At 36.9% G+C, this 256,019-nt stretch overlaps 21 protein-coding genes, 6 long non-coding RNA genes, 1 other non-coding gene and 3 pseudogenes across 38 annotated transcripts; 17 read left to right on the forward strand and 14 right to left on the reverse strand.

Annotated features, from left to right (window-relative positions):
* The first annotated feature begins 33,968 nt into the window (after nt 1-33,968).
* On the forward strand, nt 33,969-35,530 carry LOC125196797 (cation-dependent phenylpropanoid and flavonoid 8-O-methyltransferase 1-like). Of its 2 annotated transcripts, none has more exons than XM_048095423.2 (6): nt 33,969-34,027; nt 34,133-34,279; nt 34,385-34,464; nt 34,589-34,757; nt 34,834-34,965; nt 35,048-35,530. In XM_048095423.2, the coding sequence occupies exons 2-6, from the start codon at nt 34,208-34,210 to the stop codon at nt 35,336-35,338; spliced, it is 744 nt and encodes a 247-aa protein (XP_047951380.1). In that variant the 5' UTR covers nt 33,969-34,027; nt 34,133-34,207; the 3' UTR covers nt 35,339-35,530. The 2 variants fall into 2 exon arrangements, with proteins under 2 accessions (XP_047951380.1, XP_047951381.1); XM_048095424.2 differs by having other exon boundaries at nt 34,613-34,757.
* Nucleotides 35,531-48,113: 12,583 nt separating this feature from the next.
* On the forward strand, nt 48,114-50,172 carry LOC125196257 (cation-dependent phenylpropanoid and flavonoid 8-O-methyltransferase 1-like). The gene is made up of 4 exons (XM_048094700.2): nt 48,114-48,226; nt 49,384-49,528; nt 49,605-49,736; nt 49,807-50,172. Exons 2-4 carry the CDS (start codon nt 49,391-49,393, stop codon nt 50,095-50,097), a joined length of 561 nt encoding a protein of 186 aa, XP_047950657.2. The 5' UTR covers nt 48,114-48,226; nt 49,384-49,390; the 3' UTR covers nt 50,098-50,172.
* Nucleotides 50,173-50,555: 383 nt separating this feature from the next.
* Nucleotides 50,556-52,758, forward strand: LOC125196259 (cation-dependent phenylpropanoid and flavonoid 8-O-methyltransferase 1-like). The gene is made up of 6 exons (XM_048094701.2): nt 50,556-51,025; nt 51,381-51,478; nt 51,571-51,650; nt 51,823-51,967; nt 52,045-52,176; nt 52,249-52,758. The coding sequence occupies exons 2-6, from the start codon at nt 51,407-51,409 to the stop codon at nt 52,534-52,536; spliced, it is 717 nt and encodes a 238-aa protein (XP_047950658.1). The 5' UTR covers nt 50,556-51,025; nt 51,381-51,406; the 3' UTR covers nt 52,537-52,758.
* An 8,283-nt stretch (nt 52,759-61,041) lies between these two features.
* On the reverse strand, nt 61,042-62,247 carry LOC148928614 (uncharacterized). Its single transcript, XR_016137831.1, has 2 exons — nt 62,100-62,247; nt 61,042-61,220 (listed from the first exon to the last, which is right to left on the reverse strand). It is a non-coding gene; the product is annotated as an uncharacterized LOC148928614 (long non-coding RNA).
* LOC125197809 (uncharacterized) lies at nt 61,455-63,448 on the forward strand. The gene is made up of 3 exons (XR_007172246.2): nt 61,455-61,825; nt 62,798-62,862; nt 63,392-63,448. It is a non-coding gene; the product is annotated as an uncharacterized LOC125197809 (long non-coding RNA).
* A 5,274-nt stretch (nt 63,449-68,722) lies between these two features.
* Nucleotides 68,723-69,991, reverse strand: LOC148928615 (uncharacterized). The gene is made up of 2 exons (XR_016137822.1): nt 69,844-69,991; nt 68,723-68,964 (listed from the first exon to the last, which is right to left on the reverse strand). It is a non-coding gene; the product is annotated as an uncharacterized LOC148928615 (long non-coding RNA).
* On the forward strand, nt 69,236-71,417 carry LOC148928616 (uncharacterized). The gene is made up of 3 exons (XR_016137823.1): nt 69,236-69,569; nt 70,542-70,606; nt 71,136-71,417. It is a non-coding gene; the product is annotated as an uncharacterized LOC148928616 (long non-coding RNA).
* Nucleotides 71,418-76,466: 5,049 nt separating this feature from the next.
* LOC148928617 (uncharacterized) lies at nt 76,467-77,735 on the reverse strand. The gene is made up of 2 exons (XR_016137787.1): nt 77,588-77,735; nt 76,467-76,708 (listed from the first exon to the last, which is right to left on the reverse strand). It is a non-coding gene; the product is annotated as an uncharacterized LOC148928617 (long non-coding RNA).
* LOC148928618 (uncharacterized) lies at nt 76,977-79,828 on the forward strand. Its single transcript, XR_016137788.1, has 4 exons — nt 76,977-77,313; nt 78,286-78,350; nt 78,880-79,287; nt 79,513-79,828. It is a non-coding gene; the product is annotated as an uncharacterized LOC148928618 (long non-coding RNA).
* Nucleotides 79,829-85,275: 5,447 nt separating this feature from the next.
* Nucleotides 85,276-87,892, reverse strand: LOC125193199 (oxidoreductase/transition metal ion-binding protein (DUF3531)). The gene is made up of 8 exons (XM_048090955.2): nt 87,448-87,892; nt 87,272-87,357; nt 86,342-86,420; nt 86,205-86,264; nt 85,967-86,088; nt 85,794-85,865; nt 85,566-85,676; nt 85,276-85,463 (listed from the first exon to the last, which is right to left on the reverse strand). Exons 1-7 carry the CDS (start codon nt 87,742-87,744, stop codon nt 85,574-85,576), a joined length of 819 nt encoding a protein of 272 aa, XP_047946912.1. The 5' UTR covers nt 87,745-87,892; the 3' UTR covers nt 85,276-85,463; nt 85,566-85,573.
* An 879-nt stretch (nt 87,893-88,771) lies between these two features.
* LOC125193005 (histone-lysine N-methyltransferase) lies at nt 88,772-91,644 on the reverse strand. Its single transcript, XM_048090704.2, has 7 exons — nt 91,443-91,644; nt 91,258-91,319; nt 91,083-91,166; nt 90,239-90,293; nt 89,697-89,832; nt 89,291-89,341; nt 88,772-89,190 (listed from the first exon to the last, which is right to left on the reverse strand). Exons 1-7 carry the CDS (start codon nt 91,549-91,551, stop codon nt 89,091-89,093), a joined length of 597 nt encoding a protein of 198 aa, XP_047946661.1. The 5' UTR covers nt 91,552-91,644; the 3' UTR covers nt 88,772-89,090.
* Nucleotides 91,645-93,223: 1,579 nt separating this feature from the next.
* On the forward strand, nt 93,224-96,748 carry ATMND1 (Mnd1 family protein). The gene is made up of 10 exons (XM_048095245.2): nt 93,224-93,352; nt 94,064-94,144; nt 95,171-95,287; nt 95,437-95,475; nt 95,560-95,667; nt 95,746-95,808; nt 95,887-95,938; nt 96,072-96,116; nt 96,234-96,313; nt 96,452-96,748. The coding sequence occupies exons 1-10, from the start codon at nt 93,350-93,352 to the stop codon at nt 96,536-96,538; spliced, it is 675 nt and encodes a 224-aa protein (XP_047951202.1). The 5' UTR covers nt 93,224-93,349; the 3' UTR covers nt 96,539-96,748.
* An 11,233-nt stretch (nt 96,749-107,981) lies between these two features.
* Nucleotides 107,982-109,299, reverse strand: LOC125197093 (transcription factor MYB36-like). Its single transcript, XM_048095797.2, has 3 exons — nt 109,135-109,299; nt 108,902-109,031; nt 107,982-108,567 (listed from the first exon to the last, which is right to left on the reverse strand). The coding sequence occupies exons 1-3, from the start codon at nt 109,268-109,270 to the stop codon at nt 108,165-108,167; spliced, it is 669 nt and encodes a 222-aa protein (XP_047951754.1). The 5' UTR covers nt 109,271-109,299; the 3' UTR covers nt 107,982-108,164.
* An 867-nt stretch (nt 109,300-110,166) lies between these two features.
* On the forward strand, nt 110,167-112,477 carry LOC125195738 (Pentatricopeptide repeat (PPR) superfamily protein). Its single transcript, XM_048093928.2, has one exon. The coding sequence runs from the start codon at nt 110,606-110,608 to the stop codon at nt 112,316-112,318; it is 1,713 nt and encodes a 570-aa protein (XP_047949885.1). The 5' UTR covers nt 110,167-110,605; the 3' UTR covers nt 112,319-112,477.
* A 311-nt stretch (nt 112,478-112,788) lies between these two features.
* LOC125195739 (Actin-like ATPase superfamily protein) lies at nt 112,789-114,934 on the reverse strand. Its single transcript, XM_048093929.2, has 5 exons — nt 114,556-114,934; nt 114,009-114,293; nt 113,748-113,903; nt 113,305-113,641; nt 112,789-113,078 (listed from the first exon to the last, which is right to left on the reverse strand). The coding sequence occupies exons 1-4, from the start codon at nt 114,832-114,834 to the stop codon at nt 113,309-113,311; spliced, it is 1,053 nt and encodes a 350-aa protein (XP_047949886.1). The 5' UTR covers nt 114,835-114,934; the 3' UTR covers nt 112,789-113,078; nt 113,305-113,308.
* Nucleotides 114,935-117,371: 2,437 nt separating this feature from the next.
* Nucleotides 117,372-120,829, forward strand: LOC125196974 (inositol oxygenase 4-like). Its single transcript, XM_089056724.1, has 12 exons — nt 117,372-117,506; nt 117,622-117,705; nt 118,687-118,775; nt 118,864-118,948; nt 119,026-119,230; nt 119,445-119,504; nt 119,576-119,628; nt 119,705-119,827; nt 119,950-120,019; nt 120,261-120,339; nt 120,423-120,504; nt 120,604-120,829. The coding sequence occupies exons 1-12, from the start codon at nt 117,372-117,374 to the stop codon at nt 120,628-120,630; spliced, it is 1,092 nt and encodes a 363-aa protein (XP_088912850.1). The 3' UTR covers nt 120,631-120,829.
* Nucleotides 120,830-121,012: 183 nt separating this feature from the next.
* LOC125192280 (WD repeat-containing protein 55-like) lies at nt 121,013-125,008 on the reverse strand. Of its 5 annotated transcripts, XM_048089811.2 has the most exons (15): nt 124,785-125,007; nt 124,674-124,706; nt 124,525-124,589; nt 124,358-124,445; nt 124,192-124,264; nt 123,456-123,562; nt 122,929-122,971; nt 122,758-122,814; nt 122,468-122,544; nt 122,262-122,310; nt 122,122-122,168; nt 121,968-122,041; nt 121,782-121,837; nt 121,522-121,642; nt 121,013-121,244 (listed from the first exon to the last, which is right to left on the reverse strand). In XM_048089811.2, exons 1-15 carry the CDS (start codon nt 124,877-124,879, stop codon nt 121,174-121,176), a joined length of 1,056 nt encoding a protein of 351 aa, XP_047945768.1. In that variant the 5' UTR covers nt 124,880-125,007; the 3' UTR covers nt 121,013-121,173. The 5 variants fall into 5 exon arrangements, with proteins under 5 accessions (XP_047945768.1, XP_047945770.1, XP_047945769.1 ...); XM_048089813.2 differs by lacking the exon at nt 122,758-122,814 and having other exon boundaries at nt 124,785-125,008; XM_048089812.2 differs by lacking the exon at nt 122,262-122,310 and having other exon boundaries at nt 122,122-122,202; nt 124,785-125,008.
* A 2,130-nt stretch (nt 125,009-127,138) lies between these two features.
* LOC125195112 (glutathione hydrolase 3-like) lies at nt 127,139-133,712 on the forward strand (annotated as a pseudogene).
* Nucleotides 133,713-134,344: 632 nt separating this feature from the next.
* LOC125195779 (mitochondrial-processing peptidase subunit alpha-like) lies at nt 134,345-140,076 on the forward strand. The gene is made up of 13 exons (XM_048094010.2): nt 134,345-134,505; nt 135,439-135,675; nt 135,773-136,069; nt 136,162-136,329; nt 136,461-136,628; nt 136,729-136,809; nt 137,032-137,098; nt 137,348-137,445; nt 138,733-138,805; nt 138,995-139,065; nt 139,145-139,194; nt 139,370-139,482; nt 139,652-140,076. Exons 1-13 carry the CDS (start codon nt 134,467-134,469, stop codon nt 139,696-139,698), a joined length of 1,509 nt encoding a protein of 502 aa, XP_047949967.1. The 5' UTR covers nt 134,345-134,466; the 3' UTR covers nt 139,699-140,076.
* Nucleotides 140,077-147,521: 7,445 nt separating this feature from the next.
* On the forward strand, nt 147,522-151,822 carry NAC075 (NAC domain containing protein 75). 5 transcript variants are annotated; one of them, XM_048090131.2, is made up of 7 exons: nt 147,522-148,151; nt 148,306-148,483; nt 148,677-149,194; nt 149,429-149,689; nt 150,040-150,135; nt 151,218-151,345; nt 151,422-151,822. In XM_048090131.2, the coding sequence occupies exons 1-6, from the start codon at nt 148,026-148,028 to the stop codon at nt 151,305-151,307; spliced, it is 1,269 nt and encodes a 422-aa protein (XP_047946088.1). In that variant the 5' UTR covers nt 147,522-148,025; the 3' UTR covers nt 151,308-151,345; nt 151,422-151,822. The 5 variants fall into 5 exon arrangements, with proteins under 5 accessions (XP_047946088.1, XP_047946090.1, XP_047946089.1 ...); XM_048090133.2 differs by having other exon boundaries at nt 151,463-151,822; XM_048090132.2 differs by having other exon boundaries at nt 147,522-147,735; nt 147,970-148,151; nt 151,218-151,822.
* Nucleotides 151,823-155,133: 3,311 nt separating this feature from the next.
* LOC125197418 (phosphatidylglycerophosphate phosphatase PTPMT2-like) lies at nt 155,134-158,025 on the reverse strand. Its single transcript, XM_048096155.2, has 6 exons — nt 157,539-158,025; nt 156,862-156,984; nt 156,180-156,273; nt 155,982-156,064; nt 155,812-155,901; nt 155,134-155,695 (listed from the first exon to the last, which is right to left on the reverse strand). Exons 1-6 carry the CDS (start codon nt 157,749-157,751, stop codon nt 155,435-155,437), a joined length of 864 nt encoding a protein of 287 aa, XP_047952112.1. The 5' UTR covers nt 157,752-158,025; the 3' UTR covers nt 155,134-155,434.
* Nucleotides 158,026-159,492: 1,467 nt separating this feature from the next.
* LOC125193228 (uncharacterized) lies at nt 159,493-160,869 on the forward strand. Its single transcript, XM_048090989.2, has one exon. It carries the CDS (start codon nt 159,599-159,601, stop codon nt 160,787-160,789), a length of 1,191 nt encoding a protein of 396 aa, XP_047946946.1. The 5' UTR covers nt 159,493-159,598; the 3' UTR covers nt 160,790-160,869.
* Nucleotides 160,870-161,518: 649 nt separating this feature from the next.
* LOC125192613 (acid phosphatase 1-like) lies at nt 161,519-165,048 on the reverse strand. The gene is made up of 3 exons (XM_048090239.2): nt 164,605-165,048; nt 162,145-162,354; nt 161,519-161,918 (listed from the first exon to the last, which is right to left on the reverse strand). The coding sequence occupies exons 1-3, from the start codon at nt 164,976-164,978 to the stop codon at nt 161,741-161,743; spliced, it is 762 nt and encodes a 253-aa protein (XP_047946196.1). The 5' UTR covers nt 164,979-165,048; the 3' UTR covers nt 161,519-161,740.
* A 17,673-nt stretch (nt 165,049-182,721) lies between these two features.
* On the reverse strand, nt 182,722-185,097 carry LOC148928619 (uncharacterized). Its single transcript, XM_089070144.1, has 4 exons — nt 184,971-185,097; nt 184,554-184,856; nt 184,264-184,400; nt 182,722-184,152 (listed from the first exon to the last, which is right to left on the reverse strand). The coding sequence occupies exons 1-4, from the start codon at nt 185,095-185,097 to the stop codon at nt 182,722-182,724; spliced, it is 1,998 nt and encodes a 665-aa protein (XP_088926270.1).
* A 12,209-nt stretch (nt 185,098-197,306) lies between these two features.
* On the forward strand, nt 197,307-198,269 carry LOC148928620 (malonyl-coenzyme:anthocyanin 5-O-glucoside-6'''-O-malonyltransferase-like; annotated as a pseudogene).
* A 4,375-nt stretch (nt 198,270-202,644) lies between these two features.
* Nucleotides 202,645-203,713, reverse strand: LOC148928621 (uncharacterized; annotated as a pseudogene).
* LOC125197587 (small nucleolar RNA R71) lies at nt 203,205-203,310 on the forward strand. Its single transcript, XR_007172123.2, has one exon. It is a non-coding gene; the product is annotated as a small nucleolar RNA R71 (small nucleolar RNA).
* A 16,752-nt stretch (nt 203,714-220,465) lies between the features above and the next one.
* On the forward strand, nt 220,466-221,955 carry LOC125196218 (malonyl-coenzyme:anthocyanin 5-O-glucoside-6'''-O-malonyltransferase-like). Its single transcript, XM_048094643.1, has one exon. The coding sequence runs from the start codon at nt 220,466-220,468 to the stop codon at nt 221,837-221,839; it is 1,374 nt and encodes a 457-aa protein (XP_047950600.1). The 3' UTR covers nt 221,840-221,955.
* LOC125196220 (uncharacterized) lies at nt 220,473-223,853 on the reverse strand. 2 transcript variants are annotated; one of them, XR_016128990.1, is made up of 4 exons: nt 223,250-223,853; nt 222,374-222,991; nt 222,147-222,275; nt 220,473-221,081 (listed from the first exon to the last, which is right to left on the reverse strand). XR_016128990.1 is itself a non-coding variant. In XM_089057431.1 (2 exons), the coding sequence occupies exons 1-2, from the start codon at nt 223,771-223,773 to the stop codon at nt 222,418-222,420; spliced, it is 1,098 nt and encodes a 365-aa protein (XP_088913557.1). In that variant the 5' UTR covers nt 223,774-223,853; the 3' UTR covers nt 222,294-222,417. The 2 variants fall into 2 exon arrangements, 1 of the variants encoding a protein (XP_088913557.1); XM_089057431.1 differs by lacking the exons at nt 220,473-221,081; nt 222,147-222,275 and having other exon boundaries at nt 222,294-222,991.
* A 3,123-nt stretch (nt 223,854-226,976) lies between these two features.
* Nucleotides 226,977-227,672, reverse strand: LOC125192763 (profilin-3-like). Its single transcript, XM_048090405.2, has 2 exons — nt 227,499-227,672; nt 226,977-227,425 (listed from the first exon to the last, which is right to left on the reverse strand). Exons 1-2 carry the CDS (start codon nt 227,628-227,630, stop codon nt 227,153-227,155), a joined length of 405 nt encoding a protein of 134 aa, XP_047946362.1. The 5' UTR covers nt 227,631-227,672; the 3' UTR covers nt 226,977-227,152.
* An 11,831-nt stretch (nt 227,673-239,503) lies between these two features.
* On the forward strand, nt 239,504-241,368 carry LOC125195249 (profilin-like). The gene is made up of 4 exons (XM_048093426.2): nt 239,504-239,718; nt 240,423-240,560; nt 240,855-240,997; nt 241,092-241,368. Exons 1-3 carry the CDS (start codon nt 239,596-239,598, stop codon nt 240,987-240,989), a joined length of 396 nt encoding a protein of 131 aa, XP_047949383.1. The 5' UTR covers nt 239,504-239,595; the 3' UTR covers nt 240,990-240,997; nt 241,092-241,368.
* Nucleotides 241,369-256,019: the final 14,651 nt, after the last annotated feature.

Raw genomic sequence — 256,019 nt, forward strand, 5'->3', positions numbered from 1 at the left:
AGTAAGCAATGTTAGGCCTTGTGCTCACCATCAAGTACATAACAGATTCAATAGCATTTGAGTATGGAACACTCTTCATCTTTTGGATCTCACTCTCATCCTTAGGACACTGATCCCTGCTAAGAATGAAGTGGGCAGCCAAGGGAACAGTGGAGGGCTTTTGAAAGGCTTTAAGTTTTGTCTCTGCGTGTTCAAATAGGAAATAGCAGGTTCCCTAGATCCAGCAAGTCCACCAGATCACTCAGTCTAGGAACTCGTGGGTCGCGAGGAATCCCGGTCGTCGGACACACAGAGCACTTTTTCTTTCAAAAACCCTCAACCACTTTACTAAACCTAGTATAGGGAAGTAGGGATCGATCCCACAGAGAAGGATGCGTAATACTCATGTTCAAGGATTTGGGAGTGTTTTTGGTGTTGGCTGCTGCCACGCATTTTCTTGGGTTGAGGAAATCAAATTAACTTGACTTGGAAACTTTTAAAAATTCTTAAACTAACAGCTAGACCTAGGAAATAAAGCTACTGTGGGGACCATGTCTAAAAAGCAAGGTACGAATGAAAAGTTGGCAGAATAACTAACTCTCGTACTAACTGACAGTGACATCGTCTTCTACAACCAAAATTGCGTAAAACTTCTTAAGAAAAACAGCATAAGCAAAATAAAAACAGAGCAACTGACTTGAAATCAAATTAATGCATAATAAACGAAGAACTTAACAGATCTGCATACCCTAGACGAAGTAAAATAGAAATCAAAAAGAAAACAAAATCTATTGAACAACTATCTTTCCACACGTTGAATCCAACCTCAGACACTAAATCCACTCCGGATCCAAGCGTCCGACATGAACTCCAAACAACAGAAACCCTCCATCACGTCAGATTTAAGCCAGGAACTCCGAATACTCAAACAACCATAGATGTGTCACCAAACTCCACATCAAAACACCTCAACATCAAAATAAACAGAGATCGACATAACAATTGAAGAAACAAGCTAACAGCAGAGAGATCTATGCAAAATGACTTGAAATTTAACAGCTAAACGCAGATCCACGAACGATAAAACAGTTAAACATCATCAACATCAAGGTCGACTCCCAAAAGTGAAGTTCGACGGTGAAAACAAGCAAATAACTGAAATTAAAGGTGATTGTATCTTCGCCCTCACTCGGACGGTGTTGCCAAACACGAGATTTTCTAGAAAGTACCCTACCGATCACGACTACCCCAGATCCATTCCCAAGTGTGTGTGTAAAATGTGTGAGCTAAGAAGAGTGAAAAAAACTGTGTCGAAGACTCCTTTTGCGTTGCATGCTCTTCTCTATATATAGGCATTTTAGTGGGCCCAGCGAGGTATAGATAATGACTTTGTTGCCCTCAGCTGTAAACTCCTCTGTCACGCCAATTTTCCTTGTAAATCCTGCTCATTCCGTTCCTTTCTCTCGCTAGACCATCTCCTTCATTACTTCCTTGATCTAGCGATTTTCTTCACACACCTGGCTTAGGAAGCTTGTTAGACCCAGCAAATTATAACATTTTTCGCACATTACCGATGCATGAAATTAGCCTTATCAAATTGCTCACACTTAAACCATACTTGTCCTCAAGTATAAAGACAAGGTTATCTCTTGACCGACTCCTAGACCTAGACACAAGAAAAACTAAGAAAATATAAGAAAATCATACAAACACGTAAAACACATATACATGAGCTAGTTTCAATTTTAAGCATCTGTCCCCACAAGATTAAGGTCAATCCAATAGTTTGCACTCCTCCAAATAGTCAGCTTGTCAAGATAGCTTTCTACTTACCCAATTATTGGGTTCACTCGATCACTCATTCCTCACCAGGGATGTTAGGATCGATTCTCTCTTAAGTTAATGCTACACCACTGAAGCGTTGGGTTATGAGAGTTTCTCCTTCCTGGGTCAGGCTATTATCATTCCTGTTTTAAGACCATTTCCCCCCTCTGGACTTCGTCCAGCTTATTCCTCCTCTTTTCTATTATATTTTTTTTTCTGGACTTTGTCCAGCTTATTCCTCCATTTCTCCTTCCTTCTGGACTTCGTCCAGCTTATAACGCCTTTCCTTGGACTTCGTCCAGCTTATACCTTCATAACCCAATTCCCAATTTTTTTCTCCTTCATAGCTCTTCTTCCCTAAGCATTCAGTGGTGGCCCTTAAACATGTGTTAGCCCAAAGTTATCTGAGGTTTATAACTCACTATATAGTAGGGCTTCACAACTAAGTAAGTAGAGGCATTCTCCGTCGTTCTCGCTTCATTCAAATTAACTAGGCTTATTTAAGGAAAAAGCTTCTAAGTTGAAATGCCTCCTATCTTCAATTACTTTCACTAAGGGGATCATGCCGTATTATATCCACTGGCTCATGTGACAACACTTAAGACTAACAGACTCTTAATATGCAACACGGGTAATGTATTGACTCCTCTCTCCCTCCCACTTCACTCAAGCTTGTCCCTAAGCCATCGTCGTGAAGGGGGGAACAGTGAGATCAATGCAAAATAATAAAACAAAATAATAAAACTTCTCACACTTAGACCAAGCAATGGGCTAAGTGGGAGAAGAAACACAGAAAACAAAGGAAAACAAACATAACAACAGAAAACACAAACTTCTCACACTTAGACCACGCAGTGGGCTAAGTGGGAGAAGATACAACAAATATTAAACACATATATAACAGGTAAATAAATAAATAAAAATAAAAAGAACGACAAATAAAAGTTATTTGGTCAAGAGATTATTGATCACTTCTGGGGCTGGCTCCCTCGAGAGCCAGACTAGGGTGGAATTCCGGGTCGGGTCACTTTCACTTTCTTCTTAGCTGGCTGCTCCAGCTCTTCTTCCTCCTGTGTTGTTTGTTTAGGTACTGGCTTTTTCACGATAGACTTTGATTTTGGTGGGGCAGGAACTTGCACGGGAATGGTCGGGGAGATCAACTGGAGCGACTGCTGTGGTCGCTGGACGGATGGACTGCTCTGTGTGGGCTGCCTGACTTCACTGCTGGACCCAGGAGTTGTCCTCGACTGGGTCAAGGGGAGCATCTGCTGCATCCACTTCAACATTTTCATTGAAAGCTCCACCGCTTCCGTCATCCTATCATTCTGTTTGGCACACTTCACCGCCAAATCAGCAATATTTCCCCTCAGGGTCTGTACTTCCTCCCGATTTCCCATCAATTCCTTCCTTATCCCACCGAGCTCCTTTATCATTTCTCTCCTCATCATCTGCATCTCCTTTTTCACGTCCTGGACTTCCTTGCGCAACTCTTCAACCTCTTCACTCGGCATGGCTTCCTCGGCTTCCTCCGGCTCTGCCTTCACCTTGTCTCCCAATGAATAGAAGAGAGTTTTGGTGCCTTGAGTCTGCAGCAACCCCTTGATGAAGAAATAATCAACACTAAACACCTCTGGGGATTCGCACATGACCACTAGCGGAGCGGCCTTGGCAATTGTCTATATTCTTCTGGAGGTAAGCGCCGATGAGGTGGCAGGTGTACATATGATGCCCCGGGTTGCTCGTCATCTGGTGGCACGCCTGCGCTAGCCAATATCCGAGGTGCACCTTAACACCCTTCGCCATGCACCATGTGAAGTAGAGATCAGTAGTAGTGAGAGCTGAATTCGCACTGCCCATCAAATTGTAGCTGACAAATGTTTGAGCAAAACGGAGGATCCTGATTTAGAGTGCGTGACCAGTTCCCATGTTGTCTGTACTTTGAAACCAGGCGTGTTCTTTGGCATCCCGACCATCCTGTCGTTCCATGCCCCCTCTTCATCTTCTGCCTGGGTGAACAACCCCATCCGCAAAGACCACTCCCTAATGCTCAACTCGTGTTCCTGATTAAAAAGTCTGAATGTGATAGAATCCGCGTCCAGGTCAGTGGTATTCTTCAACCGAAAAGTAGAGAAGAACTCCCTTGCTAAATCCACTGGTACCCTCTCCTGGCTGTGCTGCAACAGCCACTCAAATCCTATTGCTCGGATATAGGTGCGGAATTCTTTGTCACAAGCGATCATTTTGAGCACCCTTGAGCTGTACTGCTTTCCTGACTTAGCCATCTTCCCGGCGCTACATCGTTCCTTGTACACTACGATCCTTTTCTGGTCGTCAAACTGCCTCATCTCCTCCAACAAGTCTTTAGTTAGCCAAACTACCGGTCTTCCGGGAACAGGCTCTTCTTCCATTTCCTCAGAGTTATAGCTGGGCTCAGGGATGGGCTCGTCGTGCTCCTCGACAGAGGTTTCCTCGGTCACAGGGGAAAGGGTCTCCTCGACCTCCTGAACGGAGGGAGCTTTCCTTGACCGGGTGGATGTAGTCGCCAGCGCCTTTCCTTTCCTTGCCTTTTCCTTGGCCAAGCGCGCCTCTGCCTCTGTTGTGTCAGGTATAAAGTCATCGACTTCATCAAGGAGGCTTCTCCTAGTGTGCCTCCTTTCTGACCTCTCATCAACCTTGGGCTCACTTTCTTCCTGGTCATCAACCAGGTCCACGATCAGTTTCAGCCCTTCCTCGGGCTCCGGTACTTTCGTTGAATATAGATCTGACTCCGCCAAAAGCTTTTCTGGGGTTTCCCCCTCTCCAACCAACATTGGGGTTGCCCCCTCGATATAAATGGGGTTCTCCCCCCTGACATCTCCTGGGGTTGCCCCCTCCTCCACGAACTCAGGGGTTGCTCCCCTGAAATCAACCGGGGTCCCATCCCCCGTCTCCAGAATAGGGGCTTCCCCCTCAGTGATTCTCTCCAAAGTAGGGGTTTCCCCCTCAGTAGTCTTCTCAAACACAGGGGTTTCCCCCTCAGCAGCTTCATCTGAAATAGGGGTTTCCCCCTCACGAACTTCAACAGAAATAGGGGTTTCCCTCTCACGAACTTCAACAGGAATAGGGGTTTCCCCCTCACGAACTTCAACAGAAATAGGGGTTTCCCCCTCACACATATCCCTACCCTCAAGATTAGGGCTCTCAGTTTCTTTCCCTTCTGTCTCCACCAAGGTCTCGTCATGTGTCGGTTCACCATCCTCCGACTGTTTGTGTAATGCCTCCTCTTCCTCCGCCTCTTGCGAAACGGTTTCTGCATGCGGTGGTGCAGCGACTCGCGATCCTTCTTCAGAGAGACTCGCCGATTTCGCAGCCGAAACTGCAGGAATTGTCAGTGACGGTGCAGTCGGCGCAGACAGCATTAGACTGGCGGCGAATAGGGCATACACCTCCTTTGCTTTCTCTATACTTCTTACCTTCTGCGTCAACTCGGCCAACAAGGTTGGGTCATACTCAGTGCCCTTGGTAGGATCCATCGGTGTAGATCTGAAAAAAAATGAAAAGAATTGGGCGATTTTTGGTTAGGGTTTCGTCCGTTTTTAGAGAGAGAGAATGAATGAAGAGAGAAGGAAGAGCAAACACAAATTTCGTCTAATTAGGAATGACTGGAGAGAGAAGGACGACGGTTGCTTTTTCTGGTGAAAAGATGGTGCGGTTGCAGGCGTGATGTAAGCAACCGTACATCTCCCATAATTATCGGCCACAATTTGAAATTCGAAATATCTTTTCCCTCCTTGACTCCTTCCTTCAGATTCTCCTCCTGGCTAATTCCCTCGACCATGCCCTACAAAATAAAGAAAATGAAGGTTCCAGACCCCTAGGTCGAGGTGAGGGCATAAAATATCGATTCCCCTTGGAGTCTGGTGCTTCGAAAATTTTTTGTTTTTTTAAAGGAAAACAATTAAACTATTTACATCCGTGTTGTATTTCCGAGATTCCCTGGTTCAGTTTTGAATTTTCAAAATCATTAACTCACTCCTTGACCTAGGAATTCATCGGAAATTACCCCCGTCTCTTTAGGCAATAATAGGGAGTGTGCGTAGTGGAATCTCGTCCACAACACACAACTCGGAATTATCCCTATAGACTTTCACTCTATGACCGTTTACAAGGAAAGGAACAGAGTTTGGAGTACTTCCCTGGATCTCCACTGCTCCATTTGCTCGGATGCCAACGATGGTGTATGGGCCGATCCACTTAGACTTCAGTTTCCACTTAGATTTCCACTGAAACGACTCTAGCCGAAGTTCCTCCAACTCTTGCAATTGTAACTTCCTCTCTTCTTCGCAAGTTATCGGCTTCATGTTCATTTCTTTCACTGCCCAGTACGCCTTGTGTTCAATACCCACAGGTAAGTGACACATCTTACCAAACACAAGTCTGTAAGGTGACATTCCAATAGGCGTTTTAAATGCAGTTCTGTAGGCCCACAATGCGTCCCCGAGTCTTTTGCTCCAGTCCTTCCTTGACGGATTAACTGTTTTCTCCAATATCGCCTTGATCTCGCGATTAGAAATCTCTGCCTGGCCATTAGATTGAGGATGGTAAGGAGTTGACACTCGATGGTGTACATCATATTTCTTCATCAAAGCCTCGATGGTGCGATTACAGAAATGTGTTCCTTGGTCTGAGAAGATGGCTCTAGGAACTCCGTATCTATTGAAAATATTATCCTTGAGAAATTTCGCCACCTCCTTCGATTCGCAAGTTGTGGTGGCCTTAGCTTCTATCCACTTAGATACATAATCCACTGCAACCAATATGTAAGTATTCCCACAGGATGACGGAAACGGTCCCATAAAGTCCATTCCGCACACATCAAAAATTTCGCACACGATCACTGGGATTAAAGGCATCTCATCTCTCCTTGAAATCCCCCCTGTCTGCTGGCATCTCTCACAACACTGGCAGAACTCAAAAGCATCCTTATTCAATGTTGGCCAATAAAATCCGCTGTCTAGAACCTTCCTCGCTGTTTTCCTTGGCCCAAAGTGGCCTCCACATGCTAACGTGTGGCAATGATTTAACACATCTCTTTGTTCCCACTCGGGAATGCAGCGCCTAATCACTTGATCTGAGCATATTTTCCACAGGTAAGGATCATCCCAAAAATAGAATTTGGATTCGCTCCTAATCTTCATCCTCTGGGCCCGGGAAACTTCTTCTGACATTGGCATCTCTCCCGTGACCAAGTAGTTGGCTAGACCAGCAAACCACGGTTCTGCATTCAGCGTGCGCTTCCCCTTATCCGATTCCCCTAGACCGGTCAAGGCCAAAACTGCTTCCCAGTCAGGTGGTCTAGGAAATTTCTCCAAAAGGTACAAATGTTCCTCGGGAAAGGCATCGAGTATGGCCTCTTCTGTTTCTCCTTGGAAGATTCTGCTCAAATGATCTGCTACCCTGTTCTCCGTTCCTCTTTTATCTCGTACTTCCCAATCAAACTCCTGTAAAAGTAACACCCAACGGATCAACCTTGGCTTCGACTCCTTCTTGGCCAGTAAGTACTTTATTGCTGCGTGATCTATGAAGACTATAACCCTTGACCCAAGAAGGTAGGGTCGGAATTTTTCAAAGGAATACACGATGGCTAACATTTCCTTCTCCGTGGTGTCATAATTCTTCTGAGCTTGATTTAGTGTTTTGGAAGCATAGAAAATCACATAGCTTTTTCCATCAATTTTTTGTCCTAAGACGGCTCCCACAGCAAAATCGCTTGCATCACACATTATCTCGAAAGGATGGTTCCAGTCTGGTGCCCTGATTATTGGTGCTGATACTAATCTGTCCTTCAGCAGCTGGAACGCCCTCTCGCATCCTTCGTCAAAGACGAATTCCACATCATTTTGTAACAACCGAGTGAGTGGTTGAGCGATTTTTGCAAAATCCTTTATGAACCTCCTATAGAACCCTGCATGGCCTAGGAATCCTCTTACCTCTTTTTGGTTCGTGGGGTATGGTAGTTTTGATATCACATCCACCTTTGCCTTGTCTACCTGGATACCCCTCTCAGAAACCACGTGACCCAGGACAATGCCTTCAGTCACCATGAAGTGGCACTTCTCGAAGTTCAACACTAAATGCTTTTCCTGGCATCTCTGCAACATTAGATCAAGGCTGGCTAAACAAGCATCAAATGAGTTCCCATAAACAGTGAAATTGTCCATGAATATCTCAATGCATACTTCCAGCAGATCCGAAAAAATGCTCATCATACATCGTTGAAAAGTCCCCGGTGCATTACACAGTCCAAATGGCATTCTTCGGTATGCATATGTACCAAAAGGGCACGTGAATGTGGTCTTCTCTTGATGTTCAGACTGAGCATCTTGTAACTTGTGCACCATGTCATTGTTGGAGTGTAGGTTACCTTGCATGAACTGCTGTGAATTTACCAGATCATGGACCATGTCATCCAAACTCCGCTGTGGTCGGAAGTGAAATTGACCAGAATTTTGTCCTTGACCTTGGTTCTGTCGATAGTTGCCTTGATGATTGTTGTATTGGTTATTCGACCCCTGATTTCCCTGATGGTTATTGTACTGGCCACCCGACCCTTGATTCCCTTGATGGTTCTGTTGGGAATTCTGAAAGTTGCCTTGGTTGTTCCTTTGGTGAGGTGGCACATAGGAGCTTCCTGGGTTGTTCTGATTTTGGTTCCCCCAATTAGCTTGGTCTTGATTCCTATACCCCAGCTGTAATTGTCCTTCTTGACCTTTCCCTGACCAGTTGGACTGCCTCTCCGGAGGGTGTGTAAAATTCATGAGCTGCAAAGGAGATGGCTGGCTTTGATCATGGTCAGTCCATCTAAAGTTTGGGTGAGTCCTCCATGGAGCGTCCCTCTGTCTTCCTTGATTCCAACTTCCATCGGGATTCCAACTTCCCATCGAATTTGCTTGAGCTTGGCACTCCCCTTCGCAGGGCTGACTGTAGTATGGTTGCAGTTGCCTTTCCTCTTGACCAAGGGATTTCTCAATTTCCACTGGAGCATGCGGATTGTATTTCTCGATTGCATTCAGCAAGGCCTTTTCCAGTTTATCGATCCTATCTTCCACCTTCTTGTCTTCTTGATCCATTACTGCATTAGCTGATCCTCTCCTCAATATGCTTCGCGGGTTATCATAGGCCTTCTTTGCCTCGATCAGCCTCCCCAAGGTTTCCCGAGCTTCGCTTGCCTTATTCTTGGTAAAATTTCCCCCGCTCGAGGAGTTCATCAAGTCCTTCGATTCAGGGTTTGCACCTTCGTAGAACAGATAGTACGTCTCCGCTTCTATCATCCTGTGGTTTGGACAAGCATCTAGCAATCCTTTGAAACGGGACCAATAAGAACTCAGAGACTCATCGTATTCTTGTTTGCACTCCTGAATCTCCTTCTTCAAGGCATTCGTCTTGTTGGATGGAAAAAAGTAATCCAGAAATTCAAGTTTAAAATCTTTCCACGTGTTGATCGAGTCCGGTTGAAGCCTCAGCAGCCAAGTGTTCGCCTCCCCTTTGAGAGCAAACGGAATTGCTCGAAGACGGTAGTCCTCTTCTGTTGCCTCGTTGGGTCGCTTCTGAATGCTGCATATTTTGCTGAACTCGTTCAAAAATTCATAGGGGCATTCGTTCCTACGCCCAGAGAAAGTAGGTAGAGCTCCAAGTACATTCGTCTTGATGTCGATCGACCTCCGTCGTGGGTTCGAGACTATAGCATGAGCGGGTTCACCATCAAGATGTGTGGTGAGCGACCCTATTTCCGGATCGGGGTCTAGTAGATGAGCCATATCTGGGTCCTTCTCCTCATCGGTCTCGGAATGCTCTGGTTCGGTTGATGTCCCTGGGTTCTCCCCTGTCGATGAATTCCACTCCCTTTCACTCTCTGACTCGAACGGAAATGGATCTTCCGTCCTCAATCCTGATCTGGTGGTGATGGTAGATGTAGATTCCTTGACTCGCCACTTGTATTGGCCGCTCCCTGATCCAGATGAGCTTGCCCAACTTCCAGATTGGAAGCCCGCTTTCATAAACTGTCAGGGAGAAAGAAAATAACAGAAATTAAAATATTTACACCAAATCCTTAAATGAAATAACAACAAACGCCATCCATCCCCGGCAACGGCGCCATTTGAAAGGCTTTAAGTTTTGTCTCTGCGTGTTCAAATAGGAAATAGCAGGTTTCCTAGATCCAGCAAGTCCACCAGATCACTCAGTCTAGGAACTCGTGGGTCGCGAGGAATCCCGGTCGTCGGACACACAGAGCACTTTTTCTTTCAAAAACCCTCAACCACTTTACTAAACCTAGTATAGGGAAGTAGGGATCGATCCCACAGAGAATGATGCGTAATACTCATGTTCAAGGATTTGGGAGTGTTTTTGGTGTTGGCTGCTGCCACGCATTTTCTTGGGTTGAGGAAATCATATTAACTTGACTTGGAAACTTTTAAAAATTCTTAAACTAACAGCTAGACCTAGGAAATAAAGCTACTGTGGGGACCATGTCTAAAAAGCAAGGTACGAATGAAAAGTTGGCAGAACAACTAACTCTCGTAATAACTGACAGTGACATCGTCTTCTACAACCAAAATTGCGTAAAACTTCTTAAGAAAAACAGCATAAGCAAAATAAAAACAGAGCAACTGACTTGAAATCAAATTAATGCATAATAAACGAAGAACTTAACAGATCTGCATACCCTAGACGAAGTAAAATAGAAATCAAGAAGAAAACAAAATCTATTGAACAACTATCTTTCCACACGTTGAATCCAACCTCAAACGCTAAATCCACTCCGGATCCAAGCGTCCGACATGAACTCCAAACAACAGAAACCCTCCATCACGTCAGATTTAAGCCAGGAACTCCGAATACTCAAACAACCATAGATGTGTCACCAAACTCCACATCAAAACACCTCAACATCAAAATAAACAGAGATCGACATAACAATTGAAGAAACAAGCTAACAGCAGAGAGATCTATGCAAAATGACTTGAAATTTAACAGCTAAACGCAGATCCACGAACGATAAAACAGTTAAACATCATCAACATCAAGGTCGACTCCCAAAAGTGAAGTTCGACGGTGAAAACAAGCAAATAACTGAAATTAAAGGTGATTGTATCTTTGCCCTCACTCGGACGGTGTTGCCAAACATGAGATTTTCTAGAAAGTACCCTACCGATCACGACTACCCCAGATCCATTCCCAAGTGTGTGTGTAAAATGTGTGAGCTAAGAAGAGTGAAAAAAACTGTGTCGAAGACTCCCTTTGCGTTGCATGCTCTTCTCTATATATAGGCGTTTTAGTGGGCCCAGCGAGGTATAGATAATGACTTTGTTGCCCTCAGCTGTAAACTCCTCTGTCACGCCAATTTTCCTTGTAAATCCTGCTCATTCCGTTCCTTTCTCTCGCTAGACCATCTCCTTCATTACTTCCTTGATCTAGCGATTTTCTTCACACACCTGGCTTAGGAAGCTTGTTAGACCCAGCAAATTATAACATTTTTCGCACATTACCGATGCATGAAATTAGCCTTATTAGCTTTGCATCCACCATATTAAACTTACTGAGAATCTTTGTCACATAGGAACTTTGGTGAAGAGTCATCTCCTTCTTCTTCCTGTTTATAACAATGTCAATGCCCAGAATTTTCTGTGCATCTCCTAAATCCTTCATGTCAAAGTTAGAACTCAACATATCTTGAACACTTTTAACAGCAACAGAACTAGGACTCATAATAAGCATGTCTTCAACGTATAGAAGAAGAAAGAAACACAGGAACAGATCGGAGATTTTTGAAATAAAGACAGTGTTCAAAGGCACTTCTAGTAAAACCCATAGACTGCATACACTGATCAAACTTAATATTCCATCTCCTAGGAGACTGCTTCAGCCCATACAAAGCCTTTTTCAAGAGACACACATGATCAGGGTACTTAGGGTCAACAAACCCCTCAGGTTGGCTTATGTAAATAGGCTTATCAAGATCCCCATGTAAAAAAGCTGTTTTAACATCCATTTGCTTAAAATCCCAGTAAAAAAAGGCACATAAGGCAAGCATTAACCTAACAGTTGTAAATTTTACCACAGGAGCAAAGATTTATGTGTAATCTACCCCCTCTGGTTGAGTGAAGCCCTTAGCTACCAGCCTGGCCTTATATCTTAAGCCATTGAGGTCTAGGGACTAAAATCCAAGTTTTATTCAACATTAAAGACATCATTTCATCTTCCAAGGCCATAAGCCACTTAGGATAAAACATGGACTTAAGGGCCTGCTTATATGACTGGGGCTCATCTCCATCTGATTCATGAACATTGAAGGCCAGAGCTATCAGGTTCATTTCATCACTGAATCTCTTTGGAGCTTTCACATTTGTTCTCCTTGCTCTATCCCTGGACAAGACATAGTTAGGAGGAACAGTAACAGAATCAGATGGGTTAGTATTATCAATATTTTGAGTCTCAATAGGATCAGTTTGAGGAACTTCAGGAGCAGCCTTTGAGTCATCCTGCAAAAATTGTCAGTTTGCACAAACTCAGGAGGTGTAGTACCCTCCACCTCATTTGAGGTAAACTCCACCTCATTTGAAGTGGGCTTCACCTCATTTGAAGTCTCCTTGGGATTAGAACCAATAGAATCAACCAAGCATGGGAATTCAGATTCATTAAAGATCACATCTCTGCTCACAGTGACTCTAAAGCCAGGCTCATCCCTCAGCCACACCCTGTAACCTTTCACACCATCCAGATATCCCAAGAATATACACTTCCTGGACCTTGGCTCCAGCTTAAATGTCTTTGAATCGACAAAGGAACTGTATCCAAAAACTTTCAAGTGAGAAATATTAACAGGTTTTCCCCAAAAAACAGACTCAGGACATTCTCCCTTAAGAGGGATAGAGGGGGACCTATTAACCAAATAAGCAGCAGTGTTAATAGCTTCCCCCCAAAACTTTTTTGACAAACCACTTAAAGAAAGAAGACATCTGACCCATTCATCCTTTCTGCAACCCCATTCTGTTGAGGAGTATAGGGAATGGTTTTATGTCTCCTAATACCAGACTTAACACATAAATCATTCAGCTGTTGGTTGCAAAACTCCAGGCCATTGTCAGTCCTAAGGGTCCTAACCTTCTTCCTAGTTTGGTTCTCAATCAAACACAACCAGTTCTGGAACTTTTAAAAGACATCAGATTTATTCTTCAACAAGAACTCCCAAACCTTTCTTGAAAAGTCATCAACAATAGACAAGAAATAAGAGAACCCCCCATGAGTAGTAACAGAAGCTGGCCCCCAAACATCAGCATGCAAATAATCAAGAACAACACTGTTGGAACAAGTAGGAACAGAAGAGGGAAAAGCAACTCTATGTTGTTTTCCCTTTACACATCACAGAAAGGTAAAGGCATGCTCACATCATTATCAGATAAAACACCATTTTTGGACAGGATATGCATGCCTTTTTCACTCATATGTCCTAATCTATTATGCCAAAGCACAGTAGAATTCAACTTAACAGCATTGGCAATAGACAAATCACTTAAGGGCATAGTAGTGCACACATAAAGATTATTCTTTCTAACAGCTTTAAATATGCACAAAGAACCCTTAAAAATTTTCATAACCCCATTCCCCCATCTGCCCTCCAGCCCCTCTGACTCCAGGGCTGAGCAAGATAGGAGGTTATAGTAGAGGCTAGAAACATATTTCACATTCTTCAAGGTGTGGGTAGCTCCAGAATCAAACTTGAGGCATACTTGACCAATGCCTTCAATCCTGCATTGCTTATTATTTGCCATAGACACAAAACCATTAGTAACAGGAGTTAATTCAGTAAATAAATCCTTGAAAGGTGAAATATGATAAGTACAACCAGAATCAACAAGCCACTCAGACTTGTTGAATTCTGAATTCAGAGAAACATTAACAGTTTTAGTGTTGTCATTGGATTGCTTATCCTTTGACTTGGTGTTGGATCTACCCCTAAACTGCAAAGCCTTATCAAGAGCAGTTTTAGTGTCAGATTTCTCCTTTAATTCCAGTTTCTTTGATTTTAAGGCACTAATAATTGTATCAAGAGTGACATTGTCCCTCCCATACTTAATTGCAGCCTTAACATCACCATAGGAATCTGGAATAGCATTCATAAGAGCAATAGTTGTATATTCATCAATATTCTTGTCCCCAGATCTTTTAATATCTAACACAAGCTTTGAAAAACAGTCAATATTTTCATCTGTATCCTTAGATAAATCTAATTTGTACTTAAAAAGTTTTCAAGCAGGTACATGCGATTGGACAGAGAGATTTCAGTATACAACTCATCAAGCTTATCCCAAAGAGCTTTAGCAGTATCAACCACACCAACTTTTATAATAATAGGATCACTCAAACTCAAGAAAATAGTAGATAAGGCTAACTCATTCATCTCAGCCTGTTTGGCAGCATCTTCAATGACAGATCCATCCACAGCTTTGTAGACTTTCTGTTGAACCAGAACACACTTCAACTTTTGCTTCCAGATACTGAAATCATTCTTCCCAGTGAAGGGAACAAGGCCAAAAGGGAGGTTAGACATTATAGAAAAACCACATAAACAAAGGCCCAAGAAACAGAACAACATGAGCAAGATACGAGAAGATTAAGATAGGATCAGCTGGATGATTATTCTTAACAAAAACAACAACAACAAGAAGTTACACAACAGTGCATCTAGGTCAGGATTTCCCAGTTCACAAACACTCGATTATTCGAGGGCGCAGGGGGTCACTGACAAAGATTCTCAGCCCTGTTGCAACCAAACGTTTTAAAACTTCCACTATTAACCAAGAAAGGAAAGACAAAACCAGTCCAGCAGGTACTATCACAATCAAAACAGACAGCAGAGAAACAACACAGCGGAAACCAGGAAAAGGAGAAAGGAAACCAGAGCGAGAAGCCAAAACTACAATACCAGAGCAAGAGATCGAAATAGAGATCCCTTGTATTACCAGAAAACACACACCGAACCTTCGGCTGAAATCCAACCGTGGCTCTGATGCCACTATGAGGTCTATACTTCCGCCAAAATTACAAGTAATACAATCAAGAAACTGATCTAGCTATTACACTAGTAGATCTACTGTCTTCAACTCCTTCTATTGTACCTTAAACACTTAACACACGGATCAAAAGCGTTCACCGCAACAATAGACAGTAAAAGAACTAAGAAATAACCAAAGAAGAGAAACAAGATCAAGAACAATTTATAGGCTCAAGTTGCACCAGGTACAACTGCACAGGTCTATAAATCTGACCCTCAATTCCTTAGTCACCAATTGATTTGCCCCTCAATGGAGAAACCTTAGCAGATAACCAATCTACTCCACCGTATCCACTGAATCCCTAGATCCAGCAACCACCTCGTTGCAGAGACAATCCAAGGCAAAGCCACAGTCAACCACCAGTCACCCAATCCTCTGGAATCACAAGAAACCGCTTCACACACAGACAGATTTGTCTGACCAGAAACCAGAGGTTTCCCCAACACTCAGCTTATTCACTCACCAGTGTATACACACACAGAGGAGGAGGAAGAGAGATCACACTCTCAAGCCTACAGCACAGAGAGAATACCAGAGGAGAAGGGAACAGAAAAATCCTAGTTTTTCACACTCACAACCGAGAGAGAGAAAAGAGAGGCAGAGTCAAAAGTGAGGCGGAAGAGAGAAGGATCTAGTATATAAAAGACACAGCCCCAACTCACCACCACATTCTGCCACGTGTAGGGCATCACTGGAGATTGGGCTCAAGCCCAACAAAGTATGGGCCGGTTACTGGTGGAGCAGATTGGGCCTATAAGGGCCATACTATTACATTGTGTATTTATAATTTTATTTTCATCAAGTATTCGTGTATTATTGCATATTAATGGGGTGGGTGGATTGGTTCATCTTCTATGGGCTACAATTTATGATTGTCCTATTATGCAAGATTTTTTAATTTTCAGTTTCATTGGTTATTATTTTTATTGGTAATTTAATTTTTTAGTGGAGTGAAAATAGCAAAATATCTAAATTATGAGTATTTTGTATGGAATAAAAATAAAAATAAACCTATCATTATTAAAAAAAAAATGAAGATGCTTATTGGTTTTAATTATATGCTGGAGTACTAAATACAAATGGTCTAATAGAACAAACTTAGTCAGTTGTCATTGGCCACTTCAATTTAATTTGAAAAAGACCAAGATTGACCATAAAAAGTTTGAAACTAATATTTGCTAGGAAGAAGTCCGACCGGTCTACATCCTCGCTCCGGCGGTTGACGAGCAGTGTACGAACGAGGTAATCTGCTATCTATCACAGCTCTGTTTTCCCATGTCGAAAATCAGAACCAACGCCATGTGTTATTGGCTAGGGTTTGTTGATTTTTTGAGTCTTCTACAAATTCGTATGATTTTGAGTTGATTTGTTCAAATTCATATGAATTTTAGTTGGGTTTTCCATTTGTTGATGGGATTACATCATTCACTTCAAATTTCCAAAAACGACAAACCTGCAAATTTAATTGTTTTAATTATTAATTCATATGTTGATTATATTATGTGTTGATTATTAATTCCTATATTCTGTTCTTGGCTGTGTTGATTATTAATTCAAATTTCCGTGTTCCTATATTCTGTTCTTTGCAGTGCAAATTATATAATTTTCTCCTGTTAATTATCTCTTGTTCAAGCTCATAATTTGAAAATGTTGGGAGACTTTTGAATGTGTAAAAATGCAAATCTGGTTTGATTGTGAAATATGAGGCTCGTATTTTGTTCTCCTGTTCTTTGCGAATTGAAAACCTTATGTTATCTTGTGAAAACGGATGCCTGCAGGACAGTTCTTACAAGAGTCAGTGGTGACTTTGTTAGACGACATACTACGAAACTACTTCGTCTCGAGGATAATTATCTTGTACCTCATTTTCAGCCGCTTAGCCCAATCAAAAAAGAGGAAACGGTCTCAGGGAGCTCTTCCATACAGCATACTCAGCAGGGTCCAGCACAGGAGATTCATTTGGACCGACTAGTAGGTAAAACCGACACCGATTGCCTCGTGAACCTACGGATGGACCGAAATACATTTGGAAAACTATGTAGAATGTTCAGAGAGTTAGGCCTCCTGCGCGACAAACGGTTTGTATGCATTGAAGAACAAGTTGCAATCTTCTTGGGAGTTTTGGCACATCATAAGAAAAACAGGATTGTAAGATTCAATTTTATGCGATCTGGTCATACAATTTCCGGATATGTGCACAAAGTTTTGAAGGCCGTAATACAGATGCAGTCACGATTCATTGCGAAGCCGGATCCCATCAAGGAGGACTGCGTCGACTACAGGTGGAAATGGTTCAAGGTACGCAACCAAGGTCTTTATAATATAGTTGTTGATCTATTAGATAAGCATTACTGATACATTTTTGCACAGGGTTGTCTTGGTGCATTAGATGGTACATATATCAATGTCTTGGTCCCAACCGCAAATAAACCACGTTATCGGACACGCAAGGGCCAAATCTCTACAAACACTCTAGCTGCATGTGATCGGTACATGTGTTTCACGTACGTGTTGCCTGGTTGGGAGGGATCTGCAGGTGATGCCCGCATTTTACGTGACGTTGTAACTTGGCCACACGGGCTGAAAGTGCCCATTGGTAAGAATGTCCTTATTTAGATACAAAATTGGCGATTATTCACCTCATATGTACATATTATAATTAACAATTCCATTGTGTACAATAGGTAATTACTACCTATGCGATAACGGGTACGTGATAAGTCGTATTCTAAGCCTTGGTTACTGGTCAGTATGTCATGAAATACATGTATTATCTGCAAAACAGTTGCTTAAGTGTGCAGGATTGAAGGATCCAAGTCAGTAGGTGACGATTCGTGTGACGCAAGTGAAAAGGGCACTAGAAGGGTGCGATACTGACCAGAATGCATGCCAGAGAAAAGGCTCGAGATGGAGAAGGGGGATAGCTGGGATAATTACTTTACAAGGGCAAAAAGGTCAAAATGCGGGAGAAGTCTACCCTAAAAGCAAGGGCAAGCCTCCCTATAAAAGAAGCCATTTTGGAGAGAGAGAAAGAGTTCGGTTCGGAGTTTGACAATCACACTTAGTAGAATTCTCTCTAGAAGATCCATCCTTCAGCATTATTATACCTCTCGTTCCTCGCCACAGCCATGGTCACTTGATGTCCAGAGTTTGCCGGAGAGGTCATCAGTCCGTCGTTCCAGCCAGTTATCGTAGCAGTGTAGTAGTATCATCGCCCGGAGTGGCACAAACAATCTTAATCGCTTTCTTAGTTAAAGTTTACTTGTTTTCATCAACTAGTTATTCTGCAAACACTCATCGTTGTTGCTCTTTTGAAGTACTTTGTTATTTTCCAACATTTACGTTATGAAGTTTCTATTTCGCATGTCACTTTGGTTTGAGTTTGCTTCATTCTGCCTAGGGAAGTTAGATTTAGTTATTGCTTTCAATTTCTAAGTGTTTTCTATTCGGGAGTTGTTGATTTGAAGTTGTAGCTAAGTTAGTCAAATTTTCGTGCATGAGTTTCTTTTCTGCGCCGTGACTATCACCTTGCATGTCAGCCAGTAGAAGTAAAGTTGCAGTTACCGTTTAATTTAAGTTTAAGCATTTTAATCGATGGATCTTGAGTTTGAATGCATGAATCTGAAGTTTAGTTATGGTGTCTGTGTTCATATGATTTTCGTCAATACTTGGTGAGGAAGAAAACGTCAAGATCAACTTTATTCGGTCTACTTTTGCTTTTAAGTTACTTTTTACTTTTGTTCCCTACTTTTCAGAGGTACTATCCAGACTTGTCAGAAAGCCCCCAGCCATCAGATGCACTTTGTTCTCTAACTTTCCTCTTTGAGTAACTGTCTACCTTCCACATGTCTCTGATACACCTTGTCCCCTACTTTCACGAACACTCCCACATGTCTGTTATTTTCCCGCCTACTAGTCAGTAGAGTACTACCTTATTTCCTGTCTAGGTAAATCTCAACCCAAGCGTGGTAGCTAACCAAACACCCAGGAAAGTCACCACAGTTATCTAAACGTGTCCATCCTCGTGGGATTCGACCCTTACCTCCGCTATACTAATTAGTAAAAGTGGGTTGAGGAAATTTGTTTGAAGTCCGGTCTCGGTCGTCGTATCAACGACTCAGCTGGGTCGGGAATCTCTTCCTGATCAGTTGGATACACTCCAATTCCACATGCGAAACCATCGAGGACATAAGACCCAGACCGAACCCATCAGTACGCCATCAGCACCGGTTTTCTTACACCATATCGAGGAGTACGCTACCACTTGAAGAAGTGGGGCCCCGCTGCGCATAAACCAGAAAATCCTATCGAGTTGTACAATATGCGCCACACAAAGCCACGTAATGTCATAGAACGGGCATTCGCCGTCCTTGAAATGCGCTGGGGCATTTTGCGTAGTGCATCGTTATATCCTATCAAGGTGCAGATAAGGTTGATAATGGCGTGTTTCCTCTTGCACAACAACATTCGTTCTGTCATGCCGGTGGACCCATTGGACCAACTAATAGACGAGTGGGATGAAGCTGGTGTCATTGCGGAGGAGCCTAATGGCCAGGAAATTGTTGACGCAATTGAGGCAACGAATGATTAGTCCATGAGAAGAGACGCAATGGCACAGAACATGTGGAATATTGTAAGTCTACTTTTGATTTTCTTGGTTGGTCTTAGTTTACACTTCTAAGAAAGACTTCTTTTCAGTTCCAGGGCAACAACGAGGCCACTTGATGTTCGAGTTTTGGGTTGCATTAATGGGGGCGATTCTGAAGTTGATGGATTGTGTGTTTAGTAACGATGCTTATGTTAGGAAATTTGTCTACCATTGTTGTGTTCGGTCGGCTGGTTTATGAAACAAGTATACAACTACATTCGCGTGGTGTGTTTGATGTCTTAGGCTATCCTATCTTGTTTGGTGTTTAAAAGACTAATGTTGTATTAAAAATGAACTCAGTGCTCCGAAGAAGAACAATCCATGACTTTTTGTAAATTTTGTAATACTATAAAATCTTCATTAGCTAGTTTTTCAGTAATATATTTGTCGATATGCATACAAAATTAAACTTGGATCTTAAGTTATTTCTTTTTATTTATCTATGCAATCATCTTGGTAAATTATGTTGAAAAATAAAGCATGTTGATTGTTTTTTCTTTTTCTAATATCTAATTATGTGTGTGTTTGTTAACAAAAGCTTGGTAATGATTAAATAAAAGACCAGTGGATTGAAACTAATACAATTGAGCATGTAACATCGGATACTTAAAACATGACAAGAGTAAATATTCACCATTAGTCTAGCGATAGCATAATACCGCCACTGAAATGATTTTATCTAACGGTCAAATGTGACTCGGAGAGCGACTTGCTCGAAATGAAGTAACTCGAACTTGCAGAGCGTCCCGACGCCAAGAATGTGGTCTTCAGTAAATTATCCACCCACGATGCATTTTTATACTCTCACTCCTTATTTTGACCTGAACATTCCACTTGATCTCTTCAACCCACAGTTCAACAAGATAGGTGGCATCCTTATCGGCGACATTTGTTTTCCACCACTCCGTTGGTAAACTCTACAACAAATCGATAATAATGTACATGCTTTGTGAATATGCATCGACAAACTCATGTGCTACATAAGATATTAGGTAAGCATACCAATCCTCGATCGAATTCAGAAGCAAGCAAGATTCTAGTGAATGAAGGCATCGTAGGCATGTACCGAGGGCGACTAGTGTTTTCTTCGACTTCTATGTTTTCACTATCTGAATCTACATCGAGCCCGAGACGCAGAAGTCTCTCCTCAGCCGCTGTCCAAATAATCATCTTTAAATATATGCATAAGTTATAAATCAATGAATTCAAGGAAAGGTAGGTAGAAGTGATACATATGAGATCTCGCATCGGCATACACCCTTGTTCGTTGAATCGCATGACTTTGAAAACTCCTTCGCCATTGTAAATGAGCACAAGATAATCATTTGGCTCTATTCTTGCACCGTAGACAAAGTCGGACCATCCTCCGTTGAAGCACCATGTCACATACCGTGACTTGGTGATATGGACGGGCCACTGGTCTCCATTGGGCAACTCCAAGATACAGGATTCCGGAGTCGTGCCACTGTGTCGCGACACCAACTCTATTGGGATATCCTACAAAGTGCAGTGCGCACAACATTATGAATTCCCATCGATAAGCTTAGAGGTAAAAATTTCACAAAGCTCACCAAGAATTCGGAGTGACGAATGACGGAGAAGTGTGTGCTCAACGAGGGTTTCACGTACCTGCGAGAAGGTAAAAAATGTTAAATCCAGATCAAATGGCCAGAAAAGAGCAACCTATAGGTACATGCAACGACTCACGGAGAAACGTAATTAGAAGCCATTGCAGTGCACAAGTGATGGGAGAGTTACTCAAATGGGTGTGTTTCTAGTGAATTGAACGAGCTTTTAAAAAAAGAATCTGTCTCTTTGTTGTTACAAGAATTCAGGAAGATGACAAAGTAGGGAGATTCACGTGGTAGGATAAGACTCGATAATCTTTTTGCATGCAAAAGCTTACACATTTCCATGAACCACCACCAACTACATATCCCTTTGTGCATGCTTATGAAAACTCCCACCTACCTCTCTTTATACAATCTTTCTTGCACACGTTAGCCTATCTAGTACAAAACGCATCCTATGATATCAAACAGTGAAGAAAACCCCATCTTAGCTTTTAGCTTTGGCACACTACTTATATCCTCTTTCATAGTGAAGTTGAAACCACCAAAAAGTTTATATTTCATATCAGCAAAATGTCGAGCAACATACCAGGCCAAGGGAGTTTCCTCCACAAGGCAAACTACACTCCGGAGATTGATACTCTTTTCATGAACGTCATCATACGGCTTAAGGATAACTATAAGGTGGCCGGTAACGTTCTTCCTATCCCTTTCTTCGAACAGGCAGCCAATGAGATTGACAACGATGTGGGTGTGCTCTTCTCTTGGCCGGAGTTGTATCAGCGGTTCCAATTTTTCGAGCAGCGGCACCTCGTTTCCAAAGAGGTGGTCAAAACTGATGGAATTTCCTAGAACGTCCAGTTTAACACCATGTCTAGGGCTTCACAAGTGTGGGATGCGGTTCTGAAGGTATCTAATGCACAATATTATTTTTCGTATGTTGCATTTGTCTAAATTTTATTTTCAAATTTGATTCAGAAAAATACTTTCGCCGCTGCCTACTACTATTATGGAGAGCCGGAGTTCGGCTTGTTATCAACATTGTTCAGCCACCCTGAGGTTAAGACCGAGACGGAGACAGAAGTGATACTCATATCAGACTCCACAAAGTCACTTCCGGACGCCGGCGGGAGACTCTCTACACGAGGAAAGGCAAAGAAAGCAATGTCCGGCGAGGGAAGTGAGTCCGTCTGTTAACCCATCATGCCCTTAGGAATACGTCGTAAACTTTTCATTGAAGAAGGAGAAAATTCCATGAACGCCTCCAAAAATGAGGCAAGGCGCGAATACAAGGATTCGGGTCCGGACGGGGACCTCATACGCAGGCTGGAAAATGCATATCCTCCGAGGCCGCATAAACCGCGCGGTGATCACAAGGGTTCGCCCCATGCTAGCTCTTGTGGGTCTTCCAGCCCAGCTACTTGGTGGAGGTACTATGCCCAGTAGGGGAACAATCCAAGTTATGAAATTAAAGCCATTGATAGGCTTGTAGGTGACTAAACCTATATGCCTTAGTTTTATTTTAATGGTTCTAAAAATAGTTCGAATGGTCCTGCTGTCTTTGTGTTCTCGACCACCCCATGAAGCTTCAATATTCATGGAAGTTGTTTGTTATGGTGTATCTTATTTTAATTAATGGATCTTTTCAATCAAATCACCATTTTTTTTGGAATCTGTAGTGTAACGTATAGGAATTAGAATTTTTTTTCTATCTACTGATTGATTCTTCTTTTGAATAGTTGGGTTGAAGTTTTGCAAAGAATGGATATCAAACAAAGTCGGATACATTTCTACTCAATGAGAACACAGTAATATATAGGAAATAGCTTTTTTTGTATGTACTGATTGATTAGAGTTTGAGTCGTTAGGTTGAAGTTTAGCAAAGAATGGATAGGTTAAAAATAAGATAATTAAAACATCTATATGTAGATAGATTAAAACCTCTTTGTTGAAAACCTGTTCCTAATCCAGTAGAAAATTAGCAATTAACGAACAACACCAAAGGATACCTCATAATAACACTGCCCAAATCCACATAAAATAACCTACAGGCGTATACAAGGCCGCCTTAATAAAACTACACTGGAATCATCCAAGTTTAGTTATCACAGAATCCACACAACAAGTCTTAATGAAAACATAAACAACCTACATAAATCAAGCCATAGATATTACAATTTGCTTGACAAAAGAAGCCACTACATGGCATCACGGATTGGGCAAGTGAAGAAGATCAGTTATGACCGAACCTCTCCAGGGCGTGGAGGACATAATCCTCACGGTCCTCTTGTGGTATCCCTAGGAAGAAGTCAAGACGATCCACCTTGCGCAGAATAAGTTCCCCAGCATCGAACTTCTGCGCTTTGCTCAAAGCAGGGAGCTTGCCCAACATCTCGTACACCTGTTTCCTGGCCGCGCTCAAATCAAACTCATAGCCTATGCGGAGGCTCAGGGATTGGATTCTGTCGTTGGTGTCATCGTGCAGTTTTGTAAGCAACTGAACAAGACCATCAATGCTGGTATCCACCTTCCCACTAGTGGAACCACCTCATGTACTCATTCGCTTCTTACCAATACCAAAACACCCTCCCCCAGCCTCGGTCAGTGATGTGTTGTCTCCAACATGCTCTTCAGTTCTAAAACCAACGCCAAAGGCAGATATGTCCTCCAGATTTGTAGATGGCTGCCCTCCAGCAGCTCCATTCCCAGTACGATCAAAGTCCATTTCGGCCTCTCGAAGGTCCTCAGCAACCCCTCCATTCGCACGGTCTTTTCCAAAAATCACTTGCCAATGGGGCCAATAGGGCCAAGCTTTGGTTCTCATGCCTCCAGCACTAGGTTCAGCCTGTGGTGGAGACATTTTTCAGCAATGTAAGAATGCTTAGGTGTGCAAAATCGAACAAAGTATGATGTGTAAATGAAAGTTACCCTGATGATCCGGGACCACTGCTCATCATCAACGTCGATCTTGTAGTCTCCATCTGTGTTGTACCCCACCCCAGAACGAGACAGTATTCCTTGCAGCAGGTTATATGTCCTCTTCCAAGCTGTGATCTTTGACACTATGTGGGGCGTCGCTTTGATATCAGAACCTGGGCAATGCCGTTTCACAGCCTCCTCTAGCTTACCAAGGTATCCAGCCCGAAAACCGTTGTTGGATTTCCAGCCTTGTGTCGCGAGATCCTTCAGAGTGACAACACGTATGTCCTCCTCCCGGTCGCTCCTGCTATGCCCGGTTCTGTCAGTCATAGGCTTCCGGGAGCGCCCAAGGAAGGCATTCACTACAAAAGATGAAAGACCTTCATATATTTGCCCAAATGTGCCGAACTAACTAGAGATAAAGGTTTTTAAACCCAAATGCAAAAGAACAAGTTACATGCTCTGACCAGATACATAATCATAATGTAATGTATTCAAACAATTTCTACAAAGGAAGACCATGGCATAGGGTGTAATTAGACAAAAAAAATAGTGCAAGAGACCAATTATTACAGTTCAACAAATAAAGAATCATCGCAGAAAGAATCAACAACCGTAATATATGATTAATCGGCGTTCATACCTTGAGTTTCAGATGTGCCAAACTCAGCTCGCTTCCCCGCCATTTCACTACATAATTCACGAACATTAATTCATATATGCACAACCAAAATCGAGCTGTGGAAGGAATAGAGGCCGACGAGACTTACACTCAACAGCAGTAGATGATTTCGACAATTGCAGACCAGCAACGAAGAGAGAAGAAGCAGCGGCGCACAAATTGATTCAAGAATGGAGCGGGAATTGCATATATGTGTTAGGGTTTGATGTGGTGTTTTGTAATTCAATATCAAAGTAAGGGTACTTTTGTCTTTAACATTAAACTGGATCCCTAATCTTCCAGGCCAAATGACAGCTTAGCCCATGATTGAAAATTTGTCAAACAGGCCAAACACGGGGAAAAAAAATTAACTGCAGATAAGCCCGTCCCAAACACTATCTGGGCAGCCCAGTTAAGAAATTTATAAGACAAACCAAACGGGCCCTAAGTGTGATTAATTATTTCATATTAATATTTTGAATACATAATTTCTGAAAAACGTGATTTCTTTGTAGTAGGATCCAAACATGTTGTATTCGGCCTCATTATGTCTAATCGTACTAAGAATATAACTTTTTGTATGTGTAGATCTGGATCGGTTTTAAAAAGTTAGAATGGTACTCTCTCCGTCCCAAGGAAGATGACCCCTTCCTTGGGCGGCACGGGATTTTAGGCAGTTAATTTTTGTATGTTAAGAGGAGAGAGTAAAGTAAGAGAGAGGGAATAAAGTAGAGATAAATGTGTTTCCATTTTAAGTAATGTGTCATCTTGATTGGGACAAACCAAAAAGAAAAATGAGTCATCTTCAATGGGACGGAGAGTACAAAATAAAATACACATAAATTAATCTAAAAAAATCATATATCTATATTTATTTGGCTTTACGTTGTCAAATTCTACCAAACATGTATTTTTTATATAAATTTATGAAGATATATCGAAATTATAGGGGGGGAATTTAAATCTTCATATAAAAAATGCGTATAATGAAACAACGACGACAACAAACACCATCTCTTCAAAATATTTCTTCGTCATAGGAGAGGGGGGAAGAGGGCCTCACTTCTCTACAGCGGTGGAAAAAGAGTGAGTAGGAAGAGAAAATAGGTGAAGCGTGAGTCATTTATTTTTTTTGCAAAATATTTTATTCTCTTTTTTGTTTCACTTTTTTTTAATCATTCTACTGTATTACTCTTGGTAATCACTTATTTTAAAAATTAGTTTGTTAAAAAGTTATTATAATCAATACTTTTAATTTATATTTAAAGGTTTGATTATGCTTTCATCAATCTTTTCAATATACTTATACACACTTCATCCCTCAAATATTGTCTATTTTGACTTGGCATGAGTTTTAAGAAATATAATGAAAAGTGAGTTGAAAAAGTTAGTGGAATGCAGATCCTACTTTTATATATTAGTTTTATAATAAAATGTGAGTAGAAATGAGTTAGTGGAATATGAGGTCCACTACCAAAAATGGTAAAAAGTTCAACGGAACAAATTTATGGGATAGACGGAAATGAAAAAATGAGACAAACTTTCAGAGACGGAGGGAGTATAATTTATTATAAATATTATTGTTATTACTCTTTTATTTGAATTATAATAAAAATTAAAATAAATTCATGTCAACAAACCAAACTAATCAACATTATTTATTCCTTTCGAGTTGTACCAAAGTAGTTGAGTTTATAATAAATACTTACTACAATTTCGACTTTAAAAGTTTGTTTTTATTTTATTTTATTTTTGTGATTTATTAAATTTTTGTAATGAATATTTGTAGATATAATTATTTATATAATAAAATTACTAATCATATTTGTAATGCTTTTTTTTAAATGTATATAATGATATTATTTTTTAAAATTTTGTTCACTTATTTTAATTTTGTATACAATCAATGAAAATAATATGACCCGTGCATAGCACGGGTGTTAATACTAGTTATGCTAATTCTTCAGTCTTTAGCCCTTTTTCCTTACTTCTGAAGTTTACAGAAATTCACATATATTTATATTAACACTCATATTTATCCAATATCATATTTTTATAATTAAATTATCTAAATTCATTCCTTTGCTATCTCATCTTTATCTCCCCTTCATCTTCAACTTCCTAATATTACATTTGTATTGGACCGATTCCTCATTCACATTCTATATTCATTCGGAAGGCTTCAGAAGCTTGAACTAATATTTTTAAATACTCAGAGAAGTCTAGTTTACAGTATAACAAGATTCCTTCATAAATTCATAATGGTTTAAGAGATATCATCATTTTTCCACAAACTATCAAAACTTGACAGCATTCTCTAACTAAATACTCCCTTTGTCCCATTAGAAATGGAACGTTTTCTTTTTTGGGTTGTCCCACTAAAAATGAAACGTTTCTTAAAATGGAAACATCACTCTCTCTGCTTTTTCCTCTTTCTTACTTTACTCTCTCTTCATTGACTTATAAAACACCACTGCATAAAATCCTGTACCGGAAACCAAATATTTTATATTTTTTGGGACGGAGGGAGTATTATAAATAGTAGATGAACTTCTAAATTCTCCAAACTCATCAAAGTAGTTTTAAAAATTGGTAAAACAAAATTACAAAATTTGCACAACCCTAATGATGCTAAAAAAATCGGAACAAGTGACTGAAAAACAGAGCAAAATAATCATCTTCAAAACATGCTCTATATTATTATTTACTCAAATAGCAAAAGGAAAAATCAAGTAACGAAGCATCTTTCAATCTCAAACCCTGTAAGCCAAAAACTTATGTTTCTAAATTCATAAATTTATCAATTCATATGCTTTAATAATATGATAGTAGAAGTGAAGGCATGCCTTGATTTAGTAGTATTTCGTCAATTATATGCCCGCTTACTAACCCAATAAAACTAGACGGAGAAAAGTGATAGGGAAAGATGGACAAAGGAGTAGCCGTTTCTGGGGAGAAACAAGGAGAAAGAAGAAAAAGTGATAGGGAAAGATGGAGAAAGGGGTTGCCGTTTCTGGGGAGAAACAGGGAGAAAGAAGAAGAGTTGAATTATAAAATGTATTCCCAACTTTATTTTATTACTCCCTCCGTCCCACGTTGCTTAAATATATTATTCTCTTTCTTACTTTACTTTATCTCTACTTTAACTATTTATTATTATTTTTTCAAAATGAGTGCGGAAAAGAAGTGACTCAAGTAACGTGGGACGAAGGGTAAATATGTGGTACTCCCTCCGTCCCAAGGAAGATGACCCCTTTCTTAGACGGTACGGGATTTTATGCAAATTTATTTTGTATGTTGAGATGAGAGAGTAAAGTAAGAGAGAGGGAATAAAGTATAGATAGTGTTTCCATTTTAAGTAATGAGTCATCTTAGTTGGGACAAACTAAAAAGGAAAGTGAGTCATCTTTAATGGGACGGAGGGAGTATTAGTTAGGACATTTGTCACAAATTTATTTATTCACATTTTCTTCATTTTCTAGAATTCTCTTTTAATTCCACAACAACACTTTGGAGTTTGGAGCCATTTCATTTCTGCAAAAGGCAATTTCGTCGCCTTGACGGCCCCAACACTCCGGCCTGACATCATGTGAGGGGGTTCAATCAGGGTACGCAGTAGCCCGTTAAGGGGAGGCCTAACCCACTAGCTGTCAGAAGCCCATCTCTCAAGGCATCACTCTTGTGCCTGAGAGATGAAAGCAACTACACGACAGAAGTGGGATTCGAACCTAGGCTCATTGCAGCAAGATCTGCCCCTCCGTTGCCAACTGCGCTGTCCCTGCGGACAAAAAAAATGTGTTGGGTAAACTTTTTATAGTGACTGGTTCTACTGCATGCTGCCCCATATTCCACAAATCTCCCTCCGGTTTGGACCTACGGATTGGTTACCGTCTGTCCCTACACATGTGATAAGTTTTTTGGACCTACGGATTGGTTACCGTCTGTCCCTACACATGTGATAAGTTTTTTGGAGGAAACTCAATTCCACTGACAATTGACTATTTTTGTTCATAAGAGGGGTCAAACTCGAGACCTCTGTCAAAGATGTCTAAGCCCATTGCCGCTAGAACAAAGGCTATGAACGGTTAGAGCCATTTCATGTCCGAATACATTTTCGTTCATTAAGATTTTAAGGTAGAAAGAACTAAATATAATTCATGTGAGACGAAAATACCCTTACACAAATTCTTTATATGAACCTCGATTAAATTCAAAGGTCTCGCTCAAAATTACTTTAATTAAACTCGTAAAAATTCCAACAATCACTTTTAATAACTTTCTAGCTATATAATTTAATATTTTTTTTCTCCATTCTATGCATGAATTGTAAGAAATTTGCCTGTATCTACGGATCTTCGTTTCGGAAGTTACTTCCTGATTAAGCTCTATTGTGGGACGTTACATTTTGTGTATAGTGTGTAGTGTGTGTATATTTTATTTAATGTGTAGTGTGTGGAATGTGTCTATTTTATGTATTTTGTGTATAGCGTGTGTATAATGTGCAATGTGTATGTATATATAGTTTTTGTATTTAACGTAAAATGTGCATGAGTGATGTATTTTTTGTATAGTGTGTGCGCACAAATTCTTCGAATTCAATTTCATATCAATTACTCCCTCTGTTCCTGATTAAGAGTCACACTTTGACCAGGCACGGATTTTAAGAAATGTAAAGAAAAGTTGGTTGAAAAAGTTAGTGGAATGTAGGACCCATTTTTTTAATATTGTTTTTATAATAAAATGTGAGTGAATTGAGTTAGTGGAATGTGTGACGTATTTACTATTTATGGTAAAAATGAAGTGTGACTCGTAATTGGGGACGGACCGAACTAGAAAAGTGTGACTCTTAATCGGGTACGGAGGGAGTACTTCCTACGCCCTATAATAAATGACACACTTGGATAACGACACGGATTTTGAGGAGATATTGTTTTGTGTTGAGTGGAGAAAGAGAACAAAATATTTATATTAATGTGAGAAAGAATTTTTTTTTTAGAAAATGAAATGTGACATCTTTTGTGGGACAAACTAAAAAGAAAAGTGTGACATCAATTATGGAATGGAGTGAAGGAGTACTTTATTTTACCAAACATGGGATTTGGAGTTAGAATTAATTTTTTCTGATTCAATTTCAATTCCAATTCCGTGTACTAAACATAAATTTCTCGATTTAAATTATTTTTTCACATATTATATTTAACCTCCGTCCTTGAAAAATGAAAACTTTTGAAACGATATGAGTTTTAATTCACAATTGGTAAATTAAAACAGATGAAAAGAAAAAAATGAGTAAAGTAAAAGAGATGAAGAGAAAAAGTAGCGGAAGCAATTTTAGTTGTTTGTGGGGTTTAGGTCCTAAAATAGAAAGTTTATAAAGGTTTTATCTTTAAGGGACAACCCAAAATGTAAATAGTTTCTATTTTAAGAGATGGATATAGTATCAAACTAAACTTAATTTTACGGGATTATAACGAATCTCAATTGCATACATTTCAAAAAAAAATGCAGGAAACCGTAATTTATATATTTATATAACAACATATATATTCATGCTCTTCATTGCAATAATACGATGTCCTAAGTCAATGTACATAATGCCATGGACTTATAAAGATAATGTTTGTTTTTCAGGATTCCACCTACTAAAGTAATGATAATGTTTTTCTTCAGAACTCCACGTACTAAAGTAATTTGATTACTTAATTTTTAGAATCTAATATTTATTTTAATTTTTAATCAATCTGGTAATCAGAATCTTGAAAATAAAGAAGTTAATACTCTATTCATCCAACATTATTATGAGTGTTTAATGAATTGTAGTAGTGGATTATAGTGGTATAAGTTATAAATAAATTGATATATATATAGTAATGAGTTGGGGTCAACTTCCGAAAAATGTAAATACTTATATTTTTGTAGGACGTGCATGTACTTTGGTAGAACCGAGGGAGTACAATTTTTTAAGATTCTGATTCCCGACATTTTTAGGTATTGATTTCAACAATACAATTTGAATAAGATGTATTCAATTGTTCCTATGTATTGATTTCAACAATGCAATTTGAATAAGAAGTATTCAATTGTTCCTTATTACATTATGATAGAATAATCGAATATAAATATGAAAATATAGTAAACAACAATTTAAATAATAGGAGTACCAATTTAAATTCACCAACAAACCACTGACATTATTATTGAGAAGTGGACCATATTGTAATTTGGAGCATTCAGAACCCTCGCAATTCGAAAATGCGAAAAAACGCATAAAGATTTAATGCCAAATGCAACAAAACTGTTGCCAGAAAATGAAAAAATAATAATTATTTGAATTATGAAATTAAAATCTAATTTTGATCAGTTTTATAATATTGAAATTTAAATATTAAATCATGAAGTTTAAGTATTCTCATTTATTTCATTTATGAATACATCAACATCTTTCAAGCAGTGAGTTATTCTCTACATCCCCAAAGAATATAAACATTTGGTTCGACACGAGTTTTAATACATAATTAGAAAAGTAAGAGAGAGATAAAAATAAAAGTTTTTAAAATATTATTAGTAGAGAATAAGTCTCACCTCATTAGAGAAAAATGAGTTTCCAAAACTAGAAAGTTCATATATTTCATGGATGGATTAAAAAGGAAATAGTTCATATTTTTAGGGAGAGAGGGAGTATTATAGATTACCTCCGTCCTTGAAAAATGAAAACTTTTGAAATTACATGAGTTTTAACGAAGAATTGGTAAAGTAAGAGATAAGAATTGGTAAAGCAAAGCAGAAAAAAGTAAAAATAGTTAAAGTAAAATAGAGGAAGAGAAAAAGTAGCGGAAGTAGTGTTAGTGGATTGTAGGGTCTACAAGTCCAAAAATAGAAAGTTTAGAAAGTTTTTATTTTTAAGGGACAACCCAAAACGAAAATAGTTTCTATTTAAAAGGCGAATTTAAACTTAATTTTACAGGGATTATAACGAAATCTCAATTACATACTACGTTTCAACAAAAAATTGCACGAAATTATATTTTAAATATTTATCTAACAACTTATATACTAATGTTCTTCATTGCAATTATATAATGCCCTAAGTTAATGTACATAATTTCATAGAATAAGAATGTTTGTTTTTCAGAATTTCCACGTGCAAAAGTAATCTGATCCCTTAATTTTTAGTGAAATATGTCGTTTTAAACATTATCGAAAAAAAATATTTTGTGCATAAATAGAACAGTTAAGAAAAATTAAAATTTTATAATTTAATATTCTAATTTCGCGATTAACTAAAATTTGATCAAAACTTTATAAAAAATTCTACTCCCTCCGTTCCATAGTAGTAAAGTCATTTTGTACGTTCCATAATAGTAGAGTAATTTCCTTTTTAGTAAAAGTCAACACATTTCTTCTCACTTACTTTACTCTCTATTACTTTATTCATTCTTTATCTCTCTACCTTTTTCTTTTCCTACTTTATTTTTCCTTTACTTAACTCACTTAACACAACTTTTTCTTAATCTTCATGCCGAAAAGAAATGTCTTCACTACCATAGAATGGAGGGAGTATCTTTTGATGTATACACGATGGGTGCCCCAATTTACCGGAAGACTTTGACCATTTAGAAGCTAAAACGGTAAATGTGCGTAGTCTCCATTAATAGCATATACTCCCTCCGTCCGCGAATAGAAGTCTCGTTTCTCTATTTTATTCTGTACGCGAATAAGAGTCTTGGTTCATTATCACTATAAATGGTAAAAAGACTCTACATTCCACCAACTCATTCCACTCACATATAATTTAAAACTAATTTATACAAGTGGATCTCATATTCCACCCACTTTTCTTCACATTTTTTAAAACTCGTGCCGAAATGAAATGAGACTCTTATTCATGGACGGATGAAGTAGTATTGGAAGATGGATGCACGTGCCACAATTTAAGTTGGACTACTATCCTTTTGTCTCATACTCCCTCCGTCCTAGATGACTCGTTCCTTAGGTGGCACGAGATTTTTTTCAACTTTATTTTGTTTGTTAAGTGAAAAGAGTAAAATAAGAGAGATGATAAAGTAGAGATATAAGGTGTTTCTATTTTTAATAATGGGTCATTTTGGTTGAAATAAACTAAAAAAAAATAGATTATCTTTAATGGAACGGAAAGAGTGGTAATTTAAAAATTAGAATGAACTTAAAAAATTAATAGCATGCAGTATTGGAAGATGGATGCACATGCCACAATTTCAGTTGGACTACTATCCTTTTTGTCTTAAAAAATTAGAATGAACTTCAAAATTAATCGGAGTTTGCACATTTAAAGTAAACTGACATAGGAAAAATCACATTTCAATAACATGGATAAAGGGAAAATCACAAATTGAAGTGCTAGGATCGAACATTTTGTCACTGGTAAGTCTTTTTTTTCCTAACCGACATGAATACGGGAATCCGTGGATATCCGACCCGAAAAAATCGGATACTCAAATCCGAAAGTCATCTAAATATCTATCTAAAATCCGACCCAATATATTTTCGAGTATTCCAATACCTGCCCCGGGTATCCAAATACCCAACTCAATGTGTTAATGACTAATAAAAAAAATCAAATTTTATATATTAATATAAATATAAAAATATTTAAATTGACTAATATCTTTATTGTTGCATTTATTTTGTAGTATAAACTATAAAAAAATGAGTCACTTTTATTTTTAAAGTATATGATTATATTTATGGGGATTGGTTATGCAATATGTAAGTAAAATAATAAAAGTTATGCATTTATAGAAACAACCAATAATATAATTCAAAAGTCAAAATAATTAACTAGTAAAATATAAAAACCACATGAGTTGGTTATGCAATGCGTAAAATTTGAGAGTTTGGAGAAGACGTGACCTAGAATAAGAGAGATTGACTTATTTATATAAGTTTAGAGAAAGTTAACCTAGTATGTTGTACTTAGTAAATAAATTAGCCCAACTCTAGAATCCTAAAATGGCTAAATCTTATTTAAAAAATGCTTTAAATAATAAATTGGATATTTGGGTAATATCCAATACCCATTCGGGTTATCCAATATCCGATTTATCTTAAATTTCAATATCCAATCCCATAAAATTGGATATTGGGTATCCAATAACCGGCAGTTATCAAGTCAGGTACGGGTAAACCCAATACCCAATATTCGTATTCCCACCCCTACGACACAAGCTTCCACGCACACTGGTCTTCATAAAAGTACTACTACTACTACTTCTTTTATCTTAAATATTTAGAATGCTTCTAGTAGAGCATGCCTTGATTTATTTTGTATACTTTGTAGAAGCCTCAATTGTCGGTATGGCATTATTTTTGCCTAATTTATCATGCACTTTTTGCAATATTAATATTTTATTAAATCGTAGTATAATAATTTTATTACCATGTGTAAACATTCAAGCAGTGAATTAGTCATTTCAGAAGTGAGAGCAAAAGAAGAGTGGCTTTTGAAAGATCATCCCTTCCCTTGTGAGGAGTCATGGAATCCAAAGCTGTGATCAATACTAAGTCTAAAGAAAGGGGTGTGTTGCAAAGCCCAGAGTTATACAATGTATGCACTTTTTAATCCTTCACCTTCACTACAAATATAGTAGTAATGTTTATTTTGTATGTTACCACTAAAACTGATTATGTTTTGTTTATGTAATATTCAAAGTATATAATGGATACTAGTGTGTATCCACGCGAACACGAGTGTCTAAAGGAGCTCAGGGCTATCACATCCACTCATCCAAGGTAATATGCATTCTTCATCTAAAATTGCAACTAGAAATAGAAACATTCTATGACTGTTTAGTATTATTTGTTGTTGACATGAAATCAACTAAAGTCCTTTTATTTTTTTTACTTCAAATTAAAGGGCTGTGATGGGTACATCACCAAGGGCTGTGATGGGTACATCACCGGATGTGGGACAGTTTTTGGACTTGCTTCTAAGGACAATCAACGCGAAAAAGACGATTGAAATTGGAGTGTTTACTGGATATTCCCTTCTTCAAACTGCCCTCACAATTCCAGACGATGGAAAGGTTGTTTGTTACTAGTAGTATTTATTTAATCTTAATTAATAACTCCATATTTATTTGTTAAGAATGTGTAGTGTAGATCACAGCCATAGACGTGAACCGGAGCTCGTATGAGATCGGATTACCTATCATTGAAAAGGCAAGGGTGAAGCACAAGATCAACTTCATCGAATCTGAGGCTCTTCCGGTTCTTGATGAGTTACTAAAAGATGTAAGAGGATGATAATTTTTTTCTTTCTTTAATAAGACTAATAGACATTGGCAATGCTAACCAAATAAAGTTTTGGATGCAGGCAGAGAATAAGGGTTCGTTTGACTTTGCGTTCGTTGATGCTGATAAAGACAACTATGCAAATTACCATCAGAGAATGATGGAGCTTCTGAAACCCGGAGGTATAGCTATTTACGATAACACCCTCTGGGGAGGGTCGGTGGCAATGGATGAAGAGAGTTCAGTTCGGCCGAGGTCGAAGCCTGCGAGGAAGGATTTGATAGCGTTTAACAAGTACATTGCAGGTGATGCTAGGGTGAAGATTTCTCAAGTCCCTCTTGGTGATGGGATCACTGTTTGTCGCCGTAACTGAAACACTACCAATGCTCCTCATGAAGCAACTTATTATGTAGGAATATATTTTAAATAAATTGGTGTTTGATGCTCTGCAAATTGTTAGATGTAGACATCTTTTTTCCAAGGTTGGAATTGTTGTGATGTTTAAGTCATTTCACAAGGTTTGTTGTGGGATGATATGATATTGTTGCATTCTCCTTACTTTTAATTACTATTGTTGTGGTTGAGTCTATATATGAATATATGGAGTATCTAAGTTAATTTAGATCATTGGATGGTACATTTAAATCATTTTGGAATGATAATTACAGTATATTTACATAAAATATTGATTTGAGTGATTTAAATACATGAAGCAACTTATTTAGTTGGAATAAATTTTTAGTGTTTGATGCTCTGCACGTGTTTTATCATGGGATAAATTTTTAAATTGGTGTTTGATGCTCTGCACGTGTTTTATGATGGAATATGATTGTAATGAGTTAGAGAAAAGTATGATCCATTTTCAAAAATGAAAAAAAAATAAAAGTGGACAGCATTTTACAGACGGACTAAAATAATAAAGGTGGACAATGTTTCATAGACGAAGGGAGTACTGTTTCTGTCCATCGATCCAACAAAATTAGTTCATATCTATTTTTGGAAACTTTCTAACAATTTATTACTTTTATACGATTAATTATTTACTCCATATATCTCAGTTAAGATGACCCTTTTCTTTTTCGCACTTGTTTTTAGAAAAATGATACTCCCTCCGTCTCACTTTAGGAGTCCCGGTTTATCATTTTTGGGTATCCCACTTTAGGAGTCCCGGTTAAAATATTCCATAAATGATAAAACTAATATAAAAAGTTAGGACCCACATTCCACTATTTTTTTCACCAACTTTCATTTACGTCTCTTACTATCCGTGCCGAACTCAACCAGAACTCCTAAAGTGGGACGGAGTGAGTAATAAATAATTAAAGTTGAGAGAAATTAAAATAAGATAGAGAATAATGTAAAAAAGAATTTCTTCTATATTATTCTTCATTTTATTTTACTTTCACTTCACTTTAACTATTTATTATTATTTTTTCTCAATACGTGCATAAAAGAAAGGAATCATACGTGTAGATCAATCTACTGATATTTTTTGAACTCGGGCACGTAATGTTTGAAGTGTAATATAATGTCATTAATCTGTAGTTAACTCATAAAAGAACGAAAATAAAAATATTAAAGTTTGAGTTAAAAAAGTAAATAGGTAGTTAACATTTGTGTCCTGCATAAAATGAGGGTTAAAAAAATGAGTGGCTAAATGGCCACATTATGACTAGCCATAATCTTAAAATATTATTAAAATTCTGTGTAATTAATGTTCCATTGCTGAAATTTATATCTTTAGAGAGTAATAATTTTTTAAAGACTAATATAACCTCAAATATTAAATACTTATGTAGTACTAGAATATATTTAGTTATGAAGTAGAATATATTGTATTTGTATCTTAAATAAGTAGTACTCGTTTATTTATATGATTAACAATTTCATAAGTGTTACACATTATATTTATAAATATTATTAAGTGTGACACAATAAAATTCTATTACAAAATTGCAGGAAGTCTTATTGTTATAGTAAACAAATTCTCAATTTAAGTATTACTCACTATATAAAACAAATTCTCATTTTTTTAAATTTACTATTCGTTGTTAAATTATGCTACAATCAATTTGAAGTTATATTAACTGAATTAATCCCAAACGATAATTACGTAAAATCCCAAATGATAGTTTTAATCAATTTTGACTATACTAGCACTATTTAATTCTAATAACATAATCTATCCTAATTAAAGACATGCATTAATAATGAAATTTACGCATCAACAATTATTTAATCTTCCCATAATTGGTAAATGCTTTTAATTACTAACTACAATTTTAATTTTAACTAATTCTTGATTTAAAATACATTTAATCATAATATTCAAGTAACTTATAAATATTAGTATTGATAAAAATATCATTTTAATATTTTTTTTGGGGAAGAGTATTTCAATATTAAAATATATGTCATATTTTGATATTATCAATTACGAGTAATTAATTATATATACTCCCTCTGTCCGAACTAAGTTAGTCGTAATCCTTTTTGGGATGTTTCAACTAAGTTGAATCATTTCCTTTTTTAACAAAAAACAAAACATCCAATCACTCTTACTTTATTCAATCATCTACTTTACTGACTCTTTATCATTCTTATTTTATTTCTCTCTCGTATTTTTTAACATAATTTTTAAATCTCCGTGCCCAAAAGTTTTGACTCAACTTAGTTGGGACGGAAGGAGTTCAATACTGGAGTATAATACTATAATTTTATATATAAAATATTATTATTGATTTTTGTAATATTTCATGATATAGTGGTGTGTATATTATACATTGTAGTATTATGTCATAGTATACTTACTAGTCAAGAAATATATTCTACTATAAATACTCGATGCAATTAAATATATTATACATTGTAGTATTATGTCATAGTATGCAATTAAATAGCTTAGTCTTTTGAATTAGTTTTAAACCCATTTATAGTTGATTTAATGTTTGAATTGGATATTTCAATTGTTCTTAAAATTCGGTTGATCATGGATCAATTGGAAAATTTATTTAATCTTGAGTTCAATTGAATAATTGAGATCCACATTAATTTGAATTCAAAATAATTGAAGATTTAAAATTATTTTTATTTGATCTTAGGTTCTATTGGATAATTATGATATAAATTAATTTGAACTTAAAATAATTCTTAAAATTCATTCGATAATTAAAATTTCAATCATATAAAAGTAATATGAGTCACTTATAGTGAGACAAATAGAGTATTTGTGATGCCATAATATAACAATGTACTGTATATATAGGAGTACTAATTAGTCAGACAGATGAAGTAGTATTATTATATACACAAATATGTCAGTTGAATTTTAGATAATTTGAAATATCAAATTATTTAAATAATAGTACGATATATTTAAAACTATATTCAGGTATTATGGAATTTATATAACATTGTGTCACAAATTTAGTATGAAGAATAGTTACATGACTCTCATAATGTCATGTAATAACAAAAGATTCAAATAATGCGTAATTACTATCATTAATTGAATAGAATTCCCAATTATCAAATGGAGGTTCATTTGATTAATTAAAGAGTATTTTGATGTTCAATCGATTAATTCTAAAAGGGGAATAAATATGAATTCAATGGATGACTCGGAAATTTGATCAATCTAAGTTTTAGTATAATATTTATCAAGTATGAAATAGTGAATGTTGAATCAGTTTATATATTTCATTCTTATGTATATTCTCACACTCTAATTATATAATTGTTACACTCTAATTATATAATTGTTACCGAAATTATACAATGCGAACAAATAAAAATAAATCAGTAAAAAAATTATTATTAAAAGATAATGAACATAATAAAATTTAAGTAGAGAACTGAAACATAATAAAAAGCGTTTTCCTTGAAAAAAGAAAGGGTAGTAATGTAAAAATATTTGAGCATTAAATGAGATAATTAAATGAATAGTATCTATAATTGATATATTTACTACAATGCCATTTTATGGCCAGCCACATTATGGCCGCATAGCTTTACCATAAAAAAAAAAAGATGTCCAAAGATAATGCAAATGCACATCAAATATGATTACTCCTATGTTCAGGTTGCAATACTATATTCAATACTATGATTCTTAAAATGATTGGGACCGCAACTATTAGAAACACATTGTCCCGGGGTTGATATGCAGTTCCTTGTCCCGGAGTATTTATTTTGGTGAATCTCATTGAATATTTTGTTCAATACATATGAGCTTTGTAATACATATGAGCAAAAACCAGCCTCAGCAGAACTTCAACAACAGTTTCAGTCTTATCTGTCCAACTCATCAAAAGTGGCTACTAAGCCCGCGAATTCAAATGCGCGTGGATTGCTATATGAACGCGGTTCAGAAATGGCAGATTCTGGGAGTGTGCAAGAATCTAAGCTTAGTGCATAACAGGACTCTCTACCCCTGAGAAAGACTGAGCCAAATCCAAAGATGCTAAACAAGACTTCCTCAAACACGAACTTTAGTAACCAGAAAGTTAGCCATGTTCATCCGAAGCTTCCTGATTATGACAACTTTGTTCAGTTCTTTCAGAAGAACCGTTCTTGAAGTTGTTCCATGATGGTCAAGCTCAAGCTCATGAATGCTTGTGAATATATCGGTATTGTCATGTAAATTCGAGTTTTTCTGCACTCTTCGTATGTGACATATCATATTTGTTTAGATGTATCTTATTGAACATTTTATTCAATAGAGTACTAGTTAGATATGCACATATCACCCTCCCTAGTCCCTTCTACGAATGCCTCCCCAACGATTCGGTGACGATTTCTATGTTCTTGTCCGATTTTGGGTCACTTAGATGCTGTGTTGATTTTAACATCAGACTGAGCAGCTACGGGAGCAAGTCACACTGTGCAAAGCCATTGGGCTTGGGTACTTAGAATGATATTATGTAGGAATGTCAATCGGCCCGGCCCGTTGGGTTTCGGGCCAACCCTACTCAAGTTGCGGGTCAATCGAGTGCGGGCTAATCGGGTTGTGATTTCTTCTAGGTTATAAAAGTTCAACCCTAACCCTAAAAGCTTGGGTTTCGGGCTATCCCAACAGGTTAATCGGGTTGCTACCGATAATATTAACATGCGATCAATCCAATAAATAATGATTAATATTAGTTATATTCATACAAGGAAAAATATTTAATTATGATATATTTGAGATATATGCTTAAACTCAATTATAAACATGATCAAACACTAATATTTGAGATATCTCGTAGAATTTTAATGCATGGTTTAGAAATTTAAATACTCCATGTTTTTAGTGAATTTGAAGTTTTTAATTTATTTATCAATTATTATATTAATAAAAATTTAATATATAATTTATATATTTAATATAAAATTGAAAGTTATTTTTTCAGTTATCTATATTATAAAATTAATCAATAAAGTGTCGAATTAAGAGTAAAAATAAATAAAATAATAGAAATTTTATCAAATTTTCGGATCTAGCCCTAACGGGTTGCGGGTTAATCGGGTTTTTATTTTATCGGGTTAGAAATTTCCAGCCCTAACCCTATAAATTTGGCGGGCTATTCAGACCTGTCCACAGGTTACGAGCTGCATTGTCATCCCTATTATTATGTCATAACGTACGTATGTAGAATGATAAGATGTCATATCATACGCACCCGTGGGTTAATGATAAAGACTAAAATGCCATACAGTTCAATGAAAAAGACTGAAATACCATCGATCGATTGTCATAAATGTAAAAAAATAAGTGTGAAACGGTGCATAAAAGACCAAATAGTGAAAAAGCATGTATAAAATATGATTACATATGCATGTAGATCCATCTGGTGATATTTTTTTAACTCCGTTCTATAAAAATAGGGCCAATGAGTATGACACGAGAATTAAGATAAAATTGGTAAAGTAAAAGAAAGGAGGAGAATCACATGGTAAAGTAAGAGGGGTGAGAAGAATGGTAGTTAAAGTAGTGTTAGTGGATTATGTGACCTACATTATTAAATTGATATAACTTTCCGAAAAAAGAATGCACATATTTTAGGTCATATATTTAATATTCCATATATATTTTTCAAATTATTTTTTAAATTAAGCTATTAAACTTATATATTAAAAAATATATATATAATATTGGAAGGTCCTCTTATATTGCTTATAACATAATAATCCAAAACTAAGACTAATCCACACCCTTAGATTTTGAAATGAGTGGATGAGATAAAGCTCACAAATTTCAATAAATAGTAAGTAGACAAAACATAAACAAAAGGGTAATATCGTCATTATGTTATTATCTGATAATTTTCGTGGGTTTTTTTTATATCAACATAGTGTATTACAAATATCAACAATATGACATGAGGATATCAACACAAGTATAAGAAAATATCAACACAATTTTTATTGATATTTTACATACACTATATTGATTTTTTTTTTCATTTGTTGATAAAAATCTTCTTATCAACATGTACGAAAATTGAAATATGAATTATCAAATTTTATCACTCGAACATAGTCGGCACATATGCAATTGAGATCTCGTTGGAATCCTTATAAAATTATCTTTAATTTGATATATTTTTTGCGAAAAAATAATTTAAATCGAGAAAGTTACGTAAATTATCTTTAAATGATTTTGATGATAGAGAATCGACATTAATACCCTTTAAATTTATTTACTATTTATTTAAACTTAAAATATAATACACTTGTCATTATTTGAACCATTGGGTCTCTTAATCTAATGGCTAAAAATAGGTCTTATTTTTGGATTGTAAATATATTAGTAATTGATCATGACCCAAGAATATTAAATATATCCACATTAAATATATGAATAATTTAAATCATAAAAATTTAAAACTTCTTTGAGAAGTAAGTTAGAAATTTTTTATTATCCAATAATCACATTTTAGTTTGACTATTTATTTCTTTAATTTAATTTCAGACCATAGCATAACTTGATATAAATTGCCAAAGACTAAATGAATTTTTAATATTGGAAAGAAATATTTTGGAAGACTCAAAATAAAGTAAAGAGATAAAAGACGCTCTATCTTTCCATTTTCCCTCCAAAAAGGGCATCAAAGTCTTTTCACGCAACTTGTTTGAAGCATGCTCTATTTCTTTTCGTGTCCTTGCACTATTTACTTGATTATTTGAAGAAGATGAAGTAGAGGGCCGTCAGAAATCAGATCTGAATTCGCCTTTTGCTTTTACCTTTAATAGCTTTTCCGCCAAATTAGCCAGTTTCAAAAATATGGTCCCCACTTAACTTTTGCACTTTGTCTGTCTATTTTAGGAAAGTTTCCAGCATGATCTTTTAGATACAGGTGTTCATGATCAGTTAGGTAGAGTCCTCCTATTGGTTATGCTAAGTCAAGTAAGAAAGACTTAACCAGTTAACCCACTTAATTGTGTGACAGCAGCCAAAACCCCCTTCCAAAATGTCCTTCGCACATGCTTAACGCCTTCATTCTCGTGGGATTCGATCTTTACTTTCCTATACTAATTAATACTCCCTCCGTCCCAAGGAAGATGACCCCTTCCTTGGGCGGCACGGGATTTTAGGCAGTTAATTTTTTGTGTGTTAAGAGGAGAGAGTAAAGTAAGAGAGAGGGAATAAAGTAGAGATAAATGTGTTTCCATTTTAAGTAATGGGTCATCTTGATTGGGACAAACCAAAAAGGAAAGTGAGTCATCTTCAATGGGACGGAGGGAGTAGTATTTATAGGTTAAGATGTTGAAAGCAGCTTCGGATTGCGCGTCCGACGACACGCCGATAGGTCTAGAGAGTCTACTTGGTCACGCTTTTTCCATGCACATGCACTGGCGTGAGTTGGTTTGCTTGATTAGTCTGCGATTTTACTTGAACTTTACTCCCTCCGTCCCCCAAATATTGCCACTTTGACCCGACAAGGGTTTTAAGAAATGTACGAGTGAGTTGAAAAGGTTAGTGGAATGTGGGTTCTACTTTTATATACTCTCTCCGTCCCTCAAATTTTATCAACATTTGATCCGGCACAAGTTTTAAGAAATGTAATAGAAAGTGGGTTGAAAAAGTTGGTGGTATGTGGATCCTACTTTTATATATTAGTTTTATAATAAAATGTGAGTGTGAATGAGTTAGTGGAATGTAGGTTCAACTACCAAAAATAGTAAAAGTGAAAGGTGACAAATTTTTACGGACGGACGGAAAAAGAAATAAGTGATAAATTTTCAGGGATGGCGGGAGTATTAGTTTTATAATAAAATGTGAGTAGGAATGAGTTAGTGAAATATGGGGTCCACTACCAAAAATGGTAAAAAGTGAAATTAGACAAATTTTGTGGGACGGACGGAAATGGAAAATTGGGACAAACTTTAAGGGGCGGAGGAGTATTTTACAAGCGCGTGTTCACGAAAGCTAGCAGCTTCAATTATATAGTGAGCTTAAAATTTATAAATATTCAAATTCATATCTAGAATTCATAGATATTCAAATCAAGATCAAAACTCGTCTTTTATGTATGTTTAGATTTTGCTTAATTCATACTTTTAAAATAGAAATATTAAATCATGAAGTTTCAGTTTTTCTTACAATAAATCAATGTGTGTTGACGATGTTAAACATGACATTAATTTAAAGAATAAGGGGGAAAAAGGAATATTAAGACCAATAAAAGAATAATATTTATTTCAGTTAACACAATATTTTGTACATAATGAGATAATTGAAAAAAGTTAAAATTTCATTATTTAATATTTCGATTCAAAACTTTTAAATTGATCAAATTTAATCAAATTTAATTATTTAAATGGCTATTAATCCAAAAAATAAATGTAAACTTTAAAGCAGTACTGTACAATACTATGTTGGGTGCCCCAATTTGCTGAACATGCTAAAAATGGTGACAGTTGTCGTTCACCAAGAGTACTACTCTTTCCGTTCTTTAGTAATGGAGACGTTTCTTTTCGGTACGGAGATTAAGAAAAATTGTGTTAGGTGAGTTAAGTAAAGGGATAGTAAAGTGAAAAATGAAAAAAAGTAGAGAGATGAAGAGAGAATAAAGTAAGAGAAAGTAAAGTAGGTGTTGAAAAATGGGTTGATTTTTGAAAAGAAAAATGACTCTATTACTATTTGAACGTACCAAAATGGCAAAATAACTTCATTACTATGGAATGGAGGGAGTACTATTGGTCATGGCCCGATGGGTGCCCCAAATTTTTGTTGAACTACTACTATTCTTAAAAATGTGAGGTTTTTTAATCTTAAAAATTAGAATGAATTCAAGAATTAGTTCTTGAAAAATAGAATTTATATCTTTTAGTTCATTAAAATAGGAAAAATTATATTTTAAAAATCTGGGTAAAAAGAAAATCCTAATGAAGTGTTTCAACTTACCATTTCGCAACTACGGCCATCAATTCTTCAAAACAACAGCATTCTTTCAATTTTTCCTAAAAATTGATGCTTCTACGTATACTCCATTCGTCGCATTCGTCGCACTCAAGATGTCATCCCTCCAACTAAATATAGGCCTAGACGGACTAAGCTTCCAAAGTGGGATCCCCAATTTTTTGAGAGAGAGTTTGGGCTTTAGTCAACAATTCTTGAAAACGTGGGACTTTATTTCTTGATTGAATTTTTTTTTCACATATTATATACAACTTCCGTCCTTGAAAAATGAAACTTTTGAAACGACACGGATTTTAATGCACAACTGGTACAGTGAGAGAAAAGAACTGGTAAAGTAAGACAGAGGAAAGGAAAAATGGGTAAAATAAAAGAGAGGAAGCGGAAGTAGTGTTAATGGATTATAGGATCCACAAGCCCTAAAATAGAAAGTTTAGAAAGTTTTTATCTTTAAGGGACAACCCAAAACGAAAGTAGTTTCTATTTTAAGAGACAAATATAGTAACAAATTAAACTTAATTTTACGGGGATTATAAACAAAATCTCAATTACATATGTTTCAAAAAAAAAATGCACGAAATTGTAATTTAAATCTTCATATAACAACTTATATATTTAATGCTCTTCATTGCAATACTATGATGCCCTAAGTTAATGTACTTAATTTCATCGAATAGGATAATGTTTGTTTTACAGGATTCCACGTGTGAAAGTAATCTGATTTCTTAATTTTTTTTTTTTTAAATATGTCATTTTAAACATTATCAAAAGAAGATATTTTGTGCATTGGAAAGGAAAATTTAAAAAAGTTAAAACTTCTAATTTAATATTCTGATTTTGTGATTAACTAAAATTTGATGAAACTTTATAAAAAAAATCTAGCTTTTAATGTATACACGATGGATGCCCCAATTTACCATGTAGCATTGGAAGATGGATGCACGCACATGCCGCAATTTCAGTAGGACTACTATCCTTTTTGTCTTATATTAATTTAAAAATTAGGATGAACTTCAAAATTAATAGCATGTAGTATTGGAAGATGGATGCACATGCCACAATTTAAGTTGGACAACTGTCCTTTTCGTCTTATATTAATTTAAAAATTAGAATGAACTTCAAAATTAATCCCGATAGATGGAGTTTGCATATTTAAAGTAGAGTGAACTGTATCAAAGAGCCCTAACTTTTTGACTTGTTTCACCAAAGATCCCTAACAAAAAAAAATCTCACCAGCAGTATCTAACAAAATATATAATCACAAACCTTGTTTTTTCGGACCATAACACCATCAGGGCTTGAAAGGGCAAATTCGACCTTTTACGACGCAGTCCCTGCATCTCACCTGCTGCATGTACTTGGATGACGCGAATCCTAATGGATGTGACAGAAACATCAAGTCTTTTATCCTCTCTGTTCCTCAAAATGTATACGGATGTTTCCCCCTCCAACTCTATCATGTACCTGCATTGTTATTTTGTAAATTAAACACTTGCTTTTTGTTTCTCTTTCCTATTTCCCTCCAATTCACTTTCACTCAATATAATTTGAGGTATCACTATTCTTTTCTAAATAAAACTTATACTAGTATAATTCAATAGATTTTTTCCAAAATATAGTATATATAATTGCCTAAGTAAAATATAATGTGTATGTGCATTTAGGGCTGGGGAAAAATACCGAAAAAATGATATATCGCTCGTATCGTATTGAAAATATCGAAAAATTATCGAATTTTCGATATATCGTAATTTTCGATACGATACGATATCGTATCGTAAGTTTTCGATACGATAACGACATGAATTTCCTTATATCGCGATATATCGTTTTATATCGAAAATACGATATATATCGAAAATTTTCGATGTATCGATATTTTCGATATATATCGATATTTTTATTTTCGATATATATCGATATATATCGAAATTTTCGATATATATCGATATTTAACGATATATCGAATTTCGGTACGATATATCGAAATATCGATACGATAACGATATGAAATTTTTTTATATCGAAAGTTCGATATATTGAAATTCGATATATCGAAACTTTCGATATGATCTCGATATTTTCGATACGATACACGATACAACGTTTTCAATACGATATATCGTATCGACCCACCCCTATGTACATTCCATGTTCAATAATAACGAGTAATATATGTAAAGAAGAATATCTCCAATTTTATAAATTTTTTATACTCTACTGCACTTAATAAATTCCTTCTACAGAGTTCATTAAAAAAAGTATTAGCCCAACTGATTTAATTATTATACCCAATTTATATTCCCCAAATAAATAAGCCCAATATGGTCATCTTCTTCCCGACGCCTCCTTTCCCCAATTCACTGAACAAACCCAAATCTCCATTTCTGTCGGCATATCTATTCAAATCACCTTCTCACCTCATGTCACTTTCGAATCTTCGAAGGTTCACCACCGTCACTCACTTCATCATAGGTTTTCTTCTTCCTCAGTTTTTTTTACGGAGGGGGCAACTATGGCTTTTTCCGGCCATCCCTAAGGAAAATTCGAAGCTCTTGGCCACCGGGAAGGGGCGACCGCCCCCTCCTGGATCCGCCACTGCCTCCAAAACGGAACCGAAGTTCTGTTGGAGCGTCCTCCTCCCATTCGTCACGGCGCAAAAAGAAGCCGCCACCGCCACCGCCAACACCACCGTCTTCGTCACTATCACCTCTGGCATCACGAAGGAATGAAAGGAATGAAATCATTAGAGGGAGAGATAATATAGTATAAGAAAGATGAAAGAAAATAGGAGAATGGAAAAATAGACTCTATAATTTTTGACATCTCTTACACAGCAAAGTAAGTAGGTGTGCAGAATACGTGTGCAGAATAATGCAGGTTTGGTTCGTAAAGAGACTAAATTGCCCTTCAACCCATTTGGGCATTTTCGTCCGAAAAATGGCAAAAACTACAAGATTTGTGATTATATATTTTATTAGATACCTTTGATGAGATTTTTTTTTGTTAGGGGTTTCCAGTGAAGCCGAAAAGTTAGGACTCTTTGGTGCAGTTCATTCTTTAAAGTAAAAGAATACTGAAATAGGAAAAACACATTTCAATAACACGGATAAAGGGAAAATCACAAATGAAGTGCTAGGATCGAATATTTTGCCACTATAAGGCCATGCTTTTTTTCTCACCCGACAGACGCTTCTTCCACACTGGTCTTCGGAAAAAGTACTTATATCTTAAAAAAGTAATGCTTGTAGTAGAGTATGCATTGATTTAATATCTATTCTTTTGTGAAGCCTCTACAATTGTCGGTATGGCATTGTTTTTGCGTACTTTATCATGCATTTTTCGCAATATTAAAATTTTATTTAATATGAATATTAATTTTATTGCCATGTGAGCAAAAGAAGACTGTCTTTTAAAAGATCATCCCTTCCCTTGTGAGGAGTCATGGAATCCAAAGCTGTGATCAATACTAAGTCTAAAGAAAGGGGTGTGTTGCAAAGCCCAGAGTTATACAATGTATGCACTTTTTAATCCTTCACCTTCACCTTCACTACAAAAATAATGTTTATTTAGTATATATGTTACCACTGAAACTGATTATGTTTTGTTTGTGTAATATTCAAAGTATATAATGGATACTAGTGTGAATCCACGAGGGGGTTGGATCCGCTGCTGTGGTTGGAACCACAGCAGGGTGCTGTGCAAGATTCATACCCATTATTCTAATAAAAAAAAAAATTATTTTTTATTAATAAAAAATTTGATTGTGTCTACCACAGCACCCTGGGGTGGGATCCAACCCCATCCACGAGAACACCAGTGTCTCAAGGAGCTCAGAGCTATCACATCAACTCATCCAAGGTAATATATATACTTTCTTCATCGTGTAAATTTTGATTTGGACTGTTACAACTAGATATAGAAACATTCTATTACTATTATTATTATTGTAGTGGTACGGAGTGCGGAAGCGTGATAAATTCAACCAAAGATAATGAGAAATTAATAAAGATAGTAAAAGTAACACCAAGATTTTTAGGTGGAAAAATCCTCTGTAAATAGAGGTAAAAAACCACCGGCGAGAGAGTCAAAAGTTCCACTAGAATATTGACGAGAGTACAAAATATTTTCTCCAGACTAACAAAATAAGTAGCCCACAAATTTTCTACGGATATAATATATCCAAACTAGAAGTAGAGAATATAGATAGAAAATATAGATGGAGCAAGAGCTGTAAATTTTTGGTGTGTACTATGCGGTGAAGAGCTTATTCGTGCACACAAATTGAAGACTTATTTGTGTGAATGCATTTAATGCTTTAGCCGCAATACTAGAAATAGGGGGCACCTACGAGAAGAATAGAGGTAGCTTTGGTAAAAATTCCACGGTCCTTCCACACCATAATGCCATATGCCATAGTGATTTGGTGTGCCTCACCAATAACTCCTTGATAATTGGAAATAAAAAGAGTCCATATGCCATATCACTTGACATAAATATGGCAACCTTATATCTAAATTTAAAGGCATACATTATGAGCATTTTAAAGAAAGTATAATAAATTAAATAAAAAAATGATATCATGTGAATAATGAATGCCTTTAAATTTAGACATAAGGTTGCCATATTTATGATATCAAAGTCAATTCATCATTCATATGATATCATTTTTTTATTTAATTTATTACACTTTCCTTAAAATGCTCATAATGGATGACTTTAAATTTAGATATAAGGTTGTCATATTTATGTCAAATGATGTGGCATATGGACTCTTTTTATTTCCAATTATCAAGAAGTTATTGGTGAGGCACAGCAAATCACTATGCCACCATGGTGTGAAAGGACCATGGAATTTTCACTCGTAGCTTTGGTTAGTCATTTGATGACTTGGAGTAAAAGGAGAGCACAACAACAATTATTATAGTTTATTTGTTGTTGACATGAAATCAATTAATTTGTTAGTTCATCTCATTATTGCATGATGAATATTATCATCTTTTGTTTTTCCTTGAAAGGGCTGTGATGGGTACATCACCTGATGTGGGACAGTTTTTGGACTTGCTTCTAACAACAATCAATGCGAAAAAGACAATTGAAATTGGAGTGTTTACTGGATATTCACTTCTTCAAACTGCCCTCACAATTCCAGACGATGGAAAGGTTGTTTGTTACTAGTACATTTTTTTAATCTTATATTAATAACTCCATATTTATTTATTAAGAATGTGTGGTGTAGATGATAGCCATAGACATGAACCGGGACTCGTATGAGATAGGATTACCTATCATTGAAAAGGCAGGGATGAAGCACAAGATCAATTGCATCGAGTCTGAGGCTCTTCCGGTTCTTGATGAGTTACTAAAAGATGTACGTTTTTTCTTTCTTTAGAAAGGGAAGAGACATTGGCAATGCTAACCAAATAAAGTTTTGGATGCAGGCAGAGAATAAGGGTTCGTTTGACTTTGCGTTCGTTGATGCTGATAAAGACAACTATGCAAATTACCATCAGAGAATGATGGAGCTTCTGAAACCCGGAGGTATAGCTATTTACGATAACACCCTCTGGGGAGGATCGGTGGCAATGGATGAAGAGAGTTCAGTTCGGCCGAGATCGAAGCCTGCGAGGAAGGATTTGATAGCGTTTAACAAGTACATTGCAGGTGATGCTAGGGTGAAGATTTCTCAAGTCCCTCTTGGTGATGGGATCACTGTCTGTCGCCGTAACTGAAACACTACCAATGCTCCTCATCAACCAACTTATTATGTTGGAATAATTTTTCAAATAAATTGGTCTTTGATTTTCTGCAAATTGTTAGATGTAGATATCTTTTTCCCGGAGCGGATCTCCTACACCACTTTTCCTACTTCATTCCTAATCCACCTTTCACAACTTAATAAAATAATCTTATAACATGTAAGTGATGGTGGGATTATTTTATTAAATTGTGAGAGGTGGATTAGGAACGGAGTAAGAAAAAGTAAAGAGTTACTTTTTGTAAATAAAAATAAATAAATAACTCAATTATCTTGTAATTTTTGGAAAAAGAAAAATAACTTTATTAAAACACATATAACATATGATTAGGGTCCACCAGCAACTATTAAAACACATTGTCCCGACTCCCGAGGTTGATATATGCAGTTCATTCTATTTATTTTGGTGAATATCATTGATGTTTTATTCAAGACATTTGAGCTTTGTTATTTTGCTGGAATACTCGTGTAATATGCTAGATTCAAATTATAAGTGCCTAATATGGCCAGCCTGAAACGTGGTAGCTTTGTTATTTTGGGGCTTTGGTCTACAATTCTTGAAAACTTGGATCTTGCACCCCTTTTACCAAAAAATATGAATCAAATCAAGGCATGCTTTATAAATGTCGATCGGCATTTTTTTGCTGCATTTATCACGCATCTTTCGTAATATTAATGTTTATTAAATCCTACTAGTATAATATGAATATAAATGGAAAATTAATTTTACGAGTTTGTCATGTACTCATCTCAGAGAATGGAATATTAAATTTTATGAATATGAACGGAATATTAATTTTATGAATGGAGTATAAATAAGGAGATAGAATTCCTCATCTCAGAAATCAGAAACGAGAGCAAGCCTGACGCAAAGAAGACTGCCTCTTGACTTCAAATTAGAGGTAATTGAATCTTAAATCGTCTGTTTTGTGAAATTAATCTTTGCAGTTTGGCGTTGTTTTCGTCTCTGTTGCTGTTTCTTTCACTAATGGATCATCAACCATTGCTAATTTTGCCATTTTTGGTTGCTCAGATTTTGATTTATCCATTCCCATCGTTGGAATTCGGCTGGTTCTGTGCCTGCCAAATTTTAATGATTTTAGAATAAAACTTGGGAATTTATTATCTTTTGGATGTGCAATTGTGGAAATGTATGGTTTGTAGTAGTATTGTACTGATTGCGATAGTCTCTTTAATTTACAGTTTTTTTAATATCTCTGGCAGCAAGAATATTTTATTTGTTGATTGTATTTGAAGGATTATATTAACCCTTGTGAGGAGTCATGGAATCCAAATTTGTGATCAATAATAGTTCTACAGAAAAGGGCGTGCTACAAACCGCCGAGTTATACAATGTATGCACACTTATAATCTACCACTACTAATAATTTTTATTTTGTTTGTGACCACTAAAACTAATTATGTTTTGTTTGTTTAATTTTCAAAGTATATAATGGATACTAGTGTGTATCCACGAGAACACGAGTATCTTAAGGAGCTCAGGGCTATCACATCCACTCATCCAAGGTAATATACTTTCTTCATCTAAATTTACAATCACATTTTATGATTATCATATACTTGAGCTATATAAAAGGTTCAATCTTCTATTGAAATTTGTTGGTGACATGAGATCAATTTGTTTGTTCATGTCCAACATTGTTGATGAATATTAGTATCTTCCTTTTTATTGTCAAAGGGCTGTGATGGGTACAGCACCTGATGCGGGGCAGTTTGTGGCCTTGCTTCTAAAGACGATCAGCGCAAAAAAGACGATTGAAATTGGAGTTTTCACTAGATACTCCCTTCTTCTAACCGCCCTCACAATTCCAGACGATGGAAAGGTTGTTAATTACATTTCTTTTTTATGTCATTTCAGTCTGTTGCTAAAACTCCATATTTATTAAGAATGTGGGTGTAGATCACAGCCATAGACATGAACCGGAGCTCGTATGAGATGGGATTACCTATCATCGAAAAGGCAGGGGTGAAGCACAAGATCAATTTCATTGAGTCTGAGGCTCTTCCGGTTCTTGATCAGTTGCTGAAAGATGTAAGATAATGATAAGTTTTGTTCCTTTTGAGCAAGAGAGATTGGCAATGCTAACCAATGTTTCGGATGCAGCCAGAGAATAAGGGGACGTTTGACTTTGCATTTGTTGATGCTGATAAAGACAACTATGCAAATTACCATGAGAGAGTGTTGGAACTTCTGAAACCGGGAGGTATAGCTGTTTACGATAACACCCTTTGGGCAGGGACGGTGGCAATGGATGAGAGTTTGGTTCCAGAGAGCAAGCTGGATTCAAGGAAGGCTTCGATAGAGTTTAACAAGTACATAGCAGGTGATGCTAGGGTGCAGATTTCTCAAGTCCCTCTTGGTGATGGGATCACTGTTTGTCGCCGTAACTGAAACACTACCAGATTCTGATGCTCCTCATCAACCAACTTATTATGTTGGAATAAAATTGGTGTTTGATGCTCTGCAAATTGTTAGAAGTAGACATCTTTTTTCCAAGGTTGGAATTGTTGGGATGTTTAAGTCATTTCACAAGGTTTATTGTGGGATGATATGATATTGTTGCACTCTCCCTGCATGTTTACTTATGATATGATATGAAGTAGTACTATCTAAGTTTGGATGGTTGGATGGTACATTTAAATCATTTTGGAGTGATATTTACAACAAATTGTTAAAAATTGATGTATAACAAATCATTTTGGTACATGTACGTAAAAATATTGATTTGAGTTATAACGTTGACATCATCAAATCTCAAAACTCTATTACTCCCTCCGTCCCCCATTACTTCACACAGTTTGTCATTTTGGTCCGTCCCTCATTACTTCATACACTTCACTTTTTCCATTTTTGGTAGTGGAACTCATATTCCATTAACTCATTCCTACTCACATTTATTATAAAACTAATACTTTAAAAGTAGGACTCACATCTCACCAACTTTTTCAACACACTTTCTATTACATTTCTTAAAACCCGTGCCGGGTCAAACCGTGTCAAGTAATGGGAGACGGAGGGAGTAATTGCTTACTTTTAAAACTAAACCTGATCATCTTATGTATGGTCACTGTATTTGTTGAAATATGAACTCAATATTTTGGAGTGTCCACCGTAGTGGACAAAAGCCCCTGGAACAGTCATGCTACAACTATAAAAACTTGTTAAGCCCAATAGACAGTCACATCATAACCATAAATCATATTATTTTATCAATTGTTAGTATATTTTAATTGGACTAGAACAAAATTAATTGGACAAAAATAAATAGAATGGAATGGAGTGAAAAAAAATGAATTGGGAATACGGGAGGGGATCAATTGCTAACTAATTAGCAATATTATATTTTAAATTTAAATAATTATTTAATAAAATTAAAGGGTATTAATGTCAATCCTCTATTATTAAAATTATCCTAAAACTTTAAATTTACGTAACTCTCTCAATTTAAATTATTTTTTTGCAAAAAATATATCAAATTAAAGGTAATTTTATAAGGATTCTATCGAGATATCAATTGCATATGTTCCGATGATGTTCTAATGATGAAATTTGATGATTTTTATTTCAGTTTTCGTATATGTTGATGATTTGACGAAATCTCAATATAATGCATATAAAATCTCAATATAATGAATGTAAAATCTCAATATAATGCATATGAAATCTCAATAAAACTGGGTTGATATTTTCGTGTACTTGTGTTGAAATACTAATGTCATTGTGTTGATATTTGTAATACACTATGTTAATATAAAAAAAAGCACGAAAATTATGATAGGATGATGAAATTTAATGATTTTTATTTCAGTTTTCATGTATGTTGTTGATTTGACGAAATCTCAATATAACGCATATAAAATCTCAATATTATGCATGTAAAATCTCAATATTATGCATGTGAAATCTCAATAAAACTGGTTTAATATTTTCATCTACTTGTCTTGAAATACTCATGTCGTGTTAATATAAAAAAACACGAAAATTATGATATGATAACAAAATGATGATCTTACCCTTTTATTGATATTCTGTCTTCTATTTATTGAGATTCGTAAAATTTAATCTCATCCACTCATTTTAAAATCTAAGAGTGGAGATTTGGTCTTAATTTTGGATTATGATGCTATAAGCCATAGAAGATGACCCTTGGGAATAAATATTTTATAGAAATAAACTCAGAAAGAAAATATAAATGAATTAGGAATAGACAGTCCGCCGCGCCGCCCCCACCGCCCCTTCCACGCCGTGTTTGCGGCTCCGCCCCCAACCATCCGCCCTTCCACGCCGTGTTTGTTGCTCCGCCCCCAACCATCCGCCGCGGCACAACGTTTCCAGCAGTGGTCCGCCGCAGCGGCGGCACCACTGTGGACACTCATGCTGCAAATCGGCGGCCTTTGGTGTACGCAATTGCACCTTATAGCAGCGCTAGATTCGGGATTGTCGTATGTTACAATATACTCTTTCTGTCCCTGAAAATTTGTCACCTATTTTCTTTTTCGTCCGTCTCTAAAAATTTGTCACCTTGTACTTTTACCATTTTTGGTAATAGACCTCATATTCCACTAACTCCATCTTATTCACATTTTATTTTAAAACTATATAAAAGTAGGACCCACATGCTAAATGGTGACAAATTATAGGGGATAGAGAGAGTATTAATTTTTTTATTTATTTTGTTATTTTCGTTTTTTATTGTTTTGTACTATTTTTCACTTTTTAATATTGCATTTTATGGTTTGTATTTAGTTCTTGATAGCAAATAATGTACTCTTCAATTAAAATTCAATTATTTAATTATGCTGAAAAGTTGGGGCTAAAATTTGAGTTGGCTGCATTATAGCTTTTGTAGCTGGAATTTGAAAGGCTGATTGGCAGATGAAAAATAGTTTATGGGATTTGGATCCCGCACGCACTGTGTAAAAATCACAGCACGGATGCTGTGATCTCCCATTTTAATATTTTATTTATAAAATATAATATTAAAATATTAATTTTGTTTTATAATAAAAAATTGAATGTGAGGCATAACACCCCTGTTATGGAAGATCCACAGGAGATCCAACCCCCAGTTAGTGACTGGATTTGAAGTCCAGAACTACCGGGGGCCTAACGATCGATGATGAATCCTCCAAAAATCACAAAATTATCATTAACTTTGGTTAGCTTTATTTTCTTTCATATTTTTTCATTCTTTTATTTTTTGGATTTATTTATATCCGAAGTCATTGTGGATATACATCAAAAATATTTAATTTTGGTGCCAAAACATTCAAGCAAGGAAACGTAGATCCATAATATTGGCTGTTAATTTTTCTTACTGCAGTAATCTTTTTAAAATTTATGTCGAAATTTTTAACACCAAAAATATACCCTGCTATACAACAAATTTTTTACACGATGGATTTTTTACCTTATAAATAAATTTTTTTCTTATACTTCCTCCGTCCTACAGTAGGAGTCACTCTTATTATGAGCACAGATTTTAAGATATGTAAAGAATAGTGGATTGGAAAAGTCAGTGTAATATGAGACCTACTTTTCTATACTCCTTTCGTTTTTTAGAAATAGCAATTCTCTCTATTTTAGTACGTTCTTTAAAAATAGTAACTTTCAAACTTTCTATTTTAGGAAATCTTTATACCCATATACATCAATTCATTTATCACTTATACCACTACAATTAACAACTTAAAGTGAGCCCCATAATCCAGTAACATTAATTTCATTATATTTTTCTCTGTGAAAACTACTCCACTTTGCAAGCTCTGTTGTGATATGATATATGGTATTGTTGCTTTCCGCTTAGTTTTGGCGTTTAGCAAGGAGGTACAATTGTACACCTATATTTTAATGTTAGAGCATATGCATCGGTGCTCTTGCGGAAGAGTTCTGCTCTTGCCGCACGTCCGTGCTCACCGTTGTAAGCTGTTGTGCTCTTGCCGACGGCACGGCCTGCTCGATAGCAAGAGCACCACAGTGCTGAAGAGCACGACTACGTGGCGCCTCCTGATTGGCTCATTTTTATTCCGTTAAAAAAAATAATTCATAAAAAATAAAAAATAATCCAGGAAAAAAAAAACCATGGATATGGGTGTTTCGGGTATTTTTAATGTATTTTAATATTGTGAAAATATTTTTAGTAATTGAAGTATTTAAATTGAATAATAGAATGATGAGACCTTTGAGCATGCTCATGCGGAAGAACATGGATGTGGGTGTTATAATCTTACAAAAGTGCAGAGAGTAAAAAATAAATAAATGTGGATTCAGGCCCACATTCATGTTCTTCCACATCCATGCTATTGTGAAAGAGCATGGACGTAGATGCTTTTATAATATAATTTACTAATTGCTCTTGCTAGTGAATGAATTGGTTCGTACATTCATTAATTTTATTAGGCCTTTCATCAACTTTAAAAAGCCCACAACCTGCTTGAATAAATTAAAAAAAATAAGAATAATAGTAAATTTTATGTTGAATATTTATATTTCTTATGTATTATTTTGCCTTCGATATTAAATTTTTTTATTTTTTCATTTATTTTAGAAATGACAAGTGGATCACTCATGTATAGACTTTAATATTATTATTATTATTGTAATTTTTGTGTGTACTACAAAACTATTTAACTGTATACTAGGAACTAAAATTCGTGAAGACGTTATTGCACAAAACCGTACCTCCAAACTCAAAATTCTGGATCCGCTAGACTGCCACTAGTCGTTGGATGGCACAACTAAATCATATTGGAATGACATTTAACAGTTAACAATAGGTTGTTAATTAAATGTTACTATATTGATCATTACAAGGCTTTTTATAACATAGGACATAATATATTGATTAAGTCGAAAACTTAAAATAACATTATGCTGTGTTGTTTTGATATCAACATTATGCTGTGTTGTTTTGATATCAATATTGATTAAGGTATTTCTAGTCGGCTTCTGTCGCCAAAATTCGAACAATTATACATATATTGAATCGACATAGTAATCAAAATTTTCAATTTCACTATAAGTTTAATAAAGGGGTGATTATTTTTATTATGTTCAAATTTTCATGAGTATACAAAATTGTGGAATAAAAGACTGACTTGACAATTATACAAATAGAGGTGTGTTATATTGTTAACTATTTAAGTTGTTTATTCTGCTAACTCATCAATATAGTATATTTAAAATGTCAATACGGTAACATCAAAATGTCAACACATAATATCTAACACATTATATTGAAGTTTAACAAAATTATGTGTTGACATTTTAATGTTATCGTGTTGACATTTTTAATACACTACATTGATGAGTTAGCAAATTAGCAACTTAAGAAAGTTAGCAATTGATCACTCCCTTATACAAATATTTATTATATCGTTCAAAAAAGTAGAAAAAATATTTCTAATATAAGTATGATGATAGGTAAGAACGAATGATTTTTTTTGTGATGTTAGATAATAAACTATGGGTAATCATAGATAATTCATGTCAACTACTTTGAGCTAATGTCAATTCATAATCATAGATAATTCATGTCTTTGTCAGCTAATTTAAGCTAGAAATGTATAGTACTATTTTCTTTTTCTTTTTCTTTTTCTTTGTGTGTTATTTATGTATGATTTACAAAATGAATAGTTTGGTAATATGTAGAGCAAATACCAGTCAATTTGGTTCATGTTATAGTATATGTGCGGTGGCATGATGAAGCTAGAAAGTGCATTAATATATGATAGAAAGTGCATAAATATATGAAATTGGGGAGTTTTGGGGGTGTTTAGGAAAATAAGAAAAATTTTGGAGATATTTAGGGAATTGACCATTAAAATAAATTGAATTAAAAATATATAAAACTAAAAAGCCTAAACCACTACGTATATATTCATGTGTGTAATAGTGGTGTCCAAACTGAATCCGACCCGCACCAGCACCATATGGATCCTAATTATTAATTGGTTATTTAATTTCCATAGTTAGTGGATTAGTGGTATAGTTAGTGGTAATATTGTATAATAACATATAACCGAAGAAAAGCAAGACTTGAAAACAAAACCTAATTGGTTTTCTAACTCTTAAACATGTTTCATGCTTTATAATGATGCAGGAGTTCAAGATTGGAGGGTAACAATTTATACTCTTCGGTCGTGCTCCCAAATACAGTTTGAATACTAGAGATGCTAGAGAAAGAGCAAATAATTTCGTACTTTGTAGCAGACGGGGTTGCCCTCTTTGCTGCGGCCGTGCATGAACACAGCCTTTTCAAATTCTTCTTCGTGTTGTTTATGTTGTTCTCTTTGCAGGTCTTTATGGTGGAAGTGATTTATGTTTTGAGGTGTCGAGCTTAATTATGTGATTTTTTTTTCCTTTTCTTCATGTACTATCGTGAAGTGTCGAATGTATAATTTTTTATGTAGTGCTCTATATGAATATTAGGTTGGTGGAAGCTCTTATTCATTTGTCTTTTCTGGACGTGGTATGGGTGGTAGCAGCTACACGGGAAGTAGGCGATGCGAGAATATTATTAGGGTATGCAACCAGTTTTTTTTTCGGCTAAATGCATGCATATCGGTTGTATATTCCATGCTATGTTGTTGTATTTTTGTTGATGATTTTGATCGATTTGGCTATCTTCTAATATATATTTATACATTTTTTTTTATTGACATGTGTTCGTGATTTATCTTTTATAGTATAGATCTAAAAGTGATTTAAATGATATGTGATTTGTGTGCAATTTTTAGTTTATCAACTTATTTGGTTATATGAGTTTAGAACTTGAAATAATAAAATTGTTTCTCATTCGGTACATGTGTTAATTTTTTTTCTTTGTTTGATTTTATATTTTTTAATAATTATTTTTTATTTTATATATTTATGGTTTCAGATTTCATACAATAATATTTTTATGAATTTATAAAATTATGTTACAGTATAATATAAGTTTAAATAAAAGAAAATGGGTCGTGCAATGCCCGAGGGTGATACTAGTACTTAATAAAATAAAACATTGGCAAATCACAAAATTATGTTATGCTTATCATTCCGAAAAAATTATGACAAAATTAGTATTGGAGTATTATTTTTGGTATCATTCATACGGAGTAGTTTTCTTTCCTTAAATTACTTTCTTACTTTTGTAAGTTTTATTTCTTCATACGGCTAATTAGTAGTACTAATATTTTTCATTTGTGTAATAATTTTATTTTAGTAATGAATAATTTTATTTTGTGTGATTGAGTTTTTTAGTAGTGTTTTGAGGACTAAAACTATTGAAAATATATAAGAATAAAAAATGTTTAGAAAAATATAAATAAAGATATTGTGACGTACAAATGTTTTGATATTTTAGAACATAAAAACATAAATGGAGTAATTAAATACCATGCGTTTTGTCACAGCATTGCATATTGTGCGATTTGCCACAGCCGTGTAAATAGGCTTACCCTCCCCTAACTAACACATGAATTATCTATCTATCTATACATATATAAAAGAGTTGCCACAGCCGTGTAAATAGGCTCACCCTCCCCTAACTAACACATGAATTATCTATCTATCTATACATATATAAAAGAGGAGTTTTGGGGGTATTTATGAAATTACCAAGGGGGTTTTGGGGATATATATGGAATCACAATTCTTGACATTAGAATAAAATTTCACATAAATTACATTTTTTTAATCTTTTTAATTCTTAGTTTGCTTAGTTTCATGCAAAATGTGTAGTAATAATAGTTCGCTCTTTTATTATTATTATTATTATTATTATTATTATTATTATTATTATTATTATTATATTTTTTATTTGTGATAATTATTAATTTTAATTGTTAATTCTGATTTATTGTAATAAGCAACACACTTTTATTAAATTTGTGGTAATTCGTGTATTTTGTTTAAATAATAATTACACTTTATTAATTATATTTGGCATTTGCATTATTTCACTTATTTATATAATGGTATTTGATTATATATTTTGATTTTGAAAACTGTTATAGGATAAAAATAATATTGTATGTTAAATATTTAATTTATATATTTTAGACATTCTACTTTATTGAACTCATAGTGTTAATGGTATTTTAGTATTCCATTGTATAATTTATTTTTTTTTGGTAAAGTGTATAAGTTTTTAATAATGTGTTACTAATATGTGGTTGGTCTATTTGTTATAGAAATCTAAAAGTGTTCCAACCAAATTTGATTTATTTCAAAACTTATTTACATTTATGGTTTTAACATGTCTAATAAAGCGTATGTATTTTGTGAGAAGGCATGTCAACCGTTTGTTTCAAATTAATTTAGGCAATACAAATGGATATGGGTTGTGTTTATGCGTAATCATGATGGATACTTACTTTTTTATAATATAGCTTCAGCATTTTATATGAAAAATTGTCAGATGGAAGTTTAAGAATTTGAACCAAACGCTAGGCCAGAAATAAGCGTTGCATATTAATTGTCAAAAACATAACTCCCATCATCATTGTATATTTTGTCATTGCATTTTAACCATTACTCCTTATAAATTGCTCAAAAAATAACTTCCATCATCATTGTGTGCATCAAATGCACATCTTATAAGTGGAGATTGTGAAGAGTTTGAAAAGAGCCTCATGGTTCATTTTTTGCCCTATAAATATGACATTTGATCTATCCGCACATACCTACTTACCTTATACAGTTTAAACTTGGTGATGGTTTTGCAGTGTAATACCCCGCTCAAATTAACGTCCTTGAACGTTTATCGAGTAAATAATTATATTAAAGCAAGTAGTATTTTAAACTCTATGTTTTGTGATATTAAAATTTTTGATGAGTTTTAATTGATAGTTAAGAGCCAACGTGAAACTAATTTTGATCAAGGACTTTAATGTACAAGAGGATACATGAAACGATAAAATAATTGCCCATGTACATTTATAAAGCAGAGGGATATTAAATGTCTATTTACAGAATATAGTCATTTCTCTTCAAATGAGAAATGTATTAATTATATCTAATTTATGATGTTACAAAAATGAGCTAAAGCTTCTTCGCAAAGCTAGTATTCTATCTTCAGGAACCCCAACTTCCTACAAATGATGGGACAAGTCAGAAACGACAGTGTAATAATAGTGTAGTAACAAAAATAACTTCTACCATCTTTAACCATAGTCAACATGTGAATAGTGCAACACTATTCACTGAAAATGACATGGAGTCATCACATAAGTATATGCATCACGTTTTATAATTCAAGTGTATATATATGTGTGTATGTAAAGGCGAGTCATTATTTTCTGCAAAATCTGCAGACAAGAATTTAAATCAAGGGAGACATATCCCCAAAATCAGGAAGAGCGTTGAATTAAAAGCTTTCAATTATTTTTTTTGTTGCATGCGAGTGTCGGCAGAAAGTAGTATAAGGAAGGAGAGTTGTGAAATTTCAAGTTTCATAACTTCTCTGAGGCATCACTTTGCTACACACACCAAAATCCAGTATCACACTTCTGCGACGCACTCTCAAACTTCTTTCTACCAAAATCATACGCACCTAAAATCTCTTTTCACCCAAAATTTTAAGCAAGCAGACAGAAAAGTTTTCCATCTTTCCTAGCAAGTTTCAAGCAAGCATTTTTCAAGAAGGAGAATTTCAAGCAGAAGCACTTCTAAATAAACCTTTTATCGTTCTTTTGAGGTAATGATTTTCAAACCGCAAGTTAACTCTTTTCAAGTTTTATCAAGCACGTCATGTTAGCATGAATTCATATAGAACATAGAATCACAACCAAGCATGCTCTCCTTTTACCAAATACGTCATATTTGTTTTTATTCAAGAAACTAGAAAATCTCCTAACATGTTTCAAAATAAGCCTCTTGTTTTAGCAGCCACTTCGGAAATTTATAATAGAAAATCTAACCGTCCAAATGAAATTTCCTTTGGTCATAATGAAGTTAGATAAGTTGTTTACCTTCCTTTAAAATTTCAGAACGATCGGACTACGTTTGAACCCCCGATCGTATAGAAAATCGACGCTGCTACTGTAGAAACCGACAGCCACTTCCGAAATTATTTCTGGAAAATCTAACCGTTAAAATTTGATCTGATCCTTTATGAGTCTTCTACCTTTGGTTAAAATTTCGTGACAATCGGATGTTGTTTGAATTCCCGATCGTGAAGAAACTCGAGGCTGCACCTTGTGTGGCGAAAATTTAGAAAAGAAAAAGAAAGAGAGAGAGAGAGTTAGGAAGAGAATAGAGATAAATGATGATAAGAAAGAAGTTACGTATAGCAGCTAGTTTGACTCAGTAGGTAATTGAAATAATGATTTTGCTCCCTTGACTTTTGGGCCTTTCAAATATCAAATGAGTGTTAGACTAAAATTAATTAGTCCTTATTTGGAATTCATTATTTATGATTGAATTAATCGCTCGAGATAAAATTCTCTTGAATTAATTTTGAGTAAGTGGGTTTGTATGTAAATCCTCAAGTTTATTAAATTAATTAATCTCTCGATTAATTAATACCAATAATTAAATCTACGGGTTTAATTAAAGTGAATGAGTTTATGAAAGAGAGAAGGAAAATAGGATGCATATCCTAAGAGCATATCATCCGCTATTGTTATTTCTTTGAAGCTAAATAGTTTATTATCTTTTATTGGACAAGGTCCATCGCAAGGAATTTAACTCCAAGTGGGTTAATATTGTCATACGGAGTAAGAAGCATACGAGGTGCACTTTCTTATCCCACAATGGATAAAAGTATAAAGTATTGTTTTATGATGATTAATTATGAAAATAATGTTGTCATGCCTTAAATGTTTTGTTTTATGTATGATGCCTATCTGTTTGGTTATACCGAATGTGCTATGCCAAATAAAGTAAGAAATCGAATTCGGGTCCCAGCAAGGGGAGAGTCCCTACTTGGACTAGTGTACACGTGGACCGTGTGTCATCGAGAGGGTTGGCCGGTCCGGTGCTCGTGGAAAGTGGCCACTTTCCCGGCACATGAAAGTTAAGGTGACCGTAGGAGAACACCATCTCTACGGCACAAGATGTACAGATATGGCAAAGAACAGAAAGAACTTAGACTGTGCAGTCGAAAAATGGTATTTAGTAAACTCAGGTCTTTTTAATAAAACCCCTGAGTGTTACTGTGATAATGGCTTGACAATATTTTCAAATGTATTATTGTAGTTTTCGGCAATGTGTTCACTGAGTACTTTTGTACTCAGCCCTGCATGTACTTCTAAATGTGCAGGTTGAGCTGTGATGGAGGGAAGGGTGCTAATTAAACCAGACCTACTTATAGTTCCATTGAATACTCTCGGAGGTTCGTGTCTTCATACATGGAACCGCGTTCAGTTCCTTCCGCTGTGCATTAAAGCAAGTGAAATTCTTTATTTCTCTAAAGACTCTGATAATTAACCAGTATATTGTATTGTCCCCGACTCGAGTCATTGTGATCGAGCCATTCTATTCATGTATTCAATGTTTATACTCTACAGTCAGAAAGTTCAACCATGAAGTCCATTTTTTTTTACCCAACCCGCATTCTTATTATCCACCACAGTCACGGTATATCGAACCTTGCTATAGTAAGCAAAGTTGGGTCGTGACAGAGTGGTATCAGAGCAGTTCTTTTCTGGCTTGAACCCGAGAGTCTTCTTTCAGCCATTGTCTAGACTCGTTTTGCTAGACTAACCCAGTAGCCTAATAAGGTCTCAGCACTCCAACTCATCACGCTCAACCAAGAAAGAAGTAATTTCCTCTCCCAAGGTAAAGTTGATGATATTCAAACACGTGAGCAATAGAGATTTCTTGCTCTATTTATATGCATGATATATGAATGAAGTAACTCGTACTCTTTAAAGTGGATCCTTGAATGAAGTAGTGTGTTTTTACTATATGGGCCTTAATAGTGACAACTACACCGTGCTGATAAATTCTGTCTAGGAGTCTGGATTTTAAGTGGGACAGACGTGACCCCTCCAGTTCTTTCTGGGAATTTATTAGGAATGGAAATTCTATCAAGGGGATTGACGAATCAACTTGAGGAAATTTTGAATCGGTTCGTCACACTATTTAGAGATTTTATCTACAATAGAAAGAATTCATTTCCGCTTTCCTGAGCGGGAAATAAATGGTAAATAAAGTAAGTGAACGGCGTTGCTAGGCATGCTTCAAGTATTCTAGCCATATGAATACTTCAAATCGACTATTACCTAAATGCAAATACCACATATGACACCTTAGAGTATCACCCAAGCATTTTCCGATGCTTGAAAATAATAAATGATTAAGAATCTAAGCCCTCTTAGATTTCTTCTATATGCAAAATATGGTGAACGAGTGTTTTCTACAGATGACTAGTAAGGAAAGCGCTGAACGAAAACGTAACATCGCACGAGCTGCTCGCGTGATCGCAAGATACCGGAACTATGCTCCCAGTCCCAATGATGATTTAGGGGAATTCCTTTCACACTATCGTCGACTGTGGGTCGATGCCCATCAGTACGGAGTAACAGGCTTTGATGGGATTTATCGAGTGATCCTTCTACTACCAGTGGATTGGCAGTTATGGGCTGCAGGAATTGCTCACCGATACATTGGCTACATGGACCCCCAGTTTGATCTAATAGGAGACATGCTAGGATTTCTAGGGGAAGTCCATTATACGTACATCGTATACGGTCAGGTTCCCCAAGGATCCCGCGCGCAACCTGAAAATCCAGTCCCAGCAATAGAAAAGCAAGCAGCAAAGCAGCCTACTCCTCAATCTCAGAAGAAACCTTCAACAACCATCCAAATACGACCAACAAAGAAAACGAATGAAGCAGGACCATCTCAAAGGAACCTAGAGTTAATCATCGATTCATCATCGTCGTCGTCAACTTCATCCGAGAGTGATAAGTCTGTAGACATAGAGGCAAACAATCAACGACTCAAGGCTATGTGCGAGGCACACCGACGGGGCAAGGCCGTAGTCAAGTCGAAGCCCAAGAAGAATTCCTTCCCACGAGCCACTTACACTGGAATGCTGCCTTTACGGATCCTTGATAATCCACGCCCCTCCCTAGTTCGAGCAAGGCCCAGCCCACCATCGGAAGAGACCTCTGTGGGCAACATGAAGCGACCGAAGATGAAGCTAGATAAGAAGGATGCCTCCCCAAACCTTGCTGGTAGCAAGTCTAGACCACAGTCCCCTTGGACAGATCTCCTTGAACCAGAACCCAATGCACCCTCGAAGTCCAAGCAGAAAACGAAGCATCTCGATGAGATTGCTTCTAATGAAAACATGGAGCATCACCAGCGTGAGTCAACTGAAGCCCAAATGGCACGTAGAAAGAGTAGTGCGGCTATGACCAATACCGATAAAAGCTCCGAGAAGGAGAATTCCGAGGAAGATCCCAACGGCAATCCAGACATCAACCCTACCCAACCTGCACCATAACCTTGATATCCCAGAGTGTTTCCCAGTTGTGACCATGATGTCTGTCCACTTGTAACCAGTTGCTATGATAAGACCCCGTCCCCTTTAAGCCAGTTTCCTTTATATCTATTCTGTTATATCCCTTTTCATTATTATCTTTTTTCGGCAAGCTATATAAGAAAGTTGTATCTTAGATACCATAAGTATCGTTTATGATTTCATGTTAGTGTTCAAGTACGCTATCAATCACGCTTCGAACAAAACACCACCCAAGAGAGTCGAACGACCCAAAATCCATGAGTAAAGACATGGAAAGGAATAATAACTGAAGTAAGGTGAATGAAAGGAGAGACATGAGATTACAACATCTTTACCGCCACTACTTGAATCGTTTCCACTAGTCGAATTAAAATGAACTAACTCTACGAAAAAAAAAAAAGAGGGCCTATCAACATTCGATGAAATAGGAGACCCAGCTAAAACCGATACGTAGATTACATGAGCCAAAGTGTATATTCTACTTTCTATGTTACACAAAGCAGAAATGTTTAGGCTGCGTACGGTACCTTTCCAGCCAACTAGTTTGGTGGGAAGTACGTAGAAGATAATGACATCGAGCAACCAACAGACATGACTTGGAACAAGCCAATGGAGGATTGTACGACAAGTACATTATTAAAACATATCGTAATAATAATAAATAAATAAATAAAGATTTTTACAATCCGAAACATAGAAGAATTTCAGTAACCAACTATGACCTACACACCAAGATATGCCCACTCGAGTGGATATAGAAAAATGCGCGAGACGAGAATGACATTAACCAGCTACGTAGGACTATCATACCCCAAGCCCTCTATCAAGTTTAGGCATCGAGACGCCCACACCGAAGTAAAACCAATATTGATTACAATGCTCATACTAGAACCTCGAAGCAAAGGGAAGCGGAAGAAAATGTGACGTCAATAACAAAGGGAATTGCGATCATGATAGAACTAAATGAAAGAATTAAGAAAGCCAACTGCTTCCGACCTGTAAGGGAGAACTATTAAACCAATGCTACCTAGTATTCTAAATATAACAAGAACCACTATAGAATCGGGACTTGATTTATCAAGAATTATCATTTCTAGTAAATCACCTAAGCCTCCAGAAGTAGGAGCAAGAGCGAATCCGTGCCAACAACTGGAAGCATTTTAAGTTCAACCCTAGATGAACCAGCAATAACTACCTCGTTGACGACATCGATAAAGAGTCATGTCACAAACAGGGACGTACGCACGAAGGCAAAGGCAGCCTGAAAAGAGACACGAAAGATTTGCAAATAACTTAGGACTCACTATAGGATACTTTGAGTCGAAAATAAGAGTAACTCCATCAGTAGGAATGAATCGTAAAGACCTCTTGCACACGCCAAAAGTTTAAGAATCACGTTAGGGGAAGAACGTAAAGCCTTAACTCAAGACTTAGAATTTTGGACATTATGAATGGAGGAGATGACTGAAAATCACGTCACAATCCAAGGAATGACAAATTGCTTTCCTAGCCTTATGATAGAAAATAAGATCCAACGAGATTACCATGGATACCCATGCAAGTACCACGCTAGTGATGTTTTCTTTACCTCGTAACCAAACCGATAAGTCGAAGAAAGAAAGAAATATCGAAAATTGAAATGCCATGCGAATGTCCAGGCCTATTTCTCAACACTTTACCCAAATAACCATCAGGTTAACAATTAGAGTTCACCTTCGACCTCTAGAAAACCATACCAGACAAAGGAAAGTCAAATCACACAACGTATAACTCGGTAGACCCCTAAATTCAGGCTTTCTCAAACCTAACGTATTGCCCGGAAGATCATCCGTACTTACTCCAAGGAAAAGAGGGAACGTTGATAATGTTCATAGACAAAGTGGTTCGATCAACTAAAGAGAGCTGATGTATTTTGTAGATAAAGTCGAAATACGACTGTCACCAACCATAAATACAACCAAATAACGTATCCTGGAGAGCCCTTTCCAATATTGATATGAAAGAGACCTTTTTATCTTGATATGATCATAAGGAATAAATGGTAATAACATGTATAACAGTATATGAGAAACTTAGGAAATGCGTATCCAACAAGTTTATCTTCGTCTCCATAGATGACGTACCTACCTATCCGGATGATAAGAAGGAAAACGTTAGCCAAATAAGTGCGAAAAGGCGCTGCGCTAAGCTTTACAAGTACGAATTGCGATTCAAACAAAGTGGAACCTAGAGCCACTGATAAAATCCCGATGGACCATCGAAAGGGGGAGTCGTGCCATTTTGGAGACCCCAATACCCGAATAAATTCAAGGTTTCTTAAGCATAGTTAGCCCATCGAAAATACCAAAAATGCGAGGCCTATGAACTTACAATCCAAGGAGGAGCGCTAAAATTCTCACGGACCCTGTAAAAAGAAAAAGGCTTTCAAGAAGAACGGAACAACAGTACTAGTATTAATGATAATTGTACAAGAAACAAGCTAGGGTGCCAACACCGTACATCAAAGACTGGACTAAAATGTCCCTAATCATGTGAACTAGGTTTAACTTTTGAAGTAAACATGTTAAGGATCTAGAGGCATGAACTCTATGGAAATGCAATGTGAAATTCCGCAAATAACGAGAGTTTCCAATATATATATTTTTTTTCTCTCTAGCAGAAGGTTTTTTTCCTCGAAAGAATAACTAAGATCGCCAAGGCGTTAAAATAGAAAAAAGGTAAAAGGGCTATCGAAGGAATGATCGTTTGATATTACTATCAAACTATGAAAAAAAAATCGAACACGATTTTCCCGCATGCACAACCTGAAATGTTGTAAAGAGGAAATAATTAAATATGAGTAATGATCTTTGACAGAAGTTCTTTGCGAGAGTTGCAATAGTTAAAGAACGAAATCATATAACAAAGTGAAAACACTGTAAAAGTACAAGGTCCATAGTTGTTCATAATTAAATCGTGCAAATTTCGGGACGAAATTTCTTTTAAGAGGGGTAGAATGTAATACCCCGCTCAAATTAACGTCCTTGAACGTTTATCGAGTAAATAATTATATTAAAGCAAGTAGTATTTTAAACTCTATGTTTTGTGGTATTAAAATTTTTGATGAGTTTTAATTGATAGTTAAGAGCCAACGTGAAACTAATTTTGATCAAGGACTTTAATGTACAAGAGGATACATGAAACGATAAAATAATTGCCCATGTACATTTATAAAGCAGAGGGATATTAAATGTCTATGTACAGAATATAGTCATTTCTCTTCAAATGAGAAATGTATTAATTATATCTAATTTATGATGTTACAAAAATGAGCTAAAGCTTCTTCGCAAAGCTAGTATTCTATCTTCAGGAACCCCAACTTCCTACAAATGATGGGACAAGTCAGAAACGACAGTGTAATAATAGTGTAGTAACAAAAATAACTTCTACCATCTTTAACCATAGTCAACATGTGAATAGTGCAACACTATTCACTGAAAATGACATGGAGTCATCACATAAGTATATGCATCACGTTTTATAATTCAAGTGTATATATATGTGTGTATGTAAAGGCGAGTCATTATTTTCTGCAAAATCTGCAGACAAGAATTTAAATCAAGGGAGACATATCCCCAAAATCAGGAAGAGCGTTGAATTAAAAGCTTTCAATTATTTTTTTTGTTGCATGCGAGTGTCGGCAGAAAGTAGTATAAGGAAGGAGAGTTGTGAAATTTCAAGTTTCATAACTTCTCTGGGGCATCACTTTGCTACACACACCAAAATCCAGTATCACACTTCTGCGACGCACTCTCAAACTTCTTTCTACCAAAATCATACGCACCTAAAATCTCTTTTCACCCAAAATTTTAAGCAAGCAGACAGAAAAGTTTTCCATCTTTCCTAGCAAGTTTCAAGCAAGCATTTTTCAAGAAGGAGAATTTCAAGCAGAAGCACTTCTAAATAAACCTTTTATCGTTCTTTTGAGGTAATGATTTTCAAACCGCAAGTTAACTCTTTTCAAGTTTTATCAAGCACGTCATGTTAGCATGAATTCATATAGAACATAGAATCACAACCAAGCATGCTCTCCTTTTACCAAATACGTCATATTTGTTTTTATTCAAGAAACTAGAAAATCTCCTAACATGTTTCAAAATAAGCCTCTTGTTTTAGCAGCCACTTCGGAAATTTATAATAGAAAATCTAACCGTCCAAATGAAATTTCCTTTGGTCATAATGAAGTTAGATAAGTTGTTTACCTTCCTTTAAAATTTCAGAACGATCGGACTACGTTTGAACCCCCGATCGTATAGAAAATCGACGCTGCTACTGTAGAAACCGACAGCCACTTCCGAAATTATTTCTGGAAAATCTAACCGTTAAAATTTGATCTGATCCTTTATGAGTCTTCTACCTTTGGTTAAAATTTCGTGACAATCGGATGTTGTTTGAATTCCCGATCGTGAAGAAACTCGAGGCTGCACCTTGTGTGGCGAAAATTTAGAAAAGAAAAAGAAAGAGAGAGAGAGAGTTAGGAAGAGAATAGAGATAAATGATGATAAGAAAGAAGTTACGTATAGCAGCTAGTTTGACTCAGTAGGTAATTGAAATAATGATTTTGCTCCCTTGACTTTTGGGCCTTTCAAATATCAAATGAGTGTTAGACTAAAATTAATTAGTCCTTATTTGGAATTCATTATTTATGATTGAATTAATCGCTCGAGATAAAATTCTCTTGAATTAATTTTGAGTAAGTGGGTTTGTATGTAAATCCTCAAGTTTATTAAATTAATTAATCTCTCGATTAATTAATACCAATAATTAAATCTACGGGTTTAATTAAAGTGAATGAGTTTATGAAAGAGAGAAGGAAAATAGGATGCATATCCTAAGAGCATATCATCCGCTATTGTTATTTCTTTGAAGCTAAATAGTTTATTATCTTTTATTGGACAAGGTCCATCGCAAGGAATTTAACTCCAAGTGGGTTAATATTGTCATACGGAGTAAGAAGCATACGAGGTGCACTTTCTTATCCCACAATGGATAAAAGTATAAAGTATTGTTTTATGATGATTAATTATGAAAATAATGTTGTCATGCCTTAAATGTTTTGTTTTATGTATGATGCCTATCTGTTTGGTTATACCGAATGTGCTATGCCAAATAAAGTAAGAAATCGAATTCGGGTCCCAGCAAGGGGAGAGTCCCTACTTGGACTAGTGTACACGTGGACCGTGTGTCATCGAGAGGGTTGGCCGGTCCGGTGCTCGTGGAAAGTGGCCACTTTCCCGGCACATGAAAGTTAAGGTGACCGTAGGAGAACACCATCTCTACGGCACAAGATGTACAGATATGGCAAAGAACAGAAAGAACTTAGACTGTGCAGTCGAAAAATGGTATTTAGTAAACTCAGGTCTTTTTAATAAAACCCCTGAGTGTTACTGTGATAATGGCTTGACAATATTTTCAAATGTATTATTGTAGTTTTCGGCAATGTGTTCACTGAGTACTTTTGTACTCAGCCCTGCATGTACTTCTAAATGTGCAGGTTGAGCTGTGATGGAGGGAAGGGTGCTAATTAAACCAGACCTACTTATAGTTCCATTCAATACTCTCGGAGGTTCGTGTCTTCATACATGGAACCGCGTTCAGTTCCTTCCGCTGTGCATTAAAGCAAGTGAAATTCTTTATTTCTCTAAAGACTCTGATAATTAACCAGTATATTGTATTGTCCCCGACTCGAGTCATTGTGATCGAGCCATTCTATTCATGTATTCAATGTTTATACTCTACAGTCAGAAAGTTCAACCATGAAGTCCATTTTTTTTTACCCAACCCGCATTCTTATTATCCACCACAGTCACGGTATATCGAACCTTGCTATAGTAAGCAAAGTTGGGTCGTGACAGAGTGGTATCAGAGCAGTTCTTTTCTGGCTTGAACCCGAGAGTCTTCTTTCAGCCATTGTCTAGACTCGTTTTGCTAGACTAACCCAGTAGCCTAATAAGGTCTCAGCACTCCAACTCATCACGCTCAACCAAGAAAGAAGTAATTTCCTCTCCCAAGGTAAAGTTGATGATATTCAAACACGTGAGCAATAGAGATTTCTTGCTCTATTTATATGCATGATAGATGAATGAAGTAACTCGTACTCTTTAAAGTGGATCCTTGAATGAAGTAGTGTGTTTTTACTATATGGGCCTTAATAGTGACAACTACACCGTGCTGATAAATTCTGTCTAGGAGTCTGGATTTTAAGTGGGACAGACGTGACCCCTCCAGTTCTTTCTGGGAATTTATTAGGAATGGAAATTCTATCAAGGGGATTGACGAATCAACTTGAGGAAATTTTGAATCGGTTCGTCACACTATTTAGAGATTTTATCTACAATAGAAAGAATTCATTTCCGCTTTCCTGAGCGGGAAATAAATGGTAAATAAAGTAAGTGAACGGCGTTGCTAGGCATGCTTCAAGTATTCTAGCCATATGAATACTTCAAATCGACTATTACCTAAATGCAAATACCACATATGACACCTTAGAGTATCACCCAAGCATTTTCCGATGCTTGAAAATAATAAATGATTAAGAATCTAAGCCCTCTTAGATTTCTTCTATATGCAAAATATGGTGAACGAGTGTTTTCTACAGATGACTAGTAAGGAAAGCGCTGAACGAAAACGTAACATCGCACGAGCTGCTCGCGTGATCGCAAGATACCGGAACTATGCTCCCAGTCCCAATGATGATTTAGGGGAATTCCTTTCACACTATCGTCGACTGTGGGTCGATGCCCATCAGTACGGAGTAACAGGCTTTGATGGGATTTATCGAGTGATCCTTCTACTACCAGTGGATTGGCAGTTATGGGCTGCAGGAATTGCTCACCGATACATTGGCTACATGGACCCCCAGTTTGATCTAATAGGAGACATGCTAGGATTTCTAGGGGAAGTCCATTATACGTACATCGTATACGGTCAGGTTCCCCAAGGATCCCGCGCGCAACCTGAAAATCCAGTCCCAGCAATAGAAAAGCAAGCAGCAAAGCAGCCTACTCCTCAATCTCAGAAGAAACCTTCAACAACCATCCAAATACGACCAACAAAGAAAACGAATGAAGCAGGACCATCTCAAAGGAACCTAGAGTTAATCATCGATTCATCATCGTCGTCGTCAACTTCATCCGAGAGTGATAAGTCTGTAGACATAGAGGCAAACAATCAACGACTCAAGGCTATGTGCGAGGCACACCGACGGGGCAAGGCCGTAGTCAAGTCGAAGCCCAAGAAGAATTCCTTCCCACGAGCCACTTACACTGGAATGCTGCCTTTACGGATCCTTGATAATCCACGCCCCTCCCTAGTTCGAGCAAGGCCCAGCCCACCATCGGAAGAGACCTCTGTGGGCAACATGAAGCGACCGAAGATGAAGCTAGATAAGAAGGATGCCTCCCCAAACCTTGCTGGTAGCAAGTCTAGACCACAGTCCCCTTGGACAGATCTCCTTGAACCAGAACCCAATGCACCCTCGAAGTCCAAGCAGAAAACGAAGCATCTCGATGAGATTGCTTCTAATGAAAACATGGAGCATCACCAGCGTGAGTCAACTGAAGCCCAAATGGCACGTAGAAAGAGTAGTGCGGCTATGACCAATACCGATAAAAGCTCCGAGAAGGAGAATTCCGAGGAAGATCCCAACGGCAATCCAGACATCAACCCTACCCAACCTGCACCATAACCTTGATATCCCAGAGTGTTTCCCAGTTGTGACCATGATGTCTGTCCACTTGTAACCAGTTGCTATGATAAGACCCCGTCCCCTTTAAGCCAGTTTCCTTTATATCTATTCTGTTATATCCCTTTTCATTATTATCTTTTTTCGGCAAGCTATATAAGAAAGTTGTATCTTAGATACCATAAGTATCGTTTATGATTTCATGTTAGTGTTCAAGTACGCTATCAATCACGCTTCGAACAAAACACCACCCAAGAGAGTCGAACGACCCAAAATCCATGAGTAAAGACATGGAAAGGAATAATAACTGAAGTAAGGTGAATGAAAGGAGAGACATGAGATTACAACATCTTTACCGCCACTACTTGAATCGTTTCCACTAGTCGAATTAAAATGAACTAACTCTACGGAAAAAAAAAAAGAGGGCCTATCAACATTCGATGAAATAGGAGACCCAGCTAAAACCGATACGTAGATTACATGAGCCAAAGTGTATATTCTACTTTCTATGTTACACAAAGCAGAAATGTTTAGGCTGCGTACGGTACCTTTCCAGCCAACTAGTTTGGTGGGAAGTACGTAGAAGATAATGACATCGAGCAACCAACAGACATGACTTGGAACAAGCCAATGGAGGATTGTACGACAAGTACATTATTAAAACATATCGTAATAATAATAAATAAATAAATAAAGATTTTTACAATCCGAAACATAGAAGAATTTCAGTAACCAACTATGACCTACACACCAAGATATGCCCACTCGAGTGGATATAGAAAAATGCGCGAGACGAGAATGACATTAACCAGCTACGTAGGACTATCATACCCCAAGCCCTCTATCAAGTTTAGGCATCGAGACGCCCACACCGAAGTAAAACCAATATTGATTACAATGCTCATACTAGAACCTCGAAGCAAAGGGAAGCGGAAGAAAATGTGACGTCAATAACAAAGGGAATTTCGATCATGATAGAACTAAATGAAAGAATTAAGAAAGCCAACTGCTTCCGACCTGTAAGGGAGAACTATTAAACCAATGCTACCTAGTATTCTAAATATAACAAGAACCACTATAGAATCGGGACTTGATTTATCAAGAATTATCATTTCTAGTAAATCACCTAAGCCTCCAGAAGTAGGAGCAAGAGCGAATCCGTGCCAACAACTGGAAGCATTTTAAGTTCAACCCTAGATGAACCAGCAATAACTACCTCGTTGACGACATCGATAAAGAGTCATGTCACAAACAGGGACGTACGCACGAAGGCAAAGGCAGCCTGAAAAGAGACACGAAAGATTTGCAAATAACTTAGGACTCACTATAGGATACTTTGAGTCGAAAATAAGAGTAACTCCATCAGTAGGAATGAATCGTAAAGACCTCTTGCACACGCCAAAAGTTTAAGAATCACGTTAGGGGAAGAACGTAAAGCCTTAACTCAAGACTTAGAATTTTGGACATTATGAATGGAGGAGATGACTGAAAATCACGTCACAATCCAAGGAATGACAAATTGCTTTCCTAGCCTTATGATAGAAAATAAGATCCAACGAGATTACCATGGATACCCATGCAAGTACCACGCTAGTGATGTTTTCTTTACCTCGTAACCAAACCGATAAGTCGAAGAAAGAAAGAAATATCGAAAATTGAAATGCCATGCGAATGTCCAGGCCTATTTCTCAACACTTTACCCAAATAACCATCAGGTTAACAATTAGAGTTCACCTTCGACCTCTAGAAAACCATACCAGACAAAGGAAAGTCAAATCACACAACGTATAACTCGGTAGACCCCTAAATTCAGGCTTTCTCAAACCTAACGTATTGCCCGGAAGATCATCCGTACTTACTCCAAGGAAAAGAGGGAACGTTGATAATGTTCATAGACAAAGTGGTTCGATCAACTAAAGAGAGCTGATGTATTTTGTAGATAAAGTCGAAATACGACTGTCACCAACCATAAATACAACCAAATAACGTATCCTGGAGAGCCCTTTCCAATATTGATATGAAAGAGACCTTTTTATCTTGATATGATCATAAGGAATAAATGGTAATAACATGTATAACAGTATATGAGAAACTTAGGAAATGCGTATCCAACAAGTTTATCTTCGTCTCCATAGATGACGTACCTACCTATCCGGATGATAAGAAGGAAAACGTTAGCCAAATAAGTGCGAAAAGGCGCTGCGCTAAGCTTTACAAGTACGAATTGCGATTCAAACAAAGTGGAACCTAGAGCCACTGATAAAATCCCGATGGACCATCGAAAGGGGGAGTCGTGCCATTTTGGAGACCCCAATACCCGAATAAATTCAAGGTTTCTTAAGCATAGTTAGCCCATCGAAAATACCAAAAATGCGAGGCCTATGAACTTACAATCCAAGGAGGAGCGCTAAAATTCTCACGGACCCTGTAAAAAGAAAAAGGCTTTCAAGAAGAACGGAACAACAGTACTAGTATTAATGATAATTGTACAAGAAACAAGCTAGGGTGCCAACACCGTACATCAAAGACTGGACTAAAATGTCCCTAATCATGTGAACTAGGTTTAACTTTTGAAGTAAACATGTTAAGGATCTAGAGGCATGAACTCTATGGAAATGCAATGTGAAATTCCGCAAATAACGAGAGTTTCCAATATATATATTTTTTTTCTCTCTAGCAGAAGGTTTTTTTCCTCGAAAGAATAACTAAGATCGCCAAGGCGTTAAAATAGAAAAAAGGTAAAAGGGCTATCGAAGGAATGATCGTTTGATATTACTATCAAACTATGAAAAAAAAATCGAACACGATTTTCCCGCATGCACAACCTGAAATGTTGTAAAGAGGAAATAATTAAATATGAGTAATGATCTTTGACAGAAGTTCTTTGCGAGAGTTGCAATAGTTAAAGAACGAAATCATATAACAAAGTGAAAACACTGTAAAAGTACAAGGTCCATAGTTGTTCATAATTAAATCGTGCAAATTTCGGGACGAAATTTCTTTTAAGAGGGGTAGAATGTAATACCCCGCTCAAATTAACGTCCTTGAACGTTTATCGAGTAAATAATTATATTAAAGCAAGTAGTATTTTAAACTCTATGTTTTGTGGTATTAAAATTTTTGATGAGTTTTAATTGATAGTTAAGAGCCAACGTGAAACTAATTTTGATCAAGGACTTTAATGTACAAGAGGATACATGAAACGATAAAATAATTGCCCATGTACATTTATAAAGCAGAGGGATATTAAATGTCTATGTACAGAATATAGTCATTTCTCTTCAAATGAGAAATGTATTAATTATATCTAATTTATGATGTTACAAAAATGAGCTAAAGCTTCTTCGCAAAGCTAGTATTCTATCTTCAGGAACCCCAACTTCCTACAAATGATGGGACAAGTCAGAAACGACAGTGTAATAATAGTGTAGTAACAAAAATAACTTCTACCATCTTTAACCATAGTCAACATGTGAATAGTGCAACACTATTCACTGAAAATGACATGGAGTCATCACATAAGTATATGCATCACGTTTTATAATTCAAGTGTATATATATGTGTGTATGTAAAGGCGAGTCATTATTTTCTGCAAAATCTGCAGACAAGAATTTAAATCAAGGGAGACATATCCCCAAAATCAGGAAGAGCGTTGAATTAAAAGCTTTCAATTATTTTTTTTGTTGCATGCGAGTGTCGGCAGAAAGTAGTATAAGGAAGGAGAGTTGTGAAATTTCAAGTTTCATAACTTCTCTGGGGCATCACTTTGCTACACACACCAAAATCCAGTATCACACTTCTGCGACGCACTCTCAAACTTCTTTCTACCAAAATCATACGCACCTAAAATCTCTTTTCACCCAAAATTTTAAGCAAGCAGACAGAAAAGTTTTCCATCTTTCCTAGCAAGTTTCAAGCAAGCATTTTTCAAGAAGGAGAATTTCAAGCAGAAGCACTTCTAAATAAACCTTTTATCGTTCTTTTGAGGTAATGATTTTCAAACCGCAAGTTAACTCTTTTCAAGTTTTATCAAGCACGTCATGTTAGCATGAATTCATATAGAACATAGAATCACAACCAAGCATGCTCTCCTTTTACCAAATACGTCATATTTGTTTTTATTCAAGAAACTAGAAAATCTCCTAACATGTTTCAAAATAAGCCTCTTGTTTTAGCAGCCACTTCGGAAATTTATAATAGAAAATCTAACCGTCCAAATGAAATTTCCTTTGGTCATAATGAAGTTAGATAAGTTGTTTACCTTCCTTTAAAATTTCAGAACGATCGGACTACGTTTGAACCCCCGATCGTATAGAAAATCGACGCTGCTACTGTAGAAACCGACAGCCACTTCCGAAATTATTTCTGGAAAATCTAACCGTTAAAATTTGATCTGATCCTTTATGAGTCTTCTACCTTTGGTTAAAATTTCGTGACAATCGGATGTTGTTTGAATTCCCGATCGTGAAGAAACTCGAGGCTGCACCTTGTGTGGCGAAAATTTAGAAAAGAAAAAGAAAGAGAGAGAGAGAGTTAGGAAGAGAATAGAGATAAATGATGATAAGAAAGAAGTTACGTATAGCAGCTAGTTTGACTCAGTAGGTAATTGAAATAATGATTTTGCTCCCTTGACTTTTGGGCCTTTCAAATATCAAATGAGTGTTAGACTAAAATTAATTAGTCCTTATTTGGAATTCATTATTTATGATTGAATTAATCGCTCGAGATAAAATTCTCTTGAATTAATTTTGAGTAAGTGGGTTTGTATGTAAATCCTCAAGTTTATTAAATTAATTAATCTCTCGATTAATTAATACCAATAATTAAATCTACGGGTTTAATTAAAGTGAATGAGTTTATGAAAGAGAGAAGGAAAATAGGATGCATATCCTAAGAGCATATCATCCGCTATTGTTATTTCTTTGAAGCTAAATAGTTTATTATCTTTTATTGGACAAGGTCCATCGCAAGGAATTTAACTCCAAGTGGGTTAATATTGTCATACGGAGTAAGAAGCATACGAGGTGCACTTTCTTATCCCACAATGGATAAAAGTATAAAGTATTGTTTTATGATGATTAATTATGAAAATAATGTTGTCATGCCTTAAATGTTTTGTTTTATGTATGATGCCTATCTGTTTGGTTATACCGAATGTGCTATGCCAAATAAAGTAAGAAATCGAATTCGGGTCCCAGCAAGGGGAGAGTCCCTACTTGGACTAGTGTACACGTGGACCGTGTGTCATCGAGAGGGTTGGCCGGTCCGGTGCTCGTGGAAAGTGGCCACTTTCCCGGCACATGAAAGTTAAGGTGACCGTAGGAGAACACCATCTCTACGGCACAAGATGTACAGATATGGCAAAGAACAGAAAGAACTTAGACTGTGCAGTCGAAAAATGGTATTTAGTAAACTCAGGTCTTTTTAATAAAACCCCTGAGTGTTACTGTGATAATGGCTTGACAATATTTTCAAATGTATTATTGTAGTTTTCGGCAATGTGTTCACTGAGTACTTTTGTACTCAGCCCTGCATGTACTTCTAAATGTGCAGGTTGAGCTGTGATGGAGGGAAGGGTGCTAATTAAACCAGACCTACTTATAGTTCCATTCAATACTCTCGGAGGTTCGTGTCTTCATACATGGAACCGCGTTCAGTTCCTTCCGCTGTGCATTAAAGCAAGTGAAATTCTTTATTTCTCTAAAGACTCTGATAATTAACCAGTATATTGTATTGTCCCCGACTCGAGTCATTGTGATCGAGCCATTCTATTCATGTATTCAATGTTTATACTCTACAGTCAGAAAGTTCAACCATGAAGTCCATTTTTTTTTACCCAACCCGCATTCTTATTATCCACCACAGTCACGGTATATCGAACCTTGCTATAGTAAGCAAAGTTGGGTCGTGACATGCAGAAACTCGGATATCTCGTGCTCAAGAAATTGATGACTAATGCAAGTATGCAACTATTTTTAAACTATTTTTCCTGTGTACTTTTATGGATATAGTTTAATTTTTGGATGTTTTAGCTTTCTAACCATTGTTCTATGTTGACATATGATCCCTTTTATTTAACTTATACATCTATTTTGTGATGGTATAATAGGTTCCAGGTACACCAACATGTTGGTGGATGCATGAGTTGTCTGTTATTATCCAATTCTTTCTCATGTTTTTTTGCAGTCTCTTCACGCTGGCTTATTATGAAGGTGACAATTGGGAGAGTTGCTATTGGAATGACATGATTGAAAGCAACCTTCAACCTCACAAAAATTATAGAAATATAGGAGCGCGTGATGAAGACAAAGGAAGGAGAGAAAAGATTTGACTAGAAATTCGGAAGATAATTATAAAGACGGAAGAGTTAAGAATTGAAAAATGGATTTGGAGAAGAGGAGGCACCATGTAATCTTTGGAGTTTTTGTATACATTTATTTGTGATTTTATCTTTTATTTGTGTTTTTATAATTAATTCATATATTTAGTATTTATTTATTTATTTATTAGTTTAATTCTACCATCTCAATGCATTTTTATTCAATTAACTTTTTTTATTATATATCTTCAAATAAAATATTTATATGGTAAATTAATTAAAAATCTATATACACATATAGTTTTGGAAGAAATAACAATATTATTGGAGTTATTATAAAATTATTTCATAAATTTTATTTTTGAATGCATAATATGAATTTTTTTTTTTGTTTTTATTTTTATAGTATTAGTATTGTGGTATATTTTATGTAAATCTTTAAATGTTAATAATATATTTAATGTATTTTTATTATAAAGTTAGTGAAATTTGTATTCAATTTTTAGTATATTTAATATATAAATACAATTAATAAACAAATTGTGTTAAATTATTTACTTTATGAAGTTGTTGTAGTTGGATATATATCATGGGCTAGAAAGAATTATTAAGGAGTTACCTTAGCCGTTTAACATAAAAATGATATTTGAAAACTGCTACAAAATTAGATGCACAAAATTAATGAAATTACTAGGTGAATTGTTGATTGATTGACAATTAATATTAACGAGTGCCAATTTCATGTTTAGTTTATGGAATTGATGAGATTAATGAAAATAATGGTATTTAAATAATTAAACGCATAATCAATAATGTAATGGGAATATTTAAATAATATATACATGTTTTAAGCTTTTTTTTCAATTACAAGAAAATTGAATTTTCATGGTTTATTTGGGTAGTAAAAGTGGACTAAACGTTGGTTGACTTGCAATTTTAGTGGCTCGATCTTTTACATTGTTCTACTACGTTTCTACTTAGTTAATTGTACATTATAAGTTAAATGCACATATTAAATTATATATATAAAATGTAAATAATTTAATTTAATTTTTGGCTCCAATAAATAATACCATTGGATGAATAGATGCTTGGACGAATGCAAGTAAGTTTTTTTTTGTTTACCGTTCACAACCCTATTGTAAAGCAATTTCTTGATATGAGCATATAAACATATTTACAACCAAGATTCAGGAACCTCTATTAGTAAGGGATTATCAAGTAGGCCGACCAATGTAAGATATCGAATACAGATCTAAAACCCCCAAATTAGAATAAGTGATCAATTATTGATATTTGGATCATTTGTTGGTCATGATGAGTATTATTTAAAGTTAAGGGTTTAGAATTTAGGTTTCAAGGTTTGGGTTTTTAGTGTATAGGGTCACTATATTGCAATGAAATGAAGCTCGACTAGAAAATGCCTCACCAATGCAATCTTAAAATATAGCTTTTTGATAAAATATCTTAAATCTCATTAGGAAAAGTGGTAGTTATACATTCTTTAGGTTGTGTGATGTAAATTTGCTATATTTTTTAGTCTCACGGTCAAAGTCATTTTTCCAATTTTACGAAAATAATGTACAATATTAGTTTCCACGTATTTATATTTTAGCTGAATCTCAACATGATCACATTAAAATGTCAACACATATTTGTGTTGACATTTTAATAAACTGTGTTAACATTTAATTATAAATGTCGATATAATGTATTAAAATATCAACTTAAGTTTATGTTGACATTTCAGTATCATCGTGTTGACATTTTTAATTCATTGCATTGATGAATTAGCAAGTTAGCAATTTAAGAAAAGTATGCAACGGATCACACCCCTGTGGTCATATTTATTAAAAATATGGAAATGTCATTGATATATTTTTTTTCAAACTTGCTATATCCATATATATTTTTTTCTATATTTATGTACAGTTTTCAATATTATCATTATATAATAAAATTTTCTCATCTCAAATTTGTGATACAAATTATTTTTCATCATTTGTACATATCACAACTTTATTTTAATGAAATTTACTACTTTAATCAAATGTATTATTTATATTTATTATTAAATAAGTACATTACAATTTTAGACCCCATATAATTGTATGATTTAAAAAAAATATTTCATATTTGAAGAGAATAAAGTGGACCGTGCATAGCACGGGTGTGATACTAGTTTATTATAAAGACTGAAAATTCGTCCACATGGGCCATTTAAGTCAATCAACATTCTTCTCTTAGAACATCCACAGTGGCTATAGCTCATCAATAGGCTAGTAATAGTCTAACCAAAAACTCCTTCTATCACATCATCTAGGACTAGAAACTGCATGACACATTATCAGGACCAGAAACTGGACTAGCACTACGACTAGCCACTAAACAAAATTATAAAAAATAAATAAATTACATTTACGCAAATACGAAATTAAAATTTACGACACAAATACGGGGACAATACAACCATTTTATTTAAATTAAAAAAAAGTCCATCCTAAAAAAAATTACATAATTAAAAAAATACATAAAAAAAATCTATCGTCGTGCAGTCTTCCGCGCCCACAACTCTTCAATTAAATCCTTTTGGAGTCGAATATGAGCATCCACTTGACACATGTCGGTATGTGCCTTGAGGCGACCGGCTTCATCGTGAAGTACCCCCATTCGTACGTTGGGGGTGGCCACGTCGTGGCTTGGACCGGCTTCATCAGCATAGTCATTGGTCCAACTAGTCAGTTGTAAACCTTCATCTTCGACTATCATGTTGTGCATGATAATACAGGCGTACATTATATCAGAAATGCAGTGGACATGCGACAAACGCGTTGGACCCCTAACTGCCGCCCATCGAGCCTGGAGCACACCAAATGTCCGCTACACGTCCTTGCGCGCCGACTCCTGCCGTTCCGCAAAGTAGGCCTTCCTTTCTTCAGATGTGCATCTGATCTTCTTCACAAAGACAGGCCACCTAGGGTATATCTCATCCGCCAAGTAGTAACCCATATCATGCTGGTTGCCGTTGGCGACAAAACTGATGGCCGAACCGACGCCCTGGCACTGCTCGTTGAAAAGGGGCGACAAATTGAAGACGTTGAGGTCATTGTTCGACCCGGCTACCCCAAAACAGTCGGTAATCAGCTACGACCTCGAGGATCATCGTGGGATTCTTTCCCTTGTGGCCGGTCATTTGAACTCTTTCCAGGCGGCGGGACAGTTCTTCCACTCCCAATGCATACAGTCTATGTTGCCCAACATCCCCGGGAACCTATGTTTCTCCCCGTGCATCCACATTAGATCCTAGCAGTCTTCGGGGGTAGGGCTTCGAAGATACTGCTCACCGAATATTTCAATGACGCCCTGACAGAAAAACTTCAGACACTGCAGGGCAGTCATCTCACCGATGTGGAGGTACTCATCCCACATGTCTGTTGCGCCTCCGCAGGCCAACTGCCTGATTGCCGTAGTGCAATTTTGTATAGGTGTGTGGCTGGGTCTGCCAGCCGCATCGTGCCTGAACCGGAAACACGTATATCGACGCTCTAAAGCGTCAACGATATGCATAAACAGTGACCTATGCATTCTAAAACGCCGCCTGAAAAGGTTGGCCCCAAACCGCGGCTACGGAGCAAAGTAGTCTTCATATAGCCGCTGATGTGAAGCAACGTGATCCCGATCAACCACACTTTGGCGGTGGACAATGGGTCGAGATACCGCCAGCTACTGCGGCTGCAAGGCCCTTTGTATCAGCCGATTTATCTCACGGGACGTATAGGCCGCCAACTCTTCGTTAAATCGCCGGCTGAACACCTCCTCAGCATCCCCACCACTACCACCACCACTACCACCCACGCCGCTTCCACCCGCATCACTCATTTCACGATATTGCTCTTGTATAGAAATTAAGAGAGAGATAAAATCGTTAAAACAAGTGGTGCGAATGAAAATGACGTGCAGATCGCGTATATATAGAGTTTCAGAAATAAAAATAATAATAATAATAATAATAAAATGCCCTGGCCGGTCCGCTAGCCGATCGGGAGCCTGCAATGGCGGCCAACGAACCGGCTAGCGCCCGAAAATCGACGTGGGCTAGCCGATCGGCTCACCGATTTATCGCTGGCCGATCGCTTTGGTAGGCTAGCGGACCGGCCAGCGCCCACGAATCGCCTAGCCGGCCTGCTAGCCCGATAAAATAAGAGAGAATTAGAAAGAAAAAGTAAATAAAGTATTGTTTGTGGAGAATACGTTTCACCTCATTAGAGAGAAAAGAGTTTAAAAAGTGCATATTTTTTGTTGAACGAACTTTAAAGAAACTAGTACATATTCTTGTGAGACAGAAGAGTATTTACCACTGCGAAAAGAAATAATTTTAGTAATGAACAACACAAATTTAGTTTTAGTGTACTTAATATAAGTGAAAATAGAGAAAAAGTAGTTGAATACTCATCTTTTTAAAAAAATGAGATTCACCATGGAGAAATACTACCCTTAGAGCGCTAGCAATGGGGCCGATTGCAAAAGCCGAGCGATCGGCCCCCCATCGGCTCTCATAGGCCTCCATTGTGGGGAGGAGGCCTATCTCCCATCCCCTTCGGCTCCGCCCCGAAGCCATAGATCGGCCCAGCCGATATCCCTTTTTTAGTATTTTATTTTTAATTTAATTCAAATCCACTATATATACCTCATTACTCATTAATTCACATTCATCCGTTTCCAATGTCAATTTTACTTCTCTCCACGGTGATATGAACTTCTCCAATTTTACATCAATTCACATTTTATCTATCTTTATCTCTTTTTTTTTTAAATGTTTAATTTAAGTTTATTTTGTTTTTAATAAAATTTGTTTTTTGCCGTATATTACGTTGTCTTTAATTAACACCAACAATTAAAAGTGAAATATATAAAAATAGTGATAATGTGAAAATGAGACGGGCTCTGAGATAGGCTGTGGGATGGCTCTCATTACAGGGAGATAGGTCTGAGATGAGCCTGCTGACGTGGCATGAGAAAATGGAGATAGGCCCTGAGATGGGCTCCGGAGAGAGGTCACCACTGCTAGTGCTCTTACTTTTTAGTAAAAAGTACTCTCTTCGTCCCATTGAAGATGACTCACTTTCATTTTTGGTTTGTCCTAACCAAGATGAACCCATTACCAAAAATAGAAACTCATTTATCTTTACTTTATTCCATCTCTCTTACTTTATTCTCTGCACTTAACACACAAGTGCCGAAAAGAAATGTCTTCACTACTACGAAACGGAGGGTGTATAACAATTAATTTTGGTGCCAAAACAAAAATATAAATCTATTTTTATTGTGAACAGAAGTACTCCTAGTAAAATACATCTTCCATTGTAATATACTCTATTCGTCCCACAAGAATATGCATTCTTTCTCTTTTTTTAGTCCATCCTAAAAAATATTCACTTTCTAATTTTGAAAACTCTTTTCTCAAATGAGGTGAGACCCATTTTCTACTAACAATACTTTAATTACTTTTTTTCTCTACCTTTCTCTTACTTTACCAATTTTACATAAAAATCCGTGCCGAAACCAAAGTGCATATTCTTTGAGAACGGAGTATGTGATTGGTATCCTCGTTTGACCGTCTAAGTGATCAATTTCTCTTTTAGCAAAAAAACAATACTACTTAATCCACTATTATAGGGGCATTGATACAAGGACATTCAGTTGCATTCTTAGAAATGAAACATGACAAAATTTCCCTAAATCATGTAAAGCTTCTTCGCGGGAAAAGGGGCTATTTGAAATCCCAGCTGAGCTCTGTTGAAATGCCAAAGTGGCAAAACTGGATAATAATGTAAGAGAGTTAGGCTCAAAATCATCAACTATACTACACATGGTAGGTAGTTAAATATAAAATCTCACAGAAAAACTAAAAGATATATACCGATTTTTCTAGATCTTGTGAACATTGTATCCTACATCCTCAGATTTCAAGTTTTCCTCCCATCCCTCAAATTCAGATCCACCAAACATCACCTGTTTAATCCCGACATAACTGTCATTCAAGTCAAAGTGGTCAGAGACGAAAATACTATGAAGCAATTTATCATCTGTTTTCTGGTGATACTCGTAGAGCAAGACTGAAAAGAAAAGAGAGAGATTTGTGTCTTACTCAGAGCTTAATTGTGTTAGAGCATTAATCAAAATATCCAAGAGTAATGGTTCCACGGTGCCAATATCAACCCTGTCAGTAAATACTAACTAAATAAGCAAAAATACATTGTATTGGATCTTTTCAGAGACACATTCCAACCCCTAAATAATTTATAAGATCAAATACTTTACCATATTCGAGCTAAGTTATGCTGGACCTCAAGGTCGCCTATATTGTAAAATGTTGTTGGACTCACATTTGCTCCTTGAATAGCATCGTAACTTGGTCTCATGTCCAAAGGAGCTTGTGATAGCTGTAAAAAACAGAGCAAGAAATCAACTAATTATAGGAATAGGAATCTGTGGTTTTGCAATTCTCCAATGTTTGTTCACGCTAGATGTAAAGAAATGTGTGTTGAAGGATCTTTACCTGCATATTCATAGAGTTGCAACCACCAAGTCTTCCAATAATGTGCCATGATCGAATGGTCTGAATACAAGTTCATTCAAGAATAAATAACTTGGATTAAGTGCCTAAATTAATGGAATTGGGTGACAGACACTCACATCGCTGATCAGGGAAATATCTTGCTCAAGTGGTGCATTATAGAATTCCAACCATATATACGAATTTGAGAAATCAAATCTGGCCAAATGATCCAGGAAATGGGTCACTTAACCAATGTACTTGAAAGGTGATCTTAGACTTTTCATATATTGACAACAAGAAGACGGTTATGTGTCTTCCATGAAAAAGGACACCAAAATCTTAGAAAGATAGTGACAAGTAAATCGAGTCACAATAATCTCTAGCTAAAAATTTAGGACTTTGATCTCCAGTACAATGTAATAACACAGGATGCAATATATAAAACATAAAGAGGTAATACTGTTACTTTAAGACATCAGAATGAGATAGTTGCAACTTACATCTTTTATTCATATTTAGCAATGTCTGCCATACCATTTAGTATGTATAACTATGAAAACAAGTGCCTCCCATACCCATCATAAGTTATCCTGATATTCACTGGGACTAAGATATCTTGATGTGTGCCCCAAATGAGAAAAATAGTGTGTAAGTAATGCAAACCAAATTCCTACGGAATCAAAACCCAAAGTGCAGATAATGCAAACTAGTATAGGTCAGGCGAACAGAATCTCTAAATAACGTGGCCAACAATCAGCCGACATATGCATCTGTAATGCTCAACGTCAACAATCATGCCAACTGAATATCCAAACAAGTAGCTCAGATATATCCGAATTAACTAAGTTTTTCCTTCATTTAAAGTGAATTTGAGATGAGCTCTTCAAGATTTAGAACGGATTAGGATGAATAAATGGCTGCATATTATCATCATAATCTTAACCTAACACTTGTAAGTTTTAGAAATGGGAAACAAAAGGCGAGTTTCAACTGTCTGGATAAGCTAAGCTCGTACACAAAACAGAAAATTGCATTCAAACTTGGTATACAAATGCGAGTCCACTTACTTGTTAAAATGCACCTTCATTGGGTTTGGTGAGCCAGTTTTGGTGTGCAGTATTTTGTTCCTTTTCTTCCTCAACCTCTCCTCCATCTTTCCAATAAAATACAATTACATACACCATACATAAAATTAAGCTGAAATTGAATTAAATGAACCCCAATTTTATATCCAAAAAATGACCTTGGACTTAGCTTTATCCGGATCATCGAGGCAGGAGCCCATAATCTCGGCGAACTCAGGGTCTTTATCGTAATCATTTTCCTCGCCTTGTCGACCACCAAACCCGCCTCCAGCCCAAGACACATCGATGGCTTCTTCATCATCTCGGCCACCAAATCCGTTTGTTTCGTGTTGGGAGTGGGGAGTCTTGGTCCTCAGCCGCGAATAAAAGCCGGCATGATGAGGCGGTTTGGCGCGTCGGAAGGGGAGGATTTTGTTTGGCGGAAGAGCGGTGAAACAGGGTTGGAGGATAAGCATGAGGGATATGTTGAAATTGAATGCGTTTGAGGAGTGGTGGAGACGAGTTTAGCGGAAGAATTGCAAGATTATCAGTCGGCCATTGAAGGAGTGAAGAAGATATGCAGATTAAATCACCTCTTCCTATGAATATCTTTTACTTGCTTCATAAAAATATTTAAATTAACAAGAGTGTTAAGATATCTAAAATTCTGTATCCATTTTATTAGGTAACCGATTATTTCATAATTAGTGTAAACACATTAAGCTTCAATTTCATAAAATTAATTATGTCAATAATAAGGTACTCCTATTACAATTCAACCTAATCTAAAACACATAACAAAATATACTAAATGAGACTGGGTGACATCTCTCATAATAAAACTACAATGAATTATAAAAGCCCAATTGATATACAAAAATGAATAGGACTAAGTACGTATCATCATACTCCCTCCTTACGCCAAAAATAGACATAGTCATAAGGTCCACATTATTAATACTCCTTCCATCCTACATAATTTTATCCAGTATTTCATTTTGGATCGTCCCACATAATTTTACACACTTCACTTTTACCATTTTTGGTAGTGGACCTCATATCCCACTAACTCATTCCTACTCATATTTTATTATAAAATTAATACTTTAAAAGTAAGACCCACATCTCACCAACTTTTTCAACTCACTTTCCTTTAAATTTCTTAAAACCCGTGTCGGGTCAAAGTGAATAAAATTATGTGGGACGGAGGGAGTAATATTTAAATGTTTAAAACTTTTTATATTTAGATATAGTCTAATTTTACTAGACGATCCAAAATAGTAAATCTTGTCTATTTTTTGTGGACAAAGGGAATAGTATACAGATAAGAAAGGCAATGAGGTTGAAATAGGAGTAGGCAATGCAGTGCCCATAGACATGGAGTACTATAGTACCACAACCACTCTCAACTAGTATTAGTAAACCACTTGTTCCAACGATCGATTACCACATGGTCCACATCTACTATCCAAAATGGTTAAAAGTATAGCAAAGTCATCCAGATAAATGAAATCCTCATCACATGAATGTCAATATATAAGTGTAAGACAATTATACTGCATATGATTGAACTGCCAACCTGATATTCTGATCATAAGCAAAAATTGTGATATGTACAATATCAAATCAACTAGCAATGTAGGCCACTATATACTTCATCTCAAAATCGTATATTGCACAGCTAAAACATGCATGGATCTCAAATAGAAACAAAGGCCCTCTTGTTAAAGCAATAACTTGCTCATCCATGGATCAAGCACAAGCCAAGAACAGTGGCAAGCCCTGTACATAGGAGATCCTTCTGTAGGTAGAGCAAACAAATTTAGTAAGCCTTGTAAGCATACATATATCCTCGAAGTTTCCTGACTTCTTCAGATGACCCATTGAGTAAACTATCCACATATAGGCATACTCCAGCTCCACTGAAAGGGTTCAAAGCGATGCTTTCAGTTAGCAAAAATGCAAGCATGAAGCAACTAAACTTTATTCAGAAAAAATTGGAAACTGTGAATTAGGGTCTACCATAATGGCGCCAAAGGAACCCACATGATTTCCCATCTAAACTTTGCCAACCTGCGTGAGAGACATAAATCTAACATTGGAAAGTGAAATCATACAACAGAAAAAGGACTCTCCAACATGTTCTTTAGTTTTACGACCAAGTCATTTTATGTTCTCATTCACTAGCAGAGTAATAAAATCTTGAAGTTATGACCCAACGCCAATTCATAAAAGAAATGGATGGACGAATAATAGAGTAGCTTGGGGCAAGTGTGCTGGTTTATAGCTTTTCAAAATTGAATATAAGACACATAATCAATACACTTCCTAGAAATAATAACTAGAGTAGATAAATTCCACAATTCCTCATCCAAAAATGAGTTAAATATATAGCAAAAGGAATTCACGGCATATATTAACAGCTCACCTCAGCATGTGGTGCAACCAGAAGATCGCCAATAATGTACCAGGTAGAAAAGAGTACCAAAGCCAAAGGTGATGGCGCTTTGAGTGATGCATAAGGCCAGTGATGATCATCAAACATGTGATAACAGCTACCAGCTCTGGAACATAGTTTCAATCAAACAGAGTGTGGCAAGATTTCGAATTAATACTAGTATACAAAACATAAGTTGGTACTTGAAACAAAACACCAGTTTCATTAGTTAACTTATTTCCAATGGTTGAAAGGTGTTGTGAATTAAAAAAAGTATTCTCCAACTTGAAACTTATCACAGTGTAGAAGTAGCCTTCTACATATAAACAAGTGTTTTGGTAAATCAATGACCATTGGGTGGCCTCGAGAAACCACTATAGTCGGGAACGGGTAAAAGCTTGCACAGCTCATCTAGACATCTCCCCATTCTATATGAATATCCATCCAATCATGTAAAGTGGTCAAATAGCATGCTTATCGTGGATACAAAAAAGAGCAGACAGAGATCAAATAGAGAAGATGAGAATGCAAACCTGCAAATACAATGCTCCCTGAGTCAATCTCATACATGAAGTAAGCATGATACTGCTGCAAATGGGAAAAAATAACAACATGAAAAAAAGGCATAAACCCTTGTGCTTGTTTGGTAGCCTAGATAAGACCAAGATATATGAGTTATACGGATTATTTGGCTGTTTGGTAGATAAAATAAGACCATGTTAGGCTATCAAAGCCCATCTCGGCCCGCTGAGGCACGGAGCGAATTAGTTCAAAAGGGTGGATGATTTAACAGGCCAAAAGAGTGATAGCATATCCTTATCTTAAAGCTCATCTTAATTAATTATCTAGTGCTAATTTAACATGCCTACCAAACATGCACTTAATTTGCTTCGTATAAGTTTAGCTCAATGTCTTCAAGTTTACAGTGCTCATCCAGAAATGGGGTAGCATCACCCATCACTGTAGCATTAATCACATACTGCTATAAATGGGACCCACATGAAGGTTTTTCACTCATACCATACCAGAGTCAATAATCCCCAAGATAGAATTTTAGACGTCCCATATTTACTGCTATAAAGTCAAACACTCAGATCTTCATGCTTCGGACAAAATCAACTGAAAAGTGCAGATTAACATTATTATTTCCCCTAAAAGTTTCGAACAATTTTAATTGATGGTTAGAATGTAGTAGCAAATAAATATACTTTCCATGTTTTCTTAATGTTATTTAAATTATGTCTGGCGGCATAGAGTCCTCCTTGAAATGGAAAATACAAATATTCTTATTCAAATACACGCAGCTAGTAAATGAATGTTAAAGGAATAGATAAATAAACACGGTTGCGGTGGGAGATCAAATGATAGAAAACATACCAAATCCCATGGAGAAAAGGCCTGTTGATACATTGAATAAACCAGGAAAATCATGTAACAGAAAAGCAGTCCGGCAAACACACTCTACAGCAATATCAGATGAGGGGAAAACAAACAATTAATTCAACCCAATTAAGAGTAATGTTATCATGTGTTGAAGATTTTAGGCACAAACCCTCCATAGAAGAGACTGTTGGGCGTGAATCTTCTCCAGGGACCGGACCAATTCCTCTTGCTCTGCACACACACACGCATACGACATTCATCAATCTAAGCAACTTAAATCAAATTGTAATTCACTAATAGACTCCAATCCAAATTCGAAACAAATGAAAAGAGAATCTGCAAACAGAAAATCACCTTGGATGTCAATCGGACGGGAGTCGTCCCGAGTTGGAAGCGAGTAGTCGTCGTCGCCGTCGACATCCCCCGCCGATTTTCTCAATGTTCTCGCGAGCTTCTGCATCATTCCTCTGAATTAGTACTTCTCTTTCTGATTGTAGGATATATAATTGGCGTTTGAAAAATTCTCTGATTTCTTCGATTTCTGGATTTCCTAATTTTGTTTATTCGAATATATGGAATAAAATTATTAATATATTGACAAGTCAAATTTTAGTAGCAGAATTGGATTCCGCTTATTGAGAATGTGACTAAACTCCAATGTTTTAAAAATTGGATCGGCCGGTGAACCGATGAGGCTTCTGGTTCACGGTTCAACCGGTACAATCATTGGTCGAACCATTTTATCTTATAAATATAAAATAAAATATACTTTTACAAAATATATTAAATTTAATGAATAATAAATTATACTAGTAATTAACAGTGATATATAACTAAAACATATATTAAACATTCTAAGTAAACTAAATATTAAGAATATTTAAAATAAGTGAATGGTAAAATTTAAATAGTTATTAAATGAGTAAAGGTCATTTTTTGTCCTTAACATATGACGATTTTTTGATTTTGGTCCATAACATTATCTTTTGAATTATTTGGTCTTTAACAAATAAATATCGGTCATATTTGGTTCGAAATGGACGGAGCTGTTAAAAATTAACGGTCAACGAATTTTAAATCAATTTTGACCGGATTAAGAGTTTTAAAAATTAGAACTTTTTTTCTTTTTCAAATAAATTCTATTTTTTTAAAAATTATTTTTATTAAAAGGAATTGCTTGTATCATTTAAAAACCCTAGAATAAGTTTACATTCTTATTCTTTTTTCATCTTCTTCATCGTTTCTTTTGGAGACAAAACCCTAGTTCTTGGAAGAACATCAAGTAGCCCCAACTCGCCAACCATGGACAGTTCGAACTACAGCAGAGAGACCGGTGGGAGTGGCGGTGGACGTGACCTCCGATTCAGGTGCGAATTTGGCCATCGCAAGAATCGGGCTTCACTCTGAATCGTCAACACCCATGGAAAACCAACAAGGGGGAAGCTATACTTCCTCCTCCTCTCAAACGTCCACTTATTATCACGAGGATTGCCGCGTTCGTACCAACTCATGGAAAACTAGGGTTTTTCGCGAGATCTAGGGTTGAATCGACGGTTGATTTGTATGTAAATCGCCGCCGCGAACTACGGTGGAATCGCCGGCGAGAACCTCACTTCGATTCGCCGGCGAAAACTAGGTTTTTTTTGCCGGTGTGCAAAGTGAGAGAGATTGGGAGATGGACGCGATTTCGCGATTGAGAGAGATTGGGAGATTTCGTGATTTCATTTTCTTTTGTTATATTATTTTTATGTTTAATTTAATTTTGTAATAGTTATTATTATTATTTGTAGTTTTTTAGATTTAGGTTAATTAGATATTAGACATTAATTAAACATAATTAAAACTCTTAATCCGGTCAAAATTGATTTAAAATTCGTTGACCATTAATTTTTAACAGCTCCGTCCATTTCGGATCAAATGTGATCGATTTTTATTTGTTAAGGATCAAATAATTCAAAAGATAATGTTATGGACCAAAAAAAAAAATCGCGATATGTCAAAGACCAAAAGGGACTTTAGTCTTTAATTTATAGAAATATGTTTAATTAATTTACTTATTTCAAGAAATTAGTAACAATCATATTCGTACTACAACTTACAACAAAATAGAGAGTGTAAAATGGGGTGGAGTTAAAAATGGATTTGTCGCGCCAAACTATATATGGAGAGGCGTAAAAGCGCGAAACCCCAAATCCATCGGCTTCCACACTACTCGTGTGCTGCTTTCTGCTTTACGGCCTCCATCTCTTCATCGTTTCACGATGGTACACCCTTCGCTTTTCGTTTTTTCCATTTTTAAGATCTACTATTAGTTATTGTTTCGGTTTATCTGCTCATTTGACGGATTTTTGCTATTTACTTTGAGAAATCGCCAATTTATCTGCCATTTTGTTTCCACATTTGAGAATTATTGTTTCGCCTAGGTTTGTAAGTTGCAGTAGGCTTGTGTTTATCAGTTTTCAGTGACTGTATATTGGATGGTAATTGGTCCGGAGGTTGAGAATTGGACTGGCTTTTTAATTTTGGTACAGACTTGTGAGTATTAAGGATCATATTAAACACTGATGTTATTTGTTAAATTGTATTTTGGTGTGTTTCCTAGACTCGATGCATAATAATTTGGTAAAATTGTTTGATCATTGTTCCTGATTCTTTACATTCTGCAAATCTCCACCACTTTTGTATTATGTTCTGTTATCTGTATCTTGATATTCAAGGCAAACTACTCAGGAAACTTATCATGCAACTGGGACATTATAAATAACGTATGACAAATTTGATATATTCAGCATGTTTCTGATGCATATTTGGGATTCAGATCTCAATGTATCTATTGGCTTATGTGTTAAAATTGGTTATATCTTCTACTCCTGATACTTATTGATTCTGTTTTATTACTTTGTATTTCCATCTATATCATAGTAGAGCAGTTGCAGCCCTTCCATAATTCTAACGTTTGTTTTGGTTATGTGCAGTCAAAGAAAAGAGGGCTCTCTTTGGAGGAGAAACGTGAGAAAATGTTACAGATTTTCTATGACTCTCAGGACTTCTTTCTCGTAAGAATCTCAACCAGTGTGCTCATATTGTGTTAATTTCTAATGTCATTCATGTCTTGAATCATCCAATTCGTTTCCAATGGTTCTTCTCTATCTACCAATTCTACCCAGGGGATTGCTACCTTTAAACATTTAGCTTCTATGCATTTGCAAACTAGCATCAACATTATGATTTTTTTCCTCACGTGCGTAGTCATCAAGATGACGTAATGACTAGTGCTTCCTGAGTTTATGATCATATTTGTTAATTGTTATAAAGGAGCTCTATTCAACTCTGTCATTATCTTTAGTACTATTGTAACATTATGGTTCCACATCAACTAATGATATGGTAAAGTAAAATGGGATGTCACTTCCCCTTTCTGAAAGTGAGAACCATTATGTGTGCCTATGTAACGAATATAATAAATTAAACTAATAACCTGTATACATTTTCAGCCAGCTTCTAGTAGATTCTAGGAAATATTATCTGCTTCTGTTCCATATATGTAAATTGAAACTATCACAAGTAGATAGCCTGTGCATATAACACAATCTGGGATAGGAAAGGCATCAAAATAGTTCACTCCACTAGGGACTCATGTTTGCTCCTGCTATTAATTTGAATAATGGAACCTTGTTCCATACTTCTATTCAGAGGTTGCGACTTGCTTCTTTTCATTGTAGTTCTCTTAGATTTTGCTTCTAAATTATCTTGCTGTATGCAGATTGAAGAGCTCATGGTTTAGTTCTAACATGACTATTATCAAAATATATAGACTTGGTATTGAACTGGGTGCTTATCTAAAAAATTTAATGCACTTGAAAAACTTGCGTATAACCAACAGTTGGTGTGACAACCCACTATCTTCTGCTGATTACTTCATATCCCAGGACGTATTACACATTTTGTTTCTCAGTCACAATTTCCCTTAAGAAGTAGGTCTATTTATTGAAATTGATCCACAAGATATAAATGTTTTCATTTTTGTAAGTTCTACTCGCTAACTTGCTAAGACCACTGCTTGTTTCTGAAATTTTTTATAGCTGAAGGAACTCGAGAAATCGGGCCCCAAAAAGGGTGTGATTATGCAGTCAGTGAAAGATGTTGTCCAAAGTTTAGTAGACGACGACCTTGTTTTCAAAGACAAGATTGGAACATCTGTGAGTATCATTATTGAGATGGATAATATAAAGCTTCTTACTTTTATCTTGCATGAAATGGTTATGCATAATATGTTCTTCATGTGACATTGTGCTTTAAGTTATGTAGATATCCTCTCTAATTTTCATTGTACTTCCAATCTTTTCAGGTATATTTTTGGAGTCTTCCTAGCTGTGCTGGTAACCAGGTTGTTTGATAGTTAAGTTCATATACTGAATCAGAATGAGATTTAAGCCAATTTTGATTGAAACAATCTGTGAGTTTGCTCCAGTTAAGAAATATACAGAAAAAGCTTGACGCTGATCTCCAGAGTAGTGAAAGACGATATGCAGAACTTAATGAACAGTACAATGTTTTGAAGAAGGGACGAGAGGAATCTGTAAGTACATCATCTGCAGAGCTTTTACTGATTACATTAGTTGATTAACAGTGTTTCACAAGCTTCTCACTCTATTAGGATGAAAGGGAGAAGGCTCTTTCTGAACTTAAAGCTATTGAGAAGAAATATAAAGAGCTCAAGGTTAAATACCGTATCTTCTTGTGAAATGCATTCTGTTATAAAATATTGATCTCTGAAGTTCCTGCCCTTGTTCTTCAGGATGAAATTTCACAGTACGCAGACAATGATCCAGCTACATTTGAAGCAATGAGTAAGTTTTTTCATCATTTCTGTTTCAAAATTCCTGTTTTTCCTAAACTCTGTTAGCGGTGGATCTTTCACCTCTTCATGGTTCTCTTGGACTAAATTATTTACATATTCTTACGTCTTTTGTTCTCCTGCAGAGCAAGCCACAGAGGTAGCTCTTGCAGCGGCTAATAGATGGACAGGTTCTTGTATATAATTGAATTCATATTCTGTTCCTTCAAAGTTCCAATAAATTTTTGCTCATTATGTAATTTTCGTTTCTCTTGTTTCCCTGTCCGTTACATGTCATGCTTTTGCAGATAACATCTTCACACTGCGACAATGGTGCTCAAAAAACTTTCCTCAGGCAACAGAACAACTCGAGCAACTTTACAATGAGGTACATAGCTATACTCAAGCTTGATTGCAATTAGATCTTTTGAGATTGTGGAAGAACTAGGCAAAAGAATTAGATCCTAGGATTAGCATCCTTCCATGTTAAGTAATATTTGATTGTGCTTGTCATTATGTTGAATAGGTCGGAATAACTGATGACTTTGACTATGTGGAGTTACCTCCACCTGTTCCAGTTTGCTCTAACCGTGAAACTGAGGGGAACGTTTGAGCTTTGTAGCTTGAGGTGAGAAAGCAGCACACAGTACATATTGAAAATCAAGGGGATTTTAAGAAGCTGGCTTTCTTGACTCTTTATAAAGATTGGCTCTTAATGCTTATATACTTGATAGTGACAGTGATATAATGTTAATTGCAGCATGAACTGCCAATTTCCCCATTTTTAGTTTTGAAAATATATTGGTGACATCTTGTCAACTTAGCAACTTTTGCTGCGCGCATATATCAAAAAATTGAAGAGGAAAAAAACTCTGGCGTGGACTTCTGCACTAATATTGATGAATTCTGTCAGGGTTTTATAATTCACCGTTAAGCTTTGTTAATGCACAATTAGAATTTATTAAGAGGTGATACGTCTTAAACCACAATTATAGTTTATCTGTTATAATTAGGATTTAATCATGATAGAGTGTATCATAAATTCATAATGCACAAAAATGTGCCTACCATATTCGGTATATCTTTTGGGTTCGGGTCCATTCCATCAATAGTTGTTGTCGGCCATACCCAATTTCCAGCTATGAAAAAACGTTAGAAAGAATGAAGAAAACAGGATTACAATCTATGAGAGGTGTGGTGTGCTATGGATCATCTTTCAGCTCATTCCTCTCCAATATCATACTATATTGGAATAATTCAATATATATATATCAAAATTACAATTAAATGCCTATGCCTAATTTATCATTTGACTCGTTTCGTTGCAATACGTTCACAATACATTTATTTTATGTTGAGTTAGTTTAATGCAGTCGAGGTGGGCATATATTACAATGATGATCGACGATGACATTCAACAGGACTTTACTGAAGGTGAGATGCCATTTTACAAAAAGAAAATGATTTAGTTGGAAAAATGATCATCAATAATAGAACATCATGTGGTAGGTGGTTTGTTTTCTATTACATGTAATAAAAAATATTATTTGTCAATATTTATTATACTACTAGTACAAAATAAATATGATTATAGTACAGTGAATCATAATTAATACTCCCTCTGTCCTATTAGAAATGAAACGTTTGCTTTTTCACACATATTTTGAAAAAATAATAATAAATAGTTAAAGTGGAGAAAAAATAAAGTAAAAAAGAAAATAATATGAAGGGGACTCTCCTCTACATTATTCTCTCTCTTACTTTATTTTTTCACCACTTTAGTTATTTATTATAATTTTTCCAAAACAAGTGCGCAAAAATAAACGTTGCATTTTTAATGGGACGGAGGGAGTACTACTTTAATGGAGTATCAATTTATAAGGAACGAAGTTTTAAAAAAATTATACTCCAATAATGGATTCATTAATTTTAGGGATATCAATGCAACACGTAAGTGGTAGGCTGACTTAAATAAACGGTTAAATTTATATGGAGTTTTGAAATTTCTAGTCCGATAAAAGTAAAACCTAATTAGCCTGCAATCCAAGTAGGTTGACCTGGAACCAGATGGGCTGACCCGGTGAATTAGACCTAGGTGCAACTATTTTATATTGTTTCATCTATTTGACACTTAATTCAACACTTCAGTAGTGATTTTTATAATATAAGTAACCTTCAATTTTATTATTAGATATACATATACTCTCTCCATCCCATAAAAAAAAGGGACATTTGGAATAGAAACAAGAATTAGTGCATATTTGGTAGAGGGAGGGAGAGAGAGGAAGAGCATAATTGTTGAAATAATGTTAGTGCATAGTGAGATCCAAATTATTAATAGTGTTTAATCGCGGCCTAGTGATATAAGTTGTAAATAAATTGATGTATATGGATAATGAGTTGGGGAGAACTTTCCATAAATATAAATAAGCTCTTTTTGTAGGACGGACAAAAAAGAAAAATATCCATATTTTTATGGGACAAAGAGAGTATTAGATTATTATTAATATGATGATAGATAAACAAATTAGAAAATTCAAATTCACTATAAGAAATATTTTATTAATTTTTAAAATATACTTTAAAATTTCTCAAAATATATTTATATTTTATTTTATCTATTCCAATCTTAAAGTAACTGGTATTGTTTGACTAATATTCTAATACTTCTATTCGGAAATAATTATTGTGTTGATATTGATAGACTTCAATTCATTATTACACACAATATATCGATCTGTATGTATCAATATATTGTTCTGACAATATCCATATATAGTATAATCTATATCGGTTTATCACTTTCCTATATCTATATAGTAAATAACAAATATAATTATAAGAAATTTTCAATATAAAACTACTGAGCCACTAATATATGAAATGTATTATCATAATGTGAATAACATATTACTGCTAGTATTGCAACAATGCAACATAACAGTACTATTAGATATAAGTACAAGAAATATGTGCATTTGATTATTGAAATATGATGTAATTTTAGGATATAGCATACCAACCTTAATTTTAAAGGACTATCATACCCTTTTCTATTTTAATTTGTCTAAAATATTATCACTTGTCATGCTTTGATACCATTGTTTCAATAAATTCAACGAATGATTTGAGATATTTTTATTTTTTATGCAAGTGATTTTCATTAGTACATACTCATATACTAATAAAATGGGTGTTTCCATGCATTGAAGAATTGGTCGTCTATTACTTCTTTTGTAATGTAAAAAACAAGAAAAGTTTTGTTATTTTATTTGAGACCAATGTTGCTTTCATGTTGTTGATACAAGGAGAAAGAAAGAGTCCAAGTTTTTACAACGAAAAATTAGTTGGTTTTTGTCAGCAATAAGCCTTTATTAGTTGTCCCCAACGGTCACTCAAATTCGAAATGCCAAATTATTCCGCACGTGTCGCATATCCCCACTAATTTCAATTTCATCCAACAGCTCTATCTTACCTGGAAACAGAACGTGCGACGCTCCTGAGCCGTACACGTGTCCACCATCGACGCTTCACAGCCCTTCAGAATCTGGAAAACAAAAATTTGACAGATGGAAAATGGTTCCTCCTTCATTTTCCATATAAATAAGCAGCTCCCTTCAATTCATTTCTCTCTTGTATACAAACAAGATTTATTCGTTGAGAAACAAAATTAAAAAGAAAAAGAAAAATGGAGGTTTTGAGATTGTACAGTGTGATGGTAATCGCTGCTTTAGTTTTGGCATTGATGGCTCCTTCAATTAATGCGCAGGCATCTGAGCCAGCACCTGCTCCTTCTAGCGACGGTCAGTCTTTTATTTTTTTATTTTTTATTTTTTATTTATATATAATCATGTACTAGTAATTATTTGTAAATGTTTTGACAATTGTATTTTGGTGATTTATGCAGGGGTTGCTATCGATCAAGGAATAGCATATGTGTTGATGCTTGTTGCTTTGGCTATTACATACATCATTCATTGATCCACGTCAATTGTGTGAAGAAATTTCAGTTTCTGGGTTTAGTTAGTGGATTGCATTTCTTCATTTCTGATTCTTGCTTCAAAGCTATATTCTTTTTGGAGTTTTTTATTTATCTCTGCCCATTTGTTAATTTTCTTGTTATTATAAATTCTTTTTTATCTTTCATCATCGGTACAGATTTGAGATTTGTGTGTAACCGTTGGATGAGATATGACTCTGATTCGGCAGAAGGGCCAACATATTTTAAACTAATAATTATTCATGCAAGCTGGGTTTATATTAATTGAAATGTTTTGTTCACTTGTCGATTAGTTGATTTGCCAAATATATTGTCATTATTCCCAAAAGTTTATTAAGTTAGTATACTGCATAAAAAATTGATACACCTATGAAATTACTTTGAAGCAATGTGTGGAACAGAGTATAAAGTAAAGAACAGAAACATTTCACATAACTCAATAATCTTCTTCTGTTTATATCGAATACACCTCTATAAATAAAAGAAGACACTTGTTTAATAAAGAATTGCTGTAATAACGTAAACAATTCTTCGAACGGTTCATCCAGAAAGGATTTTGATTCTTTATTAAAATAGAGCAAGTGTTCATGACAGAGTCATTATGCGATGTGTGGGACTATATACATAAATGTGTGGAATCAAATTAATAAGGAATCTGGTGATGTAACTGGTGGGCCAAGGAAATTTTTTGGGCTTTTTTTTGTTAGGTTGGGCTAGATAAAGGGTCCATTCAGTTCAAGAATTGGAATTGAATTTGAACTATTATAATCAGTTTCACATTCTTTGTTAAGTAAAAATGATACTATACATAATTGAATTTTGTAGGAATTGATATAAGTGTGTGCGGTGAGTGTAGTGCGTGAAAGTGCCTAATATTATGACTATTTAGAATTTTAATTCCCTACTTTTAATATGAAATTCAAATCATGGAATTGAATTATCAAATACAAATTTTTATAATTACTAAACAATGGATTTGGAATTGAAAGTGTTGATTTCAATTCTACGAGCTCAATTCTATGATATTGAACGGAACCTTAAGAATATATTCTTTTTACAAATAGTTGTATTATTTTCTGTAACTGAGTCCAATAATTTTAGCTGCCCCAAATTGCAAATTCAGTGTCTTATTCTTAAGAGTGAACTACATAAATGGTACCTGGTCTTTCACTTTCGCACGTAAATGGTACTTGATCTTTATTTTATACTCCCTCCGTCCCATAAAAGTTGAGTCGTATTCCTTTTTAGTCTGTCCCAACAAAGTTGAGTCCTTTTTTAACTAAAGACAAAACATCTAATCACTCTTACTTTATTCCATCATTCACTTTACTCTCTCTTATTTTTCCTACTTTTTTTCATCTCTCCTATTTATTTAATATAAATTCTTAATCTCCGTGTCCAAAAGTTTTATCTCAACTTTTATGGGACGGAGGGAGTATCATTTTTGGTACCTATAAATCACATTTTTGGTACCTGATGCAATTTTCTTTCCAAAATGCCCTTTAAGCAAATATATTTTCTCATTTATGTCATAAAGAGTATTTTGGACATCCATAAAATTAGTACCAAAAGTGATACTCCCTCCGTCCCACATTTGGAGTGACAATTAGTTATGGCACGAGTTTCAAGGAATTGGTGGAGTGTGTAATTAATGAAGTGAGAGGTGGAGTGTGTAATAAATGAAGTTAGTTGGTGGAAAGTGAGATGAATTGACTTTTAGATTTTGATTTATGTTTTGGTTTATTTTTGTGTATATAATGGCATTTGGGTGTAATTTGAGTGAATAATGGGGTAAAATGTTATGTGCAAATATGATAAATTCTAATTGTTACTCCAAATGTGGGACGGACTTTTATGGCAAAATGTCACTTCAAATCTGGGACGGAGGGAGTATTATAATATCTTCTTTCATTCTTCTCATTCTTTATACTATTATTATTAATCAATATTAATAATATTATTATTTTAATATTATAAATTAATAATTAATTCATTTTTAATATCGTTCAAATATACTTAAATATAATTATAGTTATCATTATATTTAATTATTATAATAATATTATTATTATAATACTAAAAACTGATAGTAATTAATAAATAATTGTAGTGTAATTTTATAAATTATGAATCACATAATATTATGTAATAATAATAATAATAATAATAATTATTATTATTATTATTATTATTATTTTATATTAAATTAGTAACTAAATAATATAGCCTTAATATAAATTTAACATTGTGAATTGCAATGATATAAAAAGTTGAATATTTTTAGTTAGGTGTTTCAACCTTAAAATGAGTATAAAATAATTTATTTAAAAATATTCAATTAATTTAATTATTTTAAATAATTAATTTAATTAGGTATTTTTTTTATTTATATTATGAATGCAATTAGATGTATGTATAAAACACTAAAAAGAAAGAAGAAAAAGAAGAAAAAAGATAAAAGAAGGAAGAAGAAACATAAATTAAGGAGAAAAAAGAAAAAGAAGAAAGGAAGATAAAATACTAAAAAAAAGAAGAAAATGAGAAAAAAGAAAGAAGAAGAAACTAAATAAGAAAAGGAGAAATAAGAAAGGAAGAAAAAATAATCACATATTTGGTACTATTTAATTGCAATTTCCAAAAATATTCCCCATGAAAAAAAATCACATATTTGGTACCTAGGGTTATTATCGTCATTGGGTACCAAAAACGATATAAAATAAAAATCAGGTACCATTTATTTGCAAAAGTGAAAGATCATGTACGATTTATGTAGTTCACTCTATTCTTAAATACGAATGTGTAACTATTCTTTACTTGTGTCTCCATACTTTTCGTAATTGATCACTCTTTAATTTAATTTCATACCACTAGTACTCCTATATAATAATAGCCATGAAGGGTTAGAGTGTTTGTTATTAATATTGAGACTACTTTTGATTTGTCAGCTTGGCGCCAATTTATGAATTGTGAGTTTGAGTTTACCATTGATTTTTGTTGAGACTTGATGACTATTTTTGTTGAACTTTGGGCTAGCCGCTGGCGGAGACTAGAACAAGGCACTAGCTATTCAATGTGCGCACTTGACTAACCTCGCTTCAAACCATGTATTGTTATTCAATGTACTACTACTATTACTACTACAAGATAGTCAATTTCTCTCCGACTCCAATATATGTGAATATACATGAAAGACACTGTATGTAAGTATACTGTATATGGAGTACCTTAAAAGAATTAAAATCAGACAAAAGTTGTCACAATTATTGATAAGAATTGGTCTATAACCTTTTTTTCGAATTAGAAATTTTGTTTGATTTAGGGAAGTAATAACACACATTGTGAGTCAATGGCCAAGTCTGCGGTAACATCACCGAATAATTACAGTTACAAAAATCATGTGTTTGTTGGTTGGTGGGGTTGAAGTTGAAAGTTGTTAGACCAAGCATGATATATGAATGCTGTTTCACCAATTCAGGAATGAAGTATATATATGGATCAATAATTGATAAATTATTGTTACTTTTCGTGGAGTCTATAATAATATGTAGTAGTATATATCATATATCAAGATGAAATAGCAGAAGTAGTATATGGATTATTATCAACGTAAACTAGGACTCTCAATTTTTGGCATGATACGATAATCCGACACGAATCCGCATGAAATTAATGGGTTAGGGTCAAAGCTTATTAGGTCGACCCGTTAAGGACACGAAAAATTCGTGTCGTGTTCGGGTTACCTATTAAGAAATAATATTATAATATTATTAAATTTTACTAGTAGTATTATAAAAATGATGCTATTTTTTTTGTTGGATTTCGTTACTATGAATCTATTGATGTTATTGTTCATCAGATGATGTTATTGTTCATCAGATCACATTGTGTAATTAGATTTTAGATTTCTCATTAGACTCTTAATGATCATGTTCAAAGTTTTGTAACTTTTGTTAATCAAGAGCAGTTGTTATCAGATTCTTATCGTGTTATCAGGTCGTATTGTTATAGTGTCGTGTCATGTACGTATTGACCCAAAGTAGTTCGTGTCGTTAATGGTTTCGTGTCGGGTTCGTGCCGTGTTCGGGTTTGAGGGTAGTGGGTCGTATTCATGTTCGGGTTTGGGATTTTTTTAACAGATCATATTCGTGTTTGTCCTTATTAGATCGTGTCGTTAACAGATTGATCTGATAATGACCCAACACGCATGATTTGTCACTGAAAGTTTAACTCGCAAAGGTCATATACTATATTGGTCGTATCATTAATAGTTATTTATTATCAACAAGGATTATGTAAATGTGGATTGATGTCGTCGTATTTCACCAACATGGTTTAGACAATTCATTCAATTCAAAGCTTAGGGCGACAGACTATTTACACCCTCATGTTGTGAAGTCAACAAATCTAAGTTTTTCTAATACTACTAAACCAATTACTAAAACATATGGATAAACTATTGGATAATGATCTCAAGAGTCAAGAGCCGCCCGAGTAAAATTAAATGCGTGGAGATTGCTTTTACTAATCTACTACTCCTAATTGCTAGATTAGTCAATGATAATTATGTTTTTTTTTAACTTTGGTTCAAACTTATCCAAGAGGCCAAAAAAAATGGTTTCCTTCGCGCGTGTTTATTTAGGCTGTATATACAATAGGGAAAAGCCAAGTGACCACATTATGTACAATCATAAACTGATTTAGTATGGAAAAAGGGAAAAGCCAAGTGACCACATTATGTACAACTATAAACTGATTTAGTATGAAAAAAAACCAATTTACTTATAATATCCGGTTCAATTATAATCAATTTTACTTTAATGTCCTTTAGTTTCAGCTTCTCCCTCTCTTCCATTTCAGTTTTCCTAAGATTTACCGCCTCTTAGGCTAGAGGTAATTAATAGGTAAGTAATGACCCCGGCAACCATCCATTTAGTTTGTACAAAGCATTCTATTATTATTGTTGAATAATAGATGAAAATTCGAATATTTAATTTAAATAATTGTATCACTTAATTAAATGACTGAATTTAATTAATTCTGTATTAGATTTAGTTGGATTTAGCTAAATTATATAATATACGCTATAAAACTTAACAAAACAATTATATATTGGAATAACATATTTGAAATACAAGAAATCAAATTAAAAGATAAATAACAAAATTACAACAAGTAAATTAGTTTAGATTATAATTCATCTTCTTATAAGTGTATTTTGATTGAATTTTATTGCACTTTGAGATCTAACATTGCAAATTTCAATCAGTAATTTAATTTCATTCATCCTTATTTTAGAAACTCGATTTAATTTATTATTGGAATAACTTAATTTTTCAATTTACCTCCCACCCACACTTGAAAACAAAACTTAATTTTCTAATGTACTTAAATTCTAATATCACAATAAATAAATAGATCAAACATAATTACTCTCGTTGAGCTATTTTGACAGTGAAAGAAATCCTATGACATTAGTGTTTAATAATACTCAAAGCAAATAGATTGAATTATTCTCATCCAGTATTGGCGGAGATGTAATGTTGTAAAATAGATGAATCAAGTAATGATTTGATTAAATATATTTTTATTCAAATTTTATTATCGATATTGATTACAAACTCAAATTTATCTCAGTAACTTTTAGATCTAATTTCCTTATATTGATAAATTTTGTATTTATATTAAAAATACATTAAAGAAATCCTAATTATATTATTATTTGATTAAATATTTTTTAATTTACTTAAATTCTAATACAACAAATAAATAAGATTAAATAGTAAATTATTCTCATCGGACAATTTTGTCAGTAAAAGAAATCATATGATATTAGTGTTTGATTAAATAATTTTTAATGTGCTTGAGATTTAATATTGCAAGATAAATAGATCAATTAGTGAATTGTTCTCGTCCTACTATTTGGTTTGTAAGAGAGATACTAATAACTAGTCTTGATTAAATCTAATGTTGCCAAATTGATAGATCAATTAGTGCTTGATTAAATGATTTTTTAATATCTAAAATTGTAAATTTTAATTAGTGATTAATTTTCATCCAACGTTTTGATTTAATAGATAAATCCTAATGACATTATTATTTGATTACATATTTTTTTAATTTACATGAGTTCTAATACCACAAGAAACAAATTGATCAAATAGTGAATTATTTTCATCGGATTTTTTTTAGTAAAAGAAATCCTATTGGTGCAAAATATGACATTAGTGTTTGACTATACATGCTTGAGATTTAATGTTGCAAAGTAAATCAATCAATTAGTAAATTGTTCTCACCCAGCTATTTGATTTATAAGTGAAATACTAATGAAGTAGTCTTGATTGATATTTAATGGTGCAAATTAGACAGAACAGTTCGTGATTAGATTAAAAGATTTGGAGTATTAATTAATGTACTTGAGATCTACTAACTTCTTCATTTATAAGAAAAATCCTTCTATCGTTGTTATTTGATTAAATAATTTGTTTAATTTAATTGATTAATATCGATTAAATAGTAAATTATTCGCACCAACTATTTTGTACGTAAAAGAAATATTATAGTGTTTGATTAAAGACTTTATAACATGCTCGAGATTTAATATTATAAAATCAATATATCAATTAGTGAATTATTTTCATACGACACATCCCAAATAAAAACACTCACCCAAATTGCATATATTTGCTATCAATAAAATCCAATGTATAAATTAATAATTTTGAATCATCTTGCAAATATAATCAATGAGTTATTAACGAAAAGATTTTTTTATCATCTTGCTCATTTAATCACTGAGTTAATCACTAAAAGATATTTTTTTATCATCTTGCTTATTTAATTAATCCAAATATATAACAATATGTATATGATATATGGATAGATAGATTTATCACTACTAAGCAAATAAAAAAAAAATAGGCAGTTGTTTATTAGTGTATGTATATATTCTCCAATTGCTACTAGAAGGAATGTTATGGAATAAGTTATTTCACATTTTTTTTGGGTTGGTAGATTAAGTTATGGAAATTCTCATCTTTTAATTTTTATTACTAGTATGTACAAGTTTTCTCCAAATTCTCTTACGGTGGTAACGCTATCCATTATAGAGTAAGTAATACTATTATTCAAAATATTGTGGTTATATTAAAGATTTGTGTATAAATTTTTGTTTTATTGGAACTATAACATCTAATCAATGAACAACTTTAATTAAAATTTGAATAGTAAGAAGAGAGGGAATTTTGATTTAAAAAATGAATATTGAGGCTGAGGATTAATAGACTCTTTTTAATTAGTCCACTAACTATGATGAATATTATAATAATATAATTAATGCTTCAATTTACTAATATAACCTTGTGTGGTTGTCCTTTGGTTGTTTAGCATCACTCTTCTCTCTGCTTAATTACTCTTTTACCCTGTATTTTTAAATTTTGCTTTGGATTGGAGTTTGAGAGATTGAGATTTGTACACAAATCTTCCACTCTTATAATTTATAAAATGGATGAATGCCACTAAACTAAGCTTGCACGGTTTACCTCTCCACGTGTTTCAGCATATAATCTTGGGAGTTAGGGATTGCAAATGCATGTTACCTATTTATTTTCTATGAAGCTAATAAGGCTAGTTCAGATAACAAAGTTAGCCTACCTATGCCGAAGAACGACGTTGGAGGCTTCGAGAGCCGCTCTCGCCACCACGCGCGTCTCGCCCAATAAGAAGGTGAGTATGCGAGACAACATCCGATCGACTCCAAATTTAGTATTTTCAATTCTTGACATATTTTAAGTTATTTTTATTGTGAAAACTCAACAAATTCATTAAACAATCAATTGATAGGAATATAAGAAAAACATACTTCTATCACATAATAATAATTAATCAAAACAAGTCAAGTCTAACACTTATATACATGTAAAATCCGTGTTTATTAGACATCTTTTCGGTTATGGTAGTTTGGGCGTTAGTTGCTCTGATACCATGTTATAAAATTAAGTATTTGGATCAAACATAAACTATATTTTCAGCAAGATATTGCAATTATCTCAAACAGAAATTTGCATGTGGATATTGGTATGATATGATCAATTAAAAAAGACCATACAATTTCAACTACAACGACAGCTAATCAACAGTAATAGTTTAAACTTTAAACACAACTATATACCTTGAACATATATATCCATTACCACTAAATTATTTATTGAATGCATTAACATCACTCCTCTCTTCTTCAACTTCACATAGTATAACTTTGATACATCGGCTCGAGATAGTTAAGTTGATAGTTAAATTTGTCTTGGAAATCGAAGGCATCATAGGGCATTAATTCAACAAGAAACGAGTCGTCTTCGGATGATCCATTTACATGAATGTTTGAAAGGCTCGCTGGAGCTGAAGGAAGTGGCGCAGAATCCGGTGCTTCGTTGAGTCCGGGAAGTAGGAACGGAGAGTCTAGAATTTCCGTATCAACTGGGAAATATGGCAACATGTTGTCGATCTTTGAGTTAATGCTCCCCATTGTTGTTGTGGCGGCGGTCGGATGATTGGCAGCCAATAGCTTCTTTTTTAACTTGGTGTTCCAATAGTTCTTGACGTCGTTGTCTGTTCTCCCTGGAAGCTGTGAAGCTATCACAGACCACCTATTCATACCATACAGTATAAATCCAAGCCAATTATTTGACACTTAATTCGCTACAAAAATATCACTATTTACTAGTGCACAATTCCACTACTATATGTCATAAATATAATTCCGCTAGTAAAAATGGTTAGCGACAAATTGACACCGTTATTAATTTAGTTGCTGCTAAATTTTGGCAACGCTTCTAATAGTACATTAACGGATTAATAGCGGAATGAGTATGCTGATAAATTATTGGCATTTAAAAGGAATTGAAAACTTTGGCATCAATGCATGGATAATGAATGTAACTATATACATTTGGTTAGATGAATTTAGAGATAAATTAATACCTGCTTCCAATGGTATGATAGAGTGTAAGAATGATGGTATCTTCTTCGTGAGTGAAGCCGCCGTGCTTGATGTTGGGCCTAAGGTAATTAAGCCATCTCAGCCGACAGCTCTTGCCGCATCGCTTCAGCCCTATTTCGTCAACACAAAGTGATTATGTATGCGCGCGCGTGTGTATGAATAAATTAAACAAAATTGAGGAAATTTTAATTAAAAAGAAAAAAAGATTTAGTACCTGCTTTTTGAGGCAAAGAAATCCAGCTTCCAGTAGTGCCATGCTTCTGAACATAGTTTCTGAGAGTGGTGTCTTCCTCAGGAGACCATGGCCCCCTCTTTACCTTGCTTTTGTCACAACAAGGTGCTCTTCCCATTTAACTCTCACTTTTATCACTATTATGTCTAGAGAGAGAGGTTGTCAGAATATGGGGAAGAAATGAGTCTGATTTTATGGATGTTGTGCTTTACTGAGCTTGACTTTGTCAACTAGTAATTTGCTAATTTCTTTCCCCCACTTGGATTAATAAGCACTTTTATTCCCTTGTGTTAGATAAAGGAAACAACTTGGTCAAATTTGATTCATGGGTAAGCAATACATATGTCAACATTTTTTACATTGAGTATCAACTCAAGGGCCCCAATAGATATTTTTCTTTGCTCAGATTTGATGTATTCACATAATCTAAACCATGACTTCTAAAAATGTTAAATGCATGGTAATAAGATTATGAGAGAGTATGAAAGATGATTAGATACATATTAATCCTCTGAATAGTCAGCCTTCCTTTTAGTATTTGTATTTCATTGCATGACTTTGTTGACAGAGGACTTGTAAAACTTTTTTGTTGCCATTTTTCTACCCTATTCTAAGATACCTATACATTTCTTAATGAGATTTGATCAACTGAGTTTTTGTTAATTAATGATAACCTCTGGCTTTAAGTTTTTATTCTACTTTATTTCTTTTCTCTTCAACAGTGGCTTTATTTTTTTAAGGCAAGTAGTACATGTTTTAATTGGAGAGATTAGAGAAATTGCGTGAAATGCGTGTCGATATTAATTAAGAGCATATGAAACTAATATAGTAACGAGATATAATATAAGATTGAGTTGAGAGACTAATCCAGTTGGAGGGGGTTGGCTATGACTAATTATTTCATAATTATCCATCTAAGATTGAATTCATGAACCATACACACTATATATTTAATCTCGATATACAATCTTGCAAACCGAAGAGCCTCATAGAATCTTCAATGGGTCAGGCCCATATTCTTCAATTCAGATTGGGCCTTACATGGGGCCATCCCCAAACGCAGATAGTATTTTTTTTAAAATAATTATCAATATATACTATTTCCCGTATATTTACTACTACTATTTCTGAAGAAAAGGCTATACTTTTTATTCATTATGTTTCATGAAAGCAAATTAGCAAATATCGTATTTATAGATTTTGAGTTACAGTTGGCGCGAATTTTCTCCATCCCTCTGATCAGTCCCCTAGCACACCAAGCTTTTGAAGTATCTGGTCGGATAAATTCTCTGTAGCATCTGAGCTGCTCTGTAGTATTAATGCGGCGGAAACCGGAAGGCTATATCTTAATGCCGCTAATGTGTTCGATGAAATGCTTCAATGGCATGATTGTGCCTTCTTTGCTCTGAACCTGCGGTTTCTTTTAATTTGACTATGCATTGAGGTCTTGTTGATGCTTTTGTGTGCAATGTTCACCGCAATGTCGCGGCGGCTTTCACTCTTACACACAACTCACAGATTATTGAGAAATGCATCATTCACTAATCATGTTGCAGTAGCGCCTTATCCTGTTGCTTTAAGTTGTTATAGAGACTACAGCAAAATGCTCGCCTACCCCTCCTCTGTACCGAGCAGAAATATTCTCATCGCCCCGCATTTTTATCCACTTATGTTTAGGCCCTATTGCACTTCAGAGGAATTTGAATCGATCAAGCCATCTTCTACTGATGGAACTGATCATGCTGATGAGGTGTACAAAACAGTGTTGGATTATGCAAAGCCCGAGTACAAAATGGAGGGGGCTCTTGATGAACTTGGCATTGAATTGACAACACCTTTGGTAGTAGAGGTTCTAGACAGGCTTCGATTTGAGGAGAAGCTAGCATTCAGGTTCTTTAATTGGGCGGGGCACCAAGAATATTATAGTCATGAGCCTGAATCCTATAATAGAATGATTGAAATTCTATCCAGTACTAAGTACAAGGTGAGGCAGTTTCGGATCATCTGTGATCTGCTTGATTATATGAAAAGGAGTGACAAAAGCTCTGTACCTATTGAGGTGTTGCTGACCATTTTGAGAAGGTATACTGAGAAACACTTGACGCATCTTCAGAAGTTTGCGAAGAAGAAAAAGATACGCGTGAAGACACAGCCTGAGATAAACGCGTTAAATCTGCTCTTGGATGCTATGTGCAAGTGCTCTCTCGTTGAGGATGCTGAGGCGATGTGCCAGAGGGTGAGAAGCAAGGTCAAGCCGAATGCTGACACATATAACATTTTGTTCTTTGGGTGGTGCAGGGTTAGGAACCCGACCAAAGCTATGGGCGTGCTCGATAATATGATCAGTATGGGTTTTACGCCCGAATATTTCACGTACAACACTGCCATTGATACCTTTTGCAAAGCAGGGATGCTGAAAGATGCTGCTGAGATTCTGCAGTTCATGAAGACCAAAGGCTCAACTATGTCTTCTCCCACAGCAAAAACTTACGCTATTATGATGGTAGCACTTGTTCAGAATGACAGAATGGATGAGTGCTTTGAAATCTTAGCAGATATGATAGCTAGTGGATGCCTTCCTGATGTGTCTACGTACAAAGAACTGATTGATGCCATGTGTTCTGCTGGAAAAATCGAAGCTGCGTATAAGTTCTTGGAAGAGATGGGACAGACGAGCTACCCTCCTGATATTGTCACTTACAACTGTTTTCTCAAGGTTCTGTGTGATAATAGGAATAGTGAAGAGGCACTTCGTCTTTTCCGGAAAATGAACGAGGTGGGATGCTCACCCAGTGTGCAAACGTACAATATGCTGATTGTGTTGTTTTTCAAGATTGGTGAGCCCGATGGTGCCTTTGAAGCTTGGAGGGAGATGGAGAGAAGAGGTTGTGCTCGTGATACTGATACCTACTGCGTGATGATTGAAGGACTATTCGGATGCAATAATACCAAGGATGCCATTTCACTTTTGGAAGAAGTTTTAAACATGGGGATGAAATTACCCTTTAAGAAATTCGACGCCTTTTTGAAGGAGCTCTCTGCAGTTGGTGACCTCCGTGCAATCGGTAGACTGTCGGCGCAAATGCGTAAATTTTACAATCCTGCAATGGCACGCCGTTTCGCTGTAACTCAGAAGCGTAGAAGTATGAGCTTGAGAGGAAGGTGAGGGCTGGTTCCTACAAATTCACAATGGCTTGTATGATATATGCCTGATATCCCCACATGCGACAATTTCTTTCTTAAATCAACTTTGCAATCTTTTCCTTCATCCTGTAAACTTATTTTCTGTCTAGTTTGGAATGACATAGTTTAATGAGGAACTAAATCACAAGAAGCTTCAAGCCATTTTTGATTGCTTCAAAGTTTAGGATAGCAAGTTTATTCCCTAGTTAAACAAGTGGGAGAAAATAGTTAAGGTTGTACAGCACATGATCTAGAACAGATGTATAGAATGAAATTCAGTTAGGAACTTTTTACTAACAAAATATACCGTCGAACCTAATGACCATTCACCATGTTGGGATGTTTTTAAAGATAACATATCACAGGGAATAATGTATAAAATAAAATGTTCAACTTATAACAATTATTAGCATTATTTAAATGGCATGGATAATATTGCACTACAATTAAAAATAAAAATAAAAACTCAACATCAAGCTTATACTTGGACTTAAAATTAGTTCGAGTCATCTTGATTCTAGACACAATAACAAGTACATGATCGATGGAAGAAGAAACAAAGAAAAAGAGAGAATATTTGATCTTCTGTATAAATCAGTACATATGATCAATGGAAGATAAATTGGAAGAGAAAGAATCCCATCTTCTGTATAAATCAGTACATGATCGAGTAATTCCTTATCCAACATCCTAATACACAACAAAGACGAAATCCTGATGGAAAAAGATACACGTGGATTGGCCTGCAATGCAAACAAATAAACTAATTAAATAAGACCAATACTTTCGTTTTGATTAGCAGCTGTAGCTATGCAAGTTTCATGTCATAGAAAATATGTTGACATTTGTAGGGATCCCCATAAACCATGAGTTCCAAGTTTGAAATACCATTTGTACACATAGGAATCTATGCATCAGATTAATTTAAAATAAATAAACAGAGTTGTATTGATTATAGTTAGAGAATACCTTGTCAGTTGCCATTTGATTTAAAATCTTCCTTCCCTCTCCAAACTGCCAATACTTCATCTGTTCTGAATCGCTGGGTAAACGTAGATTCTTCTAACGGAGTTGTCTGGCCTTGAGCATACGCAAGGAGCCCAGTGTAGGCAATCATTGCCCCGTTGTCAATGCAGTATCGGTCATCAGTTGCAAATAACTTCCCTCCCCTTTCACTACACATAACACGCATCATTTCCTGTAACCGTTCATTGCATCCCACACCACCAACAATTAGCACGTCCTTCTTGTCACAATGTGCCATTGCCCGCTCCGTGATCTCCACAAGCATTGCAAACAACGTTTCCTGAAAATCCCCAATATGCAACCAAATGTGGTAAGAATTTCCCTTTTTTTTCTAAAAATGAGGACTAGATGTTAGCCCATCTATAACGAAAATGGCCCCAAATTACCTGCAATGAATAACACAAGTCTGCAGGTGTGCACTCATCATTTTTAAGTTTCTCTTCTGCTGTAGCTTCAATATAGCTCAATATCCCACTAAAGGAAACGTCCATTCCTTTCACAACATAAGGAAGCTCTATAAACTTATCTCCTTTTTTAGCAAGCTGGCAGGAAATTGGTGGAATTAGAATGACTCACAAGCAGTTGTTTTTGTATCATATGCAATTGTGTTCACGGAACCAGCTTTAAAAGCTTCATTAAAAACATACCTGCTCAATGTTGTAGCCGGGACTGGGGTCATTAGACAGATTAAGAACCCTAGCAAATCTGTCTAAGCAATTTCCAACTGCAATGTCTATCGTCTCGCCAAAGATACGATACCTGCCCTCGCTATAGGCAATGACCTGAGTATTCCCCCCACTCACATACAGCACAACTGGATCATCTGCCCCAGTCACTATCCTCCCCATCTCAATATGTGCTACACAGTGATTAACCCCAACTATTGGTTTCTTCCAAAGTTGTGATAATATGCGAATGACAATAGCTGATATCTACAAAAGAAACACATGATTTTAAGCCTTCTAACAATGAATATCCACAGTTACATGTCAATAATACAAATAGCCAATAAAAACACTAATTTAACATCAGTTCAACTAGAGTAACACCAATTAAACTAAACCAAAATGGAAATAATGTGAACATCCTCTCCTAAGCTTTATAAATTGGTACTAGAGGTGACTTTATTCGGAGTCCAAATAAGTAAGAGCGATAACATACAAAAAAAAATCCCCAATTTAAGTGAATTCATACTTGAAGAGGGGCGCCCATTCCGGGGCCCTTGGTGTAGCAAAGGCAGTCAATATCCTGCGGAGTGATGTTGGCCTCAGTGAGGGCCGATTTGACAAGCGGCAGCACATGGTGGAGATGGTGTTGAGCGGTTTCGCGGGGGAGAAAGCCTTGCCCTGGCGGAGTGATGTAAGTATGACGAGGATTCGACAAAATGCAACCGTCCAGCGTCACAGCGCCTACCGCAATCTTGTTCGCGGATCCTTCAAACCCTAACGCTATTAGCCGTTTCTTCTCCGCCATAACTAACACACCACTAAAAACTAAAAACTGAGAAATGGAAGCTGAAGAAGATGAACAAGAAACGGCGGTTTCAAGTTGAGGGTTCTCTTTTTTTATTCAATAAACTTTTTTCCTTTCATTTTTCCATTTCTTTATAAATTACTCCACTTAGATTATTGGGCTTTATTTGATTTGATGGGTTTATGAGATATAATTTGACTGTTGGGCCATCGATGTATGCGCAATTATATTGTATTTGTGCTGAAATCATCGCATATATCTATAATAGGGTCATATTCTAGTGCTTATAGCACTCTAATCAAAAATCAAGATTAAATCTTCATCCTTAGATTTTAAAATGAGTGGATGAGATTAAAGCTCACAAATCTCAATAAATAGTAGACAAAATATCAACAAAAGGGTAATATCGTCATTATGTTATCATATGATAATTTTCGTGAGTGTTTTTTTATATCAATATTGTGTATTACAAATATCAACAGTATGACATTAGAATATCAACACAAAGATAAGAAAATATCAACACATTTTTATTGAGATTGAACATCCATAATATTGAGATTTTTTGTTGCATTTGTTGATAAAAGCTGCTTATCAACATGTACGAAAATTGAAATATAATTTATCAAATTTCATCACCCGAACATCGTCGGAACATATGCAATTGAGATCTCGTTGGAATCCTTATTAAATTATCTTTAATTTGATATATTTTTTGAGAAAAAATAATTTAAATTGAGAGAGTTACGTAAATTTAAAGATTTAAGATGATTTTGAGGAGAGAGAAAGTAGTTAGTTATAATTACTAGGATTTGACATTAATATCCTTTTAATTTAATTAATAATTATTTAAATTTAAAATATATTACACTTGGCATTATATCAACCACAAGATCTTCTAATCTAATAGTTAAAAATTGGTCTCAATTTTGGATTGATAATTAGTTAGCAATTGATCACATCCCTCTATAAATATATTTATGGGCAAATTTTGATTTTTTTTTTTTCTGTGAATGTCTGTTACAATTCTGAGTGGTCTACAAATTAGGGGTGGGAATGTATATGTGGATATCCGATCCGAAAAAATCGAGTATCCAAACCCAAAAATCATCTAAATGTCTATCTAAAATCCGACCGAATATATTTTTGGATACTCCAATACCCGCCCCGGGTATCCATACCCGACGTATCGGGTACCCAAATACCCAATTCTTTACGTGAGTTAATAACTATTTAAAAAATTCAAATTTTATATATTAATATAAATATAGAAATATTTAAATTGACTAATATCTTTAATGTTGCATTTATTTTTTAGTATAAAACTATAAAAAAATACGTCACTTTTATTTTAAAGTATATGATTATATAAATGGAGATTGGTTATGCAATGTGTAGTAAAATAATAAAAGTTACGCATTTAATTAAACAGTAGAAGCAACCAACAATATAATTCAAAAGTCAAAATATTAACTAAAATATAAAAACCATATGACTTGTTTATGCAATAGGTAAAACTTTTGAGTTTGGAGAAGCTATGACCTAGAGTAAGAGAGATTGACTTATTCATATAAATTTAGAGAATGTTAACCTAGTAAGTTATAATTAGTAAATAAATTAGTCTAGCTCTTGAAGACCAAAAGGGCTAAACCTAATTTAAAATTTGCTTTAAATAATAAATTATATATTCGGGTAATATCTGATACTCATTCGGGTAATCCAATACCCGATTTATCTTAAATTTCAATACCCAATCTCATACTCAATCCCATAAAATTGGATATTAGGTATCCAATACCTGACGGATATCAGATTGGGTACGGGTAAACCCAATACCCAATATCCGTATTTCCACCCCTACTACAAATAGTGTACATGTCTAATTTTCTATAAAAGGTAAAGAGAGCATTATAACATTTGAACGATTGAATAAGCTTTACAAATTGCATTTAGCACTATTGATTGACCTAAAAAATAATTTATCGATTATATTATTTTATTTTATCAATGGAAATTTTAATAATTATTTCATTAATTAGTTAATTGAGTTATTATTTCAATTACTTGATTGTATTTAACCGATTATATAAATTTAAAATCCTAACAATACACAAGATAAGTAATCGATAAGAATGACGTTAGTTATTTGAAGAGTAAATGCCATAATTGGTCCTGAACATATGGTCATTTTACGTTTTTGGTCCTAAACATTATTTTTTGGATTTTTTGGTCCTGAACATATGGAAATCTGATTATTTTGGTCCTCCGTCAATATTTCCATTAAAAACTAATGGTCAACGGGTTTAACCCCGATTTTGACCAAATTAAACTTTTGATTCTGATTTTTTACTCCCTAATTATTTTAATAAATATTCATTTAAAATCATCTAAATTATGGCCGACGAAGCCAAAGCTACGCCGACTTCTTCGCTGGCAACCTTTCCCCCTCCAACCACGTCCTCTACTCCAACCGCTCCGCCGCCTACGCTTCCCTCCACCAATTCATCGAAGCTCTTTCCGACGCCGAGAATGCGCACATGGGCCTCCGCCGCTACGCCTCCGCCTACAGAAAGGGCCTCCTGATCGACCCCTCCAACGACGCCCTCAAGTCCGGCCTCGCCGACGCCGAGCGGCCCGACGAGCCCCTTCGGCAAGGCGTTCGGGCCCGAGATGTGGGTGAGGCTGGCGAGCGATCCCAGCACGAGTGAGTATCTCCAGCAGCCCGATTTCGTGAAGATGATGCAGGATGTTAAAAAAAGCCCCAATAATCTGAATTTGTATTTGAAGGATCAGAGGGTTTTGCAGGCGCTTGGGTCGTGCTCCAGATGGATCGTGGAGCCGGAGATGAGGGAGATTTGTAAGGTGTCGAGGGTGAGGAAGGGTTTTGGGGGAGGGGGAGAAGGAGAGAGTTGCAGTGGATGGAGAAGAAGAGCAATTCTTTTTTCTTTTAATATTATTTATTTCTGATTTTAAATAAATATTTATTAAAATAATTAGGGAATTAATTAGGGGGTAATAATTCAGAATTAAAAGTCTAATTTGGTCAAAATCTGGATTAAACTCGTTGACCCATAGTTTTTAACGGAAATGTTGACGGATGACCAAAATGATCAAATTTTCATATGTTCAAGACTAAAAAATCCAAAACATAATGTTTAGGACCAAAAACGTAAAATGGTCACATGTTCATGACCAATTTTGGTCTTTACTCTTATTTTAATTATGTTAAGTCTTAACCTTTTCTATTACCAATTTAAGGATTATTTATTGCTTATTATTATATGCAATTGATATTATTTAAGTAATATTGTGTTGTATTCTCTATATTTTCTTAATTTATTAAATTATTTTTAATAAATAAAATCATAATCATAAATTAATGAAATATATTGAAGCTATCGATTGTAATAGTCAACATTATTATCATTACAAAGGTTATTGTATGTATCTTTCATTTTTTTATATATAATAAATTAATACTATTATACTTTTATTTCCCAACCGTAAGTGGCAATATATCACCTCTGACCAAATCTTATTCCCAAAATCAGCCAATCTAAACGCAATTAGATTTTCTATTGAGTACACGACAAGTCCAAACTTTATCTCATTATAAATACCAGAATTTTTCCAATCATAAATTATTAAACAGAAAAGCCGTTTCTTTGTCACATTTGTAATTTTTCCAGTCATATACATAATATATCTACTTGTGTTTTAATCTTGATATTGAATTCTTTTTGTTGCCAAGATGACCAACCTCGTTGACCAGCTCCATCATGGTACTATAATTTTATTTTCCTCCCAAAATGCCATAATGTTTCATAATATTCACGATCTATAATTTCAAATTGTGTGTCAGATGAAGAGATTCAAGTTGGGCAGCAATCTCAAGGCGCCTTCGAAGCTCCTGAAATAAATGCTTTTGGCCAAAACTTTAGGTATTTAATTAATCATATTACCATGTGATTTAATTTCTAAGCCAAGTTTTTAAAAATATTAGTATAGTATTTGATATGGATTTTATAGGGACTATACTAATGCCGAGACCGAGAGGCAGAAAGGGGTTGATGAATTCTACCGGTTGCAACACATCAACCAGACATATGATTATGTGGGTGCAATATATTTCATCTTTAATCAATCTCTTCTATATCTTTTTTCATTCTATATATAATTTTAAAATTGCAGGTTAAGCAGATGAGAGAAAAGTTTTCAAAACTTGACAAAATGGAAATGAGCATATGGGAATGCTGTGAGCTTCTTAATGAAGTAGTGGATGAAAGTGATCCTGATTTAGACGAGCCACAGATTCAACACTTGTTGCAATCTGCCGAGGCTATCCGCAAGGACTACCCCGATCAAGATTGGTTGCACCTCACCGCTCTAATTCACGGTACGCAACCAAACAACCCCCTCATTAATTAGTTATTCACAAGTAAATTGAAAAACAATATAATAAGTGTTTCCTCAACTTCATTAGTATGAAGCCTTTTGGGGAATAATCCAACGACAAAATCGTGGAACCTTGATTCAAAGCGTATCATACTATGCTAATATTGAGTTTGAGTGTGCATCGTTTATGCCTAACACGCTATTCTTTTTTTTAGATCTTGGAAAAGTTCTCCTTCTCCCGAAATTCGGAGGGCTGCCTCAATGGGCTGTTGTTGGTGAGTACATAACACTACTACAGATTTTCTCCATTTAGAAGATGATCACTAATATACATTTCCCAAATCAGGTGACACATTTCCTCTTGGATGTGCTTTTGACGCCTCCAATATTCATCACAAGGTGACATATTAATACTACCTCAAAATTCATTTGATTTTATGTGACTTGTATAATCAAATATTAATGCAAAACACAGTATTTCGAGGAGAATCCCGACAGCAAAAACCCTGCCTATCTCACTGAGAATGGAGTTTACGAGCAAGGATGTGGGTTGGAAAATGTGGTTATGTCATGGGGGCACGACGACTACATGTATTTGGTAATTCTCTAACAATTAATACAAATTACATATATGTACACAATTTTCATATCATTATACCAAATCTTAAACTAGTTATAATAGTTGAAATCTCATGTTTCTTAATTTGTCTCTATTTTTAGGTGGCTAAGGAAAATGGTACAACTCTACCTACAGCCGCATTGTTCATCGTCCGTTACCATTCATTTTATCGTAAGTATTCGACTATTGACATAGTAAATGAATGATGAACTATTACTAAATATTCCACATGCAATATGAAATTAGAATTCATGCATTGAATTAAGACAAGTTGATAGTATTTCATTATTGTGAGATTGTGAGAATATAAAAGATAATGTCAATCACAAAACTCAAGAAAACAAATTATTTTTCTATTTATTGGAAATGACATTGAATAGTTGTATTGACATTTGTATCTGGTTAATTGCAGCGTTGCATAAGGCTGGAGCTTATACACACTTGATGAACGACGAAGACAGGGAGAACCTCAAATGGCTCCACGTATTCAAGTAAATAAACTGATTAATTTTAATTAAAAATTAAGTCCTTGGTATATATTAACACTATTTTTTGAATTGTTAAAATTGTACAGCAAATACGATCTTTACAGTAAGAGCAAAGTTCATGTTGATGTAGAAGAAGTGAAACCCTACTATATGTCACTCATTAACAAGGTGTGTTTTTTTCATTTTCTGTTTTGTTGTTTTTTTAAATTTATTTATTAGTTTTAATTGGCTGATGAGAAGTAAATATTTTATATTTTATTATTGCAGTACTTCCCAGAAAAGCTGAGATGGTAAATTTGTGTGCAAGTGTTTCTTGAAGAGTAATGTTGGGCATAGGATGAAAGTTGTATTTGTTTTATTTTGTCAATTTTTGTGCAAGTGTTTCAATTGACTACAGTTTTATCATCTAAACTTTCGTAACACACCAATAAATATGTCATGGACTTACAAGCCATTTTTTGTAAGCGAATGACTGGTTTTATTTTTATTTTCATTCTCTCCTTGTGTTAAATCAATTACTAGTATCTTTTATTGATAAAACTAGATTATTATGTTGGGCATAGGATGAAAGTATTGATTTAATGCACGTTTGGGCCTGGAATAACAGTTTTTTATAACATGTTTTTTATAGAAAACTACAAGATCAGAAATCATCCACAGGACAAAATGAAACTACTTACAAATTACAATAAAGAAGTGCATATATCTGTGAAAAAAATTGTCAGCACAACACTTGAAGGCCAATTCTAGTCGCACAATTTTCTACATTCAACTATTCTAAATATAATAATAATACAAATAAATAAATCTGCATTCAACAACCACGCTCAGCAACTTCTACATGTCTGCAAAGAAATTAGTTGAATTGTCAAGCTTGCTTCCCTTGCTTACATTTTTCCTCTTGGTCCCTGCAAACATTGCCAGGAGCACACTAGTTCATAAGATATTTGTAGTAATTATTCAGAAAAAAGATTAAGAAAGTTTTAATCTAACTAAAGCCAAGCCAGATTTAACCTCATTGTATAACTCAATCATAAAAAATTGATGCATCAACAAACACACGAGTTACATGACTCAAAGAATGCTATTGAAACCTAAAATGATTTCTGCCAGAAAATTAAATTCAAGTTTTACCTTGCAGTCTATAAAGTGAAAAATTGAATGCAACTAAAGATATTGGCATACCTTTAGAGGGTTTTGGGATACTAGCATCGACATCCATCCCATCGCTATCACTATCTGAAGCCGCAGAATGGTTTGGCATGCTATTTTCAGATCCTAGCAGCAATTCATCCAAATTCCACAGCTATATAGATTTACAGGCCTCGGTAAGTTGAAAGCATAGATTATGTAAAACAAGCTATATGCAGATAAAAATAGATAGACAGACAAAATGTAGATTTACATATATGAATATAACAGTTGAGTTGCAGAGAGACCCTGACCTTTAGTGTTTGATCATGTGAAATGCTGCCAAGGATTTTTTTATCATGAGAAAAAGCTGCAGGGCAAGAAAACTAATTGCAGTGAGAGAAAAGAGAAAAATGCAAAAGATTATTGAATTGCTTTGCTTCTGTCTACAATAGCTAAAAACTTCAATTATCAGTTTGCAAAAAGGAATGGTGCCATACCAAGACCTTCCACAGGGTATTCAGAATGCTCAGCAATTGGCTGAATTATTCTATTTGGCAGAATACCTACCAGGCTATAAAGACAAAAAGGGAGATATTAGTTGAACTAAAAACATAAGTGTGGAATGTGAGTTTTTTTATACAAAAACCTCACCTGATTATTCCATTCTCTGAACCAGTTATTAATCTATCTTCGTCAAGCTTAAGATTTAGAATAATCTCATCAGACAAACAACTTGAGAAGCAAGAAAAAAGTTATAAGAAAAGGAAAAAGCTCATCATGAATGTATTGACCTTTAGCATGGCATCAACAGAGTTTGGGGAGAGATCAACAAAACGATCACTAATCATTAAAAAACTACTATCAATATCAACCAAAAACAAGTAATGCAAACCAAATTCCAAAGTAGAAAAGGATATTGCAGGGTCCTCTATTCCATCCCAATATGGTTAGGACAGCATGTAAATAAAGAAAACAGACATCCAAGAAAGGCATATACCTGCAATCCTTGAAAAATCCCCAAGAGTACAACAACAATGTTCCACTTTGTGTTCCACAAACAACCTTTCTACCGTTCTAGTCCAAAGGGGAGAAATGCAACAGTTAGGCTTATAAAAAAGAGTACAAGGTAACCTGGAAAGATATACGAGTAGTAAAAAGGCTTCATCACTCACTGATGAGCAATGAATAGCAACAACAGCAAACTCAGCAGGTCTCTTCTATGCTACAGGCCTTTATTTCAAAGCAAATCTAGAAACTTTTACTTTTCAAGAAGAAATTAAAACCAACCTTCATAATCACAACAGAAAGCAGCTCATCCTCAGAGAACTCGGATCGAGTTTGAACCTGATGTACATTAATATCGTATATTCTTTCATTGAGTAAACGTAATTGATAAAGGCACTGACAACCAGATGCAATCAAAATGACAAAGTGGTGGAAGCAAGTAAAAGAGCATACCTTGTTGCTTCTTAAGTTGCAAACAGATAAAGTGCCATCCCCACTGTGTTAAATTTCATAAAAATTAAAGCATGTATAAGAGAAGTGGAAATATCATAAAATGGATGGCATCATAAGCACTGGATGTAGTGAAGAAAATGTTATCACGTGATGAATTTGCATCAAAGCACAAAACTTACAAAAGATTAAAACTGGGAAGCTAATAGAAGCTATACACTACATTCTCAACATGAAAATAGGGCAGTCTACACTCAGCATATGAAATTTGAGAAATGAACATTGACATATAGGATTAGGAACATGGTAACAAAATTTCAGAAAATTAAATTTATAGGTACTACTCCCTGCCTCCCAAGCAGGCAACAAAAGAAAAAATGAGGGGGACCAATTCCCACATCCCAGTGAGTTCAACTATAACAGACTTGATGAACTTAAGAGCCCACATCTCAGAACAAACCACATTTTGCAGGATTTTACCAGAAAGGTTTGTAATAACAGACATGAACGCATACGGAGAACAAGACTACCTTGTTCCAATCAATTTCATCGAGTCTGATGCAAATGTCATATCTGATATATATTCTTCATGAACATGTAAAGTGTTGCAGCAAGTACGTTGCCTGGTATCCCATACCTGTGATGGCATTACGAAAATTGAAAATATGTTCATTAGACAGTTAAAAGAAAATGGTTCACCATTAGCTGCTTGGGAAAAAAACACTCTTCTCACTAAACAATAATAAAGACTCATCATTTATCACTGAAACAGAAGGTGTCATAGGCTGAACTCTCTTTACTCAACTAAAAACAAATCTAGAGCAGAATTCTTGATTTCAACGCAAAAGATGGTGCCAAGGGATACATGCTGCATTTAGATAATAATGCACAGTTCAACTAATTATTCTACAGATAAGATGAACTCACACTAATCAACAAAGTGATTTTACTAGTAATAAGATAAAGAGTATAAATTTCATTGGATACAGACAAGAATAAATTGGATAACAAATATGCATTAAGTATGTCCACTGTGAGGGAGCTACCCAGTAGCATTTATGTTTGAAAATACTTGATCAACCCTGACAACATAACCACCAAAATACATCCCTTAATTGCTGTTCCTCGAGTTTTACAGAGCTTACAAGTATAAGTTACAACAAGCACAGTACATTCATTTAGCACACCCTCCATAATAGCACACAACTATAGTGCACTTTAAGTCATGAGACTGAATTTTCAGTAGTAAGGTGAGTGAAACTTCACCTTAATACAACCTTCATCATCACCGGAAGCAATGGTAGATTCTGTCAAGTTAACTATGCGATTTACAGCAGCCCTACATATTTGGCAAGTAACCCGTTTAATTTTACAAAAAGTCTCGACATCTATGATAGTGTGACTAGACTCAAAATTTTGATGTAAAACATACTCATGAGAGTTATCAAGGCGTGCAATAGCCGCACCAGTTTCAACATCTGTTGCAAGAATGGAACAATCTGGAGAGCCGGTGACTATAGCTGAGCACCAAATCCGATTTCAGTAGGCGAAATGAACCCAAAAAAATACAACGAGTACTATAGAAAGCACACAAATTACCACGTCCTTCGTTGACGAAACGGAGAGCCCTACATGATTCGGTATGAGCATTCACTTCCAGCAGCCTGATAATCAGCATAAACATAAAAGTTTAACAAAACAAAACACATGAAATTCACAATTTTGTATTGCCCAGGAGAAAATTGTACCGTTGTGGCGTAGCTTCTGCATCATACCGGTACCTAATGGAAAGGAACAGAGAATGTATCAACAACATCGTAATTCATATGATAAGAGTTGGAAAGTGAGAGTGAACTCACAGTAGGAGGTTGCCGGTGATGAGACCAGCCGCGACGATATTAGTTGATGGATGAAAGTCAAGATCAAACGGAAGCTTTTCCAAATCAATCTCCATTTGGTAATAAAAATACGCTACAGCTGAAAATACTAGTCAATTTAGGCGGGATGGCGGTTGGAGAAGTGCGGCCGTGGCAATTCAGGCGCCAGGGAGAAGGAGTATGTATTTTCTAGGGCTTCTTCTCCTATTAGGCCCAATAATGAATATAATAGCCCATAACTTATTTTCCATTTAATGATAACTTGGTATTTAGCAATTACTACTCCCATTAACTGACTTGAATTTCTTATTTACTTGTTTCACTTGTAACTCAATTATTTTCTTTTTTAGCATAACAGTAACAAAATCTCCTCTATCTTAATTTCCAGCAAATTATGGTTCTACAACACTCTTTCCCAGCACCAAGTTTAGCACTACACATTGTCATCCTGAATCTGTTGATGAAGTCAATTTATTAATTCATTTTTAAAGCATGATTTTATTAATTCATTAATTATATCACAAATTATCATGATGTTAGTCTGAAAAAGTACTACAAATCATGCTATCTCATCCGGCACGGCGGAGCTCAAGCCAAACTAAGATGTTTGCATCGTTATGCAGGCTTAATTTTCCCCCATTTTCATGATTAGTAAATTCTACAATTTTATCCAGCAATTATCAAGAAAAATTTCGATGTCATAAAAACACAGAGAACGTAATATTTAAACATTCCATTGATGATTGATTTACGAAGAATTATTGAACATAGCAAATAGAGAGGGTTATAGAAGAATCGGGGAAATATTCCACAAAACAAAACTCCATGAAATTTCTATCGATTTTTCGGCGAAGGCAAGCGGAGGGGAATCGAGTGGATTGCTACCGAGAAAATAGAAGATTCTGTGATGAGCCTGCCGTGAGAGGGGAGGGGACATTCTCCACTACAGGAAGGTGGAGCGAAAAATATGAAAATTAGGTGGATTGTGGTAATTGGAAAATATTTGTCGTGTGTTTCTAATTGCATTTTTTTTTTTCGCCGTAAATTTTGACTCTCTTCCAAAAATTACAACCTTAAATTAATTGCGTCTCTAATTTAGCATCTTTGTGGGGTATCTAGGATTGTAATTTATTTAATGAATCTCAAGTAAATAATTTCCAATTGTCTAATTTATAATTCCTTAAGAGTAAGATATTTTCTATGTATACTTTTAGGCGTTGTTCGATTGCCATGACTAATCATGAGACTATCCATCTAAAATTAAGTTGTGGGATTATTTTAGTTGTAAGAGGATGCTATGACTAATTATCATGAGACTATCCATCTAGGATTAAGTTGTAGGGTTCAATCTTATGAACCAAACATGATACATATTTAATCATGGAATTTAATCTTGGCAACCGAACACCCCATGAATATTGAAACATTGTTCCCTCTAAAAATCTAAATTAGTACTTTTTTTTATAGAAGTACTGTATGCATAATATTTACATATATTTTTTTTAAAAACAATAAGTAAATACATATTAATAAATTAACATATATAATATAAAGGGAGAAAAAAAATGATTAGTAATAATTTATTATGTTCATTTAACCATAAAAAAGAAACAAAAAATTAGTAACAATTGAATCATGATAATTGGATATTTATATTATAACTTTAATTAATTTTACATATTACAAAATTTAAATAACAATAAAAGTTAATAAATACAAGAAAAAGAATACGAAATCAGCATAAAAAGAATTAAAAACGGGTTTACCGTTCTCTTTATTATTTACTGTAGTGTTAATGTTCAAGGATAACATGCCCGTGGCGGCTCCTCCCACATCTGGTTGTGGATATTCTAGTATATTCTCTCCGTCTTATAAAAATATAGATAATGGATATGACACAGAGAATTAAAATTAAATTGGTGAAATAAGAGAGATGAGAAAGAATAATATTTAAAGTAGTTAGTGAATAGTAGGACCTATATTATTAAATTAGTATAATTTTTTAAAAATAAAATGCATATATTTTTGGACGAAAATACAAAAATATAAATATTTTTATGAGACGGAGGGAGTACTAATTAAACAAATATTACTCCTAATAAACTAATCTCCACCTAAACTCAACTAGGAAATGCAGCCTTAAAAAATACGGAGTACTAGTAAACAATAAGTGCTACTCCCTGTAGGCACTTTTCCAAAATCCAAAGTGGCATTATTTATTTAATAATAACTCTATATAGAAGGAGTAGTACAAATAAATTATCACCTCTATGTATAAGTATAACGGATAGCAGCTGAGGAAAAGAAGAGTAACTGCGAGAAACTGAAATAGATTAATGGGAAAAGCCTTACAAGATTAACTGATCAGCACTGATGGAATCAGCAGCAGTTGGAAGCGGTGCTCCAAACCTCTGTTGCTCATCATACCTATATCCACAGCCATAGCATGTCAGCTTTTCCTCTTTCATTTCAATTCTCTCTTTAGAATTTAGATCCTCAATTTAATCTTTCATCATTTCTATTTTCTTTTTAGTTTTCTAAATTGCTACTTCTGAAATATAGTGGTGCTCCTCTATTTAGCCAAACATTTCACAAATTATAACCAAGTCCCCGGTTGTTTTAATTTTGAGGGATAGTGTAACTATGTTCTTAGAATAACATAATCTGATTATGCATTTGTTAGAAGATATACTCAAATCACAAGAAGATATGAATACATTCATGATATATTCCCTCCGTTTTTTAAAAATATAACTCTTTTCATTTTAGTTCGTTCTTTAAAAATAAGCAACTTTCAAAGTTTCTATTTTAGGAAATCTTTACACCCTATACATCAATTTATTTATCACTTATCCCACTACAATTAACAACTTAAAGTGGAGCTCATGATCCACTAACATTAATTCCATTACTTTTTTTCTCTTCCTCTCTTACTTTACTAATTTTTCTCCCCCTCTCTCTTACTTTATCAAATTGTGCATTAAAACTCGTACCGTTTTAAAACTCCCTATTTTTAAAAAACAGAGGGAGTATCCATATATTTTTTGTAGATAATCTAATAGGATTAGGATTAGGATTAGGATTAGATATAAAGAACCCATGATAAATTGTAGGAAAGAGAACCAAGCATACTACAAGAGAAAATCGGGTGTTTGGGGCACTCTACTACTACAATAACGAAAATGTACCCACTTTGTTATTTCTTTCATCTATGGGAAAAACGCCAACCGCATTGGCGTGTTATTAAAGTAAAACGCCATCTAAACCGGCGTTTTACAATTTATTTTTGATTTTATTAAAATACACTACGTATTATAACACGCCATTCAGGTTGGCATGTTTAAGTAAAAAACGCCACTGACAAAGGCGTTTATAAGCAATTATTGGAAAAAAAAATACATTATTTTAATTTATAGACGCCGACTAGGTTGGCGTGTTTAAAAAATTAAAAAAATAAAAATAATTAAAGTTCAGAAACGCCGATGTCATTGGCGTTTTTAGTCAGAATGAATTATACCAGCTTCTCCTCCCCCAAATCGCGAAACCCTCCTCTCCCAAATCGCGAAAACTCACACTCAACTGCTGCTTCTCGGTGATTTCGCCCTCCCTCCATCAATTGCATCAACAAGGAGTGAATTGGTGTCATTCTTCTGCATATTTGATACATTTTTAGGTTAGTATGCTTATTTTTTACAATATTAAAGTAATTTTTTGATAGTTATTTAGGGTTTGTAATGGGTTGTAAATTGAGTTGAATTTTTGTGTTGCATTTTTATTTAGCGTAGTGGCTTGTTTGAATGACATTATTGTTGATTAATAGTTGAGATATTGGTGTTTAGTTAGGGTATAAATTTGATTAAAAACCAAACAAGGTAGTGTTGTTCAAGCTTAAAAATTGGGCAACTTGATTGTGTAGGTGGAAAATTATGGTTATATAGGTTGCTTTGACATGAGTATGATCTTGGGTTTAAATGTTTAGGTTGAATAGTATCCAATTATTGAATGTGTTTAGGTTTGTGTATTGTTTAATTTGAATTGGGAATGTTGTGTAGTTAAATTATGGCAACATCATCAACTTCTCGTCGAAGGCTCTTATGTGGTCCTGAGGACCCTTCCGTATTGTATCTTCAAAGACAGCACGTCTCTCAAAATATATGGGTAGGAGTAGAATCAGAATAAGTAAGATGTAGAAGATATGAAGGGATTATTTGGGATGTTCCCATACATCCCCGTGTTTTGGCAATAATAGACCAGATGGGATTTGGCGGCGTATTGAGGTGTGGTAAACCAAAGGACATTGACCACCATCTTATCACCGCGTTGATTGAACGATGGAGGCCAGAGACTCACACGTTTCACTTTCCAATCGGTGAAACGACAGTTACATTGGAAGACGTGGAGGTCTTATGGGGTCTCAAAGTTGACAGTGATGCTTTGACTGGTTACATCCCCCCTAAGGAAGCCAACTATTGGATGCAACTTTCTTTGGAATATCTTGGATTTACACCAGATAAAGGTGAGTTGAAAGAATTGATTTGGAAACAGACAAGCTTACCAAATCAACTAAGGATTGAGTTGAGTGATGAACACGAGCATTATATATATGTTCAATGTGCTCGTGTTTATTGGCTGCTTTTATTTGGTGGTCTGATGATCCCGAACGCCTCCGAGAATAAAATTCCATTCTTCTACTTGCAATTTTTCATGGATATGGAACGATGTTCTAGCTATAGCTGGGGTGGTGCGACTCTTGTTTGCTTGTATCACAATTTATGTGAAGCTGCCCTTGGTAAGAGGACCGAAGTCGGCGGAGCTTGTACTCTGTTACAATTGTGGGCTTGAGAGAGAATCCCAAATATTAGGCCGAAGATGATAAATCCCGTGCATGTAGACTACGCACCATGTGCAGTCGCGTAAGTTGTTCATTAATTATTCTTTTAAGCATAATTTTCATTAGTTTTCGTGTTATTCGCTCATAATTTAATTTTTTTAGATGGAGTGGTCCGACATCATATGTAAAAGCACCCGGGCATTGCATTGAAAATGTCAGAGATCAGTTCTCCAGAATGCACGACAACCAAGTAATTTATGTAACTTAAATTGTTTTTTGTTTTGACTTAATTTGTTTTGACTAAACACACGCCTCCAACATCAAAATCTTGTGTTGCAGCAAAACTTGGTACTTGTGCTCTCGTAGACATACCAACATCGTAACTTATGACATGATGACTATTTTGTTGAGTAATTGCCGAATGCTCAACAAATAATTCAATTTGACCTCCTTTAGCCATACTCTCACTGAACATTAGTGGCATGCATACTTCTTCTAGTAGAGTACCTATAAACGTGACTGCAGATCCAACGCATATGGCACGTTTCCATATTATTTGAATTTTGTTTTCAAGTATGCTTATACCCATCCTTTCACAAATTGTATCCACAAACTCATTGTAGGATATACATTTGTCCAACATAATGAATCCTGATGAGAAAGGAGGATCATATGAAATAACTGGTCCGGAAATTATCTTTCCACCCCAATATAAATTGACACACCACGACATAGTATCTGCAATAACGTAGCACAAAAATAAATATGTATTACTTTTACACTTATCATTATGTAGAAGAAACTTTATACATCATCAATATTTTTGTAATAAGTTACACAACAATGTATACTTTCATAACAATCCATCAAATATTGGTCAAAAATTATGTATGCTAACCGAATAGGAGGACTAATGAGTGGAAGAATAGGCCAAAATCAAAATCTTCTCTCTCAAATCGCCGATTGGATCGTCCCGGGCAAGGGTTTCGCGCAGCTTGATGGTTTTTCGCATTTGGGTTGGCTTTAGCATTAGGGTTCGTCATTTTTGGGGAAAAACTGGACTGATATATGTCCGCGATAAAACGCCAACCATGTTAGCTTTTTTAACTAAGACACGCCAATGAATATGGCGTTTTTATAATAATTTTTTTTTTAAATATGGTTTATTTTGCTAGAATTCGGCTTAAAGACGCTTACTGAAAAGGCGTTTTAAAAAACACGCCAACAGCATTGGCGTTTTTCCAGTAAAATAATGTATTTAAAGTAAATCAAAAATAAATTGTAAAACGCCGGTTTAGATGGCGTTTTACCTTAATAACACGCCAACGCGGTTGGCGTTTTTCCCATAGATGGAAGAAATAACAAAGTGGGTACATTTTCGTTATTGTAGTAGTAGAGTGCCCCAAACATCCGATTTTCTCCATACTACAATGTAATCTTTAAAGTTCTAATGTCTTTTATATCTTGTACTAGTCTTTTATTTTCCGCATTGTATTTTCTAACGGCATTCAATTGAATTGACATAGTTTCAATTGATTTTTCAGGCCTTATTTTTATAGAAAACTTTGAATGGGAGGATAAACATGATCATTCATATTTAAATGGCAATTTACAAACTAGAAATAGCTACATTGTTGAGTCTCAGCAAGCGGTGGTTGCTGCTGACGATGGTCGATGCTCTGAAATTGGTGTGATGATGCTTGAGAAAGGTGGCCATGCTGTTGATGCTGCTGTTGCAACTGCACTCTGCCTTGGTGTAGTTAGCCCAATGTCTAGTGTTATAGGAGGTGGAGCTTTCATGATTGTTAAGTCTTCATCTTTGCCCGTTGCCCTGGCAATCGACATGAGGGAAACTGCACCAACAGCTGCATCACAGGTCTCTACAGTTTCCTTTAAGTTAAACTTCTCCGCTCTTATGAATTTCTCGGAATTCGAGATTAGACTACTTGTTTAGTTTGCACGTCTCTGTGTGTTTTCTTGGTGCAGAACATGTATGATGAAAATGCAGGAGCCAAATCTGAGGGGGCGTTGTCGATTGGTGTTCCTGGTGAAATAGCTGTCCTTCATGCTGCTTGGTTGAGATTTGGGAAGTTGCCTTGGAAGACTTTGTTTGAGCCTGCCATTAGGCTTGCCAAAGAGGGCTTTATAGTCAGTCCATATTATTAGAGAACATGTTCAAGATGTTGTAAATGCTACCCTTCAAATCAAAGCAGTGCATGATGTTAATGAGTCGTGTGAAGAAGATGTTAAGTTGCCTGCACAAGAAGATGAGAAGAGAAAGAAATAATTATGGTGTCCTTTGCAATTCCTTTTGTTGTTAATTTGATATAATTATTTGTGTCTTTTGTGATCCTAGATCGATCAACATATGTGTATTTAAGCTATATCAGCTTCTTGACAACCATCGAATCAATACACTGTATTCAACAATTTACATATTCATATTTCTCTTCCAATGGTTCCCAAGCTTTTCTTTTACATATGTCGGAGCGTGTATTGCCAAGCAAGCAGAGAAGATCATGAACGACCCTGGCTTGCGAAAGGTCTACGCACCAAATGGCACGTTGCTAAAATCTGGTGATACTTGCTACAATGAGGAGTGGGGGAGCAAGGAGCGGAAGCCTTTTATAACAGGACAGCTGGTGAGCGACTAATTAGGGATGTGAGAGAAGCAGGTGGGATTTTAACCATGGATGATCTGAGAAACTACAAAGTGAGGGTCACAAATGATGTTTCTATAAACATTATGGGGTATGACATACTAGGGATGCCTCCTCCATCAAGTGGAACAGTCGGAATTTCTTTGGTGGGTGGTAATAGATAAAAAAAAATCGCTCGTGTTGCACATCATTTCCCATTTTGGTTGTCTGATAGAGTAGGGGTTCATCTCATCATACGTTGATTGGCATTTTGCTGATTTATGATTCACAGGTTCTGAATATTTTAGCTAGTTACGGAGGTTTAGATGCTGTAAACAGTCCTTTAGGCTTGCATCGTCTAGTTGAAGCGCTGAAGCACATGTTGGCAATCAGAATGGACCTTGGAGATCCCAATTTTGAAAATATTAGTAAGACGGTAGCTGACATGCTTTTCCCTTCTTTCGCAAAGAGCATCAAAGAGAGGATATTCGACAACACCACATTCCCTCCTGAGTCTAATTTTTGCAGTGTTCCTACAAAATTTGATCATCTCCAGTTACAAATTAAACTGATTCTAAATGTATACTCTGTGGCAAGTGGAGCCAGCTTATGGACCACGGAACAAGTCATTTTTGTATTGTAGATTCAGCTCGAAACGCTGTATCAATGACAAGCACAGTGAATTCACAGTTTGGAAGTGGCGTGCTCTCCGCGTCTACTGGTATTGTCCTTAACAATGAAATGGATGATTTCTCAGTTCCAACTGACCTGTCACATGATAAGCTCCCTCCTTCTCCGATTAACTTTATCAAACCGAACAAAAGGCCCTTATCTTCTATGAGGCCTATCATAGTCCTCAAGGTATGGCTGCTTCTCTAACTTTTGATATCATAACTTTGACTAAACTCATCAGAAAAAAGTATACAACTACGGAGTCGAAAGAACTTTTTGTATCGTGTATAGGACAAACAGCCAGCCGGGGTCATTGGTGGCAGTGGCGGTCTAGACATTATTCCTGCAGTGATCCAGGTGTTCATCAACCATTTTCTCCTGGGTATAGATCCACTAGCAGCGGTTGAGAATGCAAGAGTATATCACAGGGTATTCTGATTTCTGAATTTTGCCAAAGCATAACTTCATACACCTAATATGTCAGAAACAAGAAAATGATTTGATATGTTTCTAAATGCTGTCTCGTATGAGAACTGGACGGTCGTAGACAGAGAGCACATTGAACTTGCTGAAAAGCTCAAGGATTTCTTGAGGGAAAGGGGCCACCAATTGCGGGCTAAAGCAGGGGGAGCAATATGCCAGCTTGTGGTTCAGAATCTGACCGCCGCAGTGGGTTTGGGGCGAAAAGGGAGAGGTGACGGCGTGCTCCGTGGTGTGCTGACGGCCATCAGCGATCCTCGGAAAGGCGGGCAGGCTGCAGCAATGTGATTGTGTTTCTTGAGAAAATGATAGAATTTCATGTTGCTGCGTTTCTTGTGAATAATTTCATGGCCTCATGCGTAAAGCATATAATCAAATTAGCTGACTTTTGTAAGTCCAGAAGCAAGTACTATGTGCGAATGCACTTAACAACGTGCATATGACTATAAAAAAAGTTGATTGTAAAGCACGCATAGTGTTATGTAAACATAAAATATAATTATGAGAATTGAACTTTAACTAAATCACTTCTAACTTCTAAAATATAATCTTATCAAACTTTCGCATAATTTGCTACTATTTTTTAATTTAATTTTTCTTCCAATAATGTTTGATTTTCCCAATTCTTTACGTGGCTTTTTTATTTTGAAAAAAATATGATTTATGACTAATTATGTCATTTTTCTTTATTTTATTTTAATTCATAATACTACATCTTATATAGTATGCTCTAAATTAAATTCTTATAATTATGTTGTGACGCATTTCATATATATTAGCTAAATAAAATCTTTTAGTAGAACTTAATGAATTTCTTAGCTTCAGTATAATTTATGAATGCGCATACGCTTTGAGCCCAATCGCACGTGCCTGCCCAGTGCTCAACCCAATACGACCCGGCCCGGTACCGTAAACTAAACATCATTTGTGGTTGGGCCGCCGTCGTCTTTCACTCTCTCTACTTGTATCTCTCTCTGGCATTCTCCTCTTGCAATCGCAAACCCTTCCTCACAGACCAACGCTTCCATCGCCAAATCTCGCTATGTACAGCACAGCCGCCTCAAGAGCTAGGTCTCTCAAGGTCAGCCTTAATGCCCAGCCTATTTCTTCACTTTCTATTTCTGTTTTCTCGCTGGCTCCATTGCTTGTTCCTATTTTTAGATCTAATGATTCCTCACACGCTGAGATTGATGATGTTTGTGGTGGATTTGTTCTGACCTTTTTTTCGTCCTTGGCTTCATTTTTCTACTCATGTAACAGCTGGTTATGAGCATCTTTATTTTCACAAGACTTGATTCTGAACATTTGCTAGCTGTTGCCTATTGATATACCGTATATGCGCAATCAAATGTATGTCACTGTTGGTGAAAAATGCTTCACAGGATAGAATTATCATTTAATTGTCGAATAAAAAAAAATCAAATCTCTAGTTGCCAATGGTTAGTCTAAGCTTCTTCGTGCTAATGGAAGTTGGGGATCTTCGTAAAGGAAAATTGTTTTCAATGAACCTAGCTTTGCACCGTGATTTCAGTGTGCAGCATTGACGTTGCTTTTCAATATGGCTGCCGCTGTTTCTCTGTTATTAGGTGCTTAAGATGAGTTTGTGATGGTCAGATAGCTTTGCACCATATTTCAGCTTAGTGCATTGATATCGCTTTTGAGAATGTTAATCTTTATTACTTTAGTATCTTGTACTCCCTCCGGCCCAAGCTACTTGAGACATTCTTTTTGGAATGAGATTTAAAAAATTGAAGATTAAATGAAGAGAGAATAAAGTAGGAAATAGAATAGAGTAAGAGAGAGAGAGAGAGAGAGAGAAAATAAAGGAAGAGAGAGGATATAGTTTTTGCCAAAAAAGGAAGTGTAGCAAGTAGCTTGGGACAACCAAAATGGAATATGTTGCAAGTAGATTGGGATGGAGGGAGTACTTTGAGTTCTATGTCACAACAACAAGAGGGCGGGGATGTAAGATGTTTTCAATACAACTCAGTACAAACATTTTTTGCCCTTGCAGCGCCTGACAGGTTCTAGAGGATGGGTTAGATATGCAACTACTGCTGCTGCAACCCAGTCATCATCTGCAGGTCTCTTCAGTTGGTTGACGGGAGAGAAGTCATCCTCACTTTCATCACTGGACTTCCCCCTTAAGGATGTCACTCTTCCTTCTCCACTACCTGACTACGTTGAGCCTGGAAAAACTAGGATTACCACTCTTCCAAATGGTTTCAGAATTGCCTCCGAAACTTCTGCGGTATGAACATATTTATGTATTTCACTTTTAATCCAGAAGCAAGTATTATTTTTTGATATATCTGATGTCAGTGTTACTGACTAAGTTTATTGACCAGACTCCTGTTGCTTCAATCGGCTTACATGTTGATTGTGGCTCAATCTATGAATCTCCAGATTCATTTGGTGCAACACATCTGTTGGAGCGAATGGCCTTCAAAAGTACCCTGAATAGGAGCCACTTGCGCATTGTACGAGAAGTGGAGGCAATTGGTGGTAACGTAACTGCATCAGGATCACGGGAACATATCAGTTATACATATGACGCACTAAAAACTTATGTTCCTCAAATGGTAGAGCTCCTGATCGATTGTGTAAGGAACCCTGCATTTTTGGATTGGGAAGTTAGCGAACAGGTAAGCTGTCTCTTTTGCATCTTGGTATTTGATACACCATATTTGTTTGCTCATCTTTTTTCTTGATTAAGATATTATGATACCCTGGACAGCTTCGCAAGGTCTCTGATGATATTAGTGAAAGCTCCAAAGATCCTCACCACTTGCTGATGGAGGCCATTCATTCAACTGGCTATTCCGGTCCTTATGCAAATGCTCTCTTGGCTTCTGAATCTGGAGTTCACCATTTGAACAGCACTGTGCTAGAGAAGTTTGTTACTGTAAGTCTGAAAAATTTTATATATTTTGCTTTATGCATTTGATTTCTTAACACATTAGTTGTCTTTGAAAAAAGTCACTCTAGTCTTCATATAGATTCTTATTTGTTTTATTTATTGATGACGTTGTTCAGAATAACTACACAGCTTCTAGAATGGTCCTTGCTGCATCAGGTGTTGACCATGATAAGTTGGTGGAATATGCAAAGCCACTTGTTTCTGATCTACCTAATGTTCCTCATCCTTCTGCTCCAAAGCCAATTTATACAGGAGGCGATTTCCGCCTCAGTGGTCCTTCAGGGGTCTGTATCACGAAAGCCCAAATTAGATGTATATGTTGTGCTAGTTCTTAGCTTGTTGGCTTGGAAGCATTAACAACACTGTTTTTTTTTAATGTACTAGGTTACCCACTTTGCTATTGCCTTTGAACTTCCTGGTGGATGGATCAAAGAAAAGGATGCTATAACATTAACTGTTCTTCAGGTTTAATCAGTTACCTATTCATTTTCTGAATATTTTGTTTCTTGATTGGGTTTAATGTTAGTTCGAGTAATGTGAACGTGATTTATGGGTATACTGGAAAATGTTAATCAACTAAAAAGGTTGTTGCCATCATGTGGAGTGGTTCTTGAGTGTTTATTTGGTTGAATTTTTCTTAATCTCATATTTTATATGCATGTCAATATACTCCAATGAATTTTGTAGATGCTGATGGGTGGAGGTGGATCTTTCTCAGCTGGTGGTCCTGGGAAAGGGATGTACTCAAGATTATGTAAGTAAAAGTGACTTCGTTCCGTTGTGTTAAACTTCACATATTAATTGTAAAGCAACCCATTATGACCTAATTTCAAATCTGTCAGCATATCCTTTGCAATTAAAGGACTAAATTCTTGCTCCATATCAATGAGTTTATACTTTTATGTTACAATCATTTGTCAGTTTCAAACTTTATCCTATATTTCCTAGGTTTAATGAATGCCAGTAGGTTTATAATGGGTTTTTTTTGGCAACTCATATGCAGATCTCCGTGTACTGAATGAGCAACCTGCGATTCAGTCCTTTACGGCATTCAACAGCATTTGCAATCACAGTGCATTATTTGGAATTCAAGCATCCGCAGTAAGCATAACTGTTTGGCATATGTTTCAGCATTGATGAGTTCCTATATAATGAAAAGTTGTGTTTAGTGCTGCATAACTGTTTGGCTTGCTATTGATAATTTTTTCCCTTTATTCTATTTAAGCTTTGGATGGATTTACATATCCGTGTTTCAGCTTTATGCAGTACCTTTGTCTTGGATTTTATATGTATAATTTTTTCCTCTAGTGTTTTGCGCTTTAACTACATCTGCTAATGCTTGTAAACATATAATTTGGTATCTGCGGACTGGTAATTCATTCACATAGCTGCAATTTTTCCAATAAAAAGTGTTCTAGACTGATGCCAGATTGTATTGCAACATGATTTCTAGCTTACATCTCAGAACCCACTTGTTATGATCAACCAAGCATGGACTATTAGTGGAGGTCGTGATTTTTTCATCTCCTAGAAACAGTAACAAAGAAAAATTTCTTCCTGAAGAACAGAAAAGTTAGAATAAGAAGGAAGAATAATTGTCATCCATGACTTCTGGATGCTAAGCCCACTTGTGTAAGCTTAGGTTTGGTACATATATATATATCTTAACGCTGAAAGGACAAATATTGGACCATGAGTTTGTTGAGGAGACCGGTGCTAGATGTATTGCAGGCCTGGCCATATGTTAGATAAAGCCTTTGATCTTTGTGTAGTACTGTGGTATGTAATCCACTTGTTAGGGTACCTTTGAAGGGCACCACTCTTGAAAATCTGGTGATGCTTGTATTTTCTTCATAAGGTTTATCAGGATGAATTTTTATGTTTGTACATGGTACAGTTCTCTCCATGATATTGTTAAACCCTTGACACGATGTGAATGGAAGAGTTGGAGTTGATGCACTACGTGGTAGATGGATCTGGAATGAAAGATGTATTTTAACTTGGAGAGGCCTACATACATTGATATAATGATTGTATCATAATTTTGAATAACTTAGGAACTCAGCTACTGTTAGTGGTCTGTTTATAAGCTATTCAGGGTATTGCCATACTGATGCACAGTTTTGGTTTGAAGTTGCTTCTTGACAGTGATTCTGTAAACCTCTATCTCTGACAATTCTCCAATTTTCCTTCTTGGTTCAGATGCATGTCTTATTTTAATTGACACCATAATCATGATTGATATTATGCACAACATTAAGCTTCTCACTTTAGTATCCCAGTTTGATTGCAACCATTTGAGAATGAACATTTGTTTCACTCCCCACTTTATTTGTTTCTTTCTTTGTCAACTATGATCTGAAATGGATTCCGCCTCTTGGAATTTAGGAATCTGATTTTGCAGCTCATGCCGTTGAGATAGCTGCTTCAGAGCTCATTACTGTTGCAACTCCTGGACAAGGTTTTGCCATTTACTTCTGGTTTCAATTCAAGTCATCCATAACTGTTTCTTGTAATCTTGATAATATCTGTGCTTTTCAAGCTTATGGAATATCAATTCTACTTGTTAAAAAACCAATTAAATTTATAAAATATCATTCCACTTTCTGCTGAACTTCCACCTCCCTTTTCTGCCCTCTTTGTTTTGCAGTTGATGCGGTGCAATTAAATCGTGCTAAACAGGCTACAAAAGCTGCCATTTTGATGAACCTAGAATCCAGAGTATGATATATGGACTTAAAATTAACATATTTCATTTCTTTGTTCATTTGTGCTTGAATGTTTTGTTCACTTTCTGCAGATGGTTGCTTCAGAAGACATAGGCAAACAAATTTTAACATATGGAGAGAGGTCACAGTCTACTTATAGTTTTATGCTAAGAATCTTTTGTTACTAGGAATGGGGATTGAACTAAGTCATTCTGCGGAGTTGTGTTTTGCGACTTTTATCTCTAGGGCTATCTGTGAAGCCTGTGATTTTGCATAACCTAAACGCCAAATGTCTCACCTTGATTTTGCATCTCTAGGAAACCGATTGGTCATTTTCTGAAGGCAGTTGATGAAGTTACCATTGAAGATATTACTAAAACTACCCAAAAGCTTTGGTCAACTCCCCTCACCATGGCATCTTATGGCGACGGTTAGTACACATTTTCCTCAAAGAGTTATTTTATAACGATATTTTTAAGTCCCATATGATTGTTATGGGGATCACAACATAGGCTAGCATGCCCTGTGTGACTTCAAGGAACTCTCCCCAACCCCTGGATTGCTATATTTATTTTTCATTTTCTGTTTTAATCTACCAGTGCATCTTCTGCCAACCTACGAAGCAGTTAGCAGGGTTTTCCAATAAAAACCCAAGTTGTCCGTGTGTGGCTCTGATGGGACTGTTGATGATGGCCGTATTATCTCTGAAGGCGACTTGAATCTCGGCTGCCTTTGGATGGATATTCAATGGAGATGGGGACAATGGACCCTTCTCTTTGGACAATAAATTATGAGCTACTACTAGGCAGGAAAGCCATTTTCACACACAAATATGTTACTTTGCGAATTAGCATACCAATTTTTATTATGATTGAGGTTCTTGTTGACCGTGGAGTATCATAACTCAAATGTTGATTTTTTGAGAGCTGTGATTCTTTGATGAAAGGTAGCTCTGTCATCAAATATGATGCTTAGAATAAATATTTCACTTGAGAACCTAGAATACACATGGTTGAATGGATAATTTGATATGGTGGTTTTCAAATATTTATTTTTCGGAAATTTGATAAGAAATATATTATGTACATAATGCTCGTCAAAAATACGGGTTGTGAGTTTAGTTTCTATTAAAAAAAAAGAGAAAAAAAGATTGTGATAAAGAGGGAGGCAGATTGTCAAACCTAAAAATATGTTAGATGATGCTTGATTGAGCAAAAGTAACAAGCAAAGGTTTGAATTAGATGAACCTAACTATAGGTTGGGCCTTAAAGTCACCCCAAACCCACCAAAGTCGTACACATTTGGACAAAGAGCACACAGTATTTGCACCTTCTGCTGTTTCTAGTCATTTTCTTACAATGTAAATAAAAAAATTGTCTTGTCTAATTTGTCATGTACTTATTTGAGTAGAACAGAATTTACGCCAAATAGAATTCGAATTTTCTATTCTTTTAGTTTCACTGATTATAGTAGGGGAGATGCAGATATAGTTCCCTCATAAAAGTAGTACCACCTTTCCACCAAAAATATGAAACACAATCAAAACATATATAGATTACAGTAGATTCTTTCTTCTACGAATTAGGACTCGTGATTTTATTTTAGTCAATACAAATTAATTAATGTCACCTCTTTCAACAAACAGGACAAATTGCTGATCAATGAGAGTTACAATCACTGGCTAGTTCTACACTACACATGACTTCTTAAATTAAAACAACACAACTTTTATTACTCTATCTTACTATAGCTATACAACTAGAGATTATGTTTGCATGGATTTGTTTACTTTTATTCTTCTATATATCTAGTGAACTCATAAATATTTTATTTATTTTTATTTTAAAAATAGGCATAACATTAGTATTTATTTCCAATATGTAAACAGTATACACTTGCCATATAACACAATTAACATTGTATTTTAAGGTTCTTGTTAATTAATGTATTAGAGTCCATCTGTATTCACAGTTTTATTTATTGATGACATCAATTAAACAACATGACCAGCTTACTAATGCTACTTTATATTTTACGCCACCACTAATAAGAGTGCATATTTTGATTCAATTTAGTAATTATTTCTATTTAGTGTTGTTGTCTCATGCACAACAACCACTCAACTTTGACTATTCAGAAAAAATAATTCCAAATAATGTAAAGGTTTAAACAATCAAACCTATATATGCTGGTTATAATGACAAATATGAGTTGCCCATTACCATGCACAAATTAGAACTTGCTTTATATGCGGCAAGTTTTGATTAAAGCCAAATAATAGTTTTATATAATAAAATATTTACCTTGTTTTAAATCTCATAGAACATTTTGTAACTAGATCAAGATATTTATTATTCTTTGTCATCCCTAAAGTAAAAGTTAGGTAATGCAAAATGCAATTTGAAGTCATTCCTTCTATGTTTGAGTAATATATCCTTATTTAGCGAAACATTGTATGAAGGGGTTGAACAAATATGTTGCCAGAAATATCTCTTGAGATGAAACAGAAAGTGTCACAAAAGCAATCAAGAAGTACATATAGCTAGAGAGATAAATTAATATAAGAAAGTAAAGAATGATAATACTACTAAATTAAAGAGAAAATGCATCATAGAATAAAACATTTTGGGCACAAATAAGCAAGGCAAAGATGGGGATGGTTCCATGTGACTTTTAGGAGTAATAATGAGGTGGTCAGCATGCCTAATCATCACCAAATTAAGCATTACCATCACACACGACATCTCCCACCAAATGTGCTAAACATTTCTCTTTTTTCCATACTTTGGTGGCCTCTTTTGTCCCTCTTATTTTGCAACTATTTCATTATGCTCCTCTCTATAAATTTACACATCTTAATTCATTAATTGATCAAATTAATTAAGTCTTCAATGAATTGCATGATAGTATACACTACTATATATGTAGTGGGAAAGCTAAGATTCTAAATTTTTTAACTTTATATAATTCGTCATTTTTTGAGTAGTTTTCACTTATATATATGCTGTGTAGAGAAAGACAAACTCAAATAGAAGATGAGAAATAAAGCGAAGACCATTCTTTTCCAAAACTGCGATTTCACATGCAAAAAATGTGAGACTTGGTATACTTTTCCTCGTTTTGATCAAAGGAGATTTGGCATCATTATACATATATAATCATCTCCAATATTACTTCTTATTTCAATTTCCTTCATTTTCTCTGGAAAATATATCTCTTTTTGTTGTGAAAAAAGGAACTAATAATGTGAAAGTTGTACATTTGCTAACATGATCAGTTAATTAAGGCTGTCATGTGTTAATTAATGGGAATACTTCTCCCTCTCTCTCTCTCTATCTCAACCACAATTTCAAACCTAGCTAGCAATTATGTAGTTTTTTGTCCATTATTGAAGCAAAACCCTAAATTCGAAGAAAACATATGTAACTTCTTTCTCGCTCGTTTTAGTCTAAAATGGAAAGGTTCAAACAACCCAATGACTTAAACTTAATTTTATTGGAAAAGAATATCACTAAAAGCAATTGATAATAATACTACTAGCGACATTGAATTCAGCCTTGAAAAGTTACTTCACATGATCATGGATTTTGCGTACTCATAAATAATAGTACTCCCTCCGTCCCGGCTAAGATGACACATTGCTTAGTCGACACGGGACTTTAGGAATTATTGGTTAAAGTGTTTAATTGGAGAGAGAAGGTGAGTATAAGTATTAAAGTAGAGAGATAAAGAAAGAAGAATATTTTAATAGGAGTGAGAAAAGTGGTTGAGTGTATTAATTGGAGAGAGAAAGTTACCAAAAAAGGAAATGTGTCATCTTAGTTGGGACAAACTAAAAAGGAAAACGTGTCATCTTAAGCGGGACGGAGGGAGTACTAATTTACTAGACTGTCAAATGTAACTAATTTAACTATACCATTATGTTGCCTATTTGGAATGGGGGAAAACTATACTCCTCCCGTTCCATGTTAATAGAGTCATTTTCGGGACGTTCCAAAATAATAGAGCTATTATATTTGGCAAAAAGCAATACACTCCTCTAACTATATTCTTTCTTAAAATCTCTTATTTTACTCTCTACTTCACATATTAAATATTTATTTCTTAATTTCCATGTCAAAAAGATATACATCTATTAACATGGAACGGAGGAAGTACTATACGTTGCCTTTCACAATACACACGTTTTCATTCTTTTAAGAATTAATTCGATCTTTGTTATGACATGAGTATCACTCTCGCTGAGGTGTTACAAGTTGCCAAATTTATGGTCCCATCCGTTAGATGAATTCAATCTAATTTTGGTTAATGTTATCGGAACACCTACAATAAGTCCCATCATTCTTCTTGTACCGTTGTTAGGTTACTCAATTCTAGTCTAGCACTTCTCAAAGAGTGTAGGTTGTCCTACACAAGTGGTGGAGAAAGACCCAAGTAAATTAAAGTCACGTACTAAGGTATTTCTGTTTAGGAATACCTCAAAGGAACGAAAGAGTATGAATTCTAAAGTTTTATAATTAGGAATGCTAAATTCTAGGAAGAAGACTATATAAAAAAAATCTAGTAGTATAAGGCCTAGCAATGTGATAAAATATGTAATACTTGAGCTCAAAGTCCCAATTCTGATGAATCATGACATAATTTTCTTAAAGTTAATATTTTCATAACCAAATCATAAATAGAATTTAAAATTAATTATAACATGGATAGTAAAATTATTGTTGTCCGGAACTATTCCATTCGAGTGAAATAAAATATGATGCATCTAAGGAAAAAGATCCGAATATAATTTTGGAAACTTGAAGAAATGCAAATCTGGAAGAAAGAGAGTAATATTTGTCCATATCTTTGGCTGGTGCACCATATTTCTTCTGTCTCTAAATTCTTACTAATATTTTATTATAAAAAATTGGCATGCACGGAATACCAAGATGATTATTGGGGCATGTCTATAGTGTTATGGGGGCCCCGCAAATATAATTAGTCAACACCCAACATTCAATTCCGGTCTCTCTTCTTGTCGCTGAAAAATGAAAATCATATGAATATCCAATTTCTTCTGTCCCGTTCTACTTCTATTATTATATAAATAGATACTCCTTTGTCCGTGAATAGAAATCCCATTTTTTCATTTTGGTCCATTCGCGAATAAGAGTTTTGATTCATAATTACCATAAATAGTAAAGAAGCATACATTCCACTAACTCATTCCACTCACATATCTTAAAAACTACTAATATATAAAAGTGAGACCTCTATTCCACTAACTTTCTTCCTCTCATTTTCTTAACATTTCTTAAAACCCGTACCGAAAATAAATGGAACTTCTATTCGCGGACGGATGGAGTAGTATATAAATATTTATCATAGGGTTAACTATGAATTCTTCTAATTTTTAATGAATGTGTGAATTCTATGTCAAAATTTTAAATTGACTAGTTCTATATAAAATCTCTAGCAACTATTGATATTACTGTTTTGATAACGTAACATTGTGTTTTTGTGTTCAAGAACTAACAATATGTTTTGCCTTGTGGTTAGACACTCATTTTTCTATAGTCGTCACTTTGAGATATAGTTATATCAAAGGCTTGGAGTTGAATTGAGAGTTTGAGAAGAAAATACTTTTATGATGTCTACGATCGTGGCCGGCGACCGAATTTCTCCCTGAGTATTGCATAATATTAGATGATAGCATTAAAAAGTGTCTTAACCGATTTTTTTTGGATGTAGTGAATCTAGCTGGTTGTGATTTTGCAATACTCACCACTGATTGGTTTGAGCTTTTTTTCTTATAATAAAACTCTTCATTTGTGACATTAAAATTCAGAAAAGAACATGATAATGATTTAAAAGATCTCATGTAGAGTCTCAAAGTAAAACAGAGATATAGTCCGTCTCTTTCTGAAAATTTTGAAAATATATCAGCTCTAAAAGAATCAAAAATTGAAAATTAAATATACTACTGTATAGTATACTCATAGTCATAGGCTCCATACATCAGAAAATTAATCAAACTCAGTGAAAGTGGAAAAAAAGCGTACAAAAAGATAAATTGAAGACAGTCTTTCTGTAGAATTTACGCATTCTAGATATTCCAATATGTATAATTGGTAAATGGTGTATAGTGTACTTGTATCTTTTCATGTATTTCGTTATTTGACAAATTGAAGACAGATAATGAATAAATTCAATCATTACAATATGCTCTCTGCAAACAATGCTGTGAAGCCTTCATCCTTTGTTTCTTTGACCACATGAAAATGCATGAATACCTAAATTACATTTAACTTCTAAGGATTAATACCCTTTAGCATATAGCAATACATCCGTGTAGGTTTGGGGTGTAAGTGGCCACACAAGAAAATCTCTCAAGTGGGCCCATCATGGGGTATAGATATTTCTAGTCCTAGCAACTTAAATCAGAATTTGACCAAATTTCATGATTTATAAACAATTAAATTAATTTTTAATATAATCTCATAAACTTTACTTTTTTTTAGCATTGTTGGTACTATACTTATAGCAAATTGTCTATACACAATACCTTTGAGCACGACATTACATGCCTTTAAGTATGACACGCTTGATTTACACACTTGCATGTGCATGTGTATGCTGACACAATCAGTAATCGTGGTCAATTATACCGCGCGTGCCATATTTAATGAATAATATTTTTTTATTATTGGAAAATTAGATTTTTTTTATTTATAAATACCTTTGTTTTTCACACCATTCTTCATATCTTCGGTTTCTCTTTTTTTTTTTTCTCCCACATTTTTAAATTTTAATCTCTTCTATTTTTAGAAAATTCACCTACTATATTAGCTGAATTTTCTCGACCTATTAGAGGCGAAATCGCTAATGCTAATGCGCAATCATAGTTGTATTTATGCCCGTGGCTGCTATATATCTAGGTGGCCGAGCAATGCCACTGAATTTAAGTTGATGCTCTATTGGAATTCATAATTTTTAATTATGTAATTGTACTATTAATTTTTTTTTTTATAACTCAATTGAATTAGAAGTTATAATCAGAAATATCAAATAAAATAAAAAGATGAATATATGATATAGTGAGTAAGGAACTTATGCATATGATTCTGAGTCATATAAAAAAAATGAAATTTATTAATTTTACCATTAAGGGGCCGGCTTAAGCCCATACGAAGTGAAATTTATTAATTTTACATTACTGAAATTTTAGTATTTTGTGTGATATCAATAAAGGAAATATATGCAAATTATTCTTCAAATTTTCAAATTAAAAATTAAAAATATTTGAGACTATTACACATGGGTTGTGGATGGCCTACAACCATTCCATACGATTTTTGTAAGTAATACACACTGCTAAAACAAACCTACTTTAATTAATACGTAGCACTTGTAATGTTGTTTGTTTGGAATTTAGCTTTTCAGAAGTAGTAAATTATGGGGGGTGCTTACACTCAAAGTCTTGTTAGTTAAATAGAGTATAATATTTGTATACCATAAGTAGTATTAATGGGGGAAATAAAATAGTAATGAAGGATTAAATTAATAGGAGGGGATGGAGATAGTGGTGGTCCATCAAGTATGCTATCTGCTCACTTGCCTTGCATATCAAGTATCCTTCTATTCCTCTCTCTCTCTCTCTCAACATTCATGGCAAAAGAATCATGATCAGCACTCCAGCTCCAAACCCATGTGACTTCCTATCATTTTTGCCATTCTTTTACTGTTTTTATATCTTTATTTTATATTAACCTTTTTCTTTTTCTTTTTTTCTTCAAGGGGCAAAGGTGTCCCTCCCTTTCGTATACCTATTTATTCCAATTTTAAATATAATGGATGTATTATTGTATATAGAGGAAATTCAAAACCTTATATGATTCTTGGAAACACACTAAACACTTATAGACATACACCGTTTGATTGAGATCCATGAAATTTTCTGTTAATAGTACAAAATTCTTACATTAACTAATTCAAATACCTACAAACAAAAAAAATTCCCCATCATCTTATATAAAAGACAAAATTTCCAGACATAGAAAGAACATATTAGTCCCCCTATAATGACCTATCTCTATATAAGTTGAGACTATTGCTCTTGAATGAAAAAACTACTCCTTAATTAATTAATTTATTTGTAACTGCGGTATTTTCTTTTCCTTTTTCTATTTCCTATTCCCCATTTGGCGTTGCGTATATCACACAATGTTGCGAAATCGTCGTTAATTTGGCTTTCAATCAATGTTTATTTAATTTATTTCAAACCATGTCAAATCAAGTCACACTGCTTCTATTAGCGTAGTAAATAAAATTAATAATAGAAAAATCGGTATAGTTAGTTTAATTTGAGTTTGGGTTGGCTAAATGCTTTTGAGTGTGTGGTTTAACAACTTTTGCTTTACCAGTCAAGAAGACTCACAAGTCACAACATACAAAGCTATACACACCCTTAGACAGGGATGACCTTTATTTACTATCAGAATCCAAAACCCCAAACTCTCTCTCTTCTCTCTCTCTCTCTCTTTCTACCACACACACACAAACAGAAACTGGGTACAAGCAGGTGAGCTTAAATTAGCAAAAGAGGGAGAGAGAGTTAAAGGCAGTATATAGGGCGCCTTTTCCTTTATCCCTTCACTTAAAGTTGACGCCAATTCTGGTGTTATTTCCATGGTTAAAGCAGGTTTTATACCCAAATCGTATCCCACCTCCTCAATTTTTTTATTTTTTTTAATTTTCTATCTCTTTCCTCTCATCTCTTTCAGTTTTCTATAAGAATAGATTCCGGGTTCAAAGATTGATTTTTTCTCTCATTTTTTTTTTGGGTTTGAAGGGTTAATTTGTTTCCTGATCATGCACATGGATCATTCTTGAATCCTCTTTTTTGTTAAAACAATTACTATTTGATGGCGTTAAGGTTGGAATAGTGGGAAAATATACTCAAAAAAGGAAAAGGATTTGTTTGGTTGAGCGATGAATAAGAATAGTCAGCTGGGATCCGTGAGCAGCTCTGATCTCATCGATGCAAAGCTGGAGGAGCATCAATTGTGCGGATCCAAACAGTGCCCCGGCTGCGGTCACAAGCTCGAAGCCAAGCCGGTACGGATAATATTCTTCGCTTCATCTTCAAGATAGGAATTACTATTTGTTTTTTTTATTTATTTCATTCATTCATTCCGGAATATAATTATTCTTTTTTTTTTGGGATGATAAATTGAGCTAAGTGCAAGTATTGATATGTTGATTGTTGCAGGATTGGGTGGGCCTACCCGCCGGAGTGAAGTTCGACCCGACCGACCAGGAGCTTATCGAGCATCTCGAAGCCAAAGTCGAAGGCAAGGACTCCAAATCCCACCCCTTGATCGATGAATTCATCCCCACCATCGAAGGCGAAGACGGGATTTGCTACACTCACCCTGAGAAACTTCCTGGTCACAACCACCTTCATCTATCTCTCTCTATGTGTTTGTGTGTGTGTGGATTCATTCAACAAGTTTGGTTTTACTAATGCCATTTTTCGTGGAACTATGAATTTTTAGGGTTTTTGTTTTCTTGTGTCGTGATTTGTTGCACCTAAATAGACCTAACTTTGATTTTAATATTTTGCAAATTAAATTTTGGCAGGAGTGACAAGAGATGGATTGAGTAGGCACTTTTTCCACCGGCCGTCGAAGGCCTACACCACCGGCACGAGGAAGCGGAGGAAGATCCAGATGGAATGCGACTTGCAAGGCGGCGAGACGCGGTGGCACAAGACGGGCAAGACGCGGCCGGTCATGGCTAACGGCAAGCAGAAGGGCTGCAAGAAGATCTTAGTCCTATACACTAATTTCGGCAAAAACCGGAAGCCGGAGAAGACGAATTGGGTGATGCATCAGTATCATTTAGGGCAGCACGAGGAGGAGAAGGAAGGAGAGCTCGTCGTCTCCAAGATTTTCTACCAGACTCAGCCTCGCCAGTGCAACTGGACGGAGAGAGGAGGCGCCGCCGCCGCCACTGCCGGAGAGAGTGGGAGCTGCTCCTCTTCTAAAGAAATGATCCCTCAAAGAGATGATTTCTCAGCTTCAGTCCCGACTTATACCGGCATTGATATTCATCAGCTCAAAGCCGATCACTTCGGATATCTCCCTTACAGAAATGAGGTATCTATCAAATTTCGTTTTTATTTAATTTGTGACATAAAATTTATGTGTGGGGCAGCATTGTTGTCTGTATAGTAAAAATTGATGATACAAAGAAAAGAACATGTTAATTCCCATTGCTTGTGCGGAAAGCATGAAAATCATATGGAAACTTTCCTGATAACAACAGGCCGATAGTAATTCACCCAAAATTAAGAATGTATAGATTAATTAGCTAATGAAAATTTGCATCAGCAGGCTGGGAGCATAGGAGGAGAGGCTTCAATTGCAAGGGAAGGAGCAGGCACGTGCGAAGAGCGTGACATGGGACAGCATCACGTGACCACCCATGACCACCATCACCATATTGCCGCCACCGCGTTTCACATAAGCCGGCCTTCGCACTCCATCTCCACCATCATCTCCCCTCCGCCTCTACACCATACCTCGATTATTCTCGATCAAGATCACCCCTTTCATGTCCCCCGAATCATGCTCCCCAATGAAAATTACCAGGTACTCCCTCCGTCCCGTAAATACTAGTACTATTTTCTTGTATTAAAATGATAGTACTACTCCATATAATCAAGAGTGAAAGCTACAACATAGTTTCTTGAAACAATAAAAGAAGTTACTGAAAACAAAACATGCATAATGAACCATGCAATTCTGTGTCTGACAATGATGGCTCTCCAGTCAGATAAAAAGGTAAAAAAAAGGCACAATTCCTAGTTAGTCTCTTCCATGCTTATTAATAAAATTAGAGTTGAGAGTCTCCCATCTTTTAGCAGACAATGCATGATCATATACATGATTGTGTTTGAATGGACAAACAAAATAAATAACAATATTATCTTGCTGAATAGCAACAACAACAGCAACAACATCATAAAATTGGGGGAAGGTCTGCATCTGGATTGGAGGAACTCATCATGGGATGCACCTCAACTGACATGAAAGAAGTAAGTATTACAATTTTCACCTTTTTTGACTCTCAAATTGCATGCTTCCTATGTGTCAATTTGGGAACTCCTTAAAAGAAAAAGGTGGACTTAGATATCAAAATCTGCTCCCTAATTATATTTGTAGGGCTACATATATATTTTATTCCATTGGAAATTTTTTTAATATTATTCAAATGTGATGATTATAAAACTAGAAAAGAGATACTAGAAGCCTTTTCTTTTTCTTTTTCCCACTTTATCTTCTTTTTCTTTCCAATCTAGATTTTTAAGGTGATCTCCACCCCATCTACCTCTTCAATAAAGAGATAATTTGGTGAAATTAATCTCGTATTGTGTTTAGTCCTTTTTCTAATTTTCTTGATTTTTTTATCCCTTTTTTTTCTTTGCCAAAACTTTCTCTTGCTTGAGTCATATCATGTGCATGTATGGCTAAAATCTGATAATTAACAAAGTGTGAAACCAAAAGCCATGAAGGGCGGAAGCCGAGGCAAGAATACTTTTTTTACATCATAAATAAAAAGTAATTAAATGGTGCTCACTTAAACCCTTTAATTTGTTTATAACCTTTTTGTAACACTAGTAGAATTAGTAGGAACGAATATAATAAAGACAAAGAAAAGCTATATCATTAGATGTACTTTAGAATATAATTAGAAGAGTTATACTCCTATATAATACATAAATTAATTCATATATCTATAAGTTAGAATTAAAAAAAGAGAAGAGGGGTTCGTCACCCCAAAACTTTCCTTTGTGGTCTTGGTATCCTAGGAAAGAAAGAGACAGTTTTTTCAGTTATTACTTATGCCTAACTCACTGCTCGGAATGAATTTTGGTCAAGTTCCACATTCATAAAGAGGGTTTTTAGGTTTGGTGTGTCAAGATCGTGTCGCCCCCTTTAAATTTCTATTGATTTATAAATAAAATGAGAGGATATATAGTTTCAGGTGTCATGCCGGATTGTGTTTGTTTACTCCTATAATTATATTTTGAATATGAATTTATGTGTTAATTGCAATTTACACACATAGGGAGAGTAGTGTAATACTAATAGATACACCAATGGTGTGGCATTGCAGGAGTCATCAATGGCGAACCAACAAGAAGCAGAATGGTTGAAGTACTCGACATTCTGGCCCGACCCGGACAACCCGGATCATCATGGATAGAAACAAACACCCATAAATCATTACCATAATCATTACTTGTAAGTGCTGCCAAGACCAATATACACTATTGTTTTTCTTCCTTTTCCTCTCCCTCTTTTTTACTCTAAATTTCAGGGCTGAACTAACTGTTCAACAAAAAACACATGTTGCAAAAGCAAGAAAAAGAAACAAAAATAAAGGAACCAAGAAAAAGCCGCCTCTCTTCTGACAAACACAACACAATACAACACAAAGAGAAGATAGAAAGAGAGAGTGATAGAAGCAAGGAAAGAAAACCCCCATGTCCAAAGCGATAAATTCTTGCTGCATCAAAATCATCACCATCATCATCATTACATTACTATACCGTCTTTATACTATATGTTTATTCCTTGTTATTATTATTTTTTCATTTTTAAGTTAAATTTTTTTTGTACTACAATTTTTGTCAATTGTGTTACACAAAAGAATTATAGATACTTTTAGAACACAATATTGCAAATGGAAACTGTGTTTATAGTTTTTTTAGTATCTAATTTGATGTTTCATTGTAGTCATGACATGATTAGATGTGCAACCTTATTACAGTTCCTTAGGACATTTAACGTATGTTAGGTGAATTAAATATTTTATATTCCCTAATATTATACGATGACATTCAGTTCTAACAACATAATTATAGCGAGATACAGTACAAGAGAAGTAAAGATGGTGGAAAAATGATCATGAAATGTAGTGTAATCTTGACAGTATGGCGATGGGCCATAATATATTATCACATGCAGATTTAATCTGAGTTTGCTACTACCTTCGTCCCCGATTAATTATCATTCTTTGATTGGGCACGGGTTTTAAGAAATGTAAAGAAAAGTTGGTTTGAAAAGTCAGTAGAATGTGAGACCCACTTTTTTATATTGATTTTATAATAAAATGTGAGTGAAATAAGTTGGTGGAATGTGAGTACTTACCATTTATGGTAAAAAATTAAATGTGACAATTATTGAGGGACGGACCGAAATGATAAAGAGTGACAATTAATCAGGGACGGAGGGAGTATAATATAATAGTACTAGATTTTATTATAATTTAAGTAGGTGAAATGAATTATGATGTGGTAAATCATTATAACTATTCCCTCCTGCCACAAAATAAGAGTCCTATTTTCTTTACAGTATTTTAAAAAATATGAATTGAAAATAATAGTGGAACGTGAGACATACTATTTTTATAATGAAATAAGAGCTGAATAAGTCAATTTAATATGTAGCATATTTCAGTTTATATTGTCAGATGATGAAGTATTTATTAATTAACTGCACTTATAACTAAAAATATTTTAAAAAATAATCATAAGTATAAACCCAATGAACATTTAATAATAATAATAATAATAATAATAATAATAATAATAATAATAATAATAATAATAATAATAATAATAATAATAATAATAATAACAACAACAACAACATACTACTACTAGTATTTGGAATAAGTTGAGAACACAACAAATAAAAAGCCCAAACGGAGAACTGAAAAGTAAAGAAACACAAACATAGATATTTTTTAAAATAAAACTTAGTTGAATCACTCCAATTGAGTTGGAATTGAAACAAAATATGATGGGTGTGTAGCTAAACTAATTATAGGAGTACTAGCAAATAGTAGTATGTGGATAGATGAGTTTTAATTAGGTAGTGGCCCTTTACAGTCTTTATATATTACAAGATGCCATAGATTTTTGGTAGCACATGAGATGCGACCAAAGCAAGATAACTAGTGACAAATTATTATGGATCTCATTATTCAAGTAAATAATATAGTGCTCTTTAATTGCAGTTATTTCCATTTTTGTGTGCTCTTTAAATCTACTTTAATTATTCTATTCCAGATTCGAGCTTTTGCTGCAAATTGCTTCTTCTAAATATGCTTTACTTAACGAGAGAGGGACATAGATATGTATACGCGTATGTATATATATATATATATATATAGTCGTCTTTATGCTTGCATGTAGGAAAAAGCATGGAGACATGCAGTTTCTAAAGGGATAAAGATGTCTGATTTGGTGAACATATTATATATTTTTACCTATTTATTTATTCTCCTTACGAATTTAAGGACAAGATTTTGTTGGCCTTTATACATTTTTAAAATAACACCCATCCAGAATCTCCACACTCACCGGAATATCTCAATTCTCATTTCATTTCTTCTCTCAAATTGTAATTCCTTAGTCGCTCTTCGTTTTATATTTTACTCACTATGTTTATGTAAATCTTCTAGTGACAACTTTGAAAACTAAAAATTCATATCAATTCCCTAATACATTAATATCAGTCGACAGTCGATATCAATTCACAAAACATATCAATTCATGATATGTGTTGTTATGCCGACTAATATTAATGTATTTGCAATTGATATGGTTTTGTGTTCTAACTTTAAATGAAGTTATGAAATGAACGTGTATGTGTTATACTTAGTAGGCTGTAGACGGTAGAACCCCAGTCAATTAGCCTTGGAAAGTTATGTTACATTCAAAGTAGCATCCAATGCAGAGTATTTCTTTTCTTCCCTTTCCTTTATTTTAAATGATTATAACAACAATTATATAATTATTATTTATATTTGATAATTTGTCAGTCTAAAGAAGTATTCTAAGAACTTTGCAAGAGAGCGAGTGGTTCCAATGTGTCTTGAAATGGAAAATATTTTGAGTCTATAAATGACCAGTTATTTTATCTCTTGGAAAATATAAAAATCCGTGGTCCAATCCAATGTTGGAATCTCTAATTAGGCGATTCCATATTTGTAGCGTCGAGTCGAATTCGTATGATTTGGGTACATGAAAATGAAATTAAACAACGCGTGTAACATAGTAGTAGTAATTTGATTTGGTGGTAGTTGGCATAATTCACGTATATTAGAATTAGTTTAATTCAACCAAATAGTTAAACCATCAATCAAGTTTGTGTAAAATATAGTATATTGTGATATATGAGCCGCAAGTTCATGTCGAATATAGGTATGAAGGATATATCGAATTTGATAGATTCTTGCTACAAGAAAGGAGAGAAATAATTTGATGGCGCTGTGAGACAAGTGCTGTGTGACTTTCCACATGCAATAGAAAAACATAAAATTATGTTCATTCTATAAAGTCTATATTCATTTCTTTCGCTTTTTTGAAAGATTTTGATGCTTTTAAATGACATACTACTATATTTATACTGGCTTCCCCGATTCTTCACCTTCGGTTATCGCCTTCCAATTCTGAGACGATGCGATGCCAACATTCCAATTCAAAACTGTATTACTATCATATTTATAATTTTATTGATATTATAATAGTAGAACTTTTATGAATCAATTTTCTACTAACTTGTTAGGAACAGTTGTCAATCTATGATAAGGGTGGGTGGGACCTTGGACAGGTGAACGATGGCTCGCATTAATTGTTCGAATAATTCATCCATTTTTGAAGCTATTCGCCAATATTATAATGATAAGTGATTTAAGATAACATACATTGTCGTGATGTGTTTGTTTTTTTCTTTGTAAGTTTTAATTGTGGTTGAATTCATTATATAATTGTGACGTACTAATATTTTCTAAGAAAAATAAATCAAATCGAATTAATTCAACCAGTGGAACATAAGCTCAACAAAAGATTGAACTGTCCTACATAAAAATCTATTGATTATTTGCTCAAGTTCACTAATATCTAATTCTATAGGCTTTGAGTTTTCACTATTGGTAATCTACGTGTGATATCTAAATTAATTTACATGTAATATAATCAAATCGACTTGAACTGAACCTAATTCGTTGTAAACTCGATCAATTTACAACAAGCTCAAAACTACTTGCTATTTACAATATATTAACCAAATCCAGATGAAGTATATACTGAATTCGCAATGGGATTCAGCACAAACTAGAAAAAAACAAGGGGAGGAAGCTGTGTTGAGTCGAGCTACAGCTAGAGCTTAGCAATGTATCGGCGTGACTCAACTCAACTCCATCTGATATATATATACATACACAAGCAGACTTGTGCCGTGACACTTTTTTTTATTTGATCTTCCTCTACTTGTGAAACGTGGGATTAACTTACAGGCGAGCTTCTCAAGTAGAGGTAAAAGTCAGCACGCACGTGCTTCAGTCAACTGCCTCATTACAGGTCCATAATTTCCTGTAACCCTCAGAGACGCAAAGAGGCAAGACAGCTTAGCCATCATAGGACTCGTGTTCAACCTTCTAGAAACAACTGCAAGCTCCTTGCCAGAGTTGTCGTTACAAGGACTGTCATACCCTTCCAGATCAGCTTTTGTGATTAGCACAACATCCCCAGGTGTGCATACCGTTCTTGAACCCATGCATTGCTGCTGATATTCTTGCACTGCCTGAGATTCAACATAATGACATTTAGGTTCAGAAATCTTGAAAGCACCATGAAACGAAAAGTGCAGGGACCCAAATTGCAATTCCATATTGGGATTGGGTATAGTATCCTGCATACCTTCCATTGGATTGGAGCTAATAGCACCCTGGGTCTTCTAGATCGAACATACTCAAGTGCAGCAGCAGGTGTCATATGCTTATAGTGAATCTGAATATCATAGAAACTTCTTAGTCTCTAACGTAACTTCAATTGACATTTTTCTGTTCAAAAAATAAAATTGAACGAACCAGATAACAGAGAACAATGGTTGTGCTCCTTCCTCGCCCGGCTTTGCAATGCACATATGTTGTTTGACCACTTAAAGCATTTCCTGCAAACGGAAGTTGTTAAAAAACTCATGTAATCCAGATGCTACTACTGACAAACCTCACACAATTATATAATTGACCAACATAGCATGGAAAAGAATTAAAGGAATTACGCACTGTGAATGAAATCCACTGCACGGTTAATATCCCCAAAAGAAGGAGCAAAGAGATAATCCCTAGTAGGGATGACAAGATGGTCTATCCCATTAGCCTGAAAAGCGATGACAGAAAAGTGAAATAATTAAGAGAAGTACGGACAAGAAATTGAAGTTTTATCCCTAAGGTCATTTACATTACTATTACAACGGCAGACATGCCTCAATTGTTAACATCCTCACTGAAGAACAATTTAAATGTTCTTTCTTCAAAACCATAAGTATCTAAAAACCAGATAAGGGTGCTAAAGAAACTTTCATTGCTCCCTAAGCAGCACAAATAATGTACTAGAAGAGATTTATGAAGTTCGAGGTGATACTCTTCTTCCAACTACAGGCCAAAAAGAAACTAAATCTAACACAGGAAAATGGATATATATAGCATGACATGCAAATTTAGGCCAACCAGATTAGAGTCATCATACTAGTCCAACAGTTTCCAAAAATGAATTGAGATATAAAAATTTAGATAAACCAGCCTTGGCTTCCTCACTGCCCAACCATTTCGAATAAAAACTCATGCAACGTGCAGAAGACCCTTATGACGATCAGAACCAAGGAACAGTGAGCATAAGACGTGAAATTGCAACCCCAAATTCATATATCCTGGAAACTGACGGATACAACCTGAGTTTGCCACTTACATAGTACAATGATGTTGGGACCAGAGTCTCATAGGGCTCATTCAGAGTAATTACACCGCCAACTCCAAGATGCTTCAAACGAGGTACATCCTTTGGAAATGGAACAGCGCCTAGCAGTAGATACTAATTTTCAACACAAAAAAAATATGTACTCATTATGTGTATGACATGGATCAAGTGGATATACCAAATCGAATAATGAAAAACCCAATCCAAAAGAAATGAATCACATTCAAGATCAGTTTAACAAGCATCATCAACAAGAGTTGATGAAACAGGAAAAGATAACCTCAATATATCACTGCATATAGCCAGCCATATACTGCGCAGGTCTACAAAAATAGTCATGTTTCTCTAATCTATTTATAGTAAGTTTTCTCATGAGGTGGGTCTGCTTTCCACTGACACCACTTCACCCACTTTTCCAATACCAAGACTCTATTTTTTGACGGGAGATAGTAGTAGTTGTTTTTTTCGGCTATTATCATGATTCATGCCATTCCAGTCTAACAAGGTAAATCCCAATTCATAAAATAAGCATGGCAAAAGTCATAAAATTGAAAATGCAAAACTAGATCAAAGGGAATAATTATACAGAGTCATACAAGCAAAGTAGAGATACTGTTCAGGAAATAAATAAATAAAAAGTTGGTAAATTTGATCGAGAAAAGCCACACCTGGTCGATTTGATCCCACCACCGGAACTCCGCTTGAATTTTGTTGCGGAAGACGTTGTACAAAAGGGTTGGATAGAAGAGGATCCGAGCCCCAGCTCCGACTAAAGCCCTTTTTGCGTCAGCCCTAACCGTGATCAGCCTTGTTTCGCTATTTCTGCTACGCTTGCTCTCTATAATACTCTCCGCGCCATCATCGAGCTCCTCGATCTTCATCGCGATCAATAGAACATAAAAATTTCAGGGAATTGAGGGCAAACACGGAGGCCAGAATCACAATCAGAGAAAGGGGATGAAATTGCAGAAGGAGTGAGTGATAATTTAGAAATTTGAGTGAAAAAATAGCATGATCCAAGGCGAGAGGAGTGAGAATTTGAATGATCGGGAGATGATAGAGCGAAGATTGTGGAATCGAGGAAGAGAAGAGGTGGAATGTTGAGGATGAGAATGCAAGTCAAAAGAGGAATATGATTGGGCGATATGAACTGCTTTTCTTTGCTTCTTCTATTATACTCAATCTTATTATTTAATCCATTAATTAGGTTTATTAATACGTACTAACGCACGGATCAACAATAGTACAACCTTTATTTAATGGTTGAGATTAATTGAATATTGTGTATTTATTCAAGAGTAGAAATTTGAAGCCAAATGAAAAAGGGGTTAGTGTTGAACTTAAAAAAGGTTAATGACACAGATATTGTGAAATAGTAGGCATAATAAGTTAATAATGTTGTCCAGTTTGTAAAGGAAAGGGTTTTCATTTGTTCCTTTTGGTAAGTAGGCAGAAGTGAATGCTCTCCATGTAATAATGGTGTTATCTTGATGTGAAAGAGAGGTGTAACTAACTGCTATCTAACCTGAAATGAAGGTAGATATTTATGCTAAAAACAAACCACAAACATGAACACAAGCACTATTATTAACTTGAAATAAGGGTAAGCGTGGGGTACCAACATTCAAGTCTTGTGATGGCTCGTGCATGCCATGAGTGCACAAAATAAAGCTATAGATAAAAGTAATTGAGAGGGGTCTATTTTGCTTCCTTTTTTTAATTTATGCATGATGATTTGGACATATACGTTTGTTTGCATCTGGCCTACTGTTACCATTAAAGTTTTTTTGGGTGAGGTGGGATTATTGAAGAATTTGATTGTTTTCTTTATCTCTATCATATATTTTTTAGTTTATCCTGTTAAAAATATTATAGTTTTACTTTTGAAAAAAGTTATCTTTTAAATTAATATAAAAATTATACTCCCTCTGTCTCAAGAAAGATGATCCCTTTTTTGGGCGACATGAGATTTTATGCAAATTTATTTTGTGTGTTGAGAGGAGAGAGTAAAGTAAGAGAGAGGGAATAAAGTAAAGATAATTGTGTTTCTATTTTAAGTAATGTGTCATTTAGTTGGGACAAACTAAAAAGAAAAGTGGGTCATCTTCAATGGGACGGAGGGAGTAATTTCTTTTTTTTACTAACACATACTCCTAAAACAACATTTTAAAAAACTAATAGTATCATTTTATAGATGTAACATGTTTTGCAAAATGGATAGAGTATAACACAAGCGGGTAATAATACTTCTTCCAGTCACCCAGCAGTCGATGGGCCCATATATTTTAAAAGACACACCTAATCCTGTCATAGTATATACCTGGCCCAACTTGACTCTAAATTTAATCCCACGCTCTAGACAACGAATTATTCATTAAACACAAAAGTAGAAGCAAATATGAACATGTATAACTAACTAGGTAAATACATCATCTCTAATACTCATGTTAACAAAAACTTCATTGAACATCTTAGAATTTACTGTTTCGTCATACGTTGATTATTGATATTAATCCTTTATAACATGTGAGAAAAAGAAAAAGAAATCCATCTCCACAAATTAAAAGCTGGTAAATTATTTGAAGACATATTTATTGTGGAGTAGAAGTAAGTAGTTATAGAGACAATAACATCTATTTCCAGTTGAAGGGCCATCAATGAAGCAACCTACTTTCCTCAAACATACAACACCCAATTCCTCTCACTACACTTACACTTACACTTACACATGAAGAATAGTAGCTGCCTCCTCCCACTCCTCTTCCTCCTCCCCATCATCGTCGTTAGAGCCGCAGTTATTGTCGGCGGAGGGATTACCGTGGGCGGCGGAGGCGTCTGGATTGGCGGCGGCGTCAACCCTCCCACCTCCGCCTCAAAGCTGGCCGTCGCCTACGCCGCCCTCCAGGCCTGGAAAGCCGCAATTACAGACGACCCCCTCAAGATCACAGCCTCCTGGAACGGCCCCAATGTCTGCTCCTACAGAGGCGTCTTCTGCTCCGATTCCGTCAATTTCATGGGGAATTCAGCCGGCGTTGTGGTGGCCGCGATAGATCTCAACCACGCCAATTTGCAGGGCACTTTGGTTAAAGAGCTCTCCCTCCTCTCCGATCTCTCCCTCCTCCACCTCAACAGCAACCGCTTCAGCGGCGCCGTGCCGCCCTCGTTCAGAAACCTGGCGTCGCTCACCGAATTAGACCTCAGCAACAACCGCTTCTCCGGCGGATTCCCCACCGCGGTTCTCTACATTCCAGATCTCGTCTATTTAGACCTCCGATTCAACAGCTTCTACGGTCCGATTCCGGAGGAGCTATTCGATAAGAAGCTCGACGCTATCTTCCTCAACAACAACCTCTTCTCCGGCGAGCTGCCGCAAAATCTAGGGAATTCTCCGGCGTCTGTGATAAACCTGGCGTACAACAAGCTGAGCGGCGCGATCCCGTTCAGCTTGGGGTACATGGGGATCAAGGAGATCCTGTTCCTCAACAACCAGCTCACCGGCTGCATTCCCCAAGGCGTGGGGATGTGGTCGGACCTTCAGGTTTTGGATGTGAGCTCCAATTCACTCATGGGGCATTTGCCGGATTCTCTGTCCTGCCTCCGTAACATCGAGGTTCTCAATTTGGCGCGCAACCAGCTCTCCGGTGAGCTGCCGGATCTGCTCTGCTCGCTGCGGAGTTTGATTAATTTGACGGTCGCGGCGAATTTCTTCTCCGGCTTCAGCCAGGAGTGTGACAGGAATGCCGGATTCGGGTTCGATTTCACGTTCAACTGCATTCCGGGGAGGGAGCTGCAGCGGCCGCAGCCGGATTGCACGGCGATTCCCGGCGGCGGTCTCAGCTGTCTTAGAATTCCTGCGGCGAGGCCTCTTGTATGCGGGGTTTTGGCGGGGGCTGAGTTCACTGCGAATCAGCCACCGTGAACTGTAGTGGAAAAGTCATGATTTTGGGCTTTTCCTATTTAATTATATATATTTTCCCACAAATGTGGGATTCGGATTAATTTTTAATTTGTGTTTATATTTTGTGTCAGCTGAGGATATTCTCATGTAGCCTGTAGGATTGATCGTTACTAATTTAACTGCGTGGATTAAGAATCCTAACCTCATTATGGAAATATTCTACGTATAAAATATTCCTCCATTCATCTCATTTCATACACCTCATATTTTTCAACTTCTCTCCAAATATTGTCAAACTTTGTTAAAACATTATGGAAATTGATTCTCAAATTCTGAGCAATTCTTTACCACCAACCATCTCAATAACGTTTGTTGGATACTGAAAAATTAGGTCTCAAAATTTCAATGAGTAAGTTATTTATAATTTAAAACATTGATACTTGAACAGTAGTAGTAATTGATATATAGAGGTGCTAGCTATATTATTATACATTAAATTGTGTCCCAAAAAAAGCCAAGGTGGTCATGCCCACAAGAAGTTATTTAAGAAACTTTTTATTGTAGGTAGATGTGAATAGTTGGATTTATTATAGTACAATAAACAAAGATCTTATATTAGTCTAAACTTTTAATATGCATACTACTAATAAATGCTCCATGTTGAATTAATTATTTAGTAGTATTATAAGTTTTAAAAATAAAAACAACTAATTATAAATTATTCTATAATAGTTAGAGAGGCGTTCGAAATAAATTACCAAAAAATGTTAAACTTCGTTGAAGTCGCAAATATTTACAGTGGCCTAAAATGCAGTCATAAAACAAAGCAAGGAGGCTTCCCTTCATCTGACCTCAAACTGCCAATGCATATCCTTATTTTTTGAATCAAGAAAGTTCCGTGAAAAGACCTGGAAATATTTGCAAGACCAGTAGCTGATACTTGGAGCAGAATATATATGACTTCTCTCCATACTAGGCAATGTAGTATAAGGGGTTCGGTAATTTGAAGGATCGTCTTGCCACAGCGAATCCTATCAAGTCGCTCCACTGATCTCCGGAGCTCCCATGTATTATGTAACCTGCATCCTCTATCTCCTTCCTCTTCTCAGATTTATACACTGTTGCCGGCGTACCTTCATCAGCCTTTCCCCTGTTTCATCCATGAATGTATGTTACTCACAAATTCAGCAAAGACAAACACCTGTCTTGTGTACATCTAATTGTACGGTGCATCCATACGAATTAGGGTAGTCGTTTTAATCCCCAAGTTGGATTTAAGTAGTGGGGATGTGCCGTGCATCCACATAGAGTGTGGTTCTTCTGCAAACTATTGAGCTTAACAACATCGTATTAGAAGCAGGTTTATGTTTATTTACCTGAGGATAAGCTTTTCCCAGTTGTTGAATCCAGCATACATTAGATTACGCTCGGTAGCGTGCCTCTCATATTCATCCCGACCAGTCAGCAGAAATACTGTGAAGCCTAGCTCCTGAAGCTCCTTGTACAATCTCAAGCTAGGGGCTATTGCAGGAGCCTCAGCCAACTCTACCCATTCGTTGAAAGCATGTTCATCAAATTTCTCCGACCTGCCCCAATGGAAACAAGCATGTTGAATGTCAAGTGATGGTAAACATAGGTTCGAAATCAAGACCAACAATTACAGCTTAAAGTAGTCCGTGTTATGAATGCAACATAGATTACGACAAGCCACAGGCTTAATTATCCATGTTTTCTGGCTTTTGTAAACACCATTAGAGCAGCACTTGCAGAATGGTCCAAACAGAATTTTTAATGGCAACGAATTAGAGTCTGATTTTTTTCTCGCTGGTTCGAATTTTATTGTACAGATGGATTGGATTGTTCTCTCCAAAAGAAGTATACCTTCTACACTTTGTGCATACCTATCCTTATTGACGTAACAGCAGAGCTTACATCTCAAACTAATTTCTCCTAAAGTTTCTGTTCACAGATTTACCACTGGCATTACAAAGAGTCACATAGATTTTGAGGCATGTAAATGCTTGGATACAGATGAATAGGATTCTTCTCTCTTATGATGTATACCTTCCATTTAGTCATGTTAAAAGCGCATCAGTTCTCTATGTTATGCTGACATTTTCAAGCATAACCTTTACCACTTTACTTACACTTACAAATGTAATTGCAAGGATACAAGTAGAGAATTGACGTTTCTTTACCACATTGGTTAGTGGGTACCAAATGACAGATTTTCTGTGAATTTTTCCTCCGCATCAAATCCTCCTATGTCCTATCACAACCTCACCTTGAACGAATCACACCTCAAACTTTTTAACTGATAAATGAACAAAAATTTACTCAAACCCGAGATCTTTGGCCTCTTGTATTAACCACACTAACACTAGGCCAACACATGCACACGACCTCAAACTTTCTATACCTAGGGCTATAGCAAATTGTTATATTCAGTCATTCAATGACATGTGTGAAGAAGATAGTGCACAACTCATGGGGATGTACGAAGAAAATGGTTCTGTTCCTACAAATGATGCAGCTCCACTCGACAAGAAACATTCTGAATATGAAAAATAAACACACATACGAAGATTCTAAACTATAATTTATAAAAGCAGGACATAGAATGGAATTGGACAGAGACATTAACTGTCCAACAAAAAGCATGTTTGAGTTACTATGTGCGTTCAGTTTCTTTGGTTTATATGAAAACAGTTTAGTCCTAATAGGCCTGGGCCATGGTGATGGCAACCACGTGTCCAGTTAGTATGGGAACAAAATTTGGGAAAGTAGGCCCCGATTGCATAAAAAATGTATATTTCCTATAAAATTATAAAAATTAATATATTACTAGTGTCATATGTAGCTCCCATTATCCTTACTTTAAAAGGTAAACGGGGAATGATAAACTTTCGAGCTTAAATAACTAGCACCATTGATATGCCTAATAGCAATACACAGACTCCCAGTCTTGAATACATTTCCATGATAGGGTGAGGTTTCACAACTTCATAATAACTGGCCTCGTACTCTCTCATTTTCTCTAGTATCACAAGCATTATTGACTACCAGATAAACATTGAAAGAATCAGACAACCCGAAGATAAATTATAAAATTGGAAACACATACTTGTGAAAGAAATTAGGCAGTAGTAAAAACTTTGGTGTCATTATGTGTTTGTATAAATTGTGAAGGAGTAGGAATCTTATCATTCATTAGTTGATTGCTGTAATTAGCTGAGAGGAGACAACATGGACAAAAAGAGTAAGTCAAAAATATAGTGACAAAGAAGGCAGGAGTGAGCTTTGAGGTATGGATGATGGATAATGGTGCTCAAAAATTAAAAATAGTCTTTCTATCCTTATAAACACATAGATGTTTCATGTCAAGACCATCATATATGTTGCTGAAACCAGAGAGTCCTACACTTGTCATACAATATTTCCAATACTTTACAACCTACACTTGAATCTGTTACCAAGTTTTCATTAAAAATGCCACACACTTTGATAGAAGCCAATGATCTCTCAAGAAGCAAGTGCCATAAAAGACCATCAACATATGCCCTTTGTTGATTGTTCATGCCATTTGAAAGCACACAGATAGTAGTCCGTTCAGCATTGACAAAATACATGATTGAGCATTTTAATCTTCACTTATCACATGGATCTCTCCAATCCAACCCAACATGAATCAATCAAGTTAACTCAAATTAATAACCAACTGCTTCAGTGAACAATCAGCAATAGACTATTTGATCGATCCATAGTGTTCTTCCAAGTAGATCTAAATCCACAACAGCTGAGATCAGACTGAGTGATTAAGGAGAAGAGGTGGTTACCCGAATCCATTGGCGGCGTAGTAGGGCACATTGGAGAGCAAGGTCTCGTCGATGTCGAAAACCCAGGCGTCCCTCCCGTCGCCGGAGATCCCAATCTCCCTGGCGTATTCCGCCGCATTGGCGGCCACGGCCTCCAGCTCGGAGGCGTAAAGGTCGCCGGTGATGTAATCCTTGACGAAATCGACGCACCTGACCGGCACACGCGTCCACGCGCCGGCGTCGTTGGTCTCCACCGTGAAGCGCCAGCTGCTGCAGTACAGGTGGTCAGCGGCCAAAAGGATCTTCTTCTCCGACCTCATCTGAATGATCGAAGGGGCTGACCAAGTGGGCCCAGCGGCCAGGATAACCATGAGGGTAATCAGGATCAACGCCATGTTGAAAAGCTCTTCTCCTGCTTAAGAAAAGTGCTTTTCGGGTTTTCCGGTTGGGTTGATTAGTAGATTTTCGTTTGGATTCAAGAATTTATAATGTCTTTTCCCTTTTTTGTTTTTTTATAATAAATGGCTCTATATTTTAATATTACTACTCATACTATCAACTCTAAATAACAATTTTTTTTTTTGTATCCTACTTAAATTGACATAGTATGTCTAAACAAAAAAAATAAAACACTAACACCTCTACTTTTCTTTTACTTTTAGTCTATAGACTTTTCTATACGACTTACAAAATAATACTTTTCTTTTACTTTTAGTCTTTTCTATACTACTTACAAAATAATAGTCCACTTCTTTCGTCCCTTTATAGTAGAGACATTTCTTTTCGTAACACAGAATTTTAAAAAAATTGTTTTAAATGAGTTAAGTAAAAGGAGAATAAAGTAGAAAGGAAAAAAAAGGTAGAAAGATGAAGATAGAGTAAAGTACTTTTTTGCCAAAAAAAAGGAAATAACTCCGCTACAGTTGGACGGACAACCCAAAAAGGAATACGACTCAACTACAGAGGGACGGAAGAAGTATATAAAATCTCATATCGAATAGAAAATGTTCTACTTAAAATAGGACAAAAGGAGCTACTCCCTCCGTCCCGCCTAAGATGACACGTTTTCCTTTTTAGTTTGTCCCAACTAAAATGACACATTTACTTTTTTAGAAATTTTCTCTCTCCAATTAATACAGTCAACCACTTTTTCTCACTCCTATTAAAATATTCATCTTTCTTTATCTATCTACTTTAATACTTACACCCACCTTTTCTCTCTCCAATTAAACACTTTAACCAATAATATCTAAAATCCCGTGCCGACTAAGCAATGTGTCATCTTAACCGAGACAGAGGGAGTATAATTTATTTTCTGACAATAAGATGAGTAATTCTCATCGTATGTCTAGCTACATCATCATCATCCCCTTCAACCTTCAATTTATACGTCATATCACAACTCTTGCCATTACTGGCCAAGCTAAATCACAACTCTTAAAATGAGTGGTGAAGCTAGAACTTTTATAATGGACGACAAACGTCGACATCAATTGTGGAGTACTCCCTCCGTTCCATAGTAATAGGGGCGTTTTTCTATTTTCGTCCGTTCCATAGTAATAGAGTCATTTCCCTTTTTAGTAAAAGTCAACACATTTTTCCACACCTACTTTACTCTCTCTTACTTTTTTCTTTCTACATCTCTCTACTTTTTTCATTCTCCACTTTATTCTCTCTTTACTTAACTCACCTAACACAATTTTTTATAATCTCCGTGCCGAAAAGTTTTGCCTCCATTACTATGGAATGGAGGGAGTAATTTTTTTCAATGTTGGCCTCGTTAAAAGCAGCTATGACATCAGCGGTCGAGATTACAATCCTGATTTTTATTTCGGTTTGATTTTGTGTATTTTGAATTGGTAATGCAAAAATCAACAAGAGGTTATTTAATTTGCAAAATTATATCCTAGGATTAAATATGTATTATGTTTAGTTTATTAGATTAGAGTGAATTTCAAAAATAGTCCTCGGACTATGGGTTTATCTCAAAAATGGTCTCTGAACTTTAAAAATATCACCTGTAGTGGACTAAGGGTTTATTTCAAAAACGGTCCCTTTGCCTGTTTCGAGACAAAAATGCTCTTGTGGAGGGTTTTGGGGGATTTGGGCAATTTGGTCTTTTTACACTTTTAACATTTTAAATCTGATATTATTTCAGTTATGTACTAAATCTGATATTATTTCAAAATTATCATTCTTCTTCCCTTTTGTCATCCTTCACTTTGTTTCTTTATTTCAATGTTAGATTTAATTTTACAAAATTAAATTTTAAATTTCAATTTTAAAAATCAATAAATTTTTTTAATTATAAAAATTATTAAATAACAAAAATAATAATTTTTTAATTATAAAAATTATTAAATAACAAAAATTAATAGTCATAATCAATATTTGACAGTGTCTAATATTTAATCAATAAGGTTTGACAACGACTTAGTTTTAATCAATATTTAATAGCTTTGATCATAAATAGACTGTCACACCCAACCCTATCTGACGTACTACTTATAATAAATAAATTTTAAATATTAAATAAATTAACCCACGCTTCAAGTACATAAAACGCACATATTATATCATTTCAAAAATCAACATTTATCAATTACATATTTCAAACCATTCTAAACTGCAGTGGGACCCTCTCACCACTCTATATACTATACATTTATCTATATGCAAAAATGATGAGGAGGAGAAGGTTGCCAAAACGTGTCAGCCGCTGACCCTGATAACATGTGGAGTTCCTACGACCCACGTCAACGAAAAATTTCACTGATATCTTATTCCTGAAAAATATTAGTGGTTTATATGAGCCACAACTCAGTGCGTATAAACCTTGCCTTTAATTTTACATCACAAAAGTCAAACACGTTCTTTCACCAAAATATATCACCAGAAGTAATAAATATCATAACAATTTAACATTCATATGCATATGCCTCTCCATTCTTTTTATTATTCTGTGACACATCAAGCCTGGTATCTGCCCGGGATTTCCATTGTATACGACCCGTAGGTCCCTTATATTTATTTGACCTTTCCACGAAGGTCCCTCTTTGCTCTTTGTATTGATCCGTAGGTCTATTATCATTGTATATGACCCGTAGGTCTTTTGCCATTGTATATCAGATCCGAAGCAAGACTGTCACATATCCTCTTTAATCCCATGATTCAAATAATTCCAATATGATACATCAAATGATTCCAATATGATTTCAACCCGTGTACTATAATATAATTATGAAGACTAAAATATTAATGAACAGAAGATGTTTAATTGGATATAAAAAGCAAATAGGACTATATCTGATTAATTTATGTAAAATACACGTACTATCAATACACATACATATTAACCCATCCTATGCATAACACTGCATAATCTAAACAATGGAATATATTTTTCTTGTGTACGCACAAACACATACACATTTAGGTAGTTAATTATAATATTTTTGCTTCTGCATTAATACTTAACTACTTAGATAATATATATATATATATATATATATATATATATATATATATATATATATATATAGGATTGTTGATCAATTGAGATTATTTAGGCTAATTGAGAAATGAGATGCAATATCAGCCACTCATTTTTATTAAATGTGTGGTCCAGATTTTGCCACACAATAAATATTTTTAGACTAATTTAATATGAAAGGGCAGAATAGTAATTTTAACAAGAACAACAAAAATTGAAGAAGAAGTGGCTCGTCAGTTCCTCTCCGCCAACGAAGAGAAAGAGGGGAAACCAATTGCAAAATCGTTCTGGCAATTCCGGCGCAGCAGCAAGCGTCAACTGCAGTTATTGTACAAATTTTGTGAAAGGTAACGAAAAACTAATCTTTTTGTTTTATAATCCGAGTATTAAACGCAATTTTTGGTGGCGATTTTGGTTGTTATTTTTAGGAATCATTGAATTACGCATTCATATTTGATGAATTATGATAGTTTGCTACGCTGATTGATTTCCTAATTCGTTGAAAATTTATGTTGTGTAATGCAGTGTTGTTCAGAACTCAGTTGTTGTGATGATAGAATGCAATTTGTAATTTGTTGCTCATTACTTGTTTGATGAAAAGCCTGTTAGAATTCTGATATTATATTGTTCTGAGCTCCGAAGCTGTCAAAGAAGTTTAGCGAGAGTTTTGTGAAGGAGGGGCAAGCATCGGCGTCAATTGGATTAAACTCACGTAAGCAAGCTGTTCCGGAAGATATAAGGGAGAATTTTACAGGTGGTGTTTCTGATTCGATCGATTTGTTGACTTTTCATTGTGCTATGATTTTGTTGCATTAATCCAAATTGTGGGGAAATTTTAGTGTAATCATATGTTAGAATTGAATTCAGATTTGTTTCTGTGAATCATTTGTTTTTATTTGAAGAAAATTACATTATTTGAAAAAATTTTTTTGATTATTTTGTAATCTATTTGCAATCTCAAGAATGTTGATTATTAGGATGGAGTAAATGTAGATCTATTGACATTTTATATAGCTATTGACATGATGTTGACATTTTGCTATAATGTCAAGTATGGATTGAATTGAAAATTTTAGTGTGATTGTGTGAGTGTGTGTTTTCAAGAACTGATGTTTTAGTATGGATTGAATTGAAATTGTTTTTCTTGGATAGGTTTAGGGGTAAAGGATCTGATGCTTTGTAGCTTCTTCTAGCAAATAGCTTTTCTGTCTGAATTTGTAGAACATTATTGTGACAGGTATTAATTCCAAATTTCCTCCCTTAAATAAATGAAAAATGAAATTTTTGCTTGATGTATTGATGTGTTGAAGGCGATGATTAAGCTGAGTATTCCAACGGAAGCAGGGCATTACGGTGTTCTGATTGAAAATTGCTGCAAGGCTAGTCATCATGATAGAGGTGTGAAGATGCTTGACTAGCTCATTAAAAAGGATATCATATTATAAGGCCTCATATTACTTTGCATATGGAACCGAGTGCTTACATGATGAAAGGTCAAAAGTTTTCTTCACTTGAGGTGGAAGCTTGTGCACCAGAGTTCAGGAGCGCGTGAACATGTACGCGCCACTTAGAGTGACGAATTTGAGCGCCAAGATCAGTTGTTGCTTCATATGTCTCTGATTCAATCTTCGTGGCTGTTGATAAGCTGTTGAAATTTTGCTGTAAGTTGTTGACATTTAATATGCAGGCTATTGACATGTGTTGTATGATCATGATGCCGGAACTTGTGTTAAATAAAAAAATTAAGATAAAATAGTTGTTAGTTTTTAACTGCAAGAATTGTTTTTGAGTTGTTGACACTATATAGAAGTTATTGACAAGCCGTTAACATTTGATATATAAGTTGTTGACATTTTGCTATAAGTTGTTGACCGAGAAATCGTTGATTGCGTGAATGGAAGTCGTCGTCGGTGAAAGCTGTTGACATTTTGCTATAAGTTGTTGACATTTGATATTGTGGCTATTGATATGTGAATTATAAGTGTTATTTTTTAGTTGTTGACATTTTAATACGAGTTGTTGACATTTGATATTCTGGCCATTGATATGTGAATTATAAGTGTTATTTTTTAGTTGTTGACATTTTAATACGAATTGATGACATTTGATATTCTGCCATTTTAGAAATGAAATGACGATAATACCCCCTAGTTGACATAATGTCAACTATAAGTTGTTGACATTTGATGCAACCACTCATTCACAATTTTCGCGCGATGTCAACTATGGTGCACATCGTGTCAACGACACATAAAAGTCATCTCAACTACGGTACATATCGTGTCAACTACACATACAAGTCATGTCAACTATGTTACATACTATGTCAACTACACGTACAAGCCATGTCAACTACTCATAGAAAACATGTGAACAACAATTATAAGTCATGTTAACTACACGTACAAGCCATGTCAACAACAATCAGAGTTGTTTTTTAGTTGTTAACATATACTACAAGTTATTGACATTTTCTTGTTAGTTGGTGATATTTGATTTTGCTCTCTATTGACATCTATCGTATGATTTTCTTTTTAATTATAATATTTGTTTTCCGAGTTGTTGACACTTTATACAAGCTGTTGACATTTGGTTATAGGTTGTTGACATTTCAATATAATTTGTTGAACTGATTAACATTTGATATAACTGATAAGTTCAAAAGTCAGAATCCACAATAATAGTTTTAAAACCCATCCAAAAAATAAGTAAACATCAAACATTAAAATCACTTTTTGTTCACTTCTTATTTGTACGACTAAACAACTCCTTGTACTTGTTGCTTAGCTTAAGCAATTTGTCCATGTTTGCTTCTATCAAATCATGAGCCAGTTGTAACATCGGCAACCTCTGGTTATTGTAAATTGATGCAATCATCGTGTAGCAATACATTTGTCACCATATCTGATGGGAGTAGGTTCTGAGAAGAAGACCCAACTCCACTGTCATCTACATCAAGACTTTGTTCTTCATTCCCTTGCTGCTGCTCCTCATTATGAATGTATCTCTTCTTTATACGTCCTAAACCAAAAACTTCTGCACTGGTCTCTCTATCTTCTCTAGCCTGAAGATGCTCACTTTTCCATCCTTTCATTAATGGAAATGTCCGAGAAACAGAACGCTTGTCTTTTGTAACTCTGTCTAAGTAGCAGAGCTGCATATGTTAAAAAATGCATGTCAATTACTAGTGTGTAGCGTCAACTCAATACACAAGCCACTTAAATAACTAATACAACTTATGTCAGCTATAGTACAAGTTATATCAACTACACATACAACTCAATGTAATCATGTTAACGGTTAATAATCTGTAATGCAAAATGTAAAACATACCATAAGGAAGAGAAGTGGTCCTGCAAAGGTGTTCTTCTCTGTCTTCGACCAATTTCCCATTGCAAACTTGAGCACAGACATTGTATGTGATAAACAGTTGATATTTCTCACGTTATCCAGATCATCAATTATCTCTCCAATCTTAGATTTTATCATTCCACATGTTGATTGCTCAATCAATGCTGATTCTAATAGGACCAAGAACATTCTCTTGAACTGTGTTCCTCCTTGAAGATCTGCTAACATAAGTTGTTCAACAGCTTTATGGTTCACGTTTCCAGGTTTCGTATTACATTGTTCTGCTATCTCCCTCATGAAAGGTGCATTTCTTTTCCACTTATCTCTGGAATAAGTAATGTCACCTCTTGGAAATCTGTATACAAGCTCCACATCCTCAGAATTTTTTTTCCCATTATAAAGCTTTATCTTGCACTTTGTTTCATCAAAACTTTTTAATAATGAGAATGCTAATCTACTAGGAATGTAATCAATGTTGAAATGTAGGACACTCTCAAAACCCAACTCCTTCACAACATTAATTTGTTCCTAATTCAGTTTGCTTATTGTATCAACAAAAAACAAAGGCTTCCTTTTCACTAGAAGCATTTGAGATAAATTTTGGCAATCTCAATCCGTTTTTCATCCTTTACTGAGATACTGAAGTACTCATTTTTTCGCTTTGATATTTTTCTGTTATTGGTTTAAAATCAAACATAATAAATCTATATCAATTATACACAATATCATGACATTAACAAGTATACTTTGTTGACAGCAAGTGCATGTATATTACTAAAATTACGTCAATAGATATACCAAGCACAATTAACAGAAGTTCAGACATTAAGTATACTCTGTCATTAACAGGTATATCCCATATATAGCAAGAACAATTATCTTATTACTATTATGTCAATAGTTAAAGTTTATAATGTTGACATACCCTGTTGATTATCTTATAAAGTTTATGGCAAGCATACCCTGTTCACATAAATATGACTATGTAAACAACTATTCAAACAAACACACAATATGTCAATAGCTATTGATATACTACTACAACCATACATATGTTTTCTACGACCATACTAACAGTCATTCAAATAAGCATACACTATGTCAAACAAGCATACACTATGTCAATATAATTATGTCAACACCTATTCAAACAAGCATACACTATGTCAATAGCTATTGACTTACTACTACAGCCATACATATGTTTTCTACAACCATCCTAACAGTCATTCAAACAAGCATACACTTTGTCAAACAAGCATACACTATGTCAATATAATTATGTCAACAATCATTCAAACAATCTCACACTATGTCAACAGTATATTACTATAGCTATGTTAATAGCGATAAATTTAAAATGTCAATAATCTTAAAAAATTAAACAAATCCTTAACTGGAAGGTGATGCTTGTCCTCTTCCGTTTTTTCCAGAAGCATTGTTCCTTTCCATCTCTTCCGATTCTACCATCGCTAATCAACAAAAAAAATCAGCAGAAATTGATTTCATAAGAAAACGAATCCAGATGTGTGGTAATACACTAAAATCAAAGCAATATACTTAAAATTTGAATCAATTTCTTAACCTGAAGAAGTCGTTTCAACGACCGCCGATTTGGAATGCCTTTTTCTGGATGCAATCGCCGCTTCAGCTTCAACTATTTCATCGATCCTCATTTTTCGAAATTAATTGATGTAGAAAACTGACCGAAATCTAAGATTAGGAGATGAATCGCAACGAATAGGAGAGAAGATGCAAAGTTGTATTTAGAATCGCGATGAATCGCGACAGAAACTTGGGGAGAGAACTTTGAGAAACCGTTCGAGAGTGTTACAGAGTATTTAGAATACAGTTTAAACATTTTAGAACTGAAATGACAAAAATACCCCATGTTGACATAAACTACAGGTTGTTGACATCACGCGAATGAGTGGCTGTGGTTGCATCTCAATTCTCAATTAGGCCAAAAAATCTCAACCTATCGAGATATATATATATATATATATATAATTATTTTAACACCCAAAATAAAATAATATCTTCTTTACTAACCACTAAATATGTTTATAATGTCAATGATAACAATAAAATATATAAATATGCAAAATATGCTTATTTCATGGATGTCACATAGACCATATAACACGATTCGTTATGAAATAAAAATGAATCTAATGTAAGACTAATATAATTTTCGTTTATTAATTTGAAAATAATTAAAATTTACTAGAAAAGTTCAACAAAAATACTCCTATATAAAATTTTTAGTATGATCAAATTTTTAGTCAACTTCATAATATTAATCACAAGCAATTATAGCCAATGAACAAAGGCTAAATAGAATAGTTCTTATTTTTCCATCATGATTATTATTTTTCTGTACTTCTTCAATTCAGCTGAATATTATACTCCCTCCGTCCCACTTTAGGAGTCCCGGTTTACTACTTTTGGGTGTCCCACTTTAGGAGTCCCGGTTGGAATATTCCATAATTGGTAATAGGCCCCACATTCCACTCACCTTTTTCCACTCACATTTTATTATAAAACTAATATATAAAAGTAGGATCCACATTCCGTTATCTTTTTTCACCAACTTTCCTTTATATTTCTTAAAACCCGTGCCGAACTCAACTGGGACACCTAAAGTGGGATGGAGGGAGTATTAAATAACAAAAATTAATAGTTTTAATCAATATTTATAGTGTCCATGAATTAATAGTTTTAATTAAAAAAATTTATTGATATTTTGATAAGTCGTATTCCAAGCCTCGGTTACTGGTCAGTATGTCGTGAAATGCGTGTATTATCTGCAAAACAATTGCTTAAGTGTGCAGGATTAAGGGATCCAAGTCAGTAGGAGACGGTTCGGACGTCGCAGGTGAAAAGAGCGCAAGAAGGGTGCAATACTAACCAGGATGCATGCCAGAGAAAAGGCTCGAGATGGAGAAGAAGGATAGCTTGGATGATCAATAACAAGGGGCAGAAAAGTCAATTCGCAAAGGAAGTCTACCATAAAAGCAAGGGCAAGCCTCCCTATAAAAGAAGCCACTTGGAGAGAGAGAATGAGTTCAGAGTTTGAAAAAAGTCCAACCACTACACTTAGTAGAATTCTCTCTAGAGACCAGTCCTTCAGCATTGTCCAGTTTCTCGTTCCTCGCCACAGCTATGGTCACTTGATGTCCCGAAGTCTACCGGAGAAGTCATCATACCACCGTTCCAGCCAGTTCGTCGTAGTAGTATAGCAGTTTCACAGCCCGGAGTGGCAAAAACAATCGTTACTCGCTTTCTAGTTTAATTTTTACTTGCTTTCTTTGTTGGATCTGTTGTAGACATTTATCTTTGTTGCCTTTTGAAGTACTTGGTGAAGATCCAAACGTTTAAGTTATGAAGTTTCTATTTCGTATGTCTCTTTGGTTTGAAATCGCGTCATTTTGCCTAGGAAAGTTAGATTTAGTTATCGCTTTTAATTTCTAAGTGTTTGCATGTGTTTTCATTTGAGTAGGCTAGATCTGAAGTTGTTGATCGAAATTTGTAGTTATGTTTCAGTTAAGTTTTCGTGCATGAGTTTCCTGTTCCGCGTAGTTATTACCACCTTGCATGCCAGTCAGTAGAAGTAATCTGCAGTTTCAGCTGTTCATCTTAAGTTGAGCATTTTAATTAATGGAGTTTGTGTTCATATGATTTCTGTTAATACTTGATGAAGAAGAAAACATCACAATCTACTTTTGCTTGGACCACTTTTACTTTTGGGTTACTTTTTGCTTTTGTCTTTACCTTTTCAGTTGTACCATCCAGACCTGTCAGAAAGCCACCCAACCACCAGATATGCCATGTTGTCTAAGTTTCCTCAATTAGTAACTGTCTACTTTTCACATGCCTCTAAGATACTTTGTTCCCCATTTCCACGAACACAACCGCATGTCGGTCATTTTCACGCCCACTAGTCAGTAGAGTACCATCTTTATTTCCCGCCTAGGTAGAAACTCAACCCCAAAAGCGTGGTAGCTAACCAAAACCACCTAGGAATATCACCACAGTTATCCAAACATGTCCATCCTCGTGGGATTCGACCCTTACCTCCACTATACTAACCAGTAGAAGTGGGTTGAGAAAATTTATTTGATACCAGGTTCCGGTTGTCGTGCCAACGACTCAGCTAGGTCGGGAATCTTACCGTGATCAGTTGGATACACACCTTTACTTTAACACGAGACCCGTAAACCTCACCTATCAAAATGGCGCCGTTGCCGGGGATGGATGGCGTTCATACCTGTTAAAGTGTGTGATCTTTTTGGTGTATATATTGTTTATAATCTTCCTTTTCTTTTTATTTTCAGTTTATGAGAAGTAGCTCGGCTCCTGGCCAGTGGAGACCAAGGATACTTCCCCGAGGAACGATACTCGTGACCACTCGTTCTGGCCTGTCGACAGCACTGTCCGACCTAGGCACGAGTAGCGACGAGGAGAAAGAAGACATAGAGTACCAACTCCCGGAGCTTCCACTCCAACCAGTAAGAGCACTAGTGAGAATGGCTGACCAAGGTGAGGACGACCCAGAGCTCGCAACGCTTACTGCGCATGCCGACGGAGATCCCCCACAAGCCATAGTGGTCACCCCAGACCAAACAGCCTGTGATGTAAAACCCCACGTTATTGCAATTCTGCCAACGTACTGTGGGAAGAGTTACGAGGTACCCTACGAATTCCTACATGAGTTCTGCAAAATCTGTAAGGCGCAGAGGCGGTCAGCAGGAGCAAGCGAGGATGACTACAGACTGAAAGCCCTACCGTTTGTCCTAAAGGGAGAGGCCAACACCTGGTTCATGCGCCTGCCAGCCGACTCCATCAACACATGGGCCGATTTCAAGTCAGCTTTCCTATCTGAGTTCTTCCCTTCTTCAAAGACAAGCGCATTAAAAAGGAATATCTCATGTGTAAGGCAAGAGTACGATGAGACCCTAAACGAGTATTGGGAGAAATATATGAGTCTTCTGGAGTCATGCCCTAATCACCGCATGAAAGAGATAGAGGTGCAGCACACCTTTTATGAGGGGATGAACAAGGAAACAAAGGATCTGGCGAATTCATCATCCGGAGGTGATTTCACACAGTTGAGAGTCGGTGAAGCCAAGAAGGTCTTACACAAGCTGCTGTATGCGAAAAAGACGTACGACAACGCAAGGGATGGGTACAACAGATAAAGGGTAGCAAGTGCTTCAGTACCAGGAGGAAAGGATGGATATGAAAATGGAGGAATTGAAGGAGTTGCTGACCGCAATCAAACAGAACACTCCACCACCTTCTCCGACTAGTGGCAAAGAGGCCCCAGAGCTACCATATGATCAACCAGACAACCCGCAGGATGTGGAGCAAGCCAATGCCGCAGGGTACTACAATTCTAATGGGAATGATTCCGGGGAAGCAGAAGGACGCACCATGGAGGGATCACCAAAACTTCCGATGAGGAGATGGAAATCAGAATCAGAACCAAAATCAAGGTCAGAATCAGCTCAACCCCCACTCGAACCAAAACTTCAACCGTGGCCCAACGAATCCTGACCACCAGTCTAACTGGGCAGGAAGGAACCAGCAACCTCAGAACCAAAACCCCCAAAACCAGAATCCGAACCCAGCATATGTACCCCCCACCAAAGGAACTATCAAAACAACCAGAACCAAAACCAGTCCTATAACCAAAACCAAAATCAGTTTCTTGGCCAAAATCAATTCCCAAACCATAACCAGAACCAACACAACCATGACCAGTACAACCCTCCTGCCCAGTATAATCAGTACCCACCGAACCAAAACCAGCAAAATTTCTCAAGCTACCAGCAAAACCCACCACCCCAGTATAACCAGCACCAAGGTTCGAACCAGTTCCATCACCCGAACAGGTCAAGGAGATCTATGGAGGACATGATGGGAGAAATGTTCGCTTCGCAGCAGAGCATGAAAAGCGACTTGCAATCCAGTAATGAAACAATGCAAGGAATGCAAAGTGCCTAGAAAGAGCATAGGGCGAATATGGATATGAAGAACAGGTAGTTAGCCCAGCTCGCAAACTCGGTGGGCGTAACGAAAGGGAACTCAGGGAAACTCCCGTCTACAATCCATGTACCTGAGAAGGCCAATGTGAGTAAAATCACACTGCGGCCCGAAACAGCCTATAATGGACCTCAACTCAGGAACCCTATTGGGGAGTCTAGTGGGGCAAGGGTGCTGAGCGATACCGTCTCAGTGGAAGAGCTCAAGAGGCCTCTGCCTTAGATGGAGGATCCGTTTTTTTCTAGACGATGAGCCTACTGGGAAAGGAAAGGAGGAAGAAACACAGTCTAGAAACGAGCAACCTGAAGAAACAATACCCACATCAGGACCTCAAACCCAGGAGGCACCAAAGGAAAGTCCACAGAGGCTTGTTGAAGAGGCTAAAGGGGAGAAACCCTTCCCTTATCGGTTTGTTACGAAGATGAAGAAGGAAAACCCCGTGGATTTCATGTTAATCTTTGGGAAGCTGGATGTCGCCATACCATTCCTCCAAGCTGTGAGACTACCCCCGTTGGGGAAGTTTATCAAAGAGTTCATAGCCGGGAAGGCCCAGGAGGATGGAAAAATCATGGTGGAAGGGATAGCATCAGCTATTGTGCAGGAGAAACACCATCCAAGAGAGCCGACCCAGGTATGTTCACTTTACCCATAACAAATGGAGATGTAAAAATCGAGCATGCAATGTGTGATCTGAGAGAATCTATCAATGTTATGCCTTTATCCATTTATAACCGGTTGAAGGGGGTAAAGTTGTCAAACACTAGGGTGTTGATCCAACTGGCTGATAGGTCATGTATAAATCCTGAGGGTGTGTTAGAAAACGTGTTGGTCAGAATACAAGACTTTACTTATCCTGCTGATTTTTATGTGATTAAGATGAGCGAACCAGAAGCTAGGGAGTCTAGCGGGATATTGTTAGGGAGACCGTTTTTAAGAACAGCTAAGACAATTGTAGATATGGCTGAGGGACAATATGCATTGACTTTAATGGTGAAAAATTTGTTTTTGACATCAATGAAGCCATGAAAAAACCGATATATTCTGAAAATCTATGCTATGTTGATGTTATTGACCCCCTAGTCCAAGAATTTCTTGAGACCGAGTTATTGTAGGAGAAGCTCCAAGCCTTGGATGTGTATGCACAGGCTAATGTGGAGGCAGATGCATGGTGTGATCTGATCAGTAACCGAGGGTTAACTGACAAGGAAATCGAAGAAGCAATTAGGGAATTTTGTCAGAAGTCGGAAGTCGCGGGAGCCGCATGGGCCTTACTTCTAGCCAGTATGGAGGAGAACTCAGATGGTGAACATGAGCAAGAGAGGGATTCTGAAAAAATCCCTCTACCTACAAACACACTACCCCCACAAGTGGAGTTGAAGAAGTTGCCAGCAAATCTTAAGTATGCCTACCTCGGGGAGGAAGACTCGTTCCTTGTAATCATCAATAGCGGGCTAACTGAAGAGCAAGAAGCAAGACTACTGACCGTATTGAGAAAAAACAAGAAGGCTATTGGATGGAGCCTTACGGACTTGGTGGGGATAAGTCCAGATGTCTGCATGCACCATATTCGGTTGGAGGAAGGAGCCAAGGCCATAGAGATTCGCAAAGAAAGGTGAACCCGAACATGCGAGAAGAAATACTGAAGGGGATCTTGAAGTTGCTCTCGCTGGGTATCATATATTTGGTACCTGATAGTGAATGGGTCAGTTCGATCCATATGGTCCCCAAGAAATCCGGGATCCAGGTGGTTAAGAATGAGAGGAATGAGCTAGTGCCCACCAGATTGGTCATTGGATGGCGAATGTGTATAGATTACCGCAAGCTGAACACTGCAACCAGGAAGGACCATTCCCCCCTTCCATTCATCGATCAAATGCTGGAGCGACTGGCTGGGAGGAAGTACTTCTGTTTTTTGGATGGGTACAGTGGCTACTTCCAAATTTACGTGAACCCCGAGGATCAGGATAAGACCACGTTCACCTGCCCGTTTCGAACCTATGCGTACAGACTCATGCCCTTCGGATTATGCAACGCTCCAGGTACTTTCCAACGCTGCATGATGAGCATATTCTCGGATTTGATAGAAGATTGCTGATGCACTTTTTATTAGCACTAAATAAACTTGCAAGTATACATAGTATATATAGTATAGCTAAAGGTTAGTACTGAATATCGAACACGGGGAAGACGAACACAAAGTGTCTATCTTCGACTAAGACTCAAATACTATCTGGGAAAATGAAGATACCGATTTTTCGCTTAGACTGTGTGCACAGAAAAGAATAACAATTTTCCTAGGTCCAGCAAATCCACTAGATCACAGGGTCTAGGAGTTCACTGGTCGTTGGAAAATCTCGGTCGTCGGACACACAAAATACGTCTTCAAAAACCCTCAACCACGTATACTAAAATTTAGCACAGGGAAGTAGGGATCGATCCCACAGAGATGGATGCGTAATGAAAATGCTCAAGGATTTGGAAATTATTTTTGGGTTGGCTGCTGCCACGAATTTTTTTGGGTTGAGGAAATTAGACTAAACTTGGAATTGAAATCTGCTACGCTAACAACTAGATCTAGGCAAAACAGAAATCACGCATGTAAACTGAAATCGAGACATCACTAGATCTAAGAAACTGTTCTAAACTACCTAGACCAGGGAAATAAACTGACGGTGGGGACCATGACTGAAAAAAGCAAGTACGGACGAAAAGCTAGGAAAACAACAAACTAAAGTACTAACTAACAGCGACATCATCTTCTTCAAATCAAATTTCACAAAAACTCAGAAGAAACAGGTATGAAAACGTAATCTGAAAACAGTGCAGATCGGATTTTAGCGATTTAACGAAGAACAATTAAGAACTAAACAGATCTACGGCTACTAGACGAAGTAAAACAGAAGGTAAACAGAAAACTCAAAAATCCATGCACAACTTGAATTCCCTGTTCAGATCCAGCCTCGAATGCTAAATCCACTTCGGATGCAAGCATCCGACACAAACTCCAGCCAAAAACATTCCATAACTTTAGATTCAACAAACAACCTCCGATCAACAACAACACCACAGATCTACCGCCAAATTCCCCAGATCAAGCACCAAAGTGACAAAAACAGAGATTAACATGCAACTTGCCGAAATAAAACTTTAAACAACAGGATCAACGTAGATCAACACGAGATAACACAAATATAACAAAAACTAAAGGAAATGCATAGATAATCAATAACATCAACCACCAAATCGACTTCCAAAAATGAAGTTCGAACGAAATAAAGTGCAAAAGAACCGAAAGTGAATAGATTGTATCTTCGCCCTCACGCGGACGGTGTTACGACGGACTTCCTCTGAAGATGAGACCCCTTAAAACCCTAAACTACCCCAGAACTTCCATTTACCAAGTGTGTGTGTTGTGTGTGAGCTAAGAGCGGAATAAAATCGTATCTCTATTGTGTGTTGCATGCTCCTTTATTTATAGGCGTTAAAGTGGGGCCCAGCGAGGTATAGATAGTCTTTTTTTGCCCTCAGCTATTGACTCCCTTCTTCTAGCCTCATTTTCCTTCAATTCTGCTCACTTTTCCTTCATTCCTTCGCTCGTCCGTTTCCTCCAGCTTCTCCTGGATCTAGCGATTTTGTCACACACCTGGCTTAAAAACTGTGTTAGACCCAGTAAAATATAGTGCTTTTCACCATATAACCGATGCATGAAATTAGCCTTATCAAACTGCTCACACTTAAACCATACTTGTCCTCAAGTATAAAGACAAGGAAAAGAATAAGGCGAATTTCAAAGCAAGGTTATCCTCTGACCAACTCTTTAGACTCTAGACAGACTCCTAAACAGACTCCTAGACAGACTCCTAGACCTAGACATAACTTACGTAAAACACTTTAAGAAAAACACATAAACACATATGCATGAGCTAGCTTCAACTTTTAGGCAACCATCTCCACAAGATTAAAGTCAATCCAACAGGCTGCACTCCTCCAAATAGGCCCTTTCCCTTCCTCTACCTAGCCAATTTGTCAGTTCGTCAAGATAGCCTCTAACTTATCCAATTGTTGGATTCACTCGATCACTCATTCCTCATAGGGATGTTAGGATCGATTCTCTCTTAAGTTATTGCCACACCACTGAAGCGTCGGGTTATGAGAGTTTCCTCCTCTTTTCCTGGGTCAGGTTATTATTGTTCCTGCCCTTTAAACAACTTCCCCCTGGACTTCGTCCAGCTTATACCTCCTTCTTCTTTTTATTATATTTTTTTTATTTTCTCATTTTCTATTTTTTTTCTCTCTTTTTTTTTTCTGGACTTCGTCCAGCTTATTCCTCCATTTTCCTCTTCTTTCCTCTGGACTTCGTCCAGCTTATAACTCCTTACCCTGGACTTCGTCCAGCTTATACCTTCATAACCCAATTCCCCTATTTTTTTCTCCTTCATGACTCTTCTCCCTAAGCATTCAGTGGTGGCCCCTTTATATGTGTTAGCTCAAAGCTATTAAAGGCTTATAACTCACTCTTAAAGTAGGGCTTTACAACTAAGTAAGTAAAGGAATCCTCTATCGTTCTTGCTTCATTCAGATTGACTTGGCTTATTAAAGGAAAAGACTTCTAAGTTTAAATACCTCCTATTTTCAATTACTTTCACTAAGGAGATCATGCCGTATTATATTCACTGGCTCATGCGACACAAACAAAAATTAGACCTAAAGACTCTTATCATGCTGACAAATACATGCACTGACTCCTCTCCCCCTCCCACTTCACTCAAGCTTGTACCCAAGCCATCGTCGTGAAGGGGGGAAACAGAGAGATCAATGCAACATACAACAACAATTTACGAAATTAAAAACTTCTCACACTTAGAACGAACAACGGGCTAAGTGGGAGAAGACACAATAAAATGGAAAGTATAAACTTCTCACACTTAGACCAAGCATTGGGCTAAGTGGGAGAAAACACAACAAAACAGAAAATACAAACTTCTCACACTTAGACCAAGCATTGGGCTAAGTGGGAGAAAACAGAAACAAATAACATATCACAAATAGACAACAAAAACAAAGGCAGATAACTGAAAGCAAAAAGTAAAAGTTACTTGGTCATGGGGGTGATTCACTTCTGGGGCTGGCTCTCTCGAGAGCCAGACTGGGGTGGGATTCCGGGTCGGGTCATCTTCACCTTCTTCTTCGCCGGCTGCTCCGGCTCTCTTCTTCCTGTTCTGGCTGGTCGGGTACTGGCTTCTTCATCAGAGACTTTGATTTCGTAGGGATTGACACTTGCTCTGCTTGAGCGATTGCGATGGTCGCTGGATGGAGGGACTGCTCTGGACGGGTTGCTTGACCTCACTGCTGGACCCAGGAGTTACATTCGACTGGGTCAAGGGGAGTGTCTTCTGCAACCATTTCATCATCTTCATTACAAGGTCCACCGCCTCCGTCATGCGCTCGTTCTGTTTGGCGAACTTCACCGCCAAATCTGCAATATTGCCCCTCAGGGTCTTCACCTCCTCCCGGCTCCCGTTCAATTCTTTCCCAATCCCCCCAAGTTCCTTCACCATTTCCTTCCTCATTACCTGCATCTCTTTTCTCACATCCTGAACATCCTTCCGCAGCTCTTCAACTTCTTCACTCGGCATGGCCTCCGCAACCTTCTCAGTCTCCGCCTTCACCTTTTCTCCTACCGTGTAGAAGAAGGTCTGTTTTCCGTGCGCTTGAAGAAACCCCTTGTTGAAAAAGTATTCAACACTGAAAACCTCAGGGGGTTCGCACATTACGACTAAAGGTGCGGCTTTGGTTATCTTCATTTTAACGTTCCGCTGGAGGTAGGCGCCTAGGAGGTGGCAGGTATACATATGTCGAGCAGGGTTGCTGGTCATTTGATGACATGCTTGAGCCAGCGAATAACCCAGATGTACCTTAACGCCCTTCGCCATGCACCATGTGAAGTAAAGGTCGGTAGTTGTAAGAGCTGAATTAGCAGTTCCCATTAAGTTGTAGCTGATAAACGTCTGAGCAAAATGGAGGATTCTGTCCTCGATGTGAGAAGCCTTGGAGTAGCTTGACTTGAATGTCCCTGCCTTGGAGTGGGTGATCAGTTCCCATGCTGCTTGCACTTTAAAACCCGGCGTATTCTTCGGCACACCGACCATCCTCTCTTTCCATATTCCTTCATCATCCTCAGCCTTGGTGAACAGCCCCATCCTCAAGGACCATTCCCGGATGCTCATCTCATGTTCTTCATTAAAAAGCCTGAAAGTTATGGTGTTCGCGTCAAGATCAGTGGTGTTCTTCAATCCGAACGTGGAGAAAAATTCCCTTGCTAGGTCCACCGGCACTCTCTCCTGGCTGTGCTTTAGCAACCACTCGAACCCTATTGAATAGATACATGCGCAGAAATCCTCATCGCATGCGATCATCCGAAGTTCTTTGGAGCTGTACTGCTTCCCAGACTTAGCCATTTTCCCTGCACTGCATCGTTCCTTGTACACTGTGGCCCGTTTCTGATCGTCGAACTGCCTCATCGACTCTAGCAGCTCCTTAGTCAGCCACACTTCCGGGCGTCCTAGAATAAACTCTTCTTCAGCTTCCTCAGATTCAGAGTCGGATTCATGGGTAGGCTTGTCTTGTTCCTCGGCAGAGGGATCTTCGGTCACTGGGGAAAGGGTCTCCTCAACCTCCTGGACAGAAGGAGCTTTCCTTGACCGTGTAGACGTGGTCGCCTCTGCCTTTCCTTTTCTCGCTCTCTCCTTGACCAGGCGACGTTCCTCTGCCTCCTCAGCATCTGGAACTAAGTCATCGACTTCGTCGAGCAGGCTCCTTCTTGCTCGTCCCCTCTCTGTTCTCTGGTCCACTTGAGTTTCATCCTCTTCCTGGTCATCCACCAGGTCCACGATCAAATTCAGCCCTTTCTCAACGGGCTCCGGTACTCCAGTAACATGTAGATCTGTTTCTTCCACCAATTTTTCCGGGGTTTCCCCCACATCGTCCACCATCGGGGTTGCCCCCTCAATATAAACGGGGGTTTCCCCCCTGACATCAGTTGGGGTTGCCCCCTCTTCCATGGGTTCAGGGGTCGCACCCCTAAAATCCGTAGGGGTTTCATCCCCCGTCTCCATAGGTTTTTGAACAGGGGTTTCCCCCTCCGCAACTTCTACTACAACAGGGGTTTTCCCCTCAACAGTACTTTCCACAACAGGGGTTTCCCCCTTCGCAACGTCTTCTATAACAGGGGTTTCCCCCTCACCATCTTTCTTACCCTCAGAATTAGGGTTTCCGTCACCTTGCCGTTCGGTCTCCACCTCTGTTCCGCCGTTCGTCTGCCCACCATCCTCCGGCCGTTCGTGCACCGCCTCTTCTTTATCCGCCTCTCGTGAAGTGGTTTCTGCATGTTGAGATCCAGAGTCTCGAGGCCCTTCTTCATAGAGAACTGCCGGTTGCGCCGCCGAATCCGCCGGAATTGTCAGTGATGGTATGGCCGCCGCGGATGTCATTAGGCTAGCGGAGAACAGAGCGTACACTTCCTTCGCTTTCTCGACGCTCCCCAATTTCTGCGTCAACTCTGCCAACAGGGCTGCGTCATACACCGTTTGCTGAGATCTTCCTGTAGTTTGGGTTGAATCCATTACTGTAGATCTGAAATTAGAAAGAAACTTGGTCGAATTTGGTTAGGGTTTGTGTTCTAGAGAAAGAACAAAAGTAGAGAGAAGGGAGAGTAAATTCGGTTTTTCATCGATTGGGATTATTGGAGAGAGAAGCGACGGTTGCCTTTTCTGATGAAAAGATGGTGTGGTTGCAGGCATGATGTAAGCAACCGTACAACTCCCATAAATATCGGCCAGATTTTGAAATTCAAATTATCTCCATCCCTCTTTGACCTCTTCCTCCAGGCTCTCCTTCCCTAGCAGACTTCCCTGACCATGACCATATATAAAAAATAAATAATGAAGGCACCCCTCCTAAGTCAAGGTTAGAATATAAGGCATCGGTTCCCTTCAGAGTCTGGTGCTTCAGAAATATTTTTGGGAGATTTAAATTACATATACATTTTTTTTGGATTTTCTTAGTTTAAAAAGCAGTTAAACTATTTAAACATTCCTTTTGAGTATCCCCGAGATTCCCTGGTTCAGTACATATTTTTCAAAAATGTCAACCCATTTACCTGACCCAGGAATTCATCGAGAATACCTCCTAGTCTGTCTAGGCGATAGTAGAGAGTGCACGTAGTGGAACTTCCTCCACTACACACAGCTCAGAATTATCCCTGGACTTTCACTTTATGACCATTAACAAGAAAAGGGACCGAGTTAGAGGCACTTCCCTGGATTTCCACTGCTCCGTTTGTGCGGAGGCCGACGATGGTATATGGACCGATCCACTTTGACTTCAACTTCCCTGGCATCAGCTTGAGCCGGGATTGGAAAAGGAGCACCTTCTGTCCCACATGGAGTTCCTTGACCCGGAGATTTTTGTCATGCCACAACTTCGTCCTTTCCTTGTACCACATGGCAGACTCATACGACTCCAGCCTCAGTTCGTCCAGTTCTTGTAACTGTAATTTCCTTTCCTCTTCACAAGCCGAAGGCTTCATGTTCAACTCTTTCACTGCCCAGTACGCCTTGTGCTCAATACCCACAAGTAAGTGGCACATCTTGCCAAACACAAGCCTGTAAGGCGACATTCCAATAGGCGTCTTAAAAGCAGTTATGTAAGCCCACAATGCGTCACCGAGCCTCTTGCTCCACTCATTTCTTGACGGATTAACTGTCTTCTCCAATATCACCTTGATCTCGCGATTAGAAATCTCCGCTTCGACACTCTATGGTGAACACCATATTTCTTCATCAGGGCCTCGATGGTGCGATTACAGAAATGTGTTCCTTGATCTGAGACGATGGCTCTAGGAACTCCATATCTGTTGAAAATATTGGTCTTCAGAAATTTTCCCACCTTCTTTGATTCGCATGTTGTGGTGGCCCTAGCTTCTATCCACTTAGACATATAGTCTACTGCAACCAATATATAAGTGTTCCCACAGGATGATGGAAATGGTCCCATGAAGTCCATCCCCCATACGTCGAAAATTTCGCACACAATCACCGGGACCTGAGGCATCTCGTCCCTCCTTGAAATTCCCCCTGTCTGTTGGCATCTCTCGCAACACTGACAAAATTCAAAGGCATCTTTATTGAGTGTCGGCCAATAAAAACTGTTGTCTAGAACCTTCCTTGCTGTCTTCCTTGGTCCAAAGTGACCTCCACATGCCAAAGTGTGGCAATGAATTAGCACATCTCTTTGTTCCCATTCGGGAATGCAGCGCCTAATCACTTGATCTGAACACATCTTCCCAGGTAAGGATCGTCCCAAAAGTAATATTTGGCTTCACTTTTAATTTTCATCTTCTGGGCCCGGGAAACTTCGTCTGAACTTGGCACCTCTCCCGTGACCAAGTAGTTGGCTAAGTCAGCAAACCACGGTTCTGCGTTAAGTGTGCGCTTCCCTTTATCGGATTCTCCTAGACCGGTTAAAGCCAAAACTGCTTCCCAGCTAATTGGTCTAGGGAATTTCTCCAGAAAATACAAATGCTCTTCAGGGAAAGCATCGGGTATGGCCTCTTCTGTTTCCCCTTGATATATTCTGCTCAAGTGATCGGCTACTCTATTCTCCGTTCCTCTTTTGTCTCTCACTTCCCAATCAAACTCCTGCAAGAGCAACACCCAACGGATCAACCTCGGCTTAGACTCTTTCTTAGCCAGTAAGTACTTTATTGCTGCGTGATCTGTGAAGACTATAACCCTCGACCCAAGAAGGTAGGGTCGGAATTTTTCAAACGAGTATACGACAGCCAACATTTCCTTCTCCGTGGTGTCATAATTCTTCTGAGCCTGATTCAGAGTTTTAGAAGCATAGAAGATCACATAACTTTTTCCGTCGATCTTCTGTCCCAGGGCAGCTCCCACAGCGAAATCACTCGCGTCGCACATTATCTCGAAAGGGTGATTCTAGTCTGGCGCCCTGATAATTGGTGCTGACACGAGTCTGTCTTTGAGCAACTGAAATGCCTTCTTGCACCCTTCGTCAAAGACGAATTCCACCTCGTTGTGCAACAAATGAGTGAGCGGTTGCGCGATTTTCGCGAAATCCTTGATAAACCTCCTATAAAAACCTGCGTGACCTAGGAAGCCTCTAACCTCTTTTTGGTTCGTGGGGTATGGTAACTTTGATACCACATCTACCTTTGCTTTGTCTACTTGTATTCCTCTCACAGAAACCACGTGACCCAGGACAATGCCTTCTGTCACCATGAAGTGGCATTTTTCGAAATTCAACCCTAAATGTTTTTCTTGGCATCTCTTTAGCACTAGATCAAGGCTGGCCAAACAAGTATCGAATGAGTTTCCGTATACGGTAAAATCGTCCATGAATATCTCAATGCATACTTCCAGCAGATCCGAAAAAATGCTCATCATACACCGCTGGAACGTTCCTGGTGCATTACACAATCCAAACGGCATTCTTCGGTATGCATATGTACCAAAGGGGCACGTGAATGTGGTTTTCCCTTGGTCCTCTGGGTTAAAGTAGATCTGGAAATAGCCACTGTATCCATCAAGGAAACCAAATTACTGTTTGTCAGCCAATCCTTCTAACATCTGATCAATGAAAGGTAGTGGGAAATGATCCTTTTTTGTGGCCTCGTTCAATTTCCTGTAGTCGATGCACATCCTCCACCCCGTCACCAGCCTAGTGGGCACCAACTCGTTCTTTTCATTCGTGACCACCTGTATTCCAGACTTTTTAGGCACCATATGGACAGGACTGACCCACTCGCTGTCCGGAATGGAGTAGATGATCCCTAGAGCAAGCAATTTTAACACCTCCTTCAGAACTTCCTCTCGCATGTTCGGATTCAGTTTCCGTTGTGCATCTCGATGAGCCTTTGCACCTTCTTCTAGAAGGATGTGGTGCATACAAAGATCAGGGCTGATTCCTACTAAATCTGATAAAGTCCACCCTATTGCTTTCTTGTTTCGTCTGATGGCTTCCAACAATTCCTTCTCCTGTTCCTTGGTCAGGCCGCTGTTGACTATTACTAGGAATGCCTCATTTTCTTCCAAGTAAGCATACTTGAGGCCTGGTGGAAGTGTCTTCAGTTCCTTCTTTGTTTCATTCGTCTCCTGGGGCAAGGGATTTTTTTCTGCAATATCCGGTATTGCCTCCTTCCCAGACCCAGGAGAATTCTCCAGACTAGCCACGTGAGCCGATCCCCTTGATCTAGCTGACTCAGGATCTCTGCAAAACTCCATGATGGCCTCTGTGAGTTCCTCATCTGTTAACTCCGTTGTGTTCATTGTTGCACACCACCCTTCAACTTCTCTGTCAATTAAATGGCTCAACTCCGAGTTGTCAATTTGTTCCTGTATCAATTCCGTCTCAAGATATTCTTGGACTAGGGGGTTAATAACATCAATAGCATACAGATTATCAACATCTAATGGCCTTTTCATCCCCTCATCTATGCTAAATGTATATTTTTCCCCATTATAATCTAAACTAATTTTTCCATCGAAGACATCGATAATGGTCTTAGCAGTACGCAAAAATGGTCTCCCTAAAAGTACGCCACTAGACTCAGCAGACTCATTATCATTCATCTTGATCACATAGAAATCAGCAGGATTAGAAAATCATGCACTTTAACTATGACATTTTCCAACACACCTTCAGGACAAATGCAAGTTCTATTTGCTAACTGGATTACCACTTTGGTAGCGACCATCCTTACCCCTGTCAATTTCTTGTAGATCGAAAGCGGTAAAACGTTGATAGATGCCCCTAGATCACACATAGCATGCTCGACCTTGATGTCCCCTAGATAAATGGGTAATGTGAACATACCTGGGTCTGTGCATTTCGAGGGCATCCTTCTCTTTTGTATCACATCAGACACATTCTCCCCGATCACAATCTTCCCGTCTGGTTTGGTCTTCCCTGCAATGAATTCCTTGATGAACTTGCTGAAAGCAGGCATTTTTAGGGCTTGCAAGAATGGCAGGTTGATTTCCAGTTTGCTAAAAATCTCCATGAGATCCTCTGAATCATCCTTCTTTTTCTTTGCTTCCCCCCGGTATGGAAATGGTTTTGCTTGCTTCATTGCATTTGTGGAACTCCCAGCCTGGGTTTCACCAACTTCCCTACTTCCTTCCTTGCTTACTACCTCAGGTTCTGGATCTAGGAAAAATGGATCACTTGGTCGAGGCAGAGATCCCCCTAAATCTCCCTTCTGGAGGTCATCCTGAACAAGGACTTCTCTGGGTCTAGGGCTATCCCCTTGGAACACTTGACCTTCTTTCCCTTTACTAGCTTGTATGGGTACCTCCTCGTCAATCTCCAGGGTCGGTCCTTCATAGACTCTCCCGGATCTCAAGGTGATTTGACTAATGTTCGCTCGGTCCGGTGGTTTGACTGTGGCAGGAAGTTTCCCTTCATTTCCCCTTATCTCATTCAAAGAAACTGCAATCTGGGACAGTTGCTTCGCCATCATATCCATGTCGGCTTTATGTTCCGTCTGAGCGTCTTGCAACTTGTGCACCACGTCGTTGTTGGAATGCAAGTTATTCTGCATGAACTGCTGTGAATTCACCAGGTCGTGGACCATGTCATCCAAACTCCTTTGTGGCCTGGAGTTGAATTGATTAAAATTCGATCCTTGACCTTGGTTCTGCTGATAGTTCCCTTGATTTCCTTGATGGTTGTTGTACTGATTGCTAGACCCTTGATTCTCTTGATGATTCGGTTGGGAATTCTGATAGTTCCCCTGGTTATTTCTCTGGTGAGGTGGCACATAAGAGCTTCCTGGGTTGTTCTGATTCCTATTTCCCCAATTGGTATGGTCTTGATTCCTGTATCCCAGTTGCAATTGCCCCTCTTGACTTTTTCCTGACCAGTTGGACTGCCTCTCTGGAGGGTGTGCATAATTCGTGAGCTGCAGTGGGGGTGGCTGACCTTGATCATGGTCAGTCCATCTAAAATTGAGGTGAGTCCTCCATGGGGCATCCCTCTGTCTTCCCTGGTTCCAACTTCCATCTGGATTCCAGCTACCCATCGAATTTGCTTGAGCTTGGCATTCCCCTTCACAGGGCTGACTGTAATAAGGCTGAAGTTGTCTTTCCTCTGGACCAGGGGGTTTCTCATTTTCTGCTGGAGCATGAGGGTTGTATTTCTCAATTGCGTTCAGCAATGCTTTCTCCAATTTATCTATCCTGTCTTCCACCTTCTTGTCATCCTATTCCGTTACTGCATTGGCTGACCCCCTCCTCAATATGCTTCGCGGGTTATCATAGGCCTTCTTCGCCTCAATCAGCCTTCCCAAAGTCTCTCTGGCTTCACTTGCTTTATTCTTGGCAAAATTTCCCCCGCTCGAGGAATTCATCAATTCCTTTGACTCAGGGTTTGCTCCTTCGTAAAATAGATAGTAAGTCTCCGCTTCAATCATCCTGTGGTTTGGACAAGCATCCAACAGTCCCTTGAACCAGGACCAATAAGAACTCAGAGACTCATCATATTCCTGCTTGCACTCCTGAATCTCCTTCTTCAACGCATTCGTCTTGTTGGAAGGGAAAAAATAATCCAAGAACTCCAGCTTGAAATCTTTCTATGTGTTAATCGAGTCTGGTGGAAGCCTTAGCAGCCAAGTATTAGCCTCCCCTTTGAGGGCAAACGGAACTGCACGTAAACGGTAGTCCTCCTCAGTCGCCTCGTTGGGGCGTTTTTGAATGCTGCACAGCTTGCTGAACTCGTTCAAGAATTTGTAAGGACATTCGTTCCTTCGTCCAGAGAATGTGGGCAAAACTCCGAGCACATTTGTCTTGATATCAATAGACCTCTGACACGGGTTTGAGACTATGGCATGGGCTGGTTCACCGTCGAGATGTGCGGTAAGTGACCCTATCTCCGTATCGGGATCTACTAAATGAGCCATATTTGGTTCTTCCTCCTCCTCAGTCTCGGAACGCTCTGTTTCTGTTGACGACTTCGGGTCTTCTTCTCCTGACGAATTCGACTCCTTTTCACTTTCTAATTCGAACAAAAATGGGTCCACTGTCCTCAAACCTGATCTGGTGGTGATAGTGGACGTAAACTCCTTGACTTGCCACTTGTATCGGCCGCTCCCTGACCCAGATGAACTAGCCCAACTTCCAGCTTGGAAGCCCGTGTTCATAAATTGTGAAGGAGAACAAAATAACAGAAATTAAATTATTTACACCAAATCCTCCAACGCAATAATAATAAACGCCATCCATCCCCGGCAATGGCGCCATTTGAAGATACCGATTTTTCGCTTAGACTGTGTGCACAGAAAAGAATAACAAGTTTCCTAGGTCTAGCAAATCTACTAGATCACAGGATCTAGGAGCTCACTGGTCGTTGGAAAATCTCGGTCGTCGGACACACAAAATAATTCTTCAAAAACCCTCAACCACGTATACTAAAACTTATCACAGGGAAGTAGGGATCGATCCCACAGAGATGGATGCGTAACGAAAATGCTCAAGGATTTGGAAATTATTTTTGGGTTGGCTGCTGCCACGCATTTTTTTGGGTTGAGGAAATTAGACTAAACTTTGGAATTGAAATCTGCTACGCTAACAACTAGATCTAGGCAAAACAGAAATCGCGCATGTAAACTGGAATCGAGACATCACTAGATCTAAGAAACTGTTCTAAACTACCTAGACCTAGGAAATAAACTGACGGTGGGGACTATGACTGAAAAAAGCAAGTACGGACGAAAAGCTGGGAAAACAACTAACTAACAGCGACATCATCTTCTTCAAATCAAATTTCACAAAAACTTAGAAGAAACAGGTATGAAAACGTAATCGGAAAATAGAGCAGACCGGATTTTAGCGATTTAACGAAGAGCAATTAAGAACTAAACAGATCTACGGCTATTAGACGAAGTAAAATAGAAGGTAAACATAAAACTCAAAAATCCATGCACAACTTGAATCCCCTGTTCAGATCCAACCTCGAATGCTAAATCCACTCCGGATCCAAGCATCCGACACAAACTCCAGCCAAAAACATTCCATAACTTCAGATTCAACAAACAACCTCCGATCAACAACAACACCACAGATCTACCGCCAAATTCCCCAGATCAAGCACCAAAGTGACAAAAACAGAGATTAACATGCAACTTGCCGAAATAAAACTTCAAACAACAGGATCAACGTAGATCAACACGAGATAACACAAATATAACAGAAACTAAAGGAATGCATAGATAATCAGTAACATCAACAACCAAATCGACTTCCAAAAGTGAAGTTCGAACGAAATAAAGTGCAAAAGAACCGAAAGTGAATAGATTGTATCTTCGCCCTCACGCGGACTGGTTACGACGGACTTCCTCTGAAGATGAGACCCCTTAAAACCCTAAACTACCCCAGAACTTCCATTTACCAAGTGTGTGTGTTGTGTGTGAGCTAAGAGCGGAATAAAATCGTATCTCTATTGTGTGTTGCATGCTCCTTTATTTATAGGCGTTGAAGTGGGGCCCAGCGAGGTATAGATAGTCTTTGTTGCCCTCAGCTATTGACTCCCTTCTTCTAGCCTCCTTTTCCTTCAATTCTGCTCACTTTTCCTTCATTCCTTCGCTAGTCCGTTTCCTCCAGCTTCTCCTGGATCTAGCGATTCTGTCACACACCTGGCTTAAAAACTGTGTTAGACCCAGTAAAATATAGTGCTTTTCACCATATAACCGATGCATGAAATTAGCCTTATCAAAAAACAATTGGGTTTTGAAAACTTTTGAAAAACTAAAAACAATAGAAAGCATAGATCAACTAAAAGCAGATAAATCAAGAGGAAGACAATAGAGATAAGGGAATCCTAGGGATGTGTGTTCACAGTTATGGTTATACAAAATTCCAACTACAATATCCTAGCACAGTTTATACTTTGAAAGGACGAGTCACCTAGCTTATGCTCATGCGATACAAATGTTGATTACAAGATTAGGGTTGTCAATCCTAACACGTAACTCCAAAAAGCTCCTAAGACCCTTGAAAAGTCCTCACTCTCAATTAACAGTGCCGTTTTAAGGGAAGCTAACTGTAGTGTCAACTAAGTGAATCTAATTCGCTAAAACTCTGTCACGGTTATGAAGCAAGTTATATTAAATCATACATGATTGTGTCACTCAATCATGCAGCATCAAAACTACTTAGGGAAGAAACAAAGTAAAAACAAAACGGATATTAAATAGAAAAAGGAATTTGTATAACCAAAGTCGTTACTAACACATCCCTAGAATACTATGAGTTTAGTTACACATAATTGAATAAGCTAAAAACATAGATTGAATGGAAGACAATTTGAACATAAAACTAAAGCAAATAAAACCCGTGGGTTGAATCCTTGTCGTTCATGATGTTCTTGAAATCCTTCTCCAACTCCTTGCACCAATGAAGTACTCTAGGTCTTGATCTCTATGAAATACTTTTGCAAGTAGAAGTTCTCTCTTTTTGATGAAGCTTGATGCCTTATTTATAGGGAAAAGCCATGCCTTATTGTAGAAGGAAAAAAATCTCCAAAATATGGTAAAACTGGGCGCAAATCTAGGGCTTTTCGGATTCGCCGCCTTTCTCCGGCGGGCCGCCGCACCTTGGCCGGCGGTCGCCGCGTTGGAGTCCAGAGAGTCTGTTCTCTCGGCGGCGGACCGCCGCACATCTTCCGGCAGTTGCCGGACGAGACTTCTCTTCCAAGCATATTTTCCGAGGTGGACCGCTGCATTGATCTGCCCGCCGGGCGCCGGCGGTCGCCGCACACATCCGCGGCGGTCGCCGGTCGCCGTCTGACTCCAGATTCCCAAACTTGGCGTTTGGCTCCCTTTTTCGGCTCAATTATGCACATTTCTCACAAAACACGTCAAAATACCAAAATAGACAAAATATGCAAATAATGGACGTGTAGAGTGACTTTGACATAAAAAATGGACCAAATAATGGCCTTAAAACAGTGCAAAATCCGAGCGTATCAATTGCATAGAGATCTTCATGGATGATTTCACGGTCTACGGAGACTCTCTCAACTCGTGCTTGCAACATTTGGGTGTCGTACTAGAGAGGTACCAGGCAAAGAGTCTGGTTTTGAATTTCGAGAAATGCCATTTTATGGTTACAGAAGGGATTGTCTTAGGACACGTAGTGTCAGAAAGAGGAATCCAGGTGGACCAAGCCAAGGTAAACGTCATATCTAAGTTGCCTTTTCCTACTGACCAGAAGGGGATAAGAGGTTTTCTGGGGCACGTTGGTTTTTATCAGAGATTTATCAAGGACTTCACTAAGATCGCCAAACCTCTTACCAGACTTCTCCAGAATGAGGTGGAGTTCGTTTTCAACGAGCATTGCAAGGCTGCCTTTAACCTCCTCAAGGAAAAGTTAATATCTGCACGAATTATCCAAGCTCCTAACTGGGATCACCCCTTTGAGGTGATGTGCGATACTAGTGACTATGCCATGGGAGCCGTACTGGGTCAGAAGATCGATGGGAAAAGGTACGTGATATTCTATGCCTCCAAAACCTTAAATCAAGCACACCGAAATTATGACACCACCGAGAAAGAAATGTTGGCTGTTGTGTATTCTTTCGAGAAGTTCAAGCAGTACCTATTAGGATCCAAGGTCATCGTCTATATTGACCATGCAACCATTAAGTATCTCATTGCAAAGAAAGAGTCAAAACCCCGACTGATCGGATGGGTACTTCTATTGCAAGAATTTGATTGGGAAGTAGAAGACAAGAAGGGAGTCGAAAACAAGGTAGCGGACCATTTGAGCAGAATAGTGCAAGAAGGGAACAGTGAAGATGTGCATGATCGATCCCCAGAAGAATATTTATGTGAGGTGATTTTCTCCGCAAGGAAGATCGATTGGGAAGAAATAATGAAGCTTACGGGTCAGGATATGACAACCAAAGGGAAGGAGAAGATAGGTCAGGAACCCTGGTTTGCGGACTTGGCACACTATCTAGTGACGGGAGAGTTCCCAATGGTGCCAAACGTGACGAGGGCTCAGAGGATGAAGATCAAGAGTGAAGCGAAGTATTATTTCTGGGACGATCCATACTTGTGGAAGGCAGGGGCCGACCAAGTTATAATGAGATGTGTTCCTGACTGGGAGCAACGGGATGCACTAATACATTGTCACTCTTTGGCATGTAGAGGGCACTTCGGACCAAGGAAAACTGCAAGGAAGGTGCTGGATAGCGGATTCTATTGGCCGACTCTAAACAGGGATGCATACGAGTTCTGCAAAGGCTGTGACCGTTGCCAACTGACCGGTGGGATCTCCACAATAGATGAAATTCCGCAATTCCCAGTGATTGTTTGTGAAGTGTTCGACATCTGGGCCCCAAGTCCCCTCCACGTCATCATTCCCCTAACTTTGAGTCCCAGGCCACAACTCCTCTAACCCTACAGGCCCCATCCCAGGCCACAACTATTAAATTACACTATTCATAACTCTAACCTATTTTACTTGTAAAAATTGAAAATGTTGAGCAATTATAATATGAAAATATTATTTTTAATTAAAAAATTATAAATTATAATCTAGACATTAAAAAATATTGATCAGAGAAAATTATAAACTACAAATTATAAATTTCAATTTTAATTTTATCACTCCCCAATTCCTAATATAAAATTATAATTATACTCCCCTTCCCACTTTCCAATATAAAATTATAATCATAATTTATACTCCCAATTCCCAACACTAAAAGTGACGCTTCTCTCTCTCTCCCTCTTCTTCCTCTCCATTTCTTCTTCCATTTATTCAAGGATTTAAATCCCAACAGCAAAAAAATAAAAAATAGGGTACCTGCGGCCTGCCCTGAAGACATCCAACACCGGTCCGGGACTTGCGATCTGCGTTACGGGCACGGCTAACCCTGTGCCGGGCTGGACCCCGGGAGCGGCCCCGGGATGCAACTGCGGCACCGGGACTGTCCCATGTCGTGGCTCTCTTCTGTCTAACGAATGGCCCGGGCCGGGACTTGCGAATTGCGGCCCGTCCTCTCCGCGTTGGTGATGCTCTTAGTCCTTGAAATATATGAGGGCCCGCATTGTTGAGTGTTGTAAATGGCAGCATTCATTGTTTCCACTAAAGAAGGTTTATAAAATAGCATTAAGAAATTGATCACGAAATGTAATGAAGTTTATGGAACTACCCTTACCATTTTTTACTCCCCACAAATTCTGAGCCCCCCACCCTCCCCATTTTTCAAATTGGACGAGGTCATTTATGAAACTACTCCTCTCATTTTATTATAATTTTCACAAAACACATACTAAAATGAAATTTGTCACTTACACTAAGATAGAGGGAGTATATGCACAAACCTGCAAACTTGCCTAATTTCTGCCTCACTGAAGGAAAGAATTCATAATGAAATATATGGAATCGCACCCTCATACCACATTAGGTTGTGTATCTTGGCATCCCATACAAAGGAAGGTGAACAAGCCCTGAATTATACTCCCTCTGTCATAATTAATGAATTTGTTTACGCAATTTAAGAAAAATGATATTTATTGAGTTAAGTAGAGAGAATAAAGTATGAAAGATGAAAAAGAAGGAAAGATAAAAAAGAGAATAAAGTAAAAGTTAATAAAAGTGTTACTCTCTCTATTGTCCCAACCAAGATGCATTTATTTCTATTTTATTCTCTCTCTTACTTTATTTTCTCCACTTTACACACAAAATAAAGTCATATAAATCTTATATAAATCTTATACCACCTAAGAAAGGAGGGTCATCATAAGATGAGGGACAGAGGAAGTAAATCTTATCATCATGACATTAATTTTCTGATCAAAGATTGTGACCAAACATAATGATACTCCTAAATTTTATATATTGAGATAAAATACCACCGAATAGTGAATAGCAAGCCCAATAATTCAACAAAACTTTTTCACCCCATCTGCCGCCTCATCTTCTACAACCATCCCTTCACAGAGGCCGAATTCTCCACCACCATCGTTCCAAACCTCAAACACTCCCTCTCTCTCACCCTCAAACACTATTTTCCCATCGCCGGAAACCTCCTCTACCCTCTCGACACCGAAAAATCCTGCCCCTTCATCCGCTACCTCTCCGGTGACACCGCCCGGCTCACGATCGCCGTCTCCCACCGTGACTTCAACGAAGACACCGGATGCCACGCTCGAGACTCCAATCAGTTCTACGAATTCCTCCCCGCAATGCCCCCGATAACCGAGGAGGAAAATTACAAAATTTCCCCTCTCAACGCTCTCCAGGCCACCCTCTTCCCCGGCCACGACATCTGCATCGGGGTAGGCAATCATCACTACCTCGGCGAGGCAAGGTCCGTGTTCCGATTCGTCTCGGTCTGGGCCGAGACGAATCAATGATTGCTCATCGCCGCCGCTTTTTGATAGATCCGTATTTGGAGATATCAAGGGCGTAAGCGACAATTTATGGAGCACTATGAGGAATATTCCGCTGACTCAATCAAGCTCGCATGTGCCTACTAAAAGAGTCGGGCCGTGTTCACACTCCATCAGTCTGATATTAAAAAACTCAAGGATATTGTTATGTCGAAAAAGCCCGGCCTAGTTAACATCTGTACTTTCGCCGTCACGGTGGCGTACATGTGGAGTACTGTGGTGAAATCCGCAGCCGCCGCCGGGGAGGCGACAGACGAGGATGGGACCGAGGTGCTAGTTTTTCCCTCGGATGGAAGGGGGCGGCCGAATGCGTAAATTTGCAATCAATATGTCACCCACAAGTGTATGGGGTATGTAGCACGTGGAAGGTTGAAATTATAGATCCTCGAAGACTAAATGCCGGCTTGAGTACTAAGATGCAACTTTGAACACTATCTAGACTAATAGAAGGGGTTTTTGATTTTTCTTAACTAAGATCAAAGAACAAGAAAGCAAATAAGAGCAAATTAGTAAAGTAAGCAAATGAAAGGTAGTTTTCACACAAATTTGGGAAGGTAGGGATATGGATCCGTTGGTATGGATCACGGGTGTTCACCTAGAGATCATGCTCATCTATTGGGTCTCACGGGTGGCTTGGAAGGTCGAGTTAATTGGTTAGACCCCCTCTCGGGTGCATCTAACGCGTTGATCGGCCTCTAATGTCGGAGTCTCCTTCTTACACTTCAAGACCGACTCCGAAAACCTATGGACCCAAGCCCTCTTTCTAGCTATGCATCTCTCGATAACATTAAACGCACGAAGTTGTTGATTATTTGACAATCTAATTAAGCATCTCTCAATGACAATAATTAGAACAAGACATATCCAATTGGTAGCTAAGCAATTAGACAATGAAAAAGCCCAATAACCAACAAAACCACCACAAAGAGATAGATAAGCATAAATCAAGGTTTAACCCATGAATTCTATACAAACTTCACCAATATCCCTAATAAAGACTTAGCCACTCATAATGGAAGCTAAAACAAAAGTAAATACATGAACATCAAAGGAAAACATAGTAGAAGTGGAAAATAGAACTCCCTAAGGTGGACTTGATGTTGGGGAGAATCTTTCTTCTTCAATCTCTTGAAGATGGAAGCCTCCTTGCCTTCAATCCTCTGGAATCTCTCGATTTCTCTCTCTATTTTGCAGTGGGGGAAGTTAGGGTTCGAAAATAAGTGAGAACCCTTTTATACTCGAAGTGAAAAAGGGCAAAAATGTGTATCTGCGTAAAACACCCGATCGGGCGATTGGCACTATGAGGAACGCCCGATCAGGCAATCCGGGAGTATCGCGATGCCAACCCAAAACGCCCGATCGGGCTGTTTGTCGGATGCGAAAAGCCTGAACGGGTTTTCTCTCTGGAATTCACTGCGCTTCAAAACGCCCGATCGGGCGAAGTCCCTGGAATCATCCATTTGCTCCTTTTTTTTTCCGTTTTAACCTGTTTTTACTTCAAAATCCCAACAAACTCATAATTTCATCAAATCAAAGACTATATGAGTGAAAACCTATTATAAACACCTTAATTCAACAAAAACATGGGTTAAATACCTCTAAAACCATCCTAAACTATGAGTTTGTCAACTCCCCCAAACTTAAACACTTGTTTGTCCTCGAACAAGAAGAAGAAAATAAGAAAACAAACTCATGTAAGGATGCGGAGTGTCATCATTGCCTCAGTAGAAATAAAATAAACAACAAGTATCAATGGCCTCGTATGCATGTAAAGTATTATGAAATATAGCTTCAAGTTACTATCATGTAATCAATCTTGCCAATTTGCCCCCACAAGGAGAAAATGCAATGTGCATTTTAGAAATTTCACTCACTCTCAAAGTGTATAAGCTCATGACAGAACTCTCAAATCATCAAATCATGCATAGTTTACCATATGCTTGCTCGAAATCTACACTCTCATCTACTACGGTGTGACTAAAGATCTAAGGTCCGAAAGGTCTTTTCTATAGGTTGTAATGTAGGCTCTTTGGATAGGTAGGGTAATTTTTGGCCAAAGTGACTTTAATCCCCAAGATATGACATATTCAACTTCACCAACTTTCTTCCCTAATCTTAGCTAGTTATAGGCTTTGCTTAGACTCTTCTCACCTATCAACATTCCAGTTTTGTCTTTTCCAATCTTCAAGGCACCCTTTTTCACCAAATGTCAATTGCTCACTATTTTTCCATTTTTCTTTTCTTTTCTTTTTCCCTTTTTTTTCTTTTTCTCCATGCTTTGCACGGTATCATCACTATTTTTTTTCTTTTTTCTTTCTTTTTCTTTTCTAACTCAAAAAACTTGTTTTCATTTGCCAACACTACTTCCACATTTCTCTTTGATTTTTCAAAAGTACCACATGAAAATTCCAACCCCTCGGTTTGTCAAATAAAAGGTTTATAGGCTCAAAGTGGGCTAACAAGGATTATTAACATAACGGGTAAAAATAGGATTTGGCTAATAAAAATGGCCTAACATCCTCCCTTATCCATATAGCCACTATGTAGACTCAAGGAGATCGCGAGCAAGTTCTAGAAACATATGACATGCTTGAGATAAAACACACATTTAGTGATAGTATAGGCTTAATTCTCACAAGGTCATTTTGGCAAAAAGACAAGGCACCATGTGATTTACTTTAGACAATTTGAAATGAAAATTACATGTTACTTAGCCATATCACCAAGATTTTCGAAAATTTTTGCACAAAAGGCACCATGCGATTTACTTTAGGCAATTTGAAATGAAAATTACATGTTACTTTAGGCAATTTGAAATGAAAATTCCAACCCCTCGGTTTGTCAAAGAAAATGTTTATAGGCTCAAAGTGGGCTAACAAGGATTATTAACTTAACGGGTAAAAATAGAATTTGGCTAATAAAAATGGTCTAACATCCTCCCTTATCCATATAGCCACTATGTAGACTCAAGGAGATCGCGAGCAAGTTCTAGAAACATATGACATGCTTGAGATTAAACACACTTTACATGATAGTATAGGCTTAATTCTCACAAGGTCATTTTGGCAAGTTCTAGAAACATATGACATGCTTGGGATTTTTCCCGTGTTCGGTTTTTTGACTGTTTCATTCCTATTTTCCTGTTCCAACAACTACAAAACAAAAATATACCCAACTTGAAAGTAATTGGGGCATTAAACACACTTAAAACGATTCACCAAAACAAACACTAAGAAAACTCCTAAAAATGAGAGAAAAACATATTGACTTACATAAAATTGTACCTACTAGGGGTTCCCCCATAGCACAATTGTTTAACGTCGTTTGCCCGACGGTCTTCAAGCTTTCACTTAATGGTCCAAGCTCACTTGGATCACCTCATTGGGGCCCGTCCTAGCTTTTGCGGCCAAATAGAGCTTGTTTAGCCGCTTTTTCCACTAAATAGGCTTGTCATTTTCTCCAAGGTCAACTCCATGAGATTCACCATTTTCCCATTTTGGCACCTCCTTTTGCTCCCCTAAACTTGTTTCATTCTCAAGCTCAAAGAACCAATTAGGGACCAAGATCTCCTCCAAGGGCTTATCAACTTCAACATCCTTAGACACTTGTATCACCTTGCACTCTTCAATTTCCAAAGGCACCTCTTCTACTCTCTTGGATTCTTCCATTTCATGGCGTTTCATCTTGTCTAACATAGAGAGGATAGCCGTCTTGTTTCCATGCCTAAGGGTGAGTTCTCCCTTGGTGACATCAATTAAAGCTTTCCCGGTTGCAAGGAATGGCCTTCCAAGAATGAGAGGAACATTAGGATCCTCCTTCATGTCCAAGACTACAAAGTCTACGGGGAAGATAAAATCATTCACCCTTACTAAGACATTTTCAAGAATTCAATTGGGGAACTTGACGGACTTATCCGCCATTTGAAGAGTGATGGTGGTCGGCTTCAAAACACCAAACTTTAACTTCCAGAAGAAGCTTAAGGGCATAAGATTTATGCTTGCCCCCAAATCACACAAGGCCTTGGTTTGCCTATCATTCCCGATCACACAAGAGATGTTGAAGCTTCCCAGATCCTTCATCTTTGCCGGCATCTTTTGTTGGATAATTGCACTACAATTCTCGGTCAAGCTCACAGTTTCATAATCAACCAACTTCTTCTTCTTTGACATAATCTCCTTCAAGAATTTGAGATAGCCGAACATTTGTTGGAGTACCTCAATGAGAGGTATATTGAGGTGCACCCTCTTGAAGATCTCAAGAAACTTTGCAAACTTCTCATCTAATTTCTTCTTTTGCACCACTTGAGGAAAAGGAATTTTGACTTCCATGGGCTTGGGAGGTATAGTTGTCTCGGGTTGATCCTCGGATGGCATGTTAGGTGACTCCACCTCTATTTCCTCTTCTTCTTTCTCTTCTTCGGGTACTTCCTTAGTTTCCACTTCGGGCATAGGAGGGCTCTCATAACTTATCTCACTCCTCAAGTAGATTGCCTTGCAATCTTTAGGATTTGCAATTATAGTGCTTGGAAATTGCTCCGGTTGATGTATTTGTCCAACGGCTTGAGTAATTTGACTCACTTGATGCTCTAAAGCCCCCAATCTTGTGGTGACCTCCACTACCGCCGTCTCAACTTTATCAATCCTCTTGGTAGAGTGTTCCATAATCCCATCTGTTTTCTCCATTATAGCTTTTAGAAGCTCATTGGTAACATCACTCGAAGACTTTGAAGTGCTAGGTGCATTGGTATCCCCATTTGGTGCTCCAAATCCGGGAGATGGAGATGGTTGGATAGCATTACTCGGATTCCCATATGAAAGGTTTGGATGCGCATTAAAGGGTGGGCGGTAACCTAAATAATTACCACCCCCATTGTTAGGGCGATAATTGTTGAAATTCCTTGGATTACCCCCTTGATTTCATCCTTGATGTATATAATTAACATCCTCTACGGTAGATTGAGGCTCTACATTGGGTGTCATCCCCAAACTTATGCTATCCACCTTTTGATTGAGAATCATCATTTGTTGGTTGAGGAGATTGAATGCATCCGAATCAACAACCGAAGCTACCGGCATAGAGCCATCTCGACCCAAGCTCCAACTCTTGCTAGTGTATGCAAGCCTTTGAAGCATCTTCTTGCACTCATCGACCCCCTTGTCTAAGAATGACCCCCCCGAACCAAAGTCTAGTTGACTTTTGATAAATTCCGAGCATCCATTATAGAAAAGGCTCACTTGATGGCCCGGAGATAGCCCATGGTTAGGACACTTCTTCAACAAAGCGTTAAATCTCTCCCATGCTTCAAACATAGACTCTTGGCTCTTTATTTTAAAATGGGAGATCTCCGCTTGTGGGTTGAGAGTAGAGCTAAGAGGGAAGAACATCTCCAATAACTTTTTGGCTAAGTCGTCCCAACTTATAACCGAGCCGGGCTCAAGGTTATCAAACCAATCTCTAGCATATCCAGTCAATGAGAATGGGAATAGCCTAAGCTTGATTGTATCTTCGGAAACCCCATTAAGCTTGGTTGTGTTGGCAATCTCCAAGAATTTGGCTAAGTGCATATTAGGATCCTCCGTGGGACTTCCCGAGAAAACACGTTGCTCCACAAATTGGATCAATGTCGTCTTCAACTCAAAATTGTTGGCATTCACTCTTGGATCAATGGGTGGCATTGGGATATTAACGTTCCCAAATGCATTTCTAACCGGTGCATCTCTTCTCCTTTCCTCCTCTCTTTCCCTTCCCATCTCCTCCATTTGTTGTTGTAATTGAAGGATGATTTGGTCTTGATTAAGGGGAGGTGGAGGTGGAGGTGGTACTTCCTCGTTGTTCTCATTTGGATTTTCCATTGGCTCAACTAAATGTTGAGCTCGTGCTCTCCTCCTTCGTCCTCCTCTTCTTCTATTGGCGGCTCCTATCTCTAAATTAATCGGCTCAAGGGGTAGATGCCTTGAGCGCGTGAGCATAAAAACCTACACAACACAAGAGAGGAAACAAAGGGAAATTAGAGCTAAACTAGAAAACTAAACTAAATAAAACAAGTAAATGTCTAAACTAGTATTCTCTATCTTATCACAATATCAAACACAAAAGCAAAATAGTCCCCGGCAACGGCGCCAAAAACTTGACTCATGCTAAATTTGCAAACAATATGTCACCCACGAGTGTATGGGGTATGTAGCACGTGGCAAGTTGAAATTATCGATCCTCGAAGACTAAATGCCGGCTTGAGTACTACGATGCAACTTTGAACACTATCTAGACTAATAGAAGGGGTTTTTGGTTTTTCTTAACTAAGATCAAAGAACAAGTAAGCAAATAAGAGCAAATTAGTAAAGTAAGCAAATGAAAGGTAGTTTTCACACAAATTTGGGAAGGTAGGGATATGGATCCGTTGGTATGGATCACGGGTGTTCACCTAGAGATCATGCTCATCTATTGGGTCTCACGGGTGGCTTGGAAGGTCGAGTTAATTGGTTAGACCCCCTCTCGGGTGCATCTAACGCGTTGATCGGCCTCTAATGTCGGAGTCTCCTCCTTACACTTCAAGACCGACTCCGAAAACCTATGGACCCAAGCCCTCTTTCTAGCTATGCATCTCTCGATAACATTAAACGCACGAAGTTGTTGATTATTTGACAATCTAATTAAGCATCTCTCAATGACAATAATTAGAACAAGACATATCCAATTGGTAGCTAAGCAATTAGACAATGAAAAAGCCCAATAACCAACAAAACCACCATAAAGAGATAGATAAGCATAAATCAAGGTTTAACCCGTGAATTCCATACAAACTTCACCAATATCCCTAATAAAGACTTAGCCACTCATAGCTAAAACAAAAGTAAATACAAGAGCATCAAAGGAAAATATAGTAGAAGTGGAAAATAGAACACCCTAAGGTGGACTTGATGTTGGGGAGAATCTTTCTTCTTCAATCTCTTGAAGATGGAAGCCTCCTTGCCTTCAATCCTCTTGAATCTCTCGATTTCTCTCTCTATTTTGCAGTGGGGGAAGTTAGGGTTCGAAAATGAGTGAGAACACTTTTATACTCGAAGTGAAAAAGGGCAAAAATGTGTATCTGCGTAAAATGCCCGATCGGGCGATTGGAACTTGAAGCTACTTGGGATGTGACAGTACAAGTGTAGTGAGTGTGCAGTGTTGCGATATTCAAATAAGGCAGGTTCCCCAGATCCAGCAAGTCCACTAGATCACTTGGTCTAGGAACTCGTAGGTTGTGCGGAATCCCGGTCGTCGGACACACAAGTACTTCCCCGCTTCAAAAACCCTCAACCACTTTACTAAACCTAGTATAGGGAAGTAGGGATCAATCCCACAGAGAAGGATGCGTAAGACTCGTAATCAAGGATTTGGGAGTATTTTTGGTGTTGGCTGCTGCCACGCATATTCTTGGGTTGAGGAAAATTAAAATTTACTTGACTTGGGAATATTAGAAAGAAACTTAACCTAACAGCTAGACCTAGGAGATAATTCTACGGTGGGACCACATCTAAGAAAAAGCAGAGTACGACTGGAAAGTGGCAGAATAACTAACTCTCGTACTAACTGACAGTGACATCGTCTTCTACAACCAAGTTCGCATAAAACTTCTTGAGAAAACACATAAGCAAATAAAAAACAGGGCTACTAACTTGAAATCAAATCTATGCATAAATAACGAAGAACTTAACAGATCTGCATACCTAGACGAAGTGAAATAGAAAACAAAGGAAATAAAACAAGTCTATCAACTACTGTTTCTTTCACACGCCAAAACCAACTTCATACGCTAAATCCACTCCGGATCCAAGCGTCCGACACGGACTCCAAACAGAAGAAATTCCCCATCACGTCAGATTTACAAATTTAAGCTCCGAACACTCAATCAACCACAGATCTGTCACCAAATTCCACATCAAACACCTCAATAATGAAATAAGCAGAGATCGACATAACAATTTAAGAATTACGCTAACAGCAGAGAGATCTAAGCAAAATAACTTGAAATTAAACAGCTAAACTCAGATCCATGAGCGATAAGCAGTTAAACATCATCAACATCAAAGTCGACTCCCAAAAGTGAAGTTCGACGGTGGAAACTAGCAAAAAACAGCTGAAATTAAAACAATTGTATCTTCGCCCTCACTAGGACGGTGTTACCAAACTCGAGATCTTTAGAAAGTACCCCCCCCCCCCCTATCACGATTATCCCCAGAATTTTTCCCAAGTGTGTGTGTAAATGTATGAGCTAAGAAGAGTAAAAACTATATCCCATTGCGCTGCATGCTCCTCTCTATTTATAGGCGTTTTAGTGGGTCCAGCGAGGTATTGATAATGACTTTGTTGCCCTCAGCTGTAGACTCCCTTTATCACGCCAATTTCCTCGTAATTCCTGCTCATTTCGTTCCATTTTCCTTCTAGACCATCTCCTCCATAACTTCCTCGATCTAGCCATTTTCTTCACACACCTGGCTTAGGAAACGTGTTAGACCCAGCAAGTTATAACATTACTTTGCACATACCGATGCATGAAATTAGCCTTATCAAACTGCTCACACTTAAACCATACTTGTCCTCAAGTATAAAGACAAGAAAAGAAAAAGAATAAGGCAAATTTCAAGCGAGGTTATCTCTTGACCGACTCCTAGACCTAGACTCAAGAAAAACTAAGAAATATAAGAAAATCACACAAACACGCAGAACACATATATACATGAGCTAGTTTCAATTTTAGGCATCTGTCCCCACAAGATTAAGTTCATTCCAATAGTTTGCACTCCTCCAAATAGGCCATTTCCCTTCCTTTACCTAGCCAATCTGTCAGCTTGTCAAGATAGCTCTCTACTTACCCAATTGTTAGGTTCACTCGATCACTCATTCCTCACCAGGGATGTTAGGATCGATTCTCTCTTAAGTTAATGCTACACCACTGAAGCGTTGGGTTATGAGAGTTTTCTCCTTCCTGGGTCAGGCTATCATTATTCCTGTTTTAGACCATTCCCCCCTCTGGACTTCGTCCAGCTTATTCCTCCTCTTTTTTTCTTTTCTTCTCTCTCTTTTTTTTTTATCTGGACTTTGTCCAGCTCGTTCCTCCATTTTTTCTCCTGGACTTCGTCCAGCTTATACTGCATTACCCTGGACTTCGTCCAGCTTATGCCTTCATAACCCAATTCCCCCTTTTTTTCTTTCTCCTTCATAGCTCTTCTTCCCTAAGCATTCAGTGGTGGCCCTTAAACATTTGTTAGCTCAAAGTTATCTGAGGTTTATAACTCACTATATAGTAAGGCTTCACAACTAAGTAAGTAGAGGCATTCTCCGTCATTCTCGCTTCATTCAAATTAACTAGGCTCATTTAAGGAAAAAGCTTCTAAGTTGAAATGCCTCCTATCTTCAATTACTTTCACTAAGGGAATCATGCCGTATTAAATCCACTGGCTCATGTGACAATACTTAAAACTAACAGACTCTTAACATGTAATACGGGTAATGCATTGACTCCTCTCCCCCTCCCACTTCACTCAAGCTTGTCCCTAAGCCATCGTCGTGAAGGGGGGAACAGAGAGATCAATGCAAAACTAAAATCATAAAACTTCTCACACTTAGACCAAGCAATGGGCTAAGTGGGAGAAAGACACAGAAAAACATAGAAAAACAAATAAAACAACAGAAAACATGAACTTCTCACACTTAGACCACGCAGTGGGCTAAGTGGGAGAAGATATAACAAGTGATAAACACATATATAACACGTAGACAATAAAAAAAAGAAAAGAACGAAAAATAAAAGTTACTTGGTCAAGAGATGTTTGATCATTTCTGGGGCTAGCTCCCTCGGGAGCCAGACTGGGGTGGGACTCCGGGGCGGGTCACTTTCACCTTCTTCCTAGCTGGCTGCTCCAGCTCTTCTTCCTTCTGCTCTGGGATTTCCGGTACTGACTTTCTCACGATCAATTTTGATTTTGGTGGGGCTGGAACTTGCACGGGAATGGTCGGGGAGATCATCTGAAGCGACTGCTGTGGTCGCTTGACGGAGGGACTGCTATGGGTGGGCTGCCTGACTTCACTGCTGGACCCAGGAGTTGTCCTCAACTGGGTCAAGGGGAGCGTCTGCTGCATCCACTTCAACATTTTCATTGAAAGCTCCACCGCTTCCGTCATCCTATCATTCTGTTTGGCACATTTCACTGCCAAATCAGCAATATTTCCCCTCAAGGTCTGCACTGCCTCCCGATTTCCCATCAATTCGTTCCTTATCCCACCGAGTTCCTTCATCATATCCTTCCGCATTATCTGCATCTCCTTTTTCATGTCCTGGACTTCCTTCCGCAGCTCCTCGATCTCTTCACTTGGCATGGCCTCTTCTGCTTCCTCCGGCTCCGCCTTCACCTTGTCTCCTAAAGAATAGAAGAGAGTTTTGGTGCCTTGAGTCTGCAGCAACCCCTTGTTGAAGAAATAATCAACACTGAACACCTCTGGGGGGTCGCACATGACTACAAGTGGAGCAGCCTTGGCAATTCTCATTTCTATATTCCTCTGGAGATAAGCGCCGATGAGGTGGCAGGTGTACATATGACGTCCTGGGTTGCTCGTCATCTGGTGGCACGCCTGCGCCATCCAATATCCGAGGTGCATCTTCACACCCTCTGCCATGCACCAAGTGAAGTAGAGATCGGTAGTAGTGAGGGCTGAATTCGCACTGCCCATCAAATTGTAACTGATAAATGTTTGAGCAAAACGGAGGATCCGATCTTCGATGTGGGATGCTTTGGAGTAGCTGGATTTAAACGCCCCTGATTTAGAGTGCGTGACCAGTTCCCATGCTGTCTGGACTTTGAATCCAGGTGTGTTCTTTGGCATCCCCACCATCCTGTCGTTCCAAGCCCCCTCTTCATCTTCTTCCTTAGTGAACAACCCCATCCGTAGGGACCACTCCCTAATGCTCAACTCGTGTTCCTGATTGAAGAGTCTGAATGTGATGGAATCCGCGTCCAGGTCTGAGGTATTCTTCAAACGAAAAGTGGAGAAAAACTCCCTTGCCAGATCCACTGGTACCCTCTCTTGGCTGTGCTGCAACAGCCACTCAAACCCTATTGCCTGCATATAGGCGCGGAATTCTTTGTCACATGCAATCATCTTGAGCTCCCTCTTGCTATACTGTTTTCCCGACTTGGCCATCTTTCCTGCGCTGCATCGTTCCTTGTACACCGCGATTCTTTTCTGGTCGTCAAACTGTCTCATCTCCTCCAGCAAGCTCTTAGTCAGCCAAATCACGGGGCGTCCGGGAATTGGCTCTTCCTCAACCTCCTCAGAGTTATAGCTTGGCTCAGGGATGGGCTCCTCGTGCTCGTCGACAAGGGTTTCCTCGGTCTCAGGGAAAAGGGTCTCCTCGATCTCCTGGACGAAGGGAGCTTTCCTTGACCGGGTAGATGCAGTCGCCGGCGCCTTTCCTTTTCTTGCTTTCTCCTTGGCCAAGCGCGCCTCTGTCTCTGTCGCTTCAGGTATGAAGTCATCAACTTCGTCAAGGAGGCTTCTCCTGGTGCGCCTCCTTTCGGCCCTTTCATCAATCTTGGGCTCACTTGTTTCCTGGTCATCAACCAGGTCCACGATCAATTTTAGCCCTTCCTCGGGCTCCGGTTCCGCCGTCGAATGTAGATCTAACTCCGCCAACAGCTTTTCTGGGGTTTCCCCCTCTTCAACCACCATCGGGGTTGCCCCCTCGATATAGATGGGGTTCTCCCCCCTGACATCTCCTGGAATAGGGGTTTCCCCCTCAGTAGTTGTTTCAAACATAGGGGTTTCCCCCTCAACAGCCTTCTCAAACACAAGGGCCTCCCCCTCAGCAATTTCAACAGAAACTGGGGTTTCCCCCTCACGAACTTCAAACACAACAGGGGTTTCCCCCTCACATATCTCAACAGCAATAGGGGTTTCCCCCTCAAGAATTTCATCAGCAGTAGGGGTTTCCCCCTCATACATTTCCCTACCCTCAAGATTAGGGTTCTCCGGTACATTACCTTCTGTCTCCTTCAAGGTCTCGTCATGCATCTGTTCACCGTCCTCTGTCTCCGCTACTTGCGAAACGCCCCTTGCATGAGGTAGTTCTGCGACTTGCGATCTTGTTTCAGAGAGATTTGCCGGTGTTGCGGCCGAATCCGCCGGAATAGGGCGTACACCTCCTCCGCAGTGATGGTACAGTCGGCGCAGACGGCATCAGACTGGCGGTGAATAGGGCGTACACCTCCTTCGCTTTCTCTATGCTTCCCACCTTCTGTGTTAATTCGGCCAACAAAGTGGGGTCATAATCAGTTCCCTTGGTAGAATCCATCGGTATAGATCTGAAAGAAAATGAAAAGAACTGGGCGATTTTGTTGTTAGGGTTTCGTCTGTCTTTTAGAGAGAGAGTGAATGAAGAGAGAAGGAAGAGCAAACACAATTTTTTTGTCTAATGAGGAATGATGGAGAGAGAAGGACGACGGTTGCCTTTTCTGGTGAAAAGATGGTGCGGTTGCAGGCGTGATGTAAGCAACCGTACGTCTCCCATAATTATCGGCCAGAATTTGAAATTCAAAATATCCTTTCCCTCCTTGACTCCTTCCTTCAGGCTCTCTCCTGGCGAATCCCCTCGACCATGCCCTACAAAATAAAATTTGAAGATTCCAGACCCCTGGGTCGAGGTTAGGGCATAAAATACGGGTTCCCCTAGGAGTCTGGTGCTTCGAAATTATATACATAAGTACATTTTTTTTATCATCGTTCTTTTTTTTTTTTTAGAGAAAAATTAAACTATTTACATGTTGTATTTCCGAGATTCCCTGGTTTAGTTGTGAATTTTCAAAATTATCAGCTTACCCCTTGACCCAGGAATTCATCGGAAATTACCCTCGTCCTTTTAGGCAATAATAGGGAGTGTGTGTAGTGGAATCTCGTCCACAACACACAACTCAGAATTATCCCTATAGACTTTCACTCTATGACCGTTTACAAGGAAATGAACAGAGTTTGGAGCACTTCCCTGGATCTCTACTGCTCCATTTGCTCGGATGCCAACGATGGTGTATGGGCCAATCCATTTAGACTTCAGTTTCCCTGGCATGAGCTTAAGCCGAGACTGAAAAAGGAGCACTTTCTGTCCCACATGAAGTTCCTTGACCCGGAGATTTTTATCGTGCCATAACTTCGTTCTTTCTTTGTACCACATGGCAGATTCAAACGACTCCAGCCGAAGTTCCTCCAACTCTTGCAATTGCAACTTCCTCTCTTCTTCGCATGCTATCGGCTGCATGTTCATTTCCTTCACTGCCCAGTATGCCTTGTGTTCAATTCCTACAGGCAAGTGACACATCTTACCAAACACAAGTCTGTAGGGTGACATTCCAATAGGTGTTTTAAAAGCAGTTCTGTAGGCCCACAATGCGTCCCCGAGTCTTTTGCTCCAGTCTTTCCTTGACGGATTAACTGTTTTCTCCAATATCGCCTTGATCTCACGATTAGAAATCTCTGCCTGGCCATTAGACTGAGGATGGTAAGGAGTTGACACTCGATGGTGTACATCATATTTCTTCATCAAAGCCTCGATGGTGCGATTACAGAAATGTGTTCCTTGGTCTGAGATGATGGCTCTAGGAACTCCGTATCTGTTGAAAATGTTATCCTTGAGAAATTTCGCCACCTCCTTTGATTCGCAAGTTGTGGTGGCCTTAGCTTCTATCCACTTAGATACATAATCCACTGCAACCAATATGTAGGTATTCCCACAGGATGACGGAAACGGTCCCATAAAGTCCATTCCCCACACATCAAAAATTTCGCACACGATCACTGGGATCAGAGGCATCTCATCTCTCCTTGAAATTCCCCCTGTCTGTTGGCATCTCTCACAACACTGGCAGAATTCGAAAGCATCCTTATTCAATGTTGGCCAATAAAATCCGCTGTCTAGAACCTTACTCGCTGTTTTCCTTGGCCCAAAGTGGCCTCCACATGCTAACGCGTGGCAATGATTTAACACATCTCTTTGTTCCCATTCGGGAATGCAGCGCCTAATCACTTGATCTGAGCACATTTTCCACAGGTAAGGATCATCGCAAAAATAAAATTTGGATTCGCTTCTAATCTTCATCCTCTGGGCCCGGGAAACTTCTTCTGAAACCGGCATCTCTCATGTGACCAAGTAGTTGGCTAGATCAGCAAACCATGGTTCTGCATTCAGCGTGCGCTTCCCTTTATCTGATTCCCCTAGACCGGTCAGAGCCAAAACTGCTTCCCAGTCAGGTGGTCTAGGAAATTTCTCCAAAAGGTACAAATGTTCCTCGGGAAAGGCATCGAGTATAGCCTCTTCTGTTTCTCCTTGGAAGATTCTGCTCAAATGATCTGCTACCCTATTCTCCGTTCCTCTTTTATCTCGTACTTCCCAATCAAATTCTTGTAAAAGTAACACCCAACGGATTAACCTTGGCTTCGACTCCTTCTTAGCCAGTAAGTACTTTATTGCTGCGTGATCTGTGAAGACTATAACCCTTGACCCAAGAAGGTAGGGTCGGAATTTTTCAAAGGCATACACGATGGCTAACATTTCCTTCTCCGTGGTGTCATAATTCTTCTGAGCTTGATTTAGTGTTTTGGAAGCATAGAAGATCACATAGCTTTTTTCATCAATTTTTTGTCCTAAGACAGCTCCTACAGCGAAATCGCTCGCATCACACATTATCTCGAAAGGATGGTTCCAGTCTGGTGCCCTGATTATTGGTGCTGATACTAACCTGTCCTTAAGCAGCTGGAACGCCCTCTCACATCCTTCGTCAAAGACGAATTCAACATCATTTTGTAACAACCGAGTGAGTGGTTGCGCGATTTTTGCAAAATCCTTTATGAACCTCCTATAGAACCCTGCATGGCCTAGGAAACCTCTCACCTCTTTTTGATTCGTAGGGTATGGTAATTTTGATATCACATCCACCTTTGCCTTGTCTACCTGGATACCCCTCTCAGAAACCACGTGACCTAGGACAATGCCTTCAGTCACCATGAAGTGGCACTTCTCGAAGTTCAACACTAAATGCTTTTCCTGACATCTCTGCAACACTAGATCCAGGCTGGCTAAACAAGCATCAAATGAGTTCCCATAGACGGTGAAATCGTCCATGAATATCTCAATGCATACTTCCAACAGATCCGAAAAAATGTTCATCATACATCGTTGAAAAGTCCCCGGTGCATTACACAATCCAAACGGCATTCTTCGGTATGCATATGTACCAAAAGGGCACGTGAAAGTGGTCTTCTCTTGATCCTCCGGATTAACGTAGATTTGGAAATATCCGCTGTATCCGTCAAGGAAACAAAAATACTGTTTGCCTGCCAATCTTTCCAGCATCTGATCAATGAAAGGCAAAGGAAAATGATCCTTCTTTGTGGCTTCATTCAACTTAATGTAGTCGATGCACATCCTCCACCCTGTCACTAATCTGGTGGGTACCAATTCATTCTTCTCATTTTTTATGACTTGTATCCCAGACTTCTTTGGCACCATATGGACAGGACTGACCCACTCACTGTCAGGAATGGAGTAAATGATTCCTAGAGCAAGCAACTTCAATACCTCCTTCAAGACTTCCTCTCGCATGTTTGGGTTCAGCTTCCGTTGTGCATCTCGATGAGCCTTTGCACTTTCTTCCAGACGGATGTGGTGCATGCAAAGATCTGGACTTATTCCCACCAAATCTGAGAGAGTCCATCCTATTGCCTTCTTGTTCCTTTTGATGACCTCTAACAACTCCTTCTCCTGTTCCTTGGTCAAGTTGTTGTTGACTATTACTGGAAATGTCTCGTCCTTCTCCAAGTAAGCGTACTTAAGGCCTGGTGGGAGTGTTTTCAGCTCTTTTTTCGTTCCATTCGTCTCCTGGGGCAAGGGATTTTTTTCTGAATTTTCTGGTGAAGTCTCTTTCCCTAACCCAGGAGATTTTTCCAAACTGGCCACATAAGCCGATCCCTTGGACCTAGCTGATTCCAGTTTCCTGCAGAATTCCATAATGGCCTCTGTGAGCTCTTCATCTGTCAATTCCTCTGTGTTCACTGCTGCACACCATCCCACAACTTTTTTGTCAATCGAATGGCTCAACTCCGAGTTATCAATCTGTTCATGTATCAATTCTGTCTCAAGATATTCTTGGACTAAAGGGTTAATAACATCAATAGCATAGAGATTCTCAACATCTAAAGGTCTTTTCATCCCCTCATCTATGCTAAAGGTATATTTTTCCCCATTATAGTCCAAGCAAATTGTTCCATCAAACACATCGATAATGGTCTTAGCCGTACGCAAAAATGGCCTCCCCAAAAGTACCCCACTAGACTCAGCAGACTCATTATCATTCATCTTGATCACGTAAAAATCAGCAGGATATAGAAACTCATGCACCTTGACTATAATATTTTCCAATACTCCTTCAGGGCAAATGCAAGTTCTATCTGCTAGCTGGATTACTACTTTGGTATCAACCATTCTTACCCCAGTTAACCTTTTATAGATTGAAAGTGGCAAAACATTTATTGACGCCCCTAGATCACACATGGCATGCTCAACCTTGATATCCCCTAAAGAAATGGGTAATGTAAACATACCTGGGTCCGTGCATTTTGAGGGCATTCTTCTTTTTTGTATCACAGCAGACACAGTTTCTCCAATCACAATCTTCCCATCTAGTTTGGTTTTCCCTGCAATAAACTCCTTGATGAACTTACTGAAGGTGGGCATTTTCAAGGCTTGCAAGAATGGCAAGTTGATTTCCAACTTGCTGAAAATCTCCATGAGATCCTCTGTGTCATCCTTTTTCTTCTTCGCCTCCCCTCGATATGGAAATGGTTTTGCTCGCTTTACTGCATTTGTAGAAGTACTAGCCTGGGTTTCATCAACTGCTTTGTTTCCTTCCCTGCTTACTTCCTCAGGTTCGGGGTCTAGGAAGAACGGGTCCCTTGGTCGAGGTAGAGATCCCCCTAAATCTTCCTTCTGGAGGTCTCTCTGAACAATGATCTCCCTTGGTTCAGCGCCTCCTTCTTGCTGTTTCTGACTCTGTTTCCCTTCTTTGGCTTGCATAGGCACTTCCTCATCAGCTCCCAACGTTGGCCCTTCGTAACCCCGCCCAGATCTCAAAGTGATTTGACTAATATTTGCCCGGTCTGGCGGTTTGACGGTAGTAGGAAGTTTACCTTCATTCCCTCGCATCTCGTTCAAAGATACTGCGATCTGGGAAAGTTGTTTTGCCATCATGTCCATGGCGGCTTTTTGCTCTGACTGAGCATCTTGTAACTTGTGCACCATGTCATTGTTGGAATGTAAGTTACCTTGCATGAACTGCTGTGAATTTACCAAATCAGGACCATATCATCCAAACTCCGTTGTGGTCTGAAGTTGAATTGACCAAAATTTTGTCCTTGACCTTGGTTCTGTCGAAAATTTCCTTGATGATTGTTGTATTGGTTACTCGACCCTTGATTGTTGTACTGGCCACCAGACCCTTGATGGTTCTGTTGGGAATTCTGAAAATTGCCTTGGTTATTCCTTTGGTGAGGTGGCACATAGGAGTTTCCTGGGTTGTTTTGATTTTTGTTTCCCCAATTAGCTTGATCCTGATTCCTGTATCCCAGCTGCAATTGTCCTTCTTGTCCCTTCCCTGGCCAATTGGACTGCCTCTCCGGAGGGTGTGCAAAATTCGTGAGCTGCAAGGGAGGTGGCTGGCTTTGATCATGGTCAGTCCATCTGAAGTTTGGGTGAGTCCTCCATGGAGCGTCCCTCTGTCTCCCTTGATTCCAACTTCCATCGGGATTCCAACTTCCCATCGAACTTGCTTGAGCGTGGCACTCTCCTTCGTAGGGTTGACTGTAGTATGGTTGCAGTTGCCTTTCCTCTTGACCAAGGGATTTCTCATTTTCCACTGGAGCATGCGGATTGCATTTCTCGATCGCACTTAGCAAGGCCTTTTCCAGTTTATCGATCCTATCTTCCACCTTCTTGTCTTCTTGATCCATCACTGCATTAGCTGATCCTCTCCTCAATATGCTTCACGGGTTATCATAGGCCTTCTTTGCCTCAATCAATCTCCCCAGCGTCTCCCTGGCTTCACTTGCTTTGTTCTTAGTAAAATTTCCCCCGCTCGAGGAGTTCATCAAGTCCTTTGATTCAGGGTTTGCACCTTCATAGAACAAATAGTAAGTCTCCGCTTCTATCATCCTGTGGTTTGGACAAGCATCCAGCAGCCCCTTGAAGCGGGACCAATAAGAACTTAGGGACTCATTGTATTCTTGTTTGCACTCCTGAATCTCCTTCTTCAAGGCATTCGTCTTATTAGATGGAAAAAAGTAATCCAAAAATTCCAGTTTAAAATCCTTCCACGTGTTGATCGAGTCCGGTGGAAGCCTCAGCAGCCAAGTGTTCGCCTCCCCTTTGAGAGCAAACGGAATTGCTCGAAGACGGTAGTCCTCTTCTGTTGCCTCGTTGGGTCGCTTCTGAATGCTGCATAGTTTACTGAACTCGTTCAGAAATTCATAAGGGCATTCATTCCTACGCCCAGAGAAAGTAGGTAGAACTCCAAGCACATTTGTCTTGATGTCGATCGACCTCCGTCGTAGATTCGAGACTATAGCATGAGCGGGTTCACCGTCAAGATGTGCGGTGAGCGACCCTATTTCCAAATCAGGGTCTAGTAGATGAGCCATATCTGGGTCCTTCTCCTCCTCGGTCTCGGAATGCTCTGGTTCGGTTGATGTCCCTGGATTCTCCTCTGTCGATGAATTCCACTGCTTTTCACTTTCTGACTCGAACGGGAATGGATCTTCCGTTCTCAATCCTGATCTAGTAGTGATGGTAGATGTAGATTCCTTGATTCGCCACTCGTACTGGCCACTCCCTGATCCAGATGAACTTGCCCAACTTCCAGATTGGAAGCCCGCTTTCATAAACTGTTAGGGAGAAAGAAAATAACAAAAATTAGAATATTTACACCAAATCCTTAATAACAACAAACGCCATCCATCCCCGGCAACGGCGCCACTTGAAGCTACTTGGGATGTCACAGTACAAGTATAGTGAGTGTGCAGTGTTGCGATATTCAAATAAGGCAGGTTCCCCAGATCCAGCAAGTCCACTAGATCACTTGGTCTAGGAACTCGTAGGTTGTGCGGAATCCCGGTCGTCGGACACACAAGTACTTCCCCGCTTCAAAAACCCTCAACCACTTTACTAAACCTAGTATAGGGAAGTAGGGATCAATCCCACAGAGAAGGATGCGTAAGACTCGTAATCAAGGATTTGGGAGTATTTTTGGTGTTGGCTGCTGCCACGCATTTTCTTGGGTTGAGGAAAATTAAAATTAACTTGACTTGGGAATATTAGAAAGAAACTTAACCTAACAGCTAGACCTAGGAGATAATTCTACGGTGGGACCACATCTAAGAAAAAGCAGAGTACGACTGGAAAGTGGCAGAATAACTAACTCTCATACTAACTGACAGTGACATCGTCTTCTACAACCAAATTCGCATAAAACTTCTTGAGAAAACACATAAGCAAATCAAAAACAGGGCTACTAACTTGAAATCAAATCTATGCATAAATAACGAAGAACTTAACAGATCTGCATACCTAGACGAAGTGAAATAGAAAACAAAGGAAATAAAACAAGTCTATCAACTACTGTTTCTTTCACATGCCAAAACCAACTTCAGACGCTAAATCCACTCCGGATCCAAGCGTCCGACACGGACTCCAAACAGAAGAAATTCCCCATCACGTCAGATTTACAAATTTAAGCTCCGAACACTCAATCAACCACAGATCTGTCACCAAATTCCACATCAAACACCTCAATAACGAAATAAGCAGAGATCGACATAGCAATTTAAGAATTACGCTAACAGTAGAGAGATCTAAGCAAAATAACTTGAAATTAAACAGCTAAACTCAGATCCATGAACGATAGGCAGTTAAACATCATCAACATCAAAGTAGACTCCCAAAAGTGAAGTTCGACGGTGGAAACTAGAAAAAAACAGCTGAAATTAAAACAATTGTATCTTCGCCCTCACTAGGACGGTGTTACCAAACTCCAGATCTTTAGAAAGTACCCCCCCTATCACGATTATCCCCAGAATTTTTCCCAAGTGTGTGTGTAAATGTATGAGCTAAGAAGAGTAAAAACTATATCCCATTGCGCTGCATGCTCCTCTCTATTTATAGGCATTTTAGTGGGTCCAGCGAGGTATTGATAATGACTTTGTTGCCCTCAGCTGTAGACTCCCTTTATCACGCCAATTTCCTCGTAATTCCTGCTCATTTCGTTCCATTTTCCTGCTAGACCATCTCCTCCATAACTTCCTCGATCTAGCCATTTTCTTCACACACCTGGCTTAGGAAACGTGTTAGACCCAGCAAATTATAACATTACTTTGCACATACCGATGCATGAAATTAGCCTTATCAGAACTATGAGGAACGCCCGATCGGGCAATCCGGGAGTATCGCGATGCCAGCCAAAAACGCCCGATCGGGCTTTTTGTCGGATGCGAAAAGCCTGAACGGGTTTTCTCTCTGGAATTCACTGCGCTTCAAAACGCCCGATCGGGCGAAGTCCCTGGAATCATCCATTTGCTCGTTTTAACCTGTTTTTACTTCAGAATCCCAACAAACTCATTATTTCATCAAATCAACGACTATATGGGTGAAAACCTATTATGAACACCTTAATTCAACAAAACATGGGTTAAACACCTCTAAAACCATCCTAAACAATGAGTGTGTCACATACCCTTAATATAATTTGTCAAATTTATTAGCTCCATCACCACTTCCAACTACATTAGATTTGGAATTTAATTCAAATATTAACTCATCCTCAACTGAAACCACTTCATACAAAGCTCCATCAATTATGAAATTTTATGTGACTGAGTTTTAGTAATGTACTCCTTCCGTCCCATATTACTCGCACTTTTTATTTTAAGTCGTAAATTTGGGATTGATTTTTTAGTGTAAAATTTTAAGTGTAATGAGACATCACTTAATAAAGGAGGCTCTTAACTTAATCTAATATATTAATTAAATGCATTAATTCTAATTTAAACTATAAATAGTATAAGGAATTTGTGACGAGTTGAAAAGCAAAAGTGTAAGCAACGAGAGAAGAGGAAGTACAATGAAATAATCGAGGAAGTACAATGAAATAATCTCAGACGCAAACATTGTTTGTGGCATATATTTTTGAATAAAATAGTGCATCTTATAATTATCTTCTAGAATGATGGAGATGGCCGGTATAATTCAATCTTGACCATTTGATGATCACTCCATTTGACTTACTATTAAAAACAGCAAGCCCTATAAAATGAAAAAGTAAATAAATAAAGTAATTAAATTTTGGAAAAATGGAATTTAATTATTATTGTGTGTGGCAAATATCTTTGAATAAAATAGTGCATCTTTCTTATCTCTAGAATGATGGAGGTGGCCGGTATAATTCAATCTTGACCATTTGACGATGACTCCATTTGACTTACTATTAAAAACTGCATGCCCTATAAAGTGGAAAAGTAAATAAATAAAGTAAATAAATTTTGAAAAAATAGAATTTAATTATTATATGCCCTATAAAGTGGAAAAGTAAATAAATAAAGTAATAAATTTTGAAAAAATGGAATTTAATTATTATTGTGTATAAATATGACTCAGTATAAAGAAATTTTCTGAAGTAAAAAATAATAATTCAAGTATGAATGAACGAAGAGAAGACCTTCCTGTTATGGAGTAATACATTATAATTTATAATGATTACATAAATCCAAAAATCGTAAATGTCCAAAATAAATATTGCATCTCATAGTCAAACTATAGAATCTACTACACCAAAAATTTACAAATGTGAACGCACAACGTTACCGAAATCTCTACTCGCCATTAATCGACACAAATTCCTTTTTTCCGTCGGTCTCCAATTAATCTACACTTTTACTCTAAACTAATTTTAATAATGAATTCTGCATTCATCATTCCAACCGCATCATTTTATTATAAAATTAATATATAAAAGTAATATCTACATTCAACTAACTTTATTTACTTATTGTTCATTATATTTTTTAAAATTCGTGTCAAGTTAACCAGTGGTAATTATATACTCCATCCATTACGTAGTAATAGAAATATTTCATTTTGTGCACTCATTTTGAAAAAATAATTATAAATATTTAAAGTAGAGAAAAAGTAAAGTAAGAGAGAAAATATTGTACATAAGACTTTCTCTATATTATTTTCTCTTACTTTACTATTTTTTCACTTTAACTACTCCTTTAATATTATTTTTTCTAACGTGCGCAGAAAATGAAATGTGTTTATTATTTTGGTATGGAGGAAATATCTAAGTGAATGTGAACACAAAATCTAACTATCTATATGTATAGACATAGATACCACCCGAAAAATAATACCAAGCCCAATAATTGACCAAAACTTTTTCGCCATGTCCACCACCGTGCTCGAAATCACCGGCATCCCTCCTCCACCGGGCTCCACCGCCGAGCTAACCCTTCCCCTATGCTTCTTCGACATCGTGTGGCTGCCTTTCCACCCCATCCGCCGCCTCATCTTCTACAACCACCCTTGCACCGAGGCCGAATTCTCCTCCACCATCGTTCCAAACCTCAAACACTCTCTCTCTCGCACCCTCCAACACTTTACCCCCGTCGCCGGCAACCTCCTCTTCCCTCTCGACACCGAAAAATCCCGCCCCTTCATCCGCTACGTCCCCGGCGACGCCGCTCCCCTCACGATCGCCGTCTCCCTCTGCGACTTCGATGAAGTCACCGGAAGCCACGCTCGAGACTCCGATCAGTTTTACGATTTCACCCCGCGAATGCCGCCGTTTGTCGAGGAGGAAAATTACAAAATTGCCCCTCTCATCGCCCTCCAGGTTACGCTCTTCCCCGGGCGCGGCATCTGCGTCGGGGTGAGCAATCACCACTGCCTCGGCGATGCGAGGTCCGTGTTCCGATTCTTCTCGGCCTGGGCCGAGACGAATCAAAGCGGCGGGGACGAATGGTTTCTAAACTGCTCATCGCCACCGCTCTTTGATAGATCTGTATTTGGAGATATCAAGGGCATAAGCGAAAATTTATGGAGTAATATGAGGAATATACCTTTGACTCTGTCAAGTTCGCCTGTGCCTACTAACCGAGTCAGGGGCGCGTTCAGACTCCATCAGTCCGATATTAAAAAACTCAAGGATATTGTTATGTCGAAAAAACCCGGCCTAGTTTACATCTCTACTTTCGCCGTCACGGTGGCGTACACGTGGAGTGTCGTGGTGAAATCCGCGGCCGCCGCCGGGGAGGGGGCAGACGAGGATGCGACCGAGGTGCTCCTCTTGCCGGCGGACGGAAGGGGGCGGCCGAACGCGCTAGTTGACCCGCCAGTGCCGGTGAATTACTTCGGGAATTGCTTGGGCGGCGGGGCTGCGACGGTGGAGCATAAGAAGTTGGTGGCGGAGGAAGGATTTGTGGCGGCGGCAGAGGCGATTGCGGATTTGATCAAGAACCGAGTGAATAATAAAGAGATTTTTTTGGGAGATTTGGATAGTTGGTTATCTGAGATGTCGAAATTGGCGAGGTTGAGTACGTTTGGAGTTTCCGGTTCGCCGAAATTCGATTTGTCGAATGCTGATTTTGGATGGGGAAAGGCGAGGAGGTTGGAGGTTTTGTCAATGGATGAGGAGAAGTATACGATGTCGTTGTGTAATTCGCTGGATTCTGAAGGCGGTTTGGTGGTCGGAACTTCGCTACCGAGGAATAGAATGGAAGCTTTTATAACCATTTTTGAAGATGGCCTTAAATTTTGAGAGTGTTGGTGTAATAGCGTGAAAATCTTGATTAAAAGTTAAAAGTTGCATTTTTATTATGTGTATAAATGTATCCTTTTTATTCTTACTTAGCATTCAATTGACTTGTGAAACTAGATTCAAGGGCTTTTCAAATATGAATATCTTTGCATTCCTTCTCCCCGATAAACAAAAAACACTCTCCGGGAGAGAAGATAGAATAAATGTCATGGCATCGAAATGTTTGAAATTTGGATTATTTTATGCGATGATAATTGATTTGTTTAATGTGTGTTGTGATAAGATTGCGTAGATGATATAATCTCACCTGCCTAGATCAATTATTTGGGACTTCAATTCAATAATTGAATACAGTTTGATAAGTGTGAGGCCTGGGTGGTTGGACCAAATGGGTAGATGGGTGATCTGATCAATTAGTAACTCTCTGATCCATGTACTGCAAATTTATTATGCATGTTAACAAAGGATCAAATATTTGATTGTAATTTGACATGGACATGGATATGCTATTGTACACTTCAAATATGTTTATACCTCCAAAATATTTCCATAGCATGGAGAAGCAGAGCAGATGTTCCTCACAGTTGTTGGTGGTCGTGGCTGAATTCCTTCCTCAATTTGGTGGAAAACAATCTGCAAGCATCCATGCTGAGGTCCACAGCAGCAGCTAGCGCAACGAAGAGGGCGGCGCGCCCCACGTGGTGCACGCTAACTTGCACCAGCGGCTTGCTCGTCTTCCCCTCTCCTTGGACGCTCGACCCCATCACGAACCCTCGAATATTGGCCCCTTTTCTCAAGCTTTCAATGCAGAAACTCCCCCCCTTTCTAACGCTCAAGCTTCCTTGGGCGATGGGGATTCCGGTGGCGAGCCCCGAGTTGGTCATCAGCTCGAACTTGTAGCCCAGGCCGCTCTCCCGCCACGCCTCGAGCCGCCCCCACGGCTTCCAGCTGCTGATGGAGACGCCGTTGGGGCAGAGGATCAGCCACGCGCCCGGGTTTGAACGGCACACGCGGTCCGACCCCGGTGACGGCACGAATGGGGTCACCATCGATGCTGCGGCAACCGCCGAGCCCGAGAGATCGTACACTGTTATCATCCACCCTTTTCTCTCTCTTCTTCCTCCCCTCTCGCTAAATGTTTGCGCCCATCCTCTGTAAAAATATACTCAAAGTTTGTAGTAAATAAAAGATGTTCAATCATACACTACTTTTACTTACTTACTAACTACCGAAATTTCCGGAAACAAATCAAAAAGGTTGAAGGTGAAACTGAAAGCCGATTGGTCATCCATAATAATGATAAAAATTAGGTGTTACATTTCATTCAACAACAGGAAAGGAAAAAAGCACCACACATTAAAAAATGCAGAAATTTAGAAATGATGTAGGCCCGGCGCAAGAGAGACTTACCGTGACCTGTGACTCCGGTCGGCGGTGAACTTGCAGCTGAAAACCGGCTGTCTTATATTCTCCTGAATCTGGAAAACAACCGGGCTGCACTCGGGTTCGCCTCCGAACTGAAACACGAAGCGTGGATCGGGTTCGGACCGGACAGCGAGGTGCAGCCTGGCCGCCGGCTCGGCGTCGTCGAGGTTCATCCAGCCGGTGTGATAAATGCAGGTCCTGGAGCGGACGTTAGTGAGGTTAAGGCATAATTTGAGGGTGCCGATTAGGTTACCGGTGACGACGCCGCAGGAGCAGGCCGCGGGGCCGGAAAAGACGGAGATTTTGAGGGTGGTGAGGGGCTTTTTGGAGAAGAGGCGGAGGGCGTCGGTGTCGAGGTGGAATGTGGAGTAGGAGGAGCGGGGAAGGGAGAGGATTTGTGAAGGGAAGTTGTGGAGTTTGAGCTTGGCGTAGCATGTTCCGGCCTTAGAGGAGGGGAGTTTGAGGGATACTGATTCCACTATCAGTCGAACGAATGGGCAGGGATCCATTTTCGGATTCGACGTCGGAAATGATGATTCCCAAAATTCTATGACTAGTGATGCGATTAAGTGTCCCCTTTTTCTCTCTCTTTCTCTCCCATACGGAGTAAAAATACTAGGAGTACTTTAATTAAATTTTTTATTGATAAAAATTAATAGAAATTAGGTTATCCGTATCCCTGTCTCTTATCTGTCTCTTAACTTTCTCATCTCTTCACTATTCATGGGCCCTACTATATTTTTCATCACATTTCTTAACTAAGAGACAACACTTGCATTCCCCATCTCTTAACCATCTCATCCCTTAACTATTCATTCAATTTTATTTTTTATTTTTAATTTCAACAAATTCAATTAATAAAAACACACTTCATTAAATAAAATAAAATTACAATTTAAAAGTCTAAAAAATTAAAAAATACATAATTAAAAAATACATAATTAAAAATACATAATTACAAATTACAAATTACAAATTACCAAAAAAAAATCGAATTTTCGAATTTTTTTGAAAAAAAAATAAATTTATGACGTCGTAATTCCGACGCCCACTCGCGGACCGGCGAGTGGGCGTCACGCCATCCGCCAGCACGCGCGTGGCTCGCCAGCTCGAGGCCGGCCTCTTCCTCGCGTGAAACGCGACGAGATGGCTCGTCTCGTCGAGACGAGACGCATCCCGCATCTCCGTCTCGATGCGGTCTCGTCTCTCCGAAATGAGATAAAGCCCGCATCGAGACGCGATGCGGATGCCCTTAAAAGTAGTGTGTACAGTGTATTAATACAAAATTCTTTGCAGCTCTGTTCTATCAACTAACTACTCACAATTCCTTCAATTTCTTCGTACATTAACAAATACTCATACCCTCATAGTCTCTTTGGACTGCACGTCTTCGTAAAATAAGCATAATTTTCCCTACACAATTCCAATTGAGGTAGAAGATAACCACACGAAGCTCTTTTGAAGACGAAGAGATTGGTATCATTTAGAGACTAATTAGGAACCATCATTTTAAGTCCTTTTCCCTTCAAAACTCAACAAAGTCATCAAAACACTACAAAAAAAACAACAATTTTACCAATGGATATTTCCGTCAGAAATTCATATTTTTTCATCGGTAAACAGTGTCGTCGAAGGAAAATTTTCGTCATTAATTTTCATGTCGGTAAATTTTTTAGCTGTAGACTGAGGGCATTCCGTCAGTAATACTGTTTTCCATCGGTAATTACCAAGTTCCGAGGGATTGCTAACAATCAATAATCCATTTTTTTTTTAGTGAAATAACCAATAGGAGATTGACGCAAAAATAAAATTCAAGCTATGAGACTCGACAATAAACATGCCAATCTACTAATAAAATATTACTTCCTCTACAAGAGTACGCATTCTTTGTTGGACATAAATTTTAATGAACAATTAGTAAAGTAAAAGGAAGATAAAAAGGAAAAATAATTAAAGTATTATTAGTAAAGAATGAGTCTCACCTCAATATAGAGAAAATAGTTTGTAAAATTAGAAAGTGTATATTCGCGTAAGGGGAACTGAAAAGGAAATACTTGCATACTCATAGAGGGAGTACAAAACAACAAGTTTATCATTTTTCCGAATGTTCCTTAAATATTTTAATAATTATTTGTTTTCTTGTATTTTTATTATGTTTCAATTGATCTTACCCCATCTATTATTAAATTAAATTATGTTGATTGTTTCTTAGTTCTTAGATTTTACTTTTTTATAAGTAACTATTAATAATGGATTAATTTTTAAATTTTTATAATAAGTGGATTCAGTGATAATAAATTTAGTCGCGGGACGTTAATATGACAAATTAATATGCTTCAATTGAATTTCATTATCGAATCTTATCAGAGAAAGATTATTTATAGGAGTATAATAAAATTCATTGAAGCATATTGATTATCACGTAAAGTTGGCGATTTAGCATTATGATTATGGTCTGGTACATGTATTTGCAGCTGGATTTTTTTATCAAATCCTATTTATTTTCTATATATTATAATTCTCTTTCAAAGACTCCTCCACGTCCAGGATCATTGGATATGACGGCGCATCTAAATTTGCTTAGGAGTAGTAGTATTTATTTTTCTTGAAATAGAAATATTTTTTAATGTTTATATAGTTAGGCGGTGTGGTGTATAATTCATTGAACTTGCGCAAACATAAGGTAAATGTTCGGTAGTTAGTATTGAAAGACAGATCATGGCTTCATTTGTTGCTGCTTTGTTGGTATAATAATCAAGTTGAAGTAGATATATTTTTTTAAATAAAGAACTCCATCCTCGATTATGAACCTAAAGATATAGAAATTGGCTATAATTTTTTATTCTATGTGTTTAAACTTTAATACAATCAGTATTTGCAGCTTCTAAAATGAACATTAATACTTTAATCCGGCACGCATGATCGCATTCATCTTTATATATATCATATATATGTGGCATTCTCTTAGGTATATTATAATAGTGTGATTGAGTAAGTGAATAAGTGATTTCTCATGAATCTTAAGATGATCATTATTTAGGACTAAATTATATTGGATTTTATGTAATCAGTTGATTGCATAAATTATGTTTGAAATAAATTTAATAATGTATTTGGTTTTAAGATTGAAAACATGACTAATAGTATAACTTTAAGCTTATTTATTAGTATAATATATTATGAATCAATTAATTACATAATATTAATTCATCATTTAATCAAATCAAATTATAATAAAATTTTATTTAAATGTTGAAATTAATTCCGTACACTGTACATAAATCAAATAATCATTTAATCTATATAGTAAACTTTGTTGAATTGATTTCCCTCCCACCTTGCTCGTGATTTGATTCACTTTCCAACTTGATAGAAATTAGGATGCGGAAAGTTTAAGGATACAAATGCTATAATTAATTAACGACCACATTATATTAGCTTGGTGATCTTCTTCTAATTGTTGCACCCTTAATTGGGACCTATTTCTAGTACATTTTGATCGATTCTTCTCCAACGTTGCACTTGATTTGATTAACTTTCCGACACTCAACAGCAAAAATGTACCAGTAATTGTGTATCCATCAATAAATGTTTAATTAGTGCTGATCATCTATATTCTTCTTTCTTCTCTCAATTTGATTCCTTCCAACCTATCATGCTACCAAAATTAAATATTCAGCAAAATTAAATATAAGCTACTGCCAAGGCACTATTTGGTGTACGTTATTGATATTAATTATTAGACCGCTCTGAGAAGGTAACAACATGGAAAAAAGAAGAATTGGAATATTAAAGGTAAGTATTGAAAAGGAGGAAAAAAGTAAGAAAATTCTAGTATGAAAGGAAGCCTGGAAAGGTGAAGTGAGACCTTTATGAGCAATGACACATCTACATGCCCTGATCGATAAGGTAATCGGCCAGCCTCTCCACAACCATGTTGCATTGACCTGGCGTGACCGGCTCCTCGTACACCCCGAACACCAATGCCTGCCCCGACTTCTTAATAGTTATGCCTCCAGACCCCTTCTTCCCACGAATCACCGCGCCCGGCTCTCCTTGAATCACCATATACTTCGCTCCCCCAAAGAACAAACCGGTCGGGGCCAGAGTCCCCGGCTCCTCAAAATCGTTCAATATCCCTTTTATCTCATCTGGCTTCATCTGCATTGCATTTTTATCAAACAATTCAGTAACAATAAAATCAATTCATCTATCTACACATACACATACTTACCTGAGGGAAGGTGGCGCTCTGGGCCCACACAGCGCCGTCGTGGCCAAGGATGGCCGCCGCAGTGAGTTTCAGCCCGGCTTGCCCTTCGATATCGCACATCAAGTGCTCATCCACGTAAGTTTGCCACGACATATTCAATCCTCTAATATCAGTATCTATGTATCATCTTGTTTTCTCAGCTCCATATATATAATGTCACATGTTTTCAACTCAAACCACTGAATGGACACTCGTGCGTCTCGCCTTCTATTTCTTTATTATCCTCCGTCTTTATCTCAAGGAATTAACCACCCACTATCAATATCATTTCTATATTTAGGATTAGAGATAGACCAAGCTCTCTTACTTAATTATTATGGCATCTATCAATAACCATAAATAATTGTGGGCTAACCAACTTGTGTTTCTCACATTATACAACTGATTCAATGTCCTTCATTTCCTTCCCACTTACTATAAAGAGTGAACTACGCAGATGGTGACTGGATTATGCGTTTTGTACGCAAACGGTACCTAAACTTTAAAAATGTCATGGGTAGTCTCTGAACTAAGGTGTAATCACATTTATGGTATTTTTTCACAATTTTGCAAAAAAAATACCCCCAATGCATGAAGAACATTTTTGGACATTCATGTCTAGGTATTGAATATGATATTTTCCCTATCTCTCCCTATTATTAGATACGATATTTTTCTTATAGTTTGAATACCTAAAATGATATTTTTTACTTCATTTTTTCAATCACTTCATGTCAAATCCTTTTTCACTCTCTTTCTCTTAAACTATCATACAATTTAAAATTTAAAATACTACTATGAAATTTTTAAATATATTGATCATTAAATTAAAATTATAAATTTAATTATCAAAACAATTTATAACTAAATTTAATTCTGATTGTGCTTTGATTATTTTTTAATATTAAAAATTAAAAAAATTAAATTAGCTAATTTTTAATATTTAATTTTTAATTCATCCAAAATTTTTAACTTTTAATATTGAAAAATAATTGAATCACAATCAAAATTATAGTTAGCTACAAGTTATTTTAAAATTATATTTATATTTAACTTTTATAATTAATTTATTTAAGAATTTTATAATATTTTTTATTTTAATATTTTACTTTCTAAAAATTTTAGAGAAAAAGACAGTAGTACGACATAAAGTGATTGAAAAAGTGAAATGAAAAATATCATTTTAGATACTAAAACTATAAGAAAATATCATATTCAATACTCAAGAATACTCAAGAGAGAGATAGAGAAAATAGCATATCCAATACCTAGATATAAAAGTCCAAAAATGCCCTCCATGTCTTGAGGGCATTTTTGACTTAAAATTGTGATGAATAGGGAAAAAGTACTATAAAAACACATAGTTCAGGTACCATTGAAGTACTATCATTTTTGGCTTTTTTTATATTTGATGCACTTTTTATTTGCACTATAAATACCTGCAAGTATACAGACTAGGTATAGTATAGCAAAAGGTTAGTACCGGGTATCGAACACGGGGAAGATGTACACAAAGTGTCTATCTTCTACTAGAACTCAATTACTATCTGGAGAAACAAGAATTTTTTGTAACTTTTTGAAAACAGTAAATATTAAAAACAGTAAACAACTAAAAGCAAGCAAATCACGGAGAGAAAAGTATAGAGATAAGGGGAATTCCAGGGATGTGCTTTCGCTTTTATGGTTATACAAATTCCAAACTACAATACCCTAGCACAGTTAGTACTTTGAAAGGACGAGTCACCTAGCTTATGCTCATGCGATACAAACGTTGATTACTAACATTAGGGTTGTCAATCCTAACACGTAACTCCAAAAAGCTCCTAAGACCCTTGAAAAATCCTCACTCTCAATTAACAGTGCCGTTTTAAAGGAAGCTAACTGTAGTGTCTACTAAGTGGATCTAACTCGCTAAAACTCTGTCACAGTTATGAAGCAAGTTGTATTGAATCATACATAATTGTGTCACTCAATTATGAAGCATCATGATTAACTTAGGGAAGAAACAAAGTAAAAACAAAACGGATATTAAATAGAAAACGGAATTGTATAACCAAATTTGCTACTAACACATCCCTAGAATCCTATGAGTTTAGTTACACATGACTGAATAAACTAAAAACATAGATTGAAGGGAAAGCAATCTGAACATAAAACTAAAGCAAATAAAACCCGTGGGTTGAATCCTTGTCGTTCTTGATGTTCTTGAAATCCTTCTTCAACTCCTTGCACAATTGAAGTACTCTAGCTTTTGATCTCTATGAATGTGTTCTTGTTGTGTGTCGGAAAAAAAACTCTTTTTTTGATGAAGCTTGAGGTCCTATTTATAGGGGAAGATTATTCCTGATCATAGAAGGAAAAGATCTTCAAAATTTGGTAAATCTTGGAGCAAATCTAGGGCTGGTCGGATTCGCCGCCTTTCTCCGGCGGGCCGCCGCACCTTGGCCGGCGGTCGCCGCGTTGGAGTCCAGAGACTCTGACCCTTCGGTGGCGGACCGCCACATGTCCTCCGGCGGTCGCCGGGCGAGACTCTTCTCCTAGCGTAAATTTCCGAGGCGGACCGCCACATAGCTCTGACCGCCGGGCGCCGGCGGTCGCCGTACAACTTCGCGGCGGTCGCTGGTCGCCGTCTGACTCCAGATTTCCAGACTATGCGTTTTTACTCCCCTTTTCGGCTCAAATATGCACATTTCTCACAAAACACGTCAAAATACCAAAATGTATAGAATATGCAAATAATGGACATGTAGAGTGATTTTGATGACAAAAACGGACCAAATAATGGCCTTAAAACAGTGCAAAATCCGGGCGTATCAATATTACACCTCAAGAGCGTCTCCAATGGCGGACGTCGCGGTAGGACGTCGCCGACGTCCGACCGGACGTCTGCCGTAGTGGCGACGAAGGGCGCCCACGCCCATCCCCAACGCCCGTCGGATGGGCTCGGACGTCCGACCCACGGGCGGGCGGACGTCCGCCGTAGTGGCGACGGTCGGACGTCCCACTCGGACGTCCGAGTTTTAAATTTTTTTTTCTAAACTCTATAAATAGGGCTCGTTGAACTTCATTTCATTCACACCACTTATGTTGACAAGTTTCTCTCTCTAAACTCTATTTTCAAGTATATCTAGAATGGCGAGTAGTCGTGCGGGTGGTAGTGGCGGAGGCGCTAGTGATAGTGATGGTGATAGTGATAATGAATTTGATCTCGTTGTGCAAGAGGCGATTGATCGATTGCTCCGGCAGAGGCAATAGCGGCGGCAGCAGGCGGCTGCGGCGGTACCTCGACCGATCCATCGCCGACGTCATGTACCCCGGGACCACATTGCTGCACATATTCGGTTGTATGGGGACTACTTTGCTCCGCAGCCGCGTTTTGGGGATGCCTTATTCCGGCGACGTTTTAGAATGCATCGTCTGCTGTTTATGCATATCGTGGGTGCTTTAGAGAGAAGATACGAGTTTTTCAGGATTAGGGAGGATGCGGCTGGCAAACCCGAACACACGCCCTTACAGAAGTGCATTGCCGCAATCAGGCAACTGGCGTACGGAAGCCCGACCGACATGTTCGACGAGTACCTCCACATTGGCGAGTCTTCAGCCGTCGAGTGTCTGCTGAATATTTGAGTGGGCGTTAGATCGATATTCGGGTATCAATATCTTCGGCGTCCGAACCCCGAAGACTGCCAGCGGCTGATAAATATGCACGGGTCGGTGCACGGGTTCCCTGAGATTAGGCCTGCTTATTCGGCCGGTTCCGGTTCTAACCGGACCGGTTGACCGGTTAACCGGTTTTAAATTTTCATAAATCCTAGAATCGGAACCAGAACCGGAACCAATCGGTTCCGGTTTAGAACCGGCCGGTTAAGAACCGGTCGATTCCGGTTCTGAACCGGAACCGATGTGTAATTTTAATCCGAATTTATTTATAATTTTAAATAGTTCAATACTAAAAAAAAATAATAAGCCAACATCTAGAAATATAACAAATAATACCTAAAAAATCAAGTAAATACACAAAAGTACAAACCAACAATACAATAATATTCATATATGGATAAGAGTGATGCCAAGTGTAGTAGGTCGGACTAGTTTATGTTAGCAATTTTTTAATAAAAAAATAGGAGTTCTAAACTTTAGCAATTTTTTTAAAAAATAAGTTTTAAAATTGAATTTCAATTCCCCGTTTTGGCTAAACAAATATTCAATGGAATTTCTAATATTACTAATTGATCTTGTTGTGACTTTTTGGTTTATAACGCAACAGTTAATAAATTATTCACAAACATGTTAAAAGCGTATGTTAAATAAATTGTTACATATATTTGTTATAAAGTTAAATTTTTATCATATGAAATGATATTGTAATTGTATAAGTTCTTTTGGAAATTAAAAACAAACTTATGATGTCCTACTCATTATAGTTAGTTCATCAAAAATTGATTGGGGAAATAATTGTAGATTCAAAGTATCACGGTTTATTTTAAATACTTCAAAAACAGAACTCGCAAATCTAACACTTTTTAAATCTAAAAATCACTCAATGTTTCAAATTATTTTATTTTAATTCAAAATTAATTCAATTAAATTAGATGTATTAGTATATTAAATTATAAAAAAATAAAATTAAATTATGATCCGGTTACCGGTTAGGAACCGGAACCGGTTTTATTTAAAAAGTTGGAACCGGTACCGGAACCGGAACCGGAAAATCCGGTTCCGGTTCCTTAATTAATCGGTCGGTTCCGGTTCTGATTCCGGTTAACCGAGAACCGGAGAACCGTTTAAGCACTCCTACCTGAGATGTTGGGCAGCATAGATTGTATGCATTGGGAGTGGAGGAACTGCCCCGTCGCCTGGAAGGGGATACACACTTCCGGCTTCAAAGCCAAGCATCCCACGATGATCCTTGAAGCTGTAGCTGACTACCGGCTGTGGATATGGCATGCTTATTTTGGAGTCGCCGGGTCGAACAACGACCTCAACGTCCTCCAGTCGTCACCCCTGTTCAACGATCAGTGCAATGGCGTTGGTTCCGCCATCAGTTTCGTCGCCAACGGCAACCATCACAATATGGGATACTACTTGGCGAATGGGATAACCCAAACTGGCCCGTATTTGTGAAGACGATCAAGCATGCAATCGGACCAAAGAAGTCCTAGTTTGCGAGCCGTCAGGAGGCAGCGCGCAAGGATGTTGAGCGGGCATTTGGTGTGCTCCAGAGTCGATGGGAGATGGTGAAGGGTCCGGCACAATAGTTGTATATTCCCAACATCGGCGACATCATATACGCATGTATCATTTTGCACAACATGATTGTCGAAAGTGAAGGGGACGAACTGACTCAGTGGACCAACGAAGATGATACGGGTGCCGGTCCAAGCAACGGCGTGGCCAGCGCGAATGTGAACATGGGGGTACCTCATGGAGAGGTTGAGCGGTTGCGCGCATTTGCCGACATGCGGCAAAGAGATGCCCATATTCGACTTCAGGAGGATATCATCGAAGAGGTTTGGACGCGGAGGGGTGGACGTTGATGTGGTTGCTTTTTTTTTATCTACTATGTAATTTTTTTTTTCGAATGATGTATGTTTTTTTTTATTAATGAAATATTCGCATTTCCCCGTTCGTATTCGTGTCGAATTTTAATTCCGTAAATTTTAATTTTAATTGTGAATTTAATTTTATTGCGGGAAGTCCTAGTGGGAAGTCCTAGTGCATGAGAAGTCCTAGTGATGTGGCAGTAAAATGGGATGGGCTAGTGACGACGTGGCAGGAAGTTTTTGTGGGGAGTCCTAGTGGAAGTCCTAGTGAAAAATAATTGAATCACCGTCAAAATTACAGTTAGCTACAAGTTATTTTAAAATTATATTTATATTTAACTTTTATAATTAATTTATTTAAGAATTTTATAATATTTTTTATTTTAATATTTTACTTTCTAAAAATTTTAGAAAAAAAGAGAGTAGTATGACATAAAGTGATTGAAAAATAGAAATAAAAAATATCATTTTAGATACTAAAACGGTAAGAAAATATCATATTCAATACTCAAGAATACTCAAGAGAGAGATAGAGAAAATAGCATATCCAATACCTAGATATAAAAGTCCAAAAATGCCCTTCATGTCTTGAGTACATTTTGGCGTAAAATTGTGATGAATAGGGAAAAAGTACTATAAAAACACATAGTTCAGGTACCATTGAAGTACTATCATTTTTGGCTTTTTTTATATTACACCTCAAGGACTATCCATGATATTTTTAAAGTTCAGGTACCATTGAAGTACAAAACACATAGTTTATGGATGATTTGCGTAGTTCACTCTACTATAAAAACAAGCATGTACCAATATCATCACTGCATTCAAATCTGCCTAGTTAAATGCATGCTTTTTTCATATTTAGGACTCATTTGATAAGAAAGGTGGAATATGAGAAGATGTAAGAAATACGGGCTTTATGTCAAGATATGCAGAGATACGATTTTTTTTGTTGTTGTTTGATAGAAAATAAATTATCTAAATTTGTATAGTAGTGTTAAATAACAGTGGCTTAACTTGACAAATTGGTGAGTTACATGCATGGTAAAAGTTATAATTTTGGCAAGATTTAGGCAGATCTTGTCTTATGTAGAGGTGCCCACGGTTCAGGAACCGGTGGTTACGGTTTGGAACCGCTGGTTCCGATTTTGGAAATTGATGAACCGGAACCGAACCGCGAGGGTGTTTTGCGGTTACGGTTCCAGTTCCAAAACCGCCGGTTTCGGTTTCGGTTCCAAACTGGCGGTTTTCCGGCGATTTTTTACGGTTTTTCACGATTCCGAACCGCCGGTTTTTTGCAGTTCTGGATTGATTTCAAGGTTTTTAGGCGGTTTTCCGCGGTTCCGGCACGGTTTCGGTTCGAAAATTTTTGAACCTTAACCGAACCATGGTTCAAAAATCGATGGTTTCGGTTCGGGTAAATTCTCACGGTTTCAGTTCGAAATCGTAACCGACGGTTACGGTTTCGATTTTATCCGTTGGTTCGGTAAACCTTGAACAAGTCTAGTTTTATATAGAGTTTTGAGTTAAGCTTAATATAATATCAAACAATTAGAAATGTCTACGTATAATTCTCTGCCGTATCAAACATGTTCTTTGTATCTTGCTTATCTGACTAGCTGATTAGTAATTACTACATAATTGACAAATAGGAGTATATATTAAGTTCGAATTAGATTTGTTTATTTACTTTGTTATGTATATAGTTAGATAAAATTGGATTAATTTACATTATTAAGTCTAAAATTTGACTTCTACATTTTTCTGAAACGATTTGGTTCCATGTTATAGTTTCTTGTTCTAAACAATACATTTTGACCAATATTTAATTTTTTTTAAAAAAAGAATACCCTTTTACATATTTTTATTTAATATAATTTTAAATATCTATTAACTTTAATAAATTAAAATGATATTTAATTTACTAATCTGGTTAAAATATTGATGGTCATAAACTTTTTGACGAAACTTTTAAATATGAACCAAAGTATATTATTTAGATAAAAAGCTATCATTTTTAATATGTAAAATTAAAGAATTTTTGAATAAATATAGATGATCAATTTTGAATTTTGTCCATAATTTATGACCACTCATAGAAGTTGCAAAACGATGCTTGGTCTTAGAGCATCTCCAATGGCTTTAGGCCAGTCATAGACCAGCAATAGTCTAGTCAAAAACTCCTCCTGCCACATCATCAGGACAAGAAACCCCTCCTGCCACATCATCAGGAGAAAAAATTAGACAAGCAATAGCCTAGCCAAAGGCCAACAAAATTATAAAAAATAAATAAATTACAATCACGCAAAATACGGAACTAAATTTACGACACAGATATAGGAAAATGCAATAATTTTATATAAATTAAAAAAAGGTACACCCTAAAAAAAATTACATAATTAAAAAAATCATTAAAAAATGCAAGTAAAAAATGCAAAAAAAAAATACATAAAAAATACATTAAAAATGCAAAAAAAAATGTATAAAAAAATACATTAAAAAAAATGTAATCGGCTAGCTGAAATTGAGCCTACTATGGCGGCTAACACATCGGCCAGCGGGTCGGCTAGCGCCCGCGAATCTGCTAGAGCTCGCCGATCGGCTAGCCAAAATTGCCGCAATGGAGGCTAGCGGATCGGCTAGCCTATCAGCTAGCCTCCATTGGAGACATGGACGGATCCAGAAATATAAATGGACGGGGGCAAAATTATATGTAAGGGAAATTTAAGAATACGAGAAGGGGCAAATATAAAAAATTTCAAAAAAAAAATGCAAATTTGGAAAAAATAGCATATGTTAAAAATAGTTGAGGAGGGGCATTTGCCCCACCTTATATTAAGGTGGATCCGTCCCTGATTGGAGATGCTCTTATAGTTTGAATTACTATATATGACGCGATGCACCTGATCAATACATGTATCAGTATAATACGTGGAAAATTTGCAAAAGGGTAGTGGTTATTTACTCCCTCCGTCCCCGATTAAGAGTCACACTTGCATTTCTGCACTCGTTTTGTAAAAATAATAATAAATAGTTAAAGTCGATAAATAGTAAAATAAGATAGAGAATAAGGTAGAGAAGAGTCTTCTTTACATTATTCTCTTTCTTACTTTACCATTTTTCCACTTTAACTATTTATTATCATTTTCAGAAAACGAGTGCAGAAATGCAAGTGTAACTCTTAATCGTGGACGGAGGGAGTACTTATTTACACAACCCAAAACGGTCGGTTATAAATGATACTCGGTCTTGGAAAAAATTATCTTTATGGAAGGACATGTTTTTGCATTTTATGTTTGTAAACTGTTACAAATTAAAGTTTGAGAGTAAACTAGGTAAAACTCAATATAACTTGAAGTATGGGTAAATGGTAAAAAAAATAAATTGTTAAAGTTTGGTCAAATTCTTGTTTATCTTGTAATTTTAAAAAATTATCAATCATATCATAACTTTGATATTTTTTTTTAAAAAAAATTCATAGTCTATGATTTGGGGATATATATGCTTTGGGAAACGTTAAATATCATGCGAACAAAACATTCAACTATTTAATCAATGTCATTTAATACATTTAGTTAATTATGTCTTTAATTTTGACATATGTAAGCATTACACATTATGTGCTGTAATCGCGCTGGGCAATAGTTAAAGGCCCGACCTAGTTCTTCTTCAAAGAATGTAATTGCAGATGTCATGTATGTATGCATTAACATGCATAACATGATGATTGAGGATGGAGGTGAAGAAGTCACAAATTGGGGCGACAAAGACACTGGACCAAGCTTTGGTGGAGCAAGAGGATTAGATAAGTTTGGGGGTGTCATGTGGATTTGGTACCCTCTTTCTGGTTTATTGTCATGTTCCTGATGTTTTCGCTTGTATCTTACTTTCCTCGTTCCATAAGAATATTAACTTTTTAAATCTGAAAATTCTTTTCTCTTTAATGTGATGGGACTTATTCTCTCCACTAATAATATTTTAATTAATTTTTCTTTCTATTTTTCTTATATTTTATTAATTGTGCATTAAATCTTATACCCAATTAAAAATGTATACTTGTGAGATGGAGGGAGTATGTTATTATATTAGAGCATCCACAATGGATGCCCTAGTGAGAGCTCTAGTGGTTGTCACATCAGCATGCCTTATCTTTCTGCAAATGGTGGAGCCCTAGTGCATGCCCTGTCACTTATCCATTTTTCATTTCATTTTTAATATCATAATTTTTTAATTTTATTTTTAATTACTAAAATACCAAAATATATTATATTAAACACCACAAATGCAAAAAAAAAAAAAAAACTACATTAGTTAATTTTAAAAAAAAACTACATCATACTTAGCTAAAAAAAAACACATTAAACTAAAATACTAAATTAAAAAAAACCAAACTAGTCATCTAATGTAACCTCAGCTCAAATTCTTAATTATCTTCTCAGTCCTCTGTCGGGCTTCCGGATCGGTTTCCTGACGACGAAGGTTGTTTTGGGCGTCAAGTATAAACATATACTCCCTCCATCCCGGAGTATTAGACTCACTTCTTTTGGGCACATGATTTAAGGAATTGATATTTAAATAGTTAAAGTGGAGAGAGTAAAGTATGAAAGAGGGAAAAAGTAGGGGAGAGAAGAGAGAAAAAAGTAGGTGGAGAATAAAATAAGATAGATGCTTTTTGCTAAAAAATGAAATGAGTCTAATATGTTGGGACATCCCAAAAAGGAAAGTTGGTCTAATACCTTGGGACGGAGGGAGTACTCAACAACCTCGCGAAAACCTCCGAACTCCTCGATCGCTGAGGCCATGAGCTGAGCAGATGGAGGAGGCGCAGCCTGCGGGGGAGTCGTTCCAGACACGGCCGCCTTCGCCTTCCTTTTGGCCTGGGCTTTGGCGGCCTTGGTGCCAATGGGACGTCTAAAAGTAGACGTAGGCGTGCCGGAACTCCCTTCCGGCTCAGCGTTCAGATCCACAGGAGATGGGCTGCTGCTCGTGTAACCGCCAATGGCAGTGTTCTTCGTCCGCTTCGCAGCCGAGGATCCAACCGGTTATCCCTCCGTTGAACTTCGACTTGTCCTTCAAGATCAGCCAAACATTGTACAAGTTGAACTGCCTGAACTGCGAATGGTACTCGGACAACGACTTGTTGAGGACATCCTCCATGTTCTCACCGCTAACCCTTCTGTCCCTGTTCCTGTTATAGACATAGCAGAAGTTGTAGACGTGGAGCTTCATCCGATCCCAACACTTGCGCAGCTGAACCTTGGTCCGCTTGCCACCTCGGTTTCACCTCGTTGTAGCGTGCCTCAATGCGATCCCACATCCTGGCCTAAGTCTGGTTGTTGGAGGATATCGAATCCTCCGATATATCGACCCAACATTGAGCCACCTTCATGTACTTATCCAACCCCTGTTGCGTACTCTTCGTTGGGCTCGTCGGATAGGAGTGGGACTGGGACCGATGGCGCCTTTTCCTTCCGCGTCATCTTCTTCCTCCTCCTCGGCAGCGCAGGGGCAGGAGGTTGCCCACAACTAGGCTCCATGTCCTCAACCTGATACGCGTCGGTGTCGAAGAATGGATCGAAATCATAGTCCGAAACGAAAGTGGATCCTACAGATCCAGGAGTCTCAACCCGGTGGTCTTCGTGGCTGGGCCACCGAGCGCCACTGCCGCCGCCGCCGCCAAACATGGGCATATCGTCGTCAACATTATGGGGGTTTGGGAATTGACTCGTCTATTCTTGAAAATGTGAAAAATAAGAATAGAGAAGAGAAAGTGAGGAGTAGAGAGTATTGGTATGTGAAAAGTGAAGAGAAAGTTGGGTATTTAATAGTGGTTTAATTTTAGGGTTTAAATAATTAAAAATTAAAACAAATTAAAATAAACAAAATAACGTCGGATCGGGCTCGGGCATCGGGCTGCAATGGATGCCCGATGGATCGGGCGAGAGATCGGTCGCGACCGATCAGTCGGTCTTCCTCGGGCATGCCCGACTTCTGCAATGGGTGCCCAATGACGCCCGAGCCCAATCTCCGACAATAGGGCGTGAGATCGGACACCCATTATGGATGTTGTTAGATACTACTACTCCCTTCATTTGAAAGATTGATTTTTTAATGGCACAAAAAATTTATTTAGTAAAGTATTGTTCTTTTGTGTTAAAGTGGAAATATAATATAAAATGAGAATGAATGAAATACAAATAAAAGTATTTTTATTTTTTGAAATAAGTCATCTGCATTTTTACAAATAAAAAAGAGAAAAATGAATTATATTCGTAGAGAACAAGAGAGTGCAAAATTAGTGACTCCAAAAAGATAATTATGAATTGAAACAAAATAGGGATCAGATATTCTGAATATCATATTCAAATTGAGGGCCAAAACAGTCATTAGTGATGAGGAGATTTTGCGCAGACCTCAAGCATAAAACGTGATGACTGCAGGAAAGTCCACCGCACCATTCCCCATTCTCTCCCCTCTCTCTCTTTCTACACACACCTCATTTACTCTGTTTCTATCTTCGCTTCTCCATCGCAACCATGTCGTGGCAATCATACATAGACGACCACTTGATGGCCGATATTGACGGCTGCCACCTCACTTCCTCCGCCATCGTCGGCCACGACAGCAGCATCTGGGCCCAGAGCTCCAACTTCCCACAGGTATCCCATCCTTTTCTCACTTTTGCTCCTTTTATTGCTTCAATTTTCGGATCTGAAGTATCGATTCGTGTTTTCTCTTGATTTTGAACTGTTTAGCTGCTTCTGACGGTGGAGATCCGTTACTTTAATGCTGATTGTGTCGATTTGGTTATGCTTTGATTTAGTATTAGGGTAAATGTGTAGTTCTTTTTAATCATTTGATTTAGTTGAATTTGCGGATCTGTTGGATAATTGCTTTGTTTACTTTTATTTGACATTTTACTTCTTGATCTGATTACCGGCGATGCGTTCAGTTGTTGATGATTTTTTTGATGCTAATTATTAGAGTTGTTATCGGCGGCTGTTTGATAATTTTGCTCTCTGCTCAGTAGTCCGTTCAATTTAAAGCACTTGTTGTTATTTTCCTTGTTGTTTAACCACCGTTTCATTGAGAAAGTGATGTTGATCGTTAATCTGTTGATCCGTTTTCCATTGAGAGGATTTAATAGTGATAGTTTTTTACCGATATATACTCACAATTCTGTTAAAGGATACTCGAAGATGTAGAAACAGTTTGAAGAACATATTAACCGTTCTATCCGAACAGTTTTGGATGCATTAAAATTGCTTCTTGCATTTTTGCTGCCTGTTATCAGCATGATGAATTAGTTAGTGAGTGATACTGATTTCTTTTGCTTAATTTGAATAATTGAATGCTCGTGCAGTTCAAGCACGAGGAGGTAGCAGCTATCATGAATGACTTTGATAATCCCGGTTCACTGGCTCCTACTGGATTGTACATTGGGGGAACTAAATACATGGTGATTCAAGGCGAGCCTAATGCAGTTATCCGAGGGAAGAAGGTATTGTGAATTAATCACTTATTCTAATCTTCAAATCTGTTAATCAATAATTTATCCATCAGTCTTTAAGTTGTGGGTAGCATGGCTAATGGCCTTTGCATTACTGGCCTGATGATGAGATCCTATTACTTTGCCAGCTAATTAGTGTTCATATTTTTCTTTCCTTCTTCGGAAGGGTGGTTTCCCATTTATAAAGTAGATCTCCCGGATTGAAATGTTATGTTGTGACAGCGGACATCGTGTAGTGATATGTTGCATTCATTCTTTGAATGGATATTGCTTGTGTTTGTTTAGGGATCTGGTGGTGCTACCATCAAAAAGACCAATTTGGCCTTGATCATTGGTATATATGACGAGCCAATGACTCCGGGGCAGTGCAACATGGTTGTGGAGAAGATTGGTGACTATCTTATTGAACAGGGTCTCTAATTGTCACGGTAAGTAGTTTTCCTCGGGCATTCTTATCTTTTCACTTAAACTGTTAACTTTGATGAACTTGCATTAACTTTGAAACTTGTTTACTGCTTTTAGAAATGCTTTTCAGCGCAGCGTTGTCGTCATCTTGTACACGGTATTCTGAAGTTGTGGGTGCTGTTAGTTGTGACAGAAATGATTTTGGTGTTTCAAATTTGATAGATGGCATCTCTGCCTAAATTTAAAAAGGGGTTTGTCTTTGAATTCTCTGGTTATGAAAACTGCTATGTTTCCATGCAAGTAAATGGAGTATGTATTTTTGGTTGGTTCTTCCAATGGATGGTCGATTTTTATAAACGTCTTTGCAAATACAGAGTTGGCTTTCATTGTGTTCTTTATTGATTGTCACATGCTCCTAGTATTTTATTTTATTGCAAGCACTAAAGCGATTCGTCTAATTGTCAATATTGTTGGACTATTAAGGAGTACAATAAAATCATTTGAAAATGGTATTGTACGAGATTATATTTATTTAAAAAAGGGAAATAAATGTTTATTTTTACGAATTTGCAGTGCCCCTTTATAATTGTTAATTTAGCGTATATTTTTAAGTTAGTATAAAATATTTAGTTATAACTAATTATTAATCCTTTGATAAAAATATTTTTACATTTGTTACTATTATTGTATTCGAATCAATTTTAGCACCACTTTCTACTAAGAAGATGATTAATTTAGTGGGCTATCTATGATTTTATGTTTTTTGTGTATAAATGTAGTGAAAAAATAGATACTCCATTACTCCTGTATAATATTGTTTCTATTTTAAAATCGATCATTTTCACTATGACATGTATAAGATTGAAAGTGAGTTATTTTTATTGGGATGGATAATTGATGAAAGTAGGTAGGTTTGTCAAATCGGGTATGTGCGGATATCCGATCCGAAAATTTCAGGTACTTGATCCCGAATTTTCCAAAATCTAATACCCGATCCAAAAATAATTTCGGGTACCTAGATACCCGACTCGGGTATCCAGTCCCGAAAAATCAGGTATCCAAACCTGATTTTGGATTTTTATTTTTATTTTTTTAACAAAATTAACTACAAATTTTAGAAATACAAACTTGTAGTATCGAATTTGATACAAACTTGAATTAGATTGATTTTAAGTATAAAAAACTACTACAAAGTTTTAGAAATTAAAAAAATAAAAAACTATAGCATCCACCATTCATTAACAATAAACATCACAATTCATATATTAACTCTAAATGTGACTTAATAGTGAAAGATTTTCGAAATACATTTAATTATTTAATTTTTTAAGTAATAGAATAAATACATAATTTATTAAATTAATTTTTTTTTTAAATCGGGTAATTTGGGTATACTAACCCGATACCCGAACCCGATAATCCAAAAATCTTATACCCGAACTCGTTCCCGAAATCCGAAAAATCGGATATCGGATATCCAATTACCCAATATTTCGGGTTCGGATATCGGGTATCCAATACCCGCTATCCATTTTGACATCCCTAGAAGTAGGGATTCATATAAGTTCATCGCAACATTAATTTCATTGTTTTTCAATATAATTTTTTTAAAATTTCTATTACTGCATTGATATTGTATACTCTCTTTGCCCATAAAAATAGGGATATTTAGGAATGAGAATTAATGCATAATTTAATGGTGGGTGGTATAATTCATCGGCGGATCTAGGTGGGGTCGGGCGGGGTCGGCCGACCCCACCGCTGTTCCCGGAGATTTGCTGGATAATACCCTTCCTCAGTTGCCGACCCCACGCCGCCGAAGTTCTGCCCCAGTAAACCAGCCGCCGAAGTTCTGCTGCGAAGAAGAAGCTGCTGCCTCTGCCGAGAAGAAGAAGACACAAATTCTAATAGTTTAACACTTGGCTTTACAAATGGGTTGGCATTGCAATTGTATTAATTAATACTATAATTAAATAGACCCAAATTTTAACCTATTTAAATATAGAAAAAGACCCAAATTTTAACCTATTTAAATATAGAAAATGCAAAATGTTGCTAATTTGCTGTACTCAGTACTTGGGGCGAATTTTATAACACGAAAAAAAACCCTTTCATTTTCTACCCAAAATTTATATCGAAGAAAATTTCAGACGAAATTTCTTAGCAATTGGCGTCAACAATATTTTTTTAGAGTTTCTTGTATCTTATTACTTATTGAGGTATTTAAAATCATCATTCAAGTTTAAGTTGGTACTTTTATTTGTTTTTTTCTATTTTTACAATTTACATTATAGTGCTATAAAATTGATCAACAATTATTATATTCTCTAATTTAAGTAGATATAGCAATTATCTTTGCAACTTTTGAATATTCATTGATTTTGTTTACCTTGTCAGAGATTAGATTAGAAAGTTTCATAGTATATGATAAATGATTAAATATAACTTTTAAATTTGTGTTACATTGTTTTTAGATTAATGGATAAATTTCTGAAGAAAAAACCCCAAGTTTCTATCGGTTCTTCAAGTGCTAATGTTAAGCAAGAACCACAACAATTGGAAAATCGCGTGGAACTATCTCGCATAGCATAAGATTGTGGTATTTATATTTTTATGTATTTTTGTTTAGAGATATTTATGTTAGGTTTGGTATACTGAAAAACATGTTTCGAGCAAGTTTCGCTCGAATAGAATCTTGCTTGTATACGTAAAACTCTATAATCCACTTTTAACCCGATTCAGTATTATTCAAGCAGTTTCGCATGAATAGAATCAATATATTATTACATTGTGTTTGCTTGTGCATTTATAAGATGTTTTATAAACATTTAAAAGTATAAGAAGCAAACAAAGTCTAAGTCTTTTGTTTAGTAGACTGGTTGTGGGCGTCGTCCACTTTAAGGTAACACAGTCGGTTCTATGCAATGCTTTGCAAAAGAAAAAGAAGAATTTCACAACCCAGATAGGCTTAGACTACCTATCGTGAAAGGTTGCAATGTCAGTCCGATTATTTCTAAGCCTTACTGAAATAAGATGACATTGGTGTGGTAAAGCACTGAATGGATCTAACAGCAAGACGTGTCTTTATGCTATCTACTGAAAGACTAGGTCTTGATAAAATACTATTTCTTAATCTACATACGTTAGTATTGCGCATACGGTATTGATTATGCACTACTTTGACTTATCAAATGGTGCGGGTTTTTCGCAACCCAATAATCCTGATATATTGGGTAGTTGTGATTAATATCTAGCGGTGCTAGGATTTCTATTATGTTGAATCGTGCGCGAGGTGAGTCTCGTTTGATAATGTCCTCAAGAGGAGCTCGAACAAGGTTTTATTATTCAAAAATCTGGTCAGTTGGAGTTTTATCGCTCTATTAATAATAATTAAGTGTTTCTTGCTAAGTCCACTCTTGGAATTAATAAGATGTTAATTAATTAAGTCCATAGCAGACATTAATTAATTAATGTACATTTATATCTTAAGCGCGGGAAATAAATAATATAAATAATGGAAACTCGGATTACTTGTTATTTTCGGATTTGGATGGGGAGTGCAATATTATTTTTGTAGTGGCTGCTCGTAATATTCCAATATAAGCTTGTATTAAATTGTAGGTTCAATTTAATTAGTAAAAAGCTAATTGGGGGAGCCCATATCCAAACCTTCCATAGATCCCTGACTGGGCCCAATATGAACTTAATATAAATAGAAGAATAAAGGAGAGACAGAATGACAATTATTATTAGATGAAATTTTCGTCCCCCTGTCTAATTAGTAGAGGAGCTCGAAAATTCTTCAGCTCTCCTCCGTGAGGAAATTCTGTCTTCTTTTTATCTGAGTCCTAGTATTTTGATAAGATCAGTCCACCCTGATATCGAGATACAGTTCGGGAACCAGTTAGAAAATCTGTGGTCTAGTATTGAAGATCATCGTGGAGAAGGCGCAAGCAATCGTTGATTCTTTGGAGAATCAAAATCGGTAACCCTAAACCGTAGAAATCATGTTTAGGATTTATATTTTCTAAGCATGAGTTATTTGCGCTCTAACATGCAATTATCTGTTTAACATGTGAAGTGATTATCGCATAATCGGTCAAATAGATCTTTATCTGATTTATTTGTTTTGTACAAGTCTTCCGTTGTGCAATGGGCACCAAATCCCAGCAATTGGTATCAGAGTCAATTTTTGGCTTTGATTATATGGATTAATTTCATGTTATGTGAGTTGCTTGAATGCATGTTTTGACCATTGTATGGTTGGATGAATTGCGTCGTCTTTTTGCGTGATTGTTGGAGACGTGCCATGAGGAATCTAATTCCTAATATTTGTAATCAAAACATAATAATTATGTGGTAATGATTACTTTGACTCCTAAGTTTATGAATACATGCCTGAACGAAAACAAACCTCTTTTTCTTTGCGTGATTTATGAATCCATACTTCGTCGGTTCGCTCCGGAATTGAAGACACCGCAGCTGCGGCGGGAATGCCTCAGCGGCGACCGGAGTTCAGGCTGACCACCCCCTCGGGCTGGGCTATCTGGACTGGGCGCTGGCAAGAACGGCAGCTGTGATCAGCGGTGATCCGGTACGGGGGCGATGACGCAGCAGCGTCGGAGATTGCCCCACAGCAGCCGCTGCGATGCCGACGTCGCAGTAGCGACGACGACGCAGCAGCCATGGACGAAGAGGGTTTCCCGGGCTCGAACGTCGACGGAGATGGCTGGGTTGGGCACAATTGTGTGACAGCAACGACAATTTTTTGTTCGAGTGGGAGCCCGAAGGTGGGGTGCGTGCAGCGGTGACGAGAACGACGCAGCAGCGACGTCGTCACGCAGGCAGCAGCGGCGAATTTCGAGTGGGAGAACGATGGCGCTAGATTAGGGTTTTCCCTATGTGCAAAGAAGAATCGTCTCATCTCGTGACTTCGCTTTCCAAATTTAAATTAGGGTTTCCTAACCCTTCGAATTTTTTTTTTTGGAAAATATTCAAGATTAATTTGGAAATAAGATTTGAATATATCATTTGTGGATTTTATATATTATATAAGATTTGATTTTGTATTAAATCATGGATTAATTATAGATTTTATCCTTATTTTATGGATTTGTATGGATTTAATTCCTAGATGAATCCTAGTTAAATTTGGATAATGACAATCTAATTTTTATCTATATTCAATGGATTTGTATGGATTTATTCCTAAACAAATCTTAGTTGGATTTAGATAATAAAAATATTATTTTATTCTTATCCTATGAGTTTATATGAATTTATTCATAGATAAATTCCAGATGGATTTGGATAGTGATAATATAATATTTTATTCTTATCTTATAGATTTGCATGGATTTGTTCCTAGATAAATCTTGAATAGATTTGAACAATTATAATATAATATTATCATATTCTATGGATTTATATGGATTTAATCTAAGATAAATCTTAGATGAATTAGGATAAACATTTATATTAATTTATTTTATCCTGTGGATTTGAATAGATTTAATTCTATTAAGACAAATCTTAGATGGATTAAAAAAGTATTAATTCAAATTATCCTTATCTTTTGGATTTATATCCTAGATAGATTAGGATGTTAATGATATATAAGAAAATCCTTATTTAATTGGATTTAGATAAATTTATTTATCTAAGAAATCCTAAGTAATATTTGATATATTCTAGATGTCTATTTTAAAAAGTATTAAGATTTGTATAATTCTTGATTGATTGGATTTTGTTTTTATCTCATGGATTATGATGGAAGTGTTTCTATCTAGTAATGTCCTAGTACGATTTAAATAATGATAATCCTAGATCAACGTTATCTTGAATTGTAGGATTTGATTTTATCGAAATAAAATCTAAAATAATCCTAAGTGGATTTAGATAGTTGACTCTGTCTTGGTAAATCCTAAATTAATTTGGATAATTATTATCCAAGATAAAACTTAATTATTTAATTGATTCTCCCTTGACTAGATTAAATAATTTTCGATAATTATCCTGTGTGTTTAAATGCCATGCATTAAATGGATTTATTTGTTTATTTGGTGTTTATCTATTTTAAGTGGATTATCTGCTTTATCTGCTTATGTGATAATTATGCAAAAATCATATAAAAATATCTAAGTGGTGATTACGACAAGTGCGTTGTATACGGTCTCCATCGGTTGGTTTGCAAATTTATGAAGCTAGTTTCTAATATTATCGCCACCCATGCTGTGGGGACAATAATCCTAAGAAATAGCAAGTTCATAAGGGCAGACTTCTCAAATATAAATAGTATGAACTAGAAAGAAGTTTCTAATATTATCGCCACCCATGCTGTGGGGACAATAATCCTAAGAAATTACAAGTTTCGGAAGTTCAAACAGAATTTATGAGATAGCTTGGTTTTGTTATCAGCACCTGAGCATTGTTATGGGAGTGTGTTGTAGAAACAAGATTCTGTAATGCTAAATCTGATGGTCGAGCTTAGGCAACATTTGGCGGCCATGCCGTGCTGCGGTCTCTGGACTATTCGTCGGTGTTGTGACCAGTAAAATTGCTAAAATTTTAATGCGTATTGACCTCTGCTTGAGGGTACAAAATTTTAATTTTACAGTTGCAAGATACATAATTGTTTTGTGGTTATTTGCTATTATGTATTGAGCATGAGTATGTGATAATAAGATTATTTGCCAAATCTTCATTATGTCATTTAATATTTGTCTGCGATCCTTAAAGAAAGTAAACTCGAATGCCTAAATTAAGTATACCGGAAATGGAAATGAATAAGATTCTCATCGCTAAAAGCTTGGAGTTTATACTCAATGATTCATGTCCTCCATTTTCTCGACATAATTCCACGAAGAATGTTCGAGAATGCATTATGCATGTACTTGACAAGCTCTTTGAGGAATAAGGTCAAGCTATTTTCCTTTAAGTAGCTCGACAAGTCTTGGTTAATGACGATGAAAGATGGATATCAATAGAATCTGTCAAGATGATTCGATTGGAATATCCTAGAGTGACAGAATGTTTTGAGGATCTTTTGATCACTCAAATAGTTTCTGACACAAGTCATCGCCTGAAGTAATAAGAAATGACTACAAGAAGGTTTAACTGAAAAGTAGAAAATCTTCAGAATAATAGTCGTTATATTACTGTTAAAGGAAAGTAACATGATAGATGACGAATTCATAAAGACTACATTTTTTCTTAAGTCCTAGTTCATTTGAACAAAAGACTAGATATAGAAATGGGAGAGCCTGAATTGTCATCAAAGTTTGTTTAAAGCGAGAAAAGATGCTTTATGAGTTGGATTGACCTATTTTATAGAAGGACAATGACTTACATGACAATGCAACTTCTAAGTAAGAGATCTTGATCCAGTTAGGTTTTTGTTGCAGTGTGAGCTATTAATGCTCAACTATTATTTTATGGTTGATGCTTAAGGCATCATAATATTAAAATAATATAAGTGCGACAAGGTTGAGTATTCAACAACACATCAACTTCTTAATTATTGAATGATAAAGTATTTATGGCTCTTAGTCTTAAGGCCAAGTAAATACTTAGCAATTGTTCGAACTGATCTAGACTATCAAGATTTTAACATTTCGTTAAATAGCTTAAAAGTTGAGAAAGTCTGTTTGATGCGCTATGAGTTAGAATCATTTGATTTTTCAAGAAATTCAGAATACTTATAGAAGTGCAACATAGAAAGACTATCAAGTCTCAATGGTTTACACCATAAGGAGACGAGCAAAGGGTTATAATCAGTAGTGGGAGTCTAATCTCCATTAACGAATCCAAGCATTCATCTAATGAATGGGATAGTTATGAAAGAAGGAATCGAAGTCTCTCTAAGACAAGTTTGATTAAGTGATGAGTTGTACTCATTAAATCCTTATCATTGATGGGATAAACATTAAAGAAACTGTCAACATCAGTACCTTCTACAAAACACGAGTTGTGGACTAGAGCGTCTCTAGTCTAGCACATCTCAAGGTGTAATGTTATTCCAACACGCGTTGGAAAAATGTCCAAGAAATTGGAGTTGAGTACTGAGGCATGTTTTAAGGTTTGTCCCAAATGATGTAAGGTTATAAGTTCTGTAATCTTCAAAGATATAATTCTTGTATGAAGATCAAGAGATGAACTTCAAGCCTAACAGCGTGATAACTCTCAAAATAAAGAGAGAGATATCAGATTTTCCACATTACCAAGAAGTCATACCATTAGAATCTTTTGCACTAATAAAATCAACTTCAATACCTAAGATTGTAAGAACCATGTCGTAGTGGGAGCGTTCCACTGGAACACAACAAGTTCATGGGTCTAAGAGTGTCGTAAGACTCGGTCTTAGATTAACTTGAACATAATCCCTTTAACTACAATGTAGTATTGGTTAATTTGGATAATCATCTTTGAAAATGTGATAGATTCCATATTACAATCTAAGATAGACAACATATTTTACAAGACTTGCAATACTACCTACAGGCTGTGTCAGTCAGTGGGAGCAAATATCTTTGCAAGTGTAAATGTGGATCTCAAATGGCTAGACAATGACAATGGGTTATGCCCAAAGAGAATTATCTTCTCGCTATCGTTGTGTCAGGATTTAATCGATCATATTGTCTATTAGAACTTACATAAATTAGAATGTAAGTATTATGATTGTCAAGACAGCCTTCTATAAGTCTTGAGGAAATCGTCTACTAGAACATTCTAATGGATATGTAATTGAGGGAAAGAAACGCATGATTGGAAGCTTATATAGACCTTCATGGTCTTAGGCAAGCATCTAAATCAGAGTATATGTGTTTTATCAAAATTGTCAAATATTTGGAATTTGATTTGTGTCCTTAACAGTGCTATAAGCACAAGGAAGTTGAAAGTGCATTACATATGGTATTATTGGTACTCTACGATGATGAAATCTACAAAAGTTGCAAACAACTAAGATTGACATCTGGCGTAGGAAACTGGTTGTCTACCCAGTTTAAGATAAAGGATTTAAGAGAAACTAATTACATTCTGATCATCTAAGTCCTTTTAAAGATTGCTAGAAAGAATGTTGAGATTCTCTTAGGAATCCTATATCTACACATTGCTTGGAACATTTTAGCATTAGAAATTCCATGAAAAGGTTTATACCTTTCAAGATGGAATTGTCTTGTCTCTAGTCAAGTGTCGTTTGATGCTTAGTGAGATCAAGAATTATGAGACTAGTTTCAGAGATAGTTGCCTCATGTATGCTATAATGTGTACTAAGTTAGATATTAGTTGTGCTTATGCATGAAAAGCGTATATCATATTAACCATGGCAAAGGACTTTGATTGAGGTAAAGAGTATACCATAGTGCTTGAGAAAGACTAATTGCTATATTCTAGTTTACCAGTCATTCATGTAATGTCCTTGGGGTTACACTGACTTAGTTTTATGACTAATCAGTGATCGAGTAAGTCATCCTCTGAATATGTGTTTACCTTAGGAGTATCTTCCTAATAGCTTTAATCGTAAGTTTGAGTATGCCTATGATTATTACATTTGGAGTATGACTCTAGTGAAGGCTAACTCAAGGGACACACGAGCTAATAAAGCTAACCAATCACATAGAGAGATGAAATTAATTAAAGTTCAAGTACACAGCAAAGACATTATGATGGACAAGATATGATCAGAGAACAACCAATCAGATTTTTTACATAAAATGTCTTTGTGGCAACATGTTCAAACATGATGTGAAATGAATGGTGGTTCGATATATCTAGTACCAATACCTGCTTTGTGTATAAGTGGGAGAGTTTTTGGCAGTGGGTATACTCGAAAGCATGTTTTGAGTATAAGTGGGAGATTGTTAGGTTTGGTATACTGAAAAGCATGTTTCGAGCAAGTTTCGCTCGAATAGAATCTTGCTTGTATACGTAAAACTCTATAATCCACTTTTAACCCGATTCAGTATTATTCGAGCAGTTTCGCACGAATAGAATCAATATATTATTACATTGTGTTTGCTTGTGCATTTATAAGATGTTTTATAAACATTTAAATGTATAAGAAGTAAACAAAGTCTAAGTCTTTTGCTTAGTAGACTGGTTGTGGGCGTCGTCCACTTTAAGGTAACACAGTAGGTTCTATGCAATGCTTTGCAAAAGAAAAAGAAGAATTTCACAACTCAGATAGGCTTAGACTACGTATCGTGAAAGGTTGCAATGTCAGTCCGATTATTTCTAAGCCTTACTGAAATATGATGACATTGGTATGGTATAGCACTGAATGGATCTAACAGCAAGACGTGTCTTTATGCTATCTACTGAAAGACTAGGTCTTGATAAAATACTATTTCTTAATCTATATACGTTAGCATTGAGCATACGAAATTGATTATGCACTACTTTGACTTATCAAATGGTGCGGGTTTTTCGCAACCCAATAATCCTGATATATTGGGTAGTGGTGATTAATATCTAGCTATGCTAGGATTTCTATTATGTTGAATCGTGCGCGAGGTGAGTCTCGTTTGATAATGTCCTCAAGATGAGCTCGAACAAGGTTTTATTATTCAGAAAACTGGCCAGTTGGAGTTTTATCGCTCTATGAATAATAATTAAGTGTTTCTTGCTAAGTCTACTCTTGGAATTAATAAGATGTTAATTAATTAAGTCCATAGCAGACATTAATTAATTAATGGACATTTATATCTTAAGCGTGGGAAATAAATAATATAAATAATGGAAACCCGGATTATTTGTTATTTCGGATTTGGATGGAGAGTGCAATATTACTTCTGTAGTGGCTGCTCGTAATATTCCAATATAAGCTTGTACTAAATTGTGGGTTCAATTTAATTAGTAAAAAGCTAATTGGGGGAGCCCATATCCAAAACCTTCCATAGATCCCTGACTGGGCCCAATATGAACTTAATATAAATAGGAGAATAAAGGAGAGACAGAATGACAATTATTATTAGATGAAATTTACGTCCCCCTGTCTAATTAGTAGAGGAGCTCGAAAATTCTTCAGCTCTCCTCCGTGAGGAAATTCTGTCTTCTTTTTATCTGAGTCCTAGTATTTTGATAAGATCAGTCCACCCTGATATCGAGATACAGTTCGGGAACCAGTTAGAAGATATGTGGTCTAGTATTGTAGATCATCGTGGAGAAGACGCAAGCAATCGTCGATTCTTTGGAGAATCAAAATCGGTAACTCTAAACCGTAGAAATCATGTTTAGGATTTATATTTTCTAAGCATGATTTATTTGCGTTCTAGCTTGCAATTATCTGTTTAACATGTGAATTGATTAATCGCATAATCGGTCAAATAGATCCTTATCTGATTTATTTGTTTTGTACAAGGTTTTCGCTGTGCAAGGGGCACCAAACCCCAGCAATTTATTGAAATGTTATATTTATAATATTGATCAATTCGATCCTACGATTTTTTATTCCTGGATCCGCCATTGGTATAATTTGTAATAAATTGATTTACATGGATAATGAGTTAAGTATAACTTTCCATAAATAGAAATAGACTATAGACTAGTTTTATGAGATAGAAGAAAAAAAAGAATTATCTTCATTTTATGGGACGAAGGGAGCGTAAAATGATACGTTGCTCTCAAAGTGACAAGTACAAATTTTCACTTTAATGATTGAGATAATGTCTCAATCAGATATCGCTATATGCTTGAATACCGCACTTCTCGTGATGTCTCACTTAGTGAAATTAATAGTAAAGGCCAAAACTGGTCCTGAACATAAGCCCATTTTATGATTTTGGTCCTAAACTTTATCTTTTGAATTTTTTGATCATGTACATTTCAAATTGGATCACAATTGGTCCTCCGTTAACAATTCCGTTAATATTTAACAGTCAATGATTTTAATCACAATTTTGACCAACTTAAGCAATTTTTAATTATTTAATAATCAAATTTATTTATTTTAAATAAAATAATAAATTATTTAGATAAATATAGGAATTGAATCTGATATTTATTCAGTAGCCGACGCTTTTCTTCTTCCTCGCTGAAAAAAATTAACACTGTGAATTGAATTGAATTGAATTGGAAGAAAAGAGACTGAGCAAAATTAATGATGATTACTTGAATGAGCCCTTGTCGATTTTGTCCCACACCATGGAATGCTCCACATTTGGATTCACCTTATCCCAGTGCAAGGGTTTCAGTTTTACTTTCTCGCTAGAGCTTTCTCCGGCTAAAGACGACCGCTTATTAGGCGGCGGCGGAGGTGGCTTCGTCGATGATGACGGCGGAGGTGGTGGTGGAGAAGGACCTATGTTGGCCGGAATAGGCGGCGGGGGTGGTGGTGGTACGGGGCATTTTTTCGCAATTGCTGGAGCGGAGAGGCGTGACGGTGCTCCCGGTGGCGCGGATTATTCAGTACGAGTTGCTTTTCAACCTTAACTGAAGTTACGCCATTTGCAAACGAAGGTGCATTCTCGATGACCCGATCATGCTTCTCCTCAGCCCAGATTAAGCTCAGAGAAGATGAATATTTATTAAAATAATTAGGGAGTAAAAAAAATCATAATTAACAGTCTAATTTAGTCAAAGTCGGGATTAGTCCCATTGACCGTTAAAAACTAACGGAATAATTAGTCCAGGACCAATTGTGATCCAATTTAAAATGTAAAGGACCAAAAAATTCAAAAGATAAAGTTTAGGACCAAAACTGTAAAATGGACATATGTTCAGGACCAGTTTTGGCCTATAATCTGAAATTAAATAAAGAGTGAATCATACAAATGGTACTTATAAAATGGGGTTTGCACTTTTGTATATGCAATGCAATAAAAATCAAATAGCACTTGGACGGTGGATGATCACATTTTAGGTTTCACTTTTACTATTTTGCCCTTGGGGACATATCATTCTTTTACCTGGTCGGTTAAGACATTTAATTTTTGATATTTCATTGTTTAGATATTTAAAATGTACTCCCTTCGTCTCAATAAATATGCAATATTTGGTTTTCGGCATAAGATTTTATGCATTATTGTTTTGTGAGTTAATGAAGAAAAGATAAAGTAAGAGAGAAGAAAGAAGTAGAGATAATGTTATTTCCATTTTAGGAAACATTTCATTTTTATTGGGACAACCAAAAAGGTTGTTTTGTGAGTTAATGAAGAAAAGGTAAAGTAAGAGAGAAGAAAGAAGTAGAGATAGTGTTATTTCCATTTTAGGAAACATTTTATTTTTATTGGGACAACCAAAAAGGAAAACGTTTCATTTTTAATTGGACAGATGAAGTAATTTTTACTACTTCAAGTACCAAAAAGGTGCAAACCTCATTTTACATTTTTTGCTAATTTTGTAATTTAAATAATACTTAGCTATAATAATTTAATCATTTTCATAGTTAATTGGATCGAAATTTGGATTTAATACCTTTCAATCTACGGGCCTATTAAAACTGTTTTTTGAATATTAAAACATTAAAACTGTTTTTGAATATTAAAACATGGAATATTAAAACTGTTTTTTGAATAAAATGTTGCGGCAATAAAATTTTAAAATTGATAGACATTCATGCCCTACTAATACTACAATGTTAGTGTTTTAAAAACCGGTTTGAACCGGCCGGTCGGATCGGTTCGGCAGCGAACCGGTGACCTCTCCGGTCCGATTCACCATATAAAACCAGTGGAGCATTGAACCGTTTTGGACCGGGTGAACCGGCTGATTGGATCGGAAACCGGGAACCGGTCGAACCGGTTACCCCAAATTTTTTTATTTTTAAAAATTAATTTAAAAAAAAATTACACTAAACTTTCATTTTTCATATTAACCCGTACTTGTATTGGGCCTATGAATTTATAAAAACTAGCTTAAAAAATCATTTGTGTCTTTCTTTATAAAAGTATTCCACAAGATTGTTCTTTTATTTTTCAATGTGGGATGAAAAGCTAGTTTTATAGTCATCTTTTACAATCTTTTGCCTTTACTTTTTCAATGTGGGATGTATTGTTAATATGTACTACTTCATATTATATCAACTATCAACTAAATACTAATTGTATATGTATAATTAAAAGCTATATACATATTTTATATTATAACTAAAATTAATAAATCTTAATTAATTTTCAAATAAAGTTTAAATTACTAATGCTTAGATTGAAAATAAAATAACAAGAATATATAATGGAAGAAGTGTTCATAACATGAAAATCAATACATACTATAATAAACATATGAATATGTATTTTTACATTACTAGTATTACTCGTTAAGAATTGGTATATATATGTTTTACCTATAATTATACATTTATATATTATTTGAAATTAAATTATATATTGCATTAATGCTTGTTTATTTACATATTTTGAAACCAAGTGTTTTATAATAAATAGGTATTTAATTATAGGGATGTGATCAATTGCTAACTAATTATCAATCCAAAATTGAGACCAATTTTTAACCATTAGATTAGAAGATCTTGTGGTTGATATAATGTAAGTGTAATATATTTTAAATTTAAATAATTATTAATTAAATTAAAAGGGTATTAATGTCAAATCCTATATGTAGTAATTATAACTAACTACTTTCTCTCTCCTCAAAATCATCTCAAATCTTTAAATTTACGTAACTCTCTCAGTTTAAATTATTTTTCGCAAAAAATATATCAAATTAAAGGTAATTTAATAAGGATTCCAACGAGATCTCAATTGCATATGTTCCGACGATGTTCGGGTGATGAAATTTGATAAATTATATTTTAATTTTCGTACATGTTGATAAGCAGCTTTTATCAACAAATGCAACAAAAAATCTCAATATATTGTAGGCAAAATCTCAATATTATGCATGTCCAATCTCAATAAAAATGTGTTGATATTTTCTTGTCCTTGTGTTGATATTCTAATGTCATATTGTTGATATTTGTAATACACAATGTTGATATAAAAAAACACTCACGAAAATTATCATATGATAACATAATGACGATATTACCCTTTTGTTGATATTTTGTCTACTATTTATTGAGATTTGTGAGCTTTAATCTCATCCACT

Source organism: Salvia hispanica, chromosome 4 (assembly GCF_029641045.1).
Source record: "Salvia hispanica isolate PSC_SH4W2 chromosome 4, Shi_PSC_v1, whole genome shotgun sequence".
NCBI classification, from domain to species: domain Eukaryota; kingdom Viridiplantae; phylum Streptophyta; class Magnoliopsida; order Lamiales; family Lamiaceae; genus Salvia; species Salvia hispanica.

Bases quoted from the DNA above. Each gene is read 5' to 3' on its own strand.
- LOC125197418 (XM_048096155.2), bottom strand. From the start codon at position 157,751: ATGAAGATCGAGGAGCTCGATGATGGCGCGGAGAGTATTATAGAGAGC. The intron at 156,274-156,861 runs GTAAGTGGCAAA...ATCGCTTTTCAG, and splicing joins TCCCAACATCATTGTACTAT to GCTAATGGGATAGACCATCT. The intron at 155,902-155,981 runs GTTCGTTCAATT...TATGATATTCAG, and splicing joins CCATTGTTCTCTGTTATCTG to ATTCACTATAAGCATATGAC.
- NAC075 (XM_048090131.2), top strand. From the start codon at position 148,026: ATGAATAAGAATAGTCAGCTGGGATCCGTGAGCAGCTCTGATCTCATC. The intron at 148,152-148,305 runs GTACGGATAATA...TGATTGTTGCAG, and splicing joins ACAAGCTCGAAGCCAAGCCG to GATTGGGTGGGCCTACCCGC. The intron at 148,484-148,676 runs GTCACAACCACC...AAATTTTGGCAG, and splicing joins TCACCCTGAGAAACTTCCTG to GAGTGACAAGAGATGGATTG.
- LOC148928619 (XM_089070144.1), bottom strand. From the start codon at position 185,097: ATGGATTCAACCCAAACTACAGGAAGATCTCAGCAAACGGTGTATGAC. The intron at 184,857-184,970 runs GCCTAATGACAT...CTCAACATGCAG, and splicing joins GTACGCTCTGTTCTCCGCTA to AAACCACTTCACGAGAGGCG. The intron at 184,153-184,263 runs GTTCCAGATGCT...CCTTCTGTCCAG, and splicing joins TCGACGAAGTCGATGACTTA to GAGGTTGAGGAGACCCTTTC.
- LOC125195779 (XM_048094010.2), top strand. From the start codon at position 134,467: ATGTACAGCACAGCCGCCTCAAGAGCTAGGTCTCTCAAG. The intron at 136,070-136,161 runs GTAAGCTGTCTC...TACCCTGGACAG, and splicing joins ATTGGGAAGTTAGCGAACAG to CTTCGCAAGGTCTCTGATGA. The intron at 138,806-138,994 runs GTTTTGCCATTT...TTTGTTTTGCAG, and splicing joins TGTTGCAACTCCTGGACAAG to TTGATGCGGTGCAATTAAAT.
- LOC125196259 (XM_048094701.2), top strand. From the start codon at position 51,407: ATGGAATCCAAATTTGTGATCAATAATAGTTCTACAGAAAAGGGCGTG. The intron at 51,479-51,570 runs GTATGCACACTT...TAATTTTCAAAG, and splicing joins AAACCGCCGAGTTATACAAT to TATATAATGGATACTAGTGT. The intron at 52,177-52,248 runs GTAAGATAATGA...TTTCGGATGCAG, and splicing joins TTGATCAGTTGCTGAAAGAT to CCAGAGAATAAGGGGACGTT.
- LOC125197093 (XM_048095797.2), bottom strand. From the start codon at position 109,270: ATGGGAAGAGCACCTTGTTGTGACAAAAGCAAGGTAAAGAGGGGGCCA. The intron at 109,032-109,134 runs GTACTAAATCTT...TTGACGAAATAG, and splicing joins TTCTTTGCCTCAAAAAGCAG to GGCTGAAGCGATGCGGCAAG. The intron at 108,568-108,901 runs GTATTAATTTAT...TGGTATGAATAG, and splicing joins TATCATACCATTGGAAGCAG to GTGGTCTGTGATAGCTTCAC.
- LOC125193228 (XM_048090989.2), top strand. From the start codon at position 159,599: ATGAAGAATAGTAGCTGCCTCCTCCCACTCCTCTTCCTCCTCCCCATC.
- LOC125193199 (XM_048090955.2), bottom strand. From the start codon at position 87,744: ATGCTTATCCTCCAACCCTGTTTCACCGCTCTTCCGCCAAACAAAATC. The intron at 86,265-86,341 runs GTGAGTGTCTGT...ACTTGTATTCAG, and splicing joins ATATTTCCCTGATCAGCGAT to ACCATTCGATCATGGCACAT. The intron at 85,677-85,793 runs GTAAGACACAAA...CTTGAATGACAG, and splicing joins CTAACACAATTAAGCTCTGA to TTATGTCGGGATTAAACAGG.
- LOC125192280 (XM_048089811.2), bottom strand. From the start codon at position 124,879: ATGGAGATTGATTTGGAAAAGCTTCCGTTTGATCTTGACTTTCATCCA. The intron at 122,311-122,467 runs GTATATGCCTTT...TTTAATGATTAG, and splicing joins GGATTTTTCAAGGATTGCAG to TGATCGTTTTGTTGATCTCT. The intron at 122,169-122,261 runs GTCAATACATTC...CTAAATCTTAAG, and splicing joins CTGTTGATGCCATGCTAAAG to CTTGACGAAGATAGATTAAT.
- LOC125192613 (XM_048090239.2), bottom strand. From the start codon at position 164,978: ATGGCGTTGATCCTGATTACCCTCATGGTTATCCTGGCCGCTGGGCCC. The intron at 162,355-164,604 runs GTAACCACCTCT...CCATTGGGGCAG, and splicing joins TACGCCGCCAATGGATTCGG to GTCGGAGAAATTTGATGAAC. The intron at 161,919-162,144 runs GTAAATAAACAT...TGGATGAAACAG, and splicing joins TGGGAAAAGCTTATCCTCAG to GGGAAAGGCTGATGAAGGTA.
- LOC125193005 (XM_048090704.2), bottom strand. From the start codon at position 91,551: ATGATGCAGAAGCTCGCGAGAACATTGAGAAAATCGGCGGGGGATGTC. The intron at 91,167-91,257 runs GTTTGTGCCTAA...ATATTGCTGTAG, and splicing joins AACAGTCTCTTCTATGGAGG to AGTGTGTTTGCCGGACTGCT. The intron at 89,191-89,290 runs GTAGACCCTAAT...GAACCCTTTCAG, and splicing joins GTTCCTTTGGCGCCATTATG to TGGAGCTGGAGTATGCCTAT.
- LOC125192763 (XM_048090405.2), bottom strand. From the start codon at position 227,630: ATGTCGTGGCAAACTTACGTGGATGAGCACTTGATGTGCGATATCGAA. The intron at 227,426-227,498 runs GTAAGTATGTGT...AATGCAATGCAG, and splicing joins AGAGCGCCACCTTCCCTCAG to ATGAAGCCAGATGAGATAAA.
- LOC125196257 (XM_048094700.2), top strand. From the start codon at position 49,391: ATGGGTACATCACCTGATGTGGGACAGTTTTTGGACTTGCTTCTAACA. The intron at 49,529-49,604 runs GTTGTTTGTTAC...TGTGTGGTGTAG, and splicing joins CAATTCCAGACGATGGAAAG to ATGATAGCCATAGACATGAA. The intron at 49,737-49,806 runs GTACGTTTTTTC...TTTTGGATGCAG, and splicing joins TTGATGAGTTACTAAAAGAT to GCAGAGAATAAGGGTTCGTT.
- LOC125196218 (XM_048094643.1), top strand. From the start codon at position 220,466: ATGTCCACCACCGTGCTCGAAATCACCGGCATCCCTCCTCCACCGGGC.
- LOC125196220 (XM_089057431.1), bottom strand. From the start codon at position 223,773: ATGGATCCCTGCCCATTCGTTCGACTGATAGTGGAATCAGTATCCCTC. The intron at 222,992-223,249 runs GTAAGTCTCTCT...ATATTTTTACAG, and splicing joins GACCGGAGTCACAGGTCACG to AGGATGGGCGCAAACATTTA.
- ATMND1 (XM_048095245.2), top strand. The intron at 95,939-96,071 runs GTAAGTTTTTTC...GTTCTCCTGCAG, and splicing joins AGCTACATTTGAAGCAATGA to AGCAAGCCACAGAGGTAGCT. The intron at 96,314-96,451 runs GTACATAGCTAT...TATGTTGAATAG, and splicing joins TCGAGCAACTTTACAATGAG to GTCGGAATAACTGATGACTT.
- LOC125195249 (XM_048093426.2), top strand. From the start codon at position 239,596: ATGTCGTGGCAATCATACATAGACGACCACTTGATGGCCGATATTGAC. The intron at 239,719-240,422 runs GTATCCCATCCT...ATGCTCGTGCAG, and splicing joins AGAGCTCCAACTTCCCACAG to TTCAAGCACGAGGAGGTAGC. The intron at 240,561-240,854 runs GTATTGTGAATT...GTGTTTGTTTAG, and splicing joins CAGTTATCCGAGGGAAGAAG to GGATCTGGTGGTGCTACCAT.
- LOC125195739 (XM_048093929.2), bottom strand. From the start codon at position 114,834: ATGGCGGAGAAGAAACGGCTAATAGCGTTAGGGTTTGAAGGATCCGCG. The intron at 114,294-114,555 runs GTATGAATTCAC...TTTCTTTTGTAG, and splicing joins GAATGGGCGCCCCTCTTCAA to ATATCAGCTATTGTCATTCG. The intron at 113,642-113,747 runs GTAATTTGGGGC...GGGGATTTTCAG, and splicing joins ACTTGTGTTATTCATTGCAG to GAAACGTTGTTTGCAATGCT.
- LOC125195738 (XM_048093928.2), top strand. From the start codon at position 110,606: ATGCTTTTGTGTGCAATGTTCACCGCAATGTCGCGGCGGCTTTCACTC.
- LOC125196974 (XM_089056724.1), top strand. From the start codon at position 117,372: ATGGGCCTCCGCCGCTACGCCTCCGCCTACAGAAAGGGCCTCCTGATC. The intron at 119,505-119,575 runs GTGAGTACATAA...TTCCCAAATCAG, and splicing joins GCCTCAATGGGCTGTTGTTG to GTGACACATTTCCTCTTGGA. The intron at 119,828-119,949 runs GTAATTCTCTAA...CTCTATTTTTAG, and splicing joins ACGACGACTACATGTATTTG to GTGGCTAAGGAAAATGGTAC.
- LOC125196797 (XM_048095423.2), top strand. From the start codon at position 34,208: ATGGAATCCAAAGCTGTGATCAATACTAAGTCTAAAGAAAGGGGTGTG. The intron at 34,280-34,384 runs GTATGCACTTTT...TAATATTCAAAG, and splicing joins AAAGCCCAGAGTTATACAAT to TATATAATGGATACTAGTGT. The intron at 34,465-34,588 runs GTAATATGCATT...TTCAAATTAAAG, and splicing joins ATCACATCCACTCATCCAAG to GGCTGTGATGGGTACATCAC.